General features: G+C 61.6%; 2 protein-coding genes across 2 annotated transcripts; one reads left to right on the top strand and one right to left on the bottom strand.

Annotated features, from left to right (window-relative positions):
- The first annotated feature begins 43152 nt into the window (after positions 1 to 43152).
- On the top strand, positions 43153 to 57788 carry RFLNA (refilin A). Its single transcript, XM_047088392.1, has 3 exons — positions 43153 to 43359; positions 55514 to 55623; positions 57476 to 57788. The coding sequence occupies exons 1-3, from the start codon at positions 43153 to 43155 to the stop codon at positions 57786 to 57788; spliced, it is 630 nt and encodes a 209-aa protein (XP_046944348.1).
- A 6422-nt stretch (positions 57789 to 64210) lies between these two features.
- Positions 64211 to 246615, bottom strand: NCOR2 (nuclear receptor corepressor 2). The gene is given in 50 exon segments (XM_047088379.1): positions 64211 to 65357; positions 65915 to 66094; positions 67178 to 67399; positions 70366 to 70419; positions 70968 to 71116; positions 71718 to 71867; positions 72709 to 72902; positions 73378 to 73523; positions 73766 to 73915; positions 75090 to 75517; positions 78014 to 78218; positions 78308 to 78463; positions 78589 to 78741; positions 79482 to 79733; positions 80147 to 80368; positions 81506 to 81860; positions 83321 to 83530; positions 83532 to 83617; positions 84270 to 84356; positions 84623 to 84763; positions 87056 to 87206; positions 90690 to 90793; positions 91115 to 91219; positions 91391 to 91493; positions 92213 to 92352; positions 93363 to 93524; positions 97468 to 97624; positions 98513 to 98633; positions 105426 to 106053; positions 107036 to 107086; positions 109505 to 109652; positions 117004 to 117146; positions 129217 to 129279; positions 131184 to 131356; positions 132707 to 132849; positions 145803 to 145808; positions 148155 to 148253; positions 150601 to 150655; positions 154006 to 154184; positions 156975 to 157068; positions 157963 to 158135; positions 164100 to 164166; positions 173585 to 173637; positions 180825 to 180881; positions 190901 to 191014; positions 194929 to 195108; positions 201861 to 202038; positions 203591 to 203718; positions 211229 to 211443; positions 246579 to 246615. Coding segments are annotated over 49 exon segments (7602 nt in total). The 5' UTR covers positions 211334 to 211443; positions 246579 to 246615; the 3' UTR covers positions 64211 to 65175.
- Positions 246616 to 280840: the final 34225 nt, after the last annotated feature.

Genomic DNA, 280840 nt, shown 5'->3' with positions numbered 1-280840 from the left:
CAAATGATTAACATTTGGAAAATATTAAAGAAACGAAACATGAGTTCCATCGGCAGGGCCTTCAGTAGTCGTAGAAAATTACCAACCTTCCAGTTGTGTGTCAGATGTTGACTTTATCCCCCTGAGATACTGCTCTGATGACCTCATGAGCTGGAATTCGACGTGCCAGGGGGATTGTGGTTGGACGAATGGGCGAGGTGTTGGAGACAAGGGTGTAAGTGTTCAGTTTCTCTCTCTTTTCCTCCCTGGTCAGACTTTAATTTTCTTTTCTGTCTTAAGGCTCCAGACCTATGCCTTGTTTCCCATGTAGTTTTCTGGTAGCGTTGAGCAATCTTCTTTTTCCAACTAATCTTTGTAGTATTTGCCTCCAATTCACCAAGCGCTCACTGAGCTGAATGCTGAATTGGAGACACAAAAATGAAAGATACCACGTGTCCTCTTGGGCAACTCAACATTTTATGGAACTCATTCCCACAACTACACCACCACCAACACCAACACCAATCATCCCTACCCCCCACCATTACCAGTATCGCACAAATGAGACCAATTTAAATTGCCTGCATGCTTGAAAACAGCCAAGAGTGCCACGAATGGTCTTAGAGATAAAGTTTCTGAAGGATGTAAGGGAACCCCCATCTTACTCGAGAGCATCACCCCCCTCGTGCAACGTCCACCAGGCTGAAAACAGGCAGGTCAAGGTCGTTCCCTGCCAGGGAGATCTCTCTATGGCTTTGCCCAAGTTCCCCAGGAAAGTGTTGGTAGCTGAGGAAGTTGTACATTATATTTGAGTGGTTCATAAATACATTTTCTAAAAGTCTGTTTCCTCGTTTACTTATTTGCTTACGCTACGTTAGTCACTTAGAGAAGACCCAAAATTCAGTGAGTGAATGTCCGGCAGCCACCAGGAATAGAAAACGGGCAAATTGCACTCAGAAAAGCATGACCAGGGCTCAGAGGGCTCTCATCATCGAGATGCCAAGACAAACACACTCGTAGCCATCACTGTGGAAATGGTGGCTTGGGTTTCAATGCCAAAGGGGGAAGAGAAAAAAAAATCAAGAGGACAACATAGAAATGATTTCCCTCATCAGCATCCGTGCAGAGCATACCTGTGGCATTGGGCAGAGGACCTACAAAGCACACTACAGCCCTTTGGGTAGTTTCCACGAGAACCGAGGTTGACAAAGGTCTACAAAAACAATGCCGGTCTCAAAAACAGAAGCCCTTGGCTTACGCCAACTATAGTGGCAAAGACATATCCGAGTGAAAGGTATAAAGCAAGGAAAGAAGAATGACGGACAAACCAAGCCTGGGGAAGAGTTGGGGGCAAGGAGGTAGAACCCGGAGCAGGATCAAACTTTGGATGTTGATGGGAGATACCATAGTTATTGTCCAATATGGCAGCCTCTGACCCACGTGGCTAGCAGCACTTGAAAGGTGCGTGGTTTGACTGAGAAACTCAAGTTTTAGTTTAATTTAATTTGAGTCCATTTAAATTTAAAAACGGATATGTGATTCTGTTATTAGGAAGCTTGAAGTATGTGTGTGATAACTCTGGTTGGTGAATGGAGCTTCTCAACCGTGTAGTTTATGAAATTTACAATATCTTGTTACAAATTATAAAACCTACAAAATTTACGCACTTCCAATAGAAATGTAAGACATCCAAATTGACTTGCGCCTAAGTACAAAATGCACAATGGATTTTAAAGTCTTAGTAGCACACACAAAAAAAGACTGTAAAATATCTCCTTAATAGTTTTTTAATTTTGATTGTGTGTTGGAATAATATTTTAGATGTTGGATTAAATAATGTATTATTGACATTCATCTGACCAGCTTCTCTTTACCCTTTAAAAAATTTTTTTTATGTTTATTTATTTTTGAGAGAGAAAGAGGGGGAGAAAGAAAGAGAGGGAGACAGAGAATCTGAAACAGGCTCTAGGCTCCGAGCTGTCAGCACAGAGCCCCACGCGGGGCTCGAACCCACGAACCACGAGATCATGACCTGGGCCAAAGTCAGAGGCTTAACCGACTGAGCCACCCGGGAGCCTGCCCCTTTTTCCACCCTTTTAATGGATTTAAGTAGAAAACATGAAATTTCCACACACGGCTCACGTTGGATTTCCCCTAGGAGGTGCTTTCACAGTGGGTCAGAGGCCAGCAAACACTGCAGGACGCCCAGAGTGGCTGTCAACTCTGGTGAGTGTCCCTGTCCTCTGCCTACTCCCCAGCCACACCTCAGGAGTAAATGTTTGCCAAGAAGCTGTTGTTCACCCAGAGAGGAAGTATGGTATAATTAGAAAACCGAATCACAGGTCAGAAATTTTACAGCTCCCACTGTTATCACTGCCTCTGGAACATTCCACCGCCTCAAGTTAAGTAGTTTGCTGAGAATTTCGACTTGGCTCACCAAATCGGATTGGCCTAGGCCTGACATCTCGAGACCCCACAAGTTCTGTGCCCTGGATATGCCGGACTCTGCCGACCACAGAAAGATTTTGGAGTTCAAGACACATTGCGATACAACGTCTCTGAAAATCTAAAATCATTTCAAATTGAGGGGGACCCGGGTGGCTCGGTCAGTGGAGCGTCCAACTTCGGCTCACAGTCTGTGAGTTTGAGCCCCGCTCGTGCTCTGTCTCTCAAAACTGAATAAACGTTGAAAAAAATTAAAAAAAAATAAAATAAAATACATACCAGATTTCAAAGGCTTAGCCTGACAACATAATGTAAGGTGTCTAATTAATAATGTATATATTGATTCCATGTTGAAATGACATTTCAGATATATTGTATTACGTAAGATACATTATTACAATTACTTTCATCATTTTTTTAGCCTTGTTTTTTTTTATCAAATTTGTTTTCTTTTTTAATATATCTGTTTTATTTATTTATTTTTAATATGAAATTCATTGTCAAACTGGTTTCCATACAACACCCAGTGCTCAGCCCAACAGGTGCCCTCCTCGATGCCCATCCCCCACCCTCCCCTCCCTCCCACCCCCCATCAATGTTTATTTATTTTTGAGAGAGAGAGAGAGACAGAGCATGAGCAGGGGAGGGGCAGAGAGAGAGGGAGACACAGAATCTGAAGCAGGCTCCAGGCTCTGAGATCCTTCCTCCGGTCTCAGCTGGTAAGACATTTCCCCTCTGATGGACACAGAGGAGACCCTGTTAGGGTCCGCCCAGTGTGACCACAGACCGGTCCCCTACCCTACGTAAGCCTCACTTTCCTCATCTGGAGAACGGGTGTTATAACAGTGGCCGAGACAGGAAGCTCTTCCAAGGATTGAATGCGGTATTCTGTGTAAAGTGCTCAGCGCCTTGCCCGCCACATGGGCAGCACGTCGCAAGCTCTCAGTGCGTAAAGTGTCATTTCTCACCTCCTGTTGAATCTGACTCCTCTTCCTCTCCTTCAGGGTTTCGCTTCCCCCCACCCCTCCTCTGTAGCACCGTTGCCCCCTTTCCCCATGAACCTTCCTTCTTCTGAGATGCTTGGCTCTCCCCAGTTCTGAAAGGAAAAAATACCTTTGTTGGTGTTCGTTTCACGACTTGCTGTCCCATTTCTCTCCTTTTCACACCTCGTGTGAGTTGACTGAGCCACAGTCCATATCTCTACCTTTTCTTCCTTTTTTTTTTTTTTAAAAGGCTTTTATTTGGAAGAGCGGTTTCAGGGTCACAGGGGAAGTGAGGGGAAGGTACAGAGATTTCCCCCACGCCCCGAGCCCCCACACGGACGCAGCCACGGCCACCAGCGTCCCTCTGGATGGTGCATTTGTCACACCCGAGGAGCCTTCACAGAGACACCTCACCCCCGGCGCCCGGCTTACATTACAGTTTCCTCTTGGTGCTGAACATTCTGTGGGTCTGGACGGATGTATGGCCGATATTCGTCATGACGGTCTATACAGAGTGTTTTCACCGCCCTGGAAGTCCCCTGGGATCCCCCCGTTCATCCCGCCGCCTCAAGTCTCACCCCTGGCAACTGCCAGCCTCGGTACTGTCTCCACAGTATCGTCTTTTCTAGAACATTCCACCTAGTTGGAATCATACAGTATGAAGCTGTTCACATCAGCTTTTTTCACCCGACGATATGCTTTCAAGGTCCCTCATATCTTTTCACGCGTGGCTCACTAGCTCACTTCTTTTTAGCCCAGAATAATATCCCGCTGTCTGGAGGTAAGTCGGTTTATGTATCCGTCACCTACCCAAGGGCATTTCCAAGCGTGGGCGATTATGAACCCAGCTGCTATAAACACCCGTGTGCAGGTTTCTGGGTGGACATACGTCTTCCGCTCCTCTGGGTAAATACCAATGAGCACGACTGCTGGATCCTAGGGTCGTTCCTCTACGTTTGACCCGCTTCCCCCATCAGCCTCGCGGGCCAGCCCGGCTGCCGCCTACGCCCGTGGGCTAACACCATCTGGAAACTTCACCAGTGACTCTCGCCCCCGCGTGCCTCCTACCCAGGCTTCAATCTCCTCGACCCTTTAGAATAAAAACAAAACAAAAATGAACCTAGGAATGTTCTGTTTCATGGAGGGACTTTTTTAAGGACTGCAGTCCAGCTCGCTCTCAAAGGGTATCCGAGACCACATCTGCCTGGAGACGGCCGGGGCGCTCACCCCTACCCGACGGCAGGTGGCTGTTCTTAGCTGGATGTGGAACCCTTCCCACCGGCCCCGAGGCGAGAGGTGCCCTGGGGGGTGGGGGGCGGGCAGAACCCTGGTCACTGGAGCGGAAAGTTGGGGTCTGCACTCCACGCTGTCCTTTGTGCCGCACGTGCTAAGCAGTAAACAGCCCTCCAGGACCCAAATAAAAAGGTCTTTATGGACAGAACAAACACAAGCCAATGCCAGAATCCAATTTAAATGAATAAATAAACCCAGTTCCAGAGACGGCAGGCCGCAAGGTTTCGGGGACACGAGCCAAGCAAGTTGGTTTCTCGTAAATGTGGGGGAGGAGGAGGGATCCCAGCCCCTGCCCGCAAACCCCGGCCCTTCCAGCTGTGAGGGTCCCGGCCCCGCAAAGGGGAGGCGCTCACCGCCGGCTTTCTCCCCCGAGAGCCAGCTTTCAGGTTTGCGCTCAGAGGTAGAGGCGAGTGGACTCTCCTTGCGCTCCGGGGAAAGGGGGCCCTGGGCCTCCCGGAGCCTGCGATGGGGCTGGGGGCCCGGAACGTGGTGCTGGACCCGTCCGGTGGTCTGTGTGCCCTGTCGGCATCGCTGGCTCATGTGTCCCCCGCTGGTACGGGGACGCGGCCGTTTCCCGCCTCGGCCTCTGTCACTCCATCCCCGGACAGGCCCTAGTAGCTCATCTCCTCCTCCGATGACTTTACTCCTCGCTACGCACGATGCTTGCTCGAAGCCTCTGTCCCCTCGGGGTTCTGGGATGGCAGCCCCCTTCTCTCTGCTCGCTCAGGCTTCTGTCTCCTCCAGACCCGGCCATAGTTTCCAAGGCCCGCGGGCCCCAGCACTCCCTCTGCGTGTCTTGACCTCTATCCCCTCCTGCGGCACCAGCTGTCTCTCCATCCAGAAGTCCTGCGAATCTGAGCGCCAGGCGGGTTTCACAAATGCCCATTTTACAGGCCGACACCCCTTCTTCGGGGGGCTTCTCAGACCTTCCCCCGGGCGGGAGCAGGGGGCCGGGGGGCCGGCCGGCGCTGCGGTCGCACAGACAGGTGCAATGTCTCTTCCCAGCGTATTCGTCCATCTGCTCCGTCAACACGTAAGCCCTTTCTCGAGCCGAGCCCTGGGCAGGGAGTCGGACGGGAGGGGCGCTAGGGGCGAGGGTGGGCGGGCAGGGAAGGCCAGCCGGGGCAGGGCGGAGTGTTGGGGGGCCAGGTCAGAGACGCGGGCCGGAACTGTTCCCCCATGTCTTCCAGCGCCTGCCGGGGACGAGTGCCTGCGGCGGGTCCCGGCCCAGCCCAGACCCGGAGCGCTGCTGGCCCACGCCCCGTCCGGCTCATCGCTGCAGCTCTGGGATCACATGCTGTTATTATTTCAGGGAAATGGGGCGTCCCGGCCACTCTGCTCCACCAGAGACACTCCTGGTTTTGACCCAGACTCTGGCATTTTGGGGGCGCCGTGAGCTGTGGCTGCCCGCACGAGGAGGGGGCCAAAATCTGCGTCTTTGCCCCAGACCCCCCCCCACACACACACCCCGTGCTCTTGTGCGAGGGACTTGGAGCGAACCCGAAAAGCGAGGCCCGGAGCCTCGGGGGCCGACCGGAGGGCCGGGGAGCTGGCTCGGCCCTGGGCTCTCTGAAATCTTCAGACTATTTTTCAAACACTGGGGGACTGGTTAAACTCCAAAGTCGGTTTTTCCGAGGTATGCTTTTCCCCCTCAATTTAACCCTGCTTGTAGCTGCTCCGTGGAAATTTAACCTTCATGTGGGCACGTGTGTGTGCGTGTGTGCATGCAAGTGGGTGTGCACAGAGACGCCTATTACAGGGGAATGGGATGGATAATAGAAACCTGGGAACGGAGCCTGGAGAATTGCAACAAATTCATCTGTTTCCACCGCCCGCTACGGCACCAGGATAAGCTGGAAACAATTTTACTTTTTAGAGAGAGAGAGAACCAGCAGGGGGGAGGACAGAGGGAGAGAGAGAATCTCAAGCAGGCTCCATGCGCAGCACAGAGCCCGACGCGGGGCTCGATCCCACGACCCCGAGATCATGACCTGAGCCAAAATCCAGAGTCTGATGATTAACCCACTGAGGCACCCGGGCGCCCCGGAGACGATTTTTAAAGTTGCCTCTGTGCCATTCTAGGCTAAAGAAGAGGTGTGTGGATTGAATTGTGTCTCCCACCCCCAGATTCGCAGGATGGAGCTCTAGACCCAGAACTTCGGAACATGGCCTGATTCGGAAACAGGGCCTTTACAGATGTCATCAGTTAAGGTAAGGTGACTCCGGACTGGAATGGGCCTAATCTAATAGGACTGCTGTGCTTATAAAAGGGGGAATTTGGACACAGACACACACAGGGAGATTACCATGTGAAGACTGGATCTGTACCTCCAGGAGCCACGGAACTTCTAGAAGCTGGCAGTGAGGCCTAGGACAGCCTTCCCAGCACCTTCGGAGAGAGCACGGCCCTGCCGATACCTTGATCTTGGACTCTAGCCTCCAGAGCGATGAGACAAGACGTTTCTTTTTATTTCATTCTTAGATGTTTATTTATTTTTGAGAGACACAGAGAGAGCGTGAGCGGGGGGAGGAGCAGCGAGAGAGGGAGACACAGAATCTGAGGCAGGCTCCAGGCTCCGAGCTGTCAGCACAGAGCCCGACACATGGCTTGAACTCACGGACTTTGAGATCATGACCTGAGCCGAAGTCGGACGCTCAACCGACTGAGCCACCCAGGCGCCCCTCCTTTTTTTATTAACTATTAGTTGGGCACAAGTAAGCTAATAAAAAATGAATCTGCATTTCTTCGCCACACACTAGAACTGTATTGTTCCTTCCTTCTTTCGAGGAACGAAGGAACTTTCTATGCTCCCGTGTACTTAACCCGCATCGGCCTCATTGTTTCTTTCTTCCTCAGGTTAAAACAAAGTAACGCCTCCACCCATGAAATGGGGAGCGATGTGCCTTAAGGGCAAGAATGAGGTTCTGGGGACACACGGCTCCAATCTCTGTTCCACTATTTGTTACCTTCAAGGCCTCACCTAGGTTACTGTACTTCCCAAACCCTTAGTGTCCCCGGCTGTAAAATGGGAACATTAACGTCTCACGAGACCTGAATAAGGTCATACACAAAATACGTGACCTGGGCAAATATTATCCCAAAGGGCTGGGTTTGCTCAGGTAGATTGAAGTTGTCCATTCACTTGGTAAACACAGCCAAGAGCTTTCTACCTGTCATGGAATGTTCTAGGTGTTGGAATGCAACCTAAATTCGAATGCTCCCTGTCCATTTGGTGTGTCGGCACCATACGTAAACAGAATGTGATTACAGCTCTGGGAATGACATATGATGGGATTTTTCAGCGGTCGGTTGCAGAAGCCCAACCAACTCGAATCAGTGAAAACAGAAGCAGGAAATTTATTGGCTCGCTTCCTGCAAAATCTGAAGTCAGATGGCCTCAGGCGTGGACTCAACCCCTCTCTCCCCCTTGGCTGTCCTTTCCCCTGTGTTGTCATTCTTGGGTGACAAAGCGGCTCCCAAAAGCTGCCAGCTCACACTGGGCCCCATCGAGGGACTCAGCAGTAAAACCCTTTGTCCCCAAATGCCAACCAAAATCCTCGGGCGCGTTCTCATTGGCCTGGTTTCGCTCACGTCCCTGTCTGGCGACCCCATTACACGGCTATGCGCTGCAAATACATTGAATGGCCAGGTCTGGCTCAAGCCAGAGGATTAAATGGGAAAGAGAAAGCGTCTCTTCGTATTTTCCGAAGGAAAATCAGGACCAGGGAACGAACGCTGCGCACGCAGAACCCATAGAAGTCCGTTATAGAGAGAATCTTCACGAAAGGGGAGATGGTTTGTGCAAAACACGGAAGCGTGCTCGCCCCGACGAGAAGCCTTTCTGTACATTTGGGATGAAGTTAATCTAACAAGGACCCTGAGTTCCCTGCTCGCAGGTGAGAGGACAGACTGACCGCCGTGGTTCGCGTTCCTGGTTGTATATGTCAGTTCTAGAATTTCCATTTGGTTCTTTTTTCGAGTTTCTACTTCTCTGCTGAGATTTTCCATCTTTTTGTTCATTGTGAGTATATTTTCCTTTACACCATTGAACCCAATAATAAGAGTCACTGTGAAACCCTCGCGTGATCATCCCCACATCTGGATCACCTCAAGGCGGTCTACCCAGACAGCCATTTCTCCAGAGAGTCTTGTTGTTGGTGTTAAACAGGAAATTAAGTCGACTGGGCTAAACTTTCAGACTGCGCCTCTTGGTGTTTTGGGGTAGGTGGAGGTTATAGGGGCTGGTGGTGAGAGTCCGAATGCCATCACCATCCTCTTTCCCTGCATGCCCAGAAGAGGAACTTTCTCTCGGGATCCAGCCACACTTATCCCCCGACAGGCTCTGATGTCAAGGAAGCACAGCCACAGAGATTGAGGTTGATCTTTGGGTTTCCTGAAGCTGCCTGCAATGCTGTGATTTCATTTCATTTTATTTTTTTAATTGGTTTATTTTTGAGAGAGAGACAGAGACAGAGAGAGCAGGGGAGGGGCAGAGAGAGAGGGACAGAGAGAGACCCCCAAGCAAGGCTCCCCACTGTCAGCGCAGAGCCCGATGTGGGGCTTGAACCCACAAACCCTGAGATCATGATCTGAGCCAAAGTCGAGAGTCAGATGTTTAACCAACTGAGCCACTCAGGCACCCGAAGACCAGTGCCCTTATAAAAGGGATCCCAGAGAATGGAAACTGGTGCAGTCACTATGGAAAACAATAAGGGGGGGGGAGCGTTCTTCAAAAGATGAAAAAGGGAGTTCCCATATGACCCAGCAATCCCGCCTCTGGGTTATTGAAAGGACACGGAATCGTCATCTTGTAGAGATACCTGAAATCTCATATCCGTTGCCTCATTATTCACAGCATGGCTATTATTCACCAAGATGCGGAAACAACCCAAGTGCCTACCACAAAAAATGTGGTTTGCCTACACAGAGTGAAATATTATTGAGCCACGGAAAAAAGAAGGAATCAGCGATTTTTGTGACAACCTGTGTGGGTTGAGGGCTTTACGCTAGGTGAAATGAGACAGAAAAAGACGAATGCTGTCTGATCTCTCTTCTGTGGGTACCCATCACTCTGTTCCCACAGAAACAGAGAGTAGAGTGGTGGTGACCAGGGGCTGGGGGTGAGGGACACGGGGAGGTGTTGGCTCAAGGGCACAAACTTCCAGTTGTAAGACGAGCGAGTCCTGGGGATCTGATGTACAGCATCTCAACAACGTATCGTGTGCTTGAAGGTCGGTAAGAAAGTAAATCTCGAATGTTCTCACCCTCCGAAATGGTAATTAAGTGAGCGATGGGGGTGTTCACCATCCTGGGTGTGTTTCTAATCCCTTCAAAATATAAATGTGTATCGAATCCTCACGTCAGACACCTTCAACTTACACAACGTTCTATGTTGATTATCTCTCGATAAAGCCGGGGGAAAAAGAGGCCGGCAAGGTCCCTGCGCCCTCCTGCCCCGTGGGCACACAGTGAGACGATGCTGCTTATGAACCGGGCAGCTGCCCTCCCCAGACCCCAAGTCCGCTGGCCCCTTGATCTTGAACTTCCCGGCCTCCGGACCTGTGAGGAACAAATGCTTGTTGTCTCAGCCCCTGAGTCCATGGTATCTTGTCATACAAGCCCAAACTAAGAGACCGGCGTTTGGCAAACTTTTCAGACTATGACTGACCCACAGGTAGGAACACTGCGCCTCAATCCAGACGGCACACAGCACCCCCACATACACACTCACACTCATATACACACTCACAGACACACACTTTCCGAGACAAAAGTTTCATGAGATAGTACTTAGTCTCACCATTCGTGATGCCCTCTGATACCTTTTATTCTCTCGTTATTTAAATGCTGCTCATGGCTCCCTAAATGGATTTCAATAGTCATTAGTGGGTACGAGCCTCATTTTGAAAAGTACTGGCCTGAAGACACAAGGAGACGCGGACAAGAGTGTTTGTCACGGCGTTGTTCACGGTAGGACGACAAATACAGCAAAACGGAACCGGGGAGCACACCACGTGCCCGCGAAGGAAGAGTGCGGATAAGCAAACGCGGTGGGTTCCTACCGGAGGAAACGACACATAGTGGACAGGAGTGAACCAGTGGACTGTGCATCCATGTGGGTGAACTTACAGAAAAATGCTGAGCCAGCGAAGCAAGTTGTAGAAGAAAAGATACAGTTGTGTACATATGTGGAAAACAATACGGAGCTTACATATCTATAACTTAAAGTCGTTTAACGTAGGGGCGCTCGGGCAGCTCAGTCGGTTGAGCGTCTGTCTTGATTTTGGCTCAGGTCGTGATCCCGGTGTCGTGAGACCAAGCCCCCCGTCAAGCTCCGTGCTGAGCGTGGATCCTGCCTGAGATGCTCTCTCTCCCTCTGCCCCTCTCCCCGACTCGTGCGTGCCCTCTCTTTCTCAAAAAAAAAAAAATATATATATCTATATATTGTGTATGGAGATGTTTATGTATATGTAGACATGTTCACAGAAATGCACAGGAGTAACTAACATCGAATCCAGAATAACTGTTAATTCTGGTAGGACGTCAGGACTTCAGTGGTTTGTTTTATCCAGGGACATTTACTTTCTTCGCCCGGCGGAGGGTGTGTGGCTTTTGTTCCGTGAGTCCCTAGATCTTTTTGGATCACCTGTAGTCTCTGTTCCTTAAAAGCACCTAATGAAAGATAAGAGGCTTTGGAACCTGGAGTCCACTTCTCCGGCGTCCCAGCTGACGATGCACCATTTTGCCTGTGGCTTGAGTATTTCCTGCTACGTGCCAGCCCTTATTAACTGAGAATTTGCTCGGACCCTTTATAAAAGTTTAAGTGATACGCTCTGTACAGAAGACCCAGAATGCACCTCAGGCACACCGTGTTCACGGCAGGCGGCACGTTATAATGCATTAATTTATAAGGGAAAATCTGTAGCCCGTTTCTTGGCCCTGGGCCCATAACTAAGAAAGATTGCTCAGAAACATGCACTCTTTGGTGCTTTTATATATTTAATGGCCTCAGGAATGAAGAAAGGTTGGCGGAGGTGGGGGGGGGAGCTCACTATTTACTATGGGGACTCTGCCCCCAGCCCTTTTCCCCACAACAAATTCTTTCCAGGTCTCTTTTAAAAGGTTTCATGGCGAACCAATGCATAAAGACCCCATCGCAGGCTGGCCTTTATAAACAACAGAACTAGGCTACTGTGGAATAAATTATTGACTTAGCAGCTAAGGGCACCTGAAGGAGGAAGAAAGGAGGAAAGTGTGTGGATATAATTGGGCCTCGTTGGAGAGCAAATTAAGGTAGTACGTGTCTCGTTTCTCAGTGACCCAGCTTGGGAGGATTCTGGAGCGTTTCCAAGAACAGAAAATAAGGCCTGGGGCCCCTCTGATGTGGAAAAGTACCGAGGGCAGGGTGGACTTAGGCGGGAACATCTCGCCTTTAAATGGCCCTGTCCTGGCCCCTGCCTTATGCTGTCACTTCTAGCCGGCTCTCCCGTGGGTGCACAGGCGGCCTGTAGGGATCCAACATTTTCCCTGTGAAATCACTTCCTCTCGTTAGGATGGGCCTCCGAGTGCTGGCCTTTTGATCCTGCCTTTATTCCCAAACTGGAGACAAGGCTGCATAAGACCTCATCCTTCCAGAAAGCTGACTGTGATCCCGCCTTCCGGGCACATACCTTTAGAATCAACTCCCGAAGGCCTCGTCTTCAAAGGTCCAGACTTGGGACGCTGGGTCCCCCTCTTCCCGGTCTTCTTGGGTGACCGGGAATGACAGGCAAACTATTGATGATGACAGAGCCGTCGTATCAGCTGAGGGACAAAAGGTTTCCTCCATCATGAGTGGAAACTGGGGCCATGAGCTCCATGGAGGAAAGGGGCAGGCAAGGTTGGGGGGCCCTGAGAGCGGGGAGGCGAGGCTGGAGACGCAGAATATGAAAATAGGTAAGCAGGGGCGCCTGGGTGGCTCAGTCGGTTGAGCGTCTGACTTCGGCTCAGGTCGTGATCCCACGGTTCATGAGTTCGAGCCCCATGTCGGGCTCTGTGCTGACAGTGTGGAGCCTGCTTGGGATTCTCTCTCTCTCTCCCTCTCTTTACCCTTCCCCCACTTGCACTCTGTATCTCAAAATAATTTTTTAAAAAATTTAAAAACATAAATAAGCAAGGAGATTTGAGACAGAATGCCCGGGGGCAAGGCAGTATGACCTTGGCCAGATCAACCTCGGGCACTAAGTGCCCTTCGCGTCTTCGGACCCCTCACCTGCACTCTGGGAAAATAACAGTCCCTCCCTCCCCGGACCGGAATAGGGTTGAGTCCTAGCGGAGCCCCGGGCTGTACTAAGTGCTCAATCCTCACCAGCTTCCCTGTAGTTTCGAGACAACAGAGCAGACACCGTGGCTGAGCAGGGAACGTGAGCCTCGCCCCTCCAGCCTGCCAGCGCGTGGAGGGCACTGAGTGCCATTTTCGTCTGCGCCCACGTTCCCCTCGGGGGTAGATCAGCACCTAACAAAGGTCTAGTCCAGAGTTCACCTCCCGGAAGAACCGGGAGAATTCTCCTCCCCGAACGGCAGCATAAACACGACTTCTGGGCCTTTCTTCCTGCACATCCTTCCTCACTGGAGCCTACTTATTCATTTTCCTCTACCTAGCTACATCGTGCTTGGCAGACCGCATTTGGGTGGACGCGGGACCCCAAGGACCCAGGTCTCAAATTCCTGATGCGTGACCCGGGGGTGGGGAGCAGGAGGAAGAAGGTGGGAGGGAGCGAAAGTCAAAAAGGTACCGTTTCTTAGCCACTGGGGCGGCCCAAGTTAAAAGTCCGAGGATGAGAGCAACCAGACGGCTTCTTCCTTGCTGCTGGGGACGAAATCCCACCGCTAAGTATTCACCCACGAGAAACAGAAAGACATCCACACAAGGACTTACACCTTTTTACTCCGAATAGATCCACACCGGAAACAACCAAATGTCCGTCCGGAGGGACCAACTTAACACTAGGAAGTTTGGGCCGTTTATCTGATAGTCACATTTCGCCGGGCGCCCCGTATCACCGGGAAACCCTGATTCCAAGGCACCCGTGGGACCGTTGCCACCAGGTGGTGTTGGGGGGGGGACCCACAGCAACCCGTTACACACAAATGTATAATAGCGAACACAAAATGATAGACTCAGCTACCGTTCATCGAGCTCCCGCCGTGCGCGGTTTGTTCTCGCGGTCAAGAGCGGGGGCTGCTCCGTTTGGAATCTCACGCTGCGACTTGCGAGCTGTGCCAGCGTTTGGTGCCTCGGCCTCTCCATCTGTAAAATGGGTGTGGTGGCGGCCCCTCCTCACCGAGTTGTGAGAATTCCACGAGGGAATGTTTGGAAAGCAGCCAGCCACAACCTCGGATCGTGACCTCGTGCCGAGGAACGGGGGCTTGCAGATCGTTTTCGGCCCGGAGAGCCCGGGAAGCTGCCATCAGACCCCCTTCGCCTCCCAGGCGCTCAGGCTTGCTCATTTTCCCTCCCCAGCCTGAAAATGTGTGCAAGCCATTACAGGGGGGCAGAGAAAGACGGTGCAGCCACCCAGACCGAGAAAGGGAGCGGCGTGGGGGGAGCCCGGGCCACTCGGGAGAGACGCGGAGGCTGGAGGCTGTCCTTCGAGGGAGCTGCCTGCCGGACCGCGCTCCCCGGGAACCCCGCCAACGATGGGCGGTCTGGCGGCGCCCGGGTAGGGGGCCGGCCTTGGCCCCTTGCACAGGGCTCCTCACCTGGGCTCCGAGAACCGGGTGGGGGAACTTCCTTCGTGTCCGTGTCGCCAGCCTCTGATGCATTTCTTTCCCTTCCGTTGCGATTCCCCCCCTATTACGAACCACAATAATGAACAGAAACCGTGACTTTATTCCCCGTAAAGGGCAGACGTACCCTTTCTATGTAAGCCTACGTTTTCTGTGTTGTGCATTTAAAAACACTCTGAGGGAGCCCGGGTGGCCCATCGGTCAAGCGTCCCTTTCCTGAGCTCAGCTCAGCTCTTGATCTCAGGGTCGCAGAGCCTACTCGAAGAACCCAAACGAAAGAGACATCGGTCTCAGGAGGGGTCCAGCAGAGTGCCGAAGCGGTCAGGGTTGCCAAAAAGGACGGGCCGCCACCCGTGGCCACCTTAAGCATTGCGGGGTGAGCGGGGCATATGGGAGATGCCCGGACCCCACGAGCCAGCCTCTCTGGGTGTGCTCAGCCGGGGCTTCCTCCCGGATCTGTTGTGTTGCTCTCCTGCTCAGTGATATTGTCCTCCCCCCCCATTCACGTCTTGAAGCCCACCCCCAAAGAGGTGGAGTCAGGAGATGGGGCCTGGGGGGTGACGAGAGATAGAGGAGGGCGTGAGGGTGGGCCCCCCCCAGATGGGGTCGGAGCTCCCCCCCTCCTCCATGCGAGGACACTCGGAGAAGGCAGCCCTCAGCAAGCCAGGGGGGGTTCTGCCCCGATGTCCAATCTGCCGGCCCCTCGATCTTGGACTCCCGGCCTCCAGGACGGGCCGACGTAAGCGGTTTCGAGCCTCCCCGGCTGCGGTATTTCGTCTGAGCCGCCGAGCTGACCCAAGCCAGCGCCCTCGGCTGCGACGCGCTGTGAGTCTCAGTGACGGGACGTCCCGTCTCGTGACCGCATCACAACCCCGCCCGGGGGGCCGCGCCGCACCTGCCCCGCGGCTCTGCCTTCTCCCGGGAGCCGGGTCTGTCTCCACTCGTCGCGGTCAGGTCCCGGGGCGCCCTGGGGCTTCCCGAGTCAGCCTGCCCCGAAGGCACCCCAGGCAGGGCCTGCCACCACCGTGGACCTCGGGGCCGGACCGGAAAGTGGCGGAAAAGTCCGGAAAGTGGACCGGAAAGTCCGCGGCGAGTAGGTCAGCGGGTCTTGTTAAGAAGGTGGAGTCGACACCTTCCAAGCGTGTCCCTTCTTCCCTGTTCCCCCCGTCACCGCGGCGTCCAGGCCTGCATCGGTTCTCACCTGGGCTACCTTGGCAGTACCCTGTCTTCCTGGGCTCAGGTCTCGGGTTCCGATTCATCCCCTTAGTGCAAATGTAAGAGTTCCAGACTCGGGCATAGCTCGTGTTTGGGTTTTGGGGACCACGAATGAGACACCGACTTTTACGAACGTCTTATTTTCCCAGATAAAAATGTAACAAAAAGAGAAGCTCACCGGTACCCGCTATCGCCACCGCTTAATAAAATGCAGAGGTGACAAGTGAATTGTTACAACGGTCCCGACTGAGGAAAACCAACCTGAGAAGAAACTCCCGACTTTCTTGGTTGTCTCGTTTCATCCGAGACCAAAAAAAGGGTTTGTCCGGTCCTGGTGGCCGAGGAGCAGACGGGCGTTCGGAGCCACCGGCCCGTGGGATGAAACCCAAACTTCAGCGTGACTCAAAGTCCACCGTCTGTGCCACGAGGAGCAGGACAAAGTAAGAAGGGACCTGGATGAAAGGAGGAGGAAACCGTGCGAGAAGAAAGACCGCAGGGGCTGCTTAAAACAGCGTGTTGGAGAAATCAAGGGGGAGACGGCACAGAAGCTAGAGAACAAAGCAGGGGTTGGCCCAGTTCCGGGAAGGAAAAAATAAACAGATGAAAACAGATAAGAGGACATCGCGGGAAACAAATGACGGTATCTTAGTAACTCATGAAAGCATGGTGGCCAACAAACTCAGACACGTCAAAAGCTATTAGTGGAAGAAAACCTCATGATGTTTAAAAATAGAAGTCAAACTCCAGAATCGCAGTTTACATCCACACAAAAACTGGGAACGGGCAGCAGAAAGTGGAAAATTATTTAACACTGTTTGTCTCATTTTACAGAAATACCACTCCGTTCCTGACCTCGAGCATTACAGAGACTCGACTGTCCTTTATAGCGAGGCTGGCGTTCTTGGAACTAAAACCACTTTGCGTCTTTCACGTCACGAGGGAGGAAAGAGGGGAGGGGACGGTAGTGTCCGTCCGTAACGGGTACTGAACGATGCGAAGACAAGGCAACGACAAAAAGCACGGGCAAGAGAAAGCACGCGGAGCGTCTTGGCTGCGAGAATAAATCAGACGGCACAAAGCAGACCCTAACGCTGACTCAGAAAACCAAAGCCAACTGCACGCTGCGTGCATGGGCACGCCTGCAGCAAAGGGACGGGGAGAGGTTGGAAATACAAAGGGGACCGATGCGGACGAGAGAGCCGGGCCTGAGACAAGAGGCGGGCAGGGCAGGCAGAGCGGGTCGGGCACCGACGTCACAGGATGGAGAGGCTACAAATCACCACAAAGTTGGTGGCTTTGAACAACAGAAATGGAGTCTTTCCGGCCCCCGGGGCCCAGGGGTCCTTCCTGTCTCTGCCTGTCTCCACCGGACTGTCCCCTCGGCATCTCTTTTTCTCCTTTTCTCCTTTCTCACCAGGACGCTCCTGCTGTTATCCAGGGTCCGCCAGGAGAGTCCAGGGTTAGCTCCTTGTCTCAAGAGCTTAATCACGTCTGCGTAGACCCTTTTGACGAATATGGTCGCATTCACGGGTTCCGGGGACTTGATGTGGGCATCTTTTGGGGTTCTGCCATCTGCTGAAGGAGCCCACAGTACGACACAGGTGTGTGGCCCCTGGATAAGGGGTATCTTTTTGGTGCACCTTCCTCCCTCTCCACCAGCGCCAGGCCAAGCATTCTGGAAACTTCTAACAGGCCTCCTCCGTGATTCCGGGGCCTCCCCCAATATATGTGGCCACCTCCCCACCCCCGAAATCCCTGGGCAGGGGCAGCAGTCTGAATGGAAGTGAGGGCATCACAGAGCCTGTCCTCTCTGGCCGCACCTGCCTGTGGGCTCCATGCCTTCGCTCTGTGTTTTTTTTTTGGGGGGGGGGTGCGTGTGTCATCGATGCAGACGGGGGGGCTCAGATTCCCAAAGCCACTGATCGGTGCTCCCGTGACTCTCCCCGGTCAAGAGTAGCCCTTGGCAGAAATCCTGAGAGAGAGAGAAAGAGAGCAAGCCGGCCTGAGCAAGCCAGAGCCCTACGTGCTGGGGGGCTGCGTCCGGATCCCGCGGGGCCCTGTAACGACCCTGATGGGTGGTTCTGCTCTGACAAGAACGGGGCGTCCACCAGGTCAGCTCCCGAGCACTGAGGACTCCCATAAGCTGAGGAATTCTGGGTGGTTCCAGTGACGTCCTGACAATGCTTCTCTGTTAGAAATCAGGAAAAATAGGAACGGTGTGTGGAATGTGCCGGAAGCCGTGCTGAGTCCTAACCCTTCTGGGCTGCCTGCAGGAGCGAAGGGAAGGGTTGTCCCAGTGACCCTCGGTCCCCCCCACCTACAGATGGGGTGTCGGCAGAGAGGCGGGGCCCCTCCTCAGAGCCCAGACGGCGGCCATGCTCGCCGGGCCCCAAAGGAGACCCTGCCCCTCCTGCCCCTGCAGGGCCGGCCCAGGCTGGAGGGGCTCCGTCCCCAGAGTTTGCTGGTGAGCCTAGAACGTGATCGACTGAGGGGCGGCCTCCTTCCACGGGGCCCTTGTGTTTGAAAGTCTGTGAGGAAACCGCACCCCCACCCCCACCCCAACCAGCTTCACCACCTTGCGGCTCCGTCTCCAGATTTCAGCCTCTTTCTCTACCAGAAACCGAGGTGTGGCCGAGCCACCCCACCCAACTTCAAGAGCCTTCTGGAACATTCTGAGGACATGTGAACTTCAGGAGGTGACGCTCGTTTCCAGAAGGGACATAAATGCCTTTGCTGGGGTTGCCCTCGCGCCGGCTCTTTGGAAAAGGCCATTGCCCGGGCCTGGGGACGGGGCGCCAGAGGCTGGGAAGGTCCGTGGCGGTGGACGGGCCCGCAGTTGTGACCGACAGCCACCTGCCTTCCCGCCTCCCTTCATCCTCTCTCCCTCGTCCCTCCCTCTTTCTGATGTCGCTTTTATCCCCAATATAAGCCTGATAAGGGTTCAGTGGAGAACATGTAAAAACTGCAGAAACACGTGAAAGAAGACCGTTTGTCACACGAAGGTGACAAGGACATCGATGGTGACGCTCCATTGAACCCCTGCTGAGCACTTCCTGCCACCAACACGTTGACTTATTTATTTATTTATCTATCTCTGCCTAAAGCTTTATCGCTTCCATTTGGCCCACGGTGTGGCGAGGGCCCCGGCTGGTGACACAGCTCCCTAGTGGCCGCAGGGAGACCCTGGGGCACGAGCTCCGGACAGCGGGGACGCCAGAGGGACCCCGCAAAGCCTGCCCATCTCCGGACGCTCCTCGTCCTGCTAGAGGGTGAGCCTCGCAAAGGAGACTTCCTCGTCCAGCCCAGCCTGGGGGCCAGGCTGCCGAGCGAGTCGGGGGTCTCCGTCTTCCCGACGAGTGTCACCCGCCCACCCGGGAAGGGGGTCTCCGGGGGCACGGCCGGGACGTACAGACCCAGAGGGCCCGGTTCAGGTTCTTACCCAGAACCAGGGCGCTGTCCGTGGGGCCCAGGGTTCGACCCCATGCGTTCCGCGTTGCTTCTGTGCGCCCTGGAGGAGGCCGCTGCTGCCTCCGCTCGGGGGTTGCGCCTTCAGGGGACGCTCGGTGGCCTCGTGTTTCTACCCAGGCCGCTCGCGGAAGAAGTGGGCCGGCCCTGCAGAGCCGCGTCCTCCTGCTGGAAACTGAGGCCCGAGGTGGGGAGCAGGTGCACGTGGACTTGGCGGGCGGCGGCCTCCCCCTCGGGGGACTAATTCTGACCAGCCTGGGAGCTCACGGTTGATGGACGGTAAAGGGCTCGGCTCGGAATAGGGTGTGGTTGGTATTAAAAGTCCCTTCATCCCCACAACGGCCCAGGGTCCCGGGTGGCCGAGAAGATGGCTCAGAAGGTTGGAGGGGGGTCGGAGGCTGCTGGGGGAGGGGGTCCCTGGGTCTGTTCCGTCCAAACCCGGTTGAAGCAGGAGACAGACCCCAGAGACCGCCAGGTGCCCCGCCATCAACATGTTTAACTCCAGGCCACCCCAGCTGTCACCGTGCCCATTTTGTAGATGAGGAAACAGGCTCAGAGCCAGCCCTGAGGCATGGAGATGCTGGTCTGTGAAGCTGGCTCTCTGGCTGCCGTAGCCTGTCCTAGCCCCTGCCCCTCTCTGGTCCCTGAGTCAGTCTACACAGTCCCCCCGACCCTCGTGCCGCAAATCAGGAGCCGTGCTGCGCCCGGAGCGCTCTTTCCACTTAGCATTGGCCCTGTGGCCCTGCGGTGAAGGTTCTGGTCCTCCCCACCTTCATTTCCTCCGGGGAATGTCTGCAGGCACTGAAGGGAAGCCGAACCCCTCCCTCCACCCCAAGGGTAAACATTTCTGCGCCCAGCCGCCAAGGAGGGGAAAGAAAGAACCTCCACCTTGGATTTCGTTCTCCACCGCGGAAAGCCAGGCCGTGGAGAAGAAGCAAAGGGGCCTTTGTGCAGGGAGCCAGAGGGAGGGGGTGACGGGCGGTGCCAGGGCCAAGCCCCCAGCCCCACCTCATGCGGGCACAGGCGTGGGGTCAGGTGGGGCGGAAAGTGGAAGCAGGCCTGGGTGCGGCTCCGGCCTCCCAGAGGGTCTCTGGTCCACAGGCCGGGCGGGGGGCTCGCGTTCTGCTCACAGGGGCTGAACTTGCTGAATCGGGGTGGCCCAGAGCAGCAAGCCCCCTGCCCCGATTCTGCGGTGACAGCCCCCTTGTCCCAGCTTGCTTGAGAACCACATAGGTTTTATTTTAAGAAAGACGAGCCTGTGGAACTTCGGCGCAGGAGGCGGGGGGAGCATTTCGTCTCGCCGGTGACCAGGGGCCTGTGCTTCCAAGGGGCCGGGGGTCTCGTTGATGGTTCTGACCCCCTGAGCACACGCTTCACGTGGTTTTCCAGCAGTATAGACGCAGAGAAGGGTGTGCTCTCATCCCTGTGTGATGGGCTGGGTTCCAGATCATTCTGTCGATGCTTCAGTCATGGCCCTGGTGCATAAGCTGTCCTCGTTATAAATGTTCCCTGAGGATTTGAATGATGGGGGGGGGGGGTTGCACAAGATACTCCCGAGTGACACTCAGCAACCAGGGGACGGAGAGAAGCAAGCATGTCTCGTACTGCGTGTCCCCAGAATGGCAGGCACCGTTATAGGGCCTGACACATATTACAAGCCAATTAATCCCCACAATAGCCCAAGGAGGCAGGCCCTAGTAACGTCCATTTTACAGGTGAGGAAACTGAGTCACAGAAAAGTTAACGTTCCCAAGAACACACAGACAGTAAGCCAGTGATACGGGGTTCAAAGCCAGGCCACTTTGCAAACACCATGTTACTCTAGCTGCGTGCCAAAAATCCGGGTCCTTTCAGACCGAAGAAGACGCAGGGAGCCCCACCCCCCCCCCCCCCACACACAGACGCACAAGCACACACACGAAGGGAACAGCCCTGCCGTGGACAGCCGCACGGCAGGAGCCCCGGGATTTTGTTGTCGCTGTTTGTTTTTGCATTTGAGTATAGGATTCTATTTTATTTTTTGACGTTTATTTATTTGTTTTAAGAGAGAGAGCGCGAGAGAGCGCACAAACGGGCTCTGTGCTGACAGCAAGATGAGGGGCTCGAACCCACAACCGTGAGACCGTGACCTGGGCCGACACCAAGAGTCAGACGCTTACCTGACTGAGCCACCCAGGCGCCCCAGGGGGCCCGGGGACTCGACTGTCAGGCGTGGAAGGAGAGGGGGTGCCGGGGGCCTGGGGCAGGATCTCGCGGTCCACAAGTTCAAGCCCCACGTCGGGCTCTGCGCTGACGGTGCGGAGCCTGCCTGGGATCCTCTCTCTCCCTCTCGCTCTCCGCCCCTCCCCCACTCACGCTGCCTCTGTCTCTCTCAAAATAAATGCATAAAGCTTAAAAAGAAAAAGAAGCCACATCACTTGTGCTAACTGGTTACAGCAGTCCGAGGAAACTCACACGGCCGTCCTCTCGGGCTGATACACGGAGGCTCCAAGATGAGACGTGCCCGGCGTGGGCGTTCCTCTTGTGGCCTGGTGGGGACAAAGCCACGTGTCGGCCCTTTTAGCGGATCCGGGGGTGCAGGGACCTGCCCCTCGGGCCTGGCCCCAGGCCTCTTGGCTGCCTTCCCTCCCAGGGCCACCAGCTCCTCTCAAGCGCGGCCCCGTAGTGCATCCGGGTGACCGGCGGGGCTCTCGGGAGAGGTGGGGGGATTTGGGAATGTTGATGCAGGCGCTCGGCAAACTTTCTGGAGCGCCTGTTCTCAGCCTCCAGAAACGAGCCACCGTGTGGCTGCGCAGAACTTGTAGCCCTGTGGGGAAAACGGAGTCTCCAAGAGACAATTAGGCTAGTGCGTTCTAAGCCCCGCAAGCAAGGTCGGGGCAGGGTGGGTGGGAGGCCTCACCGAGGAGGTCGGGGAGGCAGGTGTAGGAACATCAGAGGTGACAGTGGGGGTGGGAGGCAATCTTTGGGCCGAGCCTTAAAGAACCAGCACTGATCGAGCAGGTGGGTGTTGGGGGAAGAGGTGAGGGAACAAGGCGTGGGGGAGGAGCTTTGGGGAAGTGTTTCAGGAAGAGAGAAGAGCGGTGCAAAGGCCCTGAGGCAGGAATGTGTTCGGTGTGTTGAGAATCACTAAGAAGGCCGGGTGGCTGGGGCAGCTTGGGCAAAGGGGGGGAGATGTAGACTCCGTCAGAGCAGTGACGAGGGTGGGGTCAGATCTCGCAGGGGGGCCTTGTAACGACTTTGATGCCGACCTTGAGCAAGTCCGGGCCCCTGGCCACAGATAGATGTGTGAGCAAATAGGACAGTCACGAAATAAAAGCTTTCTTTCTCCTGGCCCTGCCTGATGCCCTGCATTCGCTTCCCAAGGCCAGTGTATCAAGCTACCCTCACAAGGTGACTTAAAACAACAGGAAGGCTGAAGTCCGAAATCAAGGCGTCGGCAAGGCGCTAGGAAGAGACCGCCCCGGCTCTGTCTCCCAGCCCCTGGCAGTGGCCAGCCGTCCTTGGCTCGTGGACACATCTGTCCGGTCTCTGCCTGTGTCTTCACATGGCCTCCACCCCGTGTGTCTGCGTCTGGTAAGGACACCCACCATCAGGGTTAGGCCCACCCGACTCCGGCAAGACCCCATCTTAACCTGATCGAATCTGCGAAGACAGTTTCCAAGTGAGGTCACGTTCACAGGTCCCTGGGGTCAGGGGTTGCGCATATTGTTTGGGGGGACGGGGACACAACGCAACCCATCGCAGGGCCCTTGTCTGCCAATTATTTGCCCCGTGTGTGCGTGTGTGTGTGTGTGTGTGTGTGTGTGAATGTGAATTTGCACACGGCGTGAATGGGTTATTAACTCACGAAAGTTCGTTTCAAAGGACTTCAGTGTTTAACTGGACTGCGTTTGCAGGATGCCCCAGCCGCAAAAGCTCACGGTCACGGGTGCGCTCACGGTCACGGGTGCACCCCCGGTCAGAGTCTTTGCCATGGCCGAGGGCGAGTGGGGCCAGCCAGCCTGGATTCTCTGCGTCTGAGAGCCACCTTTCCCAGAAGACACCAAGCCCACCCGCTGGGGGGTTCCTGTCCTCAGGCAGGGCTCAGAGAGTGTCTTTTCAGGGCTCCAAAGATCTCTCTTTTCCCACAAACGGGGGGTTCGAAGCTCTGGGGGTGGCCAGACGGGAGGCACCTGTGCTGGGGCTGTTGGCCAGGGGCAGAATGGTCCTCTTTTCCGGAAGCCCTGCAAGTTCACCTGGGCACATGGAAAGAAGGCCCAGAGGAGCCAGGAGCTGGGATAGTGGTTCCCCAGGGCCTTGGGGACAAGGTCTCCTGTGGGGAGGACAGGGACCCAGTCCACACCGGGGCTCACCATGGAAGAGAGCGGACAGAGCTCCAGGACTCAAACTTCTGCCTTCCCAGCCCGGAATCCTCCCTGCACGGCCCTAGGCTGACAGGGGCGGGTGGGGGGTGGGGGGTGGCCCAGGAATGCCGCCGTGACTCCTAAGGACATTCACCTTCTCCCCTGGTGGCAATGAAACGGTTAACTCCCCCCTCAACTAAATAAAAAACCTTCCAGATGGTTCTCGTGAAGGCCCCAGACATCCCTTTCCACCATGACTGCTATGGGCTGAATGCCTATGTCTCCCCAGAATTCACAGGCAGAAACCCCAGCCCCCAGTATGATGGCACCAGGAGGTGGGGCCCTTGGGAGGTGATTGGGTCACGAGGGTGGACCCCTTGTGTTGAGATTCGTGCCCTTGTAAGAAGACACACGAGACAGACCCGACCCCACGGGCACCCCAGACCGCCCTGACCTCAGGCATGCAGCCTCCGCACGGGGACAAGTAAGTGCTGGTCATCTGAGCCGCCCGAGGGACCGTATTCTGTTACAGCAGCCTGAGCCGCCGAGACGAGGACGGCTCGGAAACGAGCGAGCCCATCATCGAGTGCATCCGGAATGTGAGGGTCCAGATTCAGCTCCCAGAGGCTCCGGAGACCGAGCTGGGGGCAGTGTTTGGGGAAGACGGGTGGTATAGACACATGCCTCCAGAACAACTCCGTGTGCCTGCTGGCTCTGCCGTTTACTAACGGAAGGACCCTCGATGCGTTTAATTTCACACCCCCTCCCCCCACCGTGAGTGGGGAGCTACCAGCACCGACCCCACAGAGCAGCTTACGGCTGAAAATGGTGCCTGTCCCGCGGTGAGCGTGAGTGCACAAACGTTACGACTGTAACGTTTCCGACCCTCCGAGATCTGGCTCAGAGGGGAGGCTGGATGGGGAGACGTGACGTCGTCTCGATGAGCCTGTCTCTTGTCAACCTTGCTTCCCCCTGCTAATGCCACGGAGGGCGCGGACAGTGGGAAGCGGGGGCTGTACCGGACCTCACGGCCGTGCGGGCTCATCCGCCGGCGGGTCCTCGGGACTGGCGAGCCCCTGGCGCCTGCGGTCTCGCTCTGGGGACACCAGTGGTGGCCCCACCGGGAGCGTTGAGTAAGCAGGAAGCTTGGCTCCGAAAATCGCAGCATGACTTGTGCTTCTGGGAACGCAACGGTGGTCTTCTGTTTCTATTGACTGAAGATTTTTTGAGTCCGCACCATGGGCTTGGAGTAAGAGGAACACCAAAGTTGCGTCGGGGCGAACCATTTCAACGTTCGGAACATCTGCTCGTGAATTTCTTGGGCCAAGTCACGCTCCAAACTGACGTCAGGGGAGCCCCATCCTACAGGAAGCGTTCCCAACACCACTGCATCAGCTGTCCGTTGCCACGATAATGCCACGTAGCCACCAGCTACAATGCGTCTTTGAGGGGCTCGGCCGATCGTGGCTCAGCTTGCGTGTTTGTCTAGAGGACAGCTGGCCGTTGGCCGGTCTGGGCTGACCGCGGTGGGGGTGGCGGGGGCCAGCGGGGCATGTTTTCACGGTGATGGCAGGGACCCAGGCCAGCGGGCAGACGCCTGCAGGCCCCTTGAGGCCTAGCCCAGGCGTCCCCCTGAGCTGTCACACCGGCTGCCTTTCCACCGGCCAAAGCCAGGCATGTGGGCGACCCCAGGGCAGTCCAAAGCAGAGGCCTTGGATCTGGGGCAGGGGCAAAGAAACCGGGCCATCTGCACCATCAAACACGGCCGCCGCCACCACCCTGCCCGCCCCCAGTCGCCGCTGAGCTCCCGATCTGCTCAGCACGTCGGCGTTCAGTGAGTCCTACATTAGCCGAAGCAGGTGACAACTTACAGTTCGCACCCTGCCTCCCGGAATAAATTTATTTTTCTGTAGCTCAAGTTCGACAATCCAGCCCCGCCCCCATCTGCCTCTGGGCAGACGTCATCTCAGCCGATTTAGGGTCAATTTGTTCAGAACGGCATGTTCTTGGGCACTTGGTGGTTTCCCCTCCCCGTTCAGTAATTCGGTCGGGTTTGAGATCCAGGAAGCTCCTGGGGTATTGTGGGGGGGGGGTGGCGATTCCCGACTTTGGCCAAGACGTCCCAGCTCCCCGTGTGGACTAGGTCGTTTGTCCCCATGCTGTGGGGGACCCATGTCTCATCCTGACTCGGGACCACCCGGCCCTGCTGGGGGTGGGGGTGAATGCAAGGGGCCGTCAGATGCTCTCACCAAACTCTGGGGGCCCTGGGGAACCCAGTGGGAAGGAATCAACACCTGACCCCCACGCTTCAGCTCTGCTGTCCCGATACTGCCTGGAGGAGTCAGTGGCCCATAAACGGCCATCTTTGCTCTTCTTGTGCGGCAGAGGGGTGAGGGAGCTATTCCACCACGAGGGGGTCCCCCCTCGAGACCTCATCGCCTTCCGAAGGCCCCCACCTCCTCATACCATCATCACGTTAGGGGGTCGGATTTCAACCTATGAATTCTGAGGGGACACAAACATTCGGTCCCTGGCAAACGGACGAGCAAATTCACAAACGATGGTTGACAATTCCTACGAGAGAATATCATTCTACGGGAAGCAGAAAGAACAAACCATGAATACCCCCAACAGTACAGGGAAATCTCAAGAATATTATTCTGAGAGAAAGAAGCTATTACAGGGGCGCCCGGGTGGCTCAGTTGGTTAAGCGTCCAACTTCGGCCCCGGGTCACGATCTCGCGGTCCGTGAGTTCGAGCCCTATGTTGGGCTCTGTGCTGACAGCTGGGAGCCTGGAGCCTGCTTCCGATTCTGTGTCTCCCTTTCCCTCCGCCCCTCCCTCACTTGTGCTCTGTCTCTCTCTGTCTCTCAAAAACAAATAAACATTAAAAACATTTTTTTTTAATAAGAAAAAGAAAAAAGCTAAAAAACCACATGTTCTCTAGGATGCCATTTACATTGTACTAAGTTGTTTCGTCTTTAGGCAAAAAAGATCCACCTTAATTTGTCTTTAGACAAAAGTCATCGGTGATGCTAAAAGCACGGGTGGTCCTCTCTGGGTCCCTGACTGGCCCTCTGGGTGGCGGACCTGCTGTGCATCCTGACTCTGGTCACACAGGCGTTTGCACGTGCAAAATGCGTCGGGCCGGACACATGAGATGGGAGGCACCACACGCGAGAGAATTGTTCCCCAGTACAAACGAGGAAGATAAGTAACGGTTTCTCCTCCGCTCGGAACCCACTAAAGAACGCACATGAATCAAGGTCTCAGTAAATGAAGGAACGAAAGTGTGCCCACTGCTTCCTGGGGTCGCCCCGGTGTGAGCGCCGGGACCTCTGAGTCTCCGGGCCTCCTTTCCAGCTCCCCTGAGTGGCGAGTGTCACCAACGTCCTCAGGTTTGTCCCGGCAGGAAACACACCCTGTGAGTCAGCGCTGTTGACTCGGGAAGGGCTCCCTGCGACTCGTCCCCCTCCCCCGCCCGTCTTACCTTCCGTGACCCACGAGCCAGCCGGGTGAGGAAGGTGACCTCCCTTGGACTTAGCCCAACGGGGAGGCCACACCTTCCTGGACTGGGGGTCCCTGTCTGGCCTCTCCTGCCTGTGTGAGCTCAGAGCCCCCAAGGTGGGGTCGTGCCTGGGGCAGTCACCCAGCCAAGATAAGCCGCCCCCTGCCCAAGAGAGCGTCCGTCCGAGCGTCCCTGCCCACGGAGCTCCAGTGCACTGATGTCCCCCATCGAGCAGTCAGGGCTGCCGAGTGGGGTAATTTCCGCACGAGGCCCGTGCCACAGCGGGGCTTTGTAGCCCCTCCCCTGATGCCGAGCTCCCAGGGCAGGCGGGGTCACGTGTGGCCTGCCCTTGCCCACACGCTGGGGGCCACACGGGCTTTGCTCAAGTCCAAACGGGGACTGGGAGAGAATGGCCATGTGGGGATACCGCCCTGCACCCCCAAACTCCTGCTACACTTCCCTTTCACTGGTACTGGAGATCTCAGGGTCCACCCTGTCACGGGTTGAAAAGAACCTTCTAGAAGGCATGCTCAGCATCCCCTCACCACTCGACCTGGAGCCAGGCGTGAAGAATGGTGGTGGTCAGAATGGCAGCTGCTGTTGAGCCGACTTTGAACTTGAACAATTTCGAAATCCAGCTCCTAGGTCTGCAGCTCGGCATATGGGGGACACGCCTTCAGGTCTGGGTGTGGAGCTCACAGCAGAGGCCTGGGGTCTCTGGCACAATGCGGCATTTACAGAACTGTGTCGTGAGTGTGTGTGTGTGTGTGTGTGCACGCGCGCGTGTGTACCTGGGGACAGAGTGCTCTGGCTGGTGCTGACGGGAGGGCGCCGTGCATCTGGAAAGTGTCAGGTTTAATGCCCAAGCCACGGGCCCGGGTCAGCTAAAAGTACATGTTTGCTCCGGGCTGCCGCTGTGCAAACTCCCGCCACTCGGGCTCTGCCGGGCTCATGTCAAGTTCCCTCAAAGACAGTGGCCCCTTTGTCAGATTCCATTCCAATCCGTGTTTCAAAGTCGCTGGCCTGCCACGGGGCCCCCCGCCTCAAACAGCTGCAGGCAGCATCTGTCTGAGGCTGCATTCATTCTGCAGCGAGAAGGAAAATATCGTAATTTAGGGCGCACGTCTACGGCTCGTCCGCCAGACTTCAGCCCTCCTCCCCGGCTCCAGAAAACTCCGTGTCCCAGCTGATTGCGCACCCATCACCTCAGATGTTGTGAGGGTCGCAAGCAGCCCGTAGCACGTCCGACTCTGCCCCTGGGGGCCTGGTTCCGCTTCATTTGGGTCTTCGTGGCTGTCACGTGGGAAATCCTTTCCGTGTCGATGGGGTTTGGTTTGTGTCCGGGAGGACGGTGGGAACACAACAGTGTGTGTGTGTGTGTGTGTGTGTGCATTTGTGTGTAAGAGGCGGGGATAGACTGGGGATCATACTATCTCAGCCTGGGTTCAGCCCTAAAGCAGAGCTTGAGATCGAGTCTTGCGTGCAGGGAGTCTGGGAATGTGGTCTCGGAGACCAGGAGTGCGGGGGAGGGGGAGCGGAAGCAGAGACAAAGGGGCACCAGTGAGGGTCCTTATGAACTGACGGGCCATCCTACAGGTCCTTCTGACAAGTCATGAAATGCAACCTCAGAACGGTCCCCCAGGAACATGGGACGGGCAAGCATTTCCATCAACAGCTGACCCCACTGGTGGCCCCGTGATGCTAACTCACCCACAGTCCTGGGGTTCACATGCACGAGGGCCAGAAGGTTTCCTGCATGGGTCCCCTGCACCCGCGCGCCGCTGGGCGAGGCCCCTGCAGTGCTGATCACTGCGGCGGCAGCTGGAGCAGGCACAGGGGCTGAGAAGGTTCTAGAAAAACCGGCATGGGTCCCGAGCCCGAGCCTGCCTGCCCTGAGTCCTCCCGGGGTTCTGCCCTTTGGGAACGTCGCTGTCGGCTGGCCAAGAGCGTGTCCCTCTTCAGCCAAAGGGAATGGGGTGCTGGGGCTTCCCCAGTCTTCAGCCCAGGAGGACCGAACAAGTTCCCATCTCTTGGGGAAGAGAACCAGAGAGCAGGTCTTAGTGGTTCCCCAGCTCTGGGAGCCTGGGCGGCTCAGTCGGTTGAGTGTCTGACTCTTGATTTGGGCTCAGGTCTTGATCCTCAGGCCACGGGATCGAGTTCCCCGCTGGGCATGGAGCCTGCTTCAGATTCTCTCTCTCCCCCTCTGCTCCTCTCCCCTGCTTGTGAGTGCTCTCTCTCAAATATAAATTAATTAATTAACTAATCAATTAAAGAGGAGAAGAGGAAAATTAAGGCTGTCCTTAAATCTCAAAAGATCCCTCAACCAGCTGGAGGAAGATGGGCTGGGGTCAGCAGGAGGGGAGACAAAGTCCATTAAGAAGTGATTTCATGCGTCCAGAGAAGGGGTGATTTGATTTTAAGCTCAAGCATTGCCACGGTGCTGGGGACAATGGGATAAAACTTTGAGATATTTCAGAGAAAGTCTACGGGATCTGGGGGGGTCAGTTGAGGGAGGCAGCCAAGGGGGGAGTCTGAGGTCTCCGGTCTAGCCACTGGGTGGAAAAATGGAACACAATTCATCTGCCGTGAATGTCCCAGCAGGTCAGAGTCTCACATAAATATCCACATCATGCTGTGGGGTTCTCAGAATGTTGATGTATCACATGACTCAACTGTCGTGCGTTTGATAATTCCAGAAAGTAAAGTAGTGGGGAAAACCCGATTTTCTACAGAGGCAGGAGGTGGATTCCGCTCTTGACAGAGTCACGGGTGGTATTATTGTTCGAGATAGCCCTGCCCATCCCTATGGCGCCTCACCCTATACCCCCTATGCCTTTGACCACAGCTTGGCCATGTGACTTATTTCAGCCAATAGAGTATAAGCACAGGCAACAGAGTTTGCCCCTGGGTGAAAACCACTGCAAAGTCCTCCACTTTTCTTTCCTGTGCAGCACAAGCCTGGTTGCTCAGAATGAAGACTGCAGCCTCTGACGGACACGTAGCGTGAGCGATAAAGCTCGTTGTAAGCCACCGAAATCTGCAGGCAGACGGTCCTGAAGCAGAGCTTAGCTTAAACTGACTGATACCGGAACTAACAGCACCGTTTCTGAACTTATAAAATAAAGGAGTGAGCTCTGGAAGCCAACATGGGTTCACTTAGGACAAGTCCTATCTGACAAAGGTGTTTCAGTTATTTGCTAGGTTACTCTGGGTCGCTCGAGCGATACATCCGAGGAATTCTGTGGCCAAAAGCGCACCTGCATTTCAGCAAGGTATTGCAAAGTCACTTCTCCTAGGCAAGATGGGGAACAGTGAGCTCGGTGAGAGCATGATTTGTTTCGTAACCATCAGACTGATGAGCCTAGGAGGTCTGATTTGATATGGCTGATGCCAACCCGCAGAAAGGTTGCCAGCGGTATGCCACGGGACTCTGCCTTTGTTCCATTCAGCTCCGCACTTTCGTCACTGATTTCCCACAAGGCCTTCAAAGGTGTGCTGATTCCATCACATGTGGACCCAAAGCTGGGAAAAATAGGCTGATGAATGGTGAGCTATTTTTGGCCGAGAGCAACAAGATGAATCATAGGAGAGAACAAACCACATTTCAAAAAACCAGAAGGCCCAGAGAGGGGAGCTATGACAGCATGTGCAGAAAGGACAGGACTTCGTTGGCCATGGGCTCAGTGTGAGTAGTTATTAATACGCGCCAACCCTGGCTAAGCACTCGCGACGTACCAGACATTTTGTTAAGCAATCTACACGATTACCTCATTGTATTCTTCACAATGACCCTGGCTATTTCATGCCGTGCTTTGCAAAGAGTTGCTTTCATTGAATTACTGATAGAAAAAAAGTATATGGATGTGTGTGTGTGTATGCGCACACACACACACACACACACACACACACATATATATATATATATAACTTTTTTTTGGAAAGAAATTCCCAGGAGGTAGGGTCCAATCCTTCTGGAATGCAACGTTTTCCATCATTTCTTTTTAAACATTTTTAAGTTAAGGATTCCATTTAATTCAACGTTTACTGGGTACCTACTGTGTGCCCAACACTCTTCCAGGTGCTGGGGATGGCCTGGTGATAAGGTAAGTCAAGTTCACTCCTCTGTGGCGTTGCCTGCTACTGTGGGAGACACATAAAAGCTGAACCCCAAATTGTAGGTGGCGGTACGTTCTGTGAAGCAGAGGCTGGGGAGGGAAGGACGGTCATCCTGAGGAGGTGACATCTGAGCAAAGCCCTAAACGGTGAGAAAAATCCAGCTGGTGGTTCCAAGTCAAACACTCCCTCGCCCTCCACTTCCTCTTTGATTAGAAGCCAAGGCACCAAGAACGGCAGCAGAAAATCCGCTTCCGGAGCCCAGGCAAGAGGAGAGATTCTAAGAAGCTTCCAGATGTCCAGCATTCCGACCAGCTGGCTTCTACTCAGTCTTCACCCGGCCCTCGTCACTGGCAGGTGCCAGGAGCCCCTACCGTGGGCAAACGCCAGCGAAGGGGGTGAAAGTAAATCTGGAACCGGGGCATTTTCTTTAGCTTGGATTCTTTTTGTAGCTATCAGGTTTCTTGCACGTTAAGGAGCCCCAGGAAATTATTTGCTTAAAAGGCTTTTTTTATTTTTAACCTTCTTTCCCTTTGTTTTTCTTCTCTTTGTTTGGCTTTTGAGCAAAAACTTCCTACCCGCTGTGATATTTTCCCCCTGAAGAGCTAAGCAGGCTAGAAAAACAGTGGTAGGAAATACGGGTGCGTGGCCAGGAATCAGGGTAAACAGCAGCCTGGGAACCTCCCAGAAGAACCAGGGTCCGCTACACCAACCTCGGCTCGTGTCGGCAATTGCCTCCAAAGGCAGGGTGGCCACTTGGACTCCACGGAAGGCCTCCCCCTCGCTAGGTGCCCCTTCTTCAAGTCGCTCTGGTGGGACGAGGCAGTTGCAGAGGGCTTGGTCGGTGTGCCCCAGAGGGAACAAAGAGATACATTTCCGAGCCCATCTGTTGTGTGAAAGTGGCGACATAGCATCCCGTCTCCAGCGGTCACTCAAGGGACGTTGGCTGGTCTCAACTTCAGCCAGCAACACTAAATCTAGTAAGACAATGACTTGAATTTAAAAAGATTAAGAGAAGGGGCACCTGGGTGGCTCCGTCAGCTAAGCGTCCAACTTTGGCTCAGGTCACGATCTCGCGGTTCGTGAGTTTGAGCCCCGCGTCGGGCTCTGTGCTGACAGCTGGGAGCCTGGACCTGCTTCAGATTCTGCGTCTCCCTCTCTCTGCCCCTCCCCTGCTCGTTGCTGTCTCTCTCTGTCTCTCAAAAATAAAAATTTAAAATTGTTTAAAAAAAAAAGGATTAAGAGAAGCCCATGGAAACAGTGAGGAAGCCCTTGAACTTTTTACCAAAAAAAAAAAAAAAAAAAAAAATCATCTCTGAATCACAGAACTGCAAACAAGTCAAATTGAAGGGAGGGCTGTCAATCATCCCCATAGAAAATTTAGTGGGGAGAAAATATGGAAAGTAAAAGAAAAAACTCATTCCTTGTCATTTGTTCCAAGAGTTAAAGCGGAGTTACCACACTTGGTGAAATTAAGAAGAAAGGAAGAAAGTAGCTTTTTTAAAAAAATATATATATATATATAGGGGCGCCTGGGTGGCGCAGTCGGTTAAGCGTCCGACTTCAGCCAGGTCACGATCTCGCGGTCCGTGAGTTCGAGCCCCGCGTCGGGCTCTGGGCTGATGGCTCAGAGCCTGGAGCCTGTTTCCGATTCTGTGTCTCCCTCTCTCTCTGCCCCTCTCCCGTTCATGCTCTGTCTCTCTCTGTCCCAAAAATAAATAAACGTTGAAAAAAAAATTAAAAAAAATAAAAAAAAATATATATATATATATTTTACCACTTTATTTTTCAAGATGAAGTTCCAATCAAACCTCTCTCTCTCTCTCTCTCCTTTTTTTATCCTTTCATTTTTAAGATGTGGAGGGGGCGCCTGGGTGGCTCAGTTGGTTAAACGTCCAACTCTCAATTTTGACTCAGGTCATGATCTCACAGTTTGTGAGTTCGAGCCCCATGTCGGGCTCCGTGCTGACAGCTCAGAGCCTGCTTGGGATTCTCTCTCCCGCTCTCTCTGCCCCTTCCCTGCTCACATTTTTTCCTTCTCTCTCTCTCAAAATAAATAAGTAAACTTGTTAAAGATGTGGAATTTTGGGGGCGTCTGGGTGGCTCAACTGGTTAAGCATCCGACTTTGGCTCAAATCACGATCTCGCCGTTCATGAGTTCGAGCCCCGCATCGGGCTCTCTGCTGTCAGCGCACAGCCCTGTTTGGACCCTCTGCCTCCCTCTCTTTCTCTGCCCCTCCCCTGCTCACGCTCTCTCTTTCTCTCTCTCAAAAAATAAACATTAAAAAATAAACGAATAAATAAAATGAATTAAAAATGTGGCATTTTTAACCCCACATCAAGTGGCTTCACTCCGGGTGCCCTGGCTCTGGTCTCTCTCCCTCTTCTGCCCTTCCTTCCCCGCGTGTGTCCACCAGGCTGGGGTCACGTCCCTGTCCCGTGCCCCAGAAGTTGGTGCCTAGACTCCACGGGGTTGAGGTGTCCTTCTAGAATCTTCTGTATGAAGGAAGAGGCCCTACTTCCACCTGCCCCTTCTCTTCCGTATTGGGAGGGGTAGGGGGCTCGAGCGGCTGCCGCCAGGCAGCCCCCAGTCTCAGTGGCTGGCGAGTCGTCCCCCAGCGGGTCCTTCTCACCCTCCTTTACGTCTACGCAGTCCTCTCCCTTCAGCTGGGGATGCAGAAGGGATTCAGGAGAAGCTTCTGTGGGCCAGGCTTAGGAGGAGCGCACGCCCACTCCACCCGCCCGCCGGGGGTCGGGGCTCAATCACGCGGCCACACCTAAGTGCCCAGAAGCCTGGGAAGCAGCTCGGCCCCGCGGGGTCCCCTAGAAGACCCAGTGGGTGCTGCCTGGCTCGCCACACGTCCTACACTTTTCCCTCCTCTGTGTGACATCACCTCCCCGTCCCTGTTCACCTCTGGGTCCCTGTGTCTACCTGGGGCACCCGTGTGCCCCCCTATGGAGCAGACAAGCCCTGTCTCTTACCAAACCTCCCAGAGGCAGTTTGCAAACCCGTTGCCCCTTGCTTTAGAAAAGCCCGGCTGTCAGGAACGTTTTCAAGTCAAGCGGGCGTGCACGCTCACTTCCGGGCCTCACGTGGCCAATGGCAGAGAGGCACGAGCCAGTCTGAGAATGTACCTCCCACCCATCCACTTGTCCGTCCATCCGTCCCTTCGCTCAAGTGATGGTCAGTGAGCCCGCCGTGTTCAGAGCCCCGTGCAAACTGCTGTGCAGAACGAAGAAAGGGCGTAAGGCACGCGCTCTGCCCTTGAGAAGTTTATAATCCAGTCGGGGAAGGAAGAACTAAGCACACACAGAGCGAGCAAAGACGCCAGGCCCAGGCACGTAGAGACGAGGAGGAAGCCCCCGGGAGCAAAGGCAACGGGGCCTGCTTTGCCGTCCTCCAGGGCCCTCCTCCCCCCGTGGGTCCACGGCCCGGCGGCCTCCCCGTCTTGTCCCTTCTCCAGCCCTGCACGAGCAGTGTCACCCATTTTCCCTTCCGTGTCCCTGCTCATCCTCCTTGGTCTATCTCCCCCACTCTGTTGTCCATGTCCCTGTCTACATTCTCCCCCGTATAAAGCAGACCGTGAGTCTGTGGCAGCCTCAGGGCCTTTGCACGTTCAGTGCCCTCTGCCAGGACCCTCAGGCTCTTCTCAGAGCTAGCCTCTTGCCACCACTCAAAAGCCAGCTGAGGGAGCTTCCTTGACTCTCCTCGCCCCGCAACCCCATCTAAATCAGGCCTGATTATTCTCTATCCCATCACCCCATTTTATTTGTATAGTGTAATAACTCTCCGAAATTCTCTTATTTAATTATTTTCTCCCCCCTCCCAGATTGGAAACTCCTTAAGAATGGGGCCTAGTTTCAGGGGCGCCTGGGTGGCGCAGTCGGTTGAGCGTCCGACTTCAGCCAGGTCACGATCTCACGGTCCGTGAGTTCGAGCCCCGCGTCAGGCTCTGGGCTGACGGCTCAGAGCCTGGAGCCTGTTTCCGATTCTGTGTCTCCCTCTCTCTCTGCCCCTCCCCCGTTCATGCTGTGTCTCTCTCTGTCCCAAAAATAAATAAACGTTGAAAAAAAAAATTTAAAAAAAGAATGGGGCCTAGTTTGACTTCTCCGTGGCTGTATCCCCAACGCCAGGCATATAGTAGGTGTTCAATTAATAACTGTGGATTGAAGGGATGACAGAGAGCCCTTCTCCCTCTCTCTTGGCGTCTCAGCACTGCAGGGTCTCGCCTCCCCCAAACCATGCCCCCTGCCGGAGTCTGGTGCCCAGTCTGTGCCCTTCCCGAAGCCCCCAGGGCATCACGCCAGGGGCTGGAGTCTTTCCTTCGCTCCCACTCGACACCCCTCGTCTTTACTTTCTGCTGAAAACCACACAGTCAGAATACCCGCCCAGACTCGTGTCCTCCTTGCGGGATGAACAGAAATGTATCTGTCTGTCCCACTCTCTGGTGCGCTCACCCTGGGGCGCTTGCGAGGGCCCCGTGGGCCCCTGTTGCTGTGATCCCTCCCTCGCTCTCTACGAGGCACCCAGAAAGAGCTCCCGCTTTGGCGGGGGCTGGGGAGAGGCCTGTTCACTCCCCTGCACGCCTCACGGTCACTCTGGTCTCTCCTTGGCTCTTACCAAGCTAGACTTGGTCTTAGGTTATTTTTACTGTGCACAGAGGCCCCGTCTGCCTCTTTATTCGGATGGAGCTCAAAATGACCGTTGAGTCACTGAGTGTAACTCGAAAAGCCACAGCGTTTTTGGAGGACGCCTTGCCTTTCACTATAACAACTCTGTCACCCCCGGAGCCTCCTAAATCAAGAAGTGATACTTTGGTATTATGGATTCGGGTAGACTTACTCACCAATTTACGTGGCATCACGGTTTCTAGCCAAAGAAAAGAATCCGGAATCAGTTTGGGTGGTGTCGCACATTCGGACGACCCCAGGTTTTATCTTGTGCAGATTTGCCGAGCAAGGGGTGTGAAGAAGGGTGGCGTCCACAGTTTTTAGTCTGCTACATCAGGTCCTCAAGAGGCTTGCGCTGACGTGCAGCTTAAGAGCAAGAGAACCCTAAACCCCTGAATGTTTGAAAAGTTGTAATGGAAGCAGTATGGAGAGGTGAATGTGTCAAAGGGGGCTTACCGAGGGTGACTCATAGATTCACCTGCTGCCCCCATCACCCACCGCTCACCATCACAGGGCTCTGCAAACTCTTCCTGTAAAAGGCCAGCAGATGGAAAATAGTTCAGGCTGTGCAGGCCACGTAATCTCCGTTGCGGGAGGAAAACGTCATCATCGTAGGATCCGGGGTTGTCGCCCAGTGCAACGCCCTTCGCAGGACGGATCAACCGGGGTTCGTGGAGGTGAACACTCGTCAGAGAACAGGAGAGCCCTGTGGCCTCGAAAGATCTCCCCACAGATTCCTGACAAATTGCAAAGGGAAAGATAACCTCACAATGAAGTAACGTGGCGGACAGCACCTCAATCAGGTGACGAGGTGTTAGCGGGCTCAGTCATGAGACAAGCTGACGTGACGTTCCTCCCGCTGTAGATGCCTCAACATCGACCCTGTAAAATTCTTGCCAAAATGTTTATCCTAAGTCTTCACAAGGAAGCAATCAGACAAGTGCAGATCGCGGGACCTTGTACACAATTACTGGCCTGAATTCTTTAAAATTATCGCTGTCTGGAGAGACAGAGGAAGGCATGGGACTATGCAAGATACATGCCCTTGTCTGAAAATGACAGTCAAAGATCGTAAAGAATCTGTGGTTTCACTTTCCAGCTAAGAAGTCAGCCTGCTGCAGGGGCGGCTGGGTGGCTCAGTCGCTTAAGCGTCCAACTTCGGCTCAGGTCAAAATCACACAGCTCCCGGGTTCGAGCCCAGTGCCAGGCTCTGTGCTGACAGTTCAGAGCCTGCTTCCGATTCTATGCATCCCTCTCTCTCTGCTCCTATCCCCCCGCCAAAAAATAAACATTAAAAAAAAAAAAAAAAAAAGCCTGCTGCAGATGCCTGAATCTGGCAGGAGACACGGGACTCCTGGATCAGAGACTAAAAAGATGTTATTACTCACAGCCATCTTCTTGTGCCGTTTCTCAAGCCCCAGTTCTGACGGGGCCACTCAAAGAAGGCCGAGCGACACCTGCACACACAGTGCCTTGCATCACAGCAGAGGAAGCCTGACTTGAAGGAACCCAAATGTTTTATAACAGGCATAATAAGCCGGCCTGATCTTTTCACTTTTTTCCTTATGCTGGCCCGTGAGCAGCACCTACCCTTTGCTGTGGAGGGAGACACTGTCTCCACCTCCTGAGGCCGTTCTCTGTACAAACATCCTCGAAATGACAGTCCAGACAGAGGGCAGACAGAGCCGCTCCTCAAAAGATGTGCAGAAACACAAGAGCCCCATGCGGAATTATCTCCCCATGGCCCTGGATTGACAAAGGAAGCAGCTTTCAGGGGCATTATTGAAATCATTTGGGGGATTTTGCTATAAAACAGAGGTCCTATACGATCTTTGCACCAATGTTAGATTCCCTTGGTGGGGTCATACCACTGCGTTTATGTAAGCGATCATCTTTGCCCTCATAGATGCCGCTTATGGATCGGGGGATCAAGGGCCACAATGTCTGTCGCTAACTTTTATTTTTTTATTTTTTTAATTTTTTTAACGTTTATTTATTTTTGAGACAGAGAGAGACAGAGCATGAACAGGGGAGGGTCAGAGAGAGAGGGAGACACAGAATCCGAAACGGGCTCCAGGCTCTGAGCTGTCAGCACAGAGCCCGACGCGGGGCTTGAACTCACGGACCGCGAGATTGTGACCTGAGCCGAAGTCAGACGCTTAAGCAACTGAGCCACCCAGGCGCCCCTGCCGCTAACTTTTAAATGGTTCAGAGAAACAGATGACAGCATAGGTATCTCGCACACACATGTGCTCATACGAGAGAGACAGAGGGAGACTGAACGAGGCGAGATGGAGGTGAGCGGGCTTTGGGTCGTCAGTATTTTATTCATTCAACTTTACAAAACCCAAAGTGGGGGACCTGGCTTCCCGGGGGACATGCAACTAGCCTGGGGAGGCCCTCTCCTGACTTTCAGGACTGTGTTTTCACTATACCCTGTCACCGATGTTATCCCTGCCCCGCCTTAATTAAGTGCTCTGAGGACATAAATAGGTCTCTTGTTTACTCAACTGGGGAGAAACTGGCGAGAATAGGCCTTTTCAGCTACAAGCTCCTGAAACCCCGAAGGTGTGAGCTGGCGAGTCGGCAGCCGCGGAAGCCTTTTCGGCCGTGGACTCCTCTGCACGCGGCTGTGAAGCGATGCCATCAACCCCCTTCTGGAACAAGAACGGGGAAGAGCCGCGGGAACTGCGAGCCGGGAAGCTGGCCGCAGACCCCGAAAGCAGAGTTTTCATGATTTCGCTCAAAGCCCGGGGAATCCCGAGTCTGGGTCCAGACACGCACCGTTAGATGTCGGCAGAAGAACACGATCCCGCCTCCAAAGGCACCTTGGATCCGTTCGGTCCCCACTTGCCTCCCTCCGGGGATGGGCAGGCTGTCAGGGCAGGCCTGGTCTTCGGACTGGACGCCGGGGTGTGGGCACAGGCCTGCGGGCGGCGAGGCCAGAAGCGGGCTCTGACCCCCAGACAGGCAGCTGCCCGGCAAAGACAGAGCCGCGGGCTCAGAGAGGACGCATGCTAAAAATGAAGGCGTGAGTCATTATTGGAGCTATGTCCCGGCAGGGACGTGTGTGGCTCCCGCAGGGCACCGGGCGAGGGTGCTGCGGAAAAAGTCCCCGGGGCGAGACTGGCCACGGGGGAATGTCTGACTCTGCGTTCGGGCCGGGTGGGGACGGGCACCTGCTGGCCGGGCCCCAGAGCCGGGCCCCCAGCCCGAGCCCTGCGTGTCCAGAAGCAGACTCCGGTTAGATTTAATCCCGGCATCTTCAATCCTAATTCAGTCCCTGTATTTGAACCCCGCTTTATAGATGCGGACACGTCGGCCCAGAGAGGGCCTTGCAAATTGTCCAAATCACACAGCTGCGAAGTGTTAAAGTCCGGGCCCTGCTGTGTGAGTGTAAGTGAGACGGTCGCCCTCTCTGAGCCTCCCCACCTTCTCATCTCTGAACGTGATGCAACTCCGTACTCTGCTGGTCTTTCCAGATGGCGGGAGCGACACGAGCCTGATGAGACTAACCAGCCACACCTCCCCCCTGCTATGCGGGGGGGGTGAGGACCCTCCTGGGTGTGAGCGGGAAGAGCTCTGTGAACAATCGCTGTGTCCCACGAGTCAGGTCGTTGTTTCCAACCCAACCTGGGCCTTTGGGGGTCTTTGGCACGATCCCCGAGATGGGCTTGTTTGCTTTGGAACCATCTCTGCGGGTGACAGGCACGCCTCATCGTCAGGCATTAGGCCCTCCGTCCTCCTGCCTCACCTATTTCACGATGCGTCCGGACCCGCTGACAGCCTTCCCTGCCCCCCACCCCCACCCCACCCCCGCCGCCCATCCTATAGCAGCCTCCGGTCTGGCTTTCTAGTGAGTAGCTGTGTGACCTCTGACAGGTCACTTAACCTCTCTGAGCCTCTATGGCTTGATCTGCGTTATTTTAAAATAGAAGGAACCCACATCCCTCTTGGGGGGCAGGGTGGTTTGCGGGGTGCGAGGGCAAGACAGTACGTGCGTGGGGGCCTTTGTAAGCTGTCCGTGACCGCACGGCCCCGCTTTTACGAGTGTTCTCCGATGCCGCTTGAACAACTGGCCAGCGGCTCTCAGTGAAAAAGCCTTTATTTCTCGTGCCCTCCCCTTCCTCCTCTGGCATTTCTCGGAGCATTGAGCTTGCCTCTCACAAAGCGGCCTGGGAAAGTCCCCTTGATGCTAGGGTGCTGGGCGAGCCCCCGGAGCTTGGGGTCACCCTATCACGCGCTGTTCCCAGCAGGTGACTTCGCGAGTCCCTGGATGAATGTGTCCCTTTCCAGAGGCGTGCAGTATTGGGGTCTGCCTTTTCTCTAGCATGGGACAAACACTTTAGGACCCCTTGTAAGGTACCCCAATACCTCTTTTCTATGGACTGGGTACGTTTTTCCATTAAACATCCAATGGCTCTCTCCTCTCCTGTCTTTGATCGAACTTTGAAAGCAATTTGAATCCGATCATTCCTAAAACCTGCTTCAGAACCTCCTCGGATCCCCCATCTCCTGGCAGATGAAGTCCCAATCCCTTAGCACCACATCCGGGGCTCTGCAAACCTCGCCGCCTGCCCGCGCCTCCGCCCGCACCTGGCCCAGAGCAAGCACTTAGAGCTCGAAAGACCTCCCTTTCTTGTTCTTCTGACTTCACAAGCCCCCTCTCCTCTCGAGACCGGCCAAGAGAGCCACCCACCCTTGAGCCCTTGAGCCCTTGAGCCCTTGAGCCCTTGGCTCAAGCTAACTTATGGAAATTTTGGCCTTTCCTCCCCTCTTTGACATTTGCAGAACATCTGGCACCGTGAGAAACAGCAGCTCTTACAGTACAGGCTTTCAGCCCATGGGCAGCCCCAGCCTGCAGCAGGGGGTCCGATTAGGTCAGAGGTCAAGGTCACTGGGGTCATTTGTTTGGGCCACTAATTGGGCCTTTCACATTTGCAGTGTGGGCAAGTTTTTCCCGCCCCTGGATGTATACGCTCCTCCAACATTATCCCACACAGGGGAGCCCATTCCAGGGGAAGTTGTGTGTGGGTGCAGGGAAACTTCCGGAACCTGGGTGGGCATAGTCATAAAGGTACTCCTGATGAGTGTGAATGGCGCAAAGGGGGCCAGGATCGGGGTGAGGTGAGCGAGGCCCTCGCTAAGGCCACAACATTTCAGGAAATGCCCCAAATGTGGAAATCAGGGCAAATACGATTTTACGTTTGAAGGTCAAAACTGACACAAAAAAATTCTGTGTCACGCCTCACCCTGATTCCCCACCAGGCTGCCTGAGTGTCACTATTCACTTCTCCGTAGTCAGAAGTAATCAGTTGTTCGTCAAAGACTTTTCTCTGGGGCAGCCAGGCCATGGCCGCGGGTGAAGCAAGCCCTCTCCTGTGGGCTTGAGTGGGTGGGCATTTGGGGACAAGGTGAATCTTCACCTGTGCATGTTCTGGAGAGCACAGCCGCCCCGCCCCTCTTTTGCCCCCTGTGAGATGACATCCCCACACCCGGTCAAGTGGCCCAGGGAAGAAAGATCTGAAGCGGGTGGAGTCAGTTGTGTTTTTTTTTCTCCAGAATGTTCCAGATGTCCAAACCTCTGGTTGGTTCTGTTTGAGCAGCACACATTCCCATGTGCTTCCTGGTTGATGTGAAAATGCATCGTAAATTCACCTGAATACAGGGCCCTCTGTGTCCCCAGCACTCTCAGGAAGCTACCCAGCCCTCTGGAATGCACCTTACCCCAACGGCGGCACCAAGGCCCTTGCTGTCTCCTGCACCTGCAGGTAAATTCTGCCTCCAGCTCACTGCTTGGTGGCTGAGATCCCATCTTAAAATGTCACCTCAGAGGGGCGCCTGGGCGGCTCCGTCGGTTAAGCGTCTGACTCCGGCTCAGGTCGTGACCTCACTGGTTGTGGGTTCGAGCCCCGCATCGGCCTCTCTGATGTCAGCGTGGAACCTGCTTCAAGATCCTCTGTCCTCCCCTCTCTCTGCCCCTTCCCTGCTCATGCTCTCTCTCTTTCTCTCAAAGATGAATAAATAAATAAACTTAAGAAAAAAAAGGCACCCCAGAGCCACCTTCCCTAACACCAGAGCCATAAACGGTCCCTCTGATTCTCCTTGTCTGCAGGGTCTCGTCGGTGTCCCCGATTAAACTCGCCCTTTCGCCTCCCGGTGTGCTCACCAACCCCTCCCCAAACAGGGTGCCCCACGGCCAGGCTGTCTTACCCAAGGCTGAGGGCACGGCGGGGGCCTTGATCAGTCCTGACCCGAGGAACGTGCTTTAAGGGTGGTGACGAGCAGACCCTGGCACCCGGAGCCGGCACATGGGTCCACACGTTCACACCTTCCCTCCTGCCTCTGCTCCCCTCCGCCTTCCCCCCTTCCCCACAGGCCTGCCCTTTGCAAAGCCACGTGTGGGCCCCTGGGCTCTCTGCTCTCAGCACAGAAGGCCGGGTCCCTGGGAGCGGTGTGGGGGTGTCTGTGTGAATGTGAGTGTCTGGGAGCTGGGAGGAGCTGTTGAGGGTCCCCTGAAGACGAGGGAACCAGGCCCTTCTCCCTGGGGAGGAAGGGGGGGGGGGATGGGAGACCCCTGTCAGGGAGCCAGAATGTGCTTGGGCCCACTGTGGAAAGGGACAGATGCAGACGGGGTTCCAGGAAGGGTTTCTAGTCTCCCCCCGACGGCCCCCGCCCCGTGTCCGCCCAAGGCTTCCACCGCCAAAGGCCCAGGTGGCCCCGGGCAACCGGGTAACCCGAAAACCGCCACACGGGTCCCCAGGGGTAGACCACAAACGAAGGGTGGGCACTCCCTTTGGGAAGGGAGGCGCTGAAGGGCGGGTCTGGAAGGCTCGACCGCCTCGGTTGTACCTTACAGACCTTCTCAAATCTAAAGGTTTTGTACTCTGACCTCGGCGACCCGGAGAAGGCCCCCAGGGGCCACATCAAACGTGACTACCGCCAGCCCTTGGGATGACTCGGGGGCCGCCCCCCCCCCAACCGCTGGGGTGTGCAGGGAGGGGGGCACACGGAAACCGTGCAGGTCCCGGCCCGGCGGCGGCGGTGGTGGAGGGCGGGGTGGGCCGGGGGAAGGGAGGGGAGGGGAGGGGAGGGGAGGAGGAGGCGCCTAGAAAAGGAGGCGCGGGCCGGGAAGGTGCGGAGCGGGCCGGCGGCGGAGCGCGGAGGCGAGGCCGGGCGGCGGGGGCGCAGGAGGCGGCGCGCACCGAGCGGCCGGGGCGCGGGGAGCCGGGCCTGACGCGCCGCCCGCGCGGCTCTGCCCGTAGGTTCCCGGGCGCGCGGCCCTCGGCCCGCCGCCCGGCCCGGGCCCCGGAGCGCGGTGGAGCGGCGCCCCGAGGAGCCGGGGGCCCGCGCCCCGCGCCCCCCAGACATGGTCGGCCACCTGCATCTGCAGGGCATGGAGGAGAGCCTCAAGGAGAAGAGCCGGGAGGGCTTGCTGGACAGCCCCGACTCCGGGCTGCCCCCCAGCCCCAGCCCCAGCCCGCCCTTCTACTCCCTGGCGCCCGGCGTCCCGGACGCCCGCGCGGGGGGCGCCGGCGCGCCCTCGGAGCCCCCGGGACCCGGCGAGGCCGGAGCGGTAAGCACGCGCCTTGGCGCCGAACCCGGAACCCGCGCCGGGGCCCCCGCCGCACCCCCCGGCCCGGCCCAGAAGGGGGCCCCGGGGTCGGCCGGTGCCGCGCCCCGCCCCCCCCACCCCAACCCCGGCGGGACCGGGGCGCGAGGCGGAGGTGGTGCAGCCCGACCCCGGGGCCTGGAATTCTCTCCCGGGCGCTGGCCCCCCCCCCTACGGAGTGGTTGGCCTTGCCGCCGGCCGAGGAAGGGCAGGGGAGGGACGAGCCCGGAGTCCCCAAAGAAGCTGGCTCCGGGCGGGGCGGGCTGGAGCCCCAGGCTGAAGCCTGTTGGAGACCTCCGTTCCCCGGGTCCCTTCTGCTCCTGACCCCGTCCCCTGCCGACTGTTCCAGCGCTGCGGGCCCGAGAGCTTTTTTTCTTTTTCTTTTTTCTTATTTCTAAACCCACCCCGGACGGTAACCCTTCCTTCTCTGGATGTTGAGGGATGTTGACGTGGAGCTGAGGCGTGCCCCGGGGGGGGGGGGGGGAGAGGCCGGAACCCCAGGTCAGGAGACCCAAGAGTCTTAGTGGATCCTGGCGGCCGGACTGAGACAGGGTGGCCCCGGGCGGACCGGAGTGAAGGGGGTGGGATCCGGCACCTTCCGGGCCCGGAGGAGGGACAAGATGAAATTGGGAGGTCGCTAACAATGTCGGTGGCCCTTCCCCGTTCCCGCCCGCTCGCCGCGCGTCTTAAGGTCTTTTCTGCCAAGTGTGCATGCTGGCGTGGCTCCAGCCCCACTCCACTTTTCTGGGGCCCCCGCGATGCTCGCCTGGTGCAGGGCACGGATCGCCTCCCCCCCAGCCCCCAGCTGAAAATACTCCCAGCAGCAGAAAGGAATGCGCTCCTTGCCTCCAGCCTCATGACGCGAATTTCGCTGGTGCCTCCCTTGCTCCTTAGTCCCGTGGGTCCCAAACTTGGCGGGGCGTGGGCCTCCCTCGGAGATCTTTAAACAATACCCGCGCCCACCTCCCGCCTCCCACCTCCAGGCGTTCTCGTGGGATTGGGGTAGGCTCTGACCTGAGCGTCAGGACTTTGAAAACTTCCCCGGATGATTCTGATGTGCTGCGGAGGTTGGGATCCGCCGCCCGAGACCAAAATCACACGGTGAATTTGAACTTTGGGCTGGGGCGGGAGGCGCGGGAGGGGCATGGAGGACTTCTGGGGGTTGACAGAGGCGACCGACCCGGGCTGTTGGCCGTAGAATGTCTCCATCCCGCTGTCTGAAGGGGAAGCTTTCCTGCAAGAGGGTCTCCGACTTGGGACAGCTGGTTGGAGGTGTTGCACCCTGGGGAGTAAAATCGCAGAGGTGTCTTGCATGACAGGGCTCGGAAAGGGACAGGGAACCAGTCTTCCCCTTTCTTCTTTGGACGACCTGGAATCCTCCTTAAGGAGGGCTTTCTGGAAGCTTTCTCTGCCAGCCAGGCCGGCCAGCATGCCTGGTTTACTTGTCTTGGCTCTTCTGGTTCATTTTATGTGTTTTCTCCCCCCACCCCCACTTCCTTGCTAACCAGACCCCAGGTATGGAACCGTGCTGTCCCTGATCTTTTAATTTGGCTCGAAGGCAAACCTGGGGCCATGTCCGGACAGGTAATGATTATCTGACGTTTAGGTAGCTCTCGCCACAGGCCAGAAACTCTCCTAACCCCTCGACTTCCTGTGGCTCACTTGGTTTCCACGATACTCCGGTGAACCGTGCGCCCTTGTTAGCCCCATTTTCCAGAGGGACAAGCTGAAGCCACTTCCCCAAGGCCACCCAGTGGGTCAGTGGCCTTGCTGGGATGGAGCCCCAGGGAGTTTGGATGCGGAGGCTCTACACTCAGACCCTACGTTATGCTGCCCGTCACTAGGTAGCTAATTAACTACCTGTGTGGGTGTGTTACCCTTATTATTTTCACTAAAAAACGTAATGCTTGAGGACCGATGGGGTTTGGAGGTGCTGCTTTTGATAAAAAGAGAGGCAAAGGGAGCCCCGGGCAGCCTCTTGTCAGCCCCGGGGCCTGCAGCCGGGGCCCCACCAACCTCACCCACAGGGCACCCCAGCTCCCGGTCAGGGTCAGCTCCCGCGAGCGTTGCTAATCTGGTGTTTAACAGCACCCTGCACGCTGATGAGGCACCGAGGACGCTTTCCAGGAGCGGACGTAGGCAGGATCTCGGCCGCCGATCTCTGGGGAGGGGGACAGAAGCCCGCCCTGCCTCTCGGAGCTGACGGTTTCAAATGCGCAAGCGGGGCCAGGCGGCCAGCAGGGCCCGGTTTCCTCTGGTGGCCCCTCAGTGTCATGTGCCAGGCCACGTGGGTCTGGGTTTCAGCCTCTTCTGCACAGGGTGATTCTGACCCCCAGTGCCCGGTGCTGCTTCCCCAACGCTGGTGGCCCGTGTCCCAGCGGGGAGTGGGGGAGGGGTGGGTGGCGCGTGCTGGCCCCAGTCCCCCCCGGTCCCTGAGGTCCTCAGCGCCTCGTCGCCCCGCTTCTTCTGCCAGACTCACGTGTTAAGTCGGCTCACGCTTCATTTCATCGGGAGGCCCCGTTCCCCACCCTTCACTTTGTTTTAAGAGGCTGGACTCGCCGTCTGGACAACGGCCCATTCATGCTGGGTGTCCGGCTGGCTGGGAGACTGTCCTCACCCAAGACATCAGAGGCACTGGGGCCAGGCTGGGTGGGAACGCACCTCCCCACCCCTCCTTGACCTTGGGATTTTCCTGCTCCCTCTCTGGAGCAGATGGTAACGTTTCTGGTGATTGCCAAAGGAAACAAAGGTGTAGGAATCGGTCATTCACCAACCCCCCCCCCCGGTACTTCCTGAGCACCTACTGTATGTTGTGTGCCGTTCTGGAGACCTGGGCGACATAGCACCGAACAGGACGTTCAAGGCCCCTGCCCTCCTGGAACTGGCGTTCTCGTGGGCGAGACAGAGTCACCAACTTACATGTGGCTTGATACGTGTTGTTCGGGCAAAAGGTTGGGTAAGGGTGCAGTACCATAGACGGGGTGGTCAGGAAAGTGATGGTGAACAGAAACCAGAAAAAAAAATGAGGGCGTGGACTCTGTGGTCACGGGGATGAAGTGTGTGCCAGTCTGGGAGGACGGCACGTGCAAAGGTCCTGAGGTGGGAACAAGATAGGCGCATTCAAGGAGCAGCGAGGAAGTCTGGCGGAGGCCAGAGCAGGGACTTGGGAGCCAAGCTGAGGTCAGAAAGTTAACATTCCGTCTGGTCGTTTAAAAACACGCTTGTGATTTTTTATTTGTATCTTTCAAAAGGCATCCCGGGCCCCCACAAGCCCTCAAATTAGAAACCCAAATCAGACTTGACTGCCTAGATCCTATGCCCTGAGGAATAGGATCCGTGTGGGACTTGCCCCCACGCGGGTGCCCTGCTCTCCTGCAGGACACGGGGACGGCCAGGGCTGCCTGTGGGCCGGAGGGCTCGCCCGTCAGCTGCTCTCATCCGGCAGATGATTGAGCCAGGCCAGGCAAGGGACCCCGCGTGAGCAAGACACAGGCCATCCGTCCATGCTTCCCTCGAACTCCCGGCGCCTGGGCCTCCAGCCCGAGGTGGGGCAGACACCCCATGTCCTCTGTCCCTCCTGCCCGGCCTGCCCGGCTGAGCTGTGGGGATCGAGACGAGCTGTCTGTGGGGGTGAGGGGGGCTGTGCATCAGACGCCGTCTCCCCCCATCCCGTGAACACGGTGGGGGGTTCAGGGAACCAGCCCTGAAAAGCCCATGCCCTCAGGGAGGCCACAGACAGCATCTGGGGTCTCGGGCCTTGCTCTGTGGGTGCACATTTGAGAGAACAGCCGCCACTGGGGTGAGTGAGATGTGGACAGGTCGCGAGTCTGTGGCGCATGAGGGACCCGGCCCGTCGTGTAGTGGTGACAGGAGGCGACAGGTCGGGGCTGTTTCCTACTCGGTCGGATAGGGTTCTCCTGCCCTGGGCTCCTTCACGCATGGCTCCTGGCGCCCCATCCCATCTCCCGACTCCGCTTCTACGTCGATTGTACTTCTGAGTGGCACGCCTGAGGATTTCCCTAAGGATGAGGTTCTGGTTCCCTGGACCAGACTCTGAAGGGAGCCCTGGGGGCCAGATGTAGGCAGAACCAGAGGTTGGGAGCGAGGTTCTGCGCCCCACCCGGGAAGCTTCCCGGGACTGCCCAGCCCTTGGAGAACACCCATGGTCACAGCCGCCTCAGGATGGTGGCTGGCACCCCTCCCTCCGTGCCTCCAGGAGTCCTGGCTCTTCTCATTTCTGTTTCTGGACCGTGATGGTGAAACCAAGGATAACGGAGGGAGGCAGGGATTTAGGGGGTTTGTGCCCGGGGTTGGGAAGGATGGAAGGGTGGAAAGACAGATGGACAGACGAATGAATGCTTGCACGGATGGTTGGATGGATGGACGGATGGATGGACGGATGGACGGATAAATGGATGGTTGGATGGATGGACGGATGGATGGATGGATGGATGGACGGATGGATGGACAGATGGACGGATAAATGGATGGTTGGATGGATGGATGGATGGATGGATGGACGGATGGACGGATAAATGGATGGTTGGATGGATGGACGGATAAATGGATGGATGGATGGATGGACAGATGGATGGATGAATAAATGGATGAATGGATGGATGGATGGTTGGATGGATGGACGGATGGACGGATAAATGGATGGTTGGATGGATGGACGGATGGATGGACGGATGGACGGATAAATGGATGGATGGATGGATGGTTGGATGGATGGATGGATGGACAGATGGATGGATGGACAGATGGATGGATGGACAGATGGATGGATGGTTGGATGGATGGATGGATGGATAAAAGGATGGATGGTTGGTTGGATGGATGGATGGATGGACGGATGGATGGACAGATGGACAGATAAATGGATGGATGGATGGTTGGATGGATGGATGGACAGATGGACAAATGGACAGATTAACAAGTGTACAGATGGATGGATGGATGGACAGATGAACTGAGACAGAGGTCAGTCCCCACGGCCCCCTTGCGGGCTCATGGGTGTGTCCCCGACTAGTGACGGTGTGAACAAACCCAGGTGGAAGAGGGCCAGGTGTGTGAGGCCAAGGTGGGAGGAGTCCATCTGCAGAAAGGGAGGTTGGGAGGAGGGAGGGGAGGAAGAGCCAGAAACACTGGGGCCTCTGTTCAGCCCCTGTCTGCTTAACCCGGGATGAATCGGCCTCTGGCAAGGTCCCCTCGCCTCAGCCTCAGCGGCAGGCCCACCTGTGTGAGAGGCTCTCTCTAGCTTTCGTCTGAAAAGGAGACAAAACAGCCTACACCCCCCCAGGCGCTCCGGAGGGGAGGGGGGCCAGCAGGGAGCACCTTCTGGGGACAAATGGCTTTCGCTGGCCGGCAGAACCTTCGGGTGCCTGTGCTGGCTTCCTGGGCCCGTGTGGCCAAGTCATAGCCCGGGGCTCAAAACGACAGCCATTCCCTCTCGCAGTTCCGGAGCCAGAGGTCCGAAGGCAGGTGTCAGCCGGGCCACACTCCCTCCAAAGGCTCCGGGGGCGGGCCGCTCTCATGCGTCTGTCCTAGCTTTCGGCGGTGGCCGGCTCGTCTCCACGTGGCTGTCCGCCCTATGTGTGCGTCCCGTGGTTTTCCTCATACGAGGACACCCGTCACTGGATTTGGGGCCCGGCCTTGTCCCGGAGGAGGAGCTCATCTTAACTTGATCGTATTTGCAAAGACCCTATTTTCCAAATAGGTCACATACTTTGTGGGGGTCACAAGCCAACCTGCCACCCACCCTCCTGCTGGCTCGGGTCTGGCCGGCTGTCCCAGTGCAGGCTGGGCCTTGAGCCCTGCCTCCAGCCTGCTGTTTGTGTTTGCTTAGTGTTGCTGCTTTGGGTATCAGACCCCGGGCCTGTGGGGGTCTGCGCTGGGCCCATGACGCTTCCTGACTCTCCAGGGAGTGCTCTGCTCCGTTCGGGGTCTCCTGGGCTCCCCCAGCCAGGCCCGTCCAGCTCCTCTCTTGTGCCATGTGGCAGAAGGGCAGTGAGCCCAAGGAACCCCCTCCTCAACTGTCCTGGGGTTTGCCACGTTGCCCGAGGCCTTTCCTAAGGAGCGTGAGAACCCCTGAATGTCTCCTTCTTGGATCACTGCCCTCATGGGTGAAGGTTCAAGGGCAGCAAATCCCAAATGCACACCGAAGACGATCAGGTTTATTTCGAATAGCAACGAAAGCCATCACAGGCCGTTGAGGTCAGTGACCCGGACACCGGGCCGTTTTAGCTGTTGCTTTGGCGAGGACACGTCTCCCCCTGTCACCGGCCGAGGAGGGGGGATATCCCTGGTGGTCCCTCTCTCTCCAGGAGCAGCGGGGGGGCCCTGGACCCCTCCTGCTGTCACACGTGCTCCACTGGTGGGGCTTGTAGCTCCCCGATGGAACCGAAAGCTCGTGGCCGCCGGGCGTCACCCGGGGCCGGGCACCAGCACCGCTGAGCTGTCCCTGCGTGTCCCTGGCAGCCGGGCCGGGACCCCCGGTCGGGCTGGGCTGTCGCCGCGTGGCACCGAGCTCTCACAACCCAGCAGTTATCTTTCTTGGCGGTGCCGTGGGCCGTGGCTGTAGGGCAGCCAGGAGGGGCGTGCCCCAAAGCCCCCGGGTGCGTCCGTACCTGGGCCAGCGAGCGTTTGCCCTCGCCCCGGCCGCTCCCGGGGAGGGCGCGTGAGTCACAGGCTGAGGCAGGTGGGGCCCCCTGCTCCTGCTCCCTCTGAGGCCCGCCCTGGTCCCCCCACCCGCCACCTGCCCGGGAGACCAGAGGGCCAGCCTGCTCCCCAGGCTACAGCGGGGGCCTCCCAGCTGGGGGCTGGACCAGCTGTGCCCTCCATCCATCCGCCGGGGTGCAGGGGGTAGCATCCAGGGGGTCTGGGCTGGTCCCGTCTCATCCTGCATGGGACTCACTCGGTCCTCCCCTGCCTCCCAGAGCCGCAAAGGGACCTGAATCCCGCCAGGTCCCTGGCCAGCCCCGTGGTGTAGGCCTCACAAATGGCACAGCCTCATTTTATAGGTGGACAGACTGAGGCACAGACAGCATCCGGCTGAGGGGCTCCCAGTGGGTCCTCTTCAGGGTAGAACAAGAATCCAGGCTTCCGGGGGGAAAGATCTGGGGGGCGGGTGAGGGCGGTGGGCTGCCTGGGGGCTTCCTTTGCTCCAGGTAGGCCCACGGCTGGTCGAGCAGGCGCAGCGGCCGCGGGCCCACCCCTCCCCCAGCCTCTCCCCGTCCCCCACGCCCAGTGACTCTCAGCAGAATGTGACCCGGTCTCTGAGGAGCCTTCTGGGGCCAGCGGCGTGCTTCCTTGGCCGTGAGACTTGCTTTCCTTGCCCCCGCTCCAGGCTGGCCGGATTCCGCGGGGCTGGCTGGCGTTGCCATTTTGCTGTTCCCATAACCCTGCATCCAGAAAGACTCAGCTTTGAGCTTCCGGACAGGCCGGTGGCGGCCGGGGAGGCCAAGTGCTGCGGGCTGCCGCTGTCTTCCCTTCGTGTCTGTCCCTGGAGCCCCGCGGGGCTGTCCTGGGGCCTCGGCGGTGACTTCTGGAGCCGTCTGGCCACCCAGGCCCGCTGGATGCCAGCCCGTGTCTGGGTTCTCGCTGGCTTCTCCGACCTCTTGTGCAGCACGTCCAGTTTGGGTCGGTTTTAGATGTTTTTCCACTGGGGCCCTTTGGAAAACCGTGCCCAGAGCTCCAGCCTCCCCGCCCAGCCTGTGAAGTGAGCCTTGTCTCCTCTCCTGGCAGCCAGTCGGGGAGCGAGATCCGGCCGGAACGGGGCTGCTCTCGCGGGGCGCTCGGGGAGGTACCAGAAGGTCCGGCAGGTTTCTTTATCCTGGGTCGACCCCAGGGGGATGGAACTGGTCCGCCCCGAGAGCGCGTCGAAGGCCCTGCCTCGCCGAGCTGTCTTCCCTGCTCCCCAGCTTGGGAGTGAGTCTTTCCCACTCCCACTCGTAGGGGAGGGGTGGGGAGAGCAGCGTGGGGTGATTAAAACCAGCCTCAGGCTTCCTCACTCTGTTTCCAGTCCTTCCACTGACCTGGACAGAAGAAACCCCTCCAGAAACCTTAGCGCCCGTGTTCCCATCCCCTCACACGCCTGCCTCATCTTCCGTTTTCTTCTGTGGCCGCGTGTCATCCATCCGCTCTTGAACAAGAGGCGCCCTGAGAGGCGCTGTGCCGCATCCAACCCACACCGGGTCCGGCACCCGGTAGGCGTTCGGCCCACTGTAGGTGCTCAGCAGACAGCGGGTGCTCAGCAGACACGCGTACACCTTTGCGAATACGCCAGTCTGTAGACGATGCCTTTGGGGAGAGAGCATTCTTTTTAAAAGCATCAAGTCAACGGCGTTTCAGAGCTGGGTCAGTTGGCTCAACCAGTTGAGCCAGGGAGGATACCAGAAGTGCCTCGAATCTCGTCACTGCCCCCTCCCCCTTTGAATTCAGTCTGGAAGGTAGAAGCAACGTCGTCTCAGAGCTCACAAGGGTGTGGCTTGTGCCCGTGTCCAGGGAGGACTCCCCAGCCCGAACCTTCATGTGAGGGAGGACTCCTGATACAGCCAGTTTTTAAACAGCGCTCACTCGGTGCCAGGCACTGAGTCCGTGCTTGGACTCAGGCCTCACTGCGACCTGTCACCCACTTCAGGCACCAGGAGGCCGCTGGCCAGAGAGGGGGGTTGTCTGCCCCGAGTCACGAGGGGTATCGGCTTCCGGTTGCTGCCGTGACAGACGGCCGCGTGGGGGCTTATAGCAACTGAAATGTGTTCCTTCACGGTTCCAAAAATTCAGACGTCTGCAGTGGGTCTTACGGGCTAAAATCGAGGACTGGTTCCGTTCCTTTCTGGAAGGGCCCAGGGGAGAATTGTTCCTTGTCTTTTTCACCTTCCAGAGGCTGCCTGAATCCCTTGGCTGGCGGCCCCTTCCCCCCATCCTGAGGCAACAGTGCAGCATTTGCAATCTGACTCCGGCCCCCTGCCTCTCTCGGGTGAGGACACCCCCCCTGCCATCACACCGGGCCACCAGGTAGCCCAGGGGCCCCTCCCCATCTCAGGCCCCCTGACCTTAGCACATCACAGTCCTCGGGTAAATTAGGGCATGCGCATCTCTGGGGCGTTACTCCACCCGCCGTGCCCAGGAAGGGGCAGACGTTGGCCCTTTGTGGGCCGCTCACTCTGTAAATGCCAGCGAGGCATGGGGCACTCTGGAACAGTGTGGTGGGCCGGGGAGGGGCTTCGAGTACCCTGTCCACAGGCGGATACCGCACAGGCTTGGACCTGGCCTTGGGGCTAACAAGTCAGCGGGGCTTCTTGGCACGTGTGAGTTCTCAATTCTCAATGGCACAGGCGCCGGGGGGTGCCCAGCCCTGGGTTAGACAGCCCCTCGGGTCCCGAACCTTACAGAGCCCCCGGCCTGGGGGTGACAGACACGCAAAGGGGTCACGGCAACGGAGGCAGCAGATGGGAGCCCCAGGGACCCCAGAGAGGGTGTGGGGAGGCAGGGAGGTGATGCCTGGGTTGAGCCGCACCGGACTAAGCGAGAAGGAACCAGAAAGACATTCCCAGTGCAGGAAGCAGCACGAACCGAGGCACAGAGGCAGCGGGAGCGTGGCCGAGGGACACGTGGGCGGAGGCCGGTGCAGGAAGTGCCCTGATCCTGTGTGCGAAGGGCAAAGCCTGCTCTGAGCGTCGTCACAGGGCAGGTCCTGGGGCCCCGGTGCCGGTCCCGCGGGTGAGAGAGAGAGCCCGGGAGCAGGAGTGAGATCGTGGACCGTGGAGCCAGACCCCAGGGTTCGGACCCTCGTTCTGCCTCTTCCTGGCTGTATGGCCTCGAGCAAGTTCGTCACTCTGGGCCTCTGTTTCAGCATCTATAAAATGGGGGTCCAACGTAGCTCTCCTGTGGATGAGCGAACCCATGGAGAGCGCCCAGAGCTCGGAAAGCATCGGCCGGCCGCTGTGACTTATCCTCATCCAGGCGAGGGCCGGGAGGACCTGGGCGGGGGGGACGGAACAGGAAATCTCAAGTCGGTCCCGTCTTGTCCCCCGTAGGGGCGGGGGCTGGCCTGCGGGCTGAGCCCTCACTCCTGTGTACGAGGTCCCGCCAAACAGTAGGTAAACGAATACCCTTTAGAACGGTATGGTCCAAGAGAGCGTCCTGCCGTAGGGAGAATGTTCTAGATCTGCAACGGACCACGACCGCCTGTGCCTGTGAGCACTCGTAGTGCAGCCAGGGCGACCGAGGAACGGGATTTGGTCACCCCATGCAGCTAAGCGGCCACCGCCGTGGGCAGGGCAGCCCAAGAGCAGCGACCCCAGAGCGTGGGGGTTTTAGGAGGGGCACTGAAAAGCTCCCTCCGAGTGGGTCAGGTGTAGGCACGTGATTTACACGTGACCCTAGGCTTCGAGGACAGACCCGCCTCGGGCGGGGCTCCGGCAGGCGTTGGAGCGAAAAGGAAGGCGAGTCAGTTCTGAAGACTGAGCCCGTTCAGAGTGCAGGTGGAAAGGGGACACGGCAGGGGCCGGGGACTGGGCAGCGACGGACGGGCACCCGGGGGACTCGGCTCCCCCCGTCCCCCTCCCCGGTGGGTCCCAGCAGGCGGAGCGGGGCAGGAGGTGTGCTGGTGTCGGGCGCTGTGCGGGGCTGGGTCCCAGGACACGCGACCCGTGGGGCCGGGGTTCAACTCCGCTTCGTCCTTGAGATCCCATGTCAGGGGGGTCACTTCTGCAGGGAAGCCCTCCTCGATCTCCCGATGGTCAATGCCCCCTCTTCCCGGGGCCCTCGGAGCCCCAGTGACTGCAGCCCTCACCACAGTTGGGATGTTAGCCTGCTTGGGGGACCGTTTGCAGACTAGAGGAGGATCCAGGCGGCGAGCCCCACAGGAGCAAGGACACTGGATCCTCTGTTCACCGTGGCAGCACAGCGCCGACCCCAGGACAGCACATAGGCGCTCAGTACGTGAGCCGAAGGAAAGACCCACAGCCGTGTCTCGGCGTGGGCCCGTGGAGTTAGAGCAGACGCGGGCCGGGGGGTGGCCTGGCGTGGGGACGACGGCTACACGGCCTGGGCTACTTACACCGGGTAATGCTGTGTAACAAACGTCCCCGAATGTGCAGTGGTACCCAGACGGCAGGGGTTTCCTTCTGGCCGTCCCTCCGTGTTCATCGCGGGCTGACCGTGATGTCGAGACCCCGGTGGTCTGCCTTTCAGAGGAACTGGGGGGTCTCAGGCGACACGGCCTCCATCTCGAGCCTTCCGCCAGAAGGCAAGGTGGGCCGCAGAGGCCCTCACGCTGGCGTGACATCCCGGGCCCGGAGGTGACACGTGTCACAGGCACCTGTGTGCGCCCCTCCCCCACAGGGGGCTGGGAAGCGTGGCTGCCCGCACACAGGGGGACGGCAGAGGGCTGCAGCTCGCTCATGGCCGGGCTGGTGTTTGAGCCTCGCTGGCCACGCTGGGAAGTAAACGAGGGAGGAGAGAGGGCTGAGTGCTGGCGTGCGGACATGTGCAGACCCCGGCTCCAGGCCCCCCCCCCCCACAGCCGGGGTCCCAACGTCTCTGACCTAAGGAATGGGGTGAAGTATGGCTTGAGGTTGTGGCCGAGCCCCGAGGGGACCGCCGTGAGCTACCTTAGAAGGTCCTAGGGGGAGCGGCTCCTGGTCCTTTATGAGTCAGGTTTCAGCCACTTCCTGAGGATGTTCCCACCTGCTTGTCCCTCCCAGCAGATGTATCACAGCCCCGGGGAGCAGGGGGCGGGTGCTGCCCTCAGCCTCGGGCTGCGCTAGGCAGGGTCAGGAGCGAGGACCACCCGGTTTCAGCGTCTCACGAGCTCCCAGCTACGGCGTCATCAGAGGGCGGCCTGCGGGGCCCTGAGCTCAGACCCCTCCCGTGTGGTGTGAGCTGGGGGTTGCAGAAAGAGGCCCTTCCCACATCCCTACGTGTACGTGTCTGGGAACCGGTGGGGGGGGGGGCAGGCTGGTGGGTGGGGAGCCGTGGGCCATGCCAGGGACCCCACAGGGCAGGCTTCTGGACCGACCCGGGGCTGGGGCGGCCCCCTTGTGCCCAGTGGGGGGCTGAGGCCACAGTCCCAAAGGGCTGCGTAACCCCGTGTCCGTGGCTCTCCCCGCAGCCCCCGGCCCTGCCCCCGAGTTCCCCAGCGCTCGAGATGAGGCCCCGGATGCTGCCTGTGTCCTTCGGGGAGAGCATTGAGGTGCACCCGGAGCCCACGCACGAGATCCGGTGAGTGGGGCTGCTGGGCGGGGTGGGGGCGCGGCAGGTGCCATCTAGGGTGCGGGGACCGGCCTGCGGGCCCAGTAGGCTCCCCCCAACTCTGAGCGCTGCTCCCTGAGGAGGCAAGACCATGTACGTGGCCACAGATGAACTGATTCTAAGAGACTGTGACCCGAGGGTCCCTTCTCTGTCCCCTGTGCTCCAGGTCTGCATCCGGCCACATCCCCACCACCCTTCTCCCCAAGTCTGGCTGATTTTATTTTAATCCAACCTTCCAGAATGTTTGCACCGTGGCCAACACTCACACGCCCAACGTGCCTCCCTCCCTCCCTCCTCCCGTCCTGCCGGATTTCTCTGGTATCTGTGACTGAACCACGCAGGCAACGTGGGACCCCCTTTTCAGCACAGGCTGCCCCAGGGGTCACGTGGACGCGGGCTTCCTCTGTGTTCCTGGGACCGTAGCTCTCCTTTGTCTACTCAGGAGTCCTTGCACTGCACGTGGCTTAGGGGTGTCCCACGTGCAGGACATCTGGGTTAGGTGACCCCGGCGGGAGCTTTCCTCCACGGATTTGCCCTCCTAAGAGGGCTTCTGAGGCTCAGCGTTCCAGAAGGTGGAGTCCAGGGGCCATGGGTCTCGCCCGCATAGCCACAGGACTCTCAGACGGATTTGTCCACGTCACCCTGGGCCAGCCAGGGAGACCCTGCCTCCTGCCCCTCCAGCTCTGGATGTGGTCGCAGGAGACAGATGGCTCTACTCTACAGTTTGTTCTCCCCTCGTTATTTAAATGCCAACTGAGATTTTCAGCCGCCCCCTCGAGGGTGGATGAGGGCTGCCTTGTTCCCTTCTGGAACTGATCATCTATGGGGGTGTGGTGGGGGACGGGGGGCTTATCATCTGTGGGGGTGCAGTGGGGAATGGGGAGCTTGTGGGGGTGTGGTGGGGGACAGGGGGCTTATCTGGGGGGGTGTGGTGGGGGATGGGGGCTTATCATCTGTGGGGGGTGTGGTGGGGGATGGGCTTATCTGTGGGGGTGCAGTGGGGGGTGGGGAGTTTATCTGTGGGGGTGTGGTGGGGGTGGGGGGCTCATCTGTGGGGGTGCGGTGAGGATCGAGGGGAGCCGATCACCTGTAGGGGTGGGGTGGGGGACGAGGCTTAAAATCCCCACCCTTGGGTGACTTTTGCTTCCAGTTTGGTTCTGGGAGTTCTGGAAGCAGGGGCTATGGGCCACTGACAGGGGCTGCTGGTCACTCGTAGGGAGGGGGGTCGCTCATCTAGGGGGTGCTGAGGCTGCTTTGGGGGAAACTTATTTTGATGTCACTTCCAACTTTCAGAAAAGTTGCAGAGAGGGGACAAGGAGCCCCCGTGTGCTCTGTTAAACGGATTCACTGGTTTGCATTTTGGCCCGTTTGCTCGGACATCTGCAAACTCTCCCCGTGCCCTTCCTAAGAACAGGGCCATCCTCTCACGTAGTGACAGAAGGCCGTCAAGCTCAGCTCGGTCGAGGGCAGAACCCCACCGCCCTCCTCCTCCCTGCACAGTCACGTTTCATCCATTGTCCCCAAATGTCCTCTCAGGGCATACTTTTAGCCCAACCCGGCATCCAATCGGGATCACCTGTTGCACTGAGCGGTCCCACCTCTTTCCAGCCCTTTCTCCAAGCTGGCAAGCCCCCTCTGCCCTTCTTTGGCCTGTGGCCTCGACATCTGGGAAGAGCCCGGTGGTGTTGGAGGGTCCGGTTCACGGAGCTCCCGGCCCTGGACCGCGCGGGGGCGGGGGGGCGGGGGAGCCGGGGGAGGGGGGGCCCGGGGTGATGGGCCCGCCCCCGTCCCGGGCTCACCCTGCCTCTCCCGCCCGCCCCAGCTGCAACTCCGAGGTCAAGTACGCCTCCGAGAGGCACTTCCGGGACAATGTCTTCTACGCGCCCGTGCCCACGGTCACGGCCTACAGCGAGACCATCGTGGCGGCGCCCAACTGCACGTGGCGCAACTACCGCAGCCAGCTGACCCTGGAGCCGCGGCCCCGCGCCCTGCACTTCCGCAGCACCACCATCATCTTCCCCAAGCGCGCCAGGAACACTTTCCGGACCACCCTGCACTGCAGCCTGGGCCGGCCCAGCCGCCGGTTCACGTCCAGCGTGCAGCTCCAGCTCCTCCTGGGGCCCGCGGCGCTCTGACGGGGCGGGGCCGCCCACCCCCGACCCCGCAGCGACCTTGGGCTGGGGGGGCCCCAAGGACGGACCGCGTGGCTCAGCCTGGAGCCGGGCGCGAGGGAGGTGGGGTGGACTCGGTGAACACATCTGTTCCGTGGGCACGACAGCGGGGGACGCGGCATGGGCGTGGCTCCCCGAAGCGCTCCGGGCCGGGGCGGGGGGAGGGGCTTGCGGTAGGTGGGGTGACCTCCACCCCCGGGGGTCCCCGAGAGAAGAAGGCGTGCGACCGCGGCGGGCCCTTAGGGCGGCGACCAGCTTCGGCCGGAGGGACTGGCGCCGCCCCCCGAGACCCCGGCCACCCCGTCTGACCGGGGCTGGTGGCCTGGCTCCCAGGCCACGTGCTGTCCAGACACCCTGGCTTCCTGGGAAGAGGGGTCTCCAGAGAGGGCCTTCCGCTGGGCGCGCAGCTCGGCTAGAGGCCCGGGCCGAGCGCCCTCTGGTGGCGGCTGAGCCAGGAGGGCGGGCAAAGGCCAGCCGTGAGGCCAGGGCCAGCGCTGGTAGAGACCTTGCCGGAGCTGATGGCCGTGTGCCGGGGCAGAGGCTTTCGGGCACGGCCCGCCTGAATTGAGGCCTTGGCGCTCTGCGTCGGTAGCCTCGCCCCCAGGGCGTCCCTGCTAACCTCTGTCCGCGCAACCTCTCCAGGATCAGGACTCTCGCGCCAGAGCCTTCCCGCCAGGCGCCAAGGGGAGGCATCGAAGCTCTCGGAACCTCCGCCGTCACCTGCGTGGGGCTCCGGGCCCAGCTGCTTAAAGAGATGCCGTGGCGGTGACTGCCCTGGGTCAGGCCGCCCGGTTCCACACGCGGCGGTTCCGCACGCGCCGTCCCCAGTGCTGCTGGGCCCCCGTCGCACGTGCCGCCAGGGCAGGCGGGGAGCCGGGGGCCACGGTCTGGTGCTGCCCCGGACGGGTGCCCCAGAAACTCCCCAGTGTGGCCTCGGAGGGGCCCTCTGGCCTGAATGGACCCAGTGGGTAAGGGGACTCCCCTCCCACTCCCTTGTTCATCCCCCACGACGGGGGCAGAAAGGCTCTCCCACATGGTGGGGGTGGGGGTGAGAGAACAACCCGGAGCCTACGTCCAAGAGAGGCAAGTGCCTGATCTATTTTTGTATATCTACACCCGGTGCATGTTCTCTCCAGGGAGTCCGATTAACAAAAATAACTTAAGAACTTGATTGATTATCTTAATAAAATGTGCAGACCCAGAGAGGCTCCCTGTTCTGTGTTCCCGAGCCCCTCGGATCCCATGGGGTGGGGCAGGTTTTCACAGGCCCCCGTGCTCTGTGGCCGCCCCCCTTTTCCCACCCGGCCGTAGCTTCCCCTTGGCTTCTCCTCTGCTCACGGGGAGCAGGGCGGTATACTCAGAAGGCACAGACCCCTGTGCCCAGCGTGCACTGGCTTCCCCCAAGGGCCAGTGCCAGGCCCCACCCTGGGACTTGGGTCTGGGGGCGGTTCTGGGGTGGGAGGCCTTGGGACTCTGCATTTGTTGGTGCCCAAGTGCTTTGTGTTCTGCGTCCCAGCCCCCTGCGCTGATGCCCCCGGAGAAGGGCCCCAGCCGCCTCTGCAAAGAAGCCGGTCCCAACCCACGTTAGCACTTGTTTCCGTCTTGTCCATACCTCTGGAGGGGCCTCCGGGGCCCCGACTGTCCGTGCAGTTAGGGAGACACGCGGCGGCCAAAGGACAGTGGCCTCTGGGAATCAGCACATCAGACTGGAATGTGCCCCAGAGGGGCGCACAGCCTCAGAGAGCCCAGCCGGTTTCGGGTCGGGCTTCCGCGCGGACGCACATGCTGGGGGCCGCTTTGTGCCTAACGAATTCAGATGTGCAAGCTGGACTGCGATCCCAGCGCTGATCTGCCTCGCCACCTGGGGGGAAAATGGGGTGGGTTTCCTGACACGAGCAGCTGGGGGGGGCCACGAATCCAGTGACCTTGGAGGTGCCCCTGGGGTGCCCTTCAAGATAGAACTTTTGACACACGCGATTAGCTGGCGGCCTCCAGCTGCAGCCTTCCACCCGGGGGCAGGACCCTCTAGCAGGCGTCTTTGCCCTCGGGGGACTGAGACTGTCTCTCCCTTTCTCTTTCAAGTTGTTGTCACCTGTCTCGGCGTGTCGCGGAAGACAGGTAAGACGCGCGCCTGGGAGACGAGAGCGAGCCCACACCTTGCACTCAAGTGTCTCCGAACGTCGTTTTTGACCACGTGGATAGCTTTGCCTTTCCCTAATGACACCGGGAATCCTAGACTGCTCCTTGTATACAAGGGTTCAGTGAGGCCCAACCTGGGAGGAGGAGAAAGCAGGGAGCAAGGCAGCTGCCCGTAAGGCCCCCCCGAGGGCTCCCCGGCTTTCCTGGGAACCCAGAGGACCTGGAGGTCAGGGGGAAAGTGTTACCAGTGTTGTCTAGATCCCTGGGATTTCCACCTCCAAAATAGAGACTGCAAAGGCCCTTCCACACCCCCCCCCGCCCCCCACACGTCTCAGAGAGGCAGGTGTCACTCACGAAGTCCCCTGGGGAGCAGGAGACAACACCGGGGACGGACCCAGTGGCTGGAAAAAGGGCATGTCGCTTAATGTCTCTACCAAATGGGCACACGGTCTTACCTCCCAGGCTGCGGGAGATGAGAATTCGCGCCGGTCAGGCCTCTGCTGCAGCCGAACCAAGTTGGGACCCTTCTCGGGGGGGGGGGGGGCAGGGCAGGGCGTCCACTGCTTATGCTGGGGCGGGAACACTTCAAATGTCTGAGGGCCGACTCCGGCCCCAAACGCCCCTCCTGACCTCTGCTGGGGTCACTCTTGCCAGTTCACACTCACAAGCCTCAGATCAAACTCAGCAACCCCTTCCTCCAAACAGGCGTCCCCATCATCTGGATCGACGCCGTCCCGTCCCCTCCTCCCCAGAGTTAAGAGTGACAAGCACAGCAGCCCAGGCAGCCAGCAAAGCCCTCGGAGCTGAGCCGCGCACTCTGTCTGCGGGCAGTGGGCCTGCTGTCAGCGTTCTAGCACATTCCATCCTCGCAGTGACCCTGAGAGGCAGCTGGCGAGAAGTCCCAATGAGGAAGCGGGGCCTGGCCTGCCTGCCTCTGGAAGAGGTGAGAAGGAAGGACCGTCTGTCACAGGGCCGCCAAAGCCTCCTGGCCTCCTGGGGGATCCATCAGAACGGTGGCCGTCCTTAGCCTTCTCAAGGACAGAATGGCCAGGGAGCCCCCCCGCCCGCTGCTGGCGATCCCCGTTTGCTCCTTTATCAGACCCATTTTGTCTATTCCCTGCCGGGTCCCCTCGTCCGACACCCGCACCGGTGAGTGAGCAGTGTTCTCTACAAGAGAACTAAGATGGCACACTATCCCATTTTACAGAGGAGGAAACTGAGGCACAGCGGGTTCAAATGACTTGGAGTCACACAGCCAGGGAGTGCCAGGGGGAGGACGGAACCGGGCAGCTGGGCTCAGGTGGCCTCCTCGTGTGCCCTGCCCGCTCCCGGGGCCGGGGGGCTCTGTCTTGCCCTTCTCTGCTGCACTGCCCCTGTCCTGGTCCCTCACGGGCCTGCCTCAGAGGCTTCTCCCCCTCAATCCACCCTTGCAAGCTCACTATCGCCCCAATTGCAGAAAACCAGCAAATTACCTTGCTGGGTCTCCTTCCTTCTCAGGAAATCCTGGGTCCCCACACTGACCTATGTGTGGCCGCCCTGGGCTCCCAAAGGTCCCCGGCAGGGTCTCGCCTCCCAGCTTTTGCCCACACACGTTCCCTCCGTTCAGCCCACCCTCCCCCCGAGAGCTACCACCTCCAGGAAGCCACCCTGACTGCTCCAGTTATCACAGTGTCTGCGTCACCCAGCCCCGGGAGGGCTTGTCGTGAGCCAAGCCCCGTGCCCTGGGGACCAGTCTGTTCCTGTCCCCGCCGAGGGCGGCAGCTCTTTTGGCCGGGCGTCCTTCCATGGAGCTTCTTGTGCCCTGACTGGAGACTCCCTGGCCAAACAGAAGGTTCTAGGCAGGGATCAAGCTCCGGCCTCGGGCTCCCACTCCTGCGGGGGCTGCAGGCCACCCCATCAGAAACCCCTGTGCTGCTTGTTGAAGACACAGATTCTCGGGCCCCACCCCCGACCTACAGACTCATATTCATTTTCTCTAGTGGGGGCCCAGGAATCTGCATTCAACCGAGTTCCCAATGTCCTAAAACACGCAGACGTTTGCCAACAACTCCCCTTCCCTTTACAAATCACACTGTGGCTTTCTAGGAGATCTGCTCCTCACAGAGTCCGTTCAGCTTAACACAGTCGCCAGGAGGGCTCGGTCAACAACTGGGCTGGAAAGGAAAAACATGAGCTCTGCCCTCGAGGGATTCTGTCCAACTTGAGACGTGCAGTGCGTTATCAGAGAGCCGGGGGGACAAGAAAATGGAGAGGGATAACGAGTTCTTAGAGGAGGCAATGTCCTAGCTGGGTTTTTACGTGTGTGTAGGAGTTTTCCAGGGGGGTGAGGGTCAGGGGAACACCATAGGCCGCTGCCTTAAAGACGGAACAGTGAGAAAACCAAACAAGATGGGGGTGGAATGAACGCCGGGGGTCGAGCACTGGCCGGTAGGCTGGAGGTCAGGGCGGGTCCTCTGCAGGCACCGGGAGGCCACGAGTTCTCTCTACACCCTGCAGACACCCCGTGTTGGGTCCGGGCCACCGGTGCTCAGAGAAGACAGACGGGTGCCAGACGGTGTCAACTGTGAGGCCACAGAGACAGGGGGCTGGCGGAGAGGACCATGTGGGCGGAGACTTGAGCCCTCACCCCCGCATCACTCTGCGCGGCTGAGGGAGGTGCCCTGGGATCCTGGGTAGCACCGGCATGCGTGGCCAAGCCCTGGTGGCTGGTGTGGCCAACACAAGCTGGCCCATCCTGGATTCCAGATGGGGGCAGGTCTACACCCGGAGTGGGGGAGGCCTGTGGTCAGGACAGGGCCCTTTGCTGGCTCGACACTGCCACCTGCCTGCCAGCCTCAGTACTGCAGCCCAAGTACGGAGCTGCAGCCTGGAGGGGCAGCCGAGGCCCGCTGCCGCTGCGGGGGGAGGGGGGCACGCAGAACGTTCCGGAGGCTACACAGACGGTCACAACCGCACACTCACATCTTGCCTCGGGGCGCAGGCTTGCAGGATAGACAGGGAGACGCACAGGGCCGGGGAGGCTCGTGGGCAGTGTCCCCTGCACACTCTGACCCCTCCTCCACCCCTACCCGCCACCCCTAAATCGTGGGACCTCCCAGGTACACACCCCGAGGAGGTGGGGTGCTGGCCACCAGGGAAACTGGGCACCACTCACGTGGAGGTTGGGCAGGGGACAGCACTTGCTGCGTCCAGCGTACCCATGTCCGGCCCAAGTCCTGTGGGGGCCCCTCCGATGTGTTGAACGGGGACATCTGGCGTGGGGCAGGACCACCCCCCCACCCCCCCAACTGGGCCCGCGGCCATGCTTGCTGGCAAGGCCCCATCAGAGTCCTGGAAGTCGGTTCCAAACTGAATAAACACCATCCCCTTGGCCAGACACGGCGGCCTGTTCACAAGTCCGCTGGGCCAGGGTGGCCCCTCTCTGGGTATTCGGGGGGTGTCCGTCCCTGGATGGGCCAAGGGGCCGGCAGCCCCGGGCCGGGAAGCTGAGGGACGGGGACAGGGTGGGTTCCAGGACCACGACACCCAGGCTCGGCACGAGGGGCACCCGGGGGCCGACGTCACACACCCACACACGTGCCAGGCACACAGGACGGTGGGCAGTGAGGACCCCCGAGTGCCCTTCCAGAGTCAGGCGCCCGGCCTGACGGGGCAGACAAGGTGCTGCGGAGAGGGGCGGGGGAGGGGCCCCTGCGAGGCTGCCCCCAGCATCCGCCACGGCGACGGATCGCAGTCTTTCCAGAACTCGGGCTCTGTTCGCGACACACACAGGAAGCCAGAGCGGGGACGCTCCGACCAAAACCACGAGCAGCGGCCCGGCAGCCGTTTCCGGACCCGAGAGGCCAAGGGCTGTCTCCCTTCTGCCTCGCATCGAAGACGGCGGTGATGGCAAAGGGTCCGTGTCCTCACGACCCCGGCGGGAGTGACCGCAAGCGTATTCAGCAACGACAACCGACGACGGTCATCGTGGACGCGCCCTGTGACCCCTCCCCAGGCGTGCACGCTCCACACCGTCCCCCCACGAGTACGGACGCCGGATATCATCCCTGCGAGCGTGGCTACTTGACGCCCTCGCGGTGACATTCTCTCCACGGATGTAGCTATTCACCTGCCAAGGGGACGGGCCTGGTGACTTCAGGGGGGATGTGTCTTTGCCCCTCCGGGGTCACACTCGCACTGTCCCCCCAAGCCCCCGGTCGCCTGCCCCATGGCCGTGCAGTCCGAGGCAGAGAAGAAGCCTTCGTCGCTCGAGTATAATTCGCTTTTTAATGAGAACAACGTGTGTAAATGACAGAATGCCACCGCCGTGCGCAGATGGCGGTCACAGAATACCCATCAAATTCCTTCTGCCCAAGGAAGGGCGGGGGGGAGGACAAAGGGGCGCCCGCGAGCCGGCAGCCCCCGGCCCCCTCAGGCCCGCGGACGATGGGGTCACCGATGGCGGCCTGCACACGCCTCCTGAACGGTAAGCAGAGATGGAAAAGCACAGCAGCAATAACACTGGGTCAAGTCCTTCCTCGCGTAAAACATCTGAACTAATTCATCAAAGGTATCAAAAATATACCCTGTAAACCAATACATCATGTACACCTGCCTTTCCTTCCCACCGCCGCGGCAACCATGTGTGAGAACAAACGGTCCGGTCCCTCCGAGCCTCCGCTCGCCCCAGACCCCACCTGGCCCTCTCGCCCGCCCATCTGGCCTCACTGGGTCGGCAGCAGTCTCGCTGACCGGGGACGAGAGCGCCGGGGGCTGGACAGCGCCTGTGTCCGTCTGTCCAGAGCGATAAGCGGAATGGGGACGGAGGGAGGGTGCTGCTAGCTCAGTTTAGACTTTGGTTCCAAATGCGTTAAGGGGGGAGGCAGTGGCATGGGAGGTGCGTGGTCATCCTGCTTTGGGTCCCTGGCCGCCCCGGCTGCGTGCGTGTGGCCGCCACACGCCGCCGCGCCCCCTCCCTGGCCCCTCCCCTCCCGAGCACCAGGTAAACATCCCCTGAGTAAGGTCACTGCACAGGGCCAGCCCGGGGCGGGAGTCGTAGTTAAGGCTTTAGACAGGCAAGGATGCCGGCTCTGGACGGACGGACGGACAGGCGCGCAGGCAGACTCAGGGGCTCCTTCCTCGGTGGGGGGGGGGTCGGCAGCGGCCCCCTCCTTGCCCGGCTGCTCTGGCCGCTGGCTGGGCCCCGGCCCCGCCCCCCAGCCCGTTCTGACGGTCACTCGCTGTCGGAGAGCGTCTCGTACTGTGAGCAGAGCAGCGGCTTGGGCTCCTCGTCCCAGGCGTGGTGGGGACCGGCAAGGGGCCCGCTGCCCGCGGGGAGGCCAGGCGGGGGTGGGGAGGCCATGACACCCGCCTGCAGCCGCATGATCAGGGGGTTGTAGGGAAACGGTGTGGAACCTGCCGGAAAGACCAGGAGAGACGACCGGGAGGCCCCCTGTGAGCTGGGCACTGCCCGTGGGCCCGCCCGCCAACCTCGCTGGGGACTGGGCCTCGGCCTCCCACGTCTGGCCACAGTCCCGGCGTGACTCCCGCGAGTGGCTCAAAGCTGCCCACCCCTCCCCACCGACACCACTTCCCCCCCACCGTGCCCGGGGCCAGCTGTCGCCGGGACGGGGAGGGGCCTCCTTGCTGTTCCCGTGCCCTCGCCCCTCGGGTCTGTTCTCGTGCAGGCGCTTTCCACCTAGAACCTTCCAGGGGCTCCTTGTGCCCGTGAAGAAAACCCGGCTTCCCGCAACCTGCCGAGCCCATGGGATCGGCCTTCTCCATTCACTCCCTGAACCTTCCCTCCTCTCTGGTCAGGGCCAGAGGCCAGACCACGCACTCTGCACACAGTAGGTGCTCAGGCTGCTGGCCGGGCCCAGTGCAGATGCTCCCCCCTGACCCCACCCAGGTGACCTGCGCACTGTGCTGGGGACAGCGACAGGCCCGCCCAAGCACCGTGCCCTGCCGCCCACCTGCGGACGAGGGCCGGTCCTCCCACACGCGGTTGGTGAGTGGGGTCCGGCGGTTGCAGTCCCCCTCCGAGTGCACCGAGGAGACGGAGGGCGGCCGGTCCCCGGACGCCAGGCCCGGGGCCGGGGACTTGGCTTTGCGGCTGCTGGGTCTGCCAGAGACTTTGGCCTTCCCGCCACCACCTGCAGGAGAACACACGGGAAGGGGCCACGTTGGACTGTGCAGACGGCACTCAGGGCGGGGGGCGGGGGGGGGGGTGGGGGGGGGCCGGGGCGGGAGTGGGTGAGGCCCTGGACGCCTGCCTCCCAGGCCCCCACAGAGGAGAGAACAGCAGCTCAGCCCTGCTGAGAAGCCAAGGTCGACCAGATGGACAGACCCAGAACGGACTAGGGAAGTGAGCTGAACTACTTTCAAAGCCCCTTCGGGCCGCCCTGAGGCCCACCTACCCACCCAGGGGCTGATACCCCGAACACAAAGCCTCAGGCCTCTGACTTGCCCCTGACCATTGCCCCAGGGCCGTACCAGGGCCGGGAAGGCTGTAGACCTTCCACAGAGAAGCCAGGACCCCTGAGGCCAGGCCTGGGCCCCCATTAAATCCAGAATCTTCCTGGGAGCAGACTGTCCAGGTCGGACAAACGGGCCTGAGGTCTCCTTGCACAGTCCTCGTTCAGATATGCGGAGTGTTGCTCAGGGACATGGGGCAGATGGGGAGCTGGCCCCTGTGCTCTCCCTGACTCATCTGAGTTTGGGGCTGGCACACAGACACTGGTCTCCTCCCCCTCAGGTCCCAGGCCAGCCAGGGACACACACGGTGGCCCCAGCAGATGCGGAGCCAATGGGCCTGGCTGCCAAGAGCCCAGGGGTCCCCTTGACCCACACAGAGGCGGGTCCTCGCTCTAGCCTGATCTCCCCAGGAGACACAAAGCTGGGCCCGGACGTGGGCCTCCCGGGGACCCGTGTCCAGCAGGGGAACAAGGCAGGGCAGGGCTCGGACAGCAGGGAGTGTTTTTAGAAAAGCAGCAGCTCCTTCAGCCCCAGTGGGCAGGGGGGGTGGGGGGGGCTGGGGCTGTGCCCGCCCAGCCTGGGATTAGCCGACTCCAGAACCACGTCAAACACACACAAAAACACAGTCACAAGCTCCAAAGCTGGATGGGGTTGGTCAGAGGAACGCGGAGGCGCGAGATTAATGACACCGGGGGGGGGGGGGGGGGGGGACGGACGGGGCGGGTGGGGCTGGAGGACCGAGGCGGGGGAGGCCTGCAGACCTGGCGAGGTGAGTGCGTGTTCGCTCCGTCCGTCAGCAGCGGTTATGGGCATAGCAGCGGGCAGGCTGGCACTGGCATTCAGAGGGTTAAAAGCGTTGGCGCTGAGCGGGGGCTCCTCCCACTGATCATATTTACCCATGAGCGCCTTTCTAATAATGGCCTCCAGCCCCATGTTGGTGCTGGCATGTTCCTGCACCGCCTGGCTTCTGCAGGTCATAAGGCCTGGGAGAGAGACACACACACACACAGGGGCCAGGAGGGGCCAGGGGGACAACGGAGAGAGGGGAGAGAAGCGGAGAGAGGGAGAGAGGGAGGAGAAGAGAGAATACACAGTGAGCACATTTCGGCAAAGCAACACGTTTATCGCCCTATCCCCCCCTTATTTTCCTGCAGTGGTGATCGGGGGCGGGGGGCTCCCTCGGACTTGGGCCCCGGGGGGTTGGGGGGTTGGGAGGCGAGATGACCACCCCCCCCAGTTTCTCCTACCCTGTCCTCTGGGAAATCGGAAGCCCTTCTGCCCCCCGAATCCCAGCTGGGCCTGCATCTTTTTTAAAATTCCAAGTGGCTTGGGAGTGTGTGTGTGTGTGTGTGTGTGTGTGTGTGTGTGTGTGTGTGTTGGCAGCAGAAATCGGAGGGACGCCCCATCTGGGGACACACAGCTGGGAAACCAGGGCAAGCCAGAGCCTGGTCCTGGGTGTGAGGGGTCTGCTCGGGGTGCCGGGGGCCGGCAGGGGCTGAGGAAGAGACTCTGGCAGGGAAGGTGACCCCCACGAGGCCTGGGACCCCCAGCCCCCCACCGCCCGCCCTCCCCTCTCCCCACACTGGGCCTAGCTCTCCACGCCCCCCCCCACCCCACCCTGCCTGGGAGCCACAAGGAGAGAGAGGTGCAGAGACGGACGGTGAGGTGGGGAGGTAGCCATGCAGTTATGTGCGTGCGGGGGACAGGGCAGAGCTGGAGACAAATGCACGACCGCCCCCAGCCCGGCCACCTGCTCACAAAGCGGTCGAATCGACAGACCGGTCCCAGACAGGCCCCTGCAGACGCCCACCGCTCGGCCACGTGAATTAAGTAAGCCTGTTTTCATCCACCAGGTATCCTGCCCCTTTCTCATCTTTCTAGTGAATCATTCCGGGGCCTTTCACAAGCCGGGGGCATGTGTCTCTTCCTCAGCATCTCTGTTAAGCCAGCAAAGCTCAAGCCCCCTCGCCTGCTGGCCTTGGGCACTGTCTGCATGGATTTCAAAACTTCCACTCTGGTGAACCGTGTGAATACCAAGTGGCCAGGGGACGAGTCTTTCCGACCCCCAGCTCATCAGCCAACTTCCCTGATGGCTTCAGTGAGGCTGGGAGGGACACAGAGGCTTTGAAAAATGTCTGAGGCGCCTGGACGGCTCGGTCGGTTCAGCGTCCGACTCCGGCTCAGGTCATGATCTCACGGTTCGGGAGTTCGAGCCCCGCTCGGGCTCTGTGCGGACAGCTCAGAGCCTGGAGCCTGCTTCGGATTCCGTGTCTCCCTCTCTCTCTCTCTGTCCTTCCCTCACTTGTGTTCTCTCCTCTTTCTCTCGCTCTCAAAAGTAAATAAATAAACATTAACAACTGTTTTTAAATAAAAATCACAGTTCTGTGTAGCAACTGTTTGCTCCCTACGTTTTCTTTTTGTTTTCTTCCTTTCTGCTTCAAACTTGTTCACAGCCAGGGACACCCTCTCTACCTTTTTAGCTGCGTCTTGGCCACATTTTCCTCAGCACTTCAAAAAAAAAAAAAAAAAAGAGGTGGAAAAAAAGCCACGTTCTCCAAGAAAGAGTAGGATTTCCAGCAGGGGTGAGCAATCACAGATGTTCCCGAGCCTTCCACCCAGGGCCACGGATCCCCGATCTGATGGTGCCAGGCAGACAGGAAGCCTGGCCATCTCTGGTTACCAAGGCAAAGTCTGATGCAGGGGCTGAGCAGCAGAGACCGGGGTCTGGGGAAACTTTTGTGTGTGGACTAAACTGCTTAAAAAAAAAAGCCAAATCGAGTTTACGTAGAAGTCTTAGCTTCACTGCACCGCTGCATGGACTTCTGCATATACGTACACGCCTACGTACTACGCGTCTAGTGCCTGTGTCACGATTTGGAATGTTCCGGAAACATTCATTTCTAACCATATCGTTGGTTCGACCGAACCGTCTCCTGCCTGTTGTCCGAGGCTCAGCGAAGCCCCCTGTGTCTAGTCTCTGGGTAGATGGGCGAGCCCCCCACTTGGAGGCCCTGATGACCTCCAGTGAGGATAAAATGCTGGTCTTTCGCTCACCACGTTCCCAGGGTTCAAGGCCCCCGATGGCCCCAGGGAAGGCCCCACATCTCCCCTCTGCTCCTCTGGCCTCAGGCTCCCACAGAGCCCAGAGGCCACAGCCCTGCAAACACCCCCGGCACCTCCAACCCCCCTAGACAGGGTCCTGCCCGTGGAGGCGCCAGTCCCCAGTGGGCTCCGGGCTCAGTCTCCTCTCACCAGACTTTCGAAGCCGATTCCACAAAGCCCCGCCACGAAGCAGTGGAAACACACACTGCGGCCCCACCAGGGGCTGGGGATCCGACCCCGGGGGCCCCCCAGCCGCAAACCATCAAAGCGGGCTGGACTTTTAAACACGCGTGTGAGTTTTCACCCATCTCTGTCACCCGTCTTCGTTGTTCCCTCAGCTCCCCGGGGGGTTCGAATTTCTGAGTGAAGCCGATGCTCTCTCTCTGAGAACGCTCATGCGGACCCTGAGCGAGCCTGGGCACACCGAGCGCACACCCACTCCCCGTCACACTCCAGTCTCCCCCGCCCGAGGCCCCGGCAGGGACTGGTGCTTCCACACGGCTGTGCGCCCCTAATCCTGAAATCAACACACCAGGGGGCCTTGCGGTGTAACTCCAGTGTAGACTCCCTGAAAAGCCTCACCTTCTGTGTGAGCCTGTATCCCCACCGCCGGTTTGCAGAGTCCAGAGGGGGGGACACAGCTGAACTAAGAGAGGCCCTCTGTCACCGTGACTGTGGCTGGGGCGAGGGCCCCAGCGGCGCGGCCTCCGAGGCTGCGCCCGCTCCCCGAGTCTCCTTCCAGGTCCCGCACGCCCAGCCTAACCTCCCCAGCACGCAGCCATGACGGGGGGTGGCGGAGAGAGCAGGGAGGGGGCCGGTGGCCGTGTAGCCCGGGCCGGACGCTTACCTGCTCCGGTGATGGCGGGCATGTTGAAGATCTCCGTCCCGGGCTGGCCGATATCTGGAGAGGCGGGCAACAAGAGGCAGGTAAGGCCTGCGGGCCCACGGGTCCGAGGAACGCACCCGCCCCCGCACGGTCCCCTGTCTCGTGCGGGCAAGGCGCACTCTGTGGGGAGCTTGTTCAATGTACGCAGAGTCAGCAGGTCTGGAGGCTGCAATTCTAACCAGCATTGCGCTAAGGGGCGGAGGCTAAGTTAGGATTTATTTCCGGTGACCGCGTAAGTGGGGAGGAAAAAATCACAAACACGATGAGTGCTGTGAACAGGGGACACACAGGGCCCTTGGGTGGGTAAGACCCCAATCCCTGGTTCCCAGTAGGGGCTCCGCACAGACCCGCCCATCTACGTATTCGCCGAATGCCGGCCGTACCCAGGCACTGTTCTGTCCCGGCGGGCACCCGAGGCAGAGACGGAGACCGCCGGGCTCCCTGAATGCGCGGGGAAGGGCCAGTGGGGGAGCCGGGCAAGTACCCCGTGGGTTTCTAGCACCGTGCTGGCTCCCAGCCCCACGGGGGCCCCGGGTTCCCAGGGCAGTGGGCTCGCCGCTTACTGTATTCTGGCTCGTTCCGGTTGTGGGTGTTCAGTTTCTTGTTGATCTCCTGCTTCTTCGATTTGACCATGGCGGAGTTGCTCTCGGTCAGTTTGCTGAAGAAGGCCGGCGGCTGGCTGCTGTTGCCTGGAGATTTAGAGCCCATTCTGCTGCGAAGATCAGAGAACCTAGGTCAGTTTGTTCAGTGTGGAGCTTGCACACCTTGGGTGATGGGGCGCTTACTACCTGACCTGCCTTAGAAATTCGGAACCGAGCCTCTCCTACCCCGTACCTACATCTTTCATCTCTTAGGGAGCACGGCTCCTGGAATCTTCTCTGTAGTTCACCTATTCCTGGGCTCAGGGTGTCTCTGGAGAGCCCCAGCTGCTCTGGTGGGCCATCCCTGTCTACCTGCAACAGCCCCTGAAAAAACTAGACATGTGCTCAGACCACATCCTTCCCAAGGCCCAGGGACCTGGCTTTCTTCTCTGTCTCCACCCCCCCCGATTGGTGCAGCACATTTAGCTCATGGTCTCTCAGGTCCGCCAGCAGCAGGGGCCTGGCCTGAGCCAGGGGGTGCAGTCCACAGCACAGGAAGCTGCCGTGGACGCCCCTCCAGCCGTTAACCCCTGCTCTGCGGGTCTGAGATCTCTCAGCCGCACACAAAGGCCCTGTGGACCCCCAAGTGCAACGCGGTGGGCCAAGGCCACAAGCGGGCCAGAGGCTGAGTCATGGGCATCCCGGGGGCAGAGTGGGGTGCCGCGGAGGTACCTGGGCTCTGCCTGGTCCCCATCCCGGTACAGCAGCGGGTACATGGCGCTTCGGGGATGCCCAGGCTCTGCCATGCCCTCGGGCGGGGACACGGGCTCGATGGCATCCTCACTGCTGCCCAGGGCGGACGTCTTGCTGGGCTCTGGAGACCTGAGCAGACAGAGGGTCTGTGGTCCGAGTTCGGCGCTCTCTCCCCCGCGATGACGTGGGGGACGTGTCCCTCTCCCGCCCCCTCCCAGCTCTGCCCCCCCCGAATCTTTCTGCACGGGCTGGAGAGCCACTGTTTCGGGCGTTGCGGGCCACTTGTGGGCTCTGCTGTGTTTCTTCTTTCACAGCCTTTCAAAAACGTAAAACCACCTGTAGCTCATGGGTCGTGGGCTGGATTTGGCCCACGGGCGGTAGTCAGTTGACCCCTGCTGCGGCGCATGCCCGATGCCCCACTGTCCCCCAGAGATGTCCTTCCCGCCCTCGTGGCTCGCTCATGTGGGGCCCCCCTTCGAGTGGCTCCCTTCGTCCTAGAGCTGGGGGCCGCCCTCTCCTCTCCAAGCCCTAGTGCTCCCGGGGGACCCAGAAGCGAGCACGTGTGCCTGCAGGGAGGCTGTGCTCGCCACCCTCGGCTCTGGTTCAAATCCCGGCTCTGCCACTCACTGGCCGTGTCCCCGGAGATGAAGGAATTCGCTTCTCCGTACCTCAGTTCTTTCACCGGTGACATGGGGACAATACCGCCTACACTTCCTGGGGTTGTGGTGAGCATCCCGGTTAACACATGGCGCCTGGAGCCCACAGAGCGTGACGGACGCATCAGCTATTATCTGTCAGCACCGTGGCCTTGAGCAAACCGCCCGCCGTCTCCCTGGGCCTCAGTTTCTCGTCCGTGCAAGGACACCAGGCAGGCCTCGCACTTGGCCGAGCTCAGCCCTCCTACAGCAGGCACCTGACAGAGGTGCCCCAGGAGCTAAACCGCCAAGGGTCACCCGCCCCCGACGCTCACCTCTTGCCCCCTTCACTGTGGGGCGAGCCGCGAGCCGGGGCGCCATGGTCCGGGGGCGGGAGGTAGAGGTCACTGGGGGGGCGGCGCAGGTCCAGGACCGGGCAGCTGGCTCCAGGGAAGGAGTAGAGGGGGGCCGGGAGGGGTGCGTTGAGCTGCTGCGGGTGGTGCCGCGTGTAATCCTGTGTGATGACCTCCTGCGGGCCGAAGGTGGGGGGAGGGGTACGGGGTCAGGCGGCAGCCATCCCTCCGGAACCTTCTGGGCGTGCAAAGGCTAGGCTGCGCTTTGGGGACAGAGCCCGGCTCAGTTCCCGGCTCCCTGGGTGTTTCGGGCCTGCCCACGGCAGCCTCAGCGTCCCCCTGTGCACGGGATGGGGGGCTCCGTGTCAAAGTGGTGGGCCCTACACGGGTCAGGTTCCAATGGGCAGCACGCGGGAGACGCGGATCACGGGCTCACGCACCAGAGGCTCCCCAGCTGGGTGAGGGGGCGGCTTCCGCATCTGAGTCTGAGAGTCTGGAATCCCTGACCAGCCTGCCCGCGCCAGCCCTACCTCCCTGGTCCGGTCCGCCAGGACTCGGTTTACCCACTAGACCGAGAGGCTGCGTGTGACCCTCCCCATCCCCCGGGACCTCATCCCCGCCCAGGGCCGGAGACAGAGAAGGGGTAGTTACGCTGATGTGCTGTGCCAGGGTGACCACCCTCTGGTGACCTTTGACCCCAGGGGTGGTCTGGAGCAGCGGGCTGGACGAGGGCTGGCTCTCGGGCAGCGGCCGCAGGTGTGGGAGGTGCGCGGCCTCACCGCTGAGCTTTCCGGGGCCTGCGGGCGGAGCAGAGCTGGTCAGGCTGGGGGGCGGGGGGCGGGGGGGGGGGGGGGACCCGAGGCATGAGCCTGGCTGGGGGCGCGGTCCCTGCATCCCGACTCTGCCCTCTGAGCGTGGGGCTGGGCCAATTCCTCGGCCGCAGGGGGCCTTGGTTTTCCCGCCTGTGTGATGGGACAACGGCCGCCCCTGTCTCGCAGGGCTGTGGCGAGGGAGGTGCCGGGGTGAGGCGGGGCGCTACCTGGCTGCTTGTGCCGCAGGTCCCCTTCCAGGTGGCTCTTGTCGAGCTCCTCGAGGTGCTTGGGGAGCCCCTTGTCATGGGTCAGGCTGGGCGAGCTCACGGGGCTGACGGGCTCCACCCCGTCGGGGCTGTAGCTGCCGCCGTGGTAACCTGCAGTGGGCGAGGCCCCGGGTCATGTCTGTGCCAGGACCTGGGGCCAGGGCCACCCCACCCGGCCCGCCCTCCCCCGCTGGCTCGGGCCCCCAGATCAGACGGGTGCCGCGGGTGGATGGATAGAGAAAGGGAGCCAGACCGGGGCTGCCGGCTGGCTGGGGTGGGGGGGCGCATCGAGAAATGGGGGAGATGGGGTGGTGGGGTGAGAGAGAGAGGCCGTTGGAGGAAGAACGCAGACGGACACACAGGGAGACAGGCCAAGAGACGGACAATGACCTAGGGACAGGGAGAAACACAGACCCGGATGGTGGGGGCGGTGGGAGGACGAGTCTCCAGGGCAGGCAGTGCAGGAGTGAGATCAGTGGGGGGCGGGGGCCAGGGAGGGACACTAGGGTCCCAGGACCCGGTCTGGGCCACAGTCCCTGCAGCCTCCCGGGCCAGCAAAGAGGAGCCCTGAGAAGGGGCCAGAGGTGGGAGACGGGGCCCGGGACTATTCTTCTCCCAGGGGCTGCAGGGTGGAGGTCAGCAAGGACATGTGGGGCCGGGGCATCCCCGAGAGCCCCTCACGGCCCTGGCAGAGTGCAGGGGTCATTTCCTCCTGGAGAGCAGTGTGCTCCCCTGCCCTCCCAGACAGTCTGCCTCGCGGGCGTCCTCCAAAGCAGACTCACCCACGCGGCAGCCGGCGGCAGCCCGAGCCCCTCTGCAGCCCCACTCCCTCTGCTCCCCAAACATAGGCGCAAAGGTTGGGACATGGGAGGCGCAGTTGAAGTCAAAATCACAGATCCATTCATTAAAGGAAAAAAAGCGAAAATCCAAAAAAAAAAAAATATATATATATCATGATAAAACAATGTGAAATGATGAGGCGCCCCCAAATCAGAGGGGGTGGGCGGCAGCTTGAGGAATAGTCATCATAGCGTGCAATCGACGAGGACGCGTTTAAAAACAAAATACCAAAACCAACGTAAAATGGGGGGAAAAAAATAAAAAGCAGAGATCTGAAAATATCTTTAGGCCACAAGACGGGGTGGGCGGGCGGCGGGTCCGGAAGTCTTACCATCGCGAGGGGAGTCGTTGGCCAGCGAACCTCCTTCTCGCGGCCCTTTATCGTGAGCAATTTGACGCATGATTATCGCGTCTATGAAGGTGGCCGCTGTCAGGGTGGTCTTACCCAGAGAACGGAGCTCCAATTCCTGGATGGAAAAGGGTTTACTTTGAGTCTTTTCCCGGTGCGGGTCCGCGGCCGAGGCGGGCGGCGCAGGCTGGTCCGGGCTGGCGTGGTGGGGTGCGAGGCTCTTTGCTGGGGTGCGGGCGATGGCCGTGTGGCTGGAGCCGGGGGGCGCCAGGGGCCGCGGCTCGGAGCCTTTGCTGGGGGAGGAGGCGGGCTCCAGCCCAGAGCGGGCTGGGGGCTTGGCAAGGAAGGCGTGGCCAGCGTCCGCACGGGGCCGCTCGGGCCGGGCGACCCTTGGGGCCTCCTTGGGCAGCAAGACAGGCTCCATGAGGGTGGGGTAGACCCCATCTAGGGTGCCACCCAGAGGACAGTGGGTGGTGGGTGGGAATGTGGCGGCCGGGCGGACAGGCGAGGAGGCAGAGGTGGACCTGGGGGAGGAGAGAAGGCGGTCAGGGGGCTGGAGCAGTGCCCCCACTAGGGGCCCAGGAGGCCGAGGCGGGGCCACTCCCTCACTCCAGCACCCTGATGAGTCCCCACTGCTCGCAGAATGAACCCGCCCTCCCGACATGGCCTTACCCACCCCACATGCCTTCACTCACTCGCTCACTCATGTATTCATTCATTCAGTCCGTCGTTCCAAGACTTCTTACTAAACACCTAGTACGTTGTCAGGCACTGTTCTAGACAGTGTTCTAGACCTTGAAGGATACGGCAGCGAATGAACCAGACAAAATCGCCTTACGTTCCGGTTGAGCAGACTATATACAAGTTAACAGAGAAGTTACCCACGCCCAGAGCCTGGGAACCGGTCAACGACAAGTCAGGGTGACGGAGAATGGGAGGAGACTCTCGAGCTGGCAGGTGGGCGAGGGTCTGCTGGGGGCGCTCGAGGAAATGCACGCACCACAGCTACGTGAGGAGTTGGAAAAACAGGGGCAAAGGCCCCGAGGGTAGGCGGCGTGGGCGGTTAGAGAACTGCGGGAGAACAGCAAGGCTCTCCGGAACTCCGCCCCGGCCCTGCTCCTCTGAGGGTCACTTGCCTCTTCCTCCAAGCAGCCTTCCCCAACTGCTACAGTCTAGGCCATAAGCCCCAGGGGGGACCGGCTGGGGAGAAGCAATGCACAAGTGTACACTCTGATCTTCACGGGGTAAACGTAATTATCCCCACTTTGCAGATCAGGACACTGAGGCTTGGATGTGAGCTGGCCCGACTCCAGCCCTGTGGCCTCCCCGTCAAGCCCAGTGACGCCACGAGGCGGTGCCCTGCCCTTTGCTGACCCTCGCTCCAGCTGCCAGAGGGAAAGGCTCGATGCCCGCATGACAGTTTCTAACCGGCTTGTTGCCAGTGTGCACAAACCACTTTGTGCTGAGCCATGATCTTGCTCTAAGCAGCCAGGTGCTCCCGCTTCGTGTAGCTGCTGAGTAGTTGAGTCAGTGAGGACAAAGCCAGTGCTTCTGGGAAACGGGGTTGTCATTTTTCCCAACTGGAACTGTGGTTGGGGGGTGGGTATGACTTAGAACAGCCAAATGGCGGGGGCGGTACTCGTATGAATAGAAGCTTTACCTCGGAAGAAACGCCTGCCTCCAAACAGGACTCTGGGCAGGGAGGAGTACGGAGCCCCCACCCCCTCGCATCAGGCAGCTCTGCCCGCAGTCCTGGGGGTGGGTGTCATCAGAGGGGACCTGACCTGGGCCCCCTTATGAGAGTGACTTGACTCTGGGGGGACACACATGGCCTAAAGAGCCTCTCTCATCTTAACAGAACCCCTAGGTTTTGTCCAGGCAAGAGGGACACCTCCCCCAAGTCTGGGGAGGACCAGAAGAGTCTCTTCCCACAGCCCCCTCTTACGTGTCCGTCTCCTTTCCACAGACTATCCCTGAACCTGACAACCTACTCACCTACTCATCCACCTGCCCACCCAACCAGCCACCCACCCACCCAACTCACCATCTACCCATCCATCCATCCACCTGTTCATCCACCCACTCACCCAACTCACCATCTACCCATCCTTCCACCTACCTACTCATCCATCCATTCATCCAACTCACCATCCATCCACTCACCCAACTCACCATCCATCCATCCATCCATCCATCCATCCATCCATCCACCTACTCATCCACCCACTCACCCAACTCACCATCCATCCATCCATCCAGCCAGCCAGCCAGCCACTTACTCATCTACCCACCCACCCAACTCACCATCTACCCATCCTTCCACCTACCTACTCATCTATCCATTCATCCAACTCACCATCCATCCACTCACCCAACTCACCATCCATCCATCCATCCATCCATCCATCCATCCATCCATCCACCTACTCATCCATCCATTCATCCAACTCACCATCTACCCATCCATCCATCTACTTACTCATCCACCCACTCACCCAACTCACCATCTACCCATTCTTCCACCTACCTACTCATCCATCCATCCATCCATCCATCCATCCATCCATCCACCTACTCACCTATCTCACTCAACCTACATCTATTCAGTTACCCATCCACCCATCTATTCATCCAGTTCCATCCGTCCATTCACTCACCTGTCTAACCCAACCACCCTTCCATCCACCCAACTACCCACTCATCTAGCCCAGTCACCATCCACACACCACCCCCCCACCTATCCATTTCTCTCTCCACGTGCCCATCCCAACCCAATCACCTACCCATTTCCCTCCCAGATACTCACCCATCTATCACCTTCACCTGCCCTTCCCTCCACCTACCCATGCATCATCCATTCACCCACCTGTCCATCTGCCGTCCTACCTCCTATTCATTTACCCACCATCCATCTCCCTACTCTCCCACCCATCATTCTCCTTCCCGTCTCTCTCCCCCCAGTGCGCTTTTGCACCCATGGCCCTCCCGCCCGTCCCCTCCCTTGTGCCAACCTGGCCCACCTCAGGACCGTGGGCGTGCTGGGCTCCACGGAGGTGAGGATGCCCTTCATGCCCGTGTTGTGCAGCACGCTGGGTCTCTGCTGGACGGTGTCCTGGGCCCGGGGTGACATGGGCGAGTGCTGGTGGGAGTGGGGGGTGGGGCGGCCACTGCCGCTGCCGCCCCCACCCCCTCCGCCGCCGCTGCCGCCGCTGCTCTGCTCCGTACCTGGCAGGGACAGGCTGCGGGGTCAGGGGACAGGTCGCGTGGCCCATGAGGACCCCCAGAGGCCGGGACAGGGACTTCCGCCGCCCTACCAGGTCTCCAGATGGGCGCGTGCTCCACGGTGGTGGTGGACGTGAGGACCGGCTTCTCGCGCTCCCGGTCACGCTCCCGGTCGCGCTCCCGGTCGCGCTCCCGCTCCCTCTCGGACGACGAGGTGGTGGCGGGTTTCGTCAAGTGAGTGGGACCCCCTGGAGACCAGAAGTCCTGTGGTTCAGCCCAGCGCTCAGGGAGGGCCGGGGCCTGTCCTCTGGGGTGGATGGGACAGGGGAGGGGTGTTACCTGGGGGGTGGATGGGACGGGGCAGGGGTGTTACCTGGGGAGAGCGGGGAGCTGCTGAGCCGGCTGCTGAAGTGCTGGGGCGCTGTGGGGAGGTAGGCAAGGCGGTCCATGGCGGCGGCGGCCGGTGTGCCCGGGGTCGGGGGCACCAGCACGGGGAGGTGTGGCACTTGGGACAGGTCGATGATGCCTGCGGGAGGAGGTGGGGCCGGGGGGTTGTGGGCAAAGGGCCGGAGGGACCGGGTGCCCCCTCCTGGTTCTGCACCGGTCCCCTCGGGCCCCTATTCTGGATGCCAGGCTCTCCCAGTCCCACTCCCTTGGACCTCCAAACCCCAGAGGCGGTCGTGCCCTGTGGCGGGCATCCCCGCGCACTTGGCTGGCCCTTTCTGTTCTTCCAGCCTCCCACCCGCTCCGGTCAGCTCCCTGTATTCAGTCCCCACTGCCTGAAATACCTAGCGAGACTGCTTTTTCCAAACGGACCCTAACTGGTACTTGGTTGAAAAGAACCTTCCAGAAATGTTTCCAGAGAACGACTTGAACGCACTCACAGAGCAGCCACAGGCTGCTCTGTGAGTCGAGGGAGCCAGAAATTCACAGCCTCAGGCCAAGGACCCCCCTCTACGGAGAGTTCGCACAGGCACGCGCTCACCTCCTGCGTGTGCATCCGGAACGCACACGCTATCACACACACGCCCACCCCCACGCTCGCGGCCCACACAACCCTCAACCCCGCGCCAGATCCGCGTGCGTTCTCAAGGCCGTCCCACCGCCCGGGCCTCTAAGGTGACCGCACCCCACAGCCTCAGCGAGAACACCCGCGTCCTTTGCACTCCCAAGGGGGCCGGGCGGACGAGGGACGGGGCCGGTTCTGGGGGCGCGGAATGGTGTCCACCCACCACCCCGTTGCCTGGAAGTGCCCTCCCCACCCACCTCGAGGGCCAGCGGCATAGTTGAGTGCCAGAGAGGATTCGCGGGGCGAGAGGCCCCTCAGCATGTCAGCCCGCTGGGCCATGGCGGTCGCCGCGTTGTGGTGCATCTGCTGCGAGGTGATGTAGTCGTTGATGATCGTCTGGCGGTTCTCCAGCGCCGCCGTGTCGGGGTAGCCGCGGATGAGGTAAGGTGGGTACAGGTGCGGGTAGGTGGGGTTGGGGGCCAGGTGTCGGGGCAGGTAATAGGCCGCGGCTGTGGGGAGAAGGGGAGCGAGGTCAGGCTGGCTCACCCGCCCGTCGTTCCGCCCCCGGCCCGCACACCCGACGGCCTCCCCCAAACACCGGCCACAACCCAGAACTGAGGGGCTACGCGCAGAAAAACCTTGGCTCCCCAAGACAACGTGGGGTACTTTTTATCGATAACGTTCTTTGGATCGAAGTTCCCCTAAAGGGCATCCACAGCGTAGACCGCTGAGATCCCCGAGGGATGCGTCCTTTGAACCAGATTTTCAGACCACGTCCGTTTGAGAAACGCTCAGGCACTGCGGCCTCTTTTGATACGTTTGCAATTTTAAAGGCACTGATAAGTTCCACAGGAAACTGGGGCTGACACGGACGAGGTCCCCGGCCCCGCGCTGTGGAGGTCTATGGGTCCCAGACAATCACCTGCATCGAGAGGGATCCCGCGGGGTATGGAGGTGGGATCGAAGGCCAGGGGGATGTGGCCGCGGTACAGGTCCACACCGCTCACGCCCCGAAGCAGGTGTTCGTAGGGCGAGATGGGGTGGGGGTGGTGCTCAGGCACGGCGCTGTGGGGGGACTTGGCGATCTCCCGGGGCGTGGACGTCAGCTTCCGGTCCTGGGATGCCTTGCTAGATGAGAGGCTGCCTGTGGGGACAGGCCAAGGGGGTGGCGTTGGACCTCTGTGCCACCGCTGTCACAGCCCCCAACACGGGGGCCGCCGGGGCCAGCATTTAGGGGAGGCCACTTGAGGGGGGCGGCTCTCGGGGACAGAAGGACCAGACCTCCTCCTTCACCTGTCTCTTTGCCTCCGGTTCCTGTGTTCTTTCATTTACCCATTTGCTGCTGTGTTTGTGTTATTTTTTAAAAAACTCGTTCATTCACGCTTTCATTTATTTGTTCTTTTGTTCATTTGTTCCTTCCTTCCTTTATTCAAGCAATCGAAAATATTTATGGAGCCTCTGTTACAGGCCAAGCACTGTCGTAAGAAATGCAGCTGGCCCCGTCAACACAACAGGCAGGAAACCACACCGACGTGGCGCACTTAATGCTGGAGAGAAGCGACCCACTAGTCTTCAAGCGAAAATCTCCGCGAGATCAACGCTCCGGGGGACGTTCAAAATGTGACACAATGTGACCAGAATAGTGGGGGAGGGTCATAAAAGCCTTCCCAAGAATGCGACATTTGAACAGAGACCCGAAGGACAAAAAGAAGCCACTTAGGTAACACTCCGCATGTGGGGGAGGCTTCAGGTAGCGGGGAGAGCAGGTGCAAAGGCCCCGCGCACACTCAGGAACAGAGAGGAGGAAACCCGCTGGTCTGGCCTGTGGTGGATAAAGGAATGTGGTGACCGTGACGTGCAGAGTGCACCGGGCCAGGTCCTGCGGGCTGCTCACGGCCGTGGCTAAAAGGTGGATTTTTTTTTTCCCCTAAATGCAGTGAGGAATCACTAGAAAGATTTAAGCGTTAGAGTGGCGTGACGGGATGTGAATGTTTCAAAAGACGGCTCTGGCTGCATCCGGGACGCAGGATACAGCAGGACAGGAGGGGAGTTGCGGTGGCCCCCCAGGTGGGGAATCACGGTGGTCTGGGGGTGGCAGGGAGACGAAGAGAAATCGAAGTGTACTTTGGGGGCAGAAGCCACAGGCCCGGCAGGTGGAAAGTACGCACCGGCCCGAGGGTGCCCCCGGTTTCTAGCCTAAGCTGAGGGTGGGTGGGCAGGCAGTCCCCCGAGGCAGGAGCCCACCCGGTGCCCGCACCCCACCCCCCCACCCCCCACGTACCCTCCTGCAGGCGTGGGGTGGGCTCCCGTGTGGTCACCGGCGAGCCGCGTGGGAGGTGGCCGGCGAAGGGCGCCCCGTGCTCCTCGTAGGCCAGGGGGCTTTGGCGCGGCTTGCCCAGCTCAGGCACGATGACCGGGGCCCCCCGGGTGATGGAGCCCCCCGAGCTGCCGGCTGCCCCCGGCCGGCCCTTCAGGCTCTCTTCGTAGCAGGCGCGCTCCAGCGCCCGGGCGTCGGCCATCACGTCCAGCGGGTGCACGGGCGGGAACGTGCGGCCGGGGCTGCCGATGATGGAGCGCACGTCATGCTTTTTGGAGCCGGCGGAGGACGGGCCAGTGTCATACTTGAGCGGGGTGCCCTGGGGAGACAGGGGTGTGAGCACCGGCCGCGGGACGTCTCTGAGCCTCAGTTTCTCGGCCACGAAGCAGGAGCGACGGCTCACGCCTCCAGGGGCAGGGGGACGAAGGGCTTTGCTGAGCCTGAGATGAACGCACGGGTCACCGCCCTGTCCATCCCTGTCCTGGCCCCAGGGCCACCAAGCTCACAGGCCAGCCATGCCCGGAGCAAGCGGGGACCCTCCGTCGGCCCCTGGAGCCTCGACACCCCCCCTCCTCCCACTGGTCTGGGACCCCCTCCCCCCGCCGGCCCACTCGAGGTCACTCCAGGAAATTCAGCAGCAAAACCCAGTCCCACCGCCTGGTGCCCAAGGCTCAGAGGTCAGGGCTGAGGTCTGTTTGCTCTCCGGCCAGAAGGGGCAGCTGAATAAACAGGGGGTCATGGACCACAGTGCAGGCCGGCCGCCCCGGAGAAGCCCCCGCTCTGTTGACACAGCCTTGGGAACCCGGGGTACAGCGGGGGCCGGCGTCTGTAAGCAACAGAACCCTGGGTCTACTCACGAACGTTTTCGTCACTTCCGTAAGAAAGGGAAAGAGATACCCTGCTTCTAACGAGGATACTGTAGAGTCAGACTGGCCTTCCTCTGGGGTCCACGGGCAAGTCTCACCCAGGCCCCTGGCGGTGGCTACCGTCCCCACTGCTTCTCCGGGCATCGGGCACCTTCCCCCCAAGGGAAGCTGGGTCGCCCTCCCGGGATACCCTTCCCAGCCCCGTCTGGCTCATGGCCACGCAGCCCCAGGGACGGTTCCCACCGTCCGTCCTCCTTCCATCCGGCCACCTCTGACCACGGGAAGGGACAGTGGTTTCCACTACCGGCTCCTTGCACAACGGGAGCTGATCGGGCCCTACTGGGCTGGGGCCCCCTGGGCAGCCGGGGCCGCAGGGGTGCAGCAGGCTGGTGGGGGAAACGGGACGCCGAGAAGCAAAGACGTTGCAGTTTAGGAACATCTGGGTTTCACCAACTGCCATTCACTTGCTGTGTGACCCTGGGCAAGTCACTTCACGTCTCTGAGCCTCCATTTACGCACCGATCAAATGAGACCCTCAGAGCGTGGCTGCGGGGGCTAAACTGGGCACGACGCGAGGTGCTCAGGCGGCACCTGGCCTGTAACAAAAACCCAGACAGCAGCAGCCGTTCGTTTTCACGGTGAGCTCGGGGACTGTAGCGGGCTGCCTGGGCTCTCTGGGCCTCAGTTCTCCCAGCTGAAGAACGGGGATATGGCTACAGACCCCACAGGGCGTAAATACAATTCAACGAGGTCACGGATATAAAGCCCTCAGCACAGAATCTGGAACGCACACGGCAAAGGGTCAGTGGCGAGCAGCTGTGTAATCTCGGGCAAGGTGTCCACTGAGGCGAGCCTCAGTTTCCCCATTTGTAGAGGCCAGGGAAGCAGCTGCCCTGCCCAGCCGGCTCCTTACCTGTGTGATGGAGCCCTCCTTGAGCGGCCGCGGGGCCAGGGGCAGCTCGGGCGTGCGCCGCAACTCTTCCCGGGGAATCTCGTGGATGGAGCGGCCGGCCTCCTTCACCGTCGCCACCAGCCCCTCGTGGGCCGGCTTCAGCTTCAGGGGGCCCAGCGCCTCCAGGGGCCGGGCCTTGTAGGCCTCGGCCAGGTCCCGTGGGGGCGGGGGGCGGTGGCGGCGTGCCCTCGCGCTTCAGGAGCTTGGCCTCCCGACGGAGATAGTCTTCCTGGGCTTCCACGTAGGACCGCGGGATCCCTGCCGAGGAGGACAGGGCGCTGGCCCTCGGCTCTGCGCCCCACCATGCCCCGTCCTACCCTGGGGTCTCCGCCCTCCAGTGATTCTGGAGCCAGACGACCTGGCTTCTAATCCGCACTCGCCGTGTGGCCTTGAGCACATGACCTGACCTCTCTGAGCCTCCGAGCCTCAGTCTCTCCACATACAGAACAGGACTACTAATCGAAACCCCTCACCGAGCCGTGCACGTTCAGTGAGATACCGCAGACGGAAAGCAGGGGATGGGGCCCGTAGCAGGTGGCCGGCCACCGACCAGCCGAGACAACGTGGGTGACGTGGTAACGGAAGCTGCCGGTGAGTGCCAGTAAGCGGTAACGCCGGCCTCACACGACAGCACCGAAGCGGCACTTGGTGAGTACCGAGCACGAAACAGAGGCTCAGTAAACCCAGCGAGGGCAGGGCGGCGGCTGGTAATCTGCTTTCCCTCTACGTTTCTAAGGAACAAGTGTCCCTGCTCTCCGTTTCAGCCCGTACCCGCACAGCTCGCGTACGCGTGCACGGCTCCCCGCCCCCGCCCCCCGCCCGTCCGGAGGGAAACCTCTGAGCCCTCGTTAGAGCTGCCCTGAGGGCAGCGGGCAGCCGGACGCCGTGGGGGGCGGTGGGCGGCTGGCACCTTGTGTGATGGAGCCTCGGATGTGGTGCTGCTCCTTGAGGTGGTGGGGGCTGTGTCGCTCCGGCGGGATGGCCCGGCCCATGAGACCTGGAGGGGGGCAACCGCATCAGGGTTACGTGGGTCCCGTGGCCACTTGAAAGCAGTCCCCAAGATGATGGCGGGGCGCTGGCACCGGACCCTCTCGGGGGCGGGAGGGGGGGCCGTCACCGCCTCCAGACCGACCCTCAGCCAACCCCAGCCCCAGGTTTCCTCTCCGGAAAATCGGGCCAACCGTCCCCGCCCTCCCTCCAGGGGGCGCTCTAAGGCACTGAGTTGGGAAGCCCCCCCCCCCCCCCACCGGTCCCGGTGCCCACCTTCGATGCCGGCAGAGGAGATGGCCCTGCTGACGCGGCCCTCCATCATGTCGTAGGTGCGCTTGGGGGCGGCCGTCTCGTGCGGGGGTCCGGAGCTGCTCCTGCCGTCCTCCTTGGAGCACTGGGACACAGATATGCCACCTGGAAAGCAGACCGCGCTCGTGGCAGGGGGCTGGCGGCCCACAGGGCCCGGGGACAGGAGACGCGGCCCCGCCACAGGGCCCGGCTGAGCCTCGCGGGGAACCCCAGCGGGCAGTCCTGCCAGGGCCTGAGCCCCGACCCACCGTCTCAGGGGCGTGCCTTCGGCTACACGTGGCCACGTGGGTGTGCACGCAAACACGTCCTCACACGGGTGCCGGCTTGGGACACGAACAGCAGCGCACACGCGTGTGTGAGCAGAGATCCAGCAGCAGCGTGCAACCATTTGTGTGTGCACGTGTGGGCGTGTGCACGTACACACACACGCCTGGCCGCCAAGAACGAAGTGAGGCCGTGCGCGCAAACGTACCTGTGTGCCTGTGTCCTTGTGCACACGTGTGTACAAGCGTGGACGCGCCTTACGAGTCCACGTGGGGAGAGTGTACAATCTGGGAGGGCTGGCCGTGGCACACGTGGCCTTGCTAAGCCGGCAGAAGCCCAGAGGGGCCCCCCAGACAGGCCTGGGGTCTGAGAAGACAGAGGCCCAGCCTCGCCCGGCAGGCTGGAGCCCCACCCACAGCCTCTCCCCCTCAGGGCGGCCGAGGCCGGGGTGTCGGAAGTAAGCTCCCCACGGCCCCAGGCCACCCCCCGAGAACAAGCTCTGCCCCCTGTTCCTACACGGAGTCCGCTCCAAAGGCTACAGGCTGGCGGCCTGCAGACAAACTGGGCTGCTTTTCTTGAGAATTAATCGCTGATATTTGAACACGGTGGTTTCAGACCAAAATGGGAAAAAAGTACGTGATATAAAAGGACAGATCAGCAGTGAGCTGGTGGCCTCCCATCCACACGGGGCGACGTCCACCACCGTCGCACCACAGTCGCCGTCCGGGCTGCCGGGGGGCCCGTCCCCACTCCCTGCCGCCTTCCACCCGGCCCGCCGCCCTCACTCGCCACGCAGCTCCAGGAAGCACGTCAGGGACTCGAAGGCCTCGTGTGCCCGCATTCTGCACATGACCACTCGAGAGCCACCGGGGCTCAAGAACCGGTCCGGGGACCCGAGCGGAGCCTGTGCCCTCCCTGCCCACACACCTCGACCCCAGGCCCCCCTCAGCCCCTCCCCGGACCCTCAGCCACACGCTGACGCTGGCCCCAAATACGCAGCCGACGGCCTGTCCCGCGGCCACACGGCACCACCTCCACCCCTGGCCAGCACCGAGGGGGCGGGCGGGCACAGGCAGAAGCAGGCACGGAGGAAAAGAGATGCCTGCTCGCCAGAGGAGAAGTAATTTAGGGCCCTGCAGTGCCAGGGACCGAGCAGAGGTGAGTGCTCAGTGCTGAGAGGGGTGCCCGTCAGCTGAGTTCTGTTCCACCGCCCTGGGTGCCCGAGGCCGCCAGGAACCTCATATCCGGCTCTGTACCCCCAAGTGCCCCCACGCAGGCTGCCTTGGCTGTGGGCCCTGAACCCAGAAGGGGAGAGGGGGCGGAGGCAAGGGGAGGTGGAGGGTCACTCTGGCCATCACCTCCCGCTGGCCCCCCGTGTGCTGCCGATCAGAGCTCAGTGTTGGCCTCAGTTTCCCCACTCTGCTCTGGCAAGGCTGGCCACAGCCTTTAGTTACCTAAACTGTAAAGAACTGAGCGGAGGTGAAAGGGAGACCAGCCCTCACCGGCTGCTGGCTTGCATCCTGCAGGGACAGGAGGGTCACCACCTCTCTGGTCACGCTTCATGCTGTCACCCAGCCCCGGCTCCCGGTGAAGCCACCTCAATGGGCCAAACACCCTGCTCCCCTGATCCCAAGCCTCCCGGTCTGTCGAGGGGCCAGAGGGTGGCCAGAGAGAAGGACCACTGTGACTGTACACCCGGAAAATGGGGATGAAAGGCTTCTCCCTGGTTCTCGACCACTCAGGAAGGGCACCAACTCCCCAGATCTGTTTTCCAAAGGCATCTGGCTGCCTTTTTACCCCCACCACGTTTTTCTGGACACTCCTCTCTTGAGCAGCTCTAGAAACACCAAAGCCTGGGGTCTGGTGGACAGGGCTGGAGGAGTAGGTTTCCAACACTCACAATCTGCATCTCACGTGGTGTCCTGAGAGCTCTCTGAGCGGGGGGCTGCATCCGCTGGGCTCCCCATAAATACCACGTGGCCCCACTTTCCTCCAGCGGCCCCCCCTCGGCCCTCCGTCTCAAGGTTCTTTCCCAGCACTGATAGACTCCCACGGACGGGAAGGAAGGCCGAGGGCCTGGCTGGCCCCAGGCCGCCCCGCCAGCTCCTCGGGGCTGTTAACAACAGGACTCACCCTCGTAGGACAGGACGTGGCCCTTCTTGCCCTCGTAGATGACGTGGCCCTTAGGCAGGCTGTCCTCCCGGCTGCGGTCCAGACGACTCGGGCTGTCCTCGCCGATGATCCTGGTGATGGTGCCTTTGTACAGGACGTCGGCCGGGGTGCCCTGCGGGCACGGAGCGGGTGAGCCCCCGGCAGGCTCCACACGGGGGTCCCTCGGGCTCGGCGAGCACGACGCGGGCACGACGCGGGCGCGTCCAGCGTGCACACACGTGTGCCCTCCCAGCGCACACAGGCGCATGCACACACGCGCTGGGTCCACCAGTGCACACGTGTGTGCATCCACGTGCTGCTCCCAAGGCGGAGACAAAGCCCGGCGGAACAGCACCACATCAGGAAGGTGAATCCTAAGTGTGTTTACTGAGCGCCCGCCGCGGAACGGAAACCATCCGGAGCCCCCTCTACCTACTAACTCGTTTAATCCTGGCAATAATCCTAAGGCAGGCACGGTCGTGATGCCTGTTTCAAACGGGGAAACTGAGGCACTGAGCGGTTAGGTGACTTCACCCGGGGTCACCAGCTAAGGAGGGGCAGGGCTGGGATTGGAACCCAGGTCGTCCGGCCCTGGCGTCTGTGTTCCAACCTGAACTGTATGGGTTTTACCTTCTCAGAGCCCTGACGTGTTAAGCACCGACAGTAACTAATGGGGGTGCTGAGATCCTGTCCCTGTACTGTGCCTGTGACCGTGGGCCAGGCACCCCGGTTTCCCAAAGCAGGGTCTGTCAACCCCAGCACTATGACGCGTGGGGCCAGTGTCCTGGGTGTGTGAGATGCGTAGCAGGACCCCCAGTATCTATCCGCTAGATGCCAGACACCGAGCCTCCCCGATCTGCCCCTCTCCAAGGCGTAACAATCCGAGACGTCCCCAGACGTTGCCCAACGTCCCCTGGGAGGCAGAGCTGCCCACAAAGGAGAACCACGGCCGTAGAGGGAGCTCTCCACGAGGGGAGGTATCCAAGCAGAGAGAAGACAGCCACAGGGAGTGCCATCCTGCCCTGGGCAACCCCCGAGAACATGAGCGTGGGGATCAGGTACTGACCCCCCAACCGGGTCAGACTGTTGGATGTCAAACAGCAGCTGTACAAACGAGTTGCCGGGTGGCCTGGGTCAAGTCACCTTGCCTCTCTGAACCTCAGTCTGTACGTCCACGAAACGGGAACAACCTCTGCATCTGTAATTCTCAAAGGCGCTTGACACAGACAAGCTCGCCCTAAATCGAGACGTCTCTTTCCTTCTTTTCCTAAGAGTACTGGAGCCATTTCACAGATGTGGGGGTCCTACTGAGTGCCAAGCCCCGGACCAGCGAGCCCCGAGCGGTCCCAGAGAAACTCGTCTGCTGAGACACATCCCCCCCTGCGGGCTAAGGGCACGTGCTGGGCTTTTCCTGCAGGCCCTGCGTTGCGAGGAGGGGGCAGGAGGGCGCTCTCGATGTGGACGACCTCCCCAGGCTTCCCCCAGCAAAGGCTCTGGCCGGGGTCTCCCCGCCCCCGGGGAAGCATCTGTGCGCAGCGCGGTAGAGCTGGGGGATAGCTGGGCGTCCCACCCGGGGCGCCCAACAGGGCCAAGCTGTCAGGACAGGCTCCTCCAGAGGCGGCTGCTGCCAGCACACCCCTTAGCCGGGTGGGGGCGGGCGCCATCAGAACCGGGCCTGTGACCGGGCCCCTCTCGGGCAAAGCAGTGGCTGAGCAGACACCACAACGGATGGTGGGAAGGGGCTCTGCTGGAGGCACCGAAGGCGGTCCGGGCTTCAGCAGAGGACGGGACGCGAAGGGCTGCGGACGCCGCCCCTGGGGACGACACACGGGGCGAACCCGTGCGGGCGGGGAGACTGTTTGCCTACGGCCTGTTTCGGGGACGGGAGCCTGCAGCCTCCCGGAGCGGACCCCAGCGAACTTCGCTCCCGGGGGCGGGAGGAGCCCCAGGGAGGACGGCGCGCCGGGGCCTCCTCCAGCCTGCGAAGGGGCGTCACGCCCGCTGGGTTCACGGGCGCGTGCGCGTGCCTGTGGTCTGTGCCGGGTTTCCCCGCCGCCACCCGGAAGCGAGGCCGTGGGAGCGTCTGACTCCCACGTGTTCTGGCAGCTGTCACCCTCTGCGAAAAACAGCCGACGGGGTGTGAGTGACCGAGACGGCGTGGGTCACAGCTGCCGGGAAACCCAGGGCAGGTGGGCTCCGAGGGGACCCGGAATTCGACCTTTAATCACAACCGGCCCCTTGAGAAAGACTCCGGGAGGAGTGCTTTTCCCCAGAGGGGAAACCGAGTCAGGAGGGGCCGCCCCTGCTCGAGTGAGTGGGTGGCAGAGCGGGGACCTGAACACCCCGGCCTGACTTTTGCCCCGGGTGCTCGTTCTTTGCACTCAGCGAGGCTGCCTCCCGAAGCCTGTTATTTCAAAACCTACAGCTTTCCTTCCCCTCTGTGGTCTGATCTGAGGCCACCGGGGTCGAAAACGCCTCCCTGCCGCCCAGCCTATGGCGGGACGCGGCGCCTCTAACGTGCGTGTGGGTGGGGCGGGGGGTGTCGCGCGAGCCCTTCTGTGCGCCCGCCTGTCCCGCCGTGTGTGTCCGTGCCTGTGTCCTGTATGTGAGCGTGTCTGCACGTGTACTTAGGGGCACGCCCACACGTGTGTTCTGGCTCCTCGTTCTCCGGCACCGTGTTCTAGGGCCAGATGCGGCTGGGCACGAAACCCCGGGTCCGCTGCTCACTAGCCATGTGACCTCAGCTTTAATCTCTGGGCTTCAGTCTTCTCATCTATAAAATGGGCTATCCTAGCATGGGCTCTGTGCCAGCATAAAGCATCTTGTCTGGACCTGGGTGGAAGGACGGAAAATAAAGCCCGGGGAGCTAAGGACCCCAGGAGCCGGTGGTGCCACACTTCGTGCTCACTGGCCAGGGAGGAGAGGGTTCAACGTGTCCCGGATGCACAGGGAGCCCCCGGCCTTGGTCAGGTGGAGAACAGAGCCCCGCCCCCCCGCCCCCATCTGCATCACAGGAGGGCCTCGTGACCGACTCCCCCCCAGGGGTGGGGGCCGGCTCGGCCACAGTGTGGAGCACCTGTCCGCGAACAGCCTGAAGGTGGCCTCCCCTCCCTGCTCCAGGCACCGCGGCCCTCACTGGCCCTCGCCCGTGCGGAGACGCGCCCACTCGCTATTCCGAGACTCCTGCAGGAGGCTCACCCCCGAGAAGTCTCCCCGACTTGCCCGTCCGTGTGGCCTCAGCAGGCCCGGGCGTTCTGAATCATGGTACGTCACTCAGTTTGGAGCACCGGGCACTCTGAAGTCACCCGCCCCGTTCTCACGGCCTGTGAGCCCCGGCCTACGTCCTCCGGCTACCCAGCCGGCCCCCTGGGAGCAGCCACTTCTGCGTTTTGCTCAGCACCTGGGGTGCGTGGCTCCACACAGACAAGAGAAACGACCATGGAACGAGCTGCTGTGCCCAGGACATCATCACACCCACCGACAGACAGGTGCCATGCGGTGGCACCAGGGGGAGCAGAGGGGCCGGCCCACGGCTCTGCCTGCGGTCAGGGCCGCGTCTGGAGCCGCGGCCCGCGGTCCTCCCCCCGCCCCTCGTGCGGTGCCCCGGGACACCTACGTGGGTGATGGAGCCACGGTACGTGATGGGGCTCTCAGAAGGCACCCGCGTGCCGGGGATGCCCTTGGTGATGCTTCCTCCCGGAACCGAGCCCAGAGATGTCCCTAAAAGACACGAGACACGGGGCATAAAGGGTGTCCACAACCCCTTCCCAGGTCCCGGCCCTAAAAGCCACCCCGACTGGGCTCCTGGTGACCGGCAAGTCCCCCCTTGGGGTCTCCCCTGGGGCAGAAGGTCCCCCTGGCCCTAAACGGCAAGGTAAACAATCAGGAAGACAGGGTTCTGGACCCTGTGGGAGCCGATGATCCTCAGATTTGGGATCGAAGTACCCGTTCCTGCCTCGACCCTCCTCCAAAGAGCAGAGGGGCACCCGCTAGGGACGCGGGGCAGCATCCGGGCCTCACGCCCACCCCTCATGCCCTCACCTCTCAGCACAGATGTCTCCTGGGCTGTGGGCACCCCCAGGTTCTCTGGGGGCCCAGCCTGGCCCCGCGGGGACAGCTGCTCCTGCTTCACTCCGCTGAAGGGCGCTGGGGACGGGTGAGAGCGGTGAGCCACGCAGCACAGGTGCAGGGGCCTGGGGCGACGGCCCCCACCTAGCCCTACCCAGGGGCCGGGCTTCGGCACCCTCCCCTCAAGCCCCCAACGTGGACAGCTGGAGCCCCGCCCGGGCCATCGAGGTGGGGGGCCCAGATCCTTACCCAGCTTCTTGGGGTCCATGGCAAGGGGCAGCCCCATGGTGATGGGGCCCACAGGGGCCTTGGCGTGCTCTGAGTAAGGGACGTGGAGCTGCACCGACATTCCCTGTGGGGGGCAGAGGTCACGGGTTCACGGGCGCCCTCGCAGTCCCTCCACCACACGCCCAGCCAGAGCGTCCTGACGCCCCTTCTGCGAGAGCCCAAGGGGAGGGGCACGCCGGAATCCCACGCAGGCGGGGAGCCGGGGGCTCAAGTCCCAGGCCGCTGGTCAGCTGAGTCACCACGGACAAGTCCCCAGCTCTCCTGGGCCTCGATCCCCTCACCTGCGAAGCGGCCGTCAGGAGCCGGTGGGGCGTAAAGGAAACGGTGCGCACGTGTGGTCCGGGGCAAAGCGGACACCTGGCCCCACCCCTCCCCGCACAGGCGGATACGTCAGGGAGGCGAAGGGGCAGGCAGCCACAGACGGCTCACCACGCGCTGTCGAGTGCATCCGACCTTCCGTCTCACAGAGGGGAAACCGAGGCACAGCAAGTTTAGGTAATTTGCCCAAGGCCACACAGTCTGGCTGCACAGTCCGTGCTCTTGACTGCCCGAGTCCCCAGGTCCTGGGGCAAACTCCAGCCCGCTCGGGCTCTAGCAGTGAAGGGCACAGAGACGACCCCGGCCCCTCGGGTGCCCAGCCCCCACCGAGGCACCGTTGTTTCCGACGCCCCGCTTTACAGACGGAAAGCCTGAACCCCAAAAGAGGAAGGGGCTGTTCTCTGGGCACCAGGCCACACAGATGCTCCGGGGGGGGGGGGGGCGGTGCTGACCCTCCCGCCTCACCTGGGAGATGGCGTTCATTTGCCTCTCGAGGACGCTGGGGTGCTTAGCGGAGGAGATGAGGGGCGGCGGGTTGGAGATGGTGGGTGGGCGAGGCAGGACGGGCCGGGCGCTGTCATGGAGGCCCAGGGGCAGTGGGTGACCTGTAGGGCACACGCCTGTCCGTCACAGGGCCCCTGCCAGACAGACCACCCCCCACAGGCGCCTGTCCACACGCGCCCTTCCCTCCCTGGGGAAGCCTCCCTCCACCCTGCCACAGCCCAGCCCCCGTCTAAGCCCCTCACCTCCAGCCCGGACCCCCTTTAACTGGTCTCCCCGTTCCCACTTTACCCCCTCCCCCGCCAACAGCAGCCCATTCCCCTCAAAGGAATTCTGAAAAGCCTACTGGTTCACATCCTCCCCTTGCTGTTTGCCTTCCATGGCTCCCCACTGCCCCCAGGATGAACTCTTAAACTCTGACACGGCTTTCAGGTGCCCCCGACCTGGTGCCTGTGGTCTCCCCGGACCCACAGCTTGGGCACCGGGCTTCCTCCGAGGCAGCCGGATTCTGTGTCTCAAGTTTCTCCCGCTCTTTCCTACCTCCGACCCTCTGCACGTGCAGTTCCTCTGCCTGGCCTGTCTCGCCCTGTTTTGCTCCTGGCTCGTTTATCCCACTCATGCTTCGGGATCAGCTCTGCTTAGGACGGCCTTTGCTGACATCACAGCCCTTAGCAGTCCCCAGATGTGCTACTTCTGTTGCTGGCGGGGCCCGGCAGGACTGGAGGACCCAGAAAGAATCTCAACCCCCGGCTGAACGTATCTGTAAACCAAAGCAGGTCCCTCCCCTCCTCCCTTCCCCCCCAGACTTTTCTTTCCACCTGCCCATTCTCTAGCTCTAAGTCACTGGTGGAAGACAGAGCCCCACTCTAGGGCTGCCCCCTCACCAGCGCAAGTACCTCCTATGGCTCCCCACTGCCAGTGGCTTCAACTCTAATCCTGCACGTTTCTCTAATCTCAAAAGACCCCCTTCTTTCCCTTCACCGACCAGACCATCCGTCTTGCTGGGCCCCATCAGATTCTAAGATCCCTCCGCATGCAGCTCCAAACCAGTGCCAAGAGTTGGCACCCAATGACTGACTGCACTGGCCGACCGAGCTCGGGCCGAGCTACTCACCAGGCGGGGCGTAGGAGAAGGCCGAGGGGTCAGGGGCGTGCGGGGAGGCCTTGATCACCTCACGAGGGGGCACAGGGAAGGGCAGGCCCGACGTCCAGCACGGAGGCTCTGTGGGCAGCTTCTGGCCGTCAGCTGCAAAGGCCGAGAAGAACACAGGCTTCTCTGCTGAGGGGATGAGGCAGGGCCGTCAGCCGTACTTGGCCAGCCCCGCCCAAACAAGGCTCTCCTGCGCCCACAGGACTGGCCTTGGGCAAGGATGGGGTCCTGGCCAGTAGTAAGGGGGACTATGCTGGAAGCCCACCAAGTCTGCAGGCCAGCACCGCCCTGAGCCCCTGAGATCCCAGGGAGCTTCTAAGCCGCAGCGTGCCAGGCAAGCGAGGGACCCTGGACCAACCTCCAAGGCAGGGGCTGGAGCTGGTGGCCTGGGCCCCGCCGCCTGATTTTGTACGGACACTCGCTCTGGAGCACGGCCGCGTCCGCCCGTTTATTTACTGTCTACGGCACAGCTGAGTAGCTGCAGCAGAGACCGTCTGGCCCGTAAAGTCTGAAATACTGACTGTCCGGCTCTTTCTAGAACAAGCTCGCTGGCCTCTGCACAGTGACGAAGGCTCGCTTCGATACGTATGCCCTGGCAGGAGGGCCGACCGGAGGTGCAGACCCTTGGGATAACAACGACCATCGCGGCCGCCTGTTTGCTGAGCACGTACTGTGTGCCAGGCACTGTGCTAAGCATCCCGCCAGCATAGATCCAAGCAGCAAGCTTGCGAGAAGGAGGCCGTTACCAGATCTGTTGCGTGGAGGGGGAAACTGAGGTACAGACACATCGGTGGAGTTATCCAAGGTCACCATCGAATACGTGGCCAAGTCGGGATTTGAACCCTCAACCTCCTGGCCTCTGCAGCCACAGATAACAGAACAGGAGACGAAGGCCCTCCCACAGCCTCCCACGAGCCGGCACTCGAAGCCCTGTTTGTGTACCGACTCGTTTATCCTCACTGCACCCTAAACGGAACTATCACCGTCTCCATTTTACAGCTGGGAAAACTGAGGCCAGGAGAGGCAAAGTCATCAGGTCAAAGGCCCACCGCTGGGAGGGGAAGCGGCTTCGAGCCCGGGCGGTCGGGCTACAGACTGTGACCTTAACCTTCACTAGGCACTGTGCCCACAGGAAGATGAATGAAAGCTGGCCCCAGGTTCTCAGGCCTGGGGACACCCCGCAGCCACGGCCAGAGGCCAGGGGCCCGGGTCTGTGGTCACGGCATTCGCCCGCCCACCTCCTACCCTCCTGAAACCTGCCCCAAGCTCCGAACCTCTCCCTCGAGGGCTGGCTCAGCGACTAGGGGAGGTGAGTGGCTGAGAAGCCAGGCAGGAGACACAACTGGGAAACCCCAGAACTCTCCACCCCTGGGGCAGGAACAGCGGGCAGGTGTGGTCTCTCGGGCCACCTCCGATGGCGCGTTGGCACGGAGCAGTGAGGCCTGCCACAGGCACAGCAGGTGGCGGCGCAGGTGGGCCCGCTCCGGATTCTCCACAGCTCTCCCACGAGAGACCGAGCCCCCGGGACCCATGCCCTGGAGAGGCGGGCAGCCCACAGGAGGGGGTCGCAGATGTGGGGAACAACCGCGTGTAGGCATTCAACAGCCCCTGATGGAGGCGCCCCCCCCCCCCGGGCCTCGCTCGTCCAGCTACCCACCCCTGCCTCCTGCAGCTCAGCCTGGGCTGTGGTGGGCAGGGGTGGGGGCTGGGGGGCTCCTGGGGCCGGGCCAGCCTGGGCGGGAGGCCAGGGGCCTGGAGAGACAACCTGTTCCTCCAGCTGGCCCCGGGGGAGCCCACGCAGGAGCCGGGAAGCAGGGGAGCTCCCGAGAGACCAGAATGGTGCCTGAGGCCAGGGGCGCTGTCTGCCGCGGGGAGCCGTTCCAGGAAAACAGCCCCAGCCCCCCCCCCCCCGCTGCAATCAGAAACCACCGGTGGTGGCACCCAGGACGCGCCCATGACCTGTCCCAGCAGGTCCTGGCTGGCCCCGGGTGATGCCCGGCCACCCGAGGGTGGCCTAGCCCTGCTCAGATCCGGCACGGGTCAGAGCTGCTTGGGGCCCTGGCCTTGCCACGCAGCAAACCCCTGGGCTGGTGCCCCGAGCCTGGAATGTTCTCCAGAGCCAGGCCCGGCTCCTCCCTGCAGTGAGGCGTCCTGGTCCCAGCGTGGGGGGCTGGCAGGGTCCCGGGAGGAGGCAGACACCCCGCGCCCTCATCCCCACTCGGGTCCCTCAGCAGGCCCGGCTGCCTTCTGCCTCTGAAACAAACTCCCCGCCTCCGCGGTCACCCTGCAGTCCAGACTGCCACCACAGCTGGTCGGGAGCAGCACGGTGGCCTCCCCCATCTGCCCACAACTCCCTGTAGCCCTTCCTCCTCAACAATGGCCAGAGAGAGAGGGACATCTTTCCAAAATATAAATCAGATTACTCCCCACAGCACAGACACATCAAAATGCCTCCCAAAGAGGCCTCTCCTACACCCGAGACAGAATCCCTGTAGCACCGTGGCCTACGAGGCCCTACGTAATCCGGGCCCCAGTTTTCCTGCTCTGATCCTCTCTCCCACCCCCTCACCGCCCATATCCACCTTTTGGCAGCTCCCCAAACACACCAAGCTTGTCCCTACCCCAGGGCCTTTGCGTGTGCTATTCCCTCTGCCTGGAATGAATGCCCTTTCCCCACATCTTCCCATGACCTCACCTCCACAGAGACCCCTCCTCTGAGCCTCCCCGACCCTGTTTCGTTCTTTAATTACGTGAATGACTCCTTCTTTCTGCGTGTGTCCTGGCTTACCGTCCTTCTCAACCACAAAAAGAGCCCTCGATCCTTTCACCTTGCTCACTGCCAACTCCCCGCCGCCTGGCACGGCACTCGGCCATCACAGGTGTTCAACAAGTGTCCCGACCCAGTGGCCAGCAGACAGCCTGCGTGCCGGCCAGGGTGCACCCCCGCCCGCGCGTGTGGGTGGCGTCTAAGACTTCGCGCAGCAGGGGAGAGTGGACTCGGGGAGGCGAGGGGGCAGGATGACTACACGGGGCATGTCTGGCAGGCCCGTGTCACTAGTGGGAAGCGTGGAGCGGGCCTCCCTCAGGGACGGCCCTGCTTTTTGTTCTCACACAGGCGCACAGCAGCACCCTCAAGGGGGCCCACGGCCAAGGGCCAATCCGGCTTCCTAGGGAAGGGCTCTGTACGTGAGAAGCGGGTGCAGGTGGCACCCGCCCTCCGACCCCTCGAGTGGCCAGCGGGACCCGAGGCTGGCCCGGCGCGGGGGGGCCCCTGGAGGAACTGCGCCCAGCACCTCTGATGCGCACCGACCCACCGCGCGCCAGGCTGAACGGGGAAGGGCGCCCCTTCGGGGACACGGGCCTGGAACTTCCTGGGCCCGATGGGGAGCGTGAGGCAGAGAGAAACCGCAGAACGCAAGAAACCACGCCTGGCCCGTCTCCTGACCTTGAGCTTCCCGTGGCCACAGCAAAGCGCGCCCCGGGCAGCTGCCGTAACACAGCTGCTCCGGGAATTACCCCACGGGCTCCCCGCTGGACCCGGCGACCTCGGCCTGGAGCAAGGTCAGGGTGAGCGCTGGAGTGGGGCAGCGCTTCCGGCCCGGGGCCCAGAGCCGCTGCCAGCTGGGCGCCGAGCCTCCTCTACGGCTCTAGAAGCTCACACGTGGGCGGAATCCCGTGGAATCAGAGGCTGTGCCACAGACGCGCTTGCGTGCAGACACGGCGTCTTTGAACAACTTCTAACGTTGCCAGTGCCGAGAAACCAGATCTCACGTGAAAACACGGGTTCCTGGCTTCTCCGGAAGAACAACGGCAGGCCCGCACCGCCACGGGGTGACTCGGCGGAAGCCAGCGGGTGCCCGCCTCAGACCAGGAGCTCCCGGTTCGCCACCGTTCCCAGCATGCCCCACTGCCTCGCCTCCACCGCTTCCGCTCACCTACCCGGCTCGCCTGCCCCTACAGGCTCGGAGCCGCGACAGCCGGCCCACGCGCACGGACGGCCCTCATCCCCGTCCCCGTCGTGCCCCCCACGCCCCCCTACTCTCCACCACGGCCACGGGCGCCCACTCACCCTCCTTCTCAGCAGGAGGCACGGGGCTCCTGCTTTTGCCTCGGGGGCTGTTGCCGGGCTGCTGGGGGGTGTCGTTCTCCGGCTGCAGGTGCTGTGGCGGCGGGGGGGCAGGGGGAGCCGCGTCCTCCCGGGGGGGCTCGTGGACTTTGGTGACCTGCTGGGAGAAGCGAGGGGAAATGAGTATCTTGACAGGCCGTCCGTGGGCCGCAGAGATCGGGGAAAGCCTTCCAGGCCCCCCGCAGGTGACAAGCCCGAAGGCCAAGGCGGCGAGGTGTTGAAAGGCGCGCAGCTCAGGGGGCGGGAGGGTAGGTCTTTGCAGAAGGGGCGCGGGGTGTGGCCGCCCGTGCCCCCTGCCCCGAGTCTCCGCGGGTCTGGGAGGTCGGGACGGACGAGCAGGACCGCGCCCGGCCCTGGCAGCTGGCCGTACAGCACAGCCTGGCCCGCCCCGTGCCCCTCACTCCGAAAGCCCCCCAGCCCGCAGCCCCCCGGCCGCACCTCCTCAGAGAGGCCGGGCCGTTGTGACGAGGGGGCTCCTCCGAGGGGCTCTGCCTGCGCGGCCTCGGGGCTCCCCACAGCCTCTCCTGGGGCGCCTCCCACGGGGTCTCCCCGCCTTTCTGCCCACGGCGCTGAGACGGCCGGGGGATGTCCTGCCCTCCCTGGTCTGGGGGAGCTCTGGAGAAGCCTCGGGGGGCAGGGCGGAGGTGGGCACGGTGGGCGCGGCCCCTCGGGCCGCAAGGGCCCGCGCGGGCACCGGGCCGGGAGGGCGGGAGGGAGACCCGCAGGCCGCAAGCTCCCTGGTTCCTCCAGAGCCCCACCCTGCACGCCCGCCTCATCTCCACGGGGATTTCTCCAGGAAACAGGAGGCTGCCGGGAAGGGCCGAGAAGAGCGAGGCTGCAGGTGCTGCCCCCCCCCCGGCCCCCCCGGAGCTGGGCACCCGCCCTCCTGCGCCGCCTCCCTGAACCGGGGCTGAGGGTGGGGGGCGTGGGGGGCTGCTGCCTTCCTCGCAGGAGTCCTGGGGTGCGGGAGGGACGCCCGGGCACTCACGATCGGGGGTATGGCGGCCGCCCGCTGCTTCAGCTGCTTCAGGTCCAGCGGCTTCTGGGGGGAGGCGTTGGCCCTGGTGTCACTGCTCGGGGTGAGGAGGCTGGGCCGTGGTGACAGCAGCCTGAGGGGGAGAGGAGCGTCAGCCCACAGGCTCACCGCTGGCCTCTCCGGGCTCCAGCCCTGCAGGACCCGGCCGGAGGGGGCCGCCAGAAGCGGGGCAAATGTCCAGGGTCACCCGGCCGAGGAGACCAACCAGGACGCGGGGGGGCGGGGAACGGGGCCAGGCGACTCCTCCCTCCCTCCTCTGGTCCCGGCCGGGTCCGTGAGGAGCCAAGACCCGCTCCAAGCCCAGCCCAGAGGCCCAGGCCAGGATTCAATACCCACCCCCCCCCCCGAGACAGCCCCAGGCAAGCAAAGTCCCAGGGAAGCCGAGACTCGGGGCCCGCGCCGCGCAGGGCTCTTCCAGAGCTGCAGCAAAGCCGAAGACTCAACCAGATTAAGGCTCGGCGAGCTTAAGAGATTCAGGGAGATTATTCATCACCCACACAGGGGAGGTTCAGGTGCCCGGCGTGGAGCTGAGTGGACCCCACGTACTGGAGGCAGGAGCCGGGGAAGCCGCCCGCTGAACCAGAACTCGCACCTCACCGGCCCGCCGCTTCTGAGGCGCTGGAAGCACACGGGCTGCAAGCTTCGTGTGCAGGGCCCGGTCAGCGTGCACCCGTCTGCCCATCAGCCACAAGCACGGCCGCGAGCCGAACCCGGCCCGTAAGTGCTTCATTCCGCAGAGCGCGGTCGCCTCGTCTGCTGCTGACACACACGACCGGGAACCCGCCCGGGGCACCTGGCAGGGCCCAAGTGGACGCCAGGGACGGGGCCCCGCCCGTGCAGGGGCACCCAGACACAGCCTGCCCTCTTCACGGGCGTCACCTCCTTCAGGAAGTCCTCAGGGATTTCCAGGAAACCCCAGAGTACTGGGCACAGCAAGCTGCCACAGCCCCTGTCCGCCTCCCTCGTCGGCAAGGGGTCTCTGAGGTGGGATCTCAGTCTGCCCCGGCCTGACCCTCACCTCCCCACCCGGGCTGCCAGGTTCCCGCCCAGCTCCTGAGTCCCTCCCGAGACCTGCACTTGCTGAGCACACAGCAGACCCAGCGCTGTGCCCGGGGAGCACGGAGAGACCCGGGATCCAACCTCTGCCTGAGGGACGCCACCGGTGACCCATCAGGGTGTGCGAGGGCACTGGCCCTGGGCCGGGACTCGCCCGGGGGCGGGGGGGGGGGGGGGGCAAAGCTGAGGCCGGGTCCCCACGGCCAGAGGGCTCTGTTGGCACAGCCCCTACTGTGTGCCGTGACCGGGTCAGGCGACGCCACGTGCAGACCGTAAGCCACAGCCGCCGCCTTCCAGGCAAGGGCCGTGACAACGAGGACGTGGCTCGCGGCTCTCTGCGCCCAGCTGCCGGAGCCAGACGCCCAGCCGTGAGGTAAACGTGCCTCCTTCCTGGGGACGGAACAGGGCGCACACCCGACTCGAGGCCCGGGCGCCTTCTGCTCTCCGTGGTGGCCGAGCCGCCGAGCCACGGCCATGACAGCCCGTCCTGCGGGTACCGCCTCCCGCCCGCGTCTGCCACACGCTCGGCTGAGCAGAGACAGACGCGGTGACGCCCGCCGGGGCTGCCCCTGGCGCGCGGGGGAAGGTCGTCCTGACTTCTCCGTGCTCCGCCGGCCTCCACGGTCCTCCCCGCCCGCCCGCCCTCACCTCTCTACCTGCCCTGCTCATGCTCCGAGGGCTTCGGGCCTCCCTCCCCTGTGGCCGCCGCCCCTCCCTGCCCCCCTGCACCAGGCACCCCGACGGGCGTGAGCACCCGCGCCCTCAGCAGTCCTGATGTGCCCCACCTGCCTCAACTGCCCCCTCAGCCGGCCTCCCCTCCCCTCCGCCTGCCAGCATCCACTGAAACCAACGGGCCCTCGTTAACCTGAACTTAAGAACGAACACGCTGCAGCCGCTGCGGAAGAAGCCCGGCAGTTACTGCAAAGGCAAGACGGTTACCATCTGACCTGGCGGTCCCACTCTGGGGGCGTCTGCCCAGGAGAACTGAGGACACGGGTCCACACACGCGCGCACAAGGTCGGTTCGCTAAGGTCGCAGAGGCACTGTCGCCACGGCCAAAAGGTGAGAAACCACCCATGTGCCCAGAATCGGCTTCAAGGATACACAAAACGTGGTCCGTCCACACGGTGAAATAGGAATCAGCCATAAGGGGGAGAAAGTACCGGGAGGATCTGGAAAACCACGTGCCAAGTGACAGAAGCCAGACGCAAAAGGCCACACGCATGAATCCACCGGGATGAAATGCCCAGAGGAGGCAAACCCAGAGACAGAAGCTAGGGGAGTGGGGGGCCGGGGGCGGCGCGGGGAGGGGGGCTGAGCACAGCGTTTCTCTGGGGTGGGGGTGGGGGGTGACGAAAACGTTCTGGGCTTCAACGGCCGTGATGGCCGCACGTCTCTGTGAACAGACTAAAACCCGTTCCGCTCAGCTGTGCACGTTAACGGCTACGTAGTACGCTATGTGAATTATATCTCAATAAAGCTGTCACGAGAAAAAAGAAAAAAGAAAAAAAAAAAAAAGAACGTACTGTATGCCAGCCGTAAAATCAAGAGTTTGATTAACCGTATTGCTTCCAGGAACAGTAAGATGTCGTATTTGATGCATACACAAAAACACAGACACAAGTATTAAAGTTGAGAAGTAACATTTTGTGTCTGCGTAAATGCTTTTAGAGCACGCATAAAGCAAAGTGTCTGGTCCCCGCCAACTGGGCCGTGAACCAGGGCCTTCCCCTGGAGCCTGTGCCTGCCTTGGTTTCCCCACCTCCTCACCCAGGGAGGGGCAAGTCAGACTGGAGGGCAGAAGGGCAGGGGCTGCCCCTCTAAGGCTCTCCACAAGCAAGCGCTGGGGGCACGCACAGAGACCCGGACCCCTCTTGCCTGAGCACCCCCTCAGAGGGAGGCAGGAGCTCAGTGGGGACTGGGGCCACGGGCGCCACGCTCCGCAGCCAGCCCCACCCCTCACTGTAAGAGGGTGGCATCCCAGAGCAAGGGTCTGGGTTCAAGTCCTTCACAGGCCTCAGGGTCCGGAACCCCCAAAGGCACGGGAAGACGGGCGCTCCCACCGCTCCCAACCTCCCCTCGTTCCAGCAGCCACAGCGGCTGAGCACCGCCTCCAGGAGCCTCCTCAGGGGCGGCTGGGCCTCTGTTCTCTTTCCTTTGTTTTCTTGGAAGACAGCAGCTTTTATTTTCCTCTCGGGAGGCCCGGGTGGGGCGGGGCTCTCGGAGCCTGGCACCAGCCATGTGACCCGGGAGAGGCAGGGGAAGGCGGCAGCACGGCCGGGAGCAGTTCAGGGCTCACGCTCCCCGTTCGAATCCCACCTTCAGCCGTATGACTGAACCACTGTGCCTCAGTTTCCTCATCTGTAAAATGGGCGTGAGGACCGTCACCCCCCTCCCCACCCCTGCCACCGGGAACTGTTCTCTGGGGGAACAAGGGAGCACACGCACAGAATACCGACAGCAGCACCCTGGGCTGAGCAGGACAGGGGATCTCCCAGTCACTGTGGGTTTCCTTCCCACGCTGGAGGGCCAGGGCTGGAGGGGGGGTGACCGATGAGCAACAGGGGGCTGGGGACGCTCTGGGTCTGCGACAGGGCGCCCCTCTTCACTAGTGCCCCCCTTGGCTTCCCCATTATCACCAGGCTGAGATCATCCTCGCTGCCGCGCTGGGGCTGGAGAGGGAGGGAACCTGTCACCTCCTCTGTCACCTTCTCCCCGCCCATCTCCCTCGCTCCACCCCACCTCAGGCCTCTTTGGCCTCCACCGAGCAGAAGCTCATGCGGCCACAGGGCCTTTCCACTGCCTGTTCCTGCCCACACCTCCCACCACCGGCTCTGATCGCCCTCCCACGCCACCTCCTCAGAGGCCTCCCTGACTGCTCCCCACACCCCGATCTTCCCATCACCCACTCATCACAGGAACAGTTGTTCCGCCCCTTTAATGTTCCCGTGCCTTGCTGGCCGCTCCTACCAGAGCAGAAGCGCTCTGGAATCAGGGCTCACCCGTTCTGTTCCCAGCATCCCTCCCACCTAGAAGGGCACCTGACGCGCACTGGTGCCCGGTGATTTACGGAATAAAGCAACGACAGGGAAACTGCTGGTAGGATTCTTGCAGAATTTCAAGGGCGCGGTGGAAGAACCCACACTCCAGCGGCTCTCGGAGGAAACCTGCAGCGTTCCCGCAGCGGACCCACAGGCGGCAAGCTGTTCGCTGAGCACCTAGCGTGTGTGAGCCTGGCACCAGGCCTGTCTGTGCCGCTCACGGTGAGCCCGCAGCGGGGACACTGAGGCCCAGGGGAAGGGGCTCTCCGAGGTCCCCAGCCCACGAGAAAGTGCCAAGGCACCTTCTCTGGAAACTGGGACAGAGGAGGGCAGGCGAGCTCTAGGCTTTGCAATCGGGGCCACTATCTCTGGTCGGCAGCCAAGAAAACTCCCGGCCAACCTGCCTGCAGAAGGTGACAGACAGCGAGAGCAGAACAGGATTCCTCCCTCCAAAGGTCGGCCGGCGGGGGCCAGAACCACACGCATCTTGGGCGCGTCCAGGGCCGCCAGGCGGGAAGGAGGGCGGGGGGGGCGGGCGGCCAGGACCTGGGGTCGTGCGGGGGCCCACCCGTCCCGCCAGCCCTTCCGGGAGGCCCTGGCTGCCAGGGCCTGCTCTGACGCATCTTGCCTGCGCGGCCGCGGCCGGGGGGGGAGGGAGGGGTGGCAGGCGGCCAGCCAGGAAGAGGTCAGCGAGCTGGCCTCGGTCCAGCCTGGCTCTGAGGGCGGGGGCCCAGCCTCGGTCACACAGGGCGTGACTAAACCAGGTGTCCTGACTCCCAGCCCGGGGCTGCTGCTCCCCGGGGATCGAATGCTGGACGTCCAGGCAGGAAGAGGGGACAGAGCCAGACCCAGCAGGACGGGGCAGGGGGAGGACACGTCCCCCGGGTGGGGCTGTTCTGCTGGGGGTGCGGGGCCTTCAGGCCCGGCCAGAGGGATCCAGGGGGTGAGGGGGGCTGAGCCCAGCCTTCCCAGCTCCCCAGTCTGGGCAGGCCACGTGAGCCCAAACACACTCCGGGAGGCGGCTTATCAGCACGGCTGCCCCATGAGCTCAGCACTCTTCCCGCTAAGAGCAGAAACATATGTTTCCATGACTCCGTCCCCACGGCCAGCAGGAGCAGGGTGGGGAGCAGTCCGCCCTGACCCCATTACCCAGGCACAAAGAGCGAGCGGAGTGGCTGGACCCTGGCCGTGGGCCCAATCCTCCACTGAGGGCACTGTTTTCCAAGGGCAAGCTCAGGAGCTCTGAGCCCCCGGAAGCTGGCCCGGCCTCTGCCTGTCACAGGGCCACCCACCAGACTGTCCTCCTCCTGACACAGGTGGGGTGAGGCTGCCGGTGGTGGCCCCCAGGGACCCCTGGAGACGGAAACCTGGGGACAACGTGGCTCATCTCCTTTTGTGGAACGTGTGAAGACCCAACGAGCTCTGGATGAATCTGATTTCCCCATGGAATGTTCTAGAACTTGCCATTCTAACGTGCCCCAAGGTGAATCACGGGGCAGAGGAAAGGCTCCGAGTGAACTTGGCGATTTGAAAGTCAGATTTTCCTCCCTCTCGCTCTGCCCAGAACTTTTCCGAGAGACGGGAGAGGAGAGACAACAGACCGCACTGTTTTTAGTCAAAATAAAAATGACCCGCCTGCCTCACTAGAAAACATTCCTCCAGTGTCCAGATGTGGGTGGGAGTGGGCCTCTGTACCTCTGCCCTCAGCTGCCCGCAACCGGCCCCGAATCCGGGGTATGAGCTTTGCTTCTGGCCGAGGGTCTCAGGGTCCCCAAGCATCTGTGCCAAAAGTGGCTAAAATCCAGCGCTCCGGGGCTTGGGGTGAGAACCGTCCTGTGCCAGGGGCAGAGACAAAAGTGAGAAAGGGAGGAACGCATCTCAGAACCAGTGGCGTCCAAACAGAAACGGCACGGGGTCCCTCCAGGCCACCCCAGCAGGAGAGCGGCCTCAACAGCTCAATCCGTTGGGAGCCAGGACACGGGCCCCAAGTTCCTGCACCCAGACCCTTGGCGGACGGGACAGGAGCCGCCAGTGACCTCGGGATCCTGCGACCAGCAGCCTCAGGCAGACCCGCACCACTGTCCGCCGGGACGTGGCAGGCCTCTCTCACCCCCGCGCATCGCCCCGCGTTGGCAGCTGGCTGTTCTCAGAGCCTAAGTCACAGCCGGCTGAGCAGAGCATTCCCCTGAGAACGGGGCCAGGAGCTGGCACGGCCAGCTGACCCTCGCTGGGTCACTCCGGCACTCCGCCCGCAGCACACGGGCTCCTTCCCACCCCCGGGCCTTGGCACCGGCCCTGTTAAGGATGGAATTGTGACCCCCGCCCCCACCCCACCCCAAACACGTTCAAGTCCTAACAGCCAGGGACTTGTGAACGTGACCTAATTTGGAAAACAGGCTCTTTGCAGACGCGATCGAGTTCAGATGGGGTCATTCGGGTGGCCCCAAATCCCAGGACGGTGCCCTCGCGAGGAAAAGAAACACGGGGAAAACGGCACACGGACACGGAGGCAGCGGTGGGGGTGCCGAGCACCGAGCACGGCCAGCCGCCGGCACAGTGGCAGGGCCCCGGCCGCACCGGCACACCTCCGGCCACCCGGGTCGCGGGGCTTCGTGCTGCAGCCCCGGAAGCCAGCCCCCCACCCCCGCCCCCGCCCGGCGCGCTTCCCCCTCGACCGCCCCCTCCTCCAGCCGGGCCGCGCTCCCCGAGGGCAGGCACAGAGGTTTTGCGGGGGACAGAAGCCGCCTCCCGGTGTGCCCACCGCTCACCTGTTCTTGTCGCCGCCCTCGGGCTCATCCACCTCGTCCGCACTGCAGGTGGCGCTGGAGTCGCTGTCCTGGGGGGCCCCTGCTCCCTTGGTCGTGGGGGCTTTGCCCCCAGGGCCGCCGCCCTCTTTCTTCTCCACCTTGAGGGCCCCCTCGGGGGCGGCCTCCAGGCTGGCCTCAGGGCCTCCTTTGCCCTTGTGGGGCCCGTCCTCCGGGGCCTCCTCTTTGCATTCGCTCTTGATGGGCTCTGTGGGGGGCGCCTCGGCAGGCTCCTCTGACTTGCCCACGTCCACGGACAGCTCCTGGGCCACGGGGGGCTTCTGCTCCTCCTCCTCTGCCACCAGGGGGGCCGTGGCAACCTCTTCTTCCTTCTCCTCCTTGGGGACCACAGGAGGGGGTGCGGTGGGCGATGGGGGTGCCGGTGGGGGCGTGGGCGGGCCGGCGGCTTCGGGGGCCGGGGCGGGCTCGGCGGGGGCCAGCGCATCCTCCGGCGGTGGTGTGGGCGGCTCAGGGGCTGGCACGTCGGCGCCTGGGGCAGGCGGGGGCTTGGGCCCGTTCTGCCCCACGTCCTTGGCGGCCTCGGCGCGGGGGGAGGGGATGCTCTCCGTGTCAGAACTGTTGTTGACGGTGGCTGCGGGAGGGGTGGGGAGGAGGAAGGGTGAGTGGTGCGGGGGGCACAGGGGTAGAGGCAGGGGCGGCCTTCTTCAAGGCCAGACCTGCCCGTCCCGGCCCCAGAGCACAATCTCAGGATGCAGTTGCCCCATCAAGGCTCCTACACACCTGGGTACCCTGCCCTGCCCCCCCTGCCGACCCCGGAGCCCGGGCCCTGGGGTCGCCGGCACCCCGGTGCGGCCAGGGCTGCGGCCTTAGCGCTCCGTCCCTGTCTGCGCGCACGCGGGAAGCCCGGCCACGGTAATGCGCGTTACCTCTGGGCCTCGCTTTCCCCATCTGTAGAGTGGGGAGAGCGAATCCCAGCTCACAGGGAAAGTGAGCCAGGAGGTGTGGCAGCACAGGGTGACGCTCGGTGACGATCTGCTATTACATCACCACGACAACGTAAAAGGGGCCCATGAACTCTGAGGGGCCTGAGGGAAAAGGGGGGAAAGCCTCAGCACCCCCATCCCCATCCCACAGGGCCTGGCACACAGCAGGTGCACAGCAACGTCCTTCGAGTGGCCGAATGTGGGGACAGACGAAAGGCGAGGACAGCTAGGTTCTGACTGGGCTCTTCAGCCTTAAAAAAACACACTCCTGCCACTTCTTTGGGTCTCGATTTCCCCCACTTTGTGTAAAACGGGGACATCTGAGAACCCCTGCACTTGCTGTTGGCGAATGAAACGACATAAAAGTCACGAATGACAGCACCGGTGAAAGCCAACAAGACGATGGAACCGAGCGTACAGATGTGCACGAGTGTGTCAGGGAACAGCACGGGGAACAGACACTGAGCCGGGGAGGGGCACAGAGGCAGCAACAGCACAAATGGTGGCACTCACAGAGGCATGCTCACAGAATTGGGGCCCCTCGCCGAAGACGGGCGACCGCAGGATGCCCCGTACCCCCGGGCAGCCCTAACCCTATCCCACCCCCAGGCCAGATGGCTCCATTCGTACCTGGGCCACTGCACTCCCCTCTGGGCACCTCGTTCCCAGAGGCATGTAAGGCTGGAAGGAAGGGAGAGAAGGGTTAGAAGCAAGGCGGCAGGAGAAGCAGGCGGGAGAGAGGAGGCGGCCAGGGAGGCGGGCCGGCGGTGGGCCTGGGGCCCGGCAGGCGGCAGGGAGGAGCCATGGCGGCTCTCGGCTTGGAGCGACGCACCCTCTCCCTTCAGCCCCGACGGTCCGCAGCGGCCCTGGCCCGTGACGGGGTCCCGCCAGTCCCACCCACTCCTGGGTGTCTCTGGACGAGTCACCGGCCTCGTCTGGCTCTGGGTTCCCAGGACCCCGGGGGTGGGGGCGCTGGCCTCAGAGGCGGCCAGGACTGCAGGACGGGCCCCCCACCCCAGCGCCCAGCCACAGAGCCGGGCCGGCCGGGGCTGCCGTGGCCCCGGACAGAGGCCTTCGGCCTTCACGACCCCCGCTGCCCCCCAGCCTCTCCCACTTCTGACCTCCCTTCGAGGCCTACCGCTTCCAGAAATAATAACTGAAACAACAGCAACACAGGGCCTCTGTGGGTGCTGAGCTCTGCACAAAGCCCTTCACGCCCGGGACTCACGTCCTCAGCAGCCACCAAGACCGGCACAAGCATCGTCTCCTTTGCAGATGAGGAAACTGAGGCACAGAGAGCCCGAGTCACGCGCCCCAGGCCACACTGCAGGGGGGCAGGAGAGGGCTGACCCCGGTGTCCGTGTGCCTGCCCCTGCCTGCTGACTCCAGCAATGTCACTCCTGTCCTCTGAGATGACACACGTCGGGCGTAGGGGGCTAGATCCCTGAATTCCCGGAGCATCGGTCTGCTCATCTACAAAATGGGCACTTACGGCCAGGCCCTCTGCCTCATCAAGAGGCTTCTGCCCACGAGGAGTCCTCAGGGGCGAGCGTGCGTGCAAGCACGGGGGCCGTGAGGATTCGGATGGCGGGGCCCGCCCTCAAAGTGCTGCCTAGTCAGTAGGTCCGGAAAGGGCCCGGGGGTCCAGACGTCCGACCAGTCTGAGCCCTGGTCCCCAAGCAGGCCCTGGGTGACCGCTCTGTGGCTCAGTTTCCTCATCTGTAAACGGGGTGACCAGAGCACCCATCCCACTGGGTCACTGTGACAGTTCAAGGGATTAACTCAAGGCTGCTACTCTGTTTACGACGGCGACACCATGATCGCTACAGAGACGCTGATCGGAGGCTGACCCCTCCCTCCCCAGACGGTTCATCTCTGCCTGGACGCTGCCTGCCCCCTGGAGAGGTCTGGCATGCTGCTGGGGCCGGCTGGTCTTTCTAGAAGGTTCCATCGGGGCAACCTCGGGCCCTGACCCAGAACCTACCTGACCTCCCCCATCCTGGTCACAAGGGACAGGGTTACACAGCAGATGCTGGCTGGATTGGCCGACTCCAAGCCTCCCAGTTACGTGACACCCCATGAGAGTGGTTCTCCTCTCTCTGGGCCTCGGTTTCCGAGCTCACGAGATGGGACGGTCACCCCGCATCTTTGCGCGGGGTTTTCTACCCTGCTGCACGTGATCTGCTCAGAGCCACCAGGTGGTCAGAAGCTCAGCTCCACCAGACCGGCCCTCCCCCCGCCCCCACCCTGATGGGGCAGGTAAGCCCTACAAGTGACGGGGAGTTCACTACCACACAGCTCTCTTATTGGGCACCGTCTGTTCTGCTCTTAATGCCGAGCTGAAGTCTGGCTTCCTTTTACTTTCCCACCGAGGCTGCATCCTGTCCACACAGACAGCTAGCTGGCAGGATATTTAAATAGGGGATTGGGTTTCTGCTTCCTTTTTTCTTTCTGGCTGTAAAGCCAGGACCCAGAACACAAGGACCAGAGGGGTCTGCAGCCCTCCACCGGCCACTGGCCAGGCCTCTCACCAACTTGGCCCAGAGAGGCCCAGAGCCACCAGCACGGGGGCCAGACTCGGTCCCCAGACCCATGCCCAGGAACCACTGAGCGCAATTCTCTGTTCTCAACCGGGAAGCAGGGTTCGGCCTGACGACCGCACTGTGGGCTAGGAGCGCCTGGATTGATCTGCGGGCCCGGCCTGAGGAGCCAAGAGGTGACTCACGCCTTCCCTCGCCATGTCGGCAGAAACCTGGGAGTCTGAATGCAGAGGCAGGCGGACAGGAGGGACAGGAAGGCATCCCGGGCGGGGGCAGGAGGAAAAAAGGCTCCATTCGCCAGAAACGTGAGGACCCGCAACCAGGTCGGCTCTGGGCAGGAAGGCGATGGGTGAGGCGGAGACGTCCAGCTAAGCAGGGGTTGGGGCCTTCAGGGGTGTCGTGCCGGGGGGGGGGGGGGGGCGGGAAGTTCATCTTACAAAGCGGGGCCCTTGGAAGCAACAGCATCCCCACCATCCCCGCGCTTCCCCTCCAAGGCAGGCCAAGCCTCTTCTCAGAAGAACCCAGACAGTTGGAGGGCAGGTCAGTTTCTTCCCCTCACCTTCCGCCTCCTCTGCCACGTCCTCTTCGTTCCCGCTCCCTCCTGACACCTCCATCTCGTCGTCCTCCACCGCGGGCGGGAAGGCGGCCTCCTCACTGGCGGCAGCCGGGGCTTTCTTCTTCTTCCTCCGCGCATTCCTCTCCTTCTCCTAGGGCACAGGGACGGTGGCGGTGAGAGCCTGGCCCTCAGCTGTCAGCTCGGGGACTCCCTGTGCCTGAGGCCTTGCCACAGGTGCGACGGACAGCGATCCCGGCCACGTGGCCACCAGGCGACCCCCCCCCCCCCGCCCTCACCACCGGCCACATCTCACTGCGGCGGCCAAGCACGCCGGTGGTTATTTTTCCCGAGGGCTCTAATCTTCCGTCAAGTCCTAGATGCACGTATGCCCGCTGCCCTGACATCCTTGTAGAACAGGCGAGGAAGGACTGTCTGTGCCTCAAGATCCCGTGACTCTCCAGCCCCTCTGGCTAGCCCAGCTAAGCAGTGACCGTGCAGGGCACCCCACAGGACACCTGCCAGGCACGGCCACTACGTGTGGAGCGAAAGAACGAGGGAAACCTTTCCTTGCGTGTCGCGTCTGCCCCTCACCGAGCCCCGCTTGGGAAGCCCGTCATTTCACCCCACTGGCCTTTCCAGACACCCCTCCTGTGTGCCAGGCGCCGCGCGGAGGCTGAGGACCCACGGTGAGTGAGGCAGACCGGGACACCGCCCACAGAGACCTTCCGGTCAGGGAGAGCGGCAAAGGGCCCGTCCCTTCAGGAGCGACTCAGAGGTGGGGATACGGGGCGGATGGAATCAGACAGGGTGGGGGCCGCACGGAGGAGGTGCCACGCGAGCCGGGTCTGAGCACGCAGCGGGAGCTGGCCGGGCAAGGCCCCGGAGGATGGCGTTACAGGTGCAGCCCCCGGAGGTGGGACCCAGCCGAGCGTTCGAGGAACAGAGAGGAGGCTCTCGCCGCGGAGCCCTTCACATCCCTCCACACGGCACCCCGGTCCCGGGAAGCCCGGCTCCTTTGTTCACGGAGCCAGATGGCCACCCCTCCACTCGGGCACCCACTCCTCACGCACTGCAGCCCGCGTCTGCACCTCGCCGGGGTGGGCGCCCCGGGAGGCCGTCTCTGCCTCCCACGCTGCGCCCCGCGGAGGCTCAGAGCACGTCCGCTGGCCGACTTCCTGAGTGACTGAATGGGCAGCGTCTGGGGCTTAAACACACAGCTGGCAGGGCTGGGGCACGTGTGGTGGCAGCGTGTGCTGGGGTCTCGGGGTGACCAGGGACCCCCAGAGGGGGTGGACTGGTTCCTAAGAGGGGACGGCTGTCCCCATACAGCCGGTGTGACAGGAGGGGAGGGTCCCAGCCTGAGCCCTTTGGGGTCTCCAAGGAAGGAAGGAGAACCAACCTGCCACTATCCCGGACATGCCCACGGCTCTCAGTGAAGCCCCCCAGGCCGGGCTGAACACCGTGCCCCAGAATTCACGTCCACCCGAACCTCTGAACGTGACCTTATTTGGAAAGAAGCTCTTTGCACATGTAATTAGCTAAGATGAGGTCACGCTAGATTAGGGTGGGCCCGGAGTCCAGTATGACTGGTGTCCGTACAAGGGGGGAATTTGGACACGGCCGCACACCGGGGAGCCATGTGTCTACAAACCAAAGGACGTCCCACACTGCCCCTCCCCACCCCCCGCCCCAGAGGCTGCAGGGGCAAGGCGGGCTTCTCCCTGGAGCCTTCGGAGGGAGCAGGGCCCTACGGACACCTTACTTTCGGATTTTTGCCTCCAGGATTGTGACAGAATAGATTTCTATTGTTTCAAGTCACCTAGTTTGCGGTGCTTTGTTACAGGAAACAGGAAACTCATGCAACTCCCCTCCGCCGATCCCCCGGCCCCCAGCAGAAAGCCGCTCGCCCCAAAACGTGAACAGGCAGCGCACCCTCGGGGCAAATGCCCCGCCACCTCCAGGCGCCAGCAGGGTCTGCTCGCCCCGGCCCCGCACCACGGCCCGGCTGGGAACGGGCCTCGGAGGGGTCCCCAGACCCCAGACCCCAGCCCCGGCCTGGGAGTGGGCTCGCTTCCTGTCCTGCCTTCTTCCTGAGCGAATTGGGGTCCTCTGAGCGTAGCCGCTCGGAACGTGGGGAGGAAAAGGAAAACGTCCGTTTGCCCGTTAGTCACGGTTTCCGTCACCAAGAGGCCAGGGCCGTAGCCCCACCCCGCCGAGCGTCCCCTGGCCGTCGTGGGAACGCCCAGCTCCACCATCCACCCGCCTCCGGGGGCTGGCCCGGCCCGGCCCCAAACCCCGAGCTTCTCCCCGAGGCGCGGCTGGAGCCACGGAGGCACGAGAAAGTTGTGTGGCATGTGGGTTCTGTGGGTGCGGCCGAGGGTTCCCCCTTCTTCCCCCATCTATTTTCAGCGGACAGGGACTCACTCATGAGCTCTGGCTGGGTGAGGCAGGCGACAGGCTGCCCGGGGGGGGGAGGAGTGGGGTGGGGGGACTCGGCGACCCTGGGAGCCTCGCAGGGAACAGGGGCCCCCGGGGGTCTGGCCAGGACGCACGTCCTCCTGGGGACCCGAGGCCTCTCCGGGAGGGTTCGCCGGGCCCGGCAGCCTGGGACGCATTGGGCCAAGCGGGACGCGCGTGACATGAACGCTCAAACGCCAGCACGGGGTCTGGGAGACGGGGGCTGACGGAGCGTCTGGGGGATACACCAAACCCTTCCACACGTGGCCTCGTGCCCCAGAGTCAGGAGGCGCGTGTGCCGGAGGAGATGCTGCACGGCGGAGCCGTATTAGCGAGTGCGGTCACTGTTCGTTAAGCACCTACTACGTGCCACGCGTCTTCCACGCGTTGAGTCACGGGATGCGCACGGCTGCTGCTCCGCAAGCCAGGACACGCTGCTCCCTGCTTCAGACCCTCCGGGGGCTCCTGAAACCCCTGAGAGAAAACCCCAGGTCCTCCTCACTCCACACAGCCCTGCGTGGTCTAGATCCGGACCCCACCCACCTCTCCAACGTGCTCATCCACCCCTGCCCTCCTCGGTCACCCTGAAACAAACACACTAGCCTCCTTGTGCAAACATACGTAGAGGGCCCCGGCCACAGGACCTTTGCACTGGTCGTTCCTCGACCTGGACACCCTTCTCCTAGAGAGTGGCATGACTCACTTTCTCACCTCAAATCACGGCTTCACTCAGACATCACCTCCTCCGAGAGGCCTCCCCTAGTACCCTGTCAAAATCAGCTAATCCTTGCCCCTCCGCCATCAATCACTCTCTACTACGTCCGTCACCTTATCACCTTCAGACGGCAACCAGAAATCATTCGTGTATTCCTCTGTGTCACAAACTAGAATGAGTTCCTTAAGAGCCAGCCTCTTTGTCCTCGGTCGCATCCAGGGCATACCTGGAACGGTGCCTAGCACCTACAGAACAGATGTTCTGGAACCGTTTCTTTAGATGAGCGAACCTGACAGACAAAGATACTGACTCAGAGCGGCAAAGACACTTTCCCAAGATCACACGGCTCATGAGTTGAGGGGCACAGATTGGAATGCGGGCCAGGTTGTAGCACTCGGTTGCCCGGGCCGTCTTCCTCCGCAGGCCTGTGCAGCCTCGGACAGAGCAGCCAACGGAGGAAAACAAGGCAAGGCGGGGCCTGGGCTGAGACAGACAGCCAGCCAGAAACACAGAAGCTGAGCCCCGGGGCCTGGATTCACAGATGGGAGAAAAGGGTAGCCTTCGGCCAGAAGGAGGGGAGGGAAAACCTCGGAGAAGTCCCCGGTGCCAAATGTTACATAACTCCGGGACACGCTCTGCCTGCCCGCCCCATCTTGCTTCCTGCTGACGTCGCCCCGTGGCCGTGCTCGGGCCAGGCCTGGTGTAAAGCGGGAGGGGACACCCACTGACCCCCTGCTTCCCCTGCTCCTTCCTGCACCGGCCAAGGGTGACATATCTTCCTGAGCTCCAGGCGGGGCCTGGCCGGTGGCCAGAGGCGGCTGCCGCTGCTCCGGGATCCAGGAGGCTGTATCTTCCTCCTGAGGCCCGGGGAGGGCCGGGGAGGGCGGGAGGCAGAGGTCGCGGAGGTCAGCAGCATCTTGTGAGGCCTGCTTGCATACCACAGTGACAGGGAACTCACCCCTGCACCACGGGTGGCCACCGGCAGGATGGACGGACCCGGGCTGAGCCCCGCCTCCCGTGACGGGTCCCCGTATCCGCTCGCCGTGCTCCCTCCACTGCTCCCTCGAGGTCAGCTGGGAACGAGAGCCAGCCCCACATTCCCGAGTCACCCTTCCTCACCAGTAAGTGGTCGGCAAGGCTCCCCATCGGCTGGCCTCAGCACACGGCCTGCTGACCCCCATCTACGGGTCCCACGTACTCGGTCCACTGCTCACCCAGCGCGACCGCCCTCGGCTGAGTCCTGCGTGAGCCACGTCTGGTGGAGGACAGGCCCACGAAGGGAAGCTGGGCCCCCTCCCCCCCCCTCCCCCCCCTCCCCCCCCCCGCCTCGGGCCTGGCCTCCCGGCCCCATCTCCCTGGTGAGGCCCACCCGCCAGGGCGCGGGGTCGGGCGACAAGGCGAGCGGGCGGCCTCCTCGGTCCGCTCGCTGCAGCTACGCCTCACCTGCCTCGCGCCCAGGCCTGCCCCCCCGCCGACCCCACGGAACCGCGCAGTTCCTCCGCCCGGCAGGGGAAGCCCACGCACGGCCTGCCTGGCACGCAGTGGGCGCTCAAGAAAGGCCCACTGAGCGCACGGACGCGGGATGCCCATGGCTCCCCGCGCCGACGGGGGGCGAGGCGCCGCCCTTGACCAAGAGCCCATCGCCCTAGGGTGGGGCCTAGTCTCCCCTCCGCTTTACGGAGGAGGAAACGGGGGCGCGAGTGCTGAGGCTGCCACGGGGCTGGGGCGTGGGCCCTCCCGCCCGGAGCCCTGCGCTGCGCCGGGCCGCCAGCTGGCCTTGTCAGGTCGAGCGGCCAACCCGTCGGTCGGCCCGGGGGCAGCCGCACCTCACATCCAGCTGACGCCCAGGGAGACACAAGAGCCCAGCCACCGGGCACCTGGTGGCCACGAGGGCCACCCCGGCTGCAGCTCTCACCTGCGGGGCGCCGGCCCCGTGCCAGGCCCCGTTCCGAGCCCTCAGGTCCGTTCACAGACGACTCTGCCGCAACAGCCCTTCGGGGTGGGGGCGCGTATGGCACCCATCGCAGGCCTGGGAAAACCGAGCGCCGAGAGGACAAGCTGCTCGCCCGAGGTCACACGGCTGCTAAGCGGCGAGATGTGGATGAGAATGCAGCTCTCTGGGGCCAGAGCCCCTGCAATGGCTGTTCTGCACACACCATTTGAGAGAGAGCACCCCCAAACGCCCCCGGGAAGGACAGAGGGTCGGCGACTTTAAAAGAAAAGGGGGTATTAATGCCACTAGTGGGAGACAGGGCGGTCACCCTCACAGAGCAGGCACCCAGTTCTGCACAGGAGGTCATCCAGTCAGTCTTCACCTGAGTTCTCTGGGTAACGGCCGTTATTGCCCCACTTTACGGATGAGGAAACTGAGGTTTGGTGGGATGAGGCTGCCACCTAAGGTCACACGGGTACCAAGTCGTCAAGTCGTCAAGCTGGGACTTGACCCTACACACTGCACCATCCACCTTGCTGGGGTCTCTGGTCCTCCAACCGATGCTCTCAAGTCCTGGGGTCCCCGGGGTGCGGGGCGACCGTGCCCCGAGGACCTCTGGGAAGGGGGAGGACTGTGACCCGACAGCCTGAGCTGTGGCTGGTTCTGTGTCCGTGCTGCTGGGGAGGAGCAGGGGCTGGCGGAGGGGGAGGGGAGGGAGCAGAAAGACATCTTTCTGTGCTTGGGAGATGCTGGGAACCACCCTCCCCCCTTGCCCGTCCATCTCTAGCCGGTGGGCACAGAGGCTGCCGGCCACCCTCCCCCCCCCCCCCCCCCCCCGCATGAGCCCCTCCAGGCTGTTCCGGCTCAGCTGCCCTCCGGGCCCCGAGGATTTCAGCAGGCGTCAGAGACAGGTGCTGTGTGGCCTCAACCCTCCCGGAGTCTCCCTCCCTGCGAACACCAGAGTCCTGGAAGCTCCGGGAAAAGCAGAGCTGCTCCAGGACGAGGGCACTGCCAGTGGCTCAGGGAGCAACAGGGACCGTCTGAACAGGAGGTGGGGAAGGTGAGGGTGGCCTGGCCTCACCACAGGTGACCGGGAACGGGGGACGGACGAGAGCCCAACCGAAGACCGAGGGTCGGCCTCAGCCCTGCCCGCAGGGGCACGAACCGAGTCTCCTCTGCCTCCAACTGCCAGCAGCTGCTCACACACTCAGTGCAGTAAAATCCCGTTCGAGGGGCCGGTGGGGGGGGCCTTAAATTCCACACAGCGCTCACGCACGGCTCAAATGGGGGGATTCCGTCCCCGACCTGCCCGCCACGCTCTGCGATCTCGGCAGTCGGTTCACCTTCTGAACCCCAGTGGGCTGCAGGGGGAGCAGTTGAGTGCTGCCTCCCGGGACAGGCTGCCACACTTTATACCCAGCAAGAGGCACCTGACCCGCGGGTGGGAGGGCCGGCGAGGGCTCCCTGGGGAGGACAGCTGCGTGCCCCCCTTCTTACACCTTCGTGTCTACAAGGAAATACGCAGCCTGGTAATCACGTGCATGGGTCCCCAGATCATGCAGTTGTGGGCTCAAACCCCAAGTCGGCTGAGCCTCGGTTTCCCCAGATCGGAAATGGTGACGGTGTGTGGCATGTCAGGGAAAGAAAGGAAAAGAAGAAAAGACAGGACAGTTGGGAGAGAAGGAAGGAAGGAAGGAAGGAAGGAAGGAAGGAAGGAAGGAAGGAAGGAAGGAAGGAAGAGAAAGAAAGAAAGAAAGAAAGAAAGAAATAAGGAAGGAAGGGAGGGAGGGAGAGAGGGAAAGAAAGAGAGAGAGAGAAGGAGGGAAGAGCCTGCCCCCACCTGGCCCTCAGTTCACAGTAACAGCTGTGGAGGAAGCAAGCCTCTCTGTAGAGACCACTTACGCTCAGCGAGGTGAGCCCGCCCCTTCTGTGCTCCCGGCCTCCCCTCGAGGCCTGAGGGCAGCAGGACGCCTAGAGGAGGGCAGGGCTGGGCCTGCTGCCCGCCCCCCCCCCACCTGTCCTTCCCTCCCCGGGGGCAGCCTGAAGGCCGTGAGGTCAAACGGGGTGGGGGAGACGCTGGCTGGGGTCCTTCTGCCTCTGGGCCGCCATTCCAATGCACTGACAGTCGCAGTCCCTGGTGAGTCAGTGGCTGGACCCACACCCCCCAGCGGTCGGACCCGGGAGCGCAGGGCGGCGGAGGTGGGGCACCGTGAGGGCGCGCCGGGCACGTGGGGCCATCCCAGCGCCCAGACGGGGATTTATGGCACGGATCGTCCCTGCAGCCGTCCCACGGGTGCCACTAAGCGTGAGGCGCAGGGGCCGTGTCCTAGGCAAGGCGGCCCTGGAGGCGGGCAGCGGGGGACCGGGCGGGGGGGGGGGGGGGGGGGCGCTGCTCACCATCTTCAGCTTGTGCTGCTGCAGGATCTCGTCCAGGTTCTGCCTCTTCTTGTAGTTGAAGTAGAAGTTCTTACACTGAGACACGGTCTTGGAGCCCACCATCCGTGCGATGGCCGACCAGTTCCGGCCGTGTTCCAGAAGACCTGTGTGGTGGAGGGCGGCAGGTGAGGGGGGCAGGGCGCCCGTGCCCGCGGCCTGGAGCCCCAGGCAGAAAGTGCTCTGATTACCAGGCCTGAGGCTCCCTGCTTGGGTCTGAGACTCGGGCAGGGGACACGGTGGGGGCGGGGCTCCAGAGAGGCGGGGGTGGGGGCCCGGCCCCGGGAGGTGCGGGTAGGTGCCCGCCCCGGGTGCACCCACGCCAAGGCCACCGTCAAGGGTCCTGGGGGCCGGGGCGCAGACCCCGCCCGGGTTCCCACCTCTCTCGCCTCCCCTGGCCGTTGTGACCCAGCGCTGACACTCCCTCACAGCTGCAGATGAGGCCTCAGGCCTCGGGAGACAGGGCTGTTTTCCGGCCGCACCGGGCCAGGGCCAGGGAAAAGGAAGGAACGCGTGAGCAGGGGAGGGAGGGTGGGGTCCGGGGGGGTGTGAGCTGGAGCCAGGAGCCTCTTGACCCGGGTTAACTGGGCACATCCGGGGCCCGAGGCCCAGCATGGACTTGGGGCCCGCAAGGCTGGTTCAGGGGCTAGGAGCAGACTTGCTCCCCAAACACGAGCCCCATCTCCGTGAGCTTCTCACAGCTGCACACACTCCTGATACGGGGAGAAGTCCCCAGGAACTGGCAGACTCCGCCCCAGAGCCACCTGGGTCAAGAAAGTTCTCTCCAGTCGCACAAACCCAGGCCAGAGCTGTACCTGCCCCCACCCCCCCCCCCACCAACCCCACACCCGCCTCTAGTTTCAAAGCCGTCAGTACCAGACTCGGCAAAAAACGCGGCCCCCTCCCTGCACGTGGGAGCCGCACCCGGGAAGCCTGGCCCCAGGTCTCAGTCCATCTGCCCACAGAGCTCCTGGCACACACGGGCACGCCCCGTGCGGCCAGGTCAGGCTGGGCAGGGAGGGCAGGAGGCAGGCTGCGGACCCCCGAGGGCTGCGGGGCAGGACTGGGCCCCCACAAGGGCAGCAGGCAAGAAGCCTGACTCACGCTGCTGGGAGCACAGCAGCCCCTGAGCCCCGGAGCCAGGCTTTTAACGGCCAAAGAGCTCCCATAACGAAGTCTGAGGCCATTTTCCCTGAATCAAATCAAGCTGCAAGCAGGGAAGCGAAGATTGGAATTCTGCAGGGGTGCAGGAGCACGAGGAGCCAACAGGCCGTGTGCTGGCATTTTCCGTCATTCGTTCGTCCGTCTGTCCGTCCAGCCAGCCAGCCAGCCATCCAACCATCCATCCATCCATCCACCCCAACAGGTGCCGACTGCTTGCTACGTGCAAGGCTCTAATGAAAACAAAACTGCAACAAAAACAACATCAACAAACCACCACGTCACGTGGCCGAGTGACCCGGAGTTTGCAAAGCCCTTCAAAGACGCGGTTCCATGTCAGCCCCGCTGCCGAGGCCACGAGGCTCGAGGGGTCACGGCCACTCACGAGCTTCCGGGGACAGGCCAAGGGGCCGCACGGGAGCGGGGACCCAGCAGGCTGGAGGTGGTGCCCGACCGACAGGCCACCTGCTTCGCCGCGGAGGCTATGGGCCACGTGGCCCCACGGCGGCTCCTCAGGGTTCCTCAAGGACAGGCGGGGGGGGGCGGGGGGGGGGGCTGGGGCATGGGATCAAGTGTAACCCAGCCCCCTGACCTTTCCCTCTGCCTGCGCCAGCAGCAGCTGCCACTTCCACAGAACCTGGCGGAGGACGACGGGACGCGAGTTTATTTATATTTCCCCAGCCGGGGCCAAGAGAGCCAGGCAGACATGTCGGGCCGGAACCCCGGGCGGGAGAGGGCGGGTCTCCCATCTGGGACTGCTGGGGTGGGATGGGGCGGGGGGGGGGGGAGGGGGTGGACAGCGAGGGCCCAGGGGGCAGCCGGACCCTAGCGAGGTGGACATTTCCAAACAGCCACAAGCAAAAAGGTGGCTCGGAGGCTGGCGGGGCTTCAGGGTCCTAATGAGGTCCACTTGTGGCAGCAGCAACAGTAGACGCTGACGAGGGTGGCGGGGTCACCCGGCCCTCCCCGAAGGCGGCGGTGGCTCACGAAGGAGCACTGGACCAGCTGTCCAGAAGCCCTGCCTCGAAAGTGCTGTGCGACATCAGCCACCCCCTCTGTTCTCCGGGCCTCGGTTTCCTGGCTGCTGTGTGAAAGGCTGGGGTGAGTGTCCTCACAGCGCTGGCCAGGGGGCCCCCTTCTGGTTCCTGTTCCCCAGGTTGAGGGCGCCGGGCACGGGGACAAGGACTTTAGACCTCACCGTGCCTTAGAGACCACCGAAACCAGACCCAGCTGACAGCCCCCCACAACGCCCGTCCACCCAGAGACAGCGCCTCTGAGCATGTGCCAACCAAGACCCCCCCGCCACCACCCCGGGCCTGCCCCAAGCAGTCCGGGGTCCTGCCCTCCCTCCCCGAGAGCCTCAGCCTGACGACCAGAAAGGCAGGGGGGAAGGGGCCCCAAGAGAAAGGGTGGGGACGGGGCCCCGCGGGTGCAAAACTCCCGAGTCCCCGGCCTGGTGGCCACAGCCGAGTCCCTGCCACCAGCACCCAAAGCCGCCCCCGAGCCCCTCCTGGGGCCTCACTCACATCCTCTCATCTGCGTCTCCCCCTCGGCCAAGTTTTCCGGAAACATCCGGCTTGGAGGATGCTCCAGGGAGGAGCTGGGAGCAGCAGGCCGGGCCGGGAGGCGGGAGGCGGGAGGCGGGAGGCCGGGCGGCCGCGGTGCCGGCTCCGCGAGGCTTGTGGCTGGCGTCCGCTCCGGCTCAGCTCTGCCTCACATCCTTCTGTCCAACGGCGGCGGCGGCGGCGGCGGCGGGCGGGGGAGGGAGGGCGGAGGCTGGGAGGAGGGCGGGGAGAGCTGCTCCACACCGCCCGCCCCTGGTGGCCCGGGGCTCCTACCGGCGGTCCTGACACCGCCTCCCCCCTCCCGGCGGGCGGCTGAGGGTGCGCGAGGCGCCCTTCCCCACGGGGGCGGGCGGTGGGAAGCGGTCAGTCGTGTGCTCGCGCCCGTGCCAGGCGTCGCCAGGGCGCACGGTGCCCGAGGCTCCTCCGGGCACAAGTGCGCCCCGGACGGACGCTCGGCGAGGGGTGCGGGCCAGGGGGCCCCCGGTCCCCAGACGCCCCCGCTGGGCGGAATCCGAAGAGCCGGGCCTGACGGGGCAGCCTCACGGCGCGCCCGGGCGCGATCTTCCTGCTGCCTGACCCAGCGAGACGCGTCGTCAGGGCTGAATGTGACCTCCAGACGGAGGCTCGCGGGAGCGGGCGGGCGGGGGAGCGTGGCAGAAGCCCAGGTTCAGAAGGGGCGGGCCAACTTGGCACCCGCTTCCCCCCTCCCTCTCTCCCCATCCGTGGCGGTGGCGGCGTCAGCAGCGGTAAGAACAGATGAGGGTTCAGGAAAACAGAGCTTCTCCACCCCAGCAGACGGGGAGCAAACAGCCCCTTCCGCCGTCATCCCCCTGCGCCAGCGCCACCTGCGGTCTCTGTCCCCCCCGCCCGGCCCGAGGCTGCCACGGCCGGCCGGGCCCTCCGTGGGACCCCCTGGAGGCCCCGGGACGGCAGGAAGGGGGCCGCGCGCGCGCGCCTCCCAGCACCCGCCGGTCTGTGGGTGGGCGGGCCTGGCTCAGCATTCCGGGAGGAAGCTCGGGATCGGAGGAGATGAGATGAGACCTCCGACCACTGAGGATCAGGGGAAGGGCCGGGGTCCCCGAACGGCGCTCGGCCGCCCAAGGGCCTCAGGACCACGGCTGCCTCTCCCTTCCCTCTCCCGGACGCCCCTGACACCCAGAGCAGTCCGCCCCCCCTCCCCCCACCCCCGTACAAACACCTGCTGGAGGTGTCGTGGCTGGAGGTGTCGTGGGCGGCTCCTGGGAGGTTGAAAGTTAACGGGGTTGAACTTTGGAGCCAGATCCAGGTCGTGACCGATTTCTCCAACTCGAGGGTCAATGACCTGCCTGTCCCTTCAGCCCTCAGCCTCTGCGTCCTGCCCACGGAATCCCAAGGAACAACAGGCAGCCCTGAAGCCCGTGTGCGCCCAGCCCTCATGCTGGGATCTCAACCATGTCCGGGATCTAGGACGTTCTGCCAAAGCCCCTCGCTCCACACCCTGCAGGGAGGTCCGAGTGAGCCTTTTAAGAATGCCAATCCAGTCGTGTCCCTCCTCTACTCAAAAGTCTCCTGATGGCGACCCAGGCCTCTCAGAATAAAACCCAAAGTCCTCGGTGTGGCGCAAGGCCCCGCAGAGCCAGCCTCGCCCACCGGCTGGCCCGATTCCTACCTGTCCCCTTACTCACTCCAGCCACGGGCACCTTTTATGCCCAGCCCTCGAGTGGGACCCAGGGCATCTGCACTAGCTATTTCCTCGACCTGCACGGCTTTTTCACAGCCCTGCCTCGTCTTCCTCTGCTCCAATGATACCTCCTCAGAGAAGGCTTCCTTGACCGGTCTGTCTAAGCCACTGTCCTGGCCGCCCTGTCATCACGAGACTTTGTTCCCTCCGGGCCACCTCTCTCCTGAAATTAGCTGCTTGGCTCCACTGCTCACTGACTGTCCTGTCTCTGCACCTGCAACTGTCGGGCATGTGGGAGGCACTTGGCAAACGAACACAGCTCCAGATACCTGGAGTGTCTGGGTGTGGGGGCCCACCAGATGTCCCACACCACCTCGGCCACCTCTCGCGGGCTCCCGGGAAGGAGCTCCTGAGAGGAGGGGACCGAACGTTTATCCCAGCAGCGTGCCCTGGACCCTCGCTAGATGAAGCCCGAGGCAGTGCCCACCTCCTACGCCCAGGGCCGTGCCCACAGGCCTGCGCCCCAAGGCTACATAGTACCGATGTCCCCTGCGGTCTGGATTCCCCGACCCCACTTCTAATTTCTAAGGAAAGAGTTTCGTTCTGAAAAGTCAGGAGGCAGGAACTAGGAAGTGAAATTGACCAAGACAGGAAGTCAAGCCAGGAGGTCTGAGTCACACACTTGGAGCTCCGAAAGAGACGAAGAACAGTGGGTGGCCGCAGGGCTCACTGCAGGAGAGGCGGCTCAGCATCATGGCTGGGGGGGGGGGGGGGGTGGCTGGCGGTGGGGGGCTCGGCCGGGCCGCTGTCTGCTCTTGGCCAAGCTCGGGGAGAAGCTTCCCATGCACCTTGCAGGGGCCTGTGATGAACGGTTCTCACGGGAGCAGGGACTCAGCCCCCAGAGAGGCCCCTGTCCCTGTCATGATCCTGCCCCGGCTCCCTCTGGAGGTCCCGGCCACAGGCAGCGCTCTCCCCTGAGGGTCTGTGAATCCCCAGCTCACCACCACCGGTGAGCTCCGATACCCAAGGCAGGGAGGATTCTGGAAGTCCTCCTGGTCCCGGGGATGTCACAGCTGTTCCATCTGGAAGCTAGCCCCCCCTTCCAGGAAAGGCACAGGCTCCCCAACCCCAGCCAGCCCCTTCCTACCCTGAGGCTTTCTGTTCCCTCCATGGAGAGCACAGGGTGCCCGCAAGAGGGACACATCCACACCCCTCCTGCCAGCTGCCGTTTCCAAAAGAAACTCCGGTTCGTGAAACAAAATTTTCTGCCCAAAACACTGTCGAAGGAGAGGAAAAAACTCCCGGCAGGCTTCGTCCTGAGTCATAGCACTTCCTTCTTTCAGAAACCCCAAGCCCTGGGTGGGTTGGATGTGGACTCAGCCACTCAGCTGGCAACCCTGTCGGGCACCGACTGCATGTCAGAGCTTCCAGAACTCTGGCCAGCCCCGAAATCCCATGAGGAGCCTGGCTAGACAACTTCATACCTGAACTTTGACTTACCTACCTTTCCCTTTCCGCCTATGCTTTTAAGAATAAGCCCTGATGCCTACGTTAGCCCGTTTCATCACATCCGCGAGAGTCATCGGCAGAATGTCAAATAGCAACCTCTTCCCCTCACACACGATCAAACAGACACTTCGGATGAAAAGAAATCACCTGGGTGGGACCCCACGTCGCCTTGCCTACTCTCTGGGAAAATGCCACGTTAGGCGCTCAGCGCCCAGTCTTCCCACAGAGCAGGGCGGAGAGCTCACCCCCGGGGCTCATCACTCAGCCCTCCGGACCTCAGGTTTCCCATGTGCAAAGCAGAAGTCGCGTCTGTGTGCCTGTGCGGGCGCGCACACGTGGACGTTCACACCCGTGCAGAACTCGCCCGGTGGAACAATTCACGCGCAAACAGGCCTCATCGCGACCGTGCCCGCTGCCGCGCGTCTCTCTCCGCGAGGGGTCCCCGGCTTGGACGCGGCTGTGTGCCTCTCCCTCCCGGGGGTGAAGGTGGGCTGGCAGGGGCCTCACCGCGTCTTCAAGGGGGCCGACGAGGACCAACAGAGGCGTCCGGAGCCTCTGCCCCCTGAGCCCGCCCCCCACCACGAGGTCACGCAGAAACCGGCTTTCTCCTCCTTCCGAACCGCCACGCGCCAGAAGCCTCCGAGTCGGGAGGCAACCGGCCCGAGACGCGGCACCTCCGCAGCGGCCCAAGGGCGTGCTGCTCGCCGGCGTGGGCCCTGGGGTGCCGCGCCGTCCGTCCCCGCCAACGGCCCTCGGCACCGCCACCCCTACGCGTCGACCCTCCTCAGGCACCCACTCGGAGGGGCGGCCCCGTCCCCGCCGGGCCCTCGCTCGCCCCGCCCCCAGAAGCGGCCCCTGTGCGCCAGCCGCCGCGCCACCCTGCGTGTCACCCTGCGTGTCACGGGGCCCGCGGGCCACGCGCGCGGCGGTCCAGGCGGAGCACGCACGCCGCCCCTCGTCCGTGCTCCCCGCCGCGGGGCGCTTCGGCGATGGACACGCGTGGGGGGGAGGGGGGGAGGAGGGCCTGCTTTCCCGAGCTCCGCGGCGGGGGGCTCCCGCGTCCCCTCCCCGAACCTCAGACTCTTCATCCGTAAAAACTAATTAAACCAGCCAGTGTGCACAACAAGCACTTTGGAGGTGCAAAGCCATTAGTGGTTTCTCCTTCGCTCTCCGTGAAAGTGGGGGGCGGGGCAGGGATCCAGTCCTGCGGGCAGAGCGGCCCGGGAGTTTCCGAGAGAGTTCCGGGGCCCGCCTCAGCTCCATCCGGCCCGCGGGCCTCGCCCGGGACCCCAGAGCCCCCGGCCGCTGGCTCGCTCACCGGGCCTCTCTCCCGTCGCCAGGCGGGCCACTTGAGGCCAGGGAGGGGCTGGCAGCGGGGAGCCAGGCCAGCGCCCACTGCTGGTCTGGAAAGGCGTGACCAGGGGCTTCCCCGCCCCCTCCGCGGCTGGCGCCCCGCCCACCACCGAGGCGGCGGCGACGACGCCGGGGGCCGGCGTGTGCCACTGCCAGCAGAGCCCCGGGCCTCTCGCACAGCTGGGTCGAGACTCCGAGCCAGGCCAGGCTGACCTTTCCCAGGGGAGCTAGAGCCTCCCGGCCCGGCCCGGCCCAGCGCCTGGCCTGCCCCTCCTGCCCAGCATGGCACTGAGCCTGGGGGCAGGCAGCCAGCTCCCCGGAGCCGCCCGATCCCCGGGGAGGCCGCTTCCTCCACACGCTGGGTCCCTACTGGCTGTGAGCTCCGGGGCAGGCAGCCCCGACTGCACGCTCACGAGAAGGTTAGGTGACCACCTGCCCGCCTAGACCCCTGCAGCTGCCGTGTCCGCTGTCCCACGCCCTCCCCACGCTCTTAGAAAAACGGCCAAACTCTCCTCCACGGCTGCTAAGGCCCGGATCTCAGTGGCCTCTCCACCTCTTCCCTCTCTCCCCGTCACTCTGCGTGTCAACATCTTACTCGACCACGCTGCCTCTGCCACAGGGCCTTTGCGCATGCCGTTCCTTCGGCCGGGATGCTTTCCCTCCCTCGCTATCTTATTAATAGCAGCCGAGCCCCACGGACTAACTCATTCACACCTCACACCAGCCCCGTTCCTACTCTGTTACTAGAGTATCTGGGTTCAGCTTCCAGCTCCGCCAATTAATAGCTGTGTGGCCTTGAGCCGCTCACTGAACCTCTGTGAGCCTCAGTGTCCAAATGTGAATGAAAGAACTAGTAACACCACCTGCTTCATAAAACTGGTCGGGATGACGTGACTTTAATACACGTAAAGCCTTTAGCGGCTCTTTGCACCCAGGAATGCTGAGAAGTACTCAAGGGTGCCGCTCAATCTCGTCGTGCTCTGGGTGCCAGCCCCAGGGCCCCTACTTTGGGGCACCCTCTCTGGCCCGGTGGAACCTCCTCCAAGCGCCATTCTGCACCTGCTTGGCAGGTCATTTGCCTCTGGCCCACTTCTGAGATGTGCACACAGGGAGCCAGGGCCCCGAGAGGAGCGGGCGCTTGTTCAGGGCCACACCCCTAGGGGGCAGAGCCCGGACTTGAACTCGCAAGAAAGGCTCCGAAGTGTCTGCATCAGACGGCAGGCCTACCACCTCTGAGCGCCTGCTGTATACTAAGACCCGCACATGTATGGTGTGATGCCCCTGGGGGATGGCGTCCTAGCCACGTGGCCACAGCACAAGAGAAACGAGGCCAAGACAGAGATGGGCCAGGCCGAGGGCACACGGCTGAGGGGCCGGCTGACAGGGAACTCGGCCTGCCTACGACATCACCGCCCTAAGCTCTTCTGTTTTTTGTCTGCTTGTTTCTTGCCCCAGCAGAACCACACTGGGGGCTGCACTGGCCTGAACAGTGTTCCCTCCGAATTTCATATCCACCTGCTGCCTATAAAGGTGACCTTACTGGTAAAAGACTCTCTACAGAGACGATCAAATTAGGATGAGGTCATCCTGGATTGGGGGGGGGGGGGGGTCCTTGTAAGAAGAGGGGAATGTGGACAGACACACAGGGAACACGGCCGCGTGAAGACAGACGCAGGGCCGGAAGAGATGTGCTCACAAGCCAAGGAGCGCCAGGGATCAGGTGGCCCCTGGAGGCTGGAGCAGGTGAGGCACGACTCCTCCCTAGAGCCCTGAAAGGGAGCACGGCCCTCAACTTTGACCTCTGGCTTCCAGAGCTGCGAGAGGATGCACTTCTGTTGTGTTTAAGTCCCCACGTTTCTACGTTGTCATGGCAGAGCTCCAGGAAACTCACACAGTGGGCGACACTCGAGTTCCCACCACACCGATGAGGGAGCTACAGAGAGCTACAGGGCACAGAGAGGTCGATGGACTTGCCTGAGGTCACAGAGCCAGAAGGTCTGGTTTCTCTCTAGGCACGGGGGGGGGGGGGGGGGGAGGGGCCCTCTGCAGCTCAAGCTTTAAGGCCAGGCCGCTGGCAGTCTTCCGGGATGCCCTAGGCAGGCTCGGTGCCCTCAAGGCCCCGGGGGCAGCTCCCAGGGGAGGGTCCGGGCTGGCTGATCTCCGGGTACCCCTGCCCTGCGCTGGGTGAGGCACAGGGTCGATGGAAAGGACGGGCAGGAGGATGCGTGTGTGCCATCTGCTTGGGGCGCAGCTGTTTCTTGGGTCCCTTCCTGGGTTTCTGAGGTCCGGACAGGGGCGGGGAGGGGGCTCCACAACGTTCCTAGCCTCCTGCCCCCCCCCCCCCCGCGCACCCCCACCCCTCTCGAAGAGCCGCTGGAGCTGCCGGCACCTGCCTCCCTACCCCGCCCCTTCCCACCGCCGCCGGGAACACACAGCCATTAGCAGCCACCCTGAGCAGTAATTGTCCAGATTGCGGTAATTCACGGCAGACGAGCACGCCGGCGCTCATCGCATTATTACAAATGTCACTGAGCAGGGCCTCGGCGTGCGCGGTCCCCGGGGGGTTCTCGCGCCGCCGTCTCCGTGGGCAGGACCCAGGATGAGCTCACTGCCGCCGTGAGGACCCAACCTTGAGACAGTGGGGCACACTCCCGTCTCGGCTGGTGAGTCATCCCCGCCGACCTCCCTGTCCCCAGATCTGCCCTTCCCAGAGGGAGAGAGGACAGCCGCCCACTTGGCCGACTCCGGTTCCCAGGCAACAGGGAGGGGGCCCGGGCCGGGGCTGCCGTGACAACAGAAGACGCTGCGGGGGGTGAGGGGCCGTGGGAGCACGGGCTGGCGGTCCAGGCGCGTGCACGTGGAGCCCCTCACTCCCGGTGGGGGCGGGGGTGGGGGAGCTGCCCGGGCACAATCACCGCCAAAGGCAGAGAGACTCACGAACAATTGCAAACGTTCCCAGCAGCTCTGTTCGCAGTAGCCAAAAGGTAGGAACAACCACGTGACCAGCGGCCGACGGATGAACGAACACATCAACAGGATGCGGTCCGTCCGCACGGCGGGATAGAGCTCCGCCGTAAAAAGGAGCGAGGCCCCCACGCGACGGAGCGGTCGGACCTCGGGAACACGACGCCGAGTGAGAGGAGCCAGACGCAGAAGCACGTCCTGTAGGACGACCCTCGCGCGAGAGCCCAGACCAGGCAAATCCACAGCGACGGAAAGGTCAGCGGACGCCAGAGGCCACGTGTGACAAGCCGTGGGCACGGGGTTTCCGTCTGGGGTGATAAAACACTCCGAACGAGACGGAGGGGACGGCTGCGCAAGGCTGCGAATGTCCTTTGTGCCACTCAATCGCACACTCTCGAACAGTCAAAACAGCGAATTTTACATTCTGTGTATTTTGCCAGAATTAAACGCGGAGGAGAATAAAAAATAAATCGCACGGTCTCCGTGAAAGTGAAGCCTCTTGCGCTCAGTGGTGCCGTCCGCACTGGGACCACAAAGCGCACGGAGGACAGACAAAAGCAACAGTGCGGCCCCCCGTGGGGCGAACGGCACCCCTGTGCCCTGAAGCCAGAGACGCCGCCCGGCCCCCGTGCGCCCTGCTCTGACCTGCTGAGAAGCTCTCACCTCCCAGGGCAGCGCCTCTCCCGAGTGCCGGGAGTCTGGAAGGTGGGGGGGCCCCGACAGGGGCCAGCGGGGGGGGGGCCTGCTCCTGGTAGGATTCTGAAACTTCAGGGTGGCGCACTCAGGCCCCCTTCCCAGGGTGGGGGGTGGGGGGGCAGGGCAGACAGCCCCGTCTCGGCCTCCGTCCCGGCTCGGCCTGGAGGCCACACCGTCCTCAGACTCGCCTGCCCCTGTGTGCCCAGGGCCCTCGCTAGAAAGGCCATCCATTGCTCTGTGAGTCACGTCCTGGAGCTCCGGGCGCCAGAGGCCGCACGTCAGTGGCAAGGCCTTGGTAGGGCCAGGAGGATGAGGGCCGGAGGCCCGGGCCTGCTCCCAGCCCCTCCACACATCAGCTCCGGGACCCTGGCCACCCTGGCCTCGCTCCTTACTCTGTGAATCGGGATGGACAGGGGAGCCACCCCTGATCTCGGGGCTGAGATCAAAAGCAAGTGAGAACAGGCAGGCACATGGGGCTCAGGCACCACCCGGCCTCAGCGTTCCTGTCGGCACTGGGCTCGGGCAGGGGAGGAGTGGGCCAGGGACGAGGGGGACCCAGGGGATGCAGCCCGACAGTGCAGGGGCCACCCTCAGGACCCTCGATGCCTGCAATCTCTAGTCCCCCACGGTTAATCCGGAAGCCTCTCCTGTGTCACAGGTGGGGAAACTGAGGCACGGAGCTGGGTCACTGGGCCAGGAAGCGAAGGACCCGGCTATTCCGGCTCCACTGAACGCACAGCTGGCTTCTAAGGCAGGACATGAGGTCAGCACCACAGCACGTGGCCACCAGCCCCCTGTAGCCCCGCCTCCCGGGGGAGAACGCCACCAGTGGGGGGCGGGGGCTACAGCCTGACCCCGTGACCCCACCGTGGTGGCTGCTGGAAGCTCTGTGCCTCCCCTCCGCGAGGCCCACGTGTGCTGCCGCCACTCTGTCTACGGGGCCACAGTGCGCTGAGCCCAGAGGCAACAGAAGCCACCTGCTGACCTCGTACACAGCATGAGCCGCACGGTTTCCGAGCCACGCCTCGACACCGCCAAGGGACCCGCCGCGGAGCCCGGCGACGCAGCCACACGGACCCCTCCTCTGGAGGGCAAAACCGAGACTCCCGGGAAACGGCACGAGTCTGAGGACGCCCCAAAGCGGAGCGCACCCCTCCGGATGGCACCAGAGGCCCCCGTTCAAGGCCCGGTGGGTCGCCCGCTCCCCAGCACGTGAGCTTCAGGACCCGGATGCAAACCGAGAGCGGTCAGAGCCGCGGAGGCGCTCACCTTTCTTGGCGGTCTCCATCTCCTCCTCCGTCCAGCGAGAACTCTCGTTCATCTCCATCGAAGCTAGAAAGGAAGGCGGGGGCGCGTTGGCAGAGGCCCAGGGGGCGATCCCGCTGGGGTTGGGGTGCCGTAAGGAGCCCGTTTGGCAGGCGGAACTCACACTGAGATGGCCCAGGGCCTCTACTGTGAAAGCTGCATCTGCACGCACGAGGTCGGGGAGGGAGCGCCTCCCCCGAGAGCACGGCGACCGCACGAGGGGCACAGGGACCAAGAACGCCAGCTTCGGGTGGGCAGGGACCTCCTCTGAGCTCGGACTCGTTGGGGGCCGGATGGGTCTTTGCCGTGACACCCCTGGTTGACACCCACCAGGTGTCTGTCCGTAGTCCCCACTCCAACCGTGACAACCAAAGCTGGTTTGGGACACGGCCATTCGCCTCCTGGGGTTTAAAAGGGCCCTGGCCAAGCGTGCTGCTCTGCGGGGTGAGTGACACGGTCCCCCCGGTTCCCCCCGTGCAAGGGTGAGGCTTTACAAGGGACTGCGACCCTGGACATCGGGCAGAGTCGGCCAGGCCTCTGCAGTGGCACTGTTTTCGGGTCTCTCCTCCAAGTTCCCCGAGACAGACGCCTGGGTCTTTCCCTGCAAATTGCTTAAGATCTCCTGAAGGGGGCAGACATGAGGGACCAGCTTCATGGACCCAGCGCCTGGAACAGCACCAGGCCAGCCTGGAACTACCAGGCTCGGTAGAGGCCAGCCGACCAGTGGAGGGGAGTTCCAGCAGGAGGGGAACGAGAAGGAGCAGCTCAAGGCAGGAGAGGGGAGACGGCCCCCACCCCCCTCCCTGGGCGGCTTCCCCCCTCCCTGCTACAACAGCCTGCAATCCCTTTCTTCCCAAGGGACCCTCAGAGGGAGGCTGTGAAGTCTGAGCTCAAGGTGTAAGTGCCACTGGAGGGCCCAGGGAGGTGTTTTCCACCCAGCAATCTAGCCCCACCCAGCATCGGCCGGGGGCCCAGAGGAGCTTCCCAGAAGTTAGGCCGTGGAACCTGCTGCCCCCGGCCTCCAGGCACCAAGGCGTAGTCACAAAGGCCGGAGTGTGACAGTAGTCACGTGAAATTTGTGGCCAATGGGGCTGGTCTGAATTCCAGCTAACTCCATGAATATGGAGGTGACATCCTTTCTCTAAGCCTCACACAGCCCATCTATGAAATGGGTATGAATTACCTCCCACAGGAAGGAGGGACAGACCCTGGGTTTCGGGTAGGGGGCAACTGTGAGAAATGAAATGTCACCTCCATCAACTCAACTTCCACCCTAGGAAGGCACTCTGGTGCCTGGGGCCTGAACCTGAGCGCTCAGGGCCCAGGGTGGGGGCTCCCCCAGAGGCGGGAGGGGCGGGCCCCCCAACAAGCCAAACACCACTGCGGAGATAAAGGACACACGTTGGCTGCCCCCCTGTGGCTGAATGGGAGAACTGCTACTCAATTTGTCTCTCCCGCCCCCAACCCCAACTTGGGATGGGGGGTGAGGCTCAGACCCGCCGAGCAGGAGAAACTGAGGCCCACGGGAGGGAAGTTGGAACCCGGGTGCCTACCAGGGCTGGGGGCGGGGACAGTCTACGCCCAGGCCCTTCTGAAAAGGGGTTGCAGCTACGACAACTGCTCCCTGGCGCAGGTGGGGGCCAAGCGCGGCCAGATTTTCCAATTAGAAAACAGAACCTAAAGTGGCGATCTAGACTTCTACGGTGAACCCTCCAGGCCCGGGGTCATCGGGGCTGATGGGCGCTGAGCCCTCCCCAGCCCCACCAGCCGTCGTAGGCTCTTCCCACACCCGGCCCCCACACGGCAAGCGCGTGTGCAGACGAGGGCCCTGGAGCACAGAGAGGGTCAGGAGCTGGCCCCGGGTCACACAGCGAGTTCGGAAGCCAAGGCCGGGCCTCGGAACCCACCGTCCTCCCTGGCCTGCAACTCACCCAGCTCGGCGCTCTGCTGTGGGGTGACGGCCTCCTCACTGTTGGCCTCGTTGGCCATGGAGCGGGTGATGCGGCCTTTGCGTCTCCCCTGGCTGTTGGCGGTTTTCCGGCCTTTAGAGGCCACTGCCTCCTTCTCATCGTTGTCCTCCCCAGAGGTGTCGTCCGTCTTCTCCCTGAAGGCCAGAGAGGGAGACAGGGGTAGCCTCGCCTGAGCCGGGAAACCAGACGACGGTTGCAGGGGACCTGCTTCCGTCAGCTCGATGGGCGCGGGCCGCCAGGGACCTGTGCGGCTCAGACGCCGGAAAGCTCGGGCTGAGGGCCGGCGAGCAGCGGGCCGCAAGCCCTCCGCACTCGCCGGACGAGGGGCGTGGGCCGCCGGCCCCTGCGGCGCCCCCGTATCCACGCGGGCGGAGGTGCGAGCTGGCGGCCGGCACGACCCGACTCCCCAGACGAGGGGCGTGGGCCGGCAGGTAACCGGGGGGCTCCGCGGGCACGCGCCGCTGTCCGCCTGCCAGACCAGCTCACGTGCCACACAGTCGCGCTGCCGTCTGCCTGCAGGCCCGCTGGCTCAGCCGCGTGGGGGGCGGCCGGGTCCCACCCACGAGGCCGCTCGACCCCCCCCCCGAAGCAGAGACGCCCTCGGCGGGGCTCGAGGCCCGCAGCAGCTCGGCTTGCTCGCGGTACCGGGACGGGTCGCTGGGCCTCGCACAATACCCAAGAGGGAAGGCTCCTGCCGGGCTTCTGCAGGCCGGGCCGGGCGCGGGGGCGTGTGCGGGTGACCTCGGGACCCGGGGCCGGGGCTTTCTCCGAAGCCGCCGCGGGACGCTCAGATTTACACCCCACCTCCCATTCGTCTTCCTGAAGGCCCCCCCCCCCCGCACGTCTGGGACACAGAGGGCAACGAAGCCAGATGTTCCCCGAAGCCACATGCCTGAGCCCATGCCAGGCACCTGGCACAAAGCCGTGCCCGCCCCCCTTTCTGGAGCGAATCTCCGGCTGGCTGTGCTCGGCACCCGCCCCTGGCAGACACGGGAGGCTGTGCCTTGATCTGCAAGAACTCACGCTGACGGCGATAATTCTAAAGGTGAGGGCAGGGCCCGCCTGCACACCTAGTCCTCCCGCCAGCTCCTCTGATCGTCCCCCTTCCCCCGCCTGGCGTCTCAGGAGACTCGGCGGAGGAGGGGGAGAAGATGAGGAGGCCAAGAGCTCCCGAGTCATTGCCTGGATTTATTAGCTCAGGAGTAGAGCTCAAATGAGCTATCAGTCTCAGAGGTCTCCAGAGGGTTGGAGGAGGCAAGGGCGGGCGGGGGGGAAGAGCAGGCTTCCGGAAGGGGGGCTGTCAGGTTCAGACGGAGCGGAAAATGCCTCCCTTCCCGGCAGGCAATCCGCAGCCGCCGAATGGCTCGCCTCAGGTGCTTCTACAGAGAGGGCCCCCCCCCCCCCCGTCTCGAGCTGAGTCCAGGCCACCTCCCCGCCACCCGGGGGAGGGGGCCAGGCCACGCGGGGCGACGGGGCGGCCTTACTTGGTCAGCTCCTCCTTGTCGTTCTCCACGTCGGGCTTCTCCTCCTCCTTCTCAGCCTCCTTGTCCTTCTCCTTCTCATCCTTCTCCTCCTGGTTGCTCCGGGGCATTTGCTGCTGCTGCTGCTGCTGCTGCTGCTGCTGCTGCTGCGGGGGCCCCGGGGGAGGCCGGGGGAGGGAGGAAAACGGCGAGGCAGGTGAGCCTTTGCGCCTGGGCTGAGTGCGCCCGCAGAGCGGGAACGGGGCGCAGTCAGCCGCAGACGCCACAGCCAGGGGCACCGCAGCCCACGGGGTCCAGGGAGGCAGGAGCCCCAGGGCCAGGCGTAGACATCGGAAGCCTGGACGCCTCCAGGACTCCTCCTGACTCCTCCACTCGCGGGCTGTGTGACCCTGGATGAGGACCTTAACCTCTCTGTGCTCTGACTCCTCCCTTGCAAAGCAGGGCTGTTCCGCAGGCCCACCCCGGCCGGGGGCCGGGAGGCCGGAACAAGAGATCCCCGACACGAGTGGGGTCTGGCACGGCTGTCCAAGGGGGGCCAAAGCCACCACCGGCACGGGGAGGGCTGCTGGTCAGGCTTATCAGGCCAGAGCGGGGCGAGCACCGGAGAACCTGGGGACGCATGCCTGACGAAGCTCGGGCCACCTCGCAGCCCATCGCCACACCCGTAACATGGGCAGGCGGGGAGGGGAGCCCGGGGCCCGGCCCACGTGCAGGTGTGTGCTGCCGTGTCGAGGGTCCACTGCCTGCCGCAGGCTTGCTCTGCTCGCGTCCAGGGCGAGGCTCTTTCACCTCCTCCCAGGCCTGTTCCCTCTGCTGCCCCCTCGCACCGGGCCGCGGGGCCTGCCCTCAGCAGGACGGGGGAGGAAGTGAGGGCGGCCGGCTCCTTCCCGGGAGGCTGCCCGACTTCCTCCTGCCCTGCTGGGTTTCTTTCAAAGCACCCGCTGCTTCGGGGCGCCCGGGTGGCTCAGTCGGTTAGGCGTCCGACTTCAGCTCAGGTCGTGATCTCACGGTTTGTGGGTTCGAGCCCCACGTCAGGCTATGAGTGGCCGGCTCAGAGCCCGGAGGCTGCTTCGGATTCTGTGTCTCCCCTGCTCTCACTAGGTCTCTCTCTCTCTCTCTCCCTCTGTCTCTCAAAACTAAGTAAACATTACAAAAACTACTTAAAAATTAGAAAAAGTAAATAAAGCACACGCTGAGGCCACCCCAAAGTTCTCCCTGCGGGCAACTGCCAGACCGGACCACCTTTCCATCCCAGTGAGCCAAGGGAGACGAAAACAAACCCGTCGAAAAGCCTTTCGGTGTGGGGCAGGGGTACGGTCACCCAAGGAGAGAGAAACCCCAGCAGGTGGAGAAGGCGGGGGCAGGCGGGGTTTCCCTGCGTCCCTCCCTCCCTGCATCTTTCCTCCGCGTCAGGAGCACACGGCCCTCCAACGCACGAGGCTGCCTCGGCCTGCGACCCCCTCCCCGGACAGACCCTCTTGCGCGGCTGTCGTTTACGAGGCGGCGGACCACAGCTGGGGGCGTTCTGTGCCACGGGGGCCCAGAGCGCAGAACCCCGGGCTCTCCCCAGGAACAAGCTGCTCCGAGAACCCCCTCTGCTCTGCAAGAGGAGGCGAGGGGGGCTCAGAGCAGCCTCTCCGCCCCGACCGCATCGCTGCCAGTTCCCGGCGGCTGGCCTCGGTCCCTTCACCAGCCTGTCCCTCACCACCACCAAGACCCCTGAGACACCAAAGCACACACTTACACAGCCTGTGAGCCGTGGTCACCTCTCACACCCGAAAGGCAAAGCCTCCTTCGGAGCCGTCCCAGCAGGTGGCGGCAGGAACAGAGAGGTTTTCCCGCTTTGTTCCGAGACGGGTGCCCTCTGTGCACTCGCCTGAGGAGGGCAGAGGGGGCGAGCGGGGACCAGGGAGCAGGCTCCGGGGCCAGAGATGGCGTGGCTGATTGGGGAGGGGTGTCCTGTCGGCTTGGCCGACTTCTGCGCACCTGGGAACCCGATGCCGGGGGCTGGGCAGGACAGGGGCTTTCCAACCGCAAGTAGCTTGGCATTCCCAACGCCGCTTCGGCCGCTTCTCTACCCAGACTCCTGCCCGGGCAGCAGCCTCACCCCAAACCTTTTCTCCCGTCCCTCCCAGTGGCCACAAGGGCTCAACTCCGGGCCACCCACCAGGAAGCACCTGTCGTCATCCCCTGGGTCTGGGCTGGTGGGGCCTCAAAGCCCCGTGAGATCTCATCCCTGGGCCACAAAGCAGGCCACCGTCCAGCCCAGCATGGCCAGGAGGTGCGGCTCCCCACCCATAGAGGCCCAGCCCTGCACCCGTGCGTCCTAACAAGGGCTGAGGCCCGGCGGGGGGGTGGGGGGGTGGGGGTGGGTTCTGCACCTGCGCCCGCACTGAGCTAAGCGCCTTCCTGCCCGCACCCCACCCCCTGCCTCAGAGCCCTGGAGAAGCCCCACTGGGAAGATGCCAGCATTTCCCAAGGGCTTACTGCCCAAAACGGAGCTGTGCACCCCCCACTCACCAGCTCCCGGCCCTCCCGAGTCCCGGTGGCGGCCAAGATGAAAACGGACACGAGGAGTGACCCAGGGTTCTGTCCCTGGCCCCACACCAAGCACCTCGTAGGCACCAACCCGCCTGATGCCCTGAACCAACCTCCGACAGAAAGAGCGGCGACCACCCTTCCCCTCCCGCACAGCAGGAAACTAGGTGCAGAGGCAAAGCCTCACGGGCTCCGAGGGAGGAAAGCGGATGGTCCAGGGGCAGCAGGCACAATCCCCGCTCAGAGTCTCCCCCTACTCCGCCCTCCGACCAGAATCGGGGGCCTCGGTTGGGGGTGGGGTGGTCTTTGGGCACCCCTGCCCCTTGCCGCCTCGCCCAGCCCGTCCCCCATCAAGACTCCTCGAGCCCCCACCTGAGCCTGGGCCGGCCCCAAACCGCCCCCACCCCTGAATGATCATCCGCATCGCAGCAGGAATCCCCAGAACGGCCCAGAGTGCCAGGTGGCGGGCACTGCACCACGGACCTCGACCGTCTCCTTTACCAGCCCCTTGCCTCTCCCGCTTTACAGAAGAGGAAACTGAGGCACAGGGTGGCCGAGCGACAAACCTGGTCAACAGCAGTGCCAGGATTCCAACCGAGGCCCGACTTAACCCTGGCCGTGCCCAGCCCCCCTCCAGCCGCCCCCACCCCCCCCCCCCCGGCGTGCCACCCACCCCTCTGCAGGCTCCCGCGCCCGTGCCCCCTTGCGGGGAGGCTCGAAGTCCCAACAGACACTGCAGCCCGGCCATTACTCCCACCACTTCCCACCTAGGTCTGCAGTCCCAAAGCCAGCCACACCCCGACGGTTTATCAAGCCCCGAGGACAGGGGTGAGGGACGAGGAGGCGTGTGGCTACACCCACTAGTTCAGCACCTTCGAGGCTGCTCTGGAGTCACGGCATGCAGCCCCCCGTGGGCTCCCGGCATCTCGTGACCCGACTGCCGTCTCCCTTGGGAGCGGAGCCCTGGTCCTGGCCTCAAACGTGTTTCCCAGTGGGAGAGACCCATCAGCACAATAACGACCATCTGCCTGACCTCCTGTTGCACCGAGGTCAACGGCTGATTTAGGGGTGCTCCATTCACTCCAGATCTATGCGGCAAGACGGGGGCCCCAAGTCACAGCACCGCCCCCCTCACCACGGCCAGCTCAGTCTCTCAAAATCTGGAAGCCTCTGATGGTCTAGGGCAGCAACCATGAGGACCGCTAACACAGTGAGGATTAACACCTTCCAGGGCCCTGCTTCCCAAGGATCTCACTGTCTGATGGCCACACACACACACGCCCCCTAGGGCACTCTGGGGAGTCCCGAACCCCAAGACACGCCTGCACCAATGGTATCAGAATCTTGGGGTGAGACCCAGGCCTCGGCGTATTTAAATTCCCAGGTCATCCCAATGGGCATCCAGGCTTGAGAACTGGTGTTTTAGACAAGGAGGCAGCAAACGTTTTCCGTACGGCCACAGGTCCACTGGCTTCCGTCACAACTGCTCATACCAACACGGTTTGGGACTTGAGAGCAGCCAACATGTAGACAAGTGGGCACGGTTACGTGCCAATAAAACTTTATTTACGAAATAGGCAGTGGGCCAGATCTGGCCTGAGGGGGCCACAATTTGCCCAGCCCTGCTCCCAGACCAGTGCTGCTCAATCTAGACCCGCACACGAATCAGCTGGGCGTGGTGAGAAAATGCAGAGTCCGTGGGTCTGGGGTGGGCCTGGGCCTGTGCACTTCGAGGCACCTTCCTGGGGAGGCTGACGCTGCTGGTTCCTGGGTCACGCCGAGGAGCGAGGCTTTCGAGGGTCCTTGTTTCACAAAACGCACCCAGGACCTTTGCCCCTGGCAGCCGGTGACGCCTGTGGACCTGGAAGCCAGACTTCACCATCTCGAGCGACTCCGGAGCTCCTGACGGGGGCCTACCGTTGCGTCTGAGACGCGTCAGCGGCCAGGCTCACAACGGGCTTCGTGCCCGGCGCTGGGTCAGGAGCAACCCCCCACCCCCAAACCACAGCACAGCTTCGCGGAAACCCTGACCGGATCTACGGTTAGCCAGGGTCATCGGTTCAAGTGCCCGAGGGACCCCTGCTTCCGGAGGATGGAGTGCGGGACAGGCAAGCTGAGCCCGCGCTGTGCCAAGGCCCCAGGCCAGGGCCGCACGGAAAACAGCACGCAACGCCGACAATTCCTGACCGCACACGGCAAATGTGGGACCAAGCCTTCTTCTCCCAGTCTCGAACCTGGTATAGTTAACCGAATCCCCCCGGCGACGCTGCCAACACCTCTGTTTTAGCGATGAGAACACGAGGACGCAGGAAGTCAAGGAGCTCGCCCAAGGTCACGCGGCATTTCCCAGCGGGATCCCAGGGGCGGGTGTGCTCAGGCTCCCCCCTTTCAAGCCAGACTGTGCCCCCACAGCCCATGCCCCACCAGGGGGACTCCACGCCACCAGAACCGCGGGCCCCAACCTTCCGGAGCTGGCGCCTCAGGTGACAGACAAGGAACGCCCGCCAGGGCAGCCGGCGGCTCAGTGCTGAGAAAACCTGAAAAGGCTCAGCAGGCCGCAGACGTGGTGGCAGTTCTTCCTGGGCCATGGGGACGAGGAAGGAGGCCTGTGAGCTGGGTCCCCGAAGGCTTTTGGTTGACAAGGACGAGAGGGGACACCGCAGGGAGGGGGCCTGGTGGGCAAAGGCACGGCGACGTGAAAACGCCCCCACCGTGCTCACCAAGTGACACACGGCGCCTGGCGGCAGGGCCCGGCCGGCTTCGACACCCACGCGCAGGCAGGCGGGTGGCGCCCTGGTGGCAGTGGGGGAGGGGCGGGCAGGGAAGGCCGTGTTCCGCCTGGTGCTGAAGGGCAGCGCGGTGGCCCATCGAGGGAGGCACGGCAGTCGGTTCCCGCCGATCTTGCCTAGCGGGAAGAAGTGCCGACAATCCAGGTAGGCGCGGACGCATTCGATCCTCGGAGGATAGGTCCCCAAAAATGTGCCGGGACAGCTTCCCGAGACCCCACACCCAGCGACACCAGAGGCGGCACGGTCTCATCCACTCATTCTACGGACGTGTCACCGGGCGCCTCCGGAGAGCGAACCCAGAGAGGGGCTCTGTCCTCGTGACACCTGCCACCTCTGGGCAGCAGGGAAGGGCGTCCCGGAGGCCGAGGCTGGGGGAGAACTGCGGTCGGGGTCGGGCGTCGGGAGGCAAGACACAATGGAGGTTTCTGGTCCCGGCAGCACCCCACCCCCACCCCCCCGCCTCCCCGCCGACACTCGGCCCCCTACCCTCCTCATCCAGCCCGTCCGTCCGTCCCTCCTGGGAAATGCAGGTGGGGTTAGTCCGTGCGGGGCGTCTCCACACGGACAGAGGCGTGCGGGAGCTGGCTCGGACCAGCTCGCGAGAACAGACCTCAACTTGCAGGGTTTTTGCAGGCGAGCTGCTATTAGACACAGCCGTTACTAAAAACTGAAATCCATGACCTTACGGTTAAAGAAATCATAATAAAAACAAAGGTAACAAGTACTCCGAGGGCCTCGCTTCCCAATCATCCAGCTACGTTTGTCTGTCATCTGTGCTCTTGAGGACATTTCTGTCAACTACACCCACACAGCGGAAGTGGAGCGGGATACGGCGCTGTGCGTGTCCCTCCCGCTCCCACCTCCCGTGACGTCACGCTGGCAGCCGAGATCGGGGCACGGCGGGAGGGTCTTAACCACAGCCGCCGGCACGTGCTGCAGATCGGGGCCTCGCCCCCCCAGAAGGCGGGTTGCTAAACCCACACCAGCATCCCCTGCAGACACACGTGCCAGCAAAGCCGGAGTTTCACACACGCTCCCGTGACGTCTGTTCTCGTTCCGCCTGCAGGGGAGGCTCTGGCGGCCAAAGCTCCGTTTTAAGCCGTCGGTCAGAGCCTGTCCCGCCACCGGGCATAAAATCGGCGGTCTGACACAGCAGAAGGCCTCGTGATCTGGCCCCTGCCCACCCCTACCCGCCTCACCCACTTCCCTCGCGGTTGCTCCCCCTTGCCTCCTGGAAGACGCCACATTTATTCCCACCTCGGGGCCTTTGCACTCGCTGTGCCTGCTGCCCGGGAGTCTCCCTCCAACTCTGCCTGGCCGGTTCCTTCTCATCACTCAGGTCTGAGCCCAAATGACACTTCTTCAGCCAGGCCCTCGAGGTCTGCTCCCTAAAAGCTGCCCTCCCCCGCGTCACTTGCCTCCTGACTCTGGCTCACGTTTTGCGGCCCTTCCCGCCACCTCACACGATCACGCTAATTCACTGTGCACCGTCCACCTCCCACATGGGCGTGTCAGCTCTGGGGACCTGGTCTGTCTTGTTCGCTGTGGAATCAGCTAGAACGGTGACTGTGTGAAGACACGACGACAAGGTCTCCAACACGGCCACCATCCACCCAGGACGCTCCTCGAGCGGTCAGGCCCACCACGGCCCCCCTGCCGTGGCCCACGCAGGCACCGACCCGCACAAATGCTGCTCTTCTGGTAACTATGTTCTGGCTCTTGGCAGCCCAGCTTGAGACGCCCGGATGTGGGGTGCGTCGGTCCCCAGGCTCTCACCCCCTGGAGTCCAAATGATCCGCGCTCACATCTTCTGGACGGGCTCCTGCCCTCCGTGTCCTTCTATGCCTTTGAGGTGGTCTGCCTCGGACGGGGCTGGCGGGGAGCCAGGTCTCCCCTGCCACCACATCACGGCCCGTGAGAAGGCCATGCCTGTGCTCTCCCGAAACGAGCCAGCTTGCTGGCTCCCTGGGGCACGGGCTCTCCTGACAACGGCGGCTCCTGGAATGTGTCCGGGGACTGTGAGCCTGGAGGGGCCTCCCCAGTGGCCTCCCCCATCTCGGGCAGGAATCAGGGACATCTGCTCCCTGGAGCCCTAGATCCGGACACGGTCTGGCCCCCAGCAGGGCGGAAGCATACCTCCCGCGGGCCTGGGCCGTCCAGGAAAGCCAGACAGACCCCCAGGCCGGAGGCCCATCTGGGCTCCGGGCAGCAGTCTGGCACACTCACGCTTACCCCGTGGCCCGGGAGAAACGCGGCCCAACCTGGAGGCGATGTGGCCATATCTGGCCTGCCACATGTCCCTGCCAGACCTCACTAGAGCGGGGATGGCGGTCAACGATTTCATCAGCCCAAGGTGGGGGGGGGGGGGGGGGGAGGGGAGACATAACCAGGCCCTGGGAACCAGCACGGGCTGAACAGCAGCTGCCCCTCCCCATGTGGACCACACTTGGCTGGGCCTGCCTGGGAACAGCCTTCCGGGTCACACTGTCCTCTGTGAGAGCTGCCCAGGCAAAGGAGCCTCAGGAGCGTCCCAGCAACCCGAACAAGGTCACGTGCTCCCTGGCAAGGAGCTGGGAGAGGAGGCTCGGGGGGAGAAAAGACAGGGGAGGAAGGTGAGAGATGGGAGACAGAGGGGTATGGGTGTGGGGGCAGAGGGGGAGAGAGACAAACACAGAGGGAAACGGACACACAGAGACTCACACGTAGGGAAAAGAATCAGGGAAACAGGACGCAGAGGCAGAAAAGGCGGTAAGAGACGGAGATCGACCCAGAAAACACAGGAGCCTGGGCTGAGCACCCGGTCAGAGGTGGAGCTGGACTGAGCCACAGAGAGGAGCCACGAGGGCAGGATGTGCAGGCCGGGGAGCAGGAGAGGAGGTGGGGCCCCCGGGGACAGGCCAGGAGGCTGGGCCTCAGCGGCCCAGGGGAGCACTCACCCTCGGGGACACGCCCCTCCGTAGCACGGGCCCCCCCATCACCTGGAGGGCCACAGGGGCCCCTGGGTCAGGGCTGCGGCAGGCCGGGCCTCACACTCCCGGCTCCCCGACGCTGGAGCCGACTACCGACCACAGCATTCCTGGACTCTGGTTCTGCAATTAGCTGGCAGAACGCGGCCCCTCCGTCCATGAATCACGAACCATAAACCACCGCACCGTCACCCGCCTTGGCCGGTGACTCAGCTCGCAGAGAGGATGCTGTTTCTTCGGCCCAGCCTACAGCCCGCCCGCCACTCACGGCGAAGTCCCAGGGGCCCGGGGCCAGCACCCGGGGGCTCAGCTCTCACCTGCCAAAGCTCAGGCGCGAGGGGACCGGTGGGGGTGGGCGTGAGGGGCCGCTGGGCCCGCCTCTCCCTCTGTCAGAATATGGAGAAGCTTCTGGAAGGTGGATGGCACCCTCTGTTAAACGCAAACGTGATCCTGATATGCTCCACGTGGCCAGCACACATCCCTTGCCTCCAGGGCCGAGCACCGGGGCCCCCGTGCGCCTCGCCTCTCTCAGGACGACGCGCCGACGGGCGACGCTTTCCGTCAAGGAGTTGTACGTTCTACTTTTGTAACCATCCAAGCTTTCAAAACGCAACCATCAAAACGATGAACAAACGGCTTGGCTCAGGGCGTGTAATGAGGGTGTGACAGGGCGGGGAGTCACCTGGGTGGATGCAGTGACATCTCGCTCTACGCGCTGCGGTTACGCATTCGAGAAGGTCACGGCCGCCGCGAGATGTCATTTGCAAATAGGAAAAGACGCAGGATTTGTCCGTCGCATGGACCGGCCAGGTCCCCTTCCCCAGAAGGGGCCTGCTGCCCCCGCTCAGCTGTCCATGGCCCGGGGACCAAGACCTGGCCCTGTCAGCCCACCTCAGGACACCCGGGAAAGGCCATTTCAGCTCAACTCACCCACGGCGTCATCCCATCGCCTCTCCCCCAGCCCCTCTCCTCATGGTCAATCTACGCTGCCGGCGAGCCCGTGCCACGCCTCAGTTTCCCCTTCTGCCACGCTGCTCCCTCCCCACCCCCTCCGGGGGGCCCTCCCCAGTCAACGCCCCCCCACCCAGGCTGAAGCTCCGAGTGGCCCCAGACCGGCAGCCAGCGTTGCCGGGTCCGTGGCAGAGATGCAGGCTCCCCGGCCCCGCGGAGGAGACCCTCGGCTGGACGCCAGCTCCGTCTCGGGTTCGCGACTCAGCCTGGGACCCCCGCAGGGGCCCGCTGAGGGGACAGCCTGGCGCGGAGTGAACGTGACTACTGCAGTCAGTTTGGAGCAGAGGGCGGTGTCCACTGCGTTCTGGGGAGAGTAACTTCCTGCCGTCAGCGCCGCAGACTCAAGCTCTCGTCCCCAGACGCCAGGATTTGCGCCGGGAACCCATTTCAGTCCCACCGACGCAGGAACGGCGAGGAGGGGGGCTCCGGCAAAGACATCAGGGGCATCCCCCCGTCTCTGGGCCCGGGCTGTGCGCCAGCCAACTCGGGAAAGGCACCGGCCACCCGGCCTGGAGAAGGACCGCCAAGCCCGCTCGCCGACACCCTGAAGCACCGCCTCGCGCCCACCTCACGGCCTTTCATCGGCACCGTCCGCGAGCTGTCAAGACAGCCGTGCCCGGCGGACGCCTTCCCAACAGCTTCCTGAAAGATCACAGTCTGCTACTGCTCTGAAAGCAAAGCTTTTAGCCCTGGCATGCAGTAGGCACTCAAGAGATGCCCTTGGATGAACATAATATTGTGCATCTGACACCGGGTGGGGAGGGCCCACCACGGGGCATCAGTTGGGCTGGAAAGCTGAGAGGCCCCTCGTGGCCATCCTTAGCCACCGCGTGGCCCCCAGCCACGGAAGCCACAGATAGGCGCCACGGCCTCTGCGGTCACTGGTCACCCAGAAGAGGGAGGGGACGCGCGGGGGTCTGGGGGTGCTAAGGCAGACTGCAAAAGGGTAAGAGAGGGAGAGACAGACCAGGGAGAAAACAGCCCTCGAGGTCTCCCAGAGACACTCGCGGTCCAGGGAGCAGAGGAGAGTCGAGAGAGACGGGAAGAGCTTCCAGGAGCAGCTGCCCCACGAGCGGGGAGGGAGACCCAGGCGGGCTCGGTGGCGGGGGAGAGGGGCGGTCCACCTGCTGCCTGGACCCAGCACAGCCTACACGCACAGCCCCCACGGGCGATGCGGTCGGTGAGGCGCGGCTTCCACGGACCCAGCCACACGGCCACAACGTGGCAGATGGGACCCCTCGGGCTCCCGTGGCTGACGGTGCCAGGTCTGACCTCCTCACCTGTAAACCGGGGATCATCGAGTACCCCCCGCCCCGTAAGTCCCGGAGTTAAAACGCGTCCCGCCCTCCGCACAGACCCCGGCCTCTCCGTCATCAGCCCCGTGCAGTCAGCCGCGGCGCTGGCCCATCACGCCACAAGGCCGGTCGGTGACTGCGGATTCTGACAGGGCTCCCGTGTCTCGCCAACTCCCCCGGCCTCTCCCTGACAAGGCTGAGACCACCTAAGTCTCCGTCCGAAACTGAAGGGACCCGGCAAGGTGGGGCAGGCCTGACTCGCTCCCCTCAAGAAATAAGTACACCCCCGATGGCTCGGCCCCCATCCGCCTGAGGAAGAAGCCAGGACAGGGGAGGCACGACCTCCTGGCCGCCGTGGCCCCGTCCCAGAGGCGTCTACGTTTCATCTGCTGGAAGGACCTGACGTCTGTCCTCCTGTGGCTGCCCAGGGAGGCGAGGGGGGCCGTCTCCGGGCGGACAGGAGGGTTGGGAGACAGAAGTGTGGGCAAAGGGAAGGGGCTGCAGGGTGGGACCCGTGGCCCAGGGGCGGGCTGCATGCCGCTCAGATACTAGGATGGGGCGGCAGGGGGTCATCTGGGCGTCTTCTGCTCCCCAGCCCGCGGTTGGGCACCCTGCACGATCAGCCTCCGGCAGCCCCTCCTCCCTCCCGTCCGTTCCCTTCGTCCCACCATCAGCCCACGGGAGGCCACCGCCGCCTGCACCCATCCCACGCAGACGTGCCCTCGCCTACTCCAGGCCGGGCTGCGGGGACCCCGCCTCCCCACGGGCAGATGTATCGGCAGGATCACGGGTCTTATAAAACCGAGGAGAAACAGGGGGGCCCGGGCCCCACCAGTAACTGCATCTCAGATTAACGAGAGGGGCCGAGGGAACCGCGTCTGCCGTTTATGTCACTGTCACGGGGCAAAGAAAAGACTTACGGCCCCAAAGCCAACGCTCGGGTTTGACCCATTTATTCCATATTTATGAACAGGGCCGGTGTGCCTGGCATAGAAGTCCTTCCAGGATCGGCATATAAATCTCTGTCCCCGGGAGGGGCCCGGGCCACACTGGCACCCTAGCAGCCCCAGTGACCAGAGGGAGGGGAGAGCCCCCAAGACGCGTCCCATCTCCCAGGAGACAGGGGCCTCCTGTCCCGCTTCCTCCCGCCCATTTGCAAGAGGCAGAGCGCAGAGGCATCCTTCCTCCATCCTGGGAGCCCCAGCCCGAGGCATCGGCTTGAGCAGAAGCCAAACCTCACCACAGAAGTGGCGCAGACGCTACGGCTGTTCCAAGACAACACAGACAAAAAGAGGAAACAGACGTTTCTCCTCTGCTGGAAAACACTCCCGGGCTCCCCAGGGCCCCGGGCTTGCCTGGTCTGGCCTGTCCCAAGTCACACAGTCCCTTACCACGCGGCCTTACCATTCCCGAATCCAGAGGTCTGACGCTCGAGGCTGAGGGCAGATTGAGAGCAAATACGATTAAGAGGGTGCTTATCGCGACGGGCACCGAGTGACGTATGAAAGAGCTGAATCGCCGTATCGCACACCTGAAACTAACCCAACGCTGCACACTTTCTGGCGCTACAATTAAAAACTTAATTTCAAAAAAAGAGCAAATGTGAGTTGCCTGACCTACACAGTGTTTTGTTGTTGTTTTTCAGTTTACTTATTTGAGAGAGAGAACACGCACAGCATGAACAGGGAAGGGGCAGGGAGGGAGGGAGAGAGAGAGAGAGAGAGAGAGAGAGAGAGAGAGAGAGAGAATCCCAAGCAGGCCCCTCACTGTCAGCACAGAGCCCGACCTGGGGCTCAATCCCACGAACCCTGGGATCATGACCTGAGCCGAAATCAAGAGTCAGGCGCTCAACTGACTGAGCCACCCAGGCACCCCTTGGTGTTGTTTCTCATGCACCCTGAGATTTAAAAATCAGGCAATTTCACATAAATCCCGATTTTCAGCTTATCGTCAAAAATCGGCTCTTGGCAATACGAGGCCATCTGGCCAAAGGTCAGCTGGAACGGACACGCATGAGCTCTGTAAGTCGGCCACGGGCCTCAGCACTCCCTGTCGCCTCTTACGGACGCTGAGGTCAGGTGTGAGCCACCATTCACCATCACGTTTACGCTCCTGTTTTCCATAGAGAAGAGAAACGTCTCTACTCACTCAGCAAACATGAGGAGATACAGGGTCCCATGACCTTTCCCCAATCCTTCATTCATTTAAGACCCTGGAAGGTGCTGCTGGGGCGCCTGGGTGGCTCAGTCAGTTTAGCATCCAGCTTTGGCCCAGGTCACGATCTCACGGTTCGTGAGTTCAAGCCTCGCGTCAGGCTCCAAGCTGACAGTGCAGAACCTGCTTGGGCTTCTCTCTCTCTCTTCTCTCTGCCCCTCCCCCACTCTCTCTCTCAAAATAAATAAACCGTAAAATAAAATAAAATAGACCCGGGAAGGTGCTAAGACACCTGTTTCAAAGACTCTGAGGGCGCGGTGCTCACTCATACCCCTGTGCCTTTCACCTGCTGCTCTCTCTGCCCAGGACACCCTCACCTCTGTCCCTGTTCAGCCGAGGGGCCGCTCCTTACCCTCACTTTCGAGGGCCTCTGCTGTACGGGAGCTCACAGGCACAGGGCCAGCACGTGGTGTCAGAACCACGTACATGCGCTGGTCCCTACAACGGCAAGGAAGTCCCGGTGCCCAGCACGAACACCACAAAGTCAAAGGCGTGGCCGCCAGGACCAGAGATGCGGGACACGGGCACCCCCAGCCCTCTAGGGCTTGTCCGGGATACCCCCTCCGTAAATAACCCTCCCTCGGAGTCAGAACCCTCTCTCCTCTAGGGCCCCCCGCCGCGCCACCAGGAAGGGTTTCATGAGCCCACCCACGGTGCCCCCACCAAGGCAGCGGCACGAGCGAGGGCACGTGCACCTGTATCAGGTGCTCAGCAAACACCCCAAAGCAGGACTTACTTGTTTTAATCTTTTTAATGTTTATTTATGAGAACGAGAGAGAGAGAGAGAGAGAGAGAGACAGCATGAGCGGCTGAGGGGCGGAGAGAGAGGGAGACACAGAATCCGAAGCAGGCTCCAAGCTCCGAGCCATCAGCACAGAGCCTGACGCGGGCTCGAACCCATGAACTGTGAGATCGTGACCTGAGCCGAAGTTGGACGCTTAACCACCTGAGCCGCCCAGGTGCCCCGAAGTAGGACTTATTTTTAAATAAAAAAAACCTTAATTAATTAATTTATTTTTACATAAACCTACAGGCCTCTATTTTGCCCCAGTCTTCACCGCTGTGCGCCTCCTGCCTCAGCACATTCGTGTCCCCTGCCTGGAATTTATGTGAGTTTGAGCCTCTCGGTCTAGAAAATTCCCAACGGCACTTCAGTTTCTCTTTGCAGTGAAACGGCTCCAGGCCAGCAAGCCTTGGTTTTCCGCATCTGTTAGATGGGCAAGCCGGCCGGGCAGCTGTGGCCACACAACACTGAAGGCAAAGCCCGTCCGCGGACCAAACGCCGCCACCCTTCAACGACCCAGCCGGTGAGAACCAAAGCTCGGGCCCGAGTGTGGCGGGGGAAGGGGGGAGGGGGCACTTAGTCTAACAACAAACTCGCTCCCCGGATCCCGTGTGGCTTGGCCAACAGGAAAGTGGGTCCGTGCCGCCGAAGCATACTTCCCAGAAGGCAAGAGAGGAGGAAAGGGACGTGGGCTGGGAACCCGTCTGGGGGACCTGACCGCAAAGTGGGGGCGTCGCAGAGGGCACCAGGCCCCCACTGCCGATGGCTGAGCGCGATGACTCAGGACCCTGTCCTGGGCGGCCCGGGGAAGGGAAGACGCCGCGTCAGGGAGCGCCCGCTGGAGAGAGAGCTTCCAGACCCTCCCGTCCCAGCCCCCACTACTCCCGGGTGCCCCAGGCCAGAGGCCCCAGGGAGGCGACGGCTCCGCCTGCACCCAACGGCCACACCCCCGAAGGCCTCCACACGCACGTCCGGCCTGGAGCCCTCCTAGGGCAGCGCCAGCCGACCTCCTCCTGGAGCCACGTGCTCCCAGCACCTGCCCTCGGCCGACTGTCGACGGCCCAGCAGTGAAACAAATCCACGCCGTCCCTCCGTTTCCCACACGATCACCTCGGAGCCCCCTTTCATACGTGTCCTACTGACCCCCACCGTCTTTACCATTATTTGCTGAACACGCCTTCAAACCGACTCCTCGTCTCTCTAACTCAGAGGTATTTTCCGTACCGGACCGGGCGGTACGGATCGTAGGCCTTGCGGTTTCTGTCGTGACTGCTCCCCTCTGCTGCTGCTAACAGGCGAGCTGCCACGGTAACAGGGAAACGGGCGGACGTGGCTGTGTGTCGATAAAACTTTACTCGCAGAGAGAGGTGGTGGGCCGGACTCATTAGCCTGCAAGCCATAGCTTGCCGAACCGTGCTTTAAGGTAAGTGATCCTTCGGTCTCCTCCCGAGCAGTCACGTCTGACAGACTAGACTGGCTGCCTTTTGCTTTCAGATACGCAGAACGGTAAACACAAAAGAACTGTAATCGGTTTTTAAACGTGCTGTGTGTGAACCCAGCCCGAGTCACCCGGAGAACCCCGTCCTTGCTCAAGGGACGTGGCCCTTTTCACCACGGGGATCACGATTCACCAAGCCAGGAGTTCCAGAATTTTCCAGGCTAAGAGAGGGAAGCGGTCTTTCTCCTGGCGCTCCTCTCTGCCGCTGGGGCGGGCCGAAAACCCCCAGACAGGGTCTCCCAGCCGCCCCCGAGGGGGCCCGAGCCCGCCGCGCCGACGGTCACACGCTCCCCCTGCCAACGGCCGCAGGGCACGCCGGGAACCAGCCCCCAGAGCCAACCCCTCCCGCCTCTCACCTGGCTCTTGCCGCGGCGCCGGTAGCTCCTCCTCACCAGGCTCTTGTAGTTCTCGTTCTTCTTGGTCAGGTAGTAATAGAGGACACACTCGGCCACGGTCTGTGGGACACAGAGGGAACACCGCGTACAGCGCGAGCGGTCAGAGCAGGCGGCCAGGAGCCAGAGGCCTGGGTTCAAATCCTGCCTCTTCCGCATCCGACCGCTCACCTCACCTTCTCGGCGGCGTGAAGGGGATGCTGAGCGCGTGTCTGAGAGCGGCCGCGAGGACAGAGCCCTCAGGACGGCGCCCGGCACACGGTACACACCGCGGGCATGTTACCCGGCCTGCCGACCGCCGCCGTCGAGGACGGGGACAACAAGGGGTCACCTGCCTCCCCCGGCCCTCCGACTCCCACCTGCATAAACTCAAAGTGTGCCCGGGTCGGGCCTGGGTCTCCCGTCTCTCAGTCCAGCCCCTTCTTCCCCAACCCCCGGGGCCCCGAGTGCCCTGTGCTGAGCCTCGTGACCCAGCCGGACTGTAACGTCCCCACGCGACCCTTCGCCTCTTGGGACGTTTATGAGTGTCTCTGCCTTGGTCTTTTCCACACCACTCTGGGTCTGAACCCTGGTGCCACCTGCTGATTAAGCGACTGGCCCGCCCCGAACTCCACCACCTCTTGCCCAAATGGGACCCGTAAGACGACGGGTCCTCAAAGCAAACAGCATCAGCACGGCCGTGCCTGCCACCTGTGACCACAGGCCAGCTCCAGGTGACAGCTGGCTGACGCTGGCAGCCGTGACGGACAGGACGTCAGATGTCGCCGTGGTGCTCAGAGCGGGAGCCAAGACTGGGAGCCTCTGGAGGCCGTTCCGTGAGGTGAGGGCCGCTGGGTGCCGAGGCAGGCTGGGCCTCAAGCCCCGGGGCCTCTGCCCCCTCCCAGAATACACGTGGGCAGAGGCTACTGCCCTGGTAAACCTGGCCCACCCACGGGGGCCCGCGCGAGCGTGGAGAAAACCACTGAATCATCAGATGCCAGTATTTGCAAGTCGGGCGACAGGGGTGCCCGACGTGCCCTTGAACGGTTCAGGGGCGCGCCTTCCGCGCCGGACGACGGGGAGCCGGCCTTAAGCAGCAGCTGCCCCCGCAGACGGGCACGGGCTGGCCGGCCCACCGAGCCCCCGGCCGGCCATCGGCCTCGCTCAGAACACGCCTCTCCCCAAAGGCACGGAGCACAGTTGGCAATCCCTGCTTCAGACCCTTCTGGAAGCTCTATTGAAGTCCCGTCCTAAGCTGCCTCTCAGCCAAAATACACCCTAAGGTCTACTCTCCAGTGGAGAGACTCTGATTCCCCAGTTCCCAAGCAATTCTGTTCAGTGACCGGCTTCTGAGACCCTCACCTCCATCCCCGAGGAGCCCTGACCTAGAGCCCCCCGGGACTGTCCACACCCCCAGCACAGAGCCGTCACGAACTCAGAGGAAGGCCGTTTACAGGGCCTGCTTCCCCACGCGCGTTTTTCAGGCACAGAGAGATTTCATCTCCCCGCGTTGCCTCGTCTGCCTCCTCCTATGGCTATCAGCTCATTAAGGGCAGACACTGGGAACAACTGTTCAACTTTAAAATAGCCGCGTGGCTCCTGCCCAGACGGCCCTCCCTCGACTGAAAAGCATGAGGCCTCCAGCAGCTGGGCATGTTGTAGGGCTGGGCGTGGGCAGGTGCCCCCGCCTCTGAAGAACCTGATTCAAGGGAGTGCAGCGTAAAACCCCCCGGGGACAGCAGCCCAGAAGTGAGCCTTGCTGGACGCCCTTCCCGCTCCGCCCGACGGCACAGGGTCTCATCCAGACCCCGCCCAGCTTCTCCGGGCTCTGCCCAGCCCAACGAAGGGTACAGAGTGGCAGCCGGGAGTGAAAAGGGGCCCTGCCTTGGGCTGGCTTTGGGGGCGAGCTCGGGTTTGAGCAGCAGCTCTACGGAATGTTCGTCCCGGCGGGATGAGGACTTACTGGCCACACGCCTGGCTGGCATCCGGGGTGTCGGAAAGCACAGAGTGGCCCTCGGAGGGCCCAACCCCCTGGAAGAACGCCACCCTCGCCTATAAAGCCGTAACTGGGGCGCCAGGCACAGCATGGCTTCCAGAACCTGTGCCCAATCCGCAGGGACGCTCGCTGCCACGTCCGAGGCGCTGGCCGGGGAGGCCGGTGTGCACAGCTCTCCCGGGTTTCTGGGCCTGGTGCTCCGCCCCCTGGGCCAGCAGGGGCGGGGCCTGCGGCTGCTTCTCAGAGGAGGGAGCAGGAGGAGTGAGGGGGGAAGGAGGGGAGGAGGGACGGACAGAGCAAGGGGCAAGCTCTGCGGGCAGGGAGGGAGGGCCCTGGGCGCCAGGGCAAGGGGCCGCCCACCGGAGCGGACCCCGGAGAGGCGCGGAGCGGGCAGGGCGGCCGGGCCGGCGTCTGGGCGTGGGGGCAGCGACTCACCTTCCTCTCCAGGAACGATGCGATCAGGCCAAAGTTCTTGGGGTGCTGCATGAACCTGCGGAAGGAGAAGGACGGGCGTGAGGCCCGGCCACGGGGGGCTTCCCGGCTGGGCGGGCGCCGAGCACACGGGCGCCTGCCATCTCCGCGGGCCCGGCTGGGCAGGCGACGCCCCACTCGGAGCAATTAAGCCCAGGGGGGTGTGGGAAGGGCGGGCGGGCGAGGGTGAGAGAGGGCGTTCCTTGGAGTGAGTCACTGGTTTTAGCGCCTTTGAAAATATATTTGTTTGTCCTGCTGGAGGCGGCTTCCAGGAAAAATGAGGACACTGCACGCAGCTCTTTGGTGGGGTTCCCCCCCTTGTAAAAAATGCCTTTGTTTCTATCTCCGGCCGGGTCTGGGAAGCTGGGCCTCGCCCGGCCCACGCGGGCCCTCGCAGCCAGGCCACAGGTCAGGCCGAGAACCGCCAGCCTCCCCGGGAGAGCAGGGAGCTGGGGCTCTGCGTGCCCGCGGGGAGGCGGCAAGAAAGGGCTCACGCCGGAGGGGGTGCGGGGTGCTGGCACCCCACCAACGGGCTTCCCGCGAAGCCGGCAGAATTACTGGGAAAGACTCGGCAAGGCTGAAATGTCAGGGCCACGGGAGCAGGCGGGCAGCGGGGGCGGAGATGTGGGTCACAGCCGCGGGGGCCCCAGGGATGCTGGGTGGGGTCCCTGGCCCCGGCCCAGCCTTGGCCTGCCGGTCCCCACGATGCACCACTAGCTGCGCAGCCTCCTCCGGGGAGAGAAGGAGCCACTGGCGAGGCGGGGGCCCCGGGTCCCACGAGGGAGCCCGGGCCAGCGCCTGGTGCTCTCCCGCCCGGCCCTCCAGATGGCTGGGCGGGAGGCCAGCGGGCCCCTCCCCTGCTCCCCAACCAGACACCGGAGAATCCGGAACGGCCTCTTCTCTCTTCCAGGAGGAAGCCAAGAGTCAGAGTGGCAGGCTTCCCCGCCTGGGATCCTGCCTCAGGCAGCTTGCAAAGCTGGAGCCGGCCTAACGCCCTTCTTTTCCAGACAGAGTCCCCTTCCCCTCCCTCTCCCTGCCCCAGTGACATTTCCTTCCCACCTAGATCCCTTCCTCGGAGTTTCTCCTAGAAGAGACGGAGTCCCAGGAGATCAGGTGTCAATCCTGGGAACCCCCTAGCTCACCTCTCCCACCGCCCTCCAACCTGCACCTGTATCCACATCTTCCGCCAACGATCACCGAGAACTTCCTGCACACTGGGCACCTCTCGGCAGCTAAACAAGGGAAGCGCCGTTGCTATACCCACTTTGCAGATGTGGAAACTGAGGCTCAGAGAAGCGGCGCGGCTGCTGGGGGTGACAAAGCCTGTCAGCGGTGGGGCTCTAGGCCACTGCGCGTGACTTCCGGAGGCCCGAGAGCCATCAGTCCTGCACTGACAACCTTGACCGCGACCACTCTCCCGGAAGGACATGTGGCACCAAGCTGAGGCTCAGCAGACAGCAGCCCAGTCCGGGTGCCCCACTCTTCTGAATTAACAATGAAATCATTAGGTGAGACGAGCAAACGTGAACTCTCCAGAAAGAATGAAACACAGAAAACACCCCAGAAGCACCTCTCTTTTGTTTGTCTGTTCGTTTTAAAGAAAGCGTAAATAAACACATCAAACGTGCCGGGGGAATTTAAACGCCTAACGCGGCGTAAGTGCTAGCATCCGTGCCTGCGGTCCGTCACTGGTTTAAAATGAGACGACAGGGTACCCGCGGGACCTGACCCTGGCACAACCACATATGTGGTTGTGAGGACTTAGAAACGAGCCACCGAGTCACGGGGTTTTCTGCCTCTGAGCGCTCAACCCCAAACGCCCCTGGGCCCTGCTCCCCACGGTGCTGAGGCTGTGCTAGGCACTCGGGCCCTCCTGCAACCGTCCCTCTAGTTTCACGGATGTTTTAGAATTTCCATCATCAAAAGCTAGTCCAGAAAATACAGTCTCCCGCCCCGACCCTCATCAGTCGCTCCTCCTGCACCTCCCCGTTCTGGTGCGGCCACATCACCCCTGCATTGCCCACCACCCAGAATCATCCCTGCCCAGGGCCCCCCCAGGCACTTTGGGCCACCTGACCCCGCAAAGGGCAGAGACAGCCCCAGGCCCCGGCCGGCGGCTGCAGAACGTGGTCGCGTCCCCTGGCCACGAGGCCTTCTCCGGAGGCAGAATCTGTTTCCGACACCCCCTTCTGGCCAAGCGTGAAGCCCTCCGCCCATGCCTGAGTTTCCCGCCCGCCCAGCTCACGGGGGTCTCCGCCCGGCACGTGGGTCCATGCGATACAACTTCTGAGTTTAGTTGAGGGGACGAGGATTTTATCCACCTACCAGCCAAACACTCGGGTCGTTCTGTTCTTTTCGTTTTAGAAACCCCAGGCCTCATCTCTTGGCACTCAACTCCTGCCTCTGCTCTCCAAAGCTCTCCGGCTCCCTGGCCCCCTCCCGCTCCCCAAGGAGCCTCTTCACTGCAGCTGAGCCCTTGCCCTGGAGCTGGGGGGGTCTGAGTCCCTCTGTCCACCTTCCGTCCTCCACCGTTTGTGAGCTGTGTGGCCCTCCTTAAGTGTCTTACCCTCTCTGAGCCTCTGTTTCCTAACCTGTGTAATGAGGATGGCCTGATGATGCTCTTATGAGGCATAAGAGGGACAAACACACAAAACCCCTGAAAACACATCTGCACGGTGTCTGGGAAGGAACACGTGCTCAACGAACAGCCGCTTTCAAAATGACACCAAAGGGCCATCGGCCAGCCACACACCCCTACCCTCCGGCCCAACCTCCGAGATCCTCTGGCCTCGTCCTCCCCACCCACAGAGCCCCGTTTCACATAAGGCTGCCCTGGACACTTTGTACCGGGCTGAACAGCGTCCCCCGAATTTCACGTCCACCCAGACCCTCCCAATGTGACCGGATTTGGAAAGTTGTTCTCTAAGGAAGCAACCAGTTCAGACGGGTCACACGGGAGTAGGGTGGGCCCTGTATCCGACACGGCTGGGGTCTTTACAGAAAAGGCAGACACAGAGAGACACACGGGAAAGACCACGTGAAGACAGAGGCAGAGAGGGAGCGATGTGCGCACAAGCCACGGGAGGAGGAAGGTGGCCGGGAGCCCCCGAGGCCGGGGGAGGGGCAGGGGGCCCCCTCCCTCAGAGCCTCTGAGGAACCAACCCTGATCAAGGAAGCCTTGATCTTGGACTTGTGGCCTCCGGCGCTGGGAGTGGGGACAAACTTCCTGTTGCCGCCAGCTACCCGGCCCATGGTCCCTTGTCACAGTGGCCCCAGGGAGCCCGTCCACGCCTCACCAGGTAGCGCTTCCCGGGACAGGAGAGGGAGGAGGGGTCCGCGGAGGCCCACAGCCGGCCAGGGGCCACTCACTTCTCCCGGAAGGTCTCCTTCTCCTGCTCGCTCCACATGTTCATGACCTGGCGGTCCTTGTACACCTTCATGGGGTCGTCCATGAGCCCGTTCATGTTGATGAACTTGATGCGCTGCTGGTCAGCGTCGTAGAGCATCGGCGGGATCACGGCCAGCTGGCGCATCTGCTTCTCCAGGTTCTGGAGGGAGGACAGGGCAGGGGGGCCCGGCTCAGAGGGCTCCAGGGGGCGGCCCGGGGACAGGGCGGGGGAGGGGCGGGAGGGGCCCTGCCAGCGAGGGGGGGGCCGGGGGGGGGGCCAGGTGGGGGGAGCCCAGGCGGGGGGGGCGGGGGCCCAGCTGGGGGAGGGGGGCCCAGGTGAAGGTGCCAGCGTCCCCAGCAAGGGCGGGGGAAGGCGGAGCCAGAGACAGAGGGAAGGATGAGTTAAAAATAATAACAGGCCATGCCGGCGGAGGGAGAATTTAAAGGCAGCCCCGGACAGGTTTATGGTGGACGGGGCTGTAAATTAAATGTGGAGCACAGCAGCCGCCTTATCTGCAGCGAGAGGGGGGCAATGAATCTTCTCTTTGGAAATGCAACTGCCGTAAAACACGACAGGAAAGATGTTTAGCCAGCTGGGCCAAACCAGCTCAGGAGACGGGCCTGGCCATCCGGGCTCCGAGGGCACACGGGACAGAGAGAGGGGCCGGGGGGGGGGGGGCACGGACCCACCCCCTGCCCGCCACCCTCCCAGCCCTGGCATCGGCTTGGGATCCAGCCCGCCAGCCCCGTGCGGGCAGGAGTCGGGCGGGCTCGCTCATGATGCATCGGGATGGCTGTTAAGGGGCTCCGAGCCACCACTCAGCTGGGCTCATTTCCCCAAATCTCTGCAGCCAGCCCATTACTGGCGATTAATTACCCATCTGAGGAGGCAGGCGAGGGCCCAGCACGGCCAAGGTCAGCGAGTTCAAAGGATCCGCCGCCCGGCATCCCACAGCCAACCTCTCCTTCAACATCTGGAATCCCAGCAGGGGCACACAGCCCCGCGCCCGGCCCAGGAGGACCCCCCCCGCCCCGCCCCGGAGGCCTGAGGCTGCCAGCACTTGGCACAGCCCTCCAGAACTACCATCTCGGCTGTCGTCCTCCCAGAGGGGCACTGATGGCGGACCACGGCATGGTCACTGCACGCTGTGACTGTGGAAAGCTTCCCGAAGGATAGGGCGTCTCTCCTCCCACCCGGCCCCCTCCTTCCCGCCCTCCCAGGGAGTCTCTGCCCTGAATTCCCCCTCTGACCACCCACCCCAAAGGCCACCCCCTCAACAGCCTCAGGAGGCCGGTGGCCAGGACCTGGGGAAGCAGGCCTCTGGGCTGGGGGCTGGGGGCGGGAACACCGCATCAAACTGCGATGCCCCTCGCCCTTGGCCTTCAGGCGGGAAACACTGGGGAGAGGGCCCCCCACCCTCCTCTTGCTTCCGGGGCAAAGTGAGCCCAGGTCCTCACGCCTGTGGGATGTGCACGTGGCCACAGGTAGCATCCGTGGGACGAGAGCCACAGCAAGCCCGCAGGCGTGACTGTGGACAAAGGCTCTCCGAGTTCTGCTTTCTGAGGACCGAATGGCGTCCGAAATAGGGATGTACCATGTGAAGGTACTTTTGTCACTTTTTCTTTAAGTTTTATTTATTTACTTAGAGACAGAAAGAAAGAGCAGGGGCAGGGGAGAGGCAGAGAGAGGGGGAGGGCAGCGCAGAGCCCGACGCAGGAGCTCAAACTCTCAAACCGTGAGACCACGACCCGAGCCGAAGTTGGACGCTCAACCGAAGGAGCCGCTCCGGAGCCCCGCCCCCGCCCGCCACGTGAAGTTTTAAAAGGAAGGTCTCTCTTCGTGGCCAGACAGTCTGAATTACCCGCGTCAGAATCATGTGGGTACTTGGTAAAAGCTCAGAGTGCTGGGCTCCACCCCAGATCAGCTAAATCAGAGCCTCCGGGGGTAGGGCCTAGAAATCTCCAGTTTATACGGGGCGCCTGTCCCCCAGGACTCCTAAGTCTGTGGCACAGGAGAATCGGCAGCCAGGGCAGAGCTGCCCAGAAGCCACCTGCCCCGTCCAGCGTGGGAGCGACCAACCCACGGAGCTGCCTGGCCCCGAACGTGTGGCGCATGTGACCAAGGAACCGAAGGTTCACTTCGATGTAAACAGCCCCGTGCCGCTGGTGGCTGCCACAATGAACCGCAGCCACGCTACCGGATCCAAGTCCCCCAGGGAAGAGGAACGCACTCCCCTCCTTCCACGACACGCCCTCGTGTCCACCGTGTTGTCGGGAACAAGCAGGGTGGGGGCCTGGCACGTTAGAAGCTTGGCCCCCGAGACCCGGAAGGGACCAGGTGGCTACCAACAACACTTCCGCAGGGCAAATGCCTCGTCTCCCTGCTTCCTGACCATCTCTGGGCCCCCAGACCACGGCCGGGGTCACTCAGGCTGAGTTCGGGTTGTCCAGCCCCCCGTCTTCCCCCCAGGGGACAAGGAGAGCGTGCTCACGCTGGCAGGGCTGGGGGTCCGGCCTGGTGGACGGTCAGCGTGCTGGAACTGTCCACCCGCCCCCAGCCGGGGCACTGAGAGGCTGGCCTAGAAACCACAGTTTTCAGGCACCCCTGCCTCTGGCTTCCGGTTGGGCTCAGTCAGTGGGAGGCACCGGGAGGCGCGAGAGGCAGGGGTACTCGTCCCCCAGCCCCCCTCCGCTGTGGCCCTCCCGGCCACGTCCTGCCAGATGGCCACAGCCCAGCGACACGCCTTTCTCTGCTCGACCTTCAGGCGGGAGGCAGGCGATGGACGGCCACTCCCACCGGGCCTCAATGCCCTGCACCGGTTCTGCCCACGCTTCAGGGACAAGCCCCTCGATTTCAGCCACTGGGTGAGCTCTGCTTCCCGCCAGGACGCTCCCACGCGTGGGGGGCGGGGGAGTGAAGCCGAGGCCACGGTCACGGCCACGCTCTTACCTCCTGCTCGGAGAGGCCATCGATGATCTCGGACACCTCGTGCTCACTGCGGGCGGCCGACATGGAAAGCCCGCTGCCCCGCTGGCCCACCCTGCTGGAGACCAAAGGGACACCCTCAGGACCAGGCCGGCGGCAGCAGGGGCCCGGCTGGCACCACGGCGCGGACCGAGCCCACAACTTCCCCAGGCGCAGGGCAGAGTGTAGGCGGCAGGGAGGGAGGCGGAAAGGGGCCAGGCCTCCCATGCCCACAGGGACCGCCCCAGGCTGGGGGCGTCCAGGAGCCCCAGCCCTGACCCAGGAATACCCGAGACGCTCAGTCCTGCCCTCTCCTCAGATGCCCCCGAAGCCCAGCCCACAGATCCATGTGTGTGGACCTTTGCCTCAGTTCCCTCCCTTGTCACACCCGGCTCTCAGGCCTGGGGGGAGGCACCGGTGAGACGTGGACGCGAGCGTCCAGGAGGCCCGGAAGGGGCACTGTCACTGCCCGCTGCCCGTCACCTCTCTGCGTAACAGCAAAAGCACAGCCACACGCCCCCAGGCAACCGACTGTGCGCCGGGCCCTCCCTGCCACGCAGCCCTCCCGACCACCAGGGGAGACCGGCAAGCACCCTGATCTGGCCGCAAAGCCAGGCGGGCGGTCCCCTGGCCTTCGATCCACACCCAGCATCTCAGGCTCTGCTGCCCTCAGGGGCCACGCGGCCCACGTGAAGGAACACAGCTGGGTGGTACCAGCCCGTGGCACGCGGGAAGGACAGCTTGCTCCGCCAAAACGTGTCTCAGTTTCTAATCGGCACTAAGGCCAAGCAGGCTCCGAGCGACGCATCCAGGGGCCCGATACGGCCCCTGCATCGCCGGTTTGAGCCCTTGCTGCGCTCGCTGTTGCACACCAACCCGGGCTCTTCCTGACCCAGGCCCCTGAGGTATCTTGAAGGAACAGAGGCGGTGGGCGGGGTGGGGGGAGGAGGGTCGGGCTCCGGCCCCGGCTCACCTCTGCATGCGCTCCTGCAGCTCGCGCTGCTTGCGGATCTCGGGGAACTGCTTCTCGTAGTACTCGCGCACCTTGCTCTCCTTGGCCCGCCGCCGGGGGTTGCTCTCGATGCGCTCCACCTTCTTCTCCCAGGCCTCCATGAGCTGGTCATAGCGCTGGCAGAACTTCTGCTCCTGGGGGAGCACAGCGCGGGAGCACCGCTTAGCGGCTGGTCCTCCCCTAGGCGCCAGGCCCCGGCTCCGTGCTCCCCGCCGGCGCTGCACGCGGGCACGCACGCTCACGCGGGCACACGGAGACGGGCTGAGATCCAGACACACACAGTCACGCGCAGGAGCACGCACGGCAGGAGCACGCGAAGACCCGGGCAGACCCTAACCCCAAGAAAACGCACAGCCTTCCCTGAGCGCCTGGCTGCCTCTTTCCCTGGGGGATGGGCCACCGGCCTGGCCTCCTTCTAGAAATGCCTCGTCCGATGCAAAAGCCACCAGCTACAAGCGGCTAACTTCAAATCACATTACGTAGCACTTAAAATTCCGACCCCGGTCCCCCAGACACGTTTGTCATGTGGCAAAGGGCTACAGCACACGCAGGGACCACTCCCACCACGGAAGGAAGTTACGTGGGGCCGTGAGGCTCTGGGGGTGTCTGTCAGGTTTGGGGCGGCCCCTAGAAAGCATCCCCTTTCTGGAAAGTTCCCCATTCCCTGGCCTCAAGCTCAGCCGTGGTCCCGGGTCCAGGGAGTCATCGTGAAAGTCCCGAGCAACATCCACGGAGGGGCCTCCGCCGTCTCTCCTAGACAAGGAAGTCCCTCTCTGCGTCTACCCACAGTGCCGCGTGTCCTCAGAGAAAAGACCCCTGCCCAGGCAGGACCACAGCTGCACGGCTTCCACATCTCCAAGGTGACCCGGGTCTCGAGCAGGGGGGCAGCGATAAGCCGCCCGTAAGACCCCAACCTCCCGGTCTCTAACAGCTGTGCGGGACAGATGGCACGGTCCAGGAGTCTCGCCTGAACGCCCTCTCAATGCCTCCCTCGTCCTCGTGACCGGACACCTCGCCCCACCCCGTATTCCAGCCCGACTCAGGCAACCCGCGACCTTGGTCTTTGGCAGACCCGGCAGCGCGGGAGCCCCCGGGCGGTGGTCAGGCCGGCTTCGGGGGGGGGGGAGAGCCCCCCCCGGGAGAGACCCCCCCCACCCCCCGCTCCCGGGGCCCCATGACCCCGCTGGAGAGGAGGACGCGGTTCCGGCGGCAGACGACGGCCACGCCGCTTGGGGCGCTGTGGTGCGGACAGCCCCCGCGGGGCACGGAGAGCCACGCCTCCTGCCGGAGAGCCACGCCTCCTGCCGGAGAGCCACGCCTCCTGCCGGAGAGCCACGCCTCCTGCCGGAGAGCCACGCCTCCTGCCGGAGAGCCACGCCTCCTGCCGGAGAGCCACGCCTCCTGCCGGAGAGCCACGCCTCCTGCCGGAGAGCCACGCCTCCTGCCGGAGAGCCACGCCTCCTGCCGGAGAGCCTGTCCTCAGCCTGAGGGAGCGGGGAGGAGGTGCTGCGGAGACCCAGCCAGCAGAGGAAGACCACGCAGTTACCGGGAAAGACGGGCAGGGTCTGGGCCCGCTCACGGGGGGCCTCGGGACCGTGCCCCGTGTGGGAGACGGCAGCACCCCGGACCCCGGGGACGCGACCGCTGCGTGGGGCCCCCGCGGGGTGGACCCGCCGCCCAGAGCAGGAAGCAAACTCGCCCCACGCTCGGGCTCAGGCTCACGGTGGGGGCCGGGACAGAGCCGGGCACAAGTCTCCGCGGAGGCCCGGGAGCAGGGCCGCCTGGGATCCCGGCAGGAGCAGCGGACGGTTACGCTGATGACGCCCGACGCCCCCGCCTTCCTCTTGCCGCGGGTGCGCTCGGTGTCGTGCCCAAGAACCCGCTGGCAAACCCGAGGTCACCGAGAGTCCCCGCCGTGTTTTTCCGGAGAAATCTTACAGTTTTGGCTCTTGCACCGGGGGGCCTTCAACGGACTGCGAATTAGCCTTTTTCCGTCGGGGCTGGGAGTGGGGTCCAGCCCCACCGTGTGTGAAGAGCCCACCCCCTCCCGCTGACTGCATCTGGCCTCCAGTCAAAAACCACCTGCCCACGGCGTGAGGCCTTCTCCCCTCCTGCTCCACTGCTCTCCGGGTCTGTCCTTGGGCCACGACCACAGTGCTCTGATTGCTGTAACTTTGTGATGCGTTTTGAAACCCGAGGTGACTCCCGCAGTTGTTCCCCGCCGCGCATTTTCAGGATCGTTTGGGCTCTTCAAGGCCCCGGCGGTCCCACGCGGGTCTCGTTCTGGGCGCCCACCGCCCGTCGTGCGCCACCCTGATGAGCACGCTGTGCGAAGCCTGTCGCTCAAGGGCCCGAGGAGGTGGGTGTTAATATCTTCACCGAACGGAGGAGTAAACTGAGGCCAGAAGCGGAGTGCTTTGCCCCAGATGATCAGCGGGGCCGAGTTTGAGACCCTCCTGCCCTGCCAGGCGGGGCTTGATGAGAAATGGAGTTCCCTGACAACCGGGGAACCCAGGCTTCGGCCACGGGACAGGGAAAGGAGGGTGCCGTCAGAGAAGGGCAGCTGGAGCCCGCTGCCCAGGGCAGCCGTGTCCCTCTGACCTCAGGGAGGGCACATCCTCGCACAGGGCCCCCGCGGGGCTCAGCGGGACAGGTCGCAGAACCTGTAGAATGCTCTCCACACTGGCTTTGCTGAGCGCCAGGGCTCCTGCCCTCCCCGCCTCGTGTTGGTGAGGGTTGAGGGTGACGACCGACAGCTGTCCCCCCACCCGACCCCGTCCTGCTCAGCCTCGGGCCACGTAAGCAAGTCACGGATGCGGGGCGGCTCCAGGAAAAGCCCAGACTCAGAAAACGGGGAACTCAGAGGTGCAGGGACGTGGGAGAGGTGAGCAAACCTTCAGCCACGTAAATGACAAGGAGAGTGGGGACAAGTCGGGGGAAAGCGGAAAGGCAGACTGTGCAGAAAACAGCCGATGCCCTCTGTGGTGGCTGAATGGTGACCCCCAGAATCTACACATAACTTGACCTTATTAAAAAAAGGAACCTGAGACGAGGTCATCCCAGGTTAGGGAGAGCTCTAAATCACATAATCGGGTGTCCATGTGAGAGAAGGAAAGGAGACACGACCCTGTGGAAACAGAGGCAGAGACCGCAGGGACCTGGGCCCCCGAGGCTGGGAGAGGCAGCTGGGACCCACCCTAGAGCCCCCGGCCGGAACACGGTTTTCTGCCCACACCGTGACTTCGGACTCCTGGCCTCCGGAGCTGGGGGAGCACGCAGTTCCGTTGTCTTCGGCTGCCTATCTGTGGGAGTCTGTTACAGCAGCCTGAGGACACAGGGCTCCCTCCATGGTGGGCCCACCTCCTCCTGCCTGACCCATCCCGCACGGCCACCACACTGTCACACGCGCCCCCTTCGCCAGGAGCCCTAGCACGCACCTCAATCCTCCCTGCACCCCACCCCATTTCACAGAGCAGGAGGGGCAAGGCTCAGGGCGAGACCGCGCTCCCAGATACACGGCAGGCCCCGGTGGATGGGCTCGAACTCGGGGCCCTGTGCTGACAGCACAGCCTCACCGCCACCCCACCCACCGGTCGGGCCTCCTACGGGGCCACACTCAGCTTCCCAGGGAAGGGCAGCGTGGGCATCTGACTCGTGGTCCTTAGAACCTCTAAGGGGTGGGGGCTCCGTGATCTGAGGGGGGCCGGCTCACGGTGGGGGCGGGGCGTGCAGGTCAGAGGTCTGGGGGAGCCATCTGGACCAAACCCCTCCGCCTCCCTGCTGAAAACAATGCATCAGGAGCTCTGGGCTCCTTACAGAAGAACAGGAACGGGGTCGGGGGGGGGGGGCGAGGAGGGGCAGGGGGCGCCCGGGCGACTCAGTCAGTTAAGCGCCCAACTCTCGATATCAGCTCAGGTCATGATCTCAGGGCTCGTGGGATCGAGCCCTGCGTCAGGCTCCTCTCTTGATAACATGGAGCCTGCCTGGGATTCTCTCTCCCCCTCTCTCTGCCCGCCCCCCCCCCACCACATTCTTGCTCTCAGAGTAAGTAAATAAATGTTACCCAAAAAAGAACAGGCTCATTCCAAACGCCCTCCCGTTGAACACAGGGGCCTCCGGACATGGGCTCAGCCCGGCCTCAGAGCCACCCGAGTTTCTTACCAGTCTCCGGCTGCGCTCTATTTTAAATAAGCACTCTCCCCACCCCACCCTCGAGGGGCCCCCAAGTGACCACAGCAAAAACTCTTCACCCCGTCCAAAACGAACCCCATCCCCAGACAGGGCGGCTGGGGCTCTAAGTGTGGCCACGGCTGGAAGATCACCGGGAACCCTGTCCGTTCTTGGGGGTGGTGGCGACAGAACTTCCTGTCCTTCAGGAGACAGATGTGGAGGTGCCCGGGAGAGGGGTCCGGGTGTCGGCACCTGCTTGCCACCCTTCAACACAACTACGGTCAAGGTTCACACTCATGCGAACACGTACGCAGCAAAGGAACTGTGATCGATTCTACGTGCTGTTCGTTGTATTTGTCAGATCTCCTATTCGAAAATTCTCAAAATAAAGACTTATGTTGTTCACTATGTACTTAGAAGAGTAAATCAAGGGTCCCATCGGGTTTAGAATAAAATCTGAATGTTCCATCCTGGTCGAAGGTGAGTGTTTCTAGGTGATCTGGCTCCCACACCACTTACATCAACCGCGGCCCCCAACTCACGAACTGCACTCCAGACTTACCTACTACATGCTGTCCCAGCCTACCCAAGCTGGTTCTGACCTCAGGGCCTTTGCACTTGCTGTGCCCTCTGCCTGACACTCCAGATTTCCACACAGCTGGTCCTTCCTAGTCATTCCCATTCAGTACTGAGGTCACCACCCAGGACATGCAGGCTATCCCCAACCCACCCCGTCCTTCCACGTGGCCCTTCTCTCTCCGTCTCCCCTGCCCACCCCTGTGCCGGGCTCTCAGCAGGTCCTCGCTGCACATTTAACTCAATGAATAAGATGGGACACCCGTTTTCAAGAATCCCACCCACCCCCGTCTGGTCACCATACAGACAATCTGGGGATCTGAGGAACATGAGAAAGGAGAGGCTGGGAAGTCTCACCCCATGGGCCCCTGGGGTCCAGAACGCAACCTGCCAGCTTCCCAGCCACCCAGCACCTGCGCCAGAAGGGTCTCCTCTCTTTGGGGACCTAACTGAGGTCTGGGGCCAGGGCAGCGTGGGTTCAGAAACTGGTTCAGAGGGACCATGCCATCAAGTGGTCCAATCAGAGCCTTGGTGAGATGGTCTGAGACAGGACAGCTCTCTCTCTGGGCTTAGAAAACTCAGATCTGCTGTAGGCATTCAGGTCCCACAAAGAAACCCATCTGTCGATGTACTAACATACAGAGTTGGGGGGAAAAACCACATAGAAGTGAAGGTGAAACTTGATCGACCCACTCCTGAACTCCACCCACGGCCTTTCTCAGCTACAAATTTCTGTGCCGTTTAAGCCCATGTGAGCCAGCTCTTCCCACACGGCGGAGTGACTCCCCCTCTGTCACTGCCCTCCCCGCCCCCGCCGTGTATCAGTGATGTAAACAGGCACCCGAACCACAACAGCACGTGTCCTCACACACACTCTCCCTGCCTTGGGCCTGCTTCCCAGAGGAGACGCCAGGCGCGGCGTGATGCAGGGGTGGCGCCCCCGTCCGTTCTGATGCAGCCGCTGCCCGCCAGTACACAGCCCACCCCATTCCCCCCCCCCCCCCCTTCCAACAAGCCTCTCTCTTCCTGCCTGGAAAGGAGGGTCCTCTGACAAGGAACCGCTCTTCTGGGCCAACATGCTGCCTTCTCCCCTTCCAGGCTGGAAAAGGAGCGGCAGAATTCCCGGCCCCAGGCCTCCTTGGGCAGCTGAGCCCCGGGGCCCCAGCGTCACCAAAGCAGCTGCTCCCCTTTCCCGTGTCGCCACTGTCCCTGGCCTCTGTCCACGGCCCGGACACGCAGCGATGAGACAGCTGCAGACCAGGAGGTCCCGGTGGGCATGGCCTGAAGTGGCCCAGACTCTCCAGGAAGCCTGGCCCAGGGGAGCGACCGGGGAGATTCCAGGGATGGCTTACCCATTGTTTCCGAGCGTGGTTCCTCCTCTTGAAGTACAAGATTAACTTTTTCCGCATCGCCTGGTTTCTAGGCAGGAGCAAAACAGCAATGGTCAGTAACGCAGGGTTTCCGATATTTCGTCCTTCGCTGAGCTGTTTCCTGAAAGCAAGCCCTGAGTGTGCCCCTTTACTGGTCCTCGGGGGGCTAAGAGACACCTGCAGCCCCCCAGAGGGAGCCGCGCACTGCCAGAGTGCATCCTCCCTCTCTCCCCGAGGTGCCCTCGTCCACCTTTAGGCTGAGCCCGGCGTGCAGAAGGGTCCCGAGGGCGGGCAGGGTGTCAGCGCTCCCCGCCCCCCGCCACACGCACCCAGGATCCCTCCTGGAAAACCGGCCACAGAGAAACATCCACGGGCTCAGACTGGGAACGCGGGCAGGAGAGACCAGGACCCCAAGACCTGTGGCCACACAGAGACAGCCGTCCCCCGGGCTGGCTCCTGGGACAGTGGAGGTCACCCGAGCAGGGTGGCACAGGCTGGCGGCCACCGGAGAGGCAGGACCCCTCAGGAAGCCCCCTTCCTTCAGCCGCTCCCCACGGCCCCCCTACACAAGCGAGTGCTGCCGCGGACAGCCGGTGGGCCTGGGGCTCAGGCGGGCCTGGGGGCGACCCTGGACGTGCTCACCCCGATCTGGGTGTGGCAGCGGCCTCCCCGGGGAGGGCTGCTCCTTCCTCCTCGTGTTCCCAGGAGCGACCCAACCCCTCGCAAAGGTTGCAAACAGTGCCCCCGCCGGCCTCCGGGAGATTCCCGAGCCACCCAGCACCCCAACCTCAGGAGAAGGAGCAAGGTGGTGGGAGTCCCCAGGCCCTGACGGACGGGCACAGCTCCCCAAACACACACCTCACGGGGGCCGAAGGGCCCGGAACCAATCGGACACAGGGACCCCAGGGAGGGTCACTCTTTGCCTCCAGGCCCCCGCCGCCCCAGAGGCCCCACCGCCAGGCCCAGCTGTCCTCAGGATCTGCCACCATGCCTCTGTCCCAGGCCGAACAATGTCCCCCGTCCCCACGGCTCGACGCGGATCTCCAGCAGGAAGTCGGCATCCTCACTACCGGGGCTCAAGTCCAGGGCCCCTAACGCGCCTGCACGTTCCCTCTTAACAAGGACGGGGAGGCCACAGCGAGCACGTGGGAAGCACCCCCTGTCCGGAACCCCCACGGCCCCAGCAGTACTCAGAGCCCCCAGGGACCCTCGTGGAAGTGGCATGGGTCCCTGGCTCCCAGGGTCACTCGCGCCTCACATCAGCCGGGGCCTCCCCGCCCTGAGGCCTCGCCGCTGACCTCAGCCTCCCCTGCCCTGTGCCCGTCAGGGTGGGCACTGGGGGGCCTCAGTCACACAGGCTGAGACCACAGCACTTCGTTCCGTGACGAGGAACGTAAGTGATCTCAGCCTCAACTTCCTCATCTGAAAAAGGGGCACAGTAAGATCACGTTCTCATCTCCTCGGTCACTCAGCAAGTGTTTACTGAGCACCTACTGCATGTAGGTACTGTTCCGGGCACTGGGGACACAGCCTTGAGCAAGGCAGAGTCCCCAGACATCACAGAGGGGACGCTGAGAGGCGTCACACAGACAGTAAGCAAGATAATCCTGATGCAGAAACCGAAACGGGGGGGTGGGGGGGGGTAGTGACTAGGTGGCAGGGGAGGGGACAGCCGTTTCAGATTCAGTGGTGCAGAAAAGTCTCTCGGGGACGGCCCCAAGCCGAGATCTACAGCAGCAGAAGGACCCTGCGGTGGAAAGAACCAGAGGGCAGGGCGCTCCAGGCAGAGGGCGCTGCAAAGGCCCTGAGGTGGAAACAAATTCAGGGAACTTGAAGAACAGACGGAAGAAAGCGCGCGTGGCTGGAGAGCCCTGGGGAGGGAGGGAGGGGAAGGGAGGAGAGGAGCGGAGCCGACAAGGCCGAGAAGCAGGGAGAACCCGGAACAGTGAGCCGTGTAGCACGGAGGTCTCTGCTCCTAACACGATTCTCTAACAACAACAAAAAAGCCGTTTCTCTCTGGAGGGATGGCGGATTCCAGTGCTGGCACGGGAATACACAAGAGCCCAGAACATCTCGAAGCAAAGAAGTGCTAAAACGAAGAGGAAAAAATTAAAGTTAAAAGATCAGAAGGACCCAAGACTCCACCTGAGCTCCCGACCGCCAAAGCTGGGGGAACCTGAGCCGCTAGATTATAACCCAAAGAGCAAAATAAATATCCGCGAGCCCGCGCCGATATAAATAAATGACTGAACAAATAAATAAGCGAGGAAGAAGGAACAAGCGTTCCTTCACGGAATTCCGATTGATAACCGCAGAAAGAATGCGGGCAGCGGGAGACCATCACGAGAACGTCCCAGCCCCAACTGCCGCAGGCAAGGTCCACGCGTGAATGTCACGGTGACGGGCAAAACCTTGAGAAAAACGGGACAGGTGCGTAGCCTCCAAGTATCTTCCCCCGAATATTTACTGGTCGTTTGGCATTTTAACTCGCGTCCCTCCGTGCTTTGATGTCCCCTGTGGGAGGTGAGCTCCCCTCCCCCCGACGGTAGCCTGGCTCCAGGACGCGTCCTAAGGCGCCGAGCACAGGCGGACGAGACAGCCGCACACGGAGGTGCCCGCGGCCGTGACCTGCCGTGGCGGGAAGGGCGGCTGGTCACCTCCGTGGGACTCTTCCCCCAAATCCACGCCGGCCCCTCCGTGAGCAAGCGCCAGGCACACCCGAGTCGAGGGACACTCGACAAAATTGCCGACCACAACCCTTCAGAGGTGTCAGGGTCAGGAAAGCCAAGGGGAGACGAGAAACCGTCACCTGGGGACCACGGAGACGCAAGGACAAGGCGCAGAAGGGGAACCGCGATCAGATCCCGGACCAGAAAACGGACATTGGTGGAAACGCTGGAAAAGCCCAAGGAAAGCGGGTCGGCTCCGAGCACGGTCCCACCGTTGCTTTCCGCATTTCGCACCCTCACTTCTGTAAGATTTCACACTAGGGGATGCTGGCTGGTGGGGAGCCAGGAAGTTCTCTGTACTGTCTCTGCCAGCGATTTTAGAGTAAATACGGAAAAAAACAAAACCGGGTCATGATCTGTGTTGAAATGCCACGGTGAGGCCAAACACAACCTACTTTAGGGCTTGCGGGAGGCTCGGTGCATGTCACAAACTGACTCGTGTCCCCACTCCCCAGCCAGCGATGCCGGGGTCCCAACCCCCCGTCCCTCAGAATAGGACCCTATGTGGAAACCGGCTCCTCAAGGGGTCATGAAGTTAGCGCGAGGCCATCAGGGTGGCCCTAATCCCACACGGCTGGCGTCCTTATAGAAAGGGGAAATGTGGACGTGGGAGACCGACAGACAGAGGCAGGGTGACGGGTGACACGAGAGGACAGAGAGAGGAGACAGGGAAGGGTCCACGAGGAAAGCACGTCCGGGAGGGCCGCCGACACCAGATGCTGGCAGAGGCACAGAGCGCTCCTCCCCCGAAGAGCTCAGGGCCCTGTCGCCCCTGGGTGGCTGGCCCCCAGAACTGGGGGAGAAGAAGCCACCGCGGCCTCCAGCCGCCCAGCCGCGGGCAACCTGCAGCCAAGGCCAGTCTGTGAGTGGTGGGGCTGAGCCTGCACCGGACAGGACTCGGTGAGTAGAAGCCTCCGTGGGGGCAGAGGTGACGCGTGCAGCCGCCCCTGTTCGCTGCGGCTAGCGTAGGGCAGGCAGGGGTTCTCCCGGCCGATCCGAGGTTCCTTCCAAAGCAAGCACCGTGCCTGGCGCCCGGAGGCACCCGGGGACTGCCAAAGAGGACAAATGTTGAGGCGGCAGGTTGCGAACGGGCACGGTCCACCAAGTGGAGCCAGCCCGGGGGAGCGCTGTGTTTGGACAGCAGGGCTTTCTAAAACATCTGAGTTCGCTGCCAGTATTGAAAACCAGAAGCCGTTGCATAAAAAGCCGAACTTAAAGCGTCTCTTAAAAGACCAGGCGGTCTGGCACACCCCCTTGTGGCTGCAGCCCGGGGACCGAGGCCTGACGGCCCCTTCGAAAGGCGGATGGGCTCTCCCATTCGCCAGCGCCCCCCCCCCCCACACTTCCTACTGCCTCCTGCCAGCCCTGTCCCCTCTACCTTTCCTTCCGGGCCCCCCAGGCACAGCTCTGGTCACAATCCCCCACCTGGCTGAGGGTGTCTGCTCGCTCACCACCCTCCTGGCAAACGTGTCTGGAGTGTTTATTTTGTCCCAAGAAGTGTTTTGGTATCGGAGATGCAAATCGCTTATTGCAGACTGACCTTCACTGCTGGGAATGTTTTCTGGCAAAAAAATAGGGAACACGACTGACGAGCAAGGCGATGAGTTTGCTGGGGGGGGGGGGGGGGGGGGCGGAGTTTGCATTCATGGGGTGCAAAGGATATCTATCATCTCTGGGGAAAGTCCGAGTTTATAAAAAGGCACACAACCTGTAAGGAAACATCGGCCCCGTCGTCCGTCACTGCACCGGGCAGGAGAGACAAAAACTGGGAGGAAACGATAACAGTAGAGACACTCTGGAGGTTCAAGGAGTGTCCGGCCAGGCCCTGGGTGGGACTGGCCCTGGGCCCACAGGATTCTAAGACAAGAAAGCGTGGGGCAATCAGGGGAGGCTTCCTGGAGGAGGAGAGGTTCGAGCCGAGCCTTGGGAGAAGCAGAACACCAGGGGAGCAGAGGGAAATGAGAGCACTGACTTCCAGGGGAACGAAGGTGATGGTGAATTGGGAGGGGACGAGGAGGGGCGTTCAGGCACAGCCAGACCCCCAACTGCAGGGGAAGAGTAAGAAGGAAAAAGTCTGCCTGAGCAGGGCCCTGAATGCCTCGAGAAGAGCCTGTCCAGTGGGGTGACGGAGGGTCTGAAACCTGCTTACTGACAAGCAAAGTGACATGACGTGACGTGCTCAAGGTCACCAGGCTATCGAGGGGCAGAGCTCAGACTGGAGACCCAGGAGAGGTATCGGTGAGGGTGTGCACATCCGTTTGGCCTAGAAGTTTGGCTGTGTGACCCTGGCGAAGTTACTTAACCTCTCTGGACTTCCAGAGCAAGTCCACAAAAACCTGTAACAGTAACCTGCGTCCCGATGCCCTTTCCACCTGCACAGCCCCGGGGCTGATGGCTCCAATCAGCCAACCCTCGAGTGAGGCAGTAGGAGGGAAGACATCGGACCTGAAGACAAGAAAAGGGGGGAAGGGAGAGAACACCAGGAACCGGCAGGCCTCCAGGCCCCGGGGAGAGACGAGGAACAAGGCCGCCGGTGCCCGGGTTCTGAGCCAGGCAAGGGCAGGGCCGGGAAAGGCACGGCCACGACACAACACACGAGAGCAGTGACCGTCCCCGGGCATCAGTGCCCGCCCGTTCACAGAATCGCACTGGGGCTTCAGGAAGCCGGTGGGTTCCCCGGAGAGCCGTCCCGGCAGGTGCTGTGGAGGGGACACAGGCCCCTCCACGGAGTGCCCGTCAGGTCCGCTCTGGGGTCGCCCTGGCCCCTCCCCTGCTTCCCAGAGCCTGAGACCTGGGGCTGAGATCTCGCGGCAAGTGCCCCACGGAGCGTGGGCAGCCGCCCCCACACCGCCCGACGGTGCAGGTGGCGGAGGGAGAGCAGCGGAGGTGGGTGCAGGTGACTGGGACACGTCTGAGATTGCTGGTACAGCAGGAAGTCAAGCGTGAAATTAACTTTAACTGTGCAGCCCCAGCACGCAGGGAAATTAAAGTGACAGGGCAAGGTCCTTGGGGAGGGGCTAACCCCCCACCTGGCCCACTGACAGCAGCCGGAACGGGGGCGGGTGGGGGGGGGGGGTGTCTCTGCTTGTCCTTATCAAGCTGTCACCAGATCGCAGAACGGCAGGCCCAGAACACAGCGAGCACTCAGAGTATCTGTTGGATGAACGGGCGACAGCAGCAGACGAATGAAGCAGGAAGAGAAACAAAGACCACAGAACACTCCCCACGTGCCTGATGCTGAGCTCGGCACCTCCCGGGACAGCAACTCACCGGATCCTCGGCAACCCTCGCAGGTAGAAGCCACTCTCATCCCCACCTCGCAGATGGGGAAACTGAGGCACTTAGCGTCAGCGGCTGGCCACAAGGGCCAGATGCTCATCGGCCCCTCGCCACCGACCCCCATCTCAGGAAGCGGTTTCATGGTCCCCGCAGTGGCCCGGGCCCCCGATCTTTGCCGCCACGGGACCTCCCTGCCCCTGGCCCTCCACACGGCACCCCTGGCGGCCGCCGCAGCACCCAGACCCACCGCTGCCTGCCCGCGTGGCTACGGCCACCTCCACCAAGGTCCCCCCACCCCTGGTCCTTTCTCTCGGCAGCCACAAGAGTGAGCCTTGAAGGCAAAAACTCAGCACCTCACTTCCCAGCATAAACCTCATTGCTGGCCTCCCTTCACACACAAATAATACGACCCGAACTCATCAGCCCTGGGTGAGCTGGCTGGCACCTTCTCTCCTCACCCAGCCCTCGCAGCCATGCTGGCCTTGCCTGGGACCTCACCAGCTCAGTCCTGCCCCAGGGCCTTTGCACTACCTGTTCCACTTGCCAGGGAGGCCCACACGGCTCACTGCTGCTCAACCCCACAGTGTCCCCTCTGCTGTCAGGCCCAGATCCCCTGGCTAAAGCCACCGCCCCCCCCCCCCGTTTCTCTCCCATCCCCTTTTCCATCTTCGTCGCATTCTTTAAAGTAAGTGACTGCACTAATTCACCAACAATCGTACTGAAATTAAAAATACAGCTCATTTTGATCTTCGTGGAAAACTAGGAACGACGTCAAAATTCTAAGGACGAATCGGTTCGAATAATTTGCTTACGGGTATGTTTTTCTAACACAAAATTCACCACTTACATAAGAAATCTTAAATTTACTCATCTCTACGTTTTAAACTTAGATGTGTCCATCTGTGATTTGGATTTGGAACAAATCTGACTAGGCAGTCACCTACTTAGCCGGAATGTACCCCAATAGACCGGAGCCATTCTCTGATGAAGACGGGAAGGGGCCAGAAATAGTCCCATTTTTTTTTGTTTCCGTAAGTCTATAGCTTTATCCTTAAGCAGAGACATGGTGGCACCTTATCCGCTAATATTATTTGTACCTTTCTCCTTTCTTGTTTGGACTTTATGGTTATTTTCATAAATGGAAATCACATTCAGCTTAAAACGTTACTCATTTTTAGGGGCGCCTGAGTGGCTCAGTCGGTTGAGCGTCCGCCTTCGGCTCAGGTCATGATCTCACAGTCCGTGGGTTCGAGCCCCACTTCGGGCTCTGTGCTGACAGCTCAGAGCCTGGAGCCTGTTTCCGATTCTCTCTGCCCCTCCCCCACTCATGCTCTGTCTCTCTCTCTCTCTCTCTGTCTCAGAAATAAACATTAAAAAAAAATTACTCATTTTTAGTGAAGACCTTATGTAAGATTTCGGTACGATATTACTATAAAAATTGGTACGTCAAAAGGAAAAACACAGCTGGGTGAGCGACGTACAAAGAGCTTAAGACAGCTGTGTGAGCACAGTACTTTCTTTCTACAGTTTTTTAAAGTATCTATGAGAGGGCAAGCGGGGGAGAGGCAGAGGGACAGGGGGACAGGGGATCCGAAGCAGGCTCCAGGCTCCAGGCTCCACTCCGACAGCAGAGAGCCCGATGCGGGCCGCGAACTCAAGAACCGTGAGATCACGACCTGAGCTCAAGCCGGAAGCTCCGCCGGCTGAGCCACCCAGGGGCCCCCCCACGGTACTTTTTACTAGCGGAATATTTTCTCGCTTATTTAACTCACTTTCTCGCTACTAGACAAAGCCTGACGAAAAGCATGGCTCTTTGTTCTTCGCTCGCAGCTGAAGCCCCAGGTCCTAGAAGAGGGCCTGGCACCTAGTAGGTGTTTGATAAATGCGTGCTGAGTGAATAAAGGAACAAATACTCCCAGCAGCCCTGCTCAGAAGGAAACACCCCACTGCCGCACCCTAAACCAGCAAGGACGGCCCTAGAGGCCCCCCGTGCCCTCACTCACCCTCCCTCTAGCAGTGGACCCAGGGAGAAGCAGGTCCCGGGAAGCACAGAAGGGACTGGGGTGGCCCGAGTGGAAAATCAATGGTGTTGTGTCAAGAGGCACACACCCACAAGGCCACACGAAAGCACAGCCTCAGCAGACACGGCCCCGGCCAGCCCCAGGCCGAGAGGGACCCCCCGACAGCGCCGGTGAGGCCTCCTCGGCAGGTGCTCCTAAGCCCAAACGCGCCAAGGACCTCGCCGGCCACAAGAGATTTTCGAGGCTGCTCCGTCAGTTACTGGGGACTGTAAGGGGGTGGCCGTTTTAGTGACCAGAACTCGGACCAGTCACGCAAGTCCCGAAACTAAAAAGAAGGGACTCCCCTGTCAACTGGACCAACACCAGCGGATACTTAAAGACCACCGGGAGGTGTGCATGCCTCCAGGGACGGGAAGCTCACTACTGCCCCGGACACCCTGCGGTTCCACCCCAGGGGAGCTTGGGACAATCAGACCAGGCCGGCCTGCCCACTGGACAAGCTGAGTGCTGCCCTCGGAGGTCACGCAAAAACGTCTGCACCCACATGCAAAGAGCCTGCCGCCAAGCTGACATCGCCGAGTGTTCACAGCCACATGCTCTTCAAGGAGCCAGGTCTGCGGCCCCTTTCGCCTCTGGGGCTCCTGGATAACGACATGAGGTGATATCCCCTCCTCTGCCAAACGGACCATGCCCCCCCCCCAAAGAAGCCAACCGTCTTCTGCCACCATACTTCTCATGCTTCCCTCCCGGCTTGAAGACGGGAAGCCACCAGCCTCCAGCGTGGTCCCGTTGCCCCAGGATGCCAGGTCAGCCCCCACCCGCGACAGGTGGCACCTAACCGGGATTTCCTCACCCCTAGCATCCATCTGGGAAAAGGCCCCATCACCGAGAGCTACCACGTTGGCCAGCCCCCGAGCCTCCGGGTCTGGAGTAGCGCTCCCGGCTGCGGCACACCGGGCCGCGGCACCCGAGGGCCCCCGGAGCAGACCCCAGGACACTCCCAGACGTGCTTACGTCAGAGCCCAAACCACGGGCCCCGCTGGCCCCGGGCCACCTGCCATCATCTCCGGCTCGCTCTCCATCGGGAACAGCCCGTCCACACGCGATGGGGCCCCACAGCCCCCCGCCTCCGTCTCGCCAGGGCTGTGCCTGCAGGGTCCTCACCCGGCCTCCCCAGCTCAAGGTCTGTGTCCCTGCGCTTCGCGGGGCCACCCTGCCCCTCCTGACCCGGGCCTGCCCCGACCCCGACCTCGGCCCTAACCCGGCCCCAAACCCTTGCCAAACGGCCCTCTCCCGCGCCCTCCTCGAGCACCCGGCCCCGTGTGGGAGGGAGTCGTCGCGGGAACTGAGAGCCCACATCCCAGCCCGGAGCTCCGAGGCCAGACCTCCCGTCCCCCCCAGCCACCGGGTGTCCACAAGGCTGCCCGCGAGTACTCACATTTTGATGTTCTCATGATACTGCCTGGTGTCGGACGGCTGGTTGTACAGGGGCTGCGGAGGGAGAGACAGGGAGAGGGAGACGCTTCAGAGCCGGGCCGGGCGCCGCGTTCCTCCACCACGGCGCCCGGGCCCCGGCTCCGGGATGGGCAGGCACGAACCAGAGCACGGGGAGACCCGGGCCGCGGCCCCAGCCGGGAGCGGCCTGTGACCCTCGGGGCACGGCCACCGTGGCTGCTCTGCAGGGGCACCAGGCCGCGCCGGCCCGAGCATGTGCGGCGCTAGGGGCCCCACGGGCAGCTGCTCTTGTCCGGGGCCCCCAGACCGCCGCGAGGGACCGCCGCCCCCGCCGCCCGGCAGAGGACAAGGGCCCAACGCTGCCAGGAGCCTGGGAGGGCGAGGGGAGGACAGGCAGACGCGCGACCCCACATCCGCTGCACGCGCTCCAGAGGGCACCGGGACGACGCGTGTTGGGGAGCGAGCCGTGTGCGCCCTCCGGCCCCTTCCCTCCTGCGGGTGCCCGGGGACGTGCGGCTCCGCGTTCCACGAGGAGACGACGCGGGAGCGTCTGTGCGGTAGCGGGGATGCGTCAGAACCAGACCAAACGGGCCCCGCGGGAAAGCTGAAGGGGGAAAGGAGGGCTCGTGAACGGCAGGGACCTGCAGGGCGGTGAGGAGGGCCCTGGGCCCACACCCGGCAGCAAGTGCGTGCGGGGAGAGCCGCCGCAGAGGGTGCAGGGCCAGCTGCTGCGCGCCTCCCTCGTGGACGCCGGCGCCGTGCGCAGGGGCCAGGGGCACAGCCCAGGGACGCAGCCTGGATCTGCCGCTCGCCGGCCGCTCATCTCTGGTGAGTTACATAGGCCACCTGTGCCCCGCAAGTTCAGCCGCAGATGGGGTTAAACTCATGGCCGTCGTGAAGGTCAAACGGGCCCATGCGTGCAGAGCTCTCGGCCCCGCACCTGGCAGGCAGAAAGGCCCAAGAGGGAACCGTGTCGCCGTCATCACGTCAGGGTGCAACGACGGAGCGAGGGTGCCAGCGTTTCCTGCCTCCCGTATCCAGCCACACCCTTGCTCTGGCCAATGAAACGCTTGCAAACTTGATGAAAGCAGAGGCCGGAAAACGCACATCTGCGTTTCGCCTTGCCCTCCTGTTCGCCTGCCCCTGGTGAGAAACCACGCCTGGCCTGCCGGAGGCAGACAGACTACGGCCGCACCCTCCCGGCCGAGGCCCAGCTTGTCGCGGAGCAGGAGAAATGCTCAGCTGACTTCTGTGCTCACAGGAAACGGAAACGGTGGCTGTCTCAGGCCACTAAATCTGGACTCGGTTTGTTACATGGCAGGAGCTAACGGATACAAGTATCATCCCCACTTTACGGAGGAGAAAACCCAGTCCCTGCGAGGTCGAAATCTGTGCCCACAGCTGGTCAGAAATGAGCTGCAACGAGAATCCGGTCTCAGCTCTGACGCTGGAGGCAGGACCCTGCTCTCCGCCTCTGCCTGCACCCTCTCTGGGGGTCTTCCCGTGTGTGTGCGTGTGTGCGTCACCCTCTCCCTTGCCATCCGCCCCCATGCGCAGCGGGAGCCTCCCAGGGCAGCCACGGGTGACTGCGGGGAAGGAGCCCACAGCGTGAGGGCAGGCAGGCCAGCGGCAGCCCCAGGACAGGGCCCCAGGGGAGGGAAGAGGGTCTCCGCCCTAGAACTTCTCCCTGGGGAGGCAGCTGGACACGCCTCCCGATGGGCCCAGCCCATGGGGACCAACCACAGGCAGCACAGCACGGCCACGGGGCACGACCTGCCCGTCCCCAGTAACGGGCCTCCTGTCCTCCGTAGGCGGGGCCGGTCCTCCACGCTTCTGGACATCCCGGCCCTCGGACGGCACTGCAGGCAGCCGTGGCTGATGACAAGGTCACCTCCCCCCCTCCCCGTGTGCCTCGCACTCCCCCTGCGACAAGTCGGCACTGGGCTTGGCCAGTTCCAGGCTCCCAGCTCAGCTGCCCCACCCCCACCCCCGGCTGGTACAAGCCCTCTCTCCCCACCCCGGGTCAGGCTGCGCTAACAAGGCGCTCAGCCGGAGAGGGGGGCTGCGAGCCCCACTCTGGGTTTGAACCGGAGGGCAACTGCAGAGCCCCCAGTGAGGCTCACCGCAGAGTCCCAGCTGAGCGGGGTGAGGCGTCACCGCGGGAGGCGGACGGCCCTCGCGACAGCAAGGGGCCCTGCGAGGACTCCTGAGCCACGTTTCAAAGCATCAAACGTGCGCCTTTAGCCCCGGGGTGACTCTGCACCGGTCCTTTATGTTTCCACGTGCCCATAAAACACAGGCCGGTAGGGGTGGGCGTGGCCATCTGTTCAGGTTCCAAACAGATGCCTCGATGCCTCGACGTACAAAGCGGCACCTCCCTTGCTAGCCGTGCGCCCTCGGGCACATGGGGTCAACACGTTGGGCCCCGGTTTTCTCATCTGGAAAATGGGCACGGAGCAAACAGCAACTACTTCACAGGGCTTTCGAGGAACCCAGGAAATGTCAGACTTGGTGACTGATCTGTGTTGTTTTGGCTTGAGGACGGCAAACAGCCACGTCTCCACAGCCTAAAGAGACCAGGATGGGCTGAAGGACCACACACGGAGACCCCGGGAGCGAGCGACGGGCAGGGAGAGGGGGCTCTGCTTCTCCGTAACAAGATGGGCCGGAAGCGGGGAGATGGGCTTCGGAGAGGGCAGGAGGGGCACAGTCAGCCCGTGACCAGCCAAACCGCCTTCACCTGTGGCCGCCTGCCCGGCCAGGTAAGGACAGAGCAACCTGGCCCCAGAGGCGGCCCTCGGTAGCGGGTCTCCACGGAAGAGCTCGGAGAACACTGCGGGCTTGCTGCCTCCAGCCACGGGGGCTGTCCCCGAAGGAGTCACTCACTGAGCACTCTTCGAGGTAAACAGTCCTGGGAAGGAAGGGAAGTGTCTGGGCCGAGTCCTGGGAGGCTGTTCGTTACCATGGTGACAGGCTCCCTGGGGCCGCCACTCTGGAAGGCCCGAGTGGGATGGCGGGGGGGCGGGGGGGATGGGGGTCGGACAGGCCATGGCTCCTCCACGGCAGGTGCATGGCTGGGGGGGAGGGCAGGGCCCAAGTTGGGGGGCCTCCTGGCCACCTGCAGAGGGGCCTGTGCAAGGCCAGGCAAAGCCTCCCTGTGTCCCAGGAGACAAGTTCCAATATGGCGGCTCCAACCGCCTGTCAAGGGGACACAGCACCTAAGAGGGAAGCCCCCTCCCCCCAGCAGAGCGCGACGGTACCACTGGGAAGGCCCACCTTCCTGGTTGGAGGCCCTGGGCCCGTCTCTCCCCCGCCCCGTCCCTCCATCCCCTCTAAAAGTGGGGGCGCCGCCCAAACAATCCAGAGGGCAGAAAGACAGCGCAAGGCAGGGGACGTGCAAGGCTGTAAAGCAGAAATGACAAGGACAGCAGAGCTGGTCTCTGGGAGAAGGAAGGGGGTCCCCCCTCGGGCCTGACTTCAGCCAGCTGGCAGGGTGGCCGAGAGCAGCCAGCAACCCCAGGTGGACTGAGCTGCTAAGAAACGAAGTGTCAGCCCTGGCCCTCAACCCTCTGGTGACACCACATTCTTAAAATAGCACCTCTGAGCAGGAAGGAAACCAATGACTCAAAGCCGCGGGGAGAGGGGGCGGGGGCCACGGTGGCCCACACCCTCCCTCCAGCACCCCTCCGCCAGGCCGGGCCTGGACCCCCCAATCCCAGGGATGCCGGAGGGAGGGGGCGGTGCATACTCAGCCCGGCCTACGCGATCTTCTTCCTTTCCAGAGCAAACTTCTCCTAGGCCCAGGCCTCCCCCCTCCCACCCCAGCGAGGTCGGACAGCACCATCCCGGTCCCTGAGGCCCGGCAGCCTCTCCCTGGGCTAGGGGCTCCCTGGCCACAGATGAGAGAGCCCCTCCCCCGCCCCCCGGAAATGGATCCCACAGTGGTACAGCCCAGTGACCGCAGGCCGAGGGTCCGCAGCATCGGGCCCTCCAGGAAGGAGCCCGGGCACAGGGTACACACGCCTCTGAGCTGCCTCTCCTTGGAGCACACCTGCGGCCACTGGGGCCTTTTGGGGACCAGACAGAGCGCAGACCCGTGCAGATGCGGCTGGCCGCAGCCCCACAGGCTCAGCTCACCTCCCTGCCTCAGCTGTTGCTGCATGGCCCTGAACAAGGCACTGGTCTGAGCCTCATCTAGAGAATGGACAGGCCTAACACCAGCAGGCCCCCTGTCTGTGGGAGTCTCCTCCTCGGCCCCACCGAGAGCCACCGAGTCAAGAACCCACTGACTTCCAGAGGGCTCCAGGGACGACCACACGGCCCACCAGGCAGACACTCCAGACCGCGGCCTCCTGTGCCTCTAGTCTTGAGGAAGTCTCCGCTCTGAGACCCCCAAGCAGAGGACAACCCCCTCACCCACGGAGACCCGAGAAAGAATCACACGGACTGAGCCCAGCAGATGCCCTGCCCCACTCACAGGGAGACCGTCACGGGGAGACCGACCCTGCCTCCCTCACTGGCGCTCCTCGGGCATCCGGACACAGCAACCTTCATCTGCCCCTCCCCCCGCCCCCCCTCAGGAGGCCCCTGGGACTAAGCAGGTCAGGAAAGGGAAAGGGAGAGCCGCCAGGTCCGGAAACGGCTGGGCACCACCTCTGGTCCCTCCATCCTCATTGCCAAGAAGGGGAAACTGAGGCAAGAAGCAGCTTACCGGTGGGAACGGAAGACGGGGCACAATTCACAAAGCGGTCTCGCAATTCCTCAAGAGGCTAAACAGAATGAACATGGCCCACCAATTCCGGTCCCAGGTGTACACGAGAGGGCAAAGAAAACCTGTCCATACAAAAACTTGTGTCCTGGGGCTCCTGGGGGGCTCCATCGGTTGAGCCTCCGACTTTGACTCAGGTCACGAGCTCGCGGTCCGTGGGTTCGAGCCCCGCGTCAGGCTCTGTGCCGACGGCTCGGAGCCTGGAGCCCGCCTCGGATTCTGCGTCTCCCTCTCTCTCTCTGCCCCTCCCCTGTTCAGGCCCCAGCTCGCTTGGTCTCTCAAAATAAAAAAAAAATAAAAATAAAAATGAAACTTGTGCATTAATGTTCGCAGCCCCTGTGATAGCCAAAAGCAAACACAGCATAACGCCTGCCAGTGCATAAATGGCCCAACAGACGGGGTCTATCCGTACAATGGAATATCATTCAGCCGTCGACAGGAACGAGGCACAGACACCCCGCTACAACCCGGACCAACCTCGGGGGCATGATGGGGAGTGAAAGAAGCCAGTCACAAGAGGCCACACAGTGTGTGAGTCCATTGATACGAGCTCTCCAGCAGGCAAGCCCGTAGGGACGGAAAGTAAGTTAGCGGTGGGAGGCGGGGACAGGAGAGGAACAGAAAGATAAGGAGGTGATAGCTAAGGACACGAAGTTCTTTCTCGGACGGTGAAACGTTCTGAAATGGATGGCAGAGATGTCACACACACCCACGAATATCCTAGAAAGTACTGAACTGCACACTTTTGGGGGGGGGGGGGAATCTTAAGCAGTCTCCACGCTCAGGCCAGAGCCCAAAGCAGGGCTCCATCTGGAGACCCCGGGATCATGACCTGAGCTGAAATCAAGAGTTGGATGCATAACCGACTAAGCTGCCCGGGCGCCCCTGGATACGTTAAACTGATGAATCGTATAGCACGTGAACATCTCAGGAAGGCTATTTTTTAAAAAACGAGGGTCTTGGGGCACCTGGGTGGCTCAGTCGGTTGAGCGTCCGACTTCGGCTCAGGTCATGATTTCATAGTTTGTGGGTTCGAGCCCGGCATTGGGCTCTGTGCCGACAGCTCAAAGCCTGGAGCCTGCTTCTGATCCTGTGTCTCCCTCTCTCTCTGCCCCTCCCCTGCTCTCACATTGTCTCACTCTGTCTCTCAAAAATAAATAAATGTAAAAAAACAAAACAAAAAAAAAAAAAACAAAACGAGGGTCCTAGAGACACCCCAGAAATCACACCCAACAGGGAAAGCAAGCCCCCCGAATGGAAGGGGAGCCTGCCACCCATCCCAGAGGGGCCCTAGGCCCTGTCCCCCTCGCCTCGGGAGCGCCCTACTGCCTGCCTGGCCCTGCCCTCCGAGAAGACCTGAGGACCTGGGGCCACTCCCCGTTTCGCAGTGGCCTGAGCGCAAGGACTCCAGGCCAGAGAGCAGCGGCCACCGAAGAAAAAACACCCGGAGCAAAGAGTTCAACCCTCTACGTGTTCACGGCTGCCGAGTGCAGGGCAAGGGTGTGCTACGTGAGCCTCACGGGGCATCATTTCACTGAACCGCCGCCCCCCCCCCCCCGCCCCAAAGATCCTGGTGTTCCCATTTCACAGAAAAGAAAATCGAGTCCTCTCCCCAAGGCCACTCAGCAAACACACGGTGGAGCTGAGTTTAAAATTAGGCTCCAAATGCGTAAGACCGTATCAGGCGTGAGCGTCCGCGTGCACGGGGACCCTCACGGCCATCTCGTGTGCGTGCGTGTGTCCCTACACGCCGCCCCAGTGGGGCGCTGACTGGGCCTGGGCAGCTGGGCTCTGACCATTCCTCCTGGGCTGAGGTTTCCCACCAGCTGAGAGTGTCCACGTTCCCTCCATGGGTCTCTCTGGTGACACACGAAGGTGACAGAGGGCCTGAGAGAGGCGAGGCCTGGGGCCGGCTTCCCAGCCCTGCCACCCACATGGCATCTTCCCACCGGGCAGAGGCCACCGACACCCGTCACACGGGTACGAATACCAGCGAATGCTCAGCACTCACCGTCCACCAGGCACCCACGCTAAGCGCTTCGCGAAAGCTAATCCGGCCGATCTGCACTACAACCCCAGGGGACAGAGGTTACTATTCCCATCTCACAGATGGGGAAACCGAGCTTGGGTCCACACAGCGATGAGCTGGCAGAGATCATCTGGCCCAGAGCAAGGCTTCCCACGCTGAGCTAGCCCGACTGGGGGGCGGGGGGGCTCCAGTGGGTCCTGGCCGCGGGACAGCCAGCTCCCCGCCTCCCCACCCCCCCACCCGCCCCGCTATCGGCCAGTCCCCCTTATCACAAGCGTCTATTTCCTGCCTCCCCAGAGGACCGGGCCGCCTTGGCAACAGCCGACTTCCTCCTTCCCCTCCACGCCCACCTGCCTCCCTGCCCACCTCTCCGGCCACCCCTGCCCAGAGCTGCCCCCCCCCCGCCCCCACCCCTCCCCAGCTCACCAGCTCCACCTGAGGCCCCAGGCCTTCCAGAATCCGATGGGCGGCTTCAGCCTTCTTCTGCAGGGTGACGGGGAGGAGGAGAAATTAAAAAAAAAAGAAAAAAAAAAAAAAAACACAGAACAGATTATAAATAGAGGTCTCCGGAACAGCAGGCAGCTGCCCAGCCCAGCAGCCAATCCACGGCCCCGGGGTGGGGGGGGTGGGGGGGGAGGGGGCGCCAGGGTCCCCCCGCAAGCCCTCCCCACGCTGGAGACAAACAGAGGGGCCTCAATACCCCTGCGGCGTCCCTGGCAAGCCGGCCAAGTTTCGATTCCAACAAACGCACGGTGTTCTCCGTTGCCCGGCCCCCCCAAACCCTCGGGCCCAACCCCCGCCCCCCCACCCCCCGGCCGGGGCACAGCGCTGTGGGCACGGCTCCCCGCCAGCAGGCCACTCCGCCAGGCCCAAGATGCCTTCCTTCACTTGGAAGCTGGCTGGGTGTCTGCAATTACCTCAGAGCTAGTGCGCCAGCCAGGGAGTGGGGGGGCGGGGGGGACACAGAGGCTCTCAGAGATACCCTTTCTAGGATTCTTGTATTTCACAATCATGTGACTATTTCTGAGCTGCCCTGGGGCCTCCCCGCCTCCCTCCCCACTCACAACCCAGGACTTATTAGGAAAACAGGAACATGTGGCAGAAAGTGCTCAGTGGCTGTGAATGCAGCGGGCTGGACCTCCGGCCCAGCCATGAAGGCGGACATTGTGCCTCCGCCAGGCCCCGCGGGCCCCCGGCCCGGGACCACCAGGGCCTGCTCTCGGGAGGCCCAGAGGATGGCCCGGGGCCAGCTGGGGGAAGGGGTGCGCAGAGAACCGCGGACGGCGGCTTCGGCGGGGTTTTCGTCGGATCCGGGCCACTGCGTGCCACGCGCAGCGGGGTGCCCACAGCACGCACGTGGGAGACCTGAGTCCTCTCGCGGCCGGGAAGGGCCGGTGCTCCCGGCTCAGCCAAACTCAGGGAGACCATCCGGTATCCGGAGGGAGCCGGGCGGCCGAGCAAGTTACCTCTGAGGATCCCCCGATCCAGACCCACTAAAAGAGGGTGACCCCGAGCCCTGGGGAACGTGGCTGACGACAGAATTCGAGGCGCAGGCTCCCGGTGTCGCGGCAGGGAGGAGGGGGGCCGGGAGCCAGCCGGCCGGCTCCCCCTCTCCTGGCTCCCCGTGACAGACAGACAGTGGGTGTGTAGGTGGGCTCAAGCTGGCACCTAGAACGAGCTCCGCCTAGAGCCCTGGGCCCAGCCCACCCATGAACAAGCCATGCTCTCAGCCCCCTTTGTGCACAGCCAAAACCCCGAGACCAGCAGCCTCAGCGTGTGGCTGGGGGCCAAAATATCAGGGGGCGATCTATCACTGTAACGACGGCCACTTTATCAGGGACCTGCTATGGGCCAAGCATTGAGCACAAAGCAGGCGTTATCAATATTTAAGTCGCACCCAAACACAACGCGAGGCGCATAAATGACAAGTCCCCGTTTAACGTACTACGAAACTGAGGCACAGAAAGACCGTGTAAGGAAAAGGTCTTTCTTATCTCCGGACTCCGAGAGGAAAGAAAGACAAAGGCCAGGTCCCACACAGGGCCACCCCTAAGCTTGGGACCAGTATGTCTGATGCTGGAGGACAGGTGTCCCTGCCCTGGCCGTACCTCAGAGCAAGAGAAAGTGTCACCATGCGGCTGAAGACGGGAGAATTCCTGAAGCAGGTCAAGGGAAGAAATGGGTAGGGGGCGGGGGAGGGATACATCAGCCCCCCAAACGCTTCCTGAGGGCCCACTCTGTATTAAGCACTGCGGCAGGGGCACCCGGGGGGCTCAGTCGGTTGAGCACCTGACTCCCGGCTTCAGCTCAGATCATGACCTCACATTTCGTGGGCTTGAGCCGCACGTCGGTCGGGCTCCGCGCGGGCAGTGCAGAGCCTGCTTGGGATTCTCTCTCTCCCTCTCTCTGCCCTTCCCTGCTCGCTTGCTCTCTCTCGAAATGAAGAAATAAACTTGAAAAAATAAATACAGAAAGAAAAATAAAGCACTGGGGCAAAACGTGGAATGAATGAGACCCAGCCCCTGCCTGCAATAAACCGAAGTCTAACATTAGAGCAGCTGGTCAAGGACAGTGAGGACAGGGCCAGTCTGCTCGCGCAGAGAGAGGTATGTATGGTGCACAGGCAAGGCACAGCTTCTCCAGAAAGGTAACAGGAGGGATACATGAGGTGGGTTTTGACGGATGAAGAGGAGTTTCTGTGCAGTCCCGAGGTTCTGTGGGGATCAGCGGCAACTTCTCATCTAGATAAAAAAAAGAAATGCCAAGAGCAGGAAGGGCACGGCTGGAGGGGCCAGGCCACCAGAAACTGCCACATCACACAGGTAAGCAGGGGTCTTGGATCTGGGCCCAGTGCCCACGGCGGGAGCTCCAGAAGCCTGCGTCCTATGAACCATAGCAGATTCCAGCTTCGACCACATCCTCACTCTCAGGAACGCGGGCACCTAGAGAGGGGGGCTTCCGGCAGCCCCTGGAGAAGAGAGCAGGGAAGAGTCCCCTCCTAACCTGCCAAAGCCGCAGGGAACGCGGGCGAGCAGGCAGCGCGTGCCTGCCGTGAGAGTCCCCCTGCTCCCAACACTCCCCCGGGCCCCACTGCTCGGCCCTCGGCAACCCTGGGGCCCTTTAAGGCACGACTCGGTCTCCAGAGGAGGGCACACCCACGGCTTACCCGAAGAAACCCTCCGTGAAACCGTCCCAGAGATGCCGCGGCACCGGAAAGGCTGGATAGCGCGGTGCCCCAGAGCAAGCGCGTCACAGCCAGCTGGCCTGGGTTCAAGTCCGCTAACTGCGTGGCCTCGGGCGAGTCCCTCCACCTCCCTGAGCCTCAGCTTCCTCCTCTACAAGACGGGTCACAACGGCACCGCCTCAGGCAGCTGGAACGCTCCGAAACCAGGATCTGGCACACAGTAGGTGCCACATAAGGGCTAGCTACGGACAGGAAGCACGGGGCCTCGGCTCGCACTCGGTGGCCCCGACACGGGCCAGGCAGAGGCTGCGACCCGGCAGGCCCTGAACCAGCACCCCCACCTCCTCGTGCCTCGCTGGGGGCACTTCCTCTCCTCCTGCCACCACAACCCTGCTCCTGCTCCTGCTCCGTTCGGCCCAACCCCATTTCTTGGCTCAGCCTGCAGGGGTGGAGTGGGAGGAATCGCTGGCCAGTTCACGGCGGGGGGGGGGGGGGGGGGGGAGGGCCGGGGGGAGGTCCTGCCTCTTGGGCTCTCCCGCCACAACCTGGCCACCGGTGGCAACGTCTAGGAGTCAGCTCTTCTCTACACTCGGCGAGCCGCTCCACTGACCTGGGCCTTAGTCTCCCCATCTGCAAAACGGCCACACTCACTCAAGGCACCAACCCCCCAGGACTTTTACAAGGACGTCCTGCAAGGAACGAAGTCTCTCTTAATGGACCCCTTCAAATGGGCCTCCCCCCGCCCCCCCAGCAAGGAGCACGGTGGGGACCACAGGTGCGGGCCGTGGATTCAGCACCGCGCCAGAAACTCCCTCCCGCCCCCTGGGCGGAGAGCCTCTCCCCACCTTGACGACGGAAGCCAAACCCCTCAGAGGGTCCATGGGGCCCCTGCTGCGCCTGGCCTTTGGGAGGCCACTGGCGGCGGCTCCCGTGCGGAGGACAAATCCAGAAGCTCGGGCCAACAGGAAGGGAGGGGCAGGGGCTCTCACCAGACGTGAGACGTGGGGGCTCAGGTGAGGGTCTCGCTCGAGACCCTGCACTCCTGCAGGGGGCCTCGGGGTCCACGTGGCCACAGAGCCTGGGGGCTGTGCCTGGGTCACCTGCACAGAGAGGTGCACGCGAGCCCCGCCCATGTGGCCAACACCGCGCCTCCGTCTACAAAGGCGCAGATGTGCGCACACGTGGGTGCCACACAAGCCGACTCACACCCACGCCCACGGCCACACGCGCTAGGTGCGGGCACATGCGTATCCGTGAAGTGTAAACGACCAACCACACACACGCCCCAAGCACACCCACTTGCGCACATCTGCACAGGTCGCACAAGGGTGCCCGCGGACGCGCGGGTGTGGAAATGCACAAAAAACCGTGATAACGTCCCGTACGTGCACACGAGTCACAGCGACACACACACACACACACACACACACACACACACACACACACACGCACACACCCCTCCTCTCGGGCAGGGGCTCGGAGCCTCACCCCACCACCCCCCTGCCACAGATCCCTGTTCTAGCTCCTCAGCTCCCAGTCGGGCCTGAGCTCCAAGCCCCAACCCCTTCCTCCACAGTGGGGGCAGCGCCCACGCACCCACCCGCCCAGAAAGCCCGAGACCCCAGCGCCCCTCCCCCAGGCCCCGGCCACAGCACCCCTCCCCCCCCCCCCGCCCACGGGCCCACATGCCAAGCACAGCAGCGTTTCAGACCAGCGCTTACCCCAGAAGTTGAGCACACACATCTGTACGCGGGGCCTCGACACGCTGCCCAGAGCGTTCATGGGGCGTGATGGGGGAGACGTGGCAGGGAGGCAGAATCCGTCCTAACGTACTCGTTAGGCCGACATTCTCTACGTGCAGAAGAGGAAACCTGGAGGAACTCTGGACCCCGGGAGTGGCAGAGATGGCCCGTCACAGACACGGCTCACAGAGGCGGGAGCCCAGTGCAGGTGCCCATGCTGGGGACTGGACCAGAGCCGGTGCTCTGAAAGCCCTGAATCCCAACGCAGGATGGGCTGGGGGAGTCTGAAGCTGGGCATCGGGGCGCCTGGACCCCCAAAATGCTCTACAAAATGCTTCCTGGTCTCAGCTACTGATACTCTCATCCGCATCACTACCGACGGCATTATTCGTTTCTGTCCTGCTCACCCCTAATCGTATTAGATGTTTATTTTCTTTATTTTCTTTATTTCTTTATTTTTAAAGTAGCCCAATGTGGGGCTTGAACTCACGACCCTGAGATCAAGAGTCACGTGCTCTGCCGACTAAGCCAGCGAGGCGCCCCTAATCACATTACATAAAAACCTTACTAGTAAGATGCCGGAAACGGGAGACGCGAGAAGATGTGGCTCTTACTCTCTGGCTTCCTCGTCGCTCAGCAATGCACAGAGAACGCACACACTCGCAATCGCGCACATGCACACAGTCACCCAGAGGGGTCCACCCAAACACGTGTGTGCACCTATGTGCGTGCATGTGCTCAGCCCCCATAAGTTCAGCCTCCCCACCGTGTTCGGAACAGGTGGGGGTCGTCCGCCCCGGAAATATCCTTCCGGCTCGTGCCGAGAGCGCCCGTTTCTGCACACCTAGTTCAAGTCCTGCTTCCGCCGGGAAGCCTGCCTCAATTGCCCAGGGCCCCAAGTTCCTCCAGAGTCAGCACCAGGCAAACTGGCGTTTATTTGTACACCTCATGTGTTTGCTTTACCAGAACCCTGAAGCGTGGACACGATCCTAGACCTGTAGGCCTTACCTCCCGCCCCTCACACACTCCCCTTGAAGATCAAAGGAGACCCTGCTGTGACCCCCACACGCCCCGAACGCCCTCCTCCTCAGGGGTGGGGGCCCACCCACTGCTTCGAAGAAGCCTTTCCCCATCCCGGCCCACCACCCTCCCTCCCTCCCTCCCCGCCTGGTCCCGCCCCCAGGGGCCTGCAGAAACACCGCCTCGCCTCCGGCTCGGCTTCGGCTTCGGTGTGCACCTGCCCGGCCCCGCCCACACAGGCAGCTCCTGGGAGGCAGGAAAAGCCTTGCTCAACTGGCTCCCGCTGTGCGTGCTGGGCGCCCCATCCATGTGCCCCGAACGGATAATGAGCCGGAGCCCAGGAGCCCAAGATGTGGAAAAGCCAGGCAGGCCGTGCCCGGCAGGGAAGCTGCGTTTTCCAGCCGGCAAGGCATTTAGAGACAGACCCTTGTCATCCACCTCTCAGAGGAACCAGCAGGAAAGGAAGGAGGATTAAAATTTAATCCTATTGATCCCCCGAGGGAGGGAGGGGCGGGAAGTTCTGGCTGCTTCTGCCAAAGGCAGCCGAGGGGCTTCCTGCCCACCCAGCCTCCAGGCCCTGAGGCCCAGCCCGCAGGGAGGGACCCCCCCCCCACGCTAGCCTCCACTGGGGCCAGGGACCAACCTCGGCACCCCCAAAACCAGACGACCCTTCCAGGGGGAAGTGTCTCCCCTCCCCTCTATCATCCTGCATTTATTCAAAAAATGTTTACTGAGTACCTACTATGTGCCAGGCACTGTTCCAGGTGCTGGGGAGACAAAGATCCCTGCCCTCACAGAACTTCTGCTTACGATAAACAAAATGAACAATAAAATACGAACCACGCCCAGAGGAGGGGGAGCAAGGGCAAAAGAGAAGATCAAAGCCAGGAAGAGGAGACCCGTCTCTTGAAGCTTTTCAGGATTAAGCAGAGGGACAAAATGGGCCTTGCTGAAAAGGGGAGGTTTGAGCAAACTGCTGAAGGAGCAAGCGAGCCTAGTGGGAAAAAGGAGCTCCAGGCAGAGGGCACAGCCAGTGCAAAGGCCCTGAGGCAGGAAGAACAAAGGCAGGTGGGGCTGGGGCAGAGTGGGGGCATAAATGAAGGGAGAAAAAGGGGAATCAGTGACAACGAGGGGCAAAATTCTGGGATCCACGGTGTGATGTGTGGGTGTGATTCTGTCTCCCAGACCACAGAGTTAATGCCAGTGGGCCAAGGTCACCGCTGTGCATCGCTGCCTGGAACGGCGGTGGGCACAGAGCAAGTGTTCAATTACAGGGCTGCCGAATGGATGAATAAACGAACGAATGAAGAGAATGTGTCTAATGCCCCCAGGGAACCTGAACTTACCCGGCAGGGGCCTGCTCTCAGCCCCCCCGGGAGCTGGGGAGCCAGGGTTCAAGTCCTAAGCGGCCGCTCACTAGCTATGAGGCCTCGGGGAAATCATGGAGCGTCATGTAACCTAACCCAGCCACTACTACACCACGAGGACATCGGAATGAAATCGCGAATGTGGGCAGGAAGGCCCCAGCCTGGGGTGCGGGAGCAGACAGGGCAATGCCAGCACCCTGGGGCCCCATCGTGGTAATCACCAGCCCGGGGTGGGGGGCACAGGCTGCAAGTGCCTGCAAGTCCCAAGCTCTTCTTGGGAGAATCCCCCTCCCTGCATCTAGCCCTGCGGGTGGGGCAGCGGTCAGTCTCCCAAGGGCAGGGCTGAGTCCCAGCCCTGACCACTCAGTATAGTCGGACCCCCCCCCCACGCTGGGTATTGGCTGAGAAACGAGCATGTGACTCCAGCCAGCCAATGAGCACCAGCCCTGGGACTGTTTCCTAAGTGCCCTGGGAGGCGGGGGCACCTAGAGCTGCAGCAGGCTTTCCGGCACGCGGGGAAAGCGGGGATGGGGACACAGAGCTCCCCGACATCTTATTTGAGGGCTGGATCCACCCATACCTGAAATAACCAATTTCACGGTAATGTCATTACAAGACTCAATAGACCCCGTTCAGCCTCAACCAATCTGAGCTGAGTTTTTGTCTCTCGTACCCACGAGTCTTGACTCACCGGACCCTTCCTGGTACGGCACTTTACAGTTTACAAAGCCCCCCCCAGCCACGATCTCGGTCACATCCAACCCAGTGACTTCAAGAACGCGGCCGGGACCCAGAGCAGCCAAAGACCCGAGACTAAAACAAATGGCCCAGCTCATCCGGGTGGCGGCCGGCCTGGGATCCAAGCCCCCCTCCTCTCTCCCCCCGCCCCCCCCCCCCCCCACTCACACAGAAGCTGCAGAAAACCTGGACCCTGGACAGAAGGAGGCGGCAATTCTAGCAGGGAGACCATCCTGGCTGAGAACCGGGAGGGGGTGTGTGAACTGCTCTTGGGGGAGGGGAGTGCTGAGCCGAGGACCCAAAGACCCATGGGATCTGCAGCCCCAGCTCTTTGGGGAGCACCTGGTGCGACCTGAAGGACAAACCCCAGGGAAAGGCGGGCCAGGCTTCCCACGGGGGCACCAAAGGCCCGTGCCTCTGCGTTCACCCGGTCCCGGAGGGCTCGGGGCTGCAGCCTGCTGGAGTGCCAGCCCCTGGCAAGGACCAAGGGCAGTGTGGTGACATCCTGAGCAGGGCCACCAACTTGCCTCCACAGCTGCTGGAGAGAAGCACGCCTGCCCTGTCACCCGAGGATCGGAGGGCGGGGGGGCGGGCGGCGGCGGTAGGCAGGGGAGCCGCCTGGGGCGACACGCGGGAGCCCTGCCCCAGTGCCCTCCACCACAGGCTCCTGGAGTCGGCTCAATCCTGACTCCGATTCCCAGCCACAACGCTCACTTGCTGTGCGACCTCAAGCAGTTCACCTTCCCTCTCTGGGCCCCGATTTCTTAACGAGTAAAATGGAGAGAGTACCTGTTCGGTACAGATCTGGAGGGAATTAAGTGAAATCCTGCAAAACATAAACAATCACCAGAAAAGAAGCACGGCCACGACAAACACCAAATAGCAGTCGCTCACCGCCAGGCGTTGCTCTAAGGGCGCTACATGAGGAGCTCGTTCAATTCTCACGCCGCCGTGCAAGGAAGGTGCCGGAACCATCATCGCTTTGCAGTGAGCCACAGGGAGGTTTAAGTAACTTGCGCAAGGTCACCCGGCCAAGGCGTGACAAAGATGCGACGTGAACCCACGGGCACCCAGCTAAAGCATACGTGACCCCTCAGCGCCCCTATCGTCTCGTGACGGGGCCAGGGTGCGGGAGGGCGACCGGCCCGGCAAGGCCCAGCACGCAGCTCTGGGCCCCCAGCAGGCTCAGTCTCGGCCCGTATCTGTTGCTGCCTCAACAGGCGGAAGCGTAGCCAGTCCAACTGATCCAGGGGTTCCTGCCCCGGAGCTGCGGCCACGGGCACCAAGCACAGGCTCCCAGGCTCCCTGGCCCCAGTACCCTCCCGGCCCCCACCCGCGCTGTGAACGCTGGCCCAGCACCCGGGCAGAGCCTATCGCACAGACGGCTGGGAAAGATGGCCAGGACCCCTGGGCGGGAGTGGGGGCCCAGAGGAGACGAGGCAGGGAGACGAGGTACCCCATCGGTCACACTTCACTCTGTAACCTCAAGACAAGGAACGGGTCCCTCTCCGGGCCTCAGTTTCCTCATCTGCAAAATAAGGGAGGCAACTCAGATCCACAGGCCCCGAGTACACGTGCAAAGAGTCGACTCTAAATCGTGGAAGCGGAGCACTCGCTGGCCTGATTGGGATGACAAGGAGCTCAGCACCTCACCAGACACCGGGTTCCACTTCAGGGCACCTCGGGCCCCGCAGACACTCTGCTCTGGTGCCCTAAGCCACTCCCCCAAGACTGGGCCCCCTCCCATCACCAAGCACCGGCCCTCCACATCCCCAGGAGCCCCCTCAGCCTGCTACAGACCCTGTGTTCAACGACGCCAAAGGCCCCTTCCAGGCCTCAACGTCCGCAGAGGCCAGCGCTCACGATCTAGGACCTGATGGCCCCCAGGTTCAAGTCCCAGGTCCACCACTTTCTAGCTGTGTGGCTCTGGGCAAGTCACCTAGTGTCTCTGGGCCTCAGTTTCTCCCTCTGTTAAATGGAAACGGTCGCTGTACCCACCCTCCCAGGACTGCTACGTAAAGAACCTGGCCCACTGCACGTAGGAGCCGTTCGCTTAACGTTTGCCGTTATCGTCCGTAACAATAACATCAGTATCGTCTTCCCCGCGACAGGAATTTCTCCGGCACGAATGCCAAGCCGCTTGCCCAATCCTTCCCACCTCAACCTTCCAATCAACTGGCCCCTGAGGCCCGCCCCCAACCTGGCGCCTACACTTCCACACCGCATCCCACAGGCCAGCCACGGTCCACGCCGGGCCGCCCCGTCCGCTCCCGCTCAGGCCCGTGTGCGCGCGTGGGAGACGGCAGAGGTCCCCGTTTCTCAGACGGGAATGCTGAGGCCCGGGGAGAGAGCCAGGCCCCTCGCGGCGACACCCGCACCCCACCCGGAGGCCGGCCCAGGGCGGGCAGGAGAGCAGGGAGTCGGGGCGCCTCGGGCCGGGGCAGGGCGTACCCGGTTCTCGTCGTAGATGATCTGCACCAGGCTGCGATGCTTCGACTCGATGGGCGGCGGCGACACGGGCTTCTCGGGCTCCGGGGGCTTGGCGGCCTCCTCCTCCAGCTGTTGCTGTGGCAAAGGGGAGAGCGCAGCGGTGAGCGGCCCGGCAGGCGGAAGGAGCACTGCAGCACCCCCATGGCGGAGGGCGGCCCCGCGGCCCCGGCAGGCGACGGGCCCCGCGGACTCGCACAGGAAGTCAGGCTGCTAACCACTTCCTCTGAGTCACCCACCAGGGGACTCCGGGCCCTGGAGAGGCCCCCAGCTCAGCAGGGAAGGGCCCACCCCAGGCGCTGGGCTGTGTGGCCGGCCTTCCTGCGTTCGAATCCCACTCTGTCGACTTACGAGCCAGGTGAGCAAAAGCGAGCAGCTCCTGGACCTTGATGCGCTGCGGTCTCCTTATCTGTAAAACGGGGCTCAGCGCCAGGCCTCCCGGACAAGTTACCGCATGGGCGAGCATGGATGGGGGGGGGGGGGGGGCCACGAAAAGCCGGCGGCTACCCTCCATCATCCGCCCTACAAGTACCATTGGCATCAGGAGAGGCCGTGCGGACTCCAGAGCCAAAGTGTGCAGCCTGGAGCCCTATTTCTACACTTGCTGAGTCGGTAACTGCTGAACTTCTCTGTTCAGCGGGGAAAATGAAACCTCCACCCTAGAGGGCTGGTACGAGGGTTCAAGGCCCCCAGCCACGCACCCAGCACCTAACAGGCAGCTTCTGACCCTCGTCTGCCTCGCGGCCTCTGTACTAGACCGTCCTCCTCCAAACGCCGTAAAGGGCGTCCCTCCGTGCCGCTGTCTGCTTTGTACCGAAAAGGAAAAGTAAAGACCAGAGAGCCTAAGACACCGGCCCAGGGTCACACGGAAGACCGATGCCCAGGTGTGTGCCATCTGAGAACATGCCGAGTGAGAACAGACACGCTCTCCGCTCATGACGCACGGCCTGCCCACGACCACGGAGCAAACCGCCGTGAAGTCAAAAAGGCAGCCAAGAGAAGAGCGCGCGGAAAGAGCCGGAAAATCCAGTCCTGGCTTCTGCCAGCACCAAGGCCTGGCTGGTAGAGCCACGCTGCCTTAGCCCCACAGTGACCCCTGGCAGTAGCTTCCAGAAGGGCAGTCAGCATCTGACAGAACAGAGAAATCCCCCTGCGAAAAGTGCAGAAAAACAAAACAAAACAAAAAACAACGAAGCAAAGAAATGGAAGAAGCACACAGCCAGAAAGGGCAGGCGGAAAGCAGACTGTCCCCCGTTCGCGAAGCTGGTCCTCCCTGAGGCACCGATGAGAAACACCACCTGAGACGCACAGAGACCCTGGCGATGCAGAGCTCCACCGGGGCCGGGGTTCAAACCTCGCTCCAACGCCAGCTCTGTGGCCTTGGGTAAGTCACCACACCTCTCTGACCCTCAGTGTCTTCCTCAGAGAGGGCGGGGGGAGCGGCGCCCACCCCGTAAGGCTGCTCGAGGATCAAAGAGGATGTGCATAAAGAGGGCTTTGTCTACACAGCCTGATAAACCCCGGCTACCGAAGGCAGACCAAACCACAGCGAGAGACCCCTTCTGCCCATCGGGACGGCGTAAAGGCCAACAGAAACGCGGAGAGAAACAAGCATTGGTGAGGACATGAGAGACGGGGACCTCCGTGCACCGGGGGCCAGAAGGTAAAAGGGGGCAGGTGCTCAAAATGTTACACGCGGGGCTACCAGGCGCCCCAGCAATTGCGCCCCTGCGCACAGAGCCGAGAGAACGGACAGAGCAGCTCACACAGAAACGTGAACACGAGCGGTCACGGCAGCTCTATTCGCAGCAGCCAAGAGGTACGAACAGCCCCACGTCCATCAACACGTGACTGGATGCACAGAACGCGGTCCATCCACACAGTGGATGCGACTCAGCCTTGAAAAGGAACGAAAGGGCGCTGGGCTGGCTCGGTCGGTAGAGCACGTGACACCATCTCGGAGTCACGACTTCAAGCCGCGTGTTGGACTTGGAAATTACTTTAAAAAAAAAAAAAAAAGAGGAAGAAAGGAAGGCAGCACAGACACCTGCTATGTGTTATAGGATTCCGCTAATACGAAACACCGAGAACGGGTAAACCCGTAAAGACAGAAACGCAGATCAGAGGCCGGTGGGAGAGGAGGGGATACGCAATGACAGCTAACGGGTACAGGGCCTCCTTGGGAGGAGATGGAAATGTCCCGAAACCAGACAGAAGGGTGGTGGCCCAACACCGTGGAGGTGCTAAATGACAGTGAATTGTTCACTTTAAAACGTTCTGTGGATTTCAGTTAAAAAAAACAAAAACCGTCAAGGGCTGCGCTGGGCTGCCTGGCTTCCAGCCACAGTCACAGACGCGTGCACACGACCCGCAGCTATAGCCCCATCCCACGGCCAGGCCGGGAGGGACCAAAGGTGCCCGTACTCTCCCCCGGCCCGTGCAAATGCTGCCTGACCCCGACCAGGGCCCGGCCCCCTCTCGGGACGCCTGAGCCACCATCTTGCAGACCCACGTACTGTCCCGCAGGTCAGGGACACCTTGCTCGACCTTAATGAGCAGCCCAGCCTCAGGACCGTCCCCCAGTCCCAGCTCTTCCGTGTAAGCACCAGTCCTGACGCCCTTGGGAATCCATCAACAGCCCATACAGCCATCCAACCCTGCTTATGCGGCGCCGAACTGGCCTGACTCACGGCCCGTGGTGGCCAGGGCGGCCCTTGACCCTACCTGGAGCCCAGACTTCCTTACCTAGAGGGCATGAAGCGTGACCCTGCTTCTCCCAGGGGAAACCCAGATGCTTCTCGGGGTCAAGCCGGTGTCACAGCGGCCCAATCAGCAGTTTCTAACGAGCACCTACGATGCACCAGCACTGCCAGGAGCACAGCAGGGAGCGGGGAGACAAGGACCCTGCTCACACCGCCGTGGCGGGGAGCCCACGGTGTAACAAAGCAGGAAAGGTCATCAAGAAGGGCGCCGGGGCACAACAGGGGTGGCAAACTTCTCCGGGGAAGGCCCCGGGAGTAGAGGCTTCATCCCCCAGCCACCCGGTGTCTGTCCTGACCACTCAGCTCTGACATCCTATCTCGAAAGCAGCCACTGACAACGTGTGACTTTGTGCCAGTAAAACTTTATTTACGAAAACAGGCATCAAGCCAGACTTTGGATTTGCTGGCCCCGGGAGAGAGGGTGGCTGGGGACGAGAGCTCCTACAAAGGCCTCCGCGGAGGGGACGTCTGAGCAGAGACCGGAAGATACCAAAGGGAAGCACGGGAGGAGCAGGGAAAAGGCGGATCGTCAACTAAGTGCATAGCGATTACTGTTAAAATTAAACTCTACAATTAACATCCCAGATCTCTGTGCGAACTTTTCTTTGGTTTCCAGAGTTCCCGCGAGGATCGGTTTTCACGGCACGAGCCCGTCCCCTCCTCACAACCCTGCCACGTGCCAGCACGTCTGGGCCCATTTCACAGACAGGAAACCGAGGCTGGGGGACGCGACTGCTCCGAGGCAGGGCTGGGAGGCCCCGCCCGTCCCGATTCCAGAGCCCCGGCGAGAGGCAGGTTGCGAATGAGGAAAGAGAAGCTCAGAGCGGTTAACTGCCCGCCCGGGCATCGCGCATCACTGGGAAGCGGCAGAAAGGAGATCAGGCCTCAGAGAGCCTGGCTGTGAATCCTGACCTCGCCCCCACCCCCGTGCTGGCCGGTACAAAGCCCGAGGCTTCTTTGCTTCAAACTACACTAAGCTAAAAGTTCAGCTCCTTAACCGCACCAACACGCGTCACACGTGACCAGCGGCTACCTTTGCGGACGGGGCAGACCTAGAACATTTCCGCCATCGCAGAAAGTTCCGTGGACGGCAGCGCGCCCCTCAAAACAGCACCCTCGCCCGGGGAGCGTAAGGCCAAGGACACGAGCCGGCAGGTGGGCGGGCTCAGCACACGCTCCCACGCCTGTGCCCGGTGTTCCCGGGGGGCCACCCTCCCCAAGCGCCCGCACCTGCTTCTTCTTCAGCTTGGAGATCTGCTGCTCCACCATGGTGATCTCGCGGTCCACCCGGTCCATGTTCTGGATCAGCTCCTCCTTGGAGAGCCGCGGAGGTACAAGCTCCAACTCAGGGTCGGCGTGCGGCGGGCTGGGGGGAGACACGGGCTCCAGCTTGCCCGCCAGGCTGCGGTCCTGCGGCAGAGAGGAGAGGAGCGCGGGGTCAGCACAAGGGGCACCCCGGCCGGCACCCCCCGCCTCGCTCCCCAGGTTCCCAGCCACAGCGGACACCCGTCGCGACGGCCCCCATGTCCCAGACACAGGGTTGCTGACCACTCCCACCGGTGCACCCTGCCCAGCCCCCTGCCCGCTCCACAAAGGTCAGATCCCTTGTCCTCCTGTAGGCCAGTTTTCACCACCCCCTCTTCCCATAAGACGCCCCCTCTCTTGCCCCACCTGCCTGCCGGTGTCCTCCCACCGAACCAGACTCCCCAAGGGTGAGCACCGGGACCCGCACGTCGAGACCCGCACGTCGGATCCCTGAAGGCGAGGCCTCAGCGGACCCTCCGTGGACGGTTATTCACAATGCTCTGTCCGAACTGGCAACTTCACAGAAAGTTACATAGAGGACAAGACTGGTTTTGTACCCCCTACCCACCACCGCCCCCACCTCCACGAAAACCACAGGACAAGAGGCAGAGAGAACAGAGTGGCTGTCCGCAGTGGGGGACACTGTCTTACTTTCACTGACTAGTATTTTCCTGCTTTTCCTTCTTTGAGAGTTACTCTTTGTGTACTAAAGCTGTTTTTAAAAAAAAAATTTTTTTAACGTTTATTTATTTCTGAGACACAGAGAGACAGAGCATGAACGGGGCAGGGGCAGAGAGAGAGGGAGACACAGAATCTGAAACAGGCTCCAGGCTCTGAGCTGTCAGCACAGAGCCCGACGCGGGGCTCGAACTCACGGACCGCGAAATCACGACCTGAGCCGAAGTCGGCTGCTTAACCGACTGAGCCACCCAGGCGCCCCTAAAGCTGTTTTTAAAATTGGGTTAAACAAACGAGGGGATCCTTCATTGGGCTATTTGTTTGACGCTTCGTTTCACCAGCTGAAGTTTACTGAGCACCCAGTGTGCTGGGACCATATGGGGGCACAGGGGGGAGGTTTAAAAAAAAAAAACAAAACTAAACGCAGTTCTGACTCGAGCACTCACCTGCATGGCCCCAGGTTCAAATCCCAGCCCACTCGGCCCCCTCCCAGCCTTGTGACCACAGGCGGATCAGGTCTGCTTCTAGCCTCTCTTTCCTCATCTGTACAATGGGACAATTTCCACCTCCCAGGCTGTTGTGAGACTGGGACCAGCGAGGAAGCACAAAGGGCTCAGCTCAGGCCCTGGCACACAAGTGCCTCCTGTGCAGTGGCTGAGACCGTCCTGCCCCACAACCTGGGCTCCGGGCCCGTCAGCACAGGCGGAACCCAGCCCGCGCCCGGAGCCAGCCGCAAGGCCAAGCCGGCAGCTGCTGGCAGAGGAGGCCCCGGGAGGAGCTCCAGGCGGCTGCCTCCCCGCCCCCAGGCAGCTGCACCGGAGGACAGAGGACACATTATTCCCCAGGACAACTGCAGCCCCAGGGACTGCCAAGCGCTCCCCATCTCGGGACTAGCAGAGGCCGCTCTCTCCTACATCCACGCCTCTCCCCCCTACAGACCCCCTTGGGCAAGGTCCACGGCCCAAGGTTCTCAGGATGTCACTGGGTTTGCCTTCTGCCCCCGTTGTTCCCAACTGAGACATGGGGACAGCTGGCATCAGGACTCCCAGGCCTTCCACGCTCAGAACCTTCATGGGAAATGCAGAAAAGGCCCCAAGTCCCTCAACCACCTGGCCCCCACGCTGCTCAGGCCACCTCCACAGGGAAACCCCAGAAAGCAAACCAGGCACCGCTCCTGACTCGGCCCATCCCAGTTCTCAGCACAACTTACCCACCAGACTCCCACAGCAGCCCTCCAGGGACCTGCTACTTTGTCCCCATTGCACAGATGAGGAAACTGAGAACCTGAAGGCACCTGCCTGGTGCTGTTCTAAGCCAGTGGCCAGCACGCTTTTCTGTAAAAGGCTAGGTAGAAAATATTTCAGGTTTGCATCTTGGACTCTGCCCAATTACTCACCCATCACTGAATTGGGAAAGCAGCCACCGACAAGATACAAACAAATGAACATGGCTGTGTGCCGATAAAACTTTATTTACAAGAGCGGGCTGAGCACTAAGTTTGAAACTGACTAAGTTTGCCAACCTCTCTGCTCTTCGCAATTCACAAGTCTTAACTCAGGTCGTTGTCGCAAATGCCCTAAGAAGCAGGAATAAATAGCGTTTTCCCCATTTCCCAGATGAAGAAACTGAGACCCAGTAAGGTTCAGCGACATGCCTGAGGTCACCAGCCACAATGCAATGGAACCCTGGCTCAGAGGGCACCAGAGGCCGAGGTCGGGCCTCAATCATACCCCCTGGAGGTGGGCGGACCACGAGACCAGGCTGCAGGGTGTCCCGCAGCAGAAGCAGGGTCCAGAGCACGCATTTATTTACCTCAAAGAACGGCATGGCTAGGCGAGCGCGAGCAAGATCTCTTCTAGAGTCCAGGACCCCTGAAATTTGTGGCAAACTGTGTGATGAAAAATTCCCTAGAAAGACACTCGCTGGGCTTGGGGACCTGACTCCTCCCCAACAGGAGGCCCACGCTGGTGGACACGAGTGCCACGGGCACCTGGCCCCACACATACCAAACCGGAATCAGCTCACGTCCTCTGGCACCCGAGGGCCTTTGCACAGGCCATCCTCTCTGCCCACAGGGCCCACTCCACCTCCTGGGCCAGCTGAAACCCGCTTTGCCTTCTCATGCCACCTCCCCCGGCCCCTAACTGAGTTCTGCCCCTTCCTCTATGCGGCCAGGGCACTCGGCTGGTCTCTGCCCGCAGGCTCCGTCATTTCCCAGGGTTCTTGAGATACGAGGTGGCAGGGGAGGCGGCTCCCGGCACCGAGCAGCATTATCCGCTGTAAGAAACATTTCCCTCCCCTCCCCTCTCGGGTCTTCCGCCAGGACCAAGAAAGGAAGATCAACAGAATCCCAGCCCAGGAGTAGATCTCAAAAGCGACATTCGCAAAAAGAAGGCCTCCATCCCTAAAGCTGGCAAGGTCAGTGCAAGGGTCAGACGAAGCAAGTGGCAACGGCTGGGAACTGCTGACAAGGTTGCTGGAAAACTTCTCCTTAAATTCTCGACGAATAAAAGCGGGTCTTCTTCAATGGCTCCTTATCGCTCGAAGCTCAGGCTTAGCTTTTATGACCAGCAAAAATGCAGTAGGTCCATCAATGGCTGAACAGACAAACAAAACGTGGATCGTCATACAACGGAACGTGACTCAGCCAGAAAAAGGAACAAAGCCCTGGGCCGTGCCACAACGTGGCTGAACCTTGAGAACACGATGCTGAGTGAAAGACACCAGACAGCAAAGGCCACGGATTACATGACTCCACGTACGGGAAATGTCAACAGGCAAATCCAGAAAGACAGAGCGCAGACTGGTGGTCACCAGGCGCTGGGGAGGGAGGAATGGGGAGTGGCTGCTAATGGGTGTGGGATCTCCTTTAGGGGTGATGAGAATGTTCTGGGACTAGTGGAAGCGAGTGGTTGCCCAGCGTTGAGAATGCACTAAATGCCACTGAATTGTTCGCTTTATGTGGTTAATTGCAGGTTATGTAAATTTCACCTCGACTTAAAAAGAAAAGGCACACCCAGAGGGCAAAGGGCGCTTTCTCCAGGACCAGGTTTTCCAGGACTGGGACCCAGGGAGCCTGGCTAGAGGACCTCCAGATGGTTCTCCCGATGGCTGCTGGCCTGATTCACTTCAGCCCAGAGCCACAGGAGCAACACAACAAACCCACACCCCAGCCGGTCGCCAGGTAGGCAGCTGGCACCATTTTTCCCATCAGATGCCCCTGGTGTAAAATTCGGGCCAACACAGAAGAGAAAAACGCGTTATGCAAAAGTAAAGACACAGGCAGCAAAAGACCTGTGGCTGGGGAGGCCCCCCTCGTCCCAACTTCAGGAAGGGGCAGGGCTGGCCTCCGACCCTCCGAGTCTACCCCCTTGTGGCAATCACAACAATGGGTTCCAAGACAGGCAAGGACCCCACACACAGGCAAGGAGGGAAACAGCTGTGGGCAGGAAATGTGGAGATGGGAGGGAAATCTCTTCCTTTTCGCTGGCCTTGAACATGGGAAGAGGAAGGCCCGGAGTCTCAAACTGCCTTCTTGTTAACACAAGACCACAGGAAAAATGGCAGACCAAGAGATGGGGACCTGGTGACATTCATGTCACCCGAATCAAGCTGTGCCTGAAGCCCACCAACCCTGGATTTCAGTCGTATGAGCCAAGACCCATGCTGAAGTGAGTCTGACATGGGTTTTCTGTCCCTTTCAGCCAACAGAGCCCCACCACACAAAGGGACTTTCAGAAGTGGTTCTGTGCGTGATGGCTCTAAAGTCCCCTAAAGCAAAGTTTGGTGAATTCCAAAGGAAGCCCAATACCACAAAACTCCAGCGGCTCAAGGGCAGGGAAGCGTTAGAAAACAGAACATTTTTATATGAAAAAGGAACACAGCTGGCAGGGGGCGGGGCTGTAAAAAAAAAAAAAATTGCACTGAATTCCTGTCTCATGCGTCCGGCTAAATTCCACACGGCAGACGCAAAAAACATCTGAACACTTGCAGAGCTGTGTTCCCTCCTGGCTTCTTCTCTTGCCCAAATCTGCTCGAACTTTCCAAATGCTCTCAGCAGCCTGGGGCAAGAACAGGGTCCGGGTGGCCCCTGTGCTGGGCCCATCACTCCCCTGACCCCCAAGGTCCAGGAAGAGAAGACAGACACAGAGAAACAGAAACAGACACAAAGACTAAGGCTCACAGAGGGAGAGGGAGCCCACCAGGGAACTTCAAGAAGAGGGACGAGCAGGCGATCACAGCTACTGAGAGGCACGGAGACCCTCAGGAGGTTCCAAGCCACCATTCCGGAGAGCCAGGCTGGGCGGGCAGCTGGCCAGAGACAACTGGCAGCCTGTTCTCTGGGCAGAACCGGACAGGAGCTCGGGCCACAGCCCACTGGGGGCCCCAGTCCCTAGGGAGGAAATCAGACCTCCCTGGCGTGGCCCTTGGCCGGACCACTGACCTGGCCCTCTGCCCCTCCACACATACCCCTCTCCCCTAGCCGTCCAAGGCTCTCTTCGGGAAACAGCTTTTCTAACGGCAACATCCCTCCCCCAGCGGAGGAGACAGACTCAGGTGCCCACGGCGGGGGGTGTGGCGGGCACTGGGAGGAGGGAGGCCGATGGCCGGCTAGGGGGACCAGACGGGAAGCCTGAGGACCAGAGCAGCCTGGTGGGCAGGGATGGGCTGCAGACCCAGGCTGCCTGGCCTTCAGCGACGTGGGCGAGTGGCTCCCGCTCGCTCAGCCTGGGGCCCGGGGCTCCTTTACAAAAGGAGATCGCAGATCACGGGAGCGGGGCCGAGATGACGCAACGGCACGACACTCGCTTGGCACAGGACCCGGCTCACCCGCTTAGCACCGTCTTGCCGTCGTCAGCGCCCCGAGAGCCCTCCTCTCCCGCCAGCCCCCCAGCGAAGGCCCTGCACTGGCCAGAAATCCCACCGATCCATCCTATCCGGCATCAGGCAGGGAAGAGGACCCACAGGCCCCAGTGGGCCACGTCCACCCCCTCGCCTGCTCCCACCCCCACCAGGGCCGCAGTAAGAGAAGCGCTGACCTCACCCACCAGGCGGGAGGCTGCTGACGAGCTAGTTGTGAAGGAACACTCAGCATGTGCAGGAGTGACGTCCATCCCTCAGCCGGCCAAGGACGGGCATGTCACCTGGCCGCGGTCCCTGCCCCATCCCAGACAGTGACAGTAAAACAGCTTCGGGGGCAGTTAGGTGACCCTAATGGACAGTCCGGGCCACTGGCTGCGATCCCTCCATTAGCACCTCTGTCAGCTTCCTCTGTGTGAAATGGAGACCAAAGAAGCTTCCAGCCTCCACTGTCCTGAGGTTTACTGAAACAGCAGGACCACCTCCCCAACCAGCACACCGTAGGCACTTAATCTGTGCACATTCGCCCTCACCAGCTCCGCTCGACTTTCCACTTAAAATTTTTTTTTACATTTTTATTTTATTTTTGAGAGAGAGAGAGACAGAGAGCAAGCGGGGGAGGGGCAGAGAGAGAGAGAGGGAGACACAGAATCCAAAGCGGGCTCCACGCTCCGAGCCGTGAGCACAGAGCCCAACGCGGGGTTCGAACTCACAGACCACGAGATCAGGACCTGAGCCGAAGTCAGACACCCAACCGACTGAGCCACCCAGGAGCCCCTCGACTTTCCATTTTATTTTATTTTTTTTTTTTTTTAAATTTTTTTTTTTCAACGTTTATTTATTTTTGGGACAGAGAGAGACAGAGCATGAACGGGAGAGGGGCAGAGAGAGAGGGAGACACAGAATCGGAAACAGGCTCCAGGCTCTGAGCCATCAGCCCAGAGCCCGACGCGGGGCTCGAACTCCCGGACCGGGAGATCGTGACCTGGCTGAAGTCGGACGCTTAACCGACTGCGCCACCCAGGCGCCCCTCGACTTTCCATTTTAAAGAGGAGTAAAGTGAAAGAGGTCTCCGGGGCACGGGGGGTGGGGCATGGTGGCCCCGCAGGCCGGACGCGTTCAGGTAGGAGCAGGCCCCCGTCCGGCCAGGAAGCGGCCTGCGAGCCAACCTCGGTCCCGGCCCCTCCTCTCGCTGCCCACCCTCGGCCCGAGCTGTGCCCCACCTGGCACGCCCACAGCCCCCACCCCTTGCCTTGCACCCGGTGCGGCCGCAGAAGCACCCAGGTCCTCAGGGGCTCCCGGCCAGGGCCGGGCCTTACCTTGGACGGGTCCTCCGAGCCCCCAGGCGGGCCCGCAGCCAGCAGGGGTGAGGGCCGCAGCAGGGGGTCCGGCAGCAGCTCCAGGCGAGGGCGCTTGCTCTCGACGAACTCCATCTCTGACTTGCCCAGCTCGGGCAGGTAGGAGTGGGACTCGGGTCGCAGGTGGAGCTCCTGGGACCTGCGGGAGGCAAGGACACAGGGCCTCGCGGCTGCCGCCCTCCCGCCGAGCACCTGCCGTGTGCCCCGCCCTCCGCGACCCTGAGGGAGAAGTGCCCATCGGGCCAAGGGCACACAGCGAGGCAAGCTTCAATCCCAGACTCGTCCTCCCACGAGTCAGCACTCGCTATGTTAATAGAAAGAGAACGTACTGGTGATTCCCCACCCCCGCGCTGCCGAGAGCGGCCCACGGCCAGCAGCATCAGCCCCGCCTGGAGCCGGCTACAAACGCACAGCCTTGAGTCCCACCCCAGACCTACAGAGTCAGACTGTGCATGTAAACAAGAACCCCGGGTGATTCATGGGCACGGTCGAATCCAAAAAGCCTTGTGGGTCCAACACAGGCAGTAACACACATGCTGTTCTTTGCACATCCCCCACCCGGGGCAGACATCACTAGCCAACCACAGCACTCTGGCTGCTAAAGCTGGCCTTGCGTCCTTCCCAGCTCAGCCAGCTGCCTGGGGCAGAGACGGGAGCTGTCCAGCCTAACACTCCCGACCGGCCCTCCTCAACCCTGCTCCCCAGTCTGCAGAGGTCAAAACTGGGCCAGAGAGGACATGGCCTTGCCTGAACACACACAGCACGGCCAGGACTCATAGACTCCGCCCCCCGCTACTGCTCCCGACCGGACAGCCTGAATACCCCTCTGCTAAAATGCGTTTCAAGTTGATGCCTGCCCAGAACACTCCACGAACATGCTCACCTCCGGGACTCTGCACATGCTTTTCCCTCTGTCTGGAAGGCCTTTACCAGCTCTCTGAATGGTCGGCTACATATTGGACAAACGTCCCTCCCCTGAGAGGCCTTTCTGGCCACCCCAGCCAGAGAGCTAATACCTTGCTCACCCTGTAGCTAATAAATGGGTCACCTGCCTCATTCTGGAGTCATCTTGTGGTTGTCTGTGAGGCATCTGCCCTGGAGACAGGGCCGCCTACCGTCGTGCGCCCACAGCCTAGAATGGGCCGGTCAGTGCTGTTATGATCTCCGGCATCTTGGGGCCCCGCTCTGGCCTCGGCCCTCCCCTCACTGGGGTCCCCGTCCCGCTGCACGGGCTCATCCCCTTCCCCCCGGATTTAAGGACAGGTAGGCCCAGCCACAGGCAGACACCAGAGGGCCTCGGCTGGTAGCTGAGGGACAGAGAGGGACTGGGAGAAAAGGGGAAGACAACAGGAGGGAGGAGGGGGCAGCCCGGGTGCACCCAGGCGGGACGTGTCCCTCTCACCGGCACCCCAGCCCCGCCCCTCCGCATCTTGGCAGTCGACCCCTCCTGCCTAGGACAACCCCCCCCCCAGAGACCACTGAAGGCCCACGCTGCGAAGTCGGAGGGCCACATGGCCCTTCCCCGCTCCCCCGCAGCTGCGCCCCAAGTCACAGCTGCACCAGGACGAGGGCAGGCACACAGCACGGCAGCCCCCCGACTTAACACCAGCCCTGCATGCTCCTGCCTCCTCCCCCGGCCTGAGGACCGACCCCGCGGCTCCCACCTAGGCGGCGTGCAAGCCTCTCCTCACCTCTCGTTCCCAGGCTGAAATTCGGACAGCAGGGAGGGCCTCCTCCTCTGGGGCTGGAGGATGGAACCGGGCGACAGGTGCGAGGCGTAGTCACGGGGGTGGTGCTGGTACTCGAGCAGCCCGACGTCCTGCAGCGAGAGGCCGAGGAAGCGGGTGAGCCAAGACGGCCCGCTCCACGGTCACGGGCGCAGCCGGGCTCTCGCTCCTGCGCAGGGCCGCGTCCACGCGTGGCTCCGGACGCCCGGGGTGGCCAGAGGGCGTGCCCAGGGCCAGTCGCCGGCTAACATGCACCCTGTGCCGTGCCGCCGCGGTCCCTCACCCGGCCCCACACTGGCACCTGCAGCACGTGTGATTACGCCCTCCTCCCCGATGACACCACCGAGCCCGCCTGGTAGCGGGCGTCTGGAAAGGGCACAGCCCGCGTGTCTAGCGGGGCACTGAGGGGATAGGGTGTGTGTGTGAGACTGCAGGGCACAGGCCTGTGAGGCTCGAAGACCAGCTTCCAAAACAAGGGGCCACCTTGGGGTTCCCCTGTCTTGTCTGTGAAAAGAAAACCCACCCACGTGTGTCCGGCCAAAGTCAGAAGGGGAAATGAGCTTCAGACAAAACCCTCCTTCTTCAGTAACGTGCCATCCATCACCCCTTCTCATCTGGGGAAAAACCGAACGCTAACAAATTACAAGTATCCTGATTATCAACTACACTGTGATTCGAGACACGTTAAAAAGCGTTTTTAAAACAGCATAGAAACGAGCGTTTTGAAAGAGAAAACAGGGCCGGCTTCCCACTGTACCAATCCAAATCGATTCGCTCTGCCTGCCTAGAACACTCAGTTACACTGTGTGTGGCAATCAATTAGCGATGTCTGGCACAGGTAAGGCTTAGGCAGAGGGGCACCGTGTGTGATTTATCTTCTTCTAGGCACCTCTCTTAATTCTCCCAAGTTTCCGTTAAAAAAGTCTAGTCGAGGGGCGCCTGGGTGGCGCAGTCGGTTAAGCGTCCGACTTCAGCCAGGTCACGATCTCGCGGTCCGTGAGTTCGAGCCCCGCGTCAGGCTCTGGGCTGATGGCTCGGAGCCTGGAGCCTGTTTCCGATTCTGTGTCTCCCTCTCTCTCTGCCCCTCCCCCATTCATGCTCTGTCTCTCTCTGTCCCAAAAATAAATAAAAAAAACGTTGGAAAAAAAAAAAAAAAGTCTAGTCGGTCTTCTCATGCTCCTGTTGTCCGGCTGTTTTTTTTTTTTTAAGCAGTTATTCCTGCAAAGACGATCAGATGCTATCAGGCAGGTGTGCTGGGAGTGTGTGCGTTTCAGACCCTCCAAAGCAAGCATGTAAGAGGCTGGGACGCAAAAGGCTGGAGAAGACGAGTAAATGGAATGAACGGGGACCCCAGCGACTTCGGAGGCTGGAAACGCTGAGGAGGCCCAATGTGGGGAAGAAAGGTTGCAGGGCCTCGGGCTGGGGGAACTGTCCATCACTCCGACCCTCTGAGCCTCAGTTTCCTCATCTTTGAAAGGGGTGCCTGACCGGATGGAAGGAGGTCCCTGTGCTTCCTACCACAAACCCTCCGTAACTCTCCAAAGACCTCCCTCAAGATGACAGGTGGCTTCCGGAAGGCAGAGAAGGGCTCAGCCCTCCCCTCCGCCCCCCCCCCCCACTCTGTGATGTCTAGCACGAGGCCCCAGGTGCTCGCAAATGGAGGCGGGTGGGAAGGAGGAGGAAGGGGGAAGGCCCTGGGGGGGGGGGAGGGAGGGAGGGAGGGAGGGAGCGAGGCCTCTGGGATCACGCTGGCAAGGCTGCCAGGCCCAGATCACACGCACGTGCAGAGGTGTGAGAAGGAATCGGCAGCCTCTGCCGTCTGCCAGGGGGAAGGTTTTCCCCACCCGGCTCTTTCGCGCAAAAGCAAAATGAGCAAAGCGGCAAGAGACAGACAGTCCGATCCCTCAGGAGACAGACAAGCCAACGCCTCGGCGAGACAGCACCTACGTCCGCCAACGGAGGTGGGAAGAGGCACGGGGTACATGGGGCCCTGGGCGGGGGGAGGCCACTTCACGAACTTTCTGGCCTCAGTTTCCCAGTTTAGGAGCCAAGCGGGAGACGCTCGTCAGCAAAGCCCCTCCGAGGGGCATCTCAGGGGCCATTCCTGCGGTGTCCTCACTAAACCCCACCCTAGGCCCCGAAGCTGGTCTCTCCAGGGCTGAGCCGGGGACCCCCCCCCCAGGGGGGTCTGGAAGCTCCACAGGAAGCCCAGAATCGGGGACGTCCCAAGAGAGAAGCTGACCCGAGGTGGGGCGCACCAGGCCCTCAGGCTCCAAGCCTCCCGGCCACGTCTCAGAGCCCACGAACTCTACGTGATGTAACAAAATAATAACAACACCCAACGTTCATGAACTGCCCGTGTCTGCCCGCGGACAAAAGCTTTAAACGTGTTTTTCATTTAATTCCCACGGTGACGCCATGAGGCGGGTCTCATGCACAGTCCCACACAAACATGAGACCTCGGGCACAGAGAAGGTAAGTGACTCGCCTAGGTGACGCAGCAAGGAGGGGAGGTTCTGAGATGCAGGACTGAGGCCAGGCTGGCTTCCTGCTGAGGGACGGGGAGGGGCAGACTGCAGGTTCTGAACGTACCCCCAAAAGGTGACAGCAACAAACCAGACTTGGGGGGCAGGGGCCTGCCCTGCCCTTGCCACATGCTCACAGAGCTGCTTGCTCAGAGAATTGGGGGGGGGGGGTCTCAGGTGAGACCCCCCCCGCCTCTGCCAGCCTCTCCTCAGCCGTGGTGCCTCTGACACTAGAAATCGGGACTTGCCGATAAACTATGCCCCTCAAACTCCCCAGGAAGGGGACAGGCACTGTGGAAAATCAACTTAACCAGGAGAGAACCCCATCTGGCACGTCCCCGGCTAGATCCTAAGGAGCCACAAGGACAAAGGGGCTGAGGCATCTGGGCCTCGGGTCAAACCCAAACTGGGTCTGGATTCTGGGAGATGCTGGAGGGAGGGGCCGGGAGAAAGGTTTTCTTTGCAGCTGTGCTACGAGAACATGAGCTCCTCGCTGGCTCCTGGGATAGGGTTTCTCACCCAGGGGGTGCTGAGGAAACGTCTGGAGCTGCACGTGGCAGGCAAAGGACTCGTGGGCCCCTCCTGGAGAGGTGGGGCTCCCACCTCAGGGCCTTTGCACGTGCTGTTTCCTCTGCCTGGAACATTCCTTAACCACATTTCCCCATGCCCGGCCCTCCAGTTCCTTTCAGGTTTTGATCCCAATGTCAGCTTCCCAGTGAGGCCTCCCTCCCTGGCGCCTGACTTCAATTAGGAACCCCACAACCTCCGCCTTCCCTCGCCCCTCCTTCCCTGCTCATTGCTGCCCCATGAGAACACCAGCTGCCTGAGGCAGGGATGCTTCTGGTTTGCTCACAGCTCCGTTCCCAGGGCCTACGAAAGTACTGGCAGACGAGGCGCCTACTGAGTGCTAAATGAATGAACAAAGCTCCCAGCACGGGGGCTCCCGAGAGGCCTTTCTGGGGAGCCGTCCCCCAGCACCCAGAACTGGGGGGGGGGGGGGGGCAGGAAGGGCCACAAAGCTGAGGCGGAGAAACCCCGGGCAGCATTCAGGACACGGGCAACCCACCAGCGCGCCCACACGCGCCCGCGGCCCCCTCTGGCCCAGGCGGGCCCCCGGGTCCCTGACCTTTCACCCAAGGCAGCGCTGCTCCACGTGGGGCCCACCCCGTTGCCCGCGACGAGTGGGTACAGAAGACACACGTCTTCGTGCGCCAGCCGGCCTCGCCACGGCCAGCGCCCGCACCGGACGGGCGGGGGTCCCGTGCAGTTTGGCTTTGGGGCAAAGTGCAGCTGAAACGGACCGGTCCTCCCCACAGAGCTTTCGGGAAGCACCGATCCGGGGCAGCAGTCCGAAACGGGGCCCAAGGCCCAAGCCGGGCTCGGCCCTCGGCCATTCCTCTGCCTCTCGGTTGCAGCTCCGGAGCTATGAGGGCAGCGGGGCTGGGCAGTCGTGACACAGGCCGCACGGCCCGAGAGGCCCGACATGTTTACGGAGGTTTGCCGAGGAAACCTCTAGAGGAAAAGCCCACAGGCGACGTGGGAGAGGACACTCACGCCACGTTGTCGTCACCAGAACGGCGTCACCGAGGTCATCAGCGGCGTCCCGTGATATCCGTGGGAGCTAACGCTGCACGGGCATCACGCGAAGGCCTCTGCCCACGTCCACGAACCTGAGCCTCAGAACCCCGCAGTTGCCGCCATCAAATGACGGGGAAACCGAGGCACAGGGCGGTAAGGCCCCTCGTCCGAAATTCCACAGCCAAGGTATCACTAGGGCCAAACACAATCGGTCTGGCTCCAGAGCCTGTGCTCTTAGCTACCCGTCTACACGGAGGCACAGAGAGGTTGAGTACCTTGCCAGGGTCCACACAGCAGAAAGCGGCAGCGCTGGAAGTCAGACCTTGCACCTTTTGACTCGAATACATCCGTTCAGCACAAGAACTACAAGAGCTCAGGCAAGTCCAGAAGGTCCCGGGGGACTCGGAGAAGTCCCCAGGAAGCCTGACAAAAGGCGAGGCAGGGAAGGTACGTCGGGACCCCCAATCCCGGGAGACGCACAGGGAAAGATGTGGGGTCCTGATTCCGTGAGGGAGGGAAGCCAAGACCACAGAGGTGGAGAGGGCAGGGCACAGAGGGGTTCCGTGGGATTCCCCAGGCAACGCGCACGGTGTCCGGAAAGGCCGAGAGGATGCCAGAAGCGGGCAGGGGAACGGCCGGGCCTCCGCCCGAGAGCACACCTGGAATCACGCCTTCCGCCCGCACCGTGAACCTCACGGCAGGCAGCCTGGAGGTGGCGGGCCAGCAGACGGGACGGCTCCCACGGCCCCTGAGTCCAGGGTCCTGCCACCCCAAAGGACAGGGGCTCCCATCACCCCGCCAGGAGGAAAGACAGGACTACCGCAAACCCGCCCGCGCACCTTCCACGGAGGCTCAGACCCACAACTCCGTACTTCAGATAGGAAAACCGAGGCTGCCCCCCCACAGGGCCAAGCGGGCAGCCCAGTGTCATCAGGAAGGTCACAGGTCACCGGGTCCAGGCCCCTCCCCTTCCTCCCAGCTTCCTGCCTTAGCTACTATGCAAGGAGCCAGGACCCTGGGCTCCCACCTGGCTCCTGGATGGGGCATTTTTCTCCCTGTGCCTCGATTTCCCCTTTCTTCCACCCTCTGTCTTCTAGACTCAGAAAAGGGGGGCACCTCACCCCACCTGTAAAATCGGCTAATGGGAACATGTTAGAGAGCACGGGCTGCAGTGGGGAGGGAGGGCCTCCAGACTACAGACCCAATGCTGACCCCCCACCAGCCAAGGGAAAAGTGGCTCCAGCCAGGACACATGCCCAGGACAGCAAGACCCACCCCCAACCCGGGGTGCCCGGAATTCTTGCTCCTGCCTTTTAGGTGACAGGCAGGGTTGGGCCGCCCCACACAAAGCAGGGACCGGGGCCCCACTGCTGCCACCACACAGGACAGGAATGCCCCACCCCACAGCTGCCCCAGGGCCCTGCTCGCCCCTGGCCTCAGCCTCCTGCCTGGAGTGGGTGGTGACTGCTGGGGCCTGTCCAGCCACATCCTGCGTCACTGACAGCCCGGTGGGGGCAGAACAGGAGACATTATGGGTCAGCCAGCGACCCCAATTGACCGGGAGAGGGCCCAGCTGGGGCAAAGGGCAAGAAGGAAGGCGGGAGAGTGGGGCAGCGGGGGGTGGAGGGGGGAGGCTCTAGGGACAGGAGGACTTTCCAAAGCTGTGCCCACAGGGAAGGGGTGGGAGAGGGGTGGGAACCCAGCAGGAGGGGCCCAGCAACAAGAGAGAAGCCAGAGGCATCGGCCAGTGGCCCCCGGGAGAGGCAGCGCCTGCAGGCAGCAGCGGTAACAGTGAGGTAACAAGGAATAACGACAGCGAACGGACACGTCCGTCAGAGCGGGTGCCAGGCGCTGCCACAAGGACTTCATGCGGGTCGTTATGCTTAATCCCCACGAGAACCCAGGAGACGGGTGCTGCCGTGACACCATTTTATAGATTAAAAAACCGAGGCTCAGAACGGTTAAGAACGTGGACCTTTCTCCTCGCCTACGAAACATTCCCGATCCACAAACAGCGTTCGAGACCCTCTCCGGGGTGATTCAGAGCAGCGAGTGAACTGTCCGCGTAGAAGGTTCTAAACAGAACGTTTGCCCTGTGGCAAGGGCTCGGTAATCGAGGGTTTGCTGTTGCTGTTGCTGGGGACCCCGATACAGAAGGTGACGCTACGTAACAACGTGCGCCCCCAGCAGGAGCACACTCCCGTGGCCCTGGGCACACGGCAGGTGCCCAGCAGGCAGTGGCGTCTGTGACCGGGGCTCAGAACCCCGAGGCTGAAGCGGACTGCCTCCCAGCAGCGATCTCACCTGAGGCCTGCGGTTTAGTCTCCTGGCCTCAGTCCCCTCGAGTGCAAAGTGGGGCACCGACGCCAGACGCTCTTTCACTGGGCCGGACGGAGGATCTGAAGACCACCCACAGGCAAACTCTCGTCACAGGGCTCGATATGTGCCCGTTCGGCCCGGCTGGCTCTGAAAAGCATCCTGGTGGCCAAAATCCTCAAGAGGCCGCCGCGTCTGGGACACCCTCCCCGCGGGGCCGGTGGGTTCACACGCTCACTGATGGAAATGCCCTCCCACACCACTTCCTTTCTTCTCACGAAGAGGAACCACGCCAAACAGTCCACACGCATGCATGCACACACACACACACACACACACACACACACACACACACGGGCCAGCAGAGCCAGCCTCTTGCCCAGCTACGACCGCAAGGCCCCACACCCCCCCGCCGAGCAGCCAGTTGGTCAAACAGGGAGGCCCCAGACCCCGGGAGCCCTCCGGCAAGGCCCAAGGACACGGTACCCAGTAGGTGCCCAAAAAATGCCAGCAAAGGCCCATCCTCACGGCCACACCGCGCAGCGAGAGGCGCGGCAGGAAACGGGGTCACTGCGAGGAGAAACAAGGGTGCAGCTTAGGAGAGCCGGTCAAGGGCGCACACGTGTGTGGGCCAGCACGCAGACAGCACTCCTCGTTCCCCGCGGGCAGGTCGCCCCCGAGAGGCGGGGCGGCTCCTCGGAGAGAGCCCAAATCAGGCTCCCAAATCAGGGCTCCAGACACGGGTTCCGAGCGTCTTCATCTCAGAGCCTCCAGTGCACGAGCTCCGGGGCCACGGCTCAGGGAGGCAAGGGGCTGTCAGTCAGCACCGGGAGACCCCGACAAAGCCAAAAGGAGTCCAGGGGAGGCTGGGCTGCCAGCAAAGCGTATAGAGCAGGCGTCCCGTGTCCGTACACAAATTCCACAGCTGACTCAGAGAGGCAGAGATCCCAGCTCAGCCTGGCCCCGGTCTCCATCACCCCCCCCCCCTTAGAGCGAGAGCTAAGAGATTTCACCAGAACGTCCAGAGGCCAGTGGTCCCTGCCGTGACACCCCAACTCCCCTCAGGGGACCCAGTGAGCCCTGGCTGGACCCCGTCAGAGCCACACCAGCCCTCACGGGGACTCGGGGAGAGAAGGCCCCAAAGGTGGCCCCGGGCATACACCCCCCCGCCCCCCTTACTCACCGTGTGGGGCCGGGCGATCTGCACAGGGTAAGAAATGCCATGGGGCGGGTAGCGGGGCTCGGTGGCCCTCCACGTCTGCGCCACGGGCTGCGTGGACCCCGACATGGCGGCGAGCGTCTGGGGGCCCTTGGGCCCCAACAATCTCCCTCTCGATGGCCACCAAGGTTAAAAGCCAGTCCTCCTCATCTGCTCACGGGCCGCCCTGTCACAGGAACCTGAGAAAAAAGCAGAAAAGAAACATGATCAGCCGCGGGACAGTGTTCCCTCCAAGGACCCTGGTGGGGCCCCTAATAGCTCCTTTGGTCCCTGAGGAAAAGCAAGCACACAGGTCCTCCTGACCCTCCTCCTCCTCCAAGCCGCTGGGCGCTTCCTGCCCACCGACAGCAGGAGGTGGCAACATGGCATCTGGGGGACCCCCAAGCCACAGACCAGGCCAGACACGCCCCCCGCCCACGACCAAGGCCCTGGCTCAGCAGGCACAGGAACCCCAACCCTGTGAACACTGCCCCACCACTCCCCGAAGGGTCCCGAGCCCCCACGGCCCGCCCGACCTCACCCCACGGCCCCTGCAGATTTCCGAGTCACCAGGGCAAAGTTCTCGGAAAGCACCCAGTTCAGGCAGGCAGCTGGGGGCCTGTCCTGAGAGGCACCGCCAGGGTGAGGCGCACGGTTGCGTCCCTGGCCACGGTGGGCAGGGTCAGCTCGGGCAGGACACGGGTCACAGCGTGACCCCGGGCAAGGCCGGGCCTGCCTGGGCCTCCGCATGACCCCGTGCAGGAGCAGAGCTGGGAGTGGGGGGACTGGGCAGCCGGGGGCCGCGTTGGGGAAACAGCTAAGGACCCAGACAAGAGCCGCGGCGGGGGGAATGGATAAACTGTACCTTCCATGGGACAGAAAACACCCATGTCCAGGCTGGAAAAAAATCTCAAGAAGCAGCCCCGTGCTTTTAGAGCTGGGGAAACTGAGTCTCGGGAGGAAGAAAGGACTCAAGGGCGCCAGGAGGCCCTTAGTCAGAAGCTGCCTTTGCCCAGAAATCTCGGGGGGGGGGGGGGCCTCCATCCCCCCACCCCTGGGCCGCCTGCCCTCGCCCACGGTGAGAGCCGGGCACGGCCACGGCCACGGCCACGGCCCCTCCCCCCTCCCCCGGCCCCGCACGTGCAGCCCCGCCCCCCGCTAGAAAAATCCAAGATGGCGCAGGGGCCTGGCACCTGGACGCCCCGGTGCGCCGGGCAAGGCTGGGGCTGCATCTCACGACGCCCCTCCTCGCCCTGCCCCGGGTTCACAACTGTCCTTCCCCACGGGAAGACGCCGGGCCCCTCCCCTGGCGATGGGCCCCGTGGCCGTCTCGAACTGGGACGGAGGGCTGAGGTCGCGGTGGTCAGAGGAGGAACGAGACCCCCATCTGAGGCTCTGGTGGCGTCCCCCTCCCCACCCCCATCTTTCCCGCCACTGTAGGTAGATGTGACCTTCCTTTCTGGAACCATCCTCCGGCCTCCCACCGGCGCTCGGGAAGTAGTCACGTGACCCGGGCCTGGCCAATGCAAGTCCTGCATCCCCCGGGCCAGGGATTGGTCGAGGGATGCGCCCGCGGCCCAAACTAGGCCAATGAGAGGCAGTCTTGAGACTCTGGCTGGAGGAACCAGCTTGGCCCGGAACCAGGAGCTCGAAAGCCTGCGGTTCTGGGGGCCACCTCACGGCAGATGCCCGCCGAGCAACGACGCCCGCCGCCGGCCGGCAGGAAGCCAGAGCGGAAGGGCGGAGGGAGCGCGGCGGGGTCCTGACGACAGCCAGGCCTGAAGGCGAAGCCTGCTCGCTCGCTTAGAGAGCGGAGACGGCCGCGTGCTTGGCCTTCGCCGGCCCAACCTGGGTTTCTGTCGCTTGCCACCATTAGTCTGACTCAGCCAGGGAAGGAAGGAGTCACAGATCAATGCACCTACGGGCACCTCAGCAAGTTGCCCACGTGGGCTTTTCCCAGCCACCGAGACAGGATGTGCCCTGTAATTTTTATAAACACGGGACCAAATCCTGCTCAGCTAACAGACGCTGTTAGTATCACTTCCCCTAGTACTGTCTCTGCAGTGGCTCCAGCCTAGTGACAGTGATGCTCTGATGGGGGGGGCGGGGGAGGGGGGGGCTGCCCTGCCAGTTCCCACCGAGGGCAACGTGACATCTGTCCGATAGCCCGGAGACAAGAAACCGGCCTGGGGAGAGGGGCAGGTGTGGCCACTTCCGGACCCCGTTCCAGAATTCCCATTGCTCCCATCCATCTCGGAGCCCAGTGGATCCTGGTCACGCAAGTTCCGTTCTGCTTTCTCTCCGGGCTCTCCGAGGAGCTGAGGCCAGCACCTCGGCAGGGAGAGGCTCCCACTGGTCGCCCCTCCTCCAAGCGCAGTGGGGGAGCTTCCAAATGGCTGTTTGATTTTGCATTGCATAAGGCGGCAGAGAAGTCTGATTTACCCACAGCTTTTCTAACTTCCTTTGCCTAACAAGACGCCAACTGGAGATGGCAGGCCTCTGCCAGATGCTCACGCGCGCAGTGCACGTGGGCTCCAGAAGCCGGGGAGGTGACACCTTTCCAAACCAGCCCTGGAGAACCCTCAGCGGCACCCCACCCTCCTCACACCAAGGCCAGGGTCTGGCCGGGTTCCCATTCCCTCAAGACTCACGGTGTGTCGGCTGCCAAGCTCGAGGGGCCTCAGCCATCAACAGGTCACCCTGGCACTCCCTGGCCCTGTGTCCTCACGTCTAGGTTGTCCCCAAAGCCAAGGGACTCTGGGTGCCCCCTCCATTCACCACGAGCTTGTTTAATAAACCCAATTTCCACCCCTCCCAACCTCAGTCACATTTCTTGCCAGCTCAAAAAAAAAAAAAAAAAAAAAAAAAAATTTTTTTTTTTTTTTTTTTTTTTTTAGGAAAACATTTTGGTGGTTCCTCCAAAAGTTAAACACAGAATTACCCAATGACCCAGCAATCCCAGTCCCGGGCACGTTCCCAAAAGAACTGAAAACGGGGACTCGAACAAATACATGTATACGAACGTTCAGAGCTGCACTATTCACAACAGCCAAGGGGTGGACACTGCCCAAGAGTCCATCAACAGACGAACGGATAAACAAACTGTGGTCCATCCACACGGTGGAACGCGACTGAGTCACAAAAAGAAATGAACTACTGACACAGCCACACCGCGGGTGTGAAAACATCACGCCGCGTGAAAGGAGGCGGTCACAAAAGGCCGGCTGGTGTGGGAGTCCCCTTACAGGAAGTATCCGGAATAGGCAACCCCATAGAGACCCGAAACGGACTGGTGGCCGCCGGGGCCGAGGGCGTGGGCAGTGACTGCTAACGGGCACCCGGGCTCTCCACGCGGGGATGGAAATGTGTTCAAATTAGACACAGGTAGTATTTGCATAACACTGTCAATGGAAAAACAAATGTCTTCCTCAAGGTTTGAATGTGAATGACAAGGAAAACTAGGACGCACCTCCATCAAAGACGGGGGTAGGAGAGGGGTGAGGGAGACCCCCCCCCCCCCGCCCCGGATCAGGTCTGGGCTGGAAGGCCTTCTGAAGACCGATCGAGGCTGCAGCCAGTCTCGGCACAGCGGCCCCAATACCACCGCGGATCTGGTGGCTTCGGGGTCAAGAGAGGGTAGCACGCATCCATTTATGGACAGAAACTTCGGGGTCCCCGCTGCGCGCTGAGCCCCACATGAGTGAATGAGGCGGAGCCCAGCTGCCGAGCGTCTCGGTGCCCCGACCGGGTGGGAGTGGGGTGCAGCAGGGAGCAGAAAGCAAACAGTGACCTCGGAGATGGACGCTCAGGCTACTCCAGCCTCGGGGAGGGCGAGGGGGTCTCGGGGAGAAGGGGGAGAAGGGAGAAGTTCCCGGAGCGGAGCGGGCACAAGACAGCCAGGGGGGAGGCAGGGGGAGGCGGCCACCTGAACAGGAGCCCAGAGGTGAGACCAGGCACCCCGTGCTTGAGTAACTGATTGAGTGAGCACGAGGCAGGTGGGGGGGACAGTCACTCAAGGCCCACGGGCCACGGCAAGCATGGGTTCTGTTCTAAGGGCTCTGAGGAGCCACAGACGGTGGTTGGGGAAATGAAGAGTCAGTGTGTTTTATTTTATTTTATTTTTTTTTAATTTTTTAACATTTATTTATTTTTGAGAGAGAGAGGCAGAGCATGAGTGGGGGAGGGGCAGAGAGAGAGGGAGACACAGAATCCGAAGCAGGCTCCAGGCTCCGAGCTGTCCGCACAGAGCCCAACGCGGGGCTCGAACTCACGGACCGCGAGATCGTGACCTGGGCCGAAGTCAGTGTGTTTTATAAGCAGGCGCCACAGAGAGCCGGGAGACCTCGGGGCTCCTGCGGGCATCCAAGCAAGAGACAACGCTGGCCGGATCAGAGCGGCAGCACCAGAGAAGGAGAAGCAGGCACAGCCCAGGGAAGTCGGGAAGGAGCTCCCGCCCTGGGGTGGAAGAGGCCAAGTGGCCTCCCGGGGACGGGGATCCTCTGTCCCCTCGTCAGGCAGGAAGCCTCACACCTCTGAGCCTCAGTTTCCTCGGGTACACGTCCACAATTCCAGCTCCACCAGCCTACCAGCAGGACGGCATGCTTGGGAAGCAATGCCATCACGCCTGGTAAACAGCAGGCGCTCAATGAGGCAAACTCAGCAAGGGCAGGGCTCCGAGGAGACGAGACGGCCCTCAAGCGGGGCTAAGAAATGGCTGAGCCAGGTAGCGTGGGATACTTCCGAGCCCCAAAGCCCCAGCCCGGGCCTCGCACGTCCAAGCCACAAACCAGGGCACTAGGGCCGCCGAGCCAGGCAGAGGAGGGCCAAGAACTCCAGTCCTGCACGGGGCCCGGCACGAATGGTCCACGGTGGGGACCACCCACAAACAGCACAGGGGCCCCAGGGTGGCCCTCTACTGCACCTGCCCCAGAGGCAGCGGCCCACCAGAGAGCCCTGCGAGCCCCACGGGGCAGCTCCCCACAATCCTGACCTCACAGCCCGTGTTCCGTCCACCGCGTGGCTTTGGTAAGGCCTCCAAATCCACGAGGAAGCTCACCGCTGTGGGTTTTGTCTGCCTTGCCCCCGCCGCATCCCACGAGCCTACCGGTGCGCCTGGCACACAGCAGGTGCTCAACAAGGGAACCTGTCCAGGCAGGTGCCAGTAACGCCAGGTGAGGCCAGAGCCCTCCTGCCCCCACATTCCTCTCCGGCCCCAGGCAGGACGCTGAGGCCCCACTGAGGCACATTCCATAGATTTTCCGTGCCGCGTGCGGCCCGCTTCAGCTCCGGGGAGGGCGGATCACAGCAGGTCGGGGCCGGGACGGCTCCAAGAGCGGGCGGGGGACGGACGTGCGGGGTGCCCGTTAAGGTGCCTGGGAGCCTTCCAACATGAGCCCAGGCTCTGGAGAAGATGAAAGGCCAGCTGTCTGCGCCACCCAATGCCTGAGACTTTCCCGTAACTAGTGGGCACCGACGTCAGAACCCGTGGCAGGTGGGGGAGCCTCAGAATGACAACTCAGCTGTCAGCCCGAGAGAAGCCCCCAGCACGTGCACACACACGCGCGCTCGCCAGAACCCTCCAGAACCCTCCAGGGTGCTCGGAGAAGCCATAGGCCCCACACAGGGGACCTGGCCTCTCGTACCCCCGCCCCCGCCGGCCTGTCCAGGCTGGAGAGACAGTGAGGCGCTGGGAACGCCGTGGCCTTCCTCGCCACAGCTCTTCAGCCTCTAGAAGGGCGTGGGACCACTCAGCAGCTACTGGACAAATGTTTGGATCCGCTGGTGATTCCCCTGCAAGGGCCTGGCACACAGAGGTGTGCTAGCTTCCCGGAACCTGGGTGAACAATGCACCACAAACCGGATGGTGGAGGGGCGCCTGGGGGGGCTCGGTCGGCTGAGCATCCGCCTTCGGCTCAGGTCATGATCTCGCGGTCTGTGGGTTCGAGCCCTGCGTCGGGCTCTGTGCGGACAGCTCGGAGCCTACAGCCTGCTTCGGATTCTCGGTCTCCCTCTCTCTCTGCCCCTCCCCCGCTCACGCTCGGTCTCTCAAAAATAATTAAATGTTAAAAAAAAAAAAGGAAGGGCTGAAAACAACAGAAATGCATTCTCTCACCGTTCTGGAAGCCGGAAGTCCCAAATCAGGGTGTGGGTCAGGGCCGCGCTCCTCCCCCAAGGCTCCGGGTCAGGGTGGGGGGGATCCTTCCAGACTCGTCCAGCAGCGAGTAGCCCCGGGCATCCCTTGGCTCGCGGCCACCTCTCTGCTGGTCCCCCCCCGAGAAGGACCCCAGTCATTGGATTCCGGGCCCACCCTCATCCAGTTGTGACCTCATCTTAACTAATCACATCTGCCAAGACCCGCTTTCCGTATAAGATAACGTTCCCAGCTTCCAGGTGGACGTGAATTACGGGGGGAGACGCGCGTTTAACCCGATACGGTAGGTGCTCGATGCACGTTTGCTCGGCCCACCGCCCCAATCCGGAGCCTGGCACACAGAAGGATCCGACAGATATGTACCGAGCAGAAACAGCCTGGCCCCGGGAGCACGGAGCCCCGGAAGCCAGCACGGGGGACGTGAGCACCGAGGCTGTTCTGGGATGTGACGTTAAGAGGCGGCAGAAACACCAGCTAGAACGAAGCGGACTGTTTACGCCTTGAGTTTCTAGTTTCTGGCGTGCCGGGAAAATGGGCAGCCGGCCAAGTACCAGCTCCACCTTCCACAGGGCCTCCTTGCTCAGGGATCCGGCTCTCAGCTGAGCCCTGGGACACAGAGAGCCCCGTGGGAGGCGGCCCCGGTGAGCCCAGAGGAGCCTGCCCGGCCCACGAGGGCAGGGGGGTGAAGCCAGAGTCCCTGCCCCCTCCCAGGCAGCTCCCCGCCGTCAACCACGATTACAGGAACCTTCGTGGGCAGGTTCTGAGACGCGGCCGCGAGTAAAAGACCCCAGACCCCTGCCTTCACAGCGCTGCCATTCTAGCACGCCAGACCGGAGTAATTACAGGAATGTTGGGAGGTGTCTGCGGTGTGGGGAAAACGAGAAGCATGAGGAGGGTAGGCAGGGGACGGCTGGCGGCGGGGCGGGGCATGGAGAAGCAGAGAGAGGGGAGGAAGGAAGCACGCGGATGTCTAGGGAAGCTGCTCCAGGCAGACGGAACAGACAGTGCAAAGGCCCTGAGGTGGGGAGGGAATGGCCAGGGGGCCCGGATGGCAAGAGTGGAGTGAGCAAGGCCCCTGTGAGGTCACACAGGCTTTCACTCTGAACGAGAAAGGAAGGCGCCACCCTCTGGGCAGGGGTGATGTTCGGGGTCTCCTGTACCAAGCCTGCTCCTCGTGCCCCCGTGTTAAAGGAAACTTCAGCTGTGCCCTCCGTCGGGGAGTAACCCACCTGGAATCCTGACGCGATTAAAGCCACCATTCACGGTCCCCTAGAACACAGGTCCCTATCCAGCAGGGGTAAAACTGGCCTCCTTGCCCCTGACACGACCTCTCCGCCCCAAGGAGGAGCCAGGGACCCAACCACGGCCTGCTCACGGCTCTGCCCAAAGAGCAGCACCCCTGAGTGGCCCAAAGTCACGTACGGCTCAGCTCAGAGCACTGCCCTCAGAAATGCCACCCGCCCACCCCTAAATGGAGACCAGCCAAGACAAGCCCATCCCAAACGGGGTCTCTGCCTCATTCTGGCCAATGAGGCACTGGGGGCGGGGGGCGGGGAGGGGGTCACAGCAGCGGACCAGCTGGACAAAAACTCCTGCCAACCAGTGACAGTCCTGTCCCAACACAGAAAGCACCTCTTCACCCCAGGTACTCAACAGAAGACGGATGGAGGGGGAAGGAGGAGTGGGTGGGTGGGTAGAAGAAGGAGGGAGGGAGGAAGGGGAGAGCGAGGGGGGAGCATGGATGGAGGAATGACAGATGGACAGACAAATCAACAGATGGACATCAATTTTATTTTCTTTAGTGTTTATTTTTGAGAGAGAGAGTGTGAGTCGGGGAGGGACAGAGAGCAAGGGAGACACCGAACCCGAAGCAGGCTCCAGCCTCCGAGCTGTCAGCACAGAACCCGACGCGGGGCTCGAACTCACGGACCGCGAGATCATGACCTGAGCCCAAGTCGGACGCTTAACTGACGGGGCCACCCAGGCGCCCCAGATGGACATCAATTTAACTGTGCCACTGTCCACAGAGCCCAGCGTGCCTTTATTCCACAAATACGCCTACATCAGGCTCCCCGCCAGCCACTGTGGGAGACACACACGAGCACCACCCCCCCAGAATCCCCAAGCCTGCACAACTGCCCCCCCAAGTACCAGCCTGCTGGGCACAGAGGACCCTGGGGAAAACCGCCTCCAGTCTCCAACTCCAGAACCAGAACAGGGAGGGACAGGTGCAAAGATTCATCGAGAAGAGATCTCTCAACAGCTCAACACCCACAGAAGAGTCCCCAAAACGAGGGCTATGGCTCAAGTACTCTCGGCTACTAGAAACACGGGGTGGGCACGAGTTTGCCATAATGACGACGGCAATATTAGTCACCGGGCAGGTACTGTTACGATCCCCATGCTGCAGATGAGCAAATCGAGGCTGGGTGAAGTGAACTGACCAAATGGCAGAGCAAGGCCCTAGTTAGGAGGGTATACAGGACTGGGGGGACCCGCGCCCAAACACAGAGCAGACAGAGAGCTTCTCGAGGGGGGATGAGCATGGGGTCCAGGCATCCGGTGAGATGGGCAGTGGCCTGAGCTGAGCCCACTTCTGACGCTTCAGGGGAACAACAGCGAGGGTCGTGGGGACAAAAGCTGCCGCCGGTCCACACGGGGGACCAGGTCCAAGGACAGAGAGCCCTGGACTGGCCACAGCCCGCGCCAACCTTCCAGGGAAAACCAGAAGCCTGGTACCGAACACACCCCAGGCAACCTGCGCCAGCTCGCACCTCCCCTAAAAGGCATCCCCAGCCTCGGCTAGAATTTCCACCACCCCCAGATGCTGCCTGGTGCCCTCCCGGGGTCCTCAGACCCGCCTGAGAGTCTGTGGTTCTACAGGTGGCATTCTTCGGGCACCCGCACAGAGGAAGGCCCCGATTTCCCTCACCGAACATGACTGCCCCACTCAACAGATCAGGAAACCGAGGCTCAGAGAGGTGAACTCACTCACCCAAGGTCAGGCAGCCAGAAGGCACCCTGGTCCAGCCCCACACACCCTCCGAAGTGAGCAGAAGAGGGCCACCGAGGAGGCCCGTTTCGGTCTCCGATTTAGTTGGTACGTTCGTGTCCACTGGGCTGTGGCCAGCTCGGCCGCCCGGCCCTGCTCCCCCGCCATAGCCAGATCTGCTCAAAATCGCTTCCTCCTGGACTCCCTTCCCCCTCCCCCTCTTAATTTTAAAAGGAAGAGAGAGAGAGAGAAGCCACGGTCATGACAAACCCTCCCGCACGCCAGGTCACAGGGTCCCCTACGAGAACCCTTGCCTCGAGACGCACCCTCCCTCTTGGGTATTTCACAAACATTACGCTGGATTTTTCCTGGCTCTTCCTCATTAGGTTCTGAGCGCCCCGGGAGGGACGTGTTTTCCATCTGGCCTTCCAAACAGCAATTTTTTCTGCAGAGGGGGAAGAGGGGGAAACCAGAGAAGAAGCTGGTGTCTGGGCAGTGGGGGGAGGGGGGCGGGGGGGACGCTGGCACCAGCTGTGCGACTGGGCAAAGCGCTCGACCCTCTGCCCCGGGGGCTTGGAACAGAGCGGACTGCAGAGTGGGAAGCAGGGACCTGACTCGGCGAGCCGTGTCGGGGCTCAGCGTGGTACCCGCTCGCAGTGAGCGCTCGTCCACACGGGGGGCGGGGCGACCACATAAGGATCCAGGGCGCCGGGATCTCAAAAGCTGCGGGGCTCGGGGTCCCGGATCCGTCCACATCGCTGCCTGGACGGCGACGAACCAACAACCAAGGAGTCGATGGACCACAGATCACCGCTCTGGACATTCTGCTGAATGAAGTGAGCCAGACACACAAAAGGGCAAAAACGCTGTACGATTGCGCTTACAGGAGGCGCCCGGCCTAGTCATCTCCTAGGGACAGAGAGTAGAGGGGTGATGGCTAGGGCCTGGAGGAAGGGGTATGCGGAGTAATGGCCCCTTTAAAAATGCCCGAGACCTGAACGTTTTTGTGATGTGTATTTTACCACAACTTAAAAATTAAGTAATAACAAAAACAAAACAGAAGCAAAGCGCACACCTCCTCCAGGGAGGCCTCCCTGGTTGCTAGCCAAGGCAACCAGCTGGGCTGGTATCCTCTGTGGTGGCTTCCGCTGCCCTGGGGGCCCCGTGGAAGGGCCGGTGCCACCCAAGGCCCTGCCAGGGGTCCCGGCACAGGGCAGCAGCCCCTCGCGGCCAGGCACTGAGGGGGACCACAGTCAAGGCCTCGTTGTCTGTAGCCCACGGCGCCCCCAACCCAGGCAGCGTCAGGAGAGGGTTGAAAGGCCCCCCGAAAGCCACGGGGACACAGGGAGGGGCTGACCGTCTGCCGGCTCCGCCCATCACTCACCAGGACCCGGAGGAGGGTGGAGGGGGCCGCGGCGAGGGGGCGCGCGCGGCAGACTCCGGGTTCCCACAAACTTCCCTGCGCAACATCTGGCAAACGTGTCCGCAGCCGCGCAGCTGCCGGAAACGCCTCCTCCCGTCCCGCCTCCACGCACGCTGGGCCCCCCAGGACGGCTTTCTGAGGAATTTATGGGGTCGTCCTGAGTATTTCGGGGCAGATCTCTGGGGGACGTCCTCCACCACGTGTGAAGGAGGACAAATGTTCCCGCTGCTAAGAATAGCTTCGCCAGCAGCGGCGCCCGGGGCTGGGAGCCCACCCCCCCCCCCCAGCAGCTCCCCCCTCGCATCATCCCCCCTCCCCACCTTCCACCAATGCCACCCAGGTGCCAGGCCGCGGGGGAAGGGCCCATTTCGACCAGCTCCCTCCAAGGCTCAAATGTGGATCACAGCAGCCCCTGCGATTTCCCCGAGGGCTTTCGCTGATCAGTGAGTGTCAAGGATCAAGAACCCAAAAGGCCCTCCGGGCCCTGCAGCCAGGAGCCCGCAGACGAGCGAGCACACAGGCCTCAGGGCCCGGAGCGGGAGCACGCTTCTGGGATCCGATCACCAGTCTGCGGAGGGAGCAAGATTAACCAGGCTCCGGTGGGGGGAGAGGTCCCAGGCCGGAAATAGGGAGGGGGAAACAGCGAGGAGGGCTGAGGATACCACGCCAGGCCGGAGTCTCACGAAGGAGGAGAGGGGCAGGTGGGGGCTGCCTGTGTCAGGGGGTGGCCGCAGCTCAACCCCAGCCGGGCATCCTGGCCCCTGGAGAACGGGGCCCAGGGGATCACAGCGTCCAATTCTTTCGGGCAAAGAAAGTCTGACTTTGAGACATCCCTCAATTTACAGTTTTTATTTCAAAAACATGGACCATAAACCCAACCCAATAAATCAGTCTGACATCCAAATACAGCCCGTGGGCTGCCAGGATGTGACCTGTGGCTTCTGACATGTGGTCAGCTGGAAACCACAAGAGAGGGCCCAGCAAAGCCCAGGGGAGCTTGGGGAGCGGGGAGGCCGGTGACAGGCAGGAACGTCCTCCCACATGGCTTGGAGGGGGACCTGAGAGGCCCCTAATTAAAACAGGGAGTGGGAGGGGCTGGGCCCACTTACCCAGTGAGTCTTAAATAACACGCCCCCTCCCCAAAGGACACACACTGGCCGTGAAAGGGGGGCTGGGCAGGGACCCCGAGCTGGCTCGTGTCCAACACACGGAGTGAGCCGGCCGTGGCCAGCAGCTGTTGTCTTCGCCCACCCAGCACCCGCTGCTTGCAAACTGTACCCTTATGTCCTTGGGGCTACGACCCCTCGATTCTGGGCTCTGAGGGAGGCTGACTCTGCCTCCCGGGTCTGGCCAATGAGCACAGTCTCAGGAGCACCACCAGGGCCACCACCAGAACCACAGCCGCCGTCACTGGTTTGGGGAAGGGCCTAACTCTCAAGCTGAGCCCGTAAAGTTCACTCCCATGATTTCTGTTGTAACAGTGGGGACGACAAGGCTTCCCTTCCACTGGGCTAAGTTGTGATCGTTATTCTTAGGCTACCAGGGATCGGACACGGGGAGCCCCTTGTCACCTGAGCCCCTGGATCCAACCATGCCTGAAGCTCACCCTGATATCCTTTTGTGCTAAATGCAGGAGGAACAGAGAGTCTGCCAATTGCAACCAACACACCTAAGACAGAGACCCCCTGAAAACCCCAGCTCGAAGCCATGGATCTCCCTGGAATCAGATCTGCAGTCTCTGGTCCCCTCACCTGTACAGGTAGGGAGATCTCCCAAGCCGGCCAGAAGGAAGCAAGAGGAAATAGATGGGATCCCCGGACAAATTCAGCCTAGGAGGAAGGGGCCGGACAGGAGCCTGGGATAGGCCTACGCGGTCTCTCACCCTGAAGAAACAGAGTCTCCTGGCCAGGCCTGAGCTATCAGTGGCCCTAACGGGGGAGCCGGCAGGCAGCCACTTTGCGGACAGAGGCTGCCCCTTCCTAGCTGACTCAGCTCTGGGTCACTCCCCAGCAGCAGGCACGCCCCCACCCACAACGTCCTCTGGCCTCTGGCCTCGGCTTCCGGAGGAATATCCCGAGGTGGAGAGCTGCCGTGGCCCCTCTTTCAGACAGGGGCATTGTCCGAAGCCAGGCGGCCTTGCAGACTGCACCCACAGACACACCTTGGGCCCCATCCCTGCTGGAGCCTGTTTCCCGGCCTGGAGGGCGGCCAAGGCTCAAACCAGGAGCAGGTAGAGACCCTGACCCCTCAGCCCTGACCCCACGGGCGCTGACTTCTCCCACCATCCTCTTTTGTCTCCGACCTCCATGTAGCCACAAGTTGGTTACAGCTCCCATTTCGCAGATGGGGAGACTGAGGCTCTGGGGGCAAAGAGGGCTCTTCGGTGTCCCACAGGCAGGAACAGGACCATGGAAAGATGAGCCCACTCCACCTCCAGACCCCAGGTCCTGAGCAGTCATGATAACAGACCCAAGGTGAGCGCCGTGCACTCATCACCGTGGCTAACTGCTAACATAACACGGTGCTCACTCTCATCAGTTTATTTCACCGTCGCCATATCCCTGGAAGCAAGACTGAGGCACAGAGAGCTTAAGTCACTTGCCTGCCAGGCTAGCCCTCTCCAGCACCCACCTCTTACCCATTACGTCCTGGGAATCCGCTGCCAGTGTCCCCAGCCTCCCAGCTCAGGCTGGGGGACACCTCTGCCTCTCCCTGATCAGGCTGCGGTTGGGGCCTCACAGGCCTTGTACCCAACATCACCGCTCACGGGTCCAGGCCAAGTCCTGCCAGCTGGAGGCAACCACAGGTCGCTGCCGATGGGCCGTGGCCATCTCCACGTGAACCTGGCCGGCCCCCCGGGCCAGCCGCAAAGCACCAGCCCGGGGTCCCGGGAGGAAAAGGGAGCAGCATCTTCAACCCCACCCCAGCCCCCTGGCTCTGCTACGTCCCTCATCGGGACCCGGAATCCTCATTCCCAGGGTCCCCGCTGCTTACTTCCCACCTCCCCACAACCCCAAAGGTAAGGCCCGTAAGTGCTTGCTGAATCCATGAGCCCTCTGACAGCATCCCTGCAGACTCTGAGCCGAAGCTCGAAGGCCACTTTGGAAATGGAGAAACTGAGGCCGAGGAGGGGTCGACTTACAGTCAGATCCTGGGGTGTCGCCTACAGCAGGCCAGCACGCCCCAAGAACTGATCCACGTTTACACCGCCAGCTCCCCCACCGCTCTCACTGTGGCCCGGGGCCCTGATCCCTTCCTCCTGGAAGCCGCGATGCCGGCCCATCCATCAGCCGTGGCTGGGACTCCGGAGGCCGTCACCACCAAGGGGCCGCAGCGTGCCCTGTCTGGGCCTCGGGGTCTCCCCCTGTCAAGGGCACCCGGCAAATAAGGCAGCTTGCGGGGGAGGGGGATGACTGCGACCCAGGTGCTGGGTGAGTGGCCAGGCATGTGGGGAATGAGTGTTCGGGGCTTGGGGGGGGGGGGGGGAGGGCCCAGCACGGAATCCGGGGAGCCTCCGGCCTCCTGGGTCACGTCCTCCTTAGCAGGGACGCCTGAGCGGGAAGGACGGCTGGCAGCAGGCAACACGCAGTTTCCGGGGTCTGTGATTTGGGTTCTGGGCGAGGGAGGCGGGTTCCGGACTCCTCCGACAGGGAGGAGACCTCACTAGGTCCTGGCCCCTCGGCCTGGGACGCGGAAGGGTGGGGGTCCCTGGCCCTATGAGCTTCTAGGGCTGCTGTAACAAATGACCACAATCCAGGTGGCTTACAACAACGGAAATTTATTCTCTCCCAGCTCCGGAGGCCCGGTGTCCAACATCAAGGTGTGGGCAGGCCATGCTCCCTCCGAAGGCGCCCGGGGAGGATCCCTCCGGCCTCCTCCAGCTTCTGGCCACATCACTGCGGTCTCTGCCTGTCTTCACACAGCCATCCTCTGTGCTCTCTCTTCCGTCCCTCACAAGGACACTGGTCACTGACACAGGGCTCGCTCGGGGAATCCAAATGACCTCATCTCAAGGCACGTCTGCAAAGACCCTTTTTCCGAAGCAGGTCCCATTTAGAGGAGACGGGCATGAACGCGTGCGAATCTCTTTTTTTTTGGGAGGGGGGCTGCCATTCAGCCCACTGCGCAGGCCCCGGCCTTTCCTGACGTTGCCCACCGATGGCGAGCTCGCTCCCTGCCGGGCCCCGGGCCCGGGGTTCAGGCCCCCTTTCTCTGAGCGGTCCTGCCACGGGGCCGCTGGGCACAAGGGCCTCCCTCACGTTTACAGGAAGCGAGGGACTCTCACACCTACGCCTCCGAGAGAGGGCCAGCCACGGATGACTCACCCCCATTTCACAGGCCAAGACGAGGCGCACAGTGGTTCAGCCGGGGAGCTGAACAAACGCAATCTGTTTGCTTCTGTGTCAAATGGAAACAAATCCCACTCCCGAAGGATGTCACAAGGTCCTGCAAGGAGAGCGCGTCCGCCACCCCCCCCCCCATAATCACGACTCTATTTATTACCGGCGGGGCCCAGCCCACACAGCTGCCCACCCAGCCTCCAGCCCCAGCAGAAAGGGCCCATTATGACATCATAGGCCGAGAATTATGTTATTAGCCTGGGAAGGAGGCTGGACCCAGGGACAAAGGGCTCATTGTCATGCAAATACCCAACTAGGAGGAAGGGGGGTGGGGGGGGCGGCTCCTCTAGTCTTCTAGCTTGTGAGCCACACTGAGAAACCAACGCCAGGCCTTCCAGAAGACTTTGGGCATCTCCGGGCCTCACATCTCGAAGAGGAGGGAGGGGGCCCCTTCCCACGGCTGCAAACAAAATGCCATTTACCAGTTAATACTGTGTGTCTGCAGCTGTGTGTCTTTGGGCAAGGTGCTTACCCTCTCTGTGCCTCAGAGGATCGTTAGAAGAACTCCACGAAGTGTGCTCAATGGTCGCCCTGCCCCGTCAGCCGTCAGGACTTGAAACTGATGCCGTCAACACCCCTCCCCTGCACCCCAATGCCGTCAGGCCCCCCACTTTCCTGGCTCACGACCTCCACCTCTCTGACCTAGGAGGTCCAGACCTTCTGGAGGTGCCCGATGTGTTACTGCGGAGCCCTCTTGAACACAAACACCAGAACTGCTTTTCAAAGGCCCCTAGTTTTCCACGAATCCCCAAAAGGCATTCTCAACCCCCAGATACAGAGATACAGAACTCCAGGGGCGAAGGGAGGTGAACTCAAGTGAATTCCAGCCCCTGGGCCTGAGTCTCCCTAGCCAGATTCCTGGGGGGGGGGGGGGGGTGACGTACCCGGAGACACAGTTGAAGCGTATCCATCCCCAGAAAGGCCTCATTCACCGTCAGGGGACGGGCCCACATCCACAGCCTGTGGGGGACACTGAGTCAGGCACGAGTGTCTGCTGAGCACCTAAGATGTGCCCAGTGCTGGGGACACAGTAGTGACCAAGATGAACAGATCCTGGGTGAAGGGGTCGGTGGGGGGGGGGGGGGGACACGGCGATGAATATACAACAAATCCCAAGTGATGATGGCACATAGCGATGGCAGTGACTTTGGGGAGGTTGGGGCCCCACTCTGAAGGGTGAGGGTACGGGAAATACAAAGGTCCAGGGGCAGGAGCATGATTGGAGCTTCCAAGAAACAGCCAAGAGGCTCATGAGACCGTAAGGCCCCCTACTCAGCCCCCCTCCCTGGCCTCCAGGCTCTGCCCAGCAAAGCCCAGAAGCTGAGACCCTAAGAAGCCATGACTGGTGCCCCCGAGCCCCAGACACCGCCTCCACCGCTTGACATGACCGTGGATGCCCCTCTCGGTTCAGGCCCTGCCGGTGCCCCCTGGTCCCCAGCCCGGGATGGTCGGGACCCCTCCCAATCCTTAGGCAGAAGAGCAAGCCGTCCCTGGCACTCCCGGGACGCCCGAAGGCCCAAGTCACCAGTCAGCTGTGAGGGAGACAAAAAAACCTCCAAGCCCCCCCTCAGGCACCTCTGGAGACCCGTCTAGCCTTGGATTAGCTTTGGCTGAACAGCAACGCATTTCTCATGCTTAAGCACCAGCTGGGGATAACCCCATCCCTCTAGGGTGGGCGGGCTACACCCCGAAGGCCCTCTCACCACTGCGGGAGGTGGGAAGGGGTCCAAGAGAAACCAGCACCTACCGCAGGGAACAGCAAGAAAGGAAACCATGCTGCCGGAGGACAGAGCAAGGAGGAGAGAGTTACTCAAAGAGGAAGTGAGTTTGGCTGTCACAGGAGTGACCCACAGGCCTCAGAGGTGGCTGAGAGGGGGCAGCCTCCGGGAGGGCCCAGGAAGTGAGAGAAGGACCCAGAGGTCAGGGCTCTCTGGCTTCCACAGTTCATGAGCCCAGCCACCATCCCCTATCCCAACCTCCAAGCCCAGCCTGCAGGTGAGGAGAGAAGGAGGAGGGGATCAGGGCTCAGAGAGGGCAAGGAACATCCCTGGGGCCACTCAGTCAAAAAACCTCCACACCCGGGCTCTGGCCGGGGTGAGTCCCAGCTCCAGCCCTTACAAACTCTGTGCCCTTGGGTGGGTCCCCTGGCCTGAGCCTCAGTTTCCTCATCTGAGAAGTGGGGATCACACAGCGGCCTCCCATCCCACGGCTGATCCGGGCACGGAACGAGCTAGCACGGGGTGAACCCGTCAGGGATGATCACATCGCGACAGCACGTGCTGCTGGCACCTTTCTAGGCACCCGGCGCGCATCACCTCACCTCACCGTCACTCAAGCCCTCCGAAGCACCAAACGCTACGAGGAAACTGAGGCCTGGAGGGGCTACGCCCCTTGCCCTAATTCACAGAGCTGCCCACAGGCAGGGCTGGATTCGAACCCAGGACGGCCTGGCCCCGGCCTATGCCGTTTATCTCTTTAGATCGCTGTAGGTTCGTGCGCAGCCGTAAGAAACGATGCAGCACGACCCCGTGCACCCTTCAGCCAGCCTCCCCCAGTGGTGTCGCCCCGACAGAACGGCCGTTCGAGACCGGCAGCATCACCAGGAAACGGACTATTCAGACCTCACAGGTTCTACACACACTCATCTGGGTGCACCTCAGGGCAAGTGGGAGGGGGGTCAAGTGTCTGAGACCCTCAGGGCAGGGCGGCTGCAGCGGACCCAAGTGGGTGCAGAGGGCCTGGGGGCAGCAAGGGGGCACTGGTGGGGCCCCCTGCTACCGGGGCCTTGGCTGAGGTCCCCAGGAGAGGCCTGAGGACAACCGGACGGCGGGCAGCTGGCCTGGACACCCGGGGAACTCCCCGCCGGCTCCCGCTGGCCCGGGAGGAGAGGCCCCGAGCCAGCCACCGGCCCAGCATCCGGTGTCACTTACACACACAGGATGACTGCCACCCTCGGCGGGAGAGCCAGTCCTGCCCGCCCAACCCCCAGGCCACACGGGGCAGTTGGGGTGCTCGGCCCACACTTGGGGCGGGACGGGGCGGAACGCGCTGGGACAGCCCGGGGGACCCCAGCCCAGGCCCAGATGCAAGCAGAGCCTAGGGCTGAGGGCCGTAGTTTCCAAGTCTACAAAACAGAAACGTTCTCGACAAGGAAGAAGAGAAAAATCGGTGGAGACCAAGGTGGAGCTAACTTAAATCCAAGTTTATGGTCTAGGCTAACGGAGCCCCCCTCCCCGACTCCAGCCCACAGGGGCCCTGCGCAGGCCGGTCCTGGCTTTTTCCCAGGCACCCCCCCCCCGCAAGGCACTCACACCGTATGGACAAGACAATGGGGGTTCAACAACCTGCACACTGTCACAGCTTCCACGGGGGTGTGGCCCAGGGACCACTTATTAGCCCCCCCTCCGTAAGCCACACACGACCACCTCTGGGGTAGAGACAGACGCAGCGTCCATTTGCCATGAGAAAACCGAGCCTCACAGCCAGGAAGTGTTCAACAGGGACGTGAACCCTGGCGGCCTGGCGCCCCCCCCCCCCCCGAAGAAACCAGGAGGCCACAGCTCTCCCTCAGCTCAGCCCAATGCCCGTACGACCCCCTCGACCGCCCCATTTTACAGACAAGGAAACGGAGGCTCGCGCAGGTGAGGCAAGGCCACCCGGCGTTAAGAGAGGATAGAACCGGGAGTCAACGTCGAGTCAGTGGCAAGACGAGCGATGCCGTCTGGGAAGCCAGCCCACCCCGGCCTCAGCTCCGGCCCCCGACGAGACGTGCCACTGCCTCCCGACAGCCCTGGCTCACCCAGACCTCAGGACAAATCGCTCCCTCATCCCCTGTGCCTGCAACTGAGGGCTCCTTGTGAGCTCAGGAAGCCCTTCCAACTTTCCAGTGTTTATGCCGGCTCCTCGCTGCCAGGTCCCTGGGCAAGCCTGGGCCGGTGGCGCTGATTTCAAACCAGACGTGGGCACCCGGCCAAGCGCCACCGCGGTGGGAGCCGGGCGCCGGGACAGCCGCAGCGCTGCCTGCACCTGGCTCCCCTCCCCTGTCCCCTGCCCGCGGGGGAGCCCCCCCCCCAGATCCCGAGCCCCCCCCCCCAGCAGCCACACCACCGGGAGCAACCGAGCCCCAGGCTCTGCCGCTCTCCCCCAAGGACGCGTGCACCCCTGCTCCGCAAGAGCGGCCGGGGCCCCACCACACGCACACGCGCACACACACACACACACACACACACACACGCGGGCGTCCACCCCCTCGGACACACAGCGGCCAGAAGCCCTTCCCGTCCCACCGCCCGCCTCTCGGCCCAGAGCGACTCCCGACCACTGTGACCGCTGGCTCTTCGTCCTCCGGAGCGCCACCCCCGGGCCACCACGGCCGGGGCGCGACCGAGTTCCATCCGGCGAGCCCCGCGGCCCCCCAGACGACGGCTCCCGCTCTTCGCCCGCCCCCCCTTCCTCCGCCGTGACCCGGCCGCACCGCGTCTCCCTGCCCACCCACCGCCAAGCCCAGAAACTTCTCTTACCCGAGCACATGACCAGCCTTTCACTCACGTCAGCTCCAAACACAACTTGAAGTAACTCTCCCACGGAAAAAAAAAAAAAAAAAAAAGGAAAAGAAAAGAAAAAGGGAAAGAAAGAAGTAAAATGTGCCAGCAAGTGGGTCAGTGGAGTCCACACACACAGACTGTTCTGCTGGCTTCCAGAAGATACTCCGCGTCCAACATCAAAGCCATCCTGCCTCCAGGACTGACACGGGGAGCGGCCGCCGCCTTCCCGCGAGACTACGGGCGCCCCCCCCCCCTCCCCGGGGCTGGGGAGGCCCCAAGGCCAGGCCCGGCCCCCCACCCCGGCCCCCCCTGGCCCGCCGCCACCCCCGCCCCCCAGGCCCACCAGAGGCCCCACCGCCCGACCCCCGGGCCGGGGCCAAAACTCGGTGTCGGGGCCTCCGCCGTCCCTCCTCGCCTCCCGCCGCTCCGGGCCTATAAACACAGAGAATTACATAAGGTCCACTCCTCTTGTTTGCAAGCCAAAAGTACGAGCTTTTTCTCCCAGCCTTGGCAGTAAGTAATAATTCCTCATCGCCATGGTAACCCTGGCGGGCTTCCAGCCGACACTCAGGAGCTGAAACGCCGGGAGGCCTTTTTATAGCTCGGTAGAAAAACCTCTTCACTATTCCCTCCTCGGCGGCGAAAGCGAGCTCCAGGCCCGAATTCTCCTACTTTAACCCGCTTCCTCCCAGCCCGACCGGCCGCCGCCTCCTCCTCCCCGGGCCCCCGGGGGTGACACGGTGGCCGCGAGGCAGGCTCTGCCCCGCGTGTAATCTCAGGAAAAGCAAACATGACCCCCTCGCGTTGGTATCCCCAACGAGGGGCATCTCGGTGACCACCCCGGAGGGTGAGAAAAGACAGCCAACCGCACGCACGCGCACGCACACACACGCACACACACGCACACGCCGAAGCGGATGCTCTGGTGGTCAGTCAGGGCTCTGACCCTTGGCTGCAACCGGCCGCGTGAGTCAGAGACAAGTCTGAGCTCCTGTGGATGCCAACTTCCCATCTGCAGCAGGGGCAGCCTCAGCTCGGATCCCCCCCACCCCCACCCCGGGGTCTCCAGATTCACGACCCTGCCCCCAGCAACCAGGGCTCCGGCATCCCGAGTGACGCCAAGGGGTCCCCCGGGGATGCAGGGCAGGGGGCACCGACTGGAGGCCAGACCACGTGCGATGCGTTGCAGAGGCAGAGAGAAGGCTTGTGTGGAGCGAGGCAGAGTCAGAAGATGAGGCCAGGGGGTAACAGGAGTGGAAGAGGAAGTGGGTCACAAAGACGCCGGGCAAGTCACTCCACTCCCAAGACTGGAAAGGCTCCCGAGAGTAATCACGGCAAGAAAATGCTAGTACTCGTCATGCCATGCGCCCAGCGCCGTGAAAATGCGCTTCACCTGTGAACCCGTCTGTCCCCACAGGGGCACGATAAAAGGCAGGTGTGCTTTTGAACCCCAAAATACAGAGGAGGAAAGGAGCCCAGAGAGGTTAAGCAGCTTGCCCCAGATCACACAGCTGGAACGCGGCCGAGCCCGGCCCACATTCACCCTGCCACGTGGTACAAGGAGCCACAGGAGGGTCTGGGGCAGATCAGATTTGCAGGCGACGAAGGTCCGTGGCCACTGGACCAGGCTGGGGACCAGAGCGGCTGCCAGGAGACCAGGGAGGAGGCCCCACAGAGGCCATATGTTGTTGACTTTTGTCAACTCACCCTCCCGCCTTTCCCAAGAAAACACCCCGAAGAGTATTTCCGAAGCTGCTGGGACCTGTCCTGAAAGCCCCGGTGGGGAAGCCTTACAGATGGGGAAACTGAGCCCCAGAGAAAAGCGGGCGGCACCAAGCCGCACTTTCAGCCCCCAGATCCGGGTGCCGTCGCCTGCCTACTGACTCTTCTCACTCCAACAGTCCGACCGCAAGACTCAGGAACGGGAGAAACCAGCCCCAACAAAGCGGGGCCAGGAAGTAGAGTCTGAAGCGGCAAAGGCAGGACTCCGGGTGCCTTTTGTTCTTTTCTGTTTGTTTTGGACACAGACCTGCGTCCAGACCTTCGCAGAAGCTGGCCTGGAACCAGGAGGGACTTATCCACACCCCCACCAGAGCTATTCATGCTCGGTTCAACGCTGGGCTGTGTCATTCCACGGTCCCTTCTTTTTTTCTTTCTTTTTTTTTTTTTAAAAGGTTTATTTATTTTTGAGAGACACAGAGAGACAGAGAACGAGCAGGGGAGGGGCAGAGAGAGAGGGAGACACAGAATCCGAAGCGGGCTCCAGGCTCCGAGCCGTCCGCACAGAGCCCGACGCGGGGCTCGAACCCGCGAACCGCGACCTCATGACCTGAGCCGAAGTCAGCTGCTTAACTGACTGAGCCACCCAGGCACCCCCCACGGTCACTTCTTGGATGTCCCCACTCCCCCACCCCCAAGAAGCTGGGCCGCGGATGCTTTGTTGAGTGACTTCACGAACGCGGAAAATCATCAAAAACCAGCAAAGGGGACATGCGGCTCCTTCTAGGAGTTCAGAATAGGGCAGCATGAGGTCGACTACCCCGCAAAGGAACGCCTCGCCCTCCAAGCCTCCGGCCGAGACCATCTCCGGGAACTCGTCTGCCGGGCAAAGTCTGTACATCGGGAAAGATCAATGAAGGCTTTACGGGGTCACGCTTTGGTGGAGACCACGGAGGCATGGGTCGAGAGCCAGAGGGGTCCCCGGGTGCAGGCAGGAGGGGCCCTCAGCCTGAGGCAAGGCCCCTGCTTCTGCAGGCATCAGTGTGCTCAGCTGTGAAAAGGGGGCACTCTACCTGCTGCCTCTCTCAGGGTCAAGAGAAACCACACCCTTCGGGGGGCTCAGAGAACCACGGGGTCCAGCCCCAGTGAAAGGGACCCCCGCCCCCTCCCTCCCCATCGGGGCAGGGTTGGGGAAAGAGAAAGAAAGAGCATGAGCTAGCAACGGGAGCCTGTTTCCACCTCCCTCTGCTATCCCACACCCCAGCGCCCCAAGACCCAGGCGGTAAGTGACTACGCCTCCCCGGGCGGCCTCGGTCCCTCATCTGAGCGGCCACTTACAAGACGGTTTCGTCAACGATCATCCACACAGCGCGATACGATGCGGCCATAAAAAAGGAACGAGGCACCGACACCCTGCTCCGGCACCGATGAGCCTCGAAAACATGACGCTGAGTGCGCGAAGCCAGGCGCAAAAGGTCACACATTGTGGGATTCCATTGACAGGAAATTTCCAGAACAGACAGATCCGCAGAGACGGAGAGCAGGTGGCCGCCAAGGGCTGCGGGGAGGGGACAGAGGGGGTGACTGCTAATGGGTTCTGGGTCTCCTTTGGGGAGATGAAAATATTTTAGAACTAGACGGAGGTGTGGGTTGTAAGGCACTGCTTGTGAATGAAAAACTAACGAACTGTGCACTTTAAAGCGGTTAATTTCACAGGATGTGAATGTTGCCTCAGTTCAAACTAAATCAAAAAAGATGGCTTGGTTGAACGACCGCCATTCCGGCCCAGTTTACTAACTTTGAGCGTCAAGAGTCCCTGACCCCACGCCTGGGGCCGTCCCCCATCCAACAAACATTTATTAAGCCCCTACTGTCTGCAGTGGTCACTGGGGACACAGCAGGGATGAAGACAAGGATCCCCGCCCTCGTGGGGCTGACGCGGGAAGAGGCCAGGAGTCAACGGCAGATAAAGACACGATGCGATTCAAGTTAACGGCAGCTGCCGTGGACGGGCTGGTGTCTGATGTGGTGGCACTTCGACAGTGGCCTGGCTGGAGAAGAAAGCCGGCTGTGGAAGCGTCTCAGGAAACAGAGTGCCAGGCAGAGGAAACAGCCAGGGCAAAGGCCCTGGGGCCAGGAGGCCAGCGTGGCGGTCAGCTGTGTCAAAGGGGACAGACTGTGCAAGGCCTTGAAGGCCACAAACAGGTCTTTAAATGTTAGGAGGGATGAAAATAAAATTCGCAAAACCGCATCACTTTCCCAGGGCCGCCGAACCAAATTACTCCAAACCAGGGAGAGGACTCTCAAAGCAAAAGCAATTTCTTCTCTCTCGGCTCTGGAGCCTGGCAGCCGAAGGCTCCAGGGAGGATGCTACCTTGCCTCGTCCGGCTTCCGGTGGCCCCAGGCGGTCCCCGGCCTGTGTTCTCTGCTCATCTACACACAGCCTTCTTCTCTGCGCGTCTTCTCTCAAACCCGGAACTTTGGTCATCATCCTAATCTAGGACGATCTCATCTACAGATGCTTAATTTTTCTTTTAATTTTTTTTTTACAATTTATTTACTTTGATGGGGGTGGGGGCGCACAGAGAGAGGGGGAGCGAGAATCCCAAGCAGGCTCCGCCCCATCGGCACGGAGCCCATCGCAGGGCTCAATCCCACAAACCATGAGATCACGACCTGAGCCGATATCAAGAGTCGGACGCTTCACCGACCGAACCACCCAGGCGCCCCAAGATGCTTAACTCGATTGCATCTGCCAAGACCCTCCGGCCAAACGAGGTCACGGTCACGGGTTCCAAATGGACACAACTCAACCCCCTACATCATCAAGACTCAATTCGGCCGCGTCAAGTGCTTAGTACGATGCTGGGCCTCCGCTCCCCTTTCTGCGCTCAGTCCAGACAATCAGGCCGGAAGCCGTGGGGACAGGCACGCGGGCATCTCGAGGAAACCGTCCCCACGGGGACCCCGCGGCCAGCCCTCTCCCGGCCTAAAAACAGACCGCGAGCAACCGTGACCCCCCTTCCCTGAGACAGGTACCCATCAGTCACTCACAGGAGGCTGGCAGGAAAGGGACCTCCTTGACGGGCCACAACAGGCCCGGACCCTCCTTCGCCCATCCCTTCAGCCAAGCGCAGAAGCTACGTCGGCTACAAGCACCAAACCGTCCTCTACGGCTCTTCTCCCGATTTGATTTGATTTTCCTGTGTGCGGCCACCCGTCTACCCGCAGCGGCTGGGAGCTGGCGGTGGGCAGGGCTAAGTGCTCACTCAAGACTCACGTCCGAACGTAGTGCCATCCTGCAGCAGCGGGCACAGGGCAACTGGCAGGGACGGCTGGGGCAGGGGCAGGAGGCAGGAGGCAGATGGCCGCCTGCGCTGGGGCCCCGGGAGCCCACGCCCCGGGCGGCAGAGGAAGGAGGAGGTGTCCAGGAATGCCCCCGGCCACCGCCAGCTGGATCGCAGGACCCAAACTGGGAAGGACAGATAATACCAGCCCAGGAGGACACACGCTCCCGGCACGCCGGGCGTTGGGCGAACAGGCTTCAGGGTGCTCCTTTACGTCTCACAGCAATCCTAGGGCAAACCACTGACCCGTTACGGCCGGGGAAACCCAGGGACAGGGGGGAAGTGACCTGCCCCAGGGCGCAAAGCTACAAGCGGCAAAGCCTAAAACACGGGGAATGCAGTGCCCGAGTCTAGGTCACTAACCGCTAGGATTTCCGTCTCTCCGAACATGGCAACTCCACCGGAGGGCTCCAGGGGAGACTGCCGTGGCCTTGGGCCCCGACTGTTGGAAATGGGATCTCCAGAGGCGTTAAACGTGACTTCCCAAGCCCCGGGACCTTCTGTTACATTCCACGGGATATTCCGCCCAGATCACAGAGGGCAAAATACTTTGAGATAAAAGTCATCGCTGAGAACAGAGGCCACGAAATGACGACAGCCAGCTGTGGCCAACAGGGAAGCTCTTTCTGGCACACACGATGTTTTTTAAAAAATTAGGACACTGCTTATAAAATCCAGATTTCTAGCTTCTCTGAGGGGAACAACCAGAATGTCCGCGTGCCCGTTAGCCACAATCCCCACCCCTCCCTGTTGCCTCTTGCCCTTCTTTGACCCTATCTGAGTTTGGGGCGCCCCTCGCCCCCACCTCGACCACCTCCCCGATGCTGTTGAAAATAACTGAACGGGTGTCCAAGGTCTCACGGGGCAAGGATAATGAGCAAGAGAGAGGAGGGACGCTCCGGGGGCTTCGGGTGACTCCTTCCCCTTGGCTGGCTGCGCTGGTGGCATAAACCTGCCTGTAAACAAGGCCCACGCAGAAGGAAGCAGAAACGGAGACAGAGTCCACTCCCCAAGCATGGTCTGAGGTGCTGGATCCAGCCATGCCTGAACTTGTCCTACCCTGAACTTTGCCGTGATGAGTACCCATCAACTCTCCCTGTGGCCCAAACCAGCCAGAGCGTGGCCCCACCACGACTCAGGAGGCCTAATGAATTACCTTCAGGTCTCCTCTCCATTGACCCTTGTCCAAGAAGGCCTGTCCTGATCACAGACACGTTCAGACCTCCTTAAACCCCAGGGACAACCTGACCTCCACCTGACCCTTACTACCCTCGGTGCCACCTGTTTAACTGACACCCTCCCTCTGGACACTAAACTCCTCAAAGGCATGGACGATGCCTGACCTTCCCATCGTTTTGATCCCAGTGGCCTACAAACGTCCGGAACATTCCATGTGCCCAGTAAATATAAATTAATCGATGAGCAAAAGAACAAAAAGGGAGACACAAAAGCCATTAAACTTGATTTCTGCCTTAAACGTGAAAAGCACCCCACCCCCACGGTCTGTAGAACAGCCTCAGATCCAGAGAACTGTTCTGGTGCCCCTGGCTCTGTTCCAGCCGTGCAGGCCTCCTCAGCCTTCTTGAAACATCACGGCCTCAGGGCCTTTGCACAAGCCACCCAGACGTTCCCAGCTACATTGCCCCTACCTACAACACCCATCCCTCTTCTTTTCATACGTCTGGTTCCTTCTCGTTGTCTAGGTTTCAGCTCCAATGCCACCTCCTTAAAGACCACCCTGGATTCCTTTACCTAAAGTGAGCCCCCCCCCCAAAAACCAGAGCTGTCCCACCCTCCCCAGCCCTGCATTATTCCACAGTCAGCATACCCCCGCCTTGCAACACCGTGTTTGCTTTGCGCGCCGCCCGTCTCCCCTCAGCCCACGGGATCCCACAAGGCAGGGGCCCGGCGTGACGTTTGCTGATACGTGTGTCCCCACCCTGCCCCAGGAGGCCGTGGGGACACCAGGCTGGCTGCAGGGAGGCATAAAGCAGACCCCTCGTGTCCCGACCAGTCCCGCCCGGCCCAGAGCAGCTGCCGCGTGCCTGAGAGCCCTACGTGGCTGGTGGAGCCTGGCCCGTGGCCGGCCCAGCCTTGCCAAGAGGTCCAGCCCCACTGTGGGCTCAGGGGTGGTTGCAGGTGACGCCTGCACAAGCCCCACGTTGACAGCAGGTGCGTGGAGTTCTGCCCGGGTTCGAATCCCAGTTCTGCCAGCTGCCCGCCGCCATGACCTTGGGCAGGTCACTTACCTTCTCCGTGCCCCAGCCCCCCCCCCCCGCACCTACAAACCGGAGCTGATAACAACAGTCCTATCCCAGGGCCGCCACAGGAGTAGATGAGTCAGCGTATCCGGCACACTCAGATCACAGCCTGGCATGGGACAAATGCTCGGGAATCGCTCGAAGTGAAGTCAGTGTCGGGGCGCCTGGGTGGCTCAGTCGGTTACGCGTCCGATCCCGATTTCGGCTCAGGTCGCGATCTTGCAGTGGGGAGATCGACCCCCGCGTTGGGCTCCACACTGAGCGCGGAGCCTGCTGGGGATCCTCTCTCTCTCCGTCTTTCTCTCTCTGCCCCACCCCCGCGCACACTCTCTCTGTCACTTAAAAAAAACAATTTTTGGGGGGCGCCTGGGTGGCTCAGTCGGTTGAGCGTCCGACTTCAGCCAGGTCACGATCTCGTGGTCCGTGAGTTCGAGCCCCGTGTCGGGCTCTGGGCTGACGGCTTAGAGCCTGGAGCCTGCTTCCGGTTCTGTGTCTCCCTCTCTCTCTGCCCCTCCCCCGTTCATGCTCTGTCTCTCTCTGTCTCAAAAATAAATAAAACGTTAAAAAAAAAAAAAAAACAATTTTTTTTAAGGGAATCAATGTCAACGATGGTGATAATGGCAAACTCAGGCAAGCCAGCGGTCAGGAAATGTCAGCTTCGGTCCTAAATACGGTACCTGCTCTGTGCTAGGCCCTGTTTGGAATGCTTGACTCATACTGATTCCTACGAGCTAAGTTTCTCATTGCTCCATGGGCTTGTTCCAGGTCTTCCAGGCAGCCCTCCCAGATTGCTCTAACACCCAGGAGCACCCTGAAGACGCGCAATGCCTCCCGTGAGTCTGTCCTCGATTCCTCTGCATCCCAGGCGGCGGCGAGGGGCAGGGAGAGCACCCAAACCCCACGACCTCCAAGTCAGCAGCGGGGAATGCGTGCCCCACGCCGGAGCCTGTGCCAGAAACGCAGGCCCTGTCTGGCTGCACGAGCCCACCCCCCGGAAGTGAAGGGCGCTCCCGCCCTGCAGTCTGCGGGTCGATTCCTCCGGAGAGGCCGGGCATCTCAAGGGCACCGAAGGTCAGATGTCCCAAGACACAGGGCGCAGCGTGAAAAGAACAGGCGTCGACTGTGGCTGGGGGTCTCGGGCCCGCACGGACGGCACGTGAGAAGAGCACCGCTCCCCAGCCAGCCCCAGCCTCCCCGTCCCCAAAATGGGGTGGGCACAGCCGCTCTCCTCTTCCCACCAGACAGATGGCTGGCCGGGCTCGCCTGGGGCACGCACGGAGGACGGCAGCCCCCCTCCGGTGGTCTCCGTCCCCCGAACCAGGCGGGAAAAGCAGGTTAGAACGTCCCCACCAGTGACCTCACTCGAGTCCGGCCACCCCCCGGAACCTCGGTTTCCTCATCTGGAAAATGGGTCTCACGGTCATCAACACAGTCCCACAGGCAGGACGGGGAGCGCCCAGAGCGCCAGGACACCAAAGCCGCCAGAAGGGAAACAGAAGATCTAGAAAGAAGAAGCTATTCTAATTTCAGCAAGGGGCTTAAGCGCTTGGTCTCTAAGCGAAACACAATTTTATCGTATGGTTCAGAAAAATGGTTTCTGTTCGGATTTATAGCGATCGCGGAAGGCAGGCCATAATCTTTTCAGCATGCGAGCCTCTCGAGGTCTCGAGCCACCCTAAATTAGCATCTCCCTCGAAGGGACGTGCCGAGGAGACATCAGTAAACGCACAAAGCCTTAACACAGGGCTCAGCCCGGGACGGACTGGCCTAAGTCCCACGCAGGACGACCGGGAGACTGAGGCAGGAGAACGGGAAGGAGGTGGGCGCCGGGGCAGACAGCCTGGGTTCGAACCTCACTGGCTGTGTGACCTCAGGCAGGCCGCCTAACCTCTCTGTTCCTCAGTTTCCTCATCTGTAAAGTGGGGACAATAACAATCTCTGCTCTCCAGGGGATTTTGGGAGATGAAATTACGACCTATAAAGTACAACACAATTACGATTATAAACTCTGCTGTTATTACTGTCAGTTACAACAGTTTCAAGACCTGCATAGGTTATTAAACCCGACTGCGGGAGGCAGACGAGCCGGCCTGAATCCTGGGCGCCAGGGGGGCCCCATCACCAGGCTCAGTGGGAGCCCCTGCAAGGCAGAGCCTCCCCCCTACCTCCAGCTGGGGCAGGGATTACCGTCAGATGGAAGGAGACGCACGTCGGAGCCAAAGATTAAAAACAAGTACAATTATCGGGCAGGCATCCATCCATAATTATAAATTTGATGTAATTAGGCACCCCACTAACTTCATTACTTATTTATTTACGGGATTGCTTATTTAATTTACGGGCCTCCTTCCCCGAAAAGTCATCTTGGCTAACACCCCTCAGGCGAGGGAGGAGGAGGAGGAGAAGGCTCCCCTCTTTGTCCCCACCTCCATTCCTGGGTTTCCGTATGTCAGGCTCCTGCCTTGCCCCAAAAATAGCTCCCCAGAAGGCCTGCGTGACTTTGCCCAAGACGACGGGCTCGCGCCAGGCCTGACATTCACTCAGCGGTGCCGACAGACAGAGCTTGACCCGGAAGGAGTGATAAGCTCACCAAGCCCCCCCCTCTCCAGCAGAGGAAGCCCTGGAGGGCTGGGGGGGTGGGGGGGTTGTGGCCCTGCCCGGCCACCAACCTGGCACGACCCTCTGGACCAGCAAAGACCATCAGCTGGCACTTTCCAGCTTCAAGGAGGAGAAAGAGCACTCAGCCCTTGCAGAAGAACTTCAGATAAGTCACCTGACCTCTTCGAGCCTCCGCTTCCTCATCTGTAAAATGGGAGCGTTAAGAACAACACCCACAGCTAGCTAAGCCCCAAAGCCCAACTGCTGATGCCCAGCATACCCCTGGGTCTCAGCCACTGCAACGAGGCAAGAAAAAGCAGGAAGAGGCACAGACTTTCTAGCTTTGTATCTAAAAGCCCCAAACTGCCAACGACCGACGTGCCCCAAACTCAAGGATGGATAAATGAGCTGTGTGGCACATTCATACGTGGAATATTACTCGGCGATTAAAAAGGAGTTACTGATACATCCCAAGACACGAACACCTGCCAAAAACATGCACAAAGAGGCCAAACACACAAAAACGCACTCTGCATAATTTTGTGACGAAAACCTAGAAGATTCTAGAATTTCCGTGGTGGCAGATCAGTGGGTGCGTCCGGCGGGGGGGGGGAGGCGGGTTCTTGTGGAGTAGATGGAGACACTCCGTATCTAGAGTGTTCTCGTCGTCACGTGAGTGGTTTCCATCGTCCACACCCATGGAACGGAACTCTCAAAATGGGTAAGTCTTGCTCAATCTCAATAAGGCTGATTTTTGTTAACCGCGAAGGAAAACGCATACATACGTGTCAGCACCACTAACCCCACTCGGGTGCCCGGAGAGTGCTTCCCCGCTTCCGGGTCAGGTCTGCCATTTCCTGCACTGTCCTCCCCAGTTCTCCCAAGCCCCTGATTTATGAGCCTTGGACAAGGAAGGTCAGGGTCGCATCCCAGATTTATCCCTTCCTTGCTGGGTCATTTAGGGCAAATCACTTTGCCTCTCTGCCTGTCAGGCTCCCCATCTACAAAAGCAGGGTTATAAATAGCACTCTCCTCGGAGAGTTATTGTAGAATAAAATGAACCGAGGTGAAAAGCACCAGCTGCGGGCCGTGGCATACAGCAGGGGCCTCATTATTGCTGCTGCAAAATGATGAGCGGGCAAGCACCATGCCCGGCGTGGCCAGGGCTGGCCAGGATTCTGGTCCCCCCCGCCCCGACCCAAGACACACGAGACCCCCACCAGACAAGACTCCAGGCCCGGGCAGCGACCCCCATCACTGACAGCTCCCAGCTGCCGGGGCTCCAGGCTGGTGTCCGGAACAGGACAAGGCTCCCTGACTCCACCCAGGAGGGCAGACACAAAAGGGGGGGGGGGGTGTCCTGCGGCGAGGGGCTGGCCCTGAGGGCAGGACAGGACCCGGGAGGTCATTTGGGGACAGGAGGTGGCCAGCGGAGAGGGTATCCCGGTGGAGAAGGACACCTCGGTGGCCTGGCCATCGCACGCACGCTAACTGAGGTAGGACAAGGGTCAGCCTGAGGCCCCCGCTTAGGAAAGAGAAAAGGGATGACAGGGACCAGGGGACAGCTTCTGCGCCGGCTCACACGGGCCCGCCTGCCCAGGGCGGCTCCTGCTTCCCTGTGAGTGATGGAGCGGGCAGGCAGCACCTGGGAGCCATGGCAGGAAGGGGCGTCCCCCGGGCCCGATTAGAGGGCCAGCCGCAGGCAGACATGCTCAACTGTCAGCCCCGTCCTCCCAGCCTGCCATCAGAGGCCCCATTAATTGCTGTCATTTGAGGGTGGCCTGTGGGGAGAAGGAGGGGGGCTGCAGGAAGGGGGTTACAGGGAGGAGGGCAGGCAGTAAAGAGGGGAAGGAGACGGGGGAGGGGGGCAGCAGGGTCAGGGGGAGGAGGGGGGAGGAAGGAAAGGACGGGGAGGGACAGCTCGCCCAGGGCTGGCGCTCACCTCCTCCGCCCCGCGGAGGGACCCGAGCGCCGCCCAAGCGGGGACAAAGCCAGCGGACCCACTGCCCAGGTGGCGCAAATGGAGTGCAGAGGGGGGCGACCCTGCAGGGCCAAGGCCCACGAGTCTTCCCCCTTCCCCGCCCCCCCCCCGACATAGCCACCCGGGCACCTGTCTGCCTGCAGGTTGGCTGGTCCCCATCTGCTCTCCCCAGGGTAGCAGAAAGCCTGGCCGCCCCAGTCCCCGTCCACCCTTCCCCGACCCCTCACCCCGCACCTGTGCACCACACGGGAGAGGCCCGAGGCACAGGCAGAGCCCGCCTGCCCGCCTGCGATGCCAGGAGACCCCCCGCCCCCCGCCACACGGGTCGAAACCTCCGTCTGCCTCAGGGGCCCCCACACCAAACACCATCTCCTCCGGCACCAAGATTCCAGGGCCGGGCGGCCTGAGCTCAAATCGTCCCCCTGCCACCTGCCCTCTTGGTGCCATCACGTCCCCTCCCTGTGCCTCGGTTTCCTCACCTACAGAACAGGGCGACATTAATCCCCATCTCGTGCGGTCGCTCCAAGGATTAAATGAGATAATTCCACGAGGCGCTGAGAAGGGGGCGTCGGGCAACGTGAGGGTCGCGAGCGTTTGCTGCTGCTGTTACATTATCGCCCTGGACGCCGGTCCCCCTTGGCCTTCACACGCGTCCCCTGCGACCTGTGTACCGTGGTTCTTTCTCAGAAACGCCTGCTCCCCCACGCCCGGCTCTGGCCCCCCACACCCCCCCAGGTGAGGTCCCAGACAGGCCTTCAAGCTGCCATCCAGGAGCCCCTCCGTCTATACATCCGCCCTGCCCCCGTGCCCACCCCCGGCGACCCCCCTCCCAGCCGCCCCTGCCTGTCCCCAGACGGGCCTTGTCTCTGGGCTAAGGAGCCACTTGGGTCCCGCCAGGGGCTCCTGGGACCCCCTCTGCCCCCTCCCCCATCTGTCTGCCTCACTCCTTCCTCAGACGTGATGGATCGCCCCAGAGGAGGAAGCTAAGTGCTTGCAGACAAAAAGCCCTTTTATCGTCCTCGGGTGGGCCACGGCATGACAAGCAGATAACTCAGCCATGGGAGGAAGGCTCCCCATTAGGCCAGGGAGGCAGATTGATGGAGGACCAAGGGGCGGAGGAGGAGGAGGAGGAGGAGGAGGAGGAGGAAGAGAAACCACCCCCAGCCAGACTGCCTTCCTTCAACTTCAAAGACACCCAAGCCTGGCGGGGCTCTTCCCTTTGGGGGGACTGAGTGTGGCCCGTACCTCCCCGCCTGCAAGAGGAGACCCGCTGCTGGGGGCCCAGGGCCCGGCCCAGGAAGCAGGCAACCCACCAGCCTGCTTAGCCCTCCTGCCTCCTGGGGGAGGGGGGCGGGGGGAGCGCAAAGGCTCAGGAACTAAGGAGAGAAGCCCACCCAGATCTCACACGGCCTCCTGCAAACCCAGAGGCCCGTCCCACACTGCCTCAGGGCCTTTGCACGAGCTGTTCCCTCTTCCTCCAGAGACCCACACGCTCCCTTCCTCCCCTCCAGCAGGTCTTGGCTCAAATGTCACCTTCTCCAGTGGGACCGTCCTGACCACCCCCCTTTGAAGCAGCCCCCAGCCCGCCCACACACTTCCCCGCCCCTTCTCTGCTGGCTCCTGGCACCAACGCCCCCGCCACGGGACACCCTGGGTATGTGACTTGCTCGCTATGTCTCCACCCTACCCAGAGCTCCGTCTCTACCCTCCGGAACAGTGCCTGGCACACAGTAGGTGCCTCAGAAATAACGGTTCTGTCTTCCGAAGGGAATAACACACACCTCTTGGGACCAGCCAGCTCGGCCTGCCGAGCCCAGCTGTGTGCCCAGCAGTGCCTCGACGGCCCCCGTAGGACACCCACTTGACAGACGAGGAAACCGAGGCACGGAAGCAGAGGCGCACCCAGGTCTGCGGGAGGCCCACCCGCTGCGGAACCGCCCGCGGAACCGGAACCGAGGACAGCAGCCTGGGGCCGAGTATCAGGGAAAAGGACCAAAGCTCCAGCATCGCGGCCTCAGGGAGACCCTGTCCCACCTCTCAGCCTCAGTTTCCCCCTATGCAGAATGGAGCTGCACAGGGGACCCCAGCAGTCCCTCCTAGGTCCCCGCTCTGATGGGAGGCGCTTGGGAGCCCAGAGGAGCAGAAAGCACCAGATCGCAGCCCTGTCGGGTCAGCCTGGGGGCTCTGCCAGCTGCTCAGACGCCCTCAAACCCTCCTGGGGGCCAGGCCCGGCCGGCACCCCCTGCCTGCCCCCAGAGGAACAGCTCTGTCAGTAAGAGGGAAAGACGCGGGGAGCAGTGAACGAGTGCTAAGCCCCGCAGGCTCACGAAAGCCCAGGAGCCCGGGCAGACGGGTGCTCAGTGTCACAGAGCCCCAGAGACAGGAAGGGACCCAGCCGCCACCTCCAGGGGGCCACACCCACTGACCGCCCCCTCCGCAGGGGCTCACCTCGGGACCCGGGAGCCCCCTCCCCACCACCCCTCTGGGAGGCATGTCCCTCTACTCCCCCGAATCCCCCAAGTCTTGGGGACGGGGATGTCGTGTCCCTGTCACGCCCACCAGGGTCTCCTGGGATGTGGCCTGTCTCTGCCAGGCCTGGGTCAGCGGTCTGTCCTCCCCCAGCCAAGCCCCACGACCCCAGGGATGGGGACCGGGCACAGGGAGAGGGGGCCGTGGATTCCTCTCCCTCGGCTGCAAAGCCTCCCAGCTGCTTAAGAAAAATACAAAACCGTTGAAATCTTAGCAACAGCCCCCTCATCACCAATCCTGGGGGGGACTTGATTGATCGAGGCACAGGGCAGTGTGGCCCAGGGTCACGCAGATAATAAGTGGCTGAGGGAGATCTGCACTCAGGCAGCCAGACTGCAGAGTCCCCGCTCAGGAGCCCTGTGCCTCTCAGGTAAACCTCAGTAAATAGAGGGGCGCCTGGGGGGGCCGGGCTGGTTAAGCGTCCAACTCTTGATTTCAGCTCGGGTCATGATCTCACGGTCCAGGGGTGGGAGCCCCGCGTCGGGGGCTCTGTGATGACCGTGGGAAGCCCGCCTGGGATCCTCTCTCCCCCTCTCTCTCTCTCTGCCCTCCCCTGCTCATGCTCTGTCTCTCTCTCTCAATAAAAAACTTAAAAACGTTCTTTTTTTTCTAACCCGCGAAATAGCAAAGACGCTGTGTGCCAGCCAGGCCCGTGTCCGAATTCCCAGCTCCACACACGACCCACTGCCGGACTGCCTTCCCACTCCCCCGACATCCCAAACCCTGCCCGCGCCCCGGTCCCCCCGGTGCGGGAGAGGCCCTGCCGTCCAAGGGACCAGGTGGAGGGGCGGGCAGTTTTCACAGACCTGCCGCATCCGGGCCCCAGTCTGTCTGCTGCCACATGAGCAGGTTGGGGCAGAACCCGCCAGGATCCCTGGGAGGCTCTACAAAGGTTTGAGTCCCGGCTCTTAGCTCCCAGCCGCGATCTGGGACAGGCGACCTACCTGTGCCTCGGCTTCCCTGCTCGTAAAACGAGGCCGAAGGTCCGTTCTGACGCCTGTGCAGCCCTGTGCATCAGCTGCTGCCCCGACCCCTTCCACAGGCCCCACCCTCCCCGAGCCTGCAGCCACCTTCGGAGCACAGACGCTGAACCCCTGAACCCCAAGACAGAGAAAGCCCACCACCCCACATCCACACTGCCAGGGACTGCCCCTTCTCTCGGCCGTCATGCGCCATCCCCAGGGGACCCCCCCCAGCCCCCCCCAAGGTGTTCCCCACCCTGAGCAACCCTGGGGTGCCAGGTCCCACCCCACAAGGCCACACCGAGCCCCCAACCCCATCCACGAGGAGGAGCCTGGCTTCCCCGGCGACTCCCGACCCCGCGCGTGAGGAGGTCCCGGCGATGCGAATCTGCTAGGGACACAGGGAGAGGGGACAGACGTGAACCTACCAGAAACGGCCTCCGGTGACGCTGAGTCCTCAAAGAGCCCGGGAGACCTGCAGGAGAAAAGAGAAGCCTTGTTAGCGAAGAGTCAGCGGCCCCTACCACACGCGGGCCACAGATGGCACGGCCACGTCGGCGTGTGGGCAGGGGCGGCAAAGCCCGTGGTCCACGCCCGATGCCCTGCACGGGCACGGCCACCCCACTTGACGGAGAGGGACACCGAGCCTCCGAGAATCAAAGTCTCGCGCCCCCGGTCCCAACACTAGGAAGTCACCGAGCTGGGGTCCCAACCCGGGCCGTGTGGTTATAAGGCAGCCTCTACCCCGGCAGGGCCACTGAGGAGCTGCGGGCCCCGATCACGGTGAACCCCCCCCCCATCCCGAGTGTCCAGAATAGATAAAGGACACCCACGAAGAAACAAGAAAGAGACAGCGAACCCGAGATGCTTCACAAAAGTGGATACAGACGGCCCAGAAGCTTATGAAAAGGTGCCCGATGTCACTGGTCGTTCGGGAAAGCGCAAGTTAAAACTGAGAGCCCACGACACGGCCACCTGGACGGCTGAGATCACAGACAGACAGGCACCAAGTGTCTCGCGACCACGGGACCCAGCAATCCCACCCCTGGGCCTTTACACGTGACCAACGAAACCACGGCTCCTCACAAAGACTCCAGGCCCGTGTCCGTTAACAGCTTTATACGTAATCACAAAAAAAACGGGACGCCTGGGTGGCTCGGTCGGTTAAGCATCCTGACTCTTGGTTTCGGCTCAGGTCATGATCTCGGGGTTCATGGGATCGAGCCGCACGTCGGGCTCTGTGCTGACGGTGTGGGACCTGCTGGGGATTCTCTCTCTCTCTCTCTCTCTCTCTCTCTGCCCCTCCCCCACGCCCACACTTGCTCTGTCTCAAAAATAAATAAATAAACATTAAAAAGAAAAAACTGACGACAACCCAGCTGCCCAGCAACAGGTGCACCCCGGAGTATCTCCTCCACAATACAACATGACAAGCTACGGGAGCACACAACCGGAAGGGGGAACCGCAGGCTAACGGGCTGAGCACAGCCAGGTTCAAAGGGCAGCACACGGTCCCCGCAGATGATTCTGAGAAAGGCCACGCTCGACTTGCGCAGGGAGAGAGAGGTCCACAGAGGTGGTCACACCAGCACGGGATGAAGGGGCCTCCCACAGAAGCTAGGACGCTGATCACCGCCGGGGAGAAGGCAGGTGGCCACGTGGTGTCCCCTTTATGATTATTCACTAATTTGCAACCACGGGTGTTTGCGTTCTTTATCGCGTTAGCTTCTGCACGAAGCAAAAAAAAAAAAAAAAAAATAGGCTAATGGGCAGAGCACTGGGGAGAGAGTCCAGAAACCTGGTTCTGTTCCCACTAACGGCTGTGACCTTGGGCAAACCCCCGGCACTCTCTGAGCTCAGTCTTCCCATCCAGAAAGTGGGCCCTCTCCCCACGACGGCCCTCCGGCCCACTCATGCGCAAACATCTCGGTATCCAGGGGGCCATAAGGAGCCTCTTCTCCACCTGTGCCGCCCCCCAGGGATCAGAGGCAAGTGGCACCAGGGACACCTGCTCTCACAGTGCTGGGGACAGCTCCACGCAGTGCTCGGGCTCCGCAGCCAAGCTCCCCGGGTTCCAACCAGGGGCTCTGCCCCTTCTAGCTGGAGAGGAGCGGCTTCACCTCCCGTGCCTCAGTGTCCCCATCTCTAAAGTGGGAACGGTGGTAAGTTCACTGGCCTCAGAGTGGACCCCTGCAGCCGCTCAATTACCGCTGGGTGCGACCATTACCCACGGGCTGGTGGCGACGCCCCAAGAGCCTGTCTGCCCAGGCAGGCCCTTCAGATCCCAAAGACCCCTACAAGGGGCAGCTGAAGGAGGCTCATGGGAGACAAACCCACCCCTTCTCTCCAACGCCTTCTTTTTTTGTTAAGTTGTTTTGTTTTGTTTTTTTACGATGCCCCAGGCTTGGCACTTGGCCCTGCCTCCTGCCGCCGCTCCAGAGACAGGCCTCAAAGGAAAGCTGGGAAGGGCGAGGGCCCAGGCACGTCCCCATGGCCATCTTGATCCGGGCTCCCAAGGGTCCCGAAAAGGGCTCAAGCAAGGTCAGGCCCAGCGGGCGCTCCCTCCAAGCGACAGCTGGGGGCCCTGACCCCCCTCCTTCCTACCTTCTGCCTTCTCCTCCCGTCTCCAGCCGGCTCCTTCTCCAACCCCCAGCCAGACACACAGCCCCGGGCAGCGTGGGGTCAAGACCAGCCCGGCCAGCCCCAGGGTCACACGGCCCCGGGGGGAGACACCGAGCCTCGTGACTGAGCAACAACAAGCCCCGAGAGTGGATCCCAACCTAGAGGATTCACCGGGGCTTCCCAGGAGAGGACGCAAGGTGCGGCGGGGGCGGCCGGGGGCGGCCGGGGGCAGAGAACGCGGGACAAGGCGCTGGGGTGGGAAGGACCCCGGAGCCGCGGCTGGAACAGACTGAACGCGCGGACGCAGGGAGACATGGCTGGTCACAAAGAGCCCTGCAGACAGTGGCTTCAGCCCCAGGGCAGTGAGACCCCCACGAGGCTTCTGCAAGCCGTGCAGTGGAGAGTGCGCGGGGGTGGAAGCGGGTGGCCCGGAGAGGCTCCCGGGCCCGTCTAGGCGGGCCACCCGCGGAGGCGGGAGAGGTGGACGGGGTGGAGAACAGAACCCACCGGGCGGGAATGGGGGGAGCGTGGCTTCCCACTCCGGATGGGGGAGCAGACGGGGAACCCCGGTCAGCTCTGGGCAGGGGAGGGAAGAAGAGAGACGGCCTGCCACCTGCGCCCTGTCTGCGTTCCAACTGCTTCCCGAGCGGCGCCTCGTGTGATCCTCACGACCAGCCGGGGCCTCCGTTTTCCGGCCCGGGCAGCTGAGGCTCAGAGACTGGAGGTAACTGCCCCAAGGTCACACAGCCGCAAAGCGAACGGGCTGGGATTCGAAACCAGGCCCACGTTCCCTGGCTGGTGGGGGCCAGGGCGCGAGGCCGGGCACAGATGGCCGTGGGGGAGCTCCCACAGCAGGGACAGGGCTCGCACCTCCCCGGGCAGAGCCGCACCCCAGGAACGCCCTCAGCCGGGGTCCTCTCCGGGAGGGGACGCCACGAAGCCCCATGCCCGACAGGCCAGGGAGCAGCCACCGGGGCCCGGCCGCACCCCACACCCCTCGCCCTCACCCACGCCGGTGCTCACACGCATGCACTTGTTCCCGCCCGTGCACACCCTCGGCCGCTCGCCCGCCGGCTTGGTGCCCCGTCCACTCACGTGTGCTCCCCCCGGCCCACGCTCACGGGCACCTCCCTCTCGCTCACACCACGCAGGCTTCACTCGCTGGGCAACGGGGGACAGGGCGCCCTTCCCCATCCACCCCCCACCCCCACCCCGGACAGTCCCGGCCCGGCCCAGGCCACACAGGCTGAACTCCAGCCCCCCCCCCCCCCCGTCCCCCTCCTCTCCCAGGGGCTGACCAGATTTGTCTCCCAGCAAAGCGGACCCAGGGAGGACTCCCTCTCCCAAACCCACTGCAACCCTCGCTCACGTATCTCACCGGCCCCCAGGGCCCAGGGGCTGAGACCTGCCCCTCCCCCCGCAGCCCCCAAAAAGCCCCCTCAGGCCTCTGCCAAATGCACCCTCGCCCTCCTTCTCTGCCCTCCCAGGCCTAGCACAAGCGCCGGCTCTTCCTCCTCCAGGAAGCCTGCCCAGATCACCCGAGCCACGGAGGCCAGCCCGAAGTGTCCGTCCGCTCTGCTCAGAGACAGGGAGCCACACGCCCGAGGCCACAGAGCTGGGAGAGGAGAGCAACCAGGGCTCAAACCCCGAGGTGGATACTCTGCTTGGACCAGGACACCGTCACCCCTCGGCTTGGCAAAGCTCCCGCCCGGGGACGCAGCCATGAATACAAAAGATGACGGTTCTGGGTGGACACAGCCACAGGCACCGGCACCCACACGTGACCAGGATGGCTCCGGAGGTCAGGGACGGACAGAAACCAGAGCGAACCTGCGCTAATGACGGGGCGGGGGAGGGGGCAGGGAAGTCGGGGAAGGTCTCCCCAGGAGGGGCCACAGGAGACCAGGGCCCAAGGTCAGGGGGCAGCTGGGCCCGCAGAGACAAGCAGGAAGGGCACCCAGGAGGAAGGCACAGCACATGCAAAGGCCTGGAGGTGGGAACCAGCTAAGCTGGAAGCAGCCGGCAGGGCCGGAAGGTGGAGAAGAGAACCTGGGCTTTATCTCCAGAGCAAGGTCACGGGACTGGAGCGGCACACTCTGACCTAACCCAAAACTGGGTAGGAGCAGCGTGAGGCAGGGCCAGCGAGGACACCGCCAGGTCAATCCCTGAGGGCTTCCTGGAGGCAGGGGCCTCCTGCCCAGGCCCAGCCTGCTAGCCCCTCAAGGCCCTGGTGATGCCAGGCTTTTACCTCCACCTGCTCCAGGAGCAGACTGCTAAAAGCAGCCCCCGGCCCCCACGAACGCACAGAAGAAATCCTTCCTCCCAGCCCAGCCCCCTCCCAGCCTCCAGCCACGGCGGGCAGCACCCTGGGCAGGGCCCCAGGAGACACGCTTCCTAGGTGTCCTATGAAGGACAGCAGGTGTCGATGGAGCACCCGCAGGGCCTGCAGACGACGGGCAAGCTGGGGCCGGGGGGGAGCCTGGGTTCCTTCCAGTCCCGGCTCATCTCCCTGCGCCTCGGACTCCCCGTCTGTAACCTGAGGGGTGGTGACAGCGCCCCCCACGCAGGGCGCGGTGCCCACGGAATAAGCCAACGCAGGACAGCGCCCAGCATGGCGCAGGTGCCCAAGAAACTTACTGTCGCGACAAACACTTTCAACTTGTCACCACGCGGGGCCCTCAGAGCAGTGCTCCCGAGAGAGGGGGAGAGATGAAGCACGGAACGGTCGCTCACCCGTCCCAAGGGTCTCAGCTGGAAGCAAGTCAAAAGCGAGAACCCTCTCTTGACTCTCCTAGGAGCCCTGCAAATTCCTCCCTGACGTGCTCGTTTCACAGTGAGGCAGACTGAGGCCCGAATCAGACAGGTCTGTGCCCACAGCTTGCCTGGGAACACCTGACAGCAAGTGGTCTCTCCAGAGAACTCCTACATATGCCTCAAAGCCCAGCCCCATCATGCCCTCTCCCCTCCCCCCCCCCCCCAATGAGTAAGCCTCTCCTGACAGTCCAGGCACGTTCGGGCCCTCACAGCCACCCACTCTGCCCAAAGGCCCTGTCTGGCCACCCTTATAACAGACCCTGGGGCCCCCGGGAAAGGACCTGCTCCGTCTGAGGCCGCAAGTCTTTACCCAAAGCCAGATTCGGAATGCAGCCAGCAAGGCGAGGCTCAGAGTAGAAGAGGCTGGGTACAGAGGAGGGGCCGGTGCCAACAGTATGGTGTGCAGCTGAGAGACGGCCTGGCACCCAGGGGGCCCAACCAGCTCAAACAGACCTGGCACACAGCGGGGCCCTGGGCCTGCGCTGTCCTCCACCAACCCCCTCTCCCCACAGACAAGCACCCCCCATCCACCCCCACACCCACCGGCGTCCCACCCTCGCGTACAAGCCCGGCGGCCCTCTTCCTCCAGGCAGCCCTCACTCCCTCACGCTCGGCCGCATCCAGCCTGGCAGCAGGTCACAAAACTGATCGTAAGCGTGGTCGCAACTGACGTTTAGCTGCTCAGGGACGGCCCCGGGCTGAGCCTTTACTCCCTTAACTCCGACGACCCTTCAAACAGCTTCTTCATTGCCCCCACTTTACAGAGGAGAAAACTGAGGCCCAAGGAGGTGGAGTCGGAGAGTGGAGAAGTCAGGACGGGAGCCCAGGCGGACTTCAGCCCTGCACGGGGCGGGGGCGGGCTGAGCGTGAGGGACGTCACCGTCGGGGGCGCCCTCTCCCCATGTTAGCTCAGGCTCTGGGCCAGGCATTGGTGATCGATCCAATGTAACCCTTCCTGCGGCCTCTGCAGCCGCTCCCACCCTTCCCCCCGGTGGACAGACTAAGGTTCCAAGAGGGGACCATACAGCCGGCTGCCACATACCTCAGGGGTTCCCCCCCCCAGAGGGCAGGGTGCCCTCGATGCAGTGCAGAGGCACAGACCGGGGCCCTACAAGGTGCCACGACTCACCCGCAGCATCCCTACTCCCCGGGATGACTCCCAGTCATCACCTCCTGCCCAGGGCCGCCCGCGGGCAGGGCTGGGACCAGGTCCCCCTGCCCAGCTCTGCTGCTCCGGGGCAGGGCCCTCAGCCCCCAGCCCTCAGAAGGGGATGCTCCGGCTACAGCCTGCACCTGCCCACTTCAAACCCGCTCAGCAGGTCAAGTCCTACAAAACCACCTGAAGCCCAGGGGCCACTGCAGTGCCCGCCCCTTTGAGAAAGGGAAAGGGACGGCCACGAGAGCCTCCTCATGGCCACAACAGCCAGCAGAGTCAGCCGCGCCAGAGAGCTCTACAGAGGCCCTGTGCTGGACCCCAGGGGCCCGCAGATCCGGGCACCGGCCCCCAAGGGACCCCAAGTGCGCCCAGCAGGTTGGATCTCGGGGATTTCAGGCACAATATGATCCAGGCTCCAGGCTGGAAGCAGGCCAGGGCCCCGAGGCGTCTGGGGGTGGGAGGTGGCCGAGGAGGACCGAGGGAGGGCCGCCTGGGCCACCCGGCACATCTTTTCACATCAGGTCAACAGGGGCCAGGGGTGGCCCATCCCCTTCACTGTGGTGGCCAGCAGCCCAGACAGCCGGGGCGGGAGGCAGGCTCCGCAGCCCTTCCATTTAGAAGCCACTGGGACATTTTATTTTCCTTCTCAAGTGACAGCTGAGGCGTGCCGGCCCGCGCCGGCTCTCCTAGAAGCTGCAGAGAGGCAATCACCGGGAGTTCACCGGGTCTCTGATTCCCCACCGGACTGCGGCAGCCAGCAGCTGCTGGGGGGGCCGGAGGCGGGGGCACGCGGGCCACACTGAGCTCTCTCCTCCCCATCCCTCCCCCACCTCCCAGGACAGGGGCAGCCACATCAAGGCCAGGGGAGCGGATGTAAGTGGACGGGGCCTTGGGTAGGACAAAGGAGGGAAGGGGCGGCAGGGAGGGGGCCATTAGTGGCTGCAGGGCGGGGCTGGGGGCTGCTCTGTCCAAAGGGGCATGCGGCTCAACCAAGGGGGGCGGAGGCCACTCAAGGGGACCCACGGTCCAGGCAAGGAGGGGGCTCAAGGGGTCAGGGAGAGAAGGGAGGACACTGCCGGAGCACCGCCCCCCGCCCCCAAGTGCACACAACCACACCGGCCCGCCCACTGCCAGGCCCTGGGCCATCCCCACGGCCCAGCAAGGGGGACACTGTCCTGACCTCATTTCCAAGATGGGGAAACCGAGGCCCAGAGAGGTTCAGCAGCCCACGAGATGGCACAGCCCTCGAGGGGAGGGGAGACTGGAACCTGGACTGGAACCAGTCCTCCACCCTCCACACCCCCAACTGAGCCCCAGACATGCTTCTCCAAAGCCTCCTGCCCATCTCCTCGCCCGGGGCACGGGGCCATCTACGGAGACGGCAACCAACAGGAGAAATCAGACGCCAGGAAGGAGCCGGGGTATCGACTGTTTCTGGAGGGAAGGGGGGCGGCCGGCGGCCCAGGCGCAGAGCTCCGGCAGCCTGGCTTCCGGCCCGGCGCAGGCCAAGGCAGGGCAGGCCAGGCCGGGAGGGCCAGGGGCTTCCCTCCGGGCCCGCGGAGGCGGCAGCACGGAGAAGCCATCTGTCCGTCCATCTGTCTGTCCTCCACCAGCACCGACGGCCCACGGGGACCAGGAGCTGCCCCCCCCCCCCCCGCCCACCCGAGGGTTACACTGCGCCAGGCACACCACCCAGCCCTTTGTGCTTGTTAACTGGCTAATTCTTACAACAGCCCTACGACCCTCCCCACTTTACAGACGGAGGCGATGAGGCACACAGCTGCGCCCAGGCATCCCTGTGACCACACAACTTCGCCTCGGCAGGAGCCCCCTGTGGGGCGGGAGCCAAGAGAGCAGGCTCTCGGGGCGTGGTGCCCCGGGACTGCCTGGGTTGGAAACTTCCAGAAGCTTCTGGATGCCCGTCAGCGGCCCCCCCGCCCCCCAGAGGCTCTGTGTAGAGATAATTCAGTCTCTGCACCCTCGAGAGGCACAAAGCAAGCGTCCCAAGAGGTTAGCAGCTGAGTTTCCCACAAAGAGGTGGTTTCGGGCACTGAATCCTGCTGGTCGGCTGGGAGGCAGACCACGGCCGAGCCTTCTCGGTCTCCGCCCCGCCCCCCCCCCCCAGCGGGGTCTGGGCCATTAGTGGCTGCTGGGCGGGGCTGGGGGCTGCCTGGGAGAGCAGGGGGGCCATCGATCGCCAGAAGCAATTAATTGTCCAGGTCAAGAGACGGTGAAAGAGATTTGTCACCCGAGGCCCGGGGGATATTCCAGGGACTCCAGCAGCCCAGGGCAGACAGGATGCTTCCCACTGACCTGGTCCGGAGAGGGATCAGGTCCTTGCACACTTGCTCCGTCGTCCTTTCCTCCCCCTCCCTCTCCTGGCCTCACGCTCCCCCACTGGCTGGGCTCAACCCTCCACCGACGCCTTCCCCACCCTCAACACCAGCCCTGGCCCCGGGGCCCCGCCCCGGCTCCTGCCTGTGTGACCTGTGCGTGGGGAGGGGCCACACAGTCCTTCGGGCGGTGCTCACTGCACAGACGGGGACAGTAAGGCCCAGCAAGGGAGCCCAACACAGAGTCCCCGGAGCCCAGGACCCGGCCTGAGCCCCGGATTCAATCCAAGTGCCCCATGCTCCAGCTGGGCGACCACCCCACACCTGTTGCCGAACTTCGCTGAGGCTGTTTCTTCTGCTGTAAAAGGGTAATGACCAGACTGGCTACAATCGGGCCGGCTGGGGCTCAAACTTCAGCTCTGCCATTCTGAAAAGCCTGAGGGGTCACCTCGCTTCTCTGAACCTCAGTTTCCCCATCTATAAAACGGGGATGATGCCGCGGGCTATTTTGTAGGCCGGCACGCACAGCACCATTCAAGCTCAGTTCAGGGGCTCAGCTCAAACTTGCCATTGGGTGGGGTTGGTCAGGCCAGCTCCCCGGGAGCCAGAGCTCCGCCCCCAATCCCATTCAGATGTCTGTCAACTCTCCTAGCACCTCGGACACCCACACTCAGCCCCTGAGCCAGGCTGTGATGAGAAGACACAGGCTCCCGTCCCAGCCTCCACAGCAGGGCCCGGTGGGAGAATAAGGCTTCAGTGGCCACCATTCATTCACCCACTGGGCTTGGCAGCCGGTCGTCCTGGAGAATAGAAGGGCCCTGACCTACACGCACTCCATCCGGGATCTGGGAGGAGGGAGGGGTTGGTGCAGGGCACGGGCCTCCCCCATCAGCCTCCACTGGCTTTTAGCCCCTTGTTCCTGCACCAAATCCCTCCACGCACACCCAGACACGTGCGGCCGCCCCCTCACATCCACTGATCCATGTGCAAAACATCAATAAACACGTCCTTCCGTGCCCCCGGTCCACAGATGGGAAAACTGAGGCCCAAGGAAACCAGCAAGGGGGCAGCCTCAAACCTGGTTCTTTCTGATGGCTCATAGGAGCATGAACTCGGCTCAGCAGGTGTTCAGAAGCCAGGTCACTGGGGCCAGAGGCAGCACTGAGTCAGAGCGAGAAACTCAGCGGAAACTGAAAACAGCCCAGGGCCCCCCTCCCCCGTCCCCCGTCCCTTCCCCCACCCCGTGCTCCCCAGAGTGAGCCTCGCTGAATCACAGCACCATGCCCTGTGTTGGAAAGTTCCTGCTACTGTAGACAGGTGGGGGTGGGGGACAAGGGGCGACGAAAAGCTCACTGTGCCCGGGGCCCTCTCGGGGCGCAAGAAAGCGAGCAGCGCTCCATGCACCCTGCACGTGAACTGGCCCCAGAGCTGCCGGATCCCACCCACGCTCACCCCCAACACAGTGCCCGCCCCCCCCCACCCCGCCCCGGGGCCCATCAGCCCCAGAAGAGCGCTGCCCCTCAGGGGTGTCCACGGCTGGAGGGCAAGCTGGCAGGAGAGCGACAGCAGGCACAGACTGCCACCAGATCTCTGGCTGGGCTTAGCCCACGGGGGAGGCCACAGGCCACACACGTGGGGGCCTCGGGGTCCAGCCCCACGCCCTGCTTCAAGTCCTGGTTCCGCCGCTTCCTAGCTGTGTGGCACTGGGCATTTGCTTAACATCTCTGAGCCGGCCCCTTGCCTGTGAAATGGAAACTCTCGCCTCCTGGGGACTGACGAACAGACTCGGTGAGCAAACGCACAGGGCGCCTGGCAGACGGGAGGAGCTCAGCAAGCACCTATCTTTTTCAGTTCCCGAATTGTGTGTGTTTCTCTCTTGAGGTGACATGCACGGAACGTCAAAGTGAACAATTCAGTGCCACCGATGACATTCACGATGTGGTGCAACCACAACCCCCATCTAGTTCCAAAACACTTCCCGGACCTCAAAGGAAAGGAAAGCCCCGACCCGTGAGCCGTCACGCGTTCCCCAGCCCCCCACAACCACTCCTGGGCCCCTCTCTCTACGAGTCTGCTCGTTCTGGACATTTCCTATCAACGAAATCACACACTACGTGGCCTTTTGTGTCCGGCTTCTCTCGTGTAGACGTTTTCAAGATTCGTCCGCATTAGACACGCATCAGCACTCCATTCCCTGTGATGACTGAATAGTATTCATCGTATGGATAGACCGAGAATGTACTTCTTTAAGTTTATTTATCTTGGAGGGAGAGAGAGAGAGTGAGAGCAGGGGAGGGGCACAGAGAGAGAGGGAGAGAGGGAGATGGAATCCCAAGCAGGCTCTGCACTGCCCGCGTGGAGCCCGACCCCGGGCTTGAACTCCCGAACTGGGAGATCATGACCTGGGCCAAAATCAAGGGCCAGATGCTTCACCAACTGAGCTACCCAGGCGCCCCAATAAAATAGTTTTAAAACAAGAAAAATAAACGCTATAATACAGAAATGCAACATAAGGTACGTAAACACACACACACAAGTAGACATGAAATATTTAAAACTTTGTAAAATCATAAAATAAGTTACCGTAATGACTGTGGTGATGTAGAATCTGGTCAGTGGGAGGAGCCAGCTGGCAGGAGGGGAAGGGACCTCGGGGCCCCAGAGCTGACGTCCCCTCCCTTTGGGGCCTTCCCTGCTCAAACTTCAGGCCTTCCTGGCCCAGGCCCGACGGTGTTGTGCAACCATGAGCCAACTCCTCACCTGCTCTGGGCCTCGGCCTTCCCATCTGTAAACAGGGGCCACTGGGCAGGATGCTCTCAGCCCCGGGGAGAGAAGAGGCTACAGGAGCCAGGTGTGGGACATGTCACCCAGGAAGGCAGACGGCCACCCTGTGCTGGTGACACAAACGACAAGCGGCTCTGGGACGCCTAGGCACCCTGCCCAGGGACACACTCTGGGCCACAGAGACGTGGGCACAGCATGAAAAGGGGACCTCGGTTGGCCCCGCCCCCCCCCCCCTTGCCCAGAGCACAACCCAGATGCTGGGTTCCTGGGGCCCCGATGCCAGGTTCTAGCACTTGGACGCTCGGGCCGGATGGTTCTTCCCCGTGGGGGCTGCTCTGTGTGCAGCATCTCCAGCCCCTGCCCACGATGCCTGCGGCACTCCCCCAGCCGCTGCCCCGCCGCGTTAACAACCGGAAGTACCTTCAGACATTGCCAAACGAACCCTGGAGCCAACATCACCCCGCTGACCCCCATCCGCACCCTGACTCCTTACGAGCCTCCCTCCCTGGGCAGGAAGCAGCAGGCACTGGTCTGGCCGGTTCCAGACACAGTGGAAGGCGCTGAGGGACAAGGGCCCTGTGTCCAGCCCCCACCCTCCCCCTTCCCCCAGGCCAGGCCCATGGAGACCTGGCCCAGCCAGGCCCCATCTCGCTGCCAAGGGACCCATCCGGCCACCCACACAAACTGACCGAGCCCCTACAATGGGTGCCCAGCAGCGGACAAGACAGACGCAGCTCCTGCTGCCTGCAAAGTGACCTTTGGTGTGGGAAGGCCACCAAAACACAGGGGAATCAATCCACTGGGGGCCTTCACACAGCAAGTGGGGTGTGAGCAAGGAGGGAGCATGCCAGGGGGGCGAGAAGGGCGGTGAAGGCAGCAGGACCCACGCAGGCCTTGGGGGCCCTGGGTTTATTCTCCAAGGAGGAGGCAGGGCCCGGACCGCCGGGCACCGAAGAGTGTCCTCCTTCAGACAGGGTCCCTCTGGCTGCAGCACAGGGGACAGACCTCAGGGACAAGAATGGATTCAGAGCCCAGGAAGAGGCTACAGCACACATCCAAGCCAGATGGCGGCAGAGGGGGGCGGATCACAGTGCCCGGTCTGGCGTCACCGTCTTTCGTTTGTTTGTTTTTTTTAAGTACATTTCTTTATTTTGAGAGAGAGGGAAAAAAAAAAAAAAAAAAAGAGTGAGCTTGTGTGAGCAGGGGAGGGGCGCAGAGAGAAGGAGAGAGAGAGAATCCCAAGCAGGCTTCATGCTGTCAGTCACAGAGCCCGATGTGGGGCTCGATCCCACGAACTGTGGGACCATGACCTGAGCTGAAATCAAGAGTCGGACGCTTAACCGACTGAGCCACCCGGGCGCCCCTGTTTTTGTCGTCACTGATACGAAAGCAGAGAGGGTCTCCAGGGCAATTAGCATCGTTACCATGATTGCAGAAAGAGCCCGGAACAAAGTGGCCCAGCCAACAACAGCACGGGACTGCTCTGTCACCGTCTTCGTGCTGTTAGGGCCGAGGGGGTCTCGGAGGCACCGTCCCCACCGGGAACGTCTCAGAAACGTACAGGGAGGATGCTGGCTGTCCTTGGTCGGGCCCTCGGCCAGCGAAACGGGCCCACGCCATGAAAGTCACCCTCCCCACTCAATTTTCAAATGACCTGGCCATTTAAAAAACCTACCAGAACCAATCCAAATACTAGCTGTTTAAAAAAAAAAAAAAAAAAAAGTCACTTTCATGTGTTTCCAGTACTGAAACCCTTCTGATCTCACTTCTCTCGAATCTGCACTTACTCATTCTGAGAGGGACACAGCAGTTCCTTACTTTCATTTCCCTTTATGCTACAATTGGGGCATCAGACTGATTTTTCGTGTTGTTGTTGTTAAACTCTGTGTAAAGCCAAGGCTGTACGAAGGAGGCATTTATTTCAGTGCCTAAGAGCAAAAGGGAATTTTTCCGTGGACATGCTGTAAATATTGTTGCGGGGGGGGGGGGGGGAGGCAGGGTGCTGTGTGGCCCTGGGAAAGTTAACTGACCTCTCTGAGCTGTAGCTGCTTGCCTGTAACTGGGGGAAAGTGATCATCACCGCTAGCTCATGAGATTGAAAGGGTCAAATGAAAGGCTGTGGTGTGTGCTTTGCCACTATTAGCCCAGCATCAAAAGCACACGGTCCTAACCCGCAGCTGAAGGGGGCTGCAGGCAGGTGAGGGCAAAAGCCCCCAGCGCAGGCCCCGGCTGGGCAAAGAGTGGCGGATAAAATCCTGAACTCCCTGCCTGGGCCAGGTGGCTCCTCGCCTGGCTTTCATGTCTAGGAGATAAGCTGCCTGCTCAAGTTCACGTTCGGATCAAATGAACCCACTTAATCGCCTTAGGGATCTCCACTGAGCCAGCTCCTTATAGGCCTGGGGGGGAGGGCGGCCGAGCTCCCTTCCACCGAAACCCCCACCCACGTGGCCAGGCACAGAGGGGACGCCGTGGACGCTCCACCCGCACACCCCACTCCTGCCCAGCTGACTGCGATGACCCAAGGGCAGATGCCTGCACACTGGCCTGCAGCGTCCGTGCTCCCCGTCACAAAGCACACGCTGTGTGAGTGTGCCTGAGCAAAGAACTCGCTAATCCCCATGGCAACCCACGAGGTTAACTGCTACCACAAACACCACTCTCCAGATGGGGAAACTGAGAGCTAGAAAGGAAACAGCCAGCCCGAGGTGACGGGGCTCCTCCAGAGGGTCACCTGCAACCCTCAGGACAACCTTGGCCCCATTTCACAGAGGGGGAGACCAAGGGAGGAACGGGCCTTGAGTCACCACCATGTCCCAATGCCAAGCAGGGGCGAGAAGGGGGCCACATGCCCGCCTTGTTCCCGGACGAGTCCCAGCACCTAGGACAGCTCCCAGCACACAGTAGGTATTTTACCAAAGCATCCGAATGAGGAAAAACTACACGTTGGACACAGACGTCAAGGAAAACTCTGCTGGGGCCTCTGTGCCTTCCAGACAGTCCTCTCTGAGGCCCCGTCATGTGCCACAGGGGTCCTGGGGGGAGGGGGTGATTGTGCCCCCCAGAAGTCATTTCCGGCTGCCCCAGTGGGTGGGGAGTATCACCGACTGCCTGGGTAGAGACCAAGGATGCTGTTAGACACCTTCTGATGAACAGGACAGCCCCTGTAGGTCAGAACCCCACCGTACCGCATGCCTTCAAGCATCAATTGAGCACCTGCTGTGTACCGGGCTGCACAAAAACCCTGCAAGGAGGCAAGGCCACAGGGCTCTGAGGGGAGAGGTTCCACGGGCCGTGTCACACGGCTACGGCAGGGCAGCGGCGGGACCCAGATCCGGCTGATGTAAAGCCCCACCCTGAGCCGCCAAATCCCTGCCCGACCCATGAGGATTCTGGCCTCTAAGAGTAGGGGCCGCAGAACCCAAATATTTCACCGCTCTCGCGCCCCACGGTCGCTTCAGGGCAGCAGAGATCAGAGCTGGCCCTTTTCATCAAAACCCACATACACCAAAATGCCGACGCTCTCTCTCCGGGGTGGTGGCAATACAGTCAGATTTTTTTATGTGCAGGCTTTTTGTGTTTTTAATTCTCCAACTCAGAGAGGACACATTTGTTCTGCTTCTAAAAATCAAAAGTCTTTTCTGCAAGGCAGCTATTAAACCACATGCCCCACCCAAGGGCTTGGCCGTAGGGGGGGCCCACACCCCAAAGCAGAGAGGGTCGGCCGGTGCAGCCCCCGGGGCAGAGCCTGCTGGCAACGTCGGGAGGAGCCACCGGCCAGTGATTTCCCTCCCGGGAATACACAGAGGAGACAAGACGCACGTAAGCACCCAGAGGCCCTCGGAGAAGGTTCAAACTCTGCAATCACCCCCAGCGGCATCTCCGGAGAATACACACCAGTCGTACGTCAAGTATCCCCAAGACAAAATACTACCCGTACAGAAGTTAAAATCCATCACCTAGCTCTAACTGCAGCAACACAGTACAAAATCATAATTTTAAAAAATTATAGTAAGAGGCACCTGGGTGTCTCAGTCAGTTGAGCGTCCGACTCTTGATTTCAGCTCAGGTCATGATCTCACAGCCTGTGGGTTCGAGCCCCGCGTCGGGCTCTGTGCTGACAGCTCAGAGCCTGGAGCCTGCTTCGGATTCTGTGTCTGTCTGTCTCTCTCTCTCTGCCCCTCCCCCACTCACACTCTGTCTCTCTACCTCCCTCTCTTCCCTCTCTCAAAAATAAACATTAAACATAAATAAGAAAAAACATTTAAAAACATAAATACAATAAACATCAAAAAATTAACCATAATAATAGTAACAATAATTACGGCTATAAGGCTTTCAATGCCTTGTATGTTACACTTCTGAGCCTCAAAACGCTTCTAGAATGCAGGTCGTGTTTTGACCCCCGTTTTACATAGAGGGAAACTGAGGCACAGAGGGCTGCAAGACGATGCCCGAAGCCTCACAGCTGGTAACAGGTCATGGGGGGATGGGAACCCACACCATCAAAATCCCTGCTTGCAGCCACATGCTCCGCCGCCTGTCTAAGCAAGGACAGGAAATTACTAGGTGCAATTCTATAAAAACTGTCGATATTCGACCGCTTTTGACCTACAAAACTGGCAGAGTCCACACCTTAATAGCAAACTGCAGACACAGCGCGCACACAGAGATACATCCGCGTGCGTTTTTCCAGCCCAGAGACGAGCTAGGGCCCCAGGCCGTGCAAGGATCCACACAGAGGCCAGTAGAAGCATGAGTGCATGTCTAGTCGAGAAGTGGTGGCCTCCAGGGAGAGCACTCGGGTGACCAGAAAGTCACCTGCAATTTTTTTTTTTTTTTTTTTTTTTTAATAAAAGGCAGCCAGCCACCTTACCCAGCAGCCCTGAGCCCGGCCTCTTCAACCAAGGCTGGCTGGCACATTCCCACCCTCTCCTCTTTCCCTGACAGCTTCTCTGCCCCCTCGACCCCACACAGCCCATCCGCGAGCAGCAGGTCCCCAGGGCCTGCTCTCTGGAGCCACTGCGGGCAGGAGAAGCTCTCCCCACCTAAGGATCTAGTTTCATTTAATTGCAGGCTTCAGGTTTCTGGACGCAGGCCCAGAGGCCTTCAGGGCCAGAGGTGTGGGCCATTTTCTTCCTCTTTTCAATAAAGCCGGGAAGGAAGCAGCGTGTGGTGTCACTTGTCTGCTCTGAGAATCTGAAACACCTGTCCCTTGGGAGACCCCACCCAGAAGAATCGTCCACGGCTCGTCACGGGTTGGCAGACAGGCTGGGGACCTATTTTTTTTCTGGCCATCACTGGGGCCAAATACCCTCACTGGATTTGAAGGAATTAAGAAACACACACACACACACACACACACACACACACACACACAGACAAGCCAGCAAAACTGGCCTCCCCCACCCCAAAGCTTCCGAAGGGCCATGTCTCTGCCTCCGGTCCTTTTTTGCATTCCGTTTTTTCCCTAGCATGGCGCTTGGCAGTTTGCAGTCCCCTCTCCCGGTGCCAAGCCCCTCACCCATGGCCCCGGGTCAAGGCCCAGACCCTGAGCAGTCACCCGACTCCCAAGGTCACTGGCTGCAGCAGTGGGGACACAGCCGCATCGAAACGAGCACGATGCTCCCGGCTGCTGGTCCTCAGGGAAGATGCAAGGCTATGTAGGAGTTTCCTCCTGCTGCTGTAGTCGACGGCCACGGACGTGGCCGGCTCCAGACAGCATACAATTTATTATCACAGTTCTGGAGGTCGGCAGTCCGACCCGGATCTGACAGGAGCTAAAAGCCAAGGTGTGGGCAGGGCTGTGTTCCTCCCGGAGGCTCCGCGGGAGAGTTCGTTCCCGCATTCCTTGGCTCCGTGCCCCCTCCTTCGACCTCAAAGCCAGGAGGATGGCGTCTGCAAATCTCTGTGACTCTGACCTCCCGCTTCCTCCACATAAGGACCCTTGCGATTAGTTAGAGCCCACCAGGATTATCGGGGATAACTTCCCATCCCAAGGTCAGCTGCTTACTAGCCTTAATCTCAGCCACATCCTTAATTCCCCTCCGCGGGGTGACGAGTCGCCCATCCTAGGACACGGGCAACTTCGGGAGAAGCCCTCATTCTCCTTACCACAGGCCCCAAATACCTCTGAGCCTCGAGGAGACTGCTCCTACAGCCCACCCCCACAAACCCCGAACTCCAAAAGGCAACTGCCGGGGCCTCGTGACTCAGTCTCTCCGCTCCCGCAGCATGAGCAGGCGTATGCCCAGCTCCGGTCACCGGCACGGCGAACACACACAGGGTGTGGAGTCCAGCCTCTGACGAAAATGTGAACCGGGCAGAGTCCTGTTAATGCAAATAATTCGGCAATCGATATGCCTAGGCAAGGCTTATTTCTCTTTTTTTGGACCGGTCACCAGTGGCCCCACTGCACATCCCACAATCCAGCAAGATCGCTCGCAGGGAAGCTTCCCTGCGGAAACCTACACTTATCCACGTTCAGGCTCTCTAGGCCAAGAACGGTGCGGGCACCAACAAGGCACATGACCTCCGTGGAAGGGGAAGGCTTCCCAAGGTCCAGCTGACCCGCAGCAGGGCACTTGTGCTCGGAAAAACGTCCAGGGGATCCAGCCATCTTGGCCTTCACCACGCAGCTGGCGTCGGCCAGAACCCGGGGTAGGGTGGTCAGCGGGGGCTGTGTCCAGCAGCAAAGCCACTCGGGACATCCCCGGTGCGGGTCAGCACCCCCCCCCCCCGACGGCTGCCACCCCCTGTCCAGCAGCCAGGGCCCCCGGGGACCTGACGGTCCAGAGAAGGACCAGATGAGCCCCACCCCCTAACAACATTAACAATATTAACCGTGAAAACACAAAAGGTGGAAGAGGGCAGGATGAAATGGCTCTTTCTTGCTTGAAAGCCTTGCGCGTCTCTCTCCTGCCAGGAAATCCGAGGAGTCATACAGAGGCCCAGAGAGGCGGTGCAAAACCCACACGGGAACCCAGCAGCCGAGATGGGTCTCAAACGCCCAGTGCCCACCCCACGGCCCGTGTCCCAGTCCAGGATCCTCGGGGCAGCCCCTTCTCCTCACGTCCCCCCACACCCAGCTAGACAGGTCCCGCGTCCCCTCCCCAGACTCCCCGGATATCCCCCCCCACTAGCCTCCCCCACCTCCAAGGCAAAACCCATCCGCAGCCCCCTTCAATGTCAAAGCACCCACCCTGCCCTCCGCCCCTCCCCGCGGGCGGGCTCAGTTTCCTGCTCGGCAGAGCCGGCCACGGCCCGGGAGCCTGCAAGGGTGACCCCGAGGGGGACAGGGCGGGTGGGGGCACACAGGGGAGCAGAGACGCCCAGGGCTCCGTGCACGGGGGCCCCAGGCCACCCCCCACAGACCCACAGTCCAAGGGAAAGGGAGGCCCAGGGAGAGGCCGGCCCCCCGCCTGTGACGACCGCCCACCGGGGAAGGCACTTACGAGCTGTGTGCCCTGAACCAAAGACACGACCACCCTGTGCCTCAGTTTCCCCATCATGAAACGGGGGAAGAACGGTTCTGGCCACGTGGAGTTAATACGGGGTTTAAATGATCTACCACAACATGGGCGCTCGGTGAGCACGCCCGTCTCGCCAGCCAGCTCAGGGCCTTTTTCCCGAGCACCCCGGCCCGGCCCAGCCCTGCCCAGAGACCAGACGCAGACGGTGGGGAGGGAGCTGACGTGCACACTTGTCCACAACAGGTCATCAGAGGTCACCCCCAACACCCTAACTCACCCCACTCCCCCATGAGGCAGGAAACATAGCTACCCCCATTTTATAGATGCAGAAACTGAGGCACCAGGGCGAGAGAAGAACTCTGCTCAAGAGAAGGAGGAGGAGTCCTCAGGTCCTGGGTTTCCTGGAGTTAATGAGTCTCTCTCCTCACTCACCAGACAGCAGGTATGTCCCAAAGGCCCCAGAATCCCCCTAAAGGCTGCCTGTGCCTAGTTTGCGCCCCTGCAGAGCTCCCTTCCTGGGACGGGGGCGTGGCAGGGCACACGAGGCAGAAAGGAACCACCTCAGGCCACAGTAGTACCCAGAGGCCGCCTACTCATGGAACACAGGCTTTAGGTACCCCGGGCACCCGGGGTCGTCTGGCTGCGGTGTCCCAACCTCGCTCCAAAAACATGGCACAGAGAATATCCATTCAGCAAACCGAAAATGCCAACAGCACACGTGCTGAGCTGGCCGAGGTCTTTCTCTGCGCTCTCACCAAGAGAAGGCAGCAAGCCCTCGCAAGGATGACCTCGCTCAACCCCTCAGCACCTTCCAGGGACAAGTGGCCGGACTGTGCCCATTTAATGGATGGGGAAACTGAGGCTTGACTCCTTATTATCCCAAACCCCAGGCACCTAGCTCTGCTCTGCAGAACTCACAGTTGTGCAGATATCAGCAGGGTGGTTCCCTCCAGAGACAAGGGGCAGAGCGGGGGGGGGGGGGGGGGGGGGGCAGGGCGGTGTCGGCTCCACGAATCTCCCAGCCCATAATCCTCAGCCCTCTAGGCTCAGAGACCCATCACTCCAATCTCTGCCCCGTCTTCACGAGGCCTGCTCCTCTCTCCCATCAGGGCTCCCGGGCGGCTCAGTCGGTTAAGCATCCGACTCTTGATCTCGGCTCAGGTCGTGATCTCACATTTCGTGGGTTCAAGCCCTACGTCAGGCTCTGAGCGGACAGTGTGGAGCCTGCTTGGGATCTTCTCTCTCCCTCTCTCTCTGCCCCGCCCCCATGCGCTCCCGTGTGTGTGTGTGTGTGTGTGTGTGTGTGTGTGTGTGTGTGTGTCTCACTAAAAAAATGACCCCCATCATGTTAGATTTGGGGCCCACCATCTCCAGCATGGTCTCATCCTACGTTATTACACCTGCAACAACCCTCTTTCCACACGAGGCCCCATCCTGAAGTTCTGGCGGAACATGACTTTGGGGGACACCATTCGACCCAGTACGATGGCCTCGATGGGGTGCAGGGAGCAGAGACGGGGAAAGCGAAAATACCTAAACTGTTCGTAGGAGAGAGGGAGGGCCGGGGGGCGAGTGAAAGTGGGCAGCTGCCCGCCCCCTGCTTACACGCCCCCCGACACCGGGTCACAGGAACCACCCACGAGCCACCCGCACAGCCACTGCCCGCCAGAACCCCAGCAGGTGAGCCTGGCCCCAGGCCTCGGGACCCTGAAGGGGGCCCCTGATTCCTGCCGGGCCGCTGGCCTGGGGGACAAGCCACGTGGAGCCCCGGGGTAGTGCGTCCCCGGCTCCCCACCTCGGCCGGCAGGCTTGCCTCCTCGTTAGCCTAACGAGCAGGGCCCGTGCCAGGCGGTTGCCATGGCCACCGAGACACCACCGCGGCACCGGGCGATGCTCCCAGAGGGTCCGCGGCGGGCACAGGGGTTCAGGGTGAGGACAAGCAGGGGCCTCCGGGGCAAACCCTCTCCGTGGGGCCCGCTGCGCCCCCTCCGGGCCTGGCCTCCAGGCCTTCTGACTGCCAGCGTCTCCCAGAGAGGCCCCCGGGGCCACAAAGAAAAATCCACACCCCTCCCCCGCAAGCCCTCCAGCCCTGCCTGGCCAGAGCGCCCCCCCCCCCCCCAACCACCACCACCACGAAGCACACAGCGATGCTGGAGGCCCGCCCAGGGGAGGTCGGAGGTCCGCAGGCGCCTGGGCAGACAGGCCTCCAAGGCAGTGAAACGTGCTGGGAAGTCCTTCTGGGCTCTGAGTAAGGTCAGGGCACAGTACCGCTGGGGCCCCCCTGCAGCTGCGTGCGGAGCGGGGGGCAGGACGGCCGCCGGGGGACCAGGGAGGAAGCTGCTGCCAACGTGACAGGTGGGCCGCCAAACGAGAGGGCAGCCTGGGAGACCCCGGGGTCTCTGGCCCATGCCCCACACCCCAGGAGGAGGGTCTGAGTGAGGAAGGACCTGGGCCCAGTTTGGGACACCTTGGGTCTGAGGCCCCTTAGGGACATCTATGAGCCACTGGCAGGAAGCCGCTGGATCCCTGGGTACACGAGCCGTGGACAGGAGGGAGAGGGCGGGCCTCGGCCTCAGATGGCCCCTCAGCCCCACTCTGCTTTACCACCTTCTGCGACGATGTGTGTCACTCGTCACCCCATTTCGCTGGTGGGTAAACTGAGGAGCTGTGCGCAGAGGCTCCGTTTCTCGTCCAAGTCACATCACATAGCCAGCAAGAGGCACACGGGGGACTCAGAGCCGTGGGCCAGTCCCGGGAGATGGGAGGCACTGGACCCACAGGAGGGGCTGAGCCCCCGGGAGCCTCCGACCCTCCCGGTCCCCCCCCCACACACACACACATGCACACACACACGCAGGCGCCTGGCCGCCCGCCCGGTCTCATCTAATCCCTACAACCCACCCTCCAGTTTACTCTTTGCCCCACTCCTTTCCCCAGCACAAAGAAACATCCCAGGGTCAGCAGGAGAAAGCAGGGGCGTCCGAAAGGGTCAGCAGGGCCAGGAGGCTGGAACCGATGCCCTAGGGGACGGGACGGCCACACCAACATTCTGAGACCCCTGGACCCCGGGGCGCCAGATCCGGAAGAGACAGAAGTGACACTCGACCCGGGGGTTGTGAGCAGGATACCTGCTCCGCTCCGGGGCCTTCCCTGGGGCCTCCAGCGAGGACCCCTATCGTCCCCTTCCCAAATCCAACCCAACATGCACATCCAAAGATCCTGGTTATCGCCCAGGGTCTGATCTTAGTTAAGACACTCCACAGGGCCAGGCCTTGGTCTCCTCTTGGGACCGTGAGTCAGGAGGCTGCAGGGTGTAATCTCCCCAGGTGGGGGTCCCAGCACCCCCCAGACACACACGGGGGCCCAGGCATGAAAGTGTATCTCGTAGAGAGTTTTCCTTCTCTGCACGCCCCCTGCCTGCCCCAGCGTGCCCCTCAAGAGCTGAGACAACTTTCAGGAATGCGTATGGTTAAGATGATATCACACAGCAAGGTCAGGGCAGAGAGCAAAAGCAGGGAGAAACTACTAAGCTCAGGATGAGGTGGGTAAAACAAAAATACAGACCGGACCAGACTGCTGAACGCAGGCTGCAAATCTGGCTCCGAGTTTCCTGACGGCCAAAGCAAAGAGGGAAACAAGATGAGGAGTAAGTGGTTTTCCCAAAATTGTGAAAACGATACGGCACCATACAAAAGGAGCTCCAGCAACCACCAGCACTGCCACGGCCACGATTACGGTCTCAGGCATCACCTACATCAGTCCAGGCTGCCCGCTGCCTTAACGGCCCCTCTTCCCTGCCGAGTCCTACAACCGCAAATTATGACCATGAGTATCAGCATCACTTGGCCGGTGATCCGGGCCAACAGGAGGGGTTTTAGGGCCTGCATGGTATGACTCTTAAACTCCTCTCTGGGCCCCAGTTTCAAAACCAGTCAAAACCCCAGAAGGTCAAGGCTGACGTTAAAAAGAACAAAGTAGCTCTCTACCAGGGGTGAGGCCTTGCATGCCTTCAGGCCTCTGTCACAAAGCCTGGACTTTTCCTTTGCAGCCTGAAAACAGCCTCAGACAACACATTAATGAACAGGCATGGCGGGTTCCAATAAAACTTTATTATGGACACGGAAATTCGGATTTCACACAATTCTACAGGTCACAAAATATTATCCTCTTTTTATTTTATTTTTTTTCAGCCATTAAAAAACGCAAACACCCTTCTTAGCTTGCACACCATATAAAGACAGGAGGCGGGCTCGCTTTGGCCTGCGGGCCTCCGGAACAAGCTCCAAGATATGTTATAATTTAGGGGAAGAAAGCAAAATGCGAATAGGGTTCATTTAAGGCAGGCAGAGGGCCAGACTCTCTCTGAGGGGAAACTTTACCTGTCTGCCTGCCTCAGGGGACAGAAGCTGTGAACTGTTTTAACTGTTTCTCTTAATGAAATTACTTTCTTTTTTTTTAAAGATTTTATTGTTAAAAGTAACCTCTACAGGGGCGCCTGGGTGGCTCAGTCGGTTAAGCGGCCGACTTCGGCTCAGGTCATGATCTCGCGGTCCGTGAGTTCGAGCCCCGCGTCGGGCTCTGTGCTGACCGCTCAGAGCCCGGAGCCTGCTTCGGATTCTGTGTCTCCCTCTCTCTGACTCTCCCCCGTTCATGCTCTGTCTCTCTCTGTCTCAAAAATAAATAAACGTTAAAAAAATAAAAAATTAAAATTAAAAAAAAAAAAAGTAACCTCTACAGCCAAAGTGGGGCTTGAACTCACAACCATGAGACCAAGAGTCCTATGCTCCCCGGACTGAGCCAGCCAGGTGCCCCAAAATTACCTTTTTTTTTTTTTTTTACTGTTTATTTGTTTGTTTGTTTGGAGAGAAAGCATGCAGGGGAGGGGGAGAGACAGAGAGAGAGAGAGAGAGAGAGAGAGAGAGAGAGAGAGAATCCCAAGCAGGCTCTGAGCTGCGGAGCCCAAACTCTCAAACCGTGAGATCAGGACCTGGGCCAAGGTGAACGGTCAGAAGTTCAGCGGACTGAGCCACCCAGGCGCTCCCCCAAAATTACCTTTTATAAAGCGCAAAGTGGGTGGCAAAGAGTCTTGAGCGCCTCACTTTTCAGTTTCCCATATTTTTCAACTGACAACAGAAAGCCACATCGTGCGCCCCAAAAGCTCTTCTAGTTGTTACAGAATGCGTTAATTCTTTGAAAAAAATACGGACCGGGAACGCTTATGGACAGCAGGCCTCTGTGTCTCTGCACCGGTGAAAACAAAGGGGGCCGGACCATCCCGTCCGCGAGCCCAGCCAGGTCTGAGGCCCAAGCCGCCCCGCTCAGCACCCAGGAGGGAGGACTGCACCCTGATCTGCACAGACCTGCAGCTGGCTCGTGGGCTCGAGAAGGGGCAGCCGGGGAAGGGAGTGGGGCAGGGGCACCAGGCTCACCGCGATTCGGCCCAGAAGAAGAGGTCTGAAAACTGGCGTTGGGCCCGGAGTCCACAGAGAAGGCAAGACACCGAAACCACGCGGCCCAAAGGGCCCAGCGGCGACGGGCCACACGAGGCTGTTTGAATTTATTAAAATTAGGTAAAAAGCGGAATATCCCATTCCTCGCGTCCAGTCACTTCGAGGGCTCGGTGCCGCGTGCGGCTACAGCTATGGTGTCGGGACAGGGCAGATCTAGAACGAGCCCCCCCATTTCAGAAAGGCTGACTGGCCGGAGCCGCCCCCCAGGCCGGTGGGGACAGGAAGGGGACGGCGAGATCAGGAGCACGGGCGGGAGGAGGAGGACGGAGGTGGAGGCGCGGGGGTCGGCACTAGGGTCAGCCCCGGGCTGTCCGGGAAACAGGGCCGAAGAAGGGGGGCTGGGTGCCCCAAGATCTGACAGTGCCACGCTGGCACCAGCCAGAGGCAAGATACGCGGAAAACCGGATGGTAAGACCCAAGCCCTGCTCCCAGGCGCGGACTCTGACTCGACCGTCCAGCCCCGAGCCGTCCGGTTAGGCAGCCATCAGCCACAGCCACATGTGCCTATTTAAATTTAAGTTAATTAAAATGAAATAAAATTACCCGTTCGGTCGAGCGCTCGCCACACTTCGGGAGCTCAAGGGCCACATGTGCCCGCTGGCTACAGGCCGTGCGGGCCTAGAACACTCTCCTCCATGGCAGGAAGTTGGCTGGACAGTGCGGTTCCACACTATCGTCAGCCGTGGGCGTTATTTCCTACCCACGCTGCCCTTCGGGATAAGGAAACTGAGGCCAGAAGGCCGGAGACTTCACTCAAGTTATTAGGGGACGGAAGCAGGCTTCGAACCCACGTCTGACTTCAAAGGAGCCCTTTCTGGAACTTGCCCCCCCACCCCGTGAAGAGGAAGCCCAGCCCTCCCCCAGGGGACCCCCCCCCGCCCCGATCCCCCGTGCCAGCCCTCCCCACCCCCCAACTCTCCAGGCTGCCCACCCTGGCACTGGGTGATCACAGGCAGAATGGAAAACCTCAACCTTCGGGGGCAGAGCACATCTGTCAATCACATCAACCGGTCAACCCGAGTCTCTGGAAAGCCAGGCTCAGGGCTCTACAGGGAGGCATTCACACTCCAGCAGGGTGAGCCAACATCGCAATAGGTCTTGTGACACCATCGGGTCCTCGCAGCACTAAAGTCAGAAGTATCACCACCACCACCACCACCGTCATCATGCCCATCTTACAGATGAGCAAACTGAGGCCCAGAGAAGTTAAGCGACTTGCCCAGAGTCAGGCGGCTGAAAAGCCGCAGAGCCGAACATCAAACCCAGTGCTCACGCTTCCTGCCCCTCAGTGTTCTCCACTCCCCCAACCGGCAGTGAGCGATGTGCCCATTTTACAGACCAGAGCACCCAAACTCTGAGAGCCAGGACCAGCCCCTGGGCACACTGCTTGCACACGGCTGAGTCGGGATTTGAACTCACCCGAACCTGCAGTGCTGAACCGGCTGCCGCAGTGAGGCATCGAGGACCAAACGCGGCTGGTCTGTCCTCTACTGTTCGCTAAAGGGGATTCTTCACGGATCTATGAACCCAAAGAGCCTTCCTCCCAGGGCTTGCCTGAGCCCAAACGGGTGAACAACGATGACGGTTTGGGTCACTGTAAGCAAACGTCACGCACCTGTGTGACCTTGGGCTGGCCTGGCCCCTCTGGCCTGTGCCTTCATCCGCAGCAAGGGGGAAAGTTGCCTTCCACACCCAGACCTCTCCAAGCCTCCTGCCACCAAAAGGCCCCAGCCACCAGCCGGCGTGCGCCAGCGTGCGGAAACTCCAGGCCACCGCCCTCCTCGGCTGCCACTTTCTGAAGCCCCGTTATCCGCCCTGCTAAATAATTCAAAGCCATGTTTTCGTTTGGAAATAAACACAGCCGCCAAAGCGAATGTCAAATTTGCATGAATGTTTAAGTCAAAATGAGACTTCAAAGAAATGCCAGGCCTGCCCCAGGCACTCCCCCCCTCCCCAAATCTTGGGGAGAACAAGTTACTCAAGTCTCCCGCGGCCCCCCTGGGGCAAAGATCTATAGGTGCCGCTCCAGTAAGTAACAGAATTCCTTTCTTGCTAACGCGGGCGCCAGCGCCAGCTCCACACCTCGGGTCTGCAGCCCTTGCATGATGGTGAGTAATCAATCCCGGGTCTTCATCCTCGGTTCCACATCCAAAAGCGTGTGACCTTGGGCAAGTCACCAAACCTCTCTGTGCCTCAATTTCACCACCTATAAAATGGGATAATATCAGCACTGACCTCACTGGGGGGTCACCCAGAGGGAATGAGCGGCTTCCTGTCGAGCAGAGCCTGGCACGCTGTGCTGGCTGCTTTGTTACTGCTTCTCCGAGAGCAGGAGCCCACTTGATGGGATAAAATCCCTTCCGGGCCCCCAAGGATCATCAAAGGATGCCAGCTGACCTTTCCCAAGCACCTCGTGCGTCCCTGGGGACCACACACACACACACACACACACACACACACACACACACACCCTTGGGTCAAGGCCTTCTAAGATGACAGCCCTCCCCAGCTCCCCTCCTGGCACCTTCCCCTGGGCGCCTGGGGCAGGAATTACCAGCTCCAGCAAGCTGTTCCCTTCAGAGGTGTCACCTGGGGAGGCTGCTGTTGGCGTCTGAGACACGAAAAGGAAACAGAGGAGGAGGGAAAAACAGACACACAAATAAAAGCTCTCAACCCTCTCTTGTTCAGAGGCGGTGAGGGCCATGGGGGGGGTTTCATTCAGAGGGCTGAACGAAGGAGAGACCCCAGCTCTCCTGCCTGGAGCGTTTCTGCTTCTCAGAGACAGGAGCCCCTGAGGCTGGGTCATGTGTAGGTGGGATCCCCCCCCCCCCCAAATCTCAAAGTGAACCACCAAGCTCACCCACGGGCCTCAGGTGGGGGGTGGGAACACAGAACACAGAACATGTGCCTGAATGGCAAGGCACTGGGGGGGGGGGGGGTGGGCAGGACTCCTGGGGCGGCTTTCCAGCGTGCCAGCGGGTCGTACCAGCCTGGCCAACCCCCCACCCCCACGCCTGGAGAACAATCACGCCCTCCCGGCTCGGGGCTTTCATGCAGCTAAATGCGTGTTTGCAGAGCTCTCAAAAATCTTTAGGAGGTGGTACGAGCATTATTAATTGGGGGAAAAGAACGGATTATGCCAAATAAATCCTTCCCACGTGGCCGAACCCTGGCCGGGGGAGGGAGGGGGCGCGCGCAGCCCCACGAGGGGTCTCCATCCCTCACGGGGACCTGACAGCCACATTACCATTTACATGGATTTATCAATAGTATTGATCCCAGAGCAAGCATAAATAGCTCGGTGGGAAGAGGCGAGGGCTGGGGCCCCGCTGGGCTCCCGCCCCCACGTCTGGGCACCGCAGACTCCCCGGGCACCCGGCGGCAGCGGCGGTAAATTTCCAAGCAGGGACCAGGCGGGCGGGGAAGCCAGACAGCGCCGGGGACGCCCTCGCGCCTGCGCGCCTGCTCCGGGACCTGCGCGCGCCCCACCGCCGGCTGGGTCTGTGCATCCGCTCAATGGGTTGAAGGCACCACCTGGCTTTCCCCATCCGCACCGGGCGAAACACGGAGGCAGGGGGTGGAAAGAAGGCGCCCTCCCTCCACCAGATCCCCCCTTCCCCAGCAAAAGGGAAGTCGGCCCGTCTCTCAAAATTTCCAGACCGTCGGATTAAAGGCCAAGTTTCAGAACCTGGTAATAACAACAACAACAACAACAAAACAGTGGTCACAGTAACATACACACAAATACCTTCTTTGTATTACCTCTCTCAGTTCTTACAACCACCCCAGGAGCTTGGGACTATTACTACCCCACTTTGCGGATGAGAAGCCTGAGGCACAGAGAGGTCAAGTAATTTGTCCCCAGTCATGCTGCCAGTAAACTGACCAAAGATTCGAACCCAAGGAGTTGAGTTGCAGAGTCGGCAATGAAAGGCTCGGCTGGCTATCCCAGCTCACTTCTCTTCCTTTCTGGTTGCTTCCCCCAACCCAGCAAAAAAAAAAAAAAAAACAGACCACCCACGACGAGACACACAACAATGCCCTGGGACGCCCTCCCAGCTCACGCCTGGCCCTGAGAGCCCCTTATATCAAAGCAGCCGCGAGGACCCAGATCTGGTTTAAAAAGGGCAAAGTCAAGGCCACCGATAACACATCCCAACGTGCCCAGAACTCCCCCATCCAGCCCACAGGGATCCTCTCCCCCTCCCCCGCCCTCCCTCACACATCCTTCCTCCAAATCTGCAAAAGGGAAAAAAAATAATCATAATAAAACCAGTTCTCACCAACGGGGGGGGGGGGAGGGGGGCGGGGAGGAAGGGAGGAGGCTGAGCCGACAGAACAGATCCGCCTCCGCTGCCTGCACCAGACCCTTGGAGAGCCGGAGCGCGCGACAGGCGGCGGGAGGACACTAGCTTCCAAAAAAATAAAGCTACAATGTAAAAATAACGCCGGGCGCCCCACGCTAATTGGGCCCGGGCGACGGCAGCTCACAGGTACAGCCTGTCTCTCCCTCCCTCCCTCCCGCCTTGCCCTCTCTCTCCCGCCCTCGGGCTTTTTCCTGCAAGCGCCTGGGGTGAGGTAGGCGCGCCCCACGAGTACCCCCCCTCCCCTCCCCCGCTCCGCAGGTCTCTGGGGATGCACCCCCAGCACTAGGGCCTGGGGCCTCCGGGTCCAGCCCAAGTGGGATCAGCTCTGAATTCCAACTTCCCAAACTAGTGGCATCCCAAGTATCCGCACAGCCCGGGGGAGGGACCAGGAGGCGGCCCAATGAGGCGTCACCAGCCGCGGGAGGCAGGCCCAGACGGCAGGAACACCGGCCCGCGGGGGAGGGGGGACCAAGGGGCGCCTCTCCCGGGGGGACCCCCCCACCCGGTGCCCTCCGCTCCCTCGCTCAGGAGCGACCCCCGCCGGCCCCCGCCCCCAGCTGGCGGGAACCCGCCACGCGCCCTTCCACGGCAACCAGGCCGGGGAGCACCGGGTGCCATCTCCAGGGGCTCCCCAAACCCGCGCTGCCTGCTGGAAAATAAGACGCAGTGTCACCCCCCCCCCCAGCCTGGGGCTACTTGGGCAGGAGGCAGGCGCATGGCGGCCATGCCCACAGGTCTGGGGCGCACCGTGGGGGGCTGCCCTGCGCATTTGCAGGGCGTCCCCCCGCCCGTCCACCCCCACGCCACTTCCCTCCTTCCCGCCCCCTCGCAGGGTAGCTGGAGTTCCCCTAAGTTCCCCAGCGCCCCCACGCACGCGGGCCGCAGTGTCTATGGGGCGCCTCTCTCGCCAGCAGGCCACCCCCCGAGAGCGCCAACTCAGGAGTGCAGGGGCCCCGCCAACTCCGCCGCGTGCGCCGCCCGATCTTCCCCTGATCCCCCGGAAGCGCGACCCGCGCCTCCCCCCGGCCCTCCGCGGGGACCCCCGGCCCCAACTCACCTCGCTGAGGCGGCGGCGGCGGCGGCCGGGCTCGGGGCGCGCTCGGGCCGCCCGAGCGCTCAGGCAAGTGGCGGTGCCGAACGGGCTGGGGGCGCGCAGCAGGCCCGGCCTCCAGCCGGGGCGCGATCCTCCCGCCGCCGCCTCCTAGGGCGCCTGCCCAGGGTCCCCGGCCCGCAACTTGGAGCGCATCTCGGGGCGCACGGCGCGGGCGCACGGCTCGGGCGGGGCGCGGGCGGACGCGGGGCTCCGGTGCGGCCCGGCCTGCCCGCGGCTCCGCTCCCCGGCGGCGGCGGCGGCGGCGGCGGCGGCGGCGGTAGCGGCGGTGGCGGCGGCGGCAGCGGCGGCGGCGGCGGCGGGAGGGGGAGGAGGGGGCGGGGCGGGAGCCCGGGAGGCGGTGGCTCGGCCTCCCCGCTCCCGGCTCCCCGCCCGCACCGACGCGCCCCGGCCCGGCCCCCTCGGGCTCCTTAAAGGGCCCGCGTCGCCTCCCCTGGCCCTGAGCGCACCCACTCGCGCGCGCACTCGTTGCCACACTTACGCGCGCGCGCGCGCACACACACACACCCTTACACTTGGGCGCGACGCCGTTTCTTTTTAGCAGCATCCCGGAGGAGGAAGGGGTGGGGGAAGCGCCTCCCCATCCCGCCCCCTCCTCCTCCTCCGGTGGGGCTTCGCGCCATCCCTCTCCACCCTAGCCCCAGATACTTAACTGGAATCGCGTTTCAGCTATTAAATTATAACTCAAGAGTGGCGGGTGGATAGGGAGGGGGCGTGCGGGGAGGGCCACACACAGATGCGCAAGGACCCGCGTGGGGGAGCTCACTCTGGGGGCTGCGGCACACAGTAGGGAGCTTAACCCTCACCAGCAGACCGCGGGGCAGCAGATGTGGCCCAGGCGAACTCAGCGCACCGCACACGTGTGCGTAGCCCGGCCATAGGCTCAAATGTAAGATCACCCGCAGATAAACACGGGACACACACACACACACACACACACACACACAAGTTCCGTAGACGGGCAGGCACGCACACTAGAACGTCCAGTTCATGAGGTCGGGATTCTGGCTGTTTCCACACACAGTAGGGACTCAATAACGTGTTGCTGAGTGAACGCCCATTTGGGGACATCCGAGGACACAAACGCACAGACTAGATGCTGCAAGCCTGTGGTCGGATACACACACACCCAGGAGCACACCCTCCTCACAAGCCCAGACCGCACAAGCGTGCAGGGTCACAGACAAGCACACACGTGGACGCTCGGAGACAGGCACAGCTCCAACAAGAACCGCCCACCCCACCCCACCCCCCCCCCCCCGGCCGTCCTGACGATTGTGCGCCCCGGTTTACCCCCTCCCAGGGGGCCCTCCCAAGCTAGGGGAGATCTTTTCAAACAGCAGAGGGCAGTGGGAGCCCCAGGCCTGGAGCCTCCCTCCTCCTCTCCTTTCCCCTAAGATGCTGGAGAGTTTGAATTTTTGTTTTCAGCTCAGCTTTCCTTTTTTGGAGCGACGTCTCAGCAGATTCAGTTCTGCCATCTGCCAACATCTGAGAACCCCCCGGGGGAGTGGGGGATGGCTGCGGTGGGGAGGCGGCCGCGGGCGGTTTCCAGGGGCCCGGGCGTGTCTCCTGCCAGCAGGCCAGGGTTGCCCGACTCCCTGGTAGCAGTTTGTCCCTCTCTGCCCCCTCCGCTAGTTTTCCTTTTACTGGGGGCGGGGAGGGGGGGCGGAGCACCTGGGGCTGACAAAATCCGGGGAAAAGGGAAGTGCATACAGAGGAACAGTTCAGAGTTTGGAACCAGAGGGGGACGTGGGTCACCGGCCCCCGCCCTCCCCGTCCTGGCCCCACCGGCTCCCACTGCTGCCAGCCAGACCGTGGGAATCCACAGGCAAAAAGCCAGACCTGCAGAGGAAAGGCCTAGCCCTCCCGAGGGGCCTGGGGAAGGGAGGGCGGGGAGGGCACCGAGGCAACTGGGAAGCCCTCCTCAGCCACCCTCCCTGCCCCCCAGTGTCACCTGGGAACGCTCCCGAGATTTGCATCTCAATGAGATCTGCTCCGGGATTTGGCAACGGGGAGGCGAGGGTTTGGGGTATCTTCGGGGGTCCTCCTCCCAGCTTCTGCCTCCCGACGGTTGCCCCCCGGGGGGGAGGGGGGGGGCTTCGGCCGAGGCTGTGGGCATAGGAGGGAGTCAGGCAGGCAGGGGGACTGTCAGCCTTGTAACGTCCCAGGGATCACTTGGAAACCCCTCAAAGGGAGCCTATAGTAGAGACCCAAAGGTCAGTGTCCTGGGACCAACCGTGTTACAGATGGAAAAACTGAGGCCAGGAGAAGGGAGATGTTTTTCTGAATGGGGTTTGTTCTCTTTCTTGCCCTCTCCGGTCGCTCTGTTATTCCCATCCTCATGGGCTACAGGGAATAATGTTCGTACATGTCCGCAGGATCTCACAATTTCCTCCCCTCCCTTCAGATGGGGGGCTCCTAGGATTGACCCCACGGATGGGGAAACTGAGACCCAGAGAGATTAAGAACCTAGCTGCCGGACTCACTCAGCTAGTGGTTCCAGATGGGCTGAAGAGATGCGCTAGAAGGGGTCTCAGCTGCGCCCCTGCCCACCCAGAGTCCCCCACAGATCAGCACCCAGCGCCCTGGGTGGCTATTCTGCAGCGACTGGGCTCTGAGAGCAGCCCCAGGGATCCTCGTGTAACTCATGGGAGCAGCAGCTTTGAAAAATTGCCGGAGAAAATTCCTACCCTGGCCCCCAAACAGCCTCCCAGGAGGGCCCTTAGACGCCGGAGGACATTGGGCCTGAAGGGGAGTTAATAATGATGTTAGCTAAGAACTTGCCAGACATCTCATTGTCGTGAAGGAAAGACTCTCAATATACCCATTTTATAGGTGAGGAGACTAAGATCAAGGGAAGTCGCTCAAGGACATTGGGCAGCACTCAGTACATGAGTCCTGACCAGATGGGAACAGGGTGAGATGTCCCACACATCCGGGGGGCTTTGTCATCCAAGGGCCAAATTCTGCCTCTAGGCTCGGTTCCCCCTCTCCTTCCAATCCTTCCACCCGTCCCTCCTAAATAATTAGCAAACTTTGGTCAGACTCATTCCTGCCTCAGGACCTTTGCATTTGCCGTTCCTCTGCCTGCGATAGCCATCTTCTATCTTCTGGTCCCAGCTCAAGGTCACCTCCTTAGAGAGGTTCTCCATGATCCTCTGTGAAAACCGCCAGGGCACTAGCCCTCACCCTCTACATTTTCTTCACCATTTATCACCACCTAAAATTATTCTGGGCACTTGTCACTTATATATTGTCTTTTGTCACCAGAACGTCAGCTCCGTGAGAGCAGAGACCTCATCTGTCTAGCCCACTGCTCTATCACCAGCACACGATAGACAGCAGTCAAAAAGTGGTGACAGTGAGGCCAGCAAGTGAATAATGAATGCGTGCAACCTGGAGGGTGCTGGCCGGGGATCGGGCTTGGCCTTGCAGGATCTGGACCCAAGGGGGGAACGGCCGGCCCCCGCATCCCTATTTCCTGGCACTTGTCCCTCTGGCATATTTCAGAGCCGAGCCTTCACCTCTCTCCACCATCTCAACCTCTAGGCAAGTGGGGGGGGATGTGCCAACACCACGCCAGGAGATGCCCATTCAGGCTAACATTCCCTATGGGCCACCGTGATGTCGGGTCAAGCTTCCCGACCCCCCAAAAATGCCCCCCTGGGCCGGCCTGGAGAAGAACCCAGGCTGGGGGCATGAGGATCTGAGCCCCCTTGACCCCAGCCACCCCCGAAACCCTGGCCATCAGAGCACGTGCAGAGGAATGCCCTCGCTCTCTGGGCCTCTTATCGGTGACAACCCAAAAGACGCCCCGATGAGCACCCCCGGGGCAAGCCTTGCGCACAGCACAACCATGGGCGCGTGGGAAATCTCACGTGGAGTTTTCAGACTTTGGACATGCTCTCACCCAGGGGTTGCAGGGGCACCTGGGTGGCTCGGTCGGTTAAGCGCCCGAATCCTGATTGCAGCTCAGCCCATGTTCTCGAGTTGTGAGATCGAGCCCCTCGTCGGGCTCACTCAGCATGGAGCCTGCTTGGGATCCTTTCTCTCCCTCTCTCTCTCTCTGCCCCTCCCCCGCTCGCTCTCCCTCTCGCTCTCTCAAAATAAATAAAGATTAAAAAAATTGGGGAGGGGGGCGCCTGGGTGGCTCCGTCAGTTAAGCGTCCGACTTCGGCTCAGGTCACGCTCTCACGGTTCGTGAGTTCGAGCCCCGCGTCGGGCTCCGTGCTGACGGCTCGGAGCCTGGAGCCCGCTTCGGATTCTGTGTCTCCTTCTCTCTCTGCCCCTCCCCAACTTGTGCTCTGTCTCTCTATGTCTCTCAAAAAATAAATAAATGTAAAAAAAAAAATTTTTTTTTTTAATTCTTCAGCATAGGCAGGAGGAGGGAGCCTGCTTTCAATAAATGCATCCTAGCTCTGTTCACTTAATACATAGTTAGTGAGTGCCTACTGAGGGCTGGGCATTGTAGGATAGCACAGACAAGGAGATCAAGCCCACCCCTCAGGACCGGGCATCGAGTGA

This window comes from Lynx rufus, unplaced genomic scaffold (assembly GCF_022079265.1).
Source record: "Lynx rufus isolate CCGP_SWC_20201006 ecotype Redwood Valley unplaced genomic scaffold, mLynRuf1.p SCAF_24, whole genome shotgun sequence".
In the NCBI taxonomy this organism is placed as follows: Eukaryota; Metazoa; Chordata; class Mammalia; order Carnivora; family Felidae; genus Lynx; species Lynx rufus.
The sequence above is the reverse complement of the archived record's forward strand: the minus strand, read 5'-3'. Positions and strand labels throughout refer to the sequence as shown.

Coding starts and splice junctions, on each gene's coding strand:
- RFLNA (XM_047088392.1), top strand. CDS start 43,153: ATGGTCGGCCACCTGCATCTGCAGGGCATGGAGGAGAGCCTCAAGGAG. Junction 43,360..55,513: donor GACCCGGCGAGGCCGGAGCG/GTAAGCACGCGC, acceptor CTCTCCCCGCAG/CCCCCGGCCCTGCCCCCGAG. Junction 55,624..57,475: donor GAGCCCACGCACGAGATCCG/GTGAGTGGGGCT, acceptor CGCCCGCCCCAG/CTGCAACTCCGAGGTCAAGT.